Source organism: Mobula birostris, chromosome 27 (genome assembly GCF_030028105.1).
Source record: "Mobula birostris isolate sMobBir1 chromosome 27, sMobBir1.hap1, whole genome shotgun sequence".
NCBI lineage: Eukaryota > Metazoa > Chordata > Chondrichthyes > Myliobatiformes > Myliobatidae > Mobula > Mobula birostris.
The window spans coordinates 22,924,073-23,212,430 of NC_092396.1; the positions used below are offsets into that span (position 1 = coordinate 22,924,073).

Consider the following 288,358-nt stretch of genomic DNA (forward strand, 5'->3'; position numbering starts at 1 on the left):
GTGAGGCGACCAGAACTGGACACAGTACTCCAAGTGTGGCCTAACCAGAGTTTTATACAGCTGCATCATTACCTCGTGACTTTTAAACTCTATCCCTCGACTTATGAAAGCTAACATCCCATAAGCTTTCTTAACTACCCTATCTACCTGTGAGGCAACTTTCAGGGATCTGTGGACATGTACCCCCAGATCCTTCTGCTCCTCCCCACCACCAAGTATCCTGCCATTTACTTTGTACTCTGCCTTGGAGTTTGTCCTTCCAAAGTGTACCACCTCACACTTCTCCAGGTTGAACTCCGTCTGCCACTTTTCAGCCCACTTCTGCAACCTATCAATGTCTCTCTGCAATCTTTGACAATCCTCTACACTATCTGCAACACCACTAACCTTTGTGTCGTCTGCAAACTTGCCAACCCACCCTTCTACCCCCACATCCAGGTCGTTAATAAAAATGCTTTGATTTCAGCAGACCAAGCCCAGCCACTTCCTGCAATAACATCCTGTGTATTTGACAGGATAAGGATTTCCTTTAGTCTTGTAGTATATAATACATGTACGAATTTTTCTTTCAAGGTTCTCCTGAAGATGCTGATTCCTGTTGGGGAGTGTGTTTGATTGGCAGCACCCTCTTTCCCTTACCTCAATCAACTGGTCATTCTCTAGGTAGATAGAAAGATAGATACTCCATTGATCCCAAAGGAAATTACAGTGTCACAGTAGCATTACAATTGCACAGACATAAATATAAGAGAAGTAGAAAGAGTAAAAAATGTAAGTTACCACAAACAGTCTAACAGGAGGGTTTCATCACTTTTCCAGCTATAGGTTGACTCATTATAGAACTTAATGGCCAAGGGTAAAAATGGAGCAGTGTAGTTGTCTATGTGTGACCTTGACCTTCACCCTGCAGTTGAGATGGAAGCATTTCGATCAAGGGGCAGATGCCTAGACTGATCCTTTCCCAAGTGGTTAAGTGCATACAGATTCTAGCTGGTTAGGAATGAGATCCCAGGTAGATTTATTTGTCACTTTTCAGTTGGGGTGCCCAGGGCTATTGCTTTGGCACAACTGATATGTCAACTAGATCAATTAAAGTCTCACATCGTAATGACCCACTAAGTAACTGAAATAGCTGTATTTTCTTTGGTTTTAATTAGAGGATTGCGCCCCTTTATATCCACTTATATAAAGTGACTACCAGAAAAGTTTCCATCTTTTTCCACTTTTCTCATTTCAATTAAGTTTAAGATGGGGGAGAAAAGTAAATATAATATCTGACAAGTGGGGTGGTATTTGATTTCCATCCCTCCCCCTCCTGTCTTCTCCTATCATTTTGGATCTCCCCCTCCCCCTCCCACTTTCAAATCTCTTACTAACTCTTCCTTCAGTTAGTCCTGATGAAGGGTCTCGGCCTGAAACGTCGACTGTACCTCTTCCTAGAGATGCTGCCTGGCCTGCTGCGTTCATCAGCAACTTTGATGTGTGTTGCTGTTATTTGATGATTTAGTTTCAGTTCCGCCTAAATTATGTTACAAAATTCTACTAAATCTGAATGCACATGAATTCCAATTAAGATTACCAAGGCGACACACATATAAAAACGGTGCTTCTAATATCTCACTCTTTACATTTATTTGTGGGCTGTAGAGCATCGTAGCAGGGATAATGTTGACTATGATCAAGATGATATCATGCAAAGAATTTCCTGTTGGGCTTTTAAGCAAATATCATTTCAGATTTTGTTGGGTATAGGGGAATGTTGGTGCAGTTTAAAATATTAAAAGCATTGAACAACATAGATAAGAAGAAACCGTTTCTTCCTGTGGGAGAAGCAAGAAACAGAGGATATAATATCAATATTAGAACAAACATTTTCCATAAAAGCAAGTAGAAAGTTTAAAAATCCTGCTCTGAAAGTTTGGGACATTTGGAGTTTTGTGCTAGATAATTTTTTTATTAAGCAAACTCTGCATGTTTCATGGTTGTTATGGAGATGGACAAGGAAAGATCAGAAGTTGAGGTCCTAAATTGGAGGGAGGGTGATTTCAATTTGATAAGATCAGAACCGACAAAGGAGGATGTGAAGCAGGTAATTCTATATAAAAGCCAAGGGAGTCATTCAAAAGTGAAATGATAAGTAATCAGGGTCAACGTGCTCTTGGGTGAAAGGTCAACATCTTCAAGAAACATTGGATGGCAAGGAATATTGAAGATTTAATTAGCAAAAGTGATCTATAACAGTCTAGGCCTGTAAACAGAGAGACCTTAAGGGGGTTATAGAAGATGGGGAACATTACTTAAAATATAAGTAACTGGGAGCACAAAGTCAGGCCACAAAATAGCATAAGCGAGCAAAATTATGGATAATCGCCAAATATTATACAACTATATTTGGTACAAGAAGGCAACAAAGGAAAGAATAGGGCCCTTAAGGGACAAAAGTGTCACATTACAAGGAGCCAGAGGATGTAGGTAAGGTCTTAAGTGAAAGCTTCTCATCTGTATTCATCATGGAGAAGGAGGCAATTATAGATGGAGAATTCGTGGGGATAGTGGATTTCTAAAATAAATTACTAATATAAAGGAAGAGGTATTTGATGTTTTATTGTGTTTATAGGTAGATAACTCCCAAGAGCTTCATGAGATGTACCTCATGATACAAGATATGTGAAAAAGACTGATGGGGCCATGACAGAAATTTGCAAATCTTCTCTAGCCGAAGAAGAGGAGCAAATGAATAGCAGAAGTCAAAGTGTAGCTTATTTATTCAAAAAGGACAGCAGAAATAAAAGCAAGGTAATTACAACACTATGAATATAATGTCAGTAATAAAAATATTTATAAAAATTGTGAGATACGATTAATTAAGCTGTATTGGCGAGTTAAGGGTAAATCAAGGAAGTTAGCACCACTTTGTGGGGGGCTTTGCTGATTAACTTGACTGAACTTTTTAATGAAGATGTTGTATTTGATGTTTCTTACATGGACCTCAGAAAGGCCTTTGACAAGCTCTCACGTGGATACAGATCTGAAAGGTCGGAGTCCATGGGATTGGCAGAATAGAGATTGGTTTGGTGCTGGAGAGGTCTAGGGTTGTTTTTATAACTGAAAGCCTGTACCAGTAGTGTACTGCACTGAGACTCTTCTTGTTTGTCACGTACATTAATGAGTAGGAGTTATGGTTATATGTTTAGAAATGGAATGAAGATTGGAGTTGTTGTTGACAATGAGGAGATTAAGCTTAAGCTACAAGATGATATTGTTATGTCTGTAAAATTGGCAAAGAAAGTATGTTTTGCAAGGATTAGTTAGGTTAAGATATACAAAATGAATGGTAGCACCCTAGGAAGTACTGAGGAACAGAAGAACCTTAGTACACATAAACAAGGATTCCAAAGGCAGAACCACAGATAGTTAAGAAGCCAACTGATATACTTGACTTCATTAGCCTGTATATAGCATGTAAGAGCAGGAAGATCATGGTATAGAGCATTAGTTAAGAGTAATGTGTGCATTTTTGGTAACCACACTATAGGAGGGATGAGATTGCACTGGAGAGGGTGGCAAGGAGATTGACCAGGATGTTGCTTGGGGTGGAACATTTGTGCTATGAGAGGAGACCGGACAGCCTAAATTTATTTTCCACGAGGCAGAGAAGGCTGCGGCTGGAAGCACTTGTCTGAAGTATACAAAATTATGAGGGGCATGCATAGAGCAGATAGCGAGAATCAATTCCCCTTAGCAGAAGTGAACCTCTGGTAAAAGTTACGAGCTTTGAAAGGGATTTGAAGAAGAACCTGTAACGCACTACCTAAGAGAGGAAGAGACTAAAACTATTTAAGAAGTATTTACACCAGCCCATGATATACAGGGCTATAGGGTTGGGTACTGGTAAATGAGGTTAGTACACATTGGTGGGCCAAGGGACCTGTTTCATGCTGTATAATGTTTTGACTATCAAGGGACTCTCAAGCAAAGGCAGGAAACAGAACTGATACCTACATCAGCAGCAATCTAATTAAACAATAGAACAGCCCCAAGGAATTGAACAATCTCTCCTGGATCTAATGTTCCTGTGTTTCTTAGCTGAAATAAATAAAGGAGAAAATTAAATGTTCTCATTTATCACACTCAGTAATAACAAGGACAACACAGTTAGTAGTGTTGCTCCCTCACAGCTTCAATTTTAATCTCCAGCACTGTGTGTGCAGGGGTTACACGTTTTCCTTGTGACTGTATAGGTTTCCTCCCTTATCCTCAATATGTGTAGGTTGGTTGCACTGGAAATTGCCCCTAGTGTTTTTGGGAGGGGCAGAATATGGAGAGGTTTTATGCAAAAATGGGGAGAATAAAATGGGATGTTTAGGATGTAAATGGGTGCTCAGTTGTTGATATGAACTTGGATTTTCCAATGCTTTTCTTTTATTCTCTATGGCTCATTAGAAGTAATGAAATTGTGCATTGGGAGGAGGAAGTTATGTAGAAAGGGTGGGAAAAGGTTTATGGATGAGTCAGCCAACTATCCTTTTTGAGTGCTGTAAACTTTGTGTAATTGCCCGCAAAGAAACAAGATAGATTTAATATTCCTACCTTGGCTACTGTCTTCTTGTTCCTTTAATGTATGCCCTGACCAAATGATGACAGATATTCTTCCCTCACTTTTACATGGACTAGAAGAAAATTAATTTGCACAAAACTGAAATCAAAGAAAAAGATATTTTCAACCTTTGTCTACATTTCTTTAACTAAGATTAGATATATATTTGTTTATTGTACAGATGCGAACTTCAACAGTTTTGCAGACAGCTGAAAACAGCCATTGTGGGCGATAGATTCTTTGTGTGTTTGAAGATCAACAGATCTTTGAAGTGAGTACTAGTGGATTTGTTCTGCATACGTAGTCAAGAGGGAGGATGGTATCGTACGGTGGGCTCCAAACTTGCAGTAATTCAATGAACTGCCTCATTGCAAAGGCAGGAAACAGGATTTGTAGTGCAGGCATAATATTGTATGTTTTTTTGATTTGTATTTCCTATAAGATTTCCTGGTAACCTTTCGAAAGTTTATTATTGCATATTTAACGTTCCAGAGTAACCATCTGTTACACATTTTCAGTAAATTGGTCATTGTGATTGATCCTTCTCTATTTACATATAGTTTCCCTTCCTCCATTATGAAGTGTGAGCTTCCTCCTTAATTAGAAATCCCACTAACTCAGAGAATTTAACACAGGTTAGCAGAAATCAAGTCTTGCAGATGAAAAAGATTTAATGCTTTCCCAGCGCATACAAAGAATGAACTCTTCTCGGGCTTCCAGCTGGGTACAGGTATCATTTTTAACCTACATTTCGAAGACAAACTTGTTATCGAAACATCAGTTAAAATCGTACCTGTACCTGGATGGAATCCAAGAAGAGTTTAAAAGACTGGCATATCCTCCAATATATTTAAGAAATGGTCCAGACTTAAATCATCTAAAAATATGCTGCTAACAGATATTAAAGAGTGGCATTTAAAAACGTAAACACAAGGAATTCTGCAGATGCTGGAAATTCAAGCAACACACATCAAAATTGCTGGTGAACGCAGCAGGCCAGGCAGCATCTCTAGGAAGAGGTACAGTCGATGTTCTGGGCAAGGACCCTTCGTCAGGACTAACTGAAGGAAGAGCTAGTAAGAGATTTGAAAGCGGGAGGGAGAGTGGCATGCTTGTTGTTATATCTTCTGTATGACCATCATGTACTTTACCCCATTGCTACCCAAAATCAGATGTGAATAATCTACCTTTTGCTTAAGAATTGCCACTAAGACACCATACAACAGGTTTAAAAGTATCCATAAAACTCAAGATAAATGTAAAACTTTTGAATAGCTAGTGATAATGCACTGAGCTCTGTTGTTGGGAGATAAGATGTCCTGTTTTAATCAGTGATTTTTTTTATTGTCACATGTATTGACGTACAGTGAAAACTTGTCTCGCATACCATTCATGCAGATCAATTCGCCACACAGTGCACTGAAGTAGCACAAGGTAAAACAGTAACAGGGTGCAGAATAAAGCGCCACAGTTAAGATTAGCTTTGTTTGTCACACACACACACCGAAACATCAGAACATTCAATTACAGAGAGCGTGTGGAGCAGGTAGACTATAAGGTGCAAGGTGTGATGGGGCAGCACGGTAGCATAGCAGTTAATGCAATTCTGTAAAGCGCCAGTGATTAGGGTTTAATTCCCGCCATTGTCTGTAAGGAGTTTGCATGTTCTCCTTATGATCGTGTGGGTTTCCTCCAGGTGCTCTGGTTTCCTCCCACATTCCAAAGATGTGTGGATTGGCGTTAGTAAATAGCCGGCGTGCTATGTTGGTGCTGGAAGCACGGTGACACTTTGAGGGCTACCCCCAGCACATCCTTGGACTGTGTTGGCCATTGACTCAAATGACACATTTCACTGTAGGTTTCGATGTTTCAATGTAGACAGGGCAAATAAAGCTAATCTTTATAACAAGGTAGGTTATGAAGTCATACTGGAAATCAGAACAATGTTCCCTGGCAACAGATCCAAAATCAATATCAATAAAAACATTATCACATTGAAAGTGGTTTGGCAGGCAGGGTGAATACAAATTTGAAAGTATTCCGCTGAAGGATGAAGAAAAACAATTAAGGAATTAAGCATAAATTGCAGGGAAACGGAACGTATCTGGGGGATCACAGTAATACAGCTAGTAGAGCTGCTGCCTCACAGTTCCATTCCAACGAATGTTGCACACTCTCCATATAACCACATGTTTTGTCCAGGTACTCTAGTCTCCTTCTACACCCCGAAGACATGCGAGTCGTTAGGTTAACTGTCCACTGCAAATTGATCCTAGTGCGTAGGTCAGTGGAGGAATCTGAAGTGTTAATGGGAACATGGGGAGAATGAAATTAGATTTGTGAAAGCATAAGCATGTTATCATGGGGACCAGGGCTTGTTCCTTGCTCTATAACTGTATGATTTTATTTGTGCTGGTAAGAGCTGGTGCAGACTCAATGAGCAAGTAGTTGACTTCTAGGCAGTATTATTCTGTAAATTTATTATGTACACAACACAGTACACTGAGCTCAGAAGTTGTGCAACTGGACTAATGACCCAGAAGTCTGGACTAATGGTTCACAGATATATCAATGTCATCATGGTAGCAGGGAAACACTTTTTCAAAAATCTGGAATAGGAATCCAGCTACTATGAAACTTTTAAGTTTTTCACATGACACTGTAACTCTGGATCCACAGCAATCCATGGCCCTCCAATGGACAATAAAGTTGGAGGATTAGCTCCGGGTAATAAATGTTGCTGCTGAAGGTTTAAAGAAGTACAGGATCTGTTATCAACAGATTGGTGATAGACCAGAATATGCCTCCTCTCTACAATGTTTCAGGGTCCCACTACTGCCCATAGTTTCAACCTGATGCAGATACTCTGACTGGTTACTCAAGCATCTCGTTTCTTGGCCTTTCTCTCAGTTCAGTGAGATATGTCCCATGAAGAAATGATTAACCAGTGCTCATGGGAGATAAAGGTGAATTAAGCGGCTCTGTCTATATTCATTATTCTCTACTTATTTAGATTGAGATCTCAGGCAGATCTTCAGAAGTTGATTGCAATGGTGTTAAGAACATACGAAAGGATATTACTGCTGATTTTGAGCTTTACTGGATATGCGTTTCCAAACTGATTAATACAGCGAAGCTTGATAAAAGTAGTTAATGCAGGTTACCAGATTGCTCCTGTGGAAGAAGAATGGCACTGCAAAGGGATGCATCCATATACCGTAGCTTAATTAAAATTGAAAAAGGGTTGGATTGCACAAAATTGCCACGAAGCGTATTGCCACAAGATGAAAGGAAATCCAGAGGTGAAACATAGAGCGTAATTCCCAGCTCGTTGTCAAAATTCCCATTTTGTGCTGTTTCCTGTTGACCTACTTAAAATGGTAGGAGAACATGATGGAAGAGCGATATTCATTATGCCCCATGTATTCAAGTCTTGGGAATACTTAGAAAGGAAGAATAACAGGAGACAATATACACTAAATACAGTGTGAAGAGTGTCCAGGAACAGATGTGCATCCTTGAAGGTGGAAGAGCATGCTAACGGAAAGGTTGGTAGAGCAGGGATTGAAAACAGAGCACAGAGAATTAAAGCATGGAGGTTCTGAACCCATAGATAGCATTGAGTTGTCATCACTGGAGTAGTGTTGCCACACTTTAAGAAGAATGCGCAGCTTTAAAACAGGGTGCTAAAAATTTATAAGAACATTTCCAGGGTTTGACTAGAATGGAGAAGCTCACCCGAGAACAAAATAAAACCGATAACTGCAGTGGATGGAGATGTGCAGGATTATGCCTGGTTTAAATAAGACTGCTGTTCCATTCGGTTGTTTGAGGACTAAGGGAGACAAATTTAATACTTTGGTTAAAAGAGAAGGGAAAATGTGTGGAAAAACATTTGTTTCTCTGGGAAGGTTTGTGACTCACTGCCTGCAAGAGTAGTGGAAGCAGAATAAATCCACAATTCATAGAAGTAGATAGACACTTGAGAGAGCTAATACGCTGAAATAACCATTGTGGAAAGAGTTTAAAAAATTCACAGCCCCAACCAATAAGGGATAAAGACTTTCATAATGGGCAGCTCTTTGATTTTTAAATAGTGATCCCTAGGTTTGGATTCTCCCACGAGGAAGCATCCTCTCCACATCTACCCTGTTAAGACCCAAGACTTTGTATAGTTTAATCAAATCACCCCTCATTCTTCTAAATTCTAAAGGATACTAGCTTTATCTGTTAAATCCTTCCTTGTAAGGCAACTTGTCCATTCTGCACTCAGTGACCATTTTATTAGGTACATTTGTACGCCTGTACGTGAGTACAAATATCTAATCAGCCGATCATGAGGCACAGCTCAATGCATAAAAGCATGCAGACACGGTCAAGAGGGTCAGTTGTTGTTCAGACTAAACATCAGAATATGGGGAAAAAAATGTGATCTAAGAGACTTTGACCATGAAATGATTGTTGGTGCCTGACAGGGTGGTTTGAGTATCTCAAAATTTGCTGGGATTATCATGCACAACAGTTTCTAGAGTTTACAGAGAATGGTGTGAAGAAATTTTTAAAAAACATTCAGTGAGTGGCATTTCTGTGGGAAAAACTGTCTCTTTAATGAGAGAGGTCAGAGGAGAATGGCCAGACTGGTTCAAAATGACAGGAAGGCAGCAGTAACTCAAATAACCATGTGTTGACAATAAACTGGACTGGTCAAAGAACACTGAGGCTGTCTACAAGAAGGGTCAGAGCCGTCTCTATTTCCTGAGGAGACTGAGGTCCTTTAACATCTGCCGGACGATGCTGAGGATGTTCTACGAGTCTGTGGTGGCCAGTGCCATCATGTTTGCTGTTGTGTGCTGGGGCAGCAGTCTGAGGGCAGCAGACACCAACAGAATCAACAAACCCATTCGTAAGGCCAGTGATGTTGTGGGGATGGAACTGGACTCTCTGACGGTGGTGTCTGAAAAGAGGATGCTGTCTAAGTTGCATGCCATCTTGGTCAATGTCTCCCATCCACTAAATAATGTACTGGGTGGGCACAGGAGTACATTCAGCCAGAGACTCATTCCACCGAGATGCAGCACTGAGCGTCACAGGAAGTCATTCCTGCCTGTGGCCATCAAACTTTACAACTCCTCCCTTGGAGGGTCAGACACCCTGAGCCAATAGGCCAGTCCTGGACTTATTTCATAATTTACTGGCATGATTTACATATTACTATTTAACTATTTATGGTTCTATTATTATTTATGCTGCAACTGTAACGAAAACCAATTTCCCCTGGGAACAAGTATGACTATGTTAGAACAGCAGTGTGCAGAAGTGCATCTCTGAAAGTACAACATGTCGAATCTTGAAGTAGATGAGCTATTGCTGCAGAGGACCATAAACATACACTCAGTGACTAGTTTATTAGTACAGACGTACCTAATAAAGTGGCCACTGAGTGTAAGTATCCATCTATTATGCACTGAATTACTTTGAGCGATATTTTATATCTTTGCTTAAGTATGGAGATGAACACTGTACACAAATTTCAGATGTGGTCTCAACAATGCTCCATCAAACTGAACTAGAACCTCTCAACTTTAGTATTCAATTCCTCTCACAATAAGCAATAAACCCTGTTTGCTTTCTTAATTGCTTGCTGTGCCTGCACACTAGGCTCCAGTGAATCGTGTGCTAGGACACTTAGATCCCCCTATGTCGCAGAGTTCTGCAACTTCATCACTGAGATAAAATATTTCCTTTATTTTCCTGTCAAGCTGAAGAATTTCATATTTTCCCACATTTATATTCTATTTGCAAGATCTTATCTAAATCCCTATGTAGCTTCTTAATGTTTCCTACCAGTCCTTGTGTCATGAGCAAAGCATAGCTTTATTGCCTTTGTCCCAAGCCAGTAACAGAAATTGTAAAAGTAGAGGTGAGGAGGGGTAATGAGATAATAGGACTGCTTTCCTTCGAGATGGTATAGATTTGACTGACTGAATAGCAAGCGTTTGCAATTGACAGTTCTACTCTACAAAAGGACTGCCAACTGAGCAGAGGTGGGTGAAATGCAATTGGAAGAGATAATTGATTGATAGATACCAAGTTAGTAAAAGGAAGAACAAGAGAGAAAACAGGAAAATTAACTCACATTAATGATGAGGATTATGGAAATACCGGCAGTGTTTGAATGGCACAAGTGCCGATCTGGGCTCCATTTTCATCTTCAAGAACGCATGGGCTACAATAGTGCGGTGACTGACTTACTAGTCTCAATCAAGATAAGGGCTTCAATTCTAATTCAATAAATCTGGGTTTTAATGGATAATATGAAACCACCACAGTGTCACTCCTGTTCTTACTTGGCCAAGGTGTGACCCCAGGCCTACGAACTAACTCTTCACTACCCTCTCAGTTCAGGGTGGGCATTAAATACTAACTACATCCATATACCATAAAATGGTTCACAAGTTATAGCACTTGGCCATGCCAATTTATTTATCATGTTTAATCTGTTGCAGGTGCTGATCTCAAGATCTAAGGATCTAAAAGCGAACTGATGGAGTTTAGAACTTCAGGCCAGCTAATCGTTTATGGTATTCTGGTGTTCCTGGGGATTTTAGGCAATGTACTGGTGTTGGTGACAATACTAGCCACATCGATGGAAAATCATGGCCTCGCCACTTCCGACATCATTCTAGCGAACTTTGCAGCTGTCAACCTACTGATTTCAACTTTTCATAACATCCTGCTGTTTATCACAGAGTCCGGAGTGAAAATTTCTCTGAACCTCAAGTGGTGTAGGGTGTTCATGTTCCTCTGGTTGTGGCTGAAGTGTGTTAGTGTTTGGATCACTTTATGTCTCAGTTGCTTCTACTTTATGAAGATAAAACAACATTTCCATCTGAGCTCAAAGACAAAGGAGATCGTCTACATGGTGATAATATTATCGGCGGTGTGGTTTGTTAATTGTCTCTATTCTATCCCAGCTATTATATACACTGAGAAGGTTGGTGCAAATCACACCAAGAAGCTAATGCTGGTTAGCACCACCGAGGAACCTTTTCTTACTTGTTCCTGGAAATTCCCAAATCCACAGCATGGTATCATATTTGCAGCAGTCTCTCTCATCCTGCATGAATTCCTGCCTATTGTCTTAATGATCTGCACCAATCTCAGCACTGTGTATTATCTCAACCAACACATCAGCGCAATTGCAGATGACCACCTCCACAGTGTGCAGGTGGAACGAACAGCAGCAAAGTTAATTATGGCACTGGTGTCACCTTTTGTCCTGTGTTCGGGCACCCATTTGGTGGCGGTGTTTTACTACAATCACAACGCGGGCTGGGCCACCACCTTTTTGTTGACTTTGGCCAACTACTGTGCCTCGGTTTTCATAGGTTTCAGTCCCTTAATGCTGGCTGTGGGGCACAGTAAACTGCAAAATAAAGTTTGCAGCGTGTTACGCATTAACATTTCATCGAGTTAAACGTTTTCAGCCAGTCAGGCAGCATCTACGGAACTGAATAAGCAGTCAATGTTTTGGGCCGACACCCTTCTTCAGGATTGGAAAGAAAGGGGGAAGATTCCAGAATAAAAAGGTGGAGGCAAGGGAAGGACGACAAGCTGCTAGGAGATAGGTCAAACAAGCTAGGTAGGAAAGGTAAAGCGCTGGAGAAAGAATCTGATAGGAGAGGGGATGATGGGAGAAAGAGAAGAAGGTGAAGGTGATAGACAGGTGAGAAGAGGTAAGAGGTCAGAGTGGGAATAGAAGAAGAGGGAAAGGGGAGGGGGAAAATTACTGGAAGGAGAAATTAATGTTCATGCCATCATACATAAAAGTTGCTGGTGAACGCAGCAGGCCAAGCAGCATCTATAGGAAGAGGTACAGTCAACGTTTCGGGCTGAGACCCTTCGTCAGGACTAACTGAAAGAAGAGCTTGAAATTCCAGCATCTGCAGATTTCCTCGTGTTCATGCCATCAGGTTGGAGGCTACCTAGACAGAATATCAGGTGTTGCTCCTCCACCCTGAGAGTGGCCTCATTGTGGCAGGAAAGGAGGCAATGGACCAACATGTCAAAAAGGGAATGGGGAGAGGAATTAAAATGATTGTCCACCATTCCGTTTTTTGCAGATAGAGCAGAGTAGCTTGATAAAGAAGTTCCCTTATTTATGTCAAGCCTTGTCAATATAGAGGAGGCTGCACTGGGAGCACCAGATACCCAGTTTTACCAAAACCAACAGTTTTGCAAGTGGTGTTGCCTTACGTGGAAGGACTGTTTGGGGCCCTGAATGAAGCTAAGGGAGGAGGTAAATGGGCAGGTGCAGCATTTCTGTCGCTTGCAGGGATATGTTGCAGGCGGGAGATTAGTGGGGAGGAATTAATGAAGAAGGGAATCACGGAAGGTGAAATCCCTGTGGAAAGTAGGTGGAGGGGGACAAAGATGTGTTTGGTGGTAGGATTCCACTGAAGGTGGCGGAGGTTGCGGTGAATGTGTTGGATGCGGAGGCTTAAGGGGCAGTAGGTAAGGACAGGAAGAACTACGTTAAGATGGCGGGAAGATGGGGTGAGCGTGGATGTCCAGGAAATAGAGATGTGGATGAGGGCAGCCATCAATGGTGGAGGAAAAGAAACCCCATTCTTTAAAAAAGGAGGCTCTGATGTCCTGGGAAGGAAAGTCTCATACTGGGAACAGATGCAGCAAAGACAAAGGAACTCTGAAACTCCCTCTCCTCTCAGATTCCTTCTTCTCAAGTCCTTTACCTTTCCCACTCACCTGGCTTGACTTATTACCTCCTAACTAGTCCTCTTTCCCCACTTTAGTCTGGTGTCTTCTCCCTTCCTTTCTAATGCTGAAGATAGGAGTTGACCCGAAACGTGACTGTTTATTCATTTCCATGGCTGCTGCCTGACCCTGGTGAGTTCCTCCAGCATTGTGTGAGCGTTGCTCTGGATTTCCAGCATCTGCAGAATCTCTTGTGCTTCAGTTTTCAATGTTTTCTTTAAAAATACCAGATCCTAGCAAGTAGCAAAAGGAGGAGGCAGGACACTGTGGAACCTGGAGCAAAATAATAAATTGCTGGATAAACTCAGCGTGTCAGACAGCAGTTGTGTGAAAAGAGGGGACAGTCGTTGCTGATGGTCGAGAGTCTTCAGCTAGGATGTAGATTGTCCATTTCCTTCTACAGTGCTGCCTTCTGCATCACTGAATTCCTCCAGCAGTTGGTTTAATGCTTCGCAAGCAGTGCTGAGCTTCAAGTGCCCAGGGGTGATAGCAATACACTGAGATAATAGAGCCACACTGTTTATCAGCCTGCTTGTTGTTTGGGACATTGATACCTGCTGGCCCATTCTCTCTCCCGTGTTATCCCTGACCTTGCGGATCTCACAGTACTTTCCATTTCTGCCTCTCTCCTTTTACTTTCCAACTAAAGTCTGCACCCTGCTTTAAACAAAGTACTTTCCACATTTGCATCTGTTGTGTGTCACTTCATTCAGACAAGAGGCACTTGCCTAGCCAAATGCTTAGGATACTGAGCCAAAAATTATTGGAAAACTCAAAGTTCGAATCCTCACACGATTTTCTGAGTTAGTACACGTCAACTGGCCCGGTGATGTGTATCAGAAGATTCTGTATTGAACTTCATGTCAAAGCCCTCAGTAAGTCATGCAGCCTGATGGGCGGTTCACTGTGGTACTGAAGGATGCCTCACTGCCGCAAGTCCCTTATTCCATATCAGAGTGCAAATCAAGATGCAATAACCACACTGCTTTGAAGAAAAGCAGAGAGATTTCCTGGTATACTGATCAACGCTTATTCCTCAAAGAACTTCACTCTAGCAGATTGTACAGACATTGCCTGGGCGTTCTTGCTGCGTGCAAATAACCTGCCGTGTAGTGGCTACAATTCAGGTTGCTTCACTTGTAAAGTGAGCCCGAGACAACCTGAAGGCAGAGTACAAATCCATGTTAAAGCAACACTCACAACACGCTGGAGGAACTCAGCAGGTCAGGCAGCATCTGTGGAAATGATTAGTCAACGTTTCGGGCTGGAACCCTTTGTCAGGACTGTAGAGGGAAGGGGCAGAGGTCCTATAAAGAAGGTGGAGGGAGGGTGGGAAGGAGAAGGCTGGTCAGTTCCAGGTTAAAAACAAGTAAGGGAAAAGATAAAGGGGTGGGGGATAGGCAGGAAAGGTGAAGAAGGAATAGGGGAAAACACAATGGGTAGTAGAAGGAGACGGAACTATGAGGGAGGTGATAGACAGCGGGGGAGGGGGCAGAGTGAAATAAGGATAGGGGAAGGGAGGGGAAGTGAATTACCGGAAGTTGGAGAATTCAATGTTCATACCAAGGGGCTGGAGACTACCTAAACGGTTATGAGGTGTTGCTCCTCCAACTTGAGTTTAGTCTCATCATGGCAGTAGAGGAGGCCATGTATGGACATATCCGAATGGGAGTGTGAAGCAGAGTTGAAGTGGGTGACAACCGGGAGATCCTGTTTGTTGTGGCGGATGGAGCGGAGGTGCTCGATGAAGCGGTCCCCCAATCTGCGTCGGGTTTCACCGATGTAGAGAAGGCCGCACCGGGAGCACCGGGTGCAATAGATGACCCTAACAGATTCACAAGTGAAGTGTTGCCTCACCTGGAAAATCCATGTTATTGTTGTTGAGAAAGAAGCAATTGCACACACAGGTACTGGGTAGTGCAGGCTTCAGCTTCAGACATGCCGTGAATAACTGTTTCGCCATCCAGAATTAAAGTAAGATTAAAACAGGAAAAGAGGCCATTTGGCCCGTTGAATCTCTAATAGCCCTGGTGAGTGATCCAGGTGCTCCCATAGCCCTGCAAAATCTTTCCTTTCAAGTATTTCTCCAGCCCCCTGTTGAATGCACAATTGAACCTCCCCCACTCCTACCTCTAGCAACGTCTTTGCTGGCCTTAACCCCTTGTTGTGTAAAATTATGGATCTCTGTCTTCTGTTCCCAAGATTCTGTACACAACGGAGTCAAAAGAAATTGACAGTGGGGAAAATCGACATTAAAAAGAACCTTAATGTTTACCCAACAACCAGCACCACCCATTCCACAAATACAATAGCCTCTCAAAACCCTCCTCCCCTCCCCCCCCCCACCACCACACACACCTCTTTTCAGAGATTAAGGAAGCATGCAAGCACATTTTTTAAACCAGGAAGCACTGCCAGTTTATCAATATATAAAGAAAAACATTTTTCTTCGTGTATATAAGTAGCTCGGTGTTTGTGAGATGCAAGCATATTTGATACTAATTACAATAATAGTAGATTCTTTACTGGACAAGGTTTCATATTAGCGTTTTCCTACAGAAAACTCAATAATGAATCTTGTAGCTCCATCTTGTGTTTCATTAAGGCTTAGCTCCTGTGTGCTGCTGTTTTATCCCTATTATTAAAGAAAATAGATTGAAAATGCAGTATTGAAAAAGCTTAAATGGTGTGTCAATAAATTCAACACAGCAAATTCAATAACTTGTTCTCATTATTTATAACATAATGTATTTGAAAGTTACCATGCTAAAGCACTGTGGAACAGTAACAGAATACTTAGATGTGGTATTATATTGCTGGGATAAATGAGTACAAACTAAAAATATTCTAGTAAAATTGCACATTGCATTGCTCATCACTGGGCAATAATTATTCAAAAGGATGTGAGTGAAATGTTCAGTTTCCAAATATTGTTTAGAAAAGATCCTCAAAACCTATTATAGGAAGGCCATTATGATTTTGAGAAAAGATTGGGGCTATGGGGAGTTTGTGCTTAAGTGAGGAAATTTTTAATATAATATGGAAAGATGTATACAAGATAAGTTTTAAACAAGCTTGCAAACAGCTAAGCCTTATTTGGTTAAAACTGGTGAAAAGAATGTTTAGGACAAATATCAGGAAGAAACACACATGAAAGTCTGGAGGAACTCAGCAAGTCAGGGAGCACCTATGGAAAAGAGTAAACAGTTGATGTTTTGGACGAGACCCTTCTTTAGGACTGAGAGGGAAGGGGGTCACCCAGCTTCCCAAAGTATCAGCTGTTCGCTCTTTTCATAGATGCTGCCTGACCTGCTGTGTTCCTCCAGCATCTTGTGTGCATTGCTTTGGATTTCCCGCATCTGCAGATTTTTTTGTGTTTGAAATATCAGGAAGCATTGTCTTTATGCAAACAATTTGACTCTAGTACAAAACAAATCCAGAATCCTTAAAATACAATAAATGGACATAAAAGGTTTGTGACTTTTTTATTCTGATAGATGAGCCAAAATGGTTTCTTAATCTATACCCAAGCCTGTGATTTCACTTACCATGATGAATAAAATTTCCCATTATCCATAGGGATTGCTTTTCATTATTTCAAGAGGATTTTTAAAAATGTAGGCAAGTCATTACTGCCAATTCACCTGTGGCATTTATAGTGAGTGTGCAGGAATCAATTTGTGCACCATCTAGGATTATACCACTTAATTACTAGCAAGTTGTAAACTAAAATTCTGCTCCAAAGTTCTACATTAATGCACACATCTCACCTATTTGAACACTGCAGTGAATGTGTATTAGAGGTCAGCTAAAACACCTGTGTAGCTCATTAGTATGATGAGAACAGATGAATTTAAACCCGCACATTTTGACACTGCCTTTTTATAATACCAGCAATCATGCATGCACTTATAAGGTGAATTTAATAATATCCAGTTGTTTATGAAACATACTTTGATCTTAGTTGTTCCCCTGTTTCTGAGCAATTTCATGCATCAGTCTCCATAATGGAGATAAGTCTTTTGGTTTGTGAGACAATGAAGAACATCCATGTTCTCAGTTCCTCAGTTAGATAATGCTTCAAAACTGAGGATGACTTGCTTTGGCTGCTTTTCCCCTGCAGAATCTGCAAACTATGCCACAGATAGGCAAACAGTGCTTGACAGGGTGGGTGAAGAGGCAGTTTGGGGTGTTCCACCAGATACCAGCACCTAACCTCCTTCGTGTCTGACGTAGAAGCTCTAGGTGCTTTGTCGAAATATATCTGTAACCCTGAAGTCTTTATGAATTTGTAAAATGTAATGTGACAAAATGGAACTTGTGAGATCCCAGATTGCTTGGCTAGTTTGCTGATTTGGATGGAGGCTTATAGGAAGATGTGTGTGTTTTATGGCAGGGGGAATGTTTTGACAACAGAGAAAAACAGGACACATCCTCTAAAGACAAATTGACTGAATTGGTGAAAAAATATCAGGAACTAAAGATGGATGCAGATAACGGAGGAAGGTTATGGATTGGAACAATTTCTGTTCTCTGTAAAAGGTGTAAGAGTGGTTTGTTTGACCTATAAGATTGAAGCTATTCTCCAACAATAGCTTGAGGAGGTAGCTTCCCTTGCAAGTAAGTAATAAATGTGCCTATAATTTGATCCACTCTGAATTTGTTGTAGTTTTTTAACTGTCTGTTAGAAGACCGAGCTGAACAGTACCTGACAACTTCTTCATGCTATCCTGGACATTCTTTCTTCATTGTGAATAGTCATGGACTGGGAATTCCCACAAGTCAGAGGGGATTTGTCAAAGAATGACAGAATTTTGGTTATTACGGGAGTCAAGAAATATGGAGGTATTTGCAAAAAAGTGATGCTGCAGCCGTGGTAGATACAGAATGTTGGAGATTGGGTGTTGGTTTAGAAGACCTACTTCTGTTTCTAACATTCTTATGACAATGTCCTTGAAGTATTTTATCTCTCTAGCTGGAGATATCTTGCCTTACATGTAATAGCAGTATAGTATCAGCCATGCAGATGACATCCCCCCCCCCCTCAAGCTGGCTCTATAAGCTCATCATTTGCACCACCCCCTGCCACCATCTGGTTCCTCTATCACCTCTCCCTCTCACTCCTATATACAGGTGGCTCCCATGTTACAGAGGTTATGAAGTTCACCTTGAAAGATTTCAGAAATCAACTCACTACCCAAACAAAAACTGAGATAAGGAATAAACTTCACTTCCACAGAATTTGTATGGGGGGAGAAAGTAAATAAATCAACACCACCACATTCCTAGATGAATGCATATAGATTAGATTATGAAGACACGTAATCCTCTTTTATTGTCATTTAGTAATGCATGCATTACTAAATGATACATTACTTCCTCCGGTGTGATATCACAAAACACAGGACAAACCAAGACTGAAAAAACTGACAAAACCACATAATTATACATATAGTTACAAACAGTGTAACAATACCATAACTTGATGAAGAAAGTCCGTGAGCACAGTAAAGTTCAAAGTTTCTCAAATGTCCCACATCTCACGCAGACGGGAGAGGGAAGAAAAACTCTTCCTGCCACGCCCAACCACAATCCGACTCTGAGTCATCCGAAAACTTCGAGCTCTGATCAGCTCTCCAACACCGAGTACTGAGCGCCATCTCTGTCCGAGCGATTCGACCTCTTTCTCGGTCGCCAAAAGCAGGCAAGGCCGGGGATTTTGAGGCCTACCCTCCCAAAGATTCCTGACCACATATGACACAGCTTCACGTTATAGAAACTTGTGTTATGGATTGTCTTCTAGGGACACAACATTCCCAAAATAGGGGGGGTGATGAAACTTGTCCGCTCTTCCCGTTGCACGCTCAGCCCTGATGTAGGGGTCTCAAACTAAAATGCCAACTGGCACTTTGCTTCCACAGATGCTGCTTGACCCACTGATTTCTTCCAGCAGGTCAGGCACATGTGTAGGTTCGCAGCCGGGGCCAGAGTCTTGTATATTTCCCACTCCTAAACTCATTGAATTCATAGGAAAGTATATAATACCACTATACAACATGTACAAAGGTCTGTAGAAACACATGATATAAAAGTGTGCTTGGGAATTAATAATCCAGAAATTCTAAGAACCTAGCACTAATTCCCAAGGATGCCAATTATTGGTGTTTTGCTCATCATGGTTTTCTTCACAGTGAGAACTCTTCCGTAACAGGGAGAAGGCAGGGGATTGGGGCTGAGTGGGCAAAAGGATCAGTCGTGATAAATTAATGGAGCAGACTCGATGGGGCCAAATGGCCTAATTCTGCTCCTATATTTTTTGGTCTCATGGTAACTCGGGAGATAATAGCAAGTAGAAATAAGACACAGGCAGCAATCTAACTTCATGCAACTGATCCATGAAATCAGACCTTTGGTCACCAATGTTACACACATATCCCTTTGCCAAGAACATGTAAACATCTTTGTCAAGTAGGAGTATATTCAAGCCTATGCTCACTCATCAACTTAAAAGGAGAACGGTAAACGTTAATAACGTACACTTACAAACAACAGGAATTCTGCAGATGCTGGAAATTCAAGCAACACACATAAAAGTTGCTGGTGAACGCACCAGGCAGTATCTCTAGGCTGAGGCCTGAAACGTCGACTGCACCTTTTCCTAGAGATGCTGCCTGGCCTGCTGCGTTCACCAGCAACTTTTATATAACCTACACTTATTGAGCATCTTTCATCTACTAAAGCAAACCCCTAATTACCAAAAGTCTTCTTAGACATGGAGAATGTTTAGGAAGGAATTCAACATGTATATCAAATAAGTAAGTTTAAGGAGAATTTAAAAGGAAGAAAGAACATTGAAAAGGTGGAAAGATTCAGACAGAAAGAGAACTTATGGTCATAGTAAAAGAAAGCACAGCACCAATGATAGAACAATTAAACCCTGTGGTGCATATAAGATCAGAACTGGTAGGATGATATGATGTAGGAGGATTACAAGATGATATTATTACTAGTTGTTGTAGGTCAGTGAAAAAGCAATAGATGAATGGGATAGTGTTAGATACGAAAACTGGCACGGTAGCATAATGGTTAGCACAATGTGACCTGGGCTCAATTATCGCTGCTGCCAATAAGGAGTTTGTACATTCCCCCCGTAACCTCATGGGTTTCCTCCGGGTGCTCCGGTTTCCACCCACAGTCCAAAGATGTACCAACTGATAGGTTAATTGGTCATTGTAAATTGTCCCGTGATCAGGATTGAGGGATTGCTGGGCAGCGCGGGTCAAAGGATCAGAAGGGCCTACTCTGTGCTGTATCTCAATAAATAAATGAATAATGTGTGTTCTGCCCCTTTCTCCAAGTCATAAATATCAAGAGTAAATAATTGAGATGTAGGGACTATTCCTTGGGTTACTCCACTAGTTATATCTTAGTAGCTGGAAAGTGATTCATTTAGAAACATAGCAACATAGAAAATCTACACAGCCCTTCAGCCCCCAATATTGTGCCAACCATGTAACCTACTCTAGAATCTACCTAGAATTCCCCTATTTTTCTAAGCTCTTAAAAGACCCTATTGTATCTGCCTCTACTACCTTTGCTGGCAGTGCATTCCACACACCCACCACTCTCTATGAAAAATTTAACTCTGACATCCCTTTGATACCTATTTCCAAGCACCTTAAAACTATGCCCCTCGTGTTAGCCATTTCAGCCCCGGGAAAAAACCTCTGGCTATCCACACAACCAATGCCTCTCATCATCTATCAGGTCACCTCTCATCCTCCTTCGCTCCAAGGAGAAAAGGCCAAGATCACTCAACTTTTTGTCATAAGGTAAGCTCTCCAATCCAGGCAACATCCTTGTAAATCTCCTCTGCCCTCTCTATAGTATCCACATCCTTCCTGTAATGAGGTGCCAGAACTGAGCACAGTACTCCAAGAGGGGTCTAACTAAGGTCTTATATAGCTGTAACATTACCTCACGGCTCTTGAACTCAGTCCCATGGTTGATGAAGGCCAATACACCATACACCATAACAACACTGTCAACCTGCTCAGCAGCTTTGAGTGTCCTATGGACATGGGCCCCAAGATCTCGCTGATCCTCCACACTGCCCAGAGTCTTACCATTTAATTTAAAATTCAATTATCTATTTGATAATCAGTCTTCAATCCACACTTCCCCTAATACTGTGAGTTCTTACATGGTGCCATAAATATTGCTGGATTATTCATGCAGAAATTTGCTGACTTGGAGGGAGTTAAATTTTCAAGAGTTTCAATCCCAATCCTTGGGTGAGCACCAAATGAGAATTAGATTACATATTCAGGCAATATAAAAGGATAAATTGAAACAGGAAGGCAATAAAATGTGGAGAAGATTGCAATAAGAATGGAAAAGAGGCAGGATCATATTAGTTTGGAATAATTTGAGAATGTCAGGGGCAGAATTGAGTGTAGTTGCTATTACCAAGAAGGTGCTTGGGAAGATGAAAGGTTTGAAGGTAGATGGACTACACCCAGGGTTCCAAAAGAGGTAGCTGAAGAGATTGCGGAGGCACTAGAAATGACCTTTCAAGAATCACTAGATTCTAGAATGGTTCCAGGGGATTGGAAAATTGAAAATATACTCTCCACTCTTTATGGTGGGAGGAAGGAAGAAGAAAGGAAATTATAGGCTAGTTAGCCTGACTTCAGTGGTTGTGAAGATGTTGGAGTCCATTATCAAGGATGAGGTTTCAGGGTACTTTGAGGTACATGATTGATTAGGCAAAAATCTTGCCTGACAAATCTGTTGTTCTTTAAGGAAATAACAGGCAGGATAGACAAAGGAGAGTCAGTGGATGTTGTTTACTTGGATTTTCAGAAGGCCTTTGGCAAGATGCTGCATATGAAGCCACTTAACAAGTTAAGAGTGCGTGGTATTACAAGAAAGATACTATTATGTATCAACACACACAAAAAATGCTGGTGAACGCAGCAGGCCAGGTAGCATCTATAGGAAGAGGTACAGTCGACGTCCACGTGTTCACCAGCATTTTTTGTGTGTGTTACTTGAATTTCCAGCATCTGCAGATTTCCTCATGTTTACTATTATGTATCGAAGATTGGCCGACTGGGCAGAAAGCAAAACATCTTTGAGTCCAGGAACAGAGGGCAAAACCTCCGAATAAAGGGTTATCTGTTTAGAACAGAGAAGAAAATTCTTTAGCCAGGTGGTGAATCTGTGGAAGCCAAGTCATTGGGTATATTTAACACAGAAGTTGATAGGTTCTTTGTTAGTCAGGGCATCAAAGGGGAGAAGGTAGGAGAATGAGGTTGAGAGATATAATAAATCAGCCATGATGGAATGGCAGAGCAGACTTGATGGGCCAAGTGGCCTAATTCTGCTATGACTTATGGTCTTATTACTGGAATAGAAATTCAGGTGTAGATATAAGATGGACTGTGATTCAGACAAATTAGTTGTGATGAGACGACATGGACTATATGGAGGATAACTAGCATAGAAAGAGGGTCTACGCCTAAAATGTCGACTGTTTACTCTTTTCCATAGGTGCTACCTGGTTTTCTGAATTCCTCCAGCATTTTGAGCGTGTTGCTTTGGATGTCCAGCATCCGCAGATTTTCTCGCATTTGTGATAGAAAGAGTTATGTCGGGATAGAATGAACTATGAATAGGATCAGCATCGACTTGAATGGAGTAGATTCCAATTGGACCAGGTTGTTATTGGGAGAGACAGAGTGATTATGATTAGGGCAGATTGGAATTGGAGCAGGTTATGACATGGAGAGTGGCTAAGATTGCTCAGCACTAGATTGGATAAGGAAAGTCAGGTTGGGGTAGGTTGAGCAGAGATGGAGGGTATTATGATTGGGACAGGCTAGGTTTGGAGCAGGTTAAGCCCGCGATTCGACGGCGGAGGCTGAGCCTGGTCTCGGCAGGACACACTGAGGAATTCGGGCCTCAGGGCTGATGACCTGCGCGCCCTGCTGCCGACCGGGCTAAGGGCGGGCCTTGCTGCCAGATCGGGGCTCCGCTGCTTCCCTTGTGGGATCCAACAGCTCGCCGGCTGCCTGCCGCTTCTCTCTCTCTCTCTCTCGCCGAAGGCCGGGCGTGACGGTGAACCGCCAGGGGCTCGGCACTCGGCACCCACTCTTCGGCGCGCCTCAGTCCGGGAGAACACACGCCCCCTAATCGCTTCTCTAAACGGTAATTTGAAAAGAAAAGAATCGACGAAAGAGGGAGGAGCCTGCCGGTAAGAGGTGGCCGAGTGATGGTGACCTTTGACGGGCAGCACCTGCACGCAAGCCCGAGGTTTCGGACTTAGCTGTAGGCCTCAGTCGCCGATTTGAAAAAATAAACTTAACGGCATTTCTTGCGGCGTGAAAAGATTGTCATAATATGGGGTGCTGTCCGGTTTCTCTTTATAACATTGCGTCAGTCATGTGTAAGTTACGCTGACCAACCACCTGCTCCCAATAAATAACATTATTTTCTCCTTTTTTCCCCAGATTAATTCCTACCTCCCCCACTTGGAGGTGAAAAGAGGTGAAGGCATAGATTCCGGCGTCCTATTTCGTTCCATGCGTTTTACCTCCCTCAGCTTTGGTCAGTCGCCATGGTGACACTCGGCCTTTTGTTCCTCTAATACCGGCCCAAGCCCCCCAAAGCAGCGACCGGGTTTGGTGACCATGTCTAAAAAGCAAGTGGTTAAAACGAGGACTAATAGGAAACTGGACTTGGAGCGGAAAAGGGACGAGAAGGCGGCGAGGCGAGCCTTGGCGAAGGAGAGGAAGAACAGGAGCCAGGGTGGGACGGAGGATGAGGAGTTTGTCAGCTTTGCCAACCAGCTGCTAGCCATGGGACTCAAGCTCCGGGAGGTGCCCGGTGATGGGTAAGGAAGGGTGAGGAGTACATTCTCTTCACCCACTATCTCTATGTTTATCTTTTGACCTGTAAACTAGTGGCTGGCAATGGTACTTCATATCTTTGATTCCGTGTACGTTACACATAACTTTGTCTTTACTCCAAGTTAAGAGAGGATAAGGTTCCAAACCCTTTAGTCAATTGCAAGGTTTCTCTAAAATACTAAAAGGGCGAATATTGGTGTTGGTCTCCCCCTTTGAACTGTAATCGGCGACCAAATCGTGCTTTGCTTCGAATGCGAGAGCGAGAGTTTTACTCCAAATTGCACCTTGCTGGAAAATCTGATTTGTGAACCCAGCTCTGCTTTTTTTAAAATTCAAAGCTTTTAATTGCAAGCTTGATGAGTATATCAAAGTATTATGCAATAATGGATGCAAACGACACAAGCTGAGGCTGGACACTTCCTGCTGTAGATTTTAAAATAAAGTGGCTGGAAACATTCAGTAATTTGAACAACAACTATATTTCTATACAGTGTTTTAGTTTTATTTCTAATTTTTGGAAGCCACACTATTTTTATTTTCTGTGTTTATTTCTCCTTAATTGTATGCCCTTAAGGCCTAGATTATGCTCATTTTTTTTCCTGAATTCAGTGTGATTGCTCTTTGTGCTTTACATTTCATACTACCAATCCACACAAAGGATGCATACACTAATTTCAGGTTTAAAAAAAATAGTTTTGCGTCTTGCCTTTTGATATTTGAGTTGTGTGTTGCCAGTTAACAGTAGGGTGGCAGTTACTGCAACATTATTACAGCTCAGAGTGTCAAAGTTCAATTCTGGTACCTTTTGTAAGGAGCCTTTTTACATCCTCCGTGTGGAATGTGTGGGTTTTCCCCAGTGCTCCCGTTTCCTCCCACAGTCCAAAGACTTACCAGTTAGTAGGTTAAATAGTCATTGTAAATTGTCCCATGATTGGGTGAGGGTTAATCGGGGTTGCTGGGTTGGCATAGCTAGAAGGGTTGACTCCACACTGTATCGCAAAATAAATAAATAAAAATCTTTTAATTAAAATGTTAATATGCAAAATTAGCAATTTTATTTGATAATATTACCCATGTTTATGATGATCCTGCATATTGCTACTTGGCAGTGATCCTGTGCAGTAACCCAAGTATCGGCAGATGAAAGTGTGATGAAGTTTAATAACATCATTGTCCTTGAGTGGAACTATGTACACAGGTGCATTTGTTATCTTGTAATGTGCTATGAAGTAAAAAGGCAAAATTTCATTGAAATTGTGCAAATTGTTAGAGGGTTGGAGTCAGAATAGAGAGCTACAATGTTCTGTTAGTAATATGCAAAGATTATAAGCGTGCCCAAGTGTACTGTAAATGAGGCCACTAGATTTCTGTATATTCTGTGCAGAACTGAATCATCATTGCCTGATTTATGATGTAACTGCTTCCAGCTCTACAACACTACACCATCTTTACGCTTTCCCACTTCTGTGAAAAAGTATCTACTCTCCAAATTTTACTTTGTAATACTCTCTTTGCTTGTTTATGGTAGCTAAGCCTTCTATCTGGAAACTCCTCTGAAAACAGTTTCTTTGTTTCTTTATTGAAATTCCCTTCTTTGACCAGACTCTTTTAATACCTGGCATCCATGCTGATTAATATTACTCCTTTACACATTGCCATTAGTTTTCTACATTGAGGATCCTTTACAAATGCCACTTATTCCAGCTGATAGATACAGTATACATCAAACAGAAATTATCCTGCCTTTGAACTCCTTGTGTGACAGAATTATATATTAAAGGGGTGTAGCTCAGGTGGCAATTCATCCTGCTAATCCTGGTAAAACTTAATGAGAATTCTTGGGCACTGTATCACAGTGATGTGTTATAACCTTAAAATATTCTGCAGTTTTTTGCTATAGTTCTTAAAATGCACCCCACAGAGTTACCTATATATTCTGTTCACACTGCAGTGACGGTGTAATTCTAGTCACCTACTCTGATCCAATACCCTGTCCTTTATTTTTCCTTCATTTTATACCAATTTTCCAAATTGGTCAATGATCAGGAAAATTACTATTGGGCTAGGTTTAATTTTGTAGATTATTTTTAAAATTGGAATGCATTTGACATTTTGGAATAAAAGAGAGACCTTTGGGATCCCAGTAGAATTGATTAAATGTTACCTCAATGTTCCTAGGAACTTAAAACAAATGAAATGTCAGCATGTATGGTAAAAAGTATGATGTATAAATGCAAAGAGTATTTTAAAACTATATTTGGCATCTGGAACACTGCACTCAGTCTTGGTCCTTGTTTCAAAAGCAGGTATCTAGTAAGGGTTGCAAATGTCTGTAAAGATGCAGAGCTTAAGGAAATAATGTACTTGCAAAAATTGACTCTCTTGGGTCAGTTTTTGAATAGTGCCTGATCGCAATGATTAATCCGATTGAAGACTGTGACAGATTAGATGCCAGCAATCACTTCTGCTTTGTACAGTATTAAACACAGGACATAAGCAAAGTATTTGAGAGCAAATTTCTCCACTGCACATAGAACACAAAAGCAAAATAATGAAAACGGTGAAAAGGTTCCTTTTATTATCAGAGTACGTGTGCAGAACACAGCTCTGAGATTCGCCTTCCCCAGATAGCCAAAAAATACAGAAAGCCCATGAAGGTCGTTGAGACCCCCCTCCCACATGAAAAACAAACACAACTCACAAAACCCAACCCCCCCCTCCCCCCCCACCACCACCTCTCCCTCACCTAATAGTTAACAGATCACTCTCCCGGACAAGGCAGCTGAAACATCAAGTCCCTAACCATCCCCCCCCCACTAAGCTTCTCCCACGCAAAACAAAACGGAGGCAATAACATCAAACACCCAACCCCTCCCTCACCCAAAAAAGTAACCTATCACCCACCTGCCAATTGACAACAAGAAAGAAAACACAGAAAACTGAAGGAGATCAGTACAAACTACAGTCCACACCAATAATCACTTGTGTTTTGGAATTTCAAAAGCAACCTCCATTGGCACTGAGGAAAGCAACACCTCGAACTCAGTCCTTCCTTGGGGCCTTAATCCGCCAAGAAGGAGCCTCCCATGGGGCCCAATGCGGGAAAATCCAGATTAAGTACAGTAAATGCTATAAATTCTCAGCAGGTCAAGCAGCAACTGTAGTGAAAGAAATGTGAAACCATAATGCTTTGCAGGAAGATGCTGCAGTTTCTGTTGAGAAATGAGGTAGTGTATGTGGAAATGCAGGAAGGGAATAGAGAAGATGGGTTGGCAGTTGTAGCCTGATGGTCCCTATAGCATGTATCTTTTTAAATGGCTGTAGAAATGTAACAAGGAAGAGAACCATTTAATGGTGAAGTAGTGTGTCCTTGCCTACACTATGCTAAACCACTTAAGGAAAAATAACTTTGATCTAATCTTTTCCTTTTTTTGCCCTACTTATTTAATTTAATTTTGTTATATATATTTCTCACTTATAGTTTTTAAATTATGTTTCAAATGTTTTCATTGTGAAGCAACATCAGCTTAACCACAACAGACAATGTCCTAAAGTACAATGCTTCTTTTTTATTATAACAACATAATGAAAATCAAATGAACGTATGAATAGTAAACAAGCAAAAAGCAAAGGAAACCCTACCACTCCATCTCCTTTCCCCTTCCCAGCCCTACCCTCCCCTCGCCCCTCCTGTATGTGCTGTTTTGGTCCTAGCCCCCCCCCCCCCCCCCACACACACACACACACACACACACACACACACACACTTAGTTCAGCAGTCAGTCTCTTCTAAATACAACAGTAATGGTTGCCAGGTTTTTTCAAATTCCTTGAGTCTGTCCTTTATAACGTATCTTATCCTCTCTGATGCAGAGTATCCATTAATGCAGCCAGCCATTGTCTGAGTGATGGAGTTTCCTCCTTTTTCCAGAACATCAGTATGAGTTTCTTTCCATTCGTATGCCATAGGTCAGGAGTTGTTGCTGGGTAGCCTGGAATTTATTTGACCTCGCAGAAGTTCCAGATATTATTAAAATGGGGTCTGGTATTATCTGAACATTTAGTACCTTTGATAGGACCTCAAATATTTGCTTCCAATACTCTTGTATCCTGGGACATAAAGCATAACTGTGTAACAAATTTGCCTTTGAGGACTTGCATTTCTCACACATTGGGGACACCTCTGGGAATATTTTATGAGTCCTTACTTTTGAGTAATGTAGGCTATGCAGGATTTTAATAGTTTTTAAATTTTGTATTGTAATGTACTGCTGCCTCAAAACAACAAATTTCACAACATATGCCAGTGATATGGAACCTGTTTCTGTTCCTGAATCGGTTTCCTCCTCGGATGCTGAATGACTGAATTGCTATTGAAACATTGACAACATTTTGCAGGTGTCCTGTGAAAAAGATGATGAAATTGTTGATTTATATTTACTTAATTGAGAGCAGCACGAGCTTAACTAAAGTTGTGTCTTTCTCTTTGAAAGGAATTGTTTGTTTCGTGCTCTTGGTGATCAGCTGGAAGGTCACTCCCGGAACCACTTAAAGCACCGGAGAGAAACAGTAGACTTCATGATAAAGCACCGGCAAGATTTTGAGCCATTTGTGGAAGACGATGTTCCTTTTGATCGATATGGTGAGCCCTGTATATGACTTTCTCAGTTATTAAACTTGTAAAAACACAATGGTAATTAAAATTACTTTTTAAAAGCTTGTATTATTTATTGAGATGCAGTGTGTAATGGGCCGTTTGAGCCACCCCACCCAGCAACCCTCGATTTAACCCTAGCCTAATCACGGGACAATTTACTATGACTAGCTAACCTACCAACCGGTATGTCTTTGGACTGCAGGAGGAAACCCACGTGGTCACAGGGCAGAGTGTACAAACTCCTCACAGACAGTACTGGGAATTGAACCAGGGTCACTGGTACTATTAAAGTGTTGTGCTAACCACTACGCTGCCATACTGCGCCTCTGTTGAAGTAGAATATGTTCTAATAGTTAATCAACTTGGAAAGTGTACTTCCTTTCTCTCCACTGATGCTGAGGAAGAAATGCTCGTTGTCAGCATATTTTGTTTCAGATTTATGGCATTGCGAGTACTTTGTTTTTTTATAATAATATGACTATTTAAACAAGAGTTGAGATCAGTTCCTGAACAAATGCATATGTGTGACATGTTGGTTATCAGCATTACTATGCTTTCCATCATTTAATTTCACTGTTTAGCTAGGGGCTGCTTGGAAGTGCGATTCTCCTCCAACGTTTTTTCTTCCAGACATAATGCTTAGCATGCCTCCCCTTCCCTTGGGACTTCCTTACCTGGAGTACAATTCCATCACTCTGAGGGGCATTGTTGCAACAGCTGAAACTGCCTCTCTGTTAAACATTAGTGTGATTTACACCCTGTCGGATTTTGTTTTCATGGCAGTGCTTTGATATGATCCTGTTCTGCCAATAATGACTTGGGGCTGGAGGAGGGTAATGTACAGGAGAAGATGGGTGAAGAGTTGATAAATGATTATCTGCTTGTCTGAAATTAACAGTGGTTGCTATTGTCTCTGAAGGATTGTGCGATGAAGCCTCTCAATGAAAGATTTGGCAATAAACTCTGATTGATACAACGCACACAAAATGCTGGAGGAACTCAGCAGGTCAGGCAGCATCTATGGAAAAATCGATGAGACCTGACGTAAATTGGGAGACTGCTTCGCTGAGCACCTACGCTGCATCCAGCAGATGAAACGGGATTTCCCAGTGGCCACCCATTTTAATTCCACTTCCCACTTCCATTCCAATATGTCAATCCATGGCCTCCTCTACTGCAGTGGTCCCCAACCTCCAGGCCGCGGACCGATACATTGCCGCGGAGAATGCAGCGGTGACCGGAACGCACCCAGCACATCTTTAAGAAAAAAGCCAAAATAAACAAGCTAATTAATTAAGTGCCGCTTGGCACATAAATGTCAGCCCAGATTGGAGGCGACACAATGGGCAACTGGGCGGCACCTAATTAATTAGCTTGTTTATTTCGGCTTTTTTCTTAAAGATGTGCTGGGTGCGTTCCAGCCACCGCTGCACCCCTGCATGCTTTGCAGCAATGTATGGGTCCGCGGCCCGGAGGTTGGGGACCACTGTTCCACTGTTGCAATGTGCCCACACTCAGGTTCGAGGAACAACACTTTGGGTAGCTTCCAACCTGATGGTGTGAACATCGAATTCTCAAACATCTGGTAATGGGTCCCCCCCCCCACCCCGCTCTCCTTCACTGTTCCCCATCCCCTTTCCCCACTCTCACCTTCTTGCCTGCCCATCACCTCCCACTGGTGCTCTTCCCCTTTTCTTCCATGGCCTTCTGTCCTCTCCTATCAGACTACCCCCTTCTCCAGTCCTGTATCTCTTTCATAAATCAACTTCCCAGCTCTTTACTTAATCCCTCTCCCTCCAGGTTTCACCTATCACCTATCTCCCCTACCCCCCCAACCTTTTAAATCTACTCCTCATCTTTTTTTCTCCAGTCGTGCTGAAGGATTTTGTCCCGAAATGTCGACTGTACTTTTTTCCATAGATGCAGCCTGGCCTGCTGAGTTCCTTCAGCACTTTGTGTGTGTGTGTGTGTGTGTGTGTGTGTGTGTGTGTTGTTTAGATTTCCAGCATCTGCAGATTTTCTCTTGTATCTGAACTGATACAGTACTTTTTAGTGTGTTGTTGGAATGTTGTCATCGATGAGATGCGAAGCTGGAACTCCACTCGAGCTGGGCACTGTTCAATGTTTATACATGAACTCCTATAACATGATCTTTTAAAGAGTTCGTCATTGTGTGTAAATTGACTATTACAATTCCCATGTTAAAACTCATAAGTACATTTCAAAAGTACTTCAGCTAGTGAAGTGCTTTCTCATATCCTGTGAGTGCAAGAGGTATTGTATGAATGCAAGCCTTTTAATTGCACTTCCCCACACAGTCTACAAATACTGATCTGACCTCAGGACCTGGGTGGGGAGCCAGACTTTTGGATCAAACGAATTATAGAAACATGTAACTCTCAAACTTGTGTAATTACTTGCATGCATTTATTAAGCCCAAGGTTACAGTTTAACTTTTCTGGGGACAGTTAATCAGCTTTTCGTTTGACTGAGACTAATGGTGTGCAAAGTTGCTGTTATACAAATATAAGAAACAAATACAAGAAATGTGTACACCACTCTATTTAAAAAATAAATTAATCTAAGTGTTTACACACTTTACATTGGTCATATTTATTGTAAAAACGTTTACTGAATGTTAACAGAGTCACTGTTATTATGTGTTACTGAGTGCTTTCAAAATATGGTGGGCTACCTCAAATAACTGCTGTTGTTACTCCTATACATACTGGCAATACTCCTATAATAATGTTGGACAAAAAATTACAGGATTTTAACTTGATGATAAAGAGCATAATTTGACCTTGGCCAGCTGGTGTGCAATTAAAATGAAAACTTGATAATGGTATTCACATGATCTTAGATAACAGTACAGCGACTCTGGGCCACATTTTGCTTTCTTTGACCATCTAAGGTCCTGTGCCGATGTTTATAGGTATAGCCTGCTCTTCTTACTGTTCTCCAAAGGAGACATGTTGCTACATGACTAAAAGCTCAAATATAATGTACTTCCTGAAAGTACAGCCATTTTTGAGAGCATTTCACGCAATGGACTCACTGGCCATGGATCTGGTTGCCTCTGGATTGTAGCAGGTATAGTAGGCAGATACTTAAACTCTAAAAGCTTGGCAATTAATGATCTTTCAGCCATGATGTAGCAGCTTAACTGTACACATTGTTTTTTCCAACAAACACACTAAGGTATTTGGATAAAACAATGAAACAAATCACACAAAAATTAGCGCAGCACACACAAAATGCTGGGAAGTGGGAATGGTGAAGGAGAGGGGCATTACCGGAAGTTTGAGAAATCAATGTTCATGCCGTCTGGTTGGAAGCTACCCAGACGGAATACAAGGTGATGGGATATAAACTTCACCATTCCCCATTCCCATTTTCCCCTCTCACCTTCTCTCCTTATCTTCTGGTGCTCCTCCCACTTTTCATTCTTCCATGGCCATCTGTCCTCTACAATCAGATTTCCCCTTCTCCAGCCCTGTATCTCTTTCACCAATCAACTTCACAGCTCCTTACTTCACTCTTCCTCCCCCTGTCTGGGTTTCACCTATTACCTTGTGTTTCTTCCTCCCCTCCACCCACCCTCTAACTCATACTCCTCATCTTTTTTTCATCAGTGCTGATGAAGGGTTTTGGCCCGAAACATCGACTGTGCTCTTTTTTTTTCCCCCCATAGATGCTGCCTGGCCTGCTGAGTTCTTCCAGCTTTTTGTGTGTGTGTTACTTGGATTTCCAGCATCTGCAGATTTTCTCTTGTTTGTGACAAAAATAAAACTAGAGATGACCAGCAAAATGCAGGTTTGGAAATACAAGTAGTTTAAACGTGGTGTTGAAATGTTTAATTTATTGTGTTGAAGAGCAAAAAACTATTGTCAGTTACTAATGATTGATATGAATGGGTAAGCTAACTTGATGTAATAGAGACCAATTCATTTCTAGCAAACTATAAATATTGAATCCAAATTTTTACCTCTGGGCAATATTTTCCATAACTCCATCTGTTTAGTAATTAATATTTAGCATATATAATTGAATATAACATGTTTTTGTATCTAATTTTCAGTTACAAATCTGGAAAAGCCAGGCACATTTGTTGGCAATGATGTGATAGTAGCCTTTGCAAGAAACAATCAAGTGAATATAGTGATCCACCAGCTTAACGCCCCACTTTGGCAGGTAAATTTAATGTTCAGTTCATATTATGGGATACTATGATAGTGTACAGCAAGTGTTAGAGGCTGCTATGTTGAAAAATGCCTATAGAACGGCACTGCAAAACATGAGTGACTTTGTGAATGACTCCTGCAGAACGCTACCATATTACTTATAGTACTTGGCTGCTTCCCTCTGCAGTGTTCTGCAGTACACATCAAACTTGCATTGTAGTGATGTTATTTTGATGCACTGACTCTGCATGAAGTGTCATGTCCTTCCTCTCCACTTTGGATATTGGTCTTGTTTGTGGGAACTGGTGTCCAGCAATTAACGTTTGAGAGTGATCAGTAGCATTGACAGAGCCTGGAATTCAGAGTCAACTCTTATCTACCTCTGACTTAAAAATGCTAAAAGACTGCCCAACACCACCTCAACAGGCAACCTGCTGAAGGGTCTCAGCCCGAAACGTCGACTGTACTCTTTTTCCATAGAGGCTGCCTGGCCTGCTGAGTTCCTCCAGCATTTTGTGTGTGTTGCTTGGATTTCCAGCATCTGCAGATTTTCTCTTGCTTGTCATAAGGTGACCAGCCCATTTCCTGTTATTAGTTTAGTGAACCTTCTCTAAACTGCTTCTGATGTGTTAATGTCGCTCCTTAAGTAACAAGACCACTGTGTAGGGTATTCCAGATATGGTCTCACCCATGTCCTTTATAACAGAAGCTTGACATTTTTTGTATTCAGTTTCCCTAGTTGCTGGTGGGCTGTACCTTTTCTATAAAGCAAACTAGAATGGGGCATCGCACATTATGTGTTACTCTGCTGGTTTTGCTCTCTTTAAAGCACTCGTATGATGTGCATTTATAAAGAGTGTGTTTGATCTGTGAGTTACAGAGGATTGACTATAAGATCTTATGATACTCAAACAGAATCCGGCCATTCGATTCATTGAGTCTGCTCCACCGTTCCATCATGCCTGACTTTTCTCCCCAACCCCATTCTCCCACCACCTCCACAATCAAAGATGGAGAAATGCTGCTGATTAATTCTTCAGCATAGCAGATTTTCATGTTAATGGTATATTTTAATAGACATTTAAAATAACACTTGTTATAATGGTGATGAATACTGATGGTGAGACCCTGGAATGATTTCAATCCAGTGTTCTAAATACTGTAGAATTTGGAGATGTCTATTATATAAATTTGGCGTGGCCAAGTGGTTAGGGCGTTGGACTAGCGATCTGAAGGCCGTGGGTTCGAGCCTCAGCCGAGGCAGCGTGTGTGTCCTCGAGCAAGGCACTTAACCACACAGTGCTCCTGTCTACCTAGCTGAGAATGGGTACCAGCAAAAAATGCTGGGGGTTAACCTCGCAATAGACTGGTGTCCTATCTGGGGGGAGGGGGAGAGGGGAGAGTCTCGTACTCTCAGTCGCTTCACATCACGGAAACCGGCATAAGGACCACAAGGCTCGTGACAGACTTTTTAAAAATTATATAAATGCCCATAGAGCTCTCAATATAATTTAAATCTTGCCGTTTATGTGTATATAAACACCATGTGAAAGTCTGTCTGAAACTCATTTTCAGCCTATCAGCCAATCAATGTAGAGAGCAATTTTATCTGTGTAACGAAATGTGCCAAGGATACACAGGTTTCCTTTATTAGTATACACGGTACAATGTAAACCTTGCCTCCATAAATTATATTACTTTGTGTTTCTGCGTAAGATAATAAAATGGGCTGGATATGTGTAATGTCCAACAGCAAGTGAATCTGTAATGTTAATCAATTACTTTAACACTGCAGGTTTTTGGAACCAGGAAGAGTAATGCTGCCGAGTTGCATATTGCCTACAGATATGGAGAGCACTATGACAGTGTGCGTAAGGTCAATGATAATTCAGAAGCTCCTGCAAACCTAAGAACTGAGGTTGGTGAATTTGACTGTCTCCTGGCCCTTGCACGTTTGGAGGCCCAGTGGCTTTTTAGTGGTAAATGTGTAACGTTGACCAATGATTAGAGTTTTTAGACTATAACCAATTTCCCAGTTCTTAAGAAGGAAGAAGTCAGGGGAAAAAACATCCAAGTAAGTAAAATCAAAGATGATTAGAAAAAAAATTAGATTAGGTGGATATTTTGGTGTTGCTTGTAAACAAAACTGCAAGCTCCTATTAACATGAAGGTTTTAATTTCTTTCAGTGCTGGCTGTGGAATGAATTGAGTCAAAATTAACTATTTGGAGTGGCAGGAATGAAATAATTTAACTTTAGTGGATAATAGCATGTGTGACAGTAGTGAAAGGCAAACTTCATTGCCCAGAGGTTTATGTAGCTTCTGATGAGAAAGTAATATTCTTTAATTGTAAGATGGTATCAGCAGCACCAGATCCACCAATATTCATGTTTTAAATATGTGACTGGCACAGATGCTCATGAAAGATGATTCAAAGAAGAAAGATCGAAACAAAATGTGTGACTACGAAGTGGAAGATATACGGGATTTTGAAAACGGAGGTTCAGAAATAGATATGGATGATGCAGTTCAAAAAGTACGCAATGCAACAGGATGCCTGGTGAGTAATCGGAAACAATTAGACAGGCTGCCTTCAGAAAATCTTGGTTAAGCTTGCAGAAAAGCAGATGAACTAGTATTCCCAGCTACTGGGACAATGTTCCCCATTTAATTAAAATCTGATTTGATGTCTTTTCATTTGCTATTATGAAGCTCACGCCTACTCCAGTTTCTATTTCTGTATACAGCTTTTTTTCTGGGAGTTGCAGCCCTTTTTTGTTTTTGTTTTATTTATTGGCTCAATGATAAGTTCAGTATAGTGCAGAACTACAGTGGTCAAGTTCACATGATCTGGTGTGGGACACAGTCATACCAGCTTATAGTTTATTGGCTTATCAAGCCAGAGAGCAGTTGGGGTACCGTTTGAAAGTGAGGGACAGAATTCGTTCTTTGGAATATCAGAATGGCCATCTGTGTATGGAGCCAAAAGAGATGGTGGAGCTCTCAAATCTGGTGGGTGAGGGGGGGGGCTTCGGGGCTGCGATGTTTTTATTATTCATTCTTTGGGATGTTTGTGAAGAATACAAATTTTAGGTTGTATACATACTCTGATATTAAATGAACCTTAAGTGGATTTTTTACGTCTGTATTTACTTGGGAGATGGACACAGAGTCTATAGAAATAAGGCATAGCAGCAATGAGTTAATAGATTATGGATTAGAGGGGGAGGTTTTTCTGTCATCCTGTTAGAGGAGGAAAATTAGGGTGGATAAATCCCCAGGGCCTCAATGTTCCCTCAGACCCTGTTGGAGGCCAGTGCAGACATTACCGGGGCCCTAGCAGAGATACTTAAAATGTACTTCGCCACAGGGGAGGTGCAGGAGTATTGCTAATGTTGCTCAGTTGCTTAGAAATACTCTAAGAATAAGTCATAAAGTATAGGTCAGTGAGTCTGACATCCGTAATGGGTAAGTTATTGGAAGGTATTCTAAGGGACCAGATATGAGTATTCGGATAGATGGGGACTGATTAGCATAACCTTGTGCATGGTAGTTTGTGTCTAACCAATCTTGTAGAGTTTTCAAGGAAGTTACCAGGAAAGCTGATGAAGGCAAGGTAGTGGATATTGTTTACACAGTAATTTGTAAAGGTCCTGCATGGGAGGTTGGTCAAGAAGGTTCATTCATTCAGAACGAGGATTGGATTAGACATTGCCTTTGTGGGAGAAGCCAGAGAATGGTAGTAGATGGTTGCCTCTCTGACTGGATGCCTGTGGCAAGTGGTGTGCTGCTGGGATCAGTGCTGGGACTGTTGTTGTTCATCTGTATCAACAAGTTGGATGATAATGTAGTAAACTGGATCAGCAAATATGCAGATGACATCAAGATTGGGGGTGTACTGTTCAGCGAGGAAGACTATCAAAGCTTGCAACGGGATCTGTACCAGCAGGAAAAATGGGCTGAAAAATGGCAGATGGGATTTGATGCAGACGAGTATGAGGCGTTGCACTTTGGGAGGACAAACCAGGGTAGAACTTAAACTCTTGAGTGGTAAGGCACTGAGAAGTGCAGTAGAACTTGGGAATCTGAGAATACAGAATCATAATTCCTTGAAAGTGGCATCAGAAATAGATAGGGTTTTTACAAAAGCTTTTGGCACATTGGCCTTCATAAATCAAAGTATTGAGTACAGGAGTTTGGTGGTTACGTTGATGTTGTATAAGATATTGGTGAGGCCTAACAAGAGAAAATCTGCTGATGCTCGAAATCCAAGCAACACAAAATGCTGGAGGAACTCAGCAGGCCAGGCAGCATCTATGGAAAAGAGTACAGTCGACGCTTTGGGCCAAGACCCTTGGACAGGACTGGAGGGAAAAAAGATCAGTATATTTAAAAGGGGTTGGGGGAAAGAAACACAAGGTGATGGCTGAAACCGGAAGGGGGAAGATGAAGTAAAGAGCTGGGAAGTTGATTGGTGAAAGAGCTACAGGGCTGGAGAAGGGGGAATCTAATAGGAGAGGACAGAAGGCCATGGAAGAAAGAAAAGGGGGAGGAGCACCAAAGGGAGGTGATGGCAGGCGAGGAGAAAAGGGGATAGGGGATGGCGAATGGTGAAGGAGAGTGGGGGGAGGGCAGAATCAGAGGTTCAAGAAATAGATGTTCGTGCCATCAGGTTTGAGGCTGTCCAGATGGAATACAAGGTGTTGTTCCTCCAACCTGACTGTGGCCTTATCTTGACAGTAGAGGAGGCTATGGATTGACATATCAAACAAGTAGCATTTGTTCTGCTTACAAGGATAAGTGCCGGGAGTGAGATCAGTGGGGAGGGACAAATAGACAAGGGAGTCGCATAGGGAGCGATCCCTGCGAAAAGCAGAAGGTGGGGGAGGAGGGAAAGATGTGCTTGGTGGTGGGATCCTGTTGGAGATGGTGGACGTTCTGGAGAATTATGTGCCAGCACTTATCCTTGTAAACAAAACAAATGCTACTTGTTTGATATGTCAATCATCACCTCCTCTACCCTCAAGATGAGGCTGCACTCAGGTTGGAGGAACAACACCTTGTATTTACTCTGATGAAACCATCTAAGCTGCCTTCAAATGCACCTCTTCCATTTCACACATATCTGCTCTTACCCCATCCTCCCGTCACCCTACTGGGGATAAGGTTCCTCTTGTTCTCACCTACTACCCCCACCAGCCTCTGCGTCCAGCACGTAATTCTTAGAGAGCATGTCCTGTGAGGATAGATTGAATAAGTTAGGACTTTTGTCTTTGGAGCAAAGGAGAATGAGGGGTGACTTGTTTGAGGTGTACAAGATAATAAGAGGCATAGCTTGGACAGCCAGAGTCTGACTTTTTCCCCAGGATGGCTAATTTAGGGGGCAATTGTAGGAAAAAATGGGGGGGGGGGGTACACCAGAGGTAGAGTTTTTACGGAGTGGGATGTGTGTGGAACGTGTTGCCAGGGGTGGTGTTGGAGGCAGATGCATTAGGAACATTTAAGAGACCGCTAGATAGGCACATGTATGAAAGAACAATGGAGGGCTACATGGGAGGGAAGGGTAAGATTGATCTTGGAATAGCAGAAGATGTTGGCACAACATTGAACGGTGTATTTTCCTGTACTGTTCCATGTTCTAATTGTTTAGCAAAAACATTACTTGCCCATTGTTACCCCAGCCTTGAATGTTATGTTTTTGCTGAAGATGAGCAGAGTTTATCATTAACTGAGGAGATACTTGTGAAATGGCATAATTATCAAATATCCCCCGCACCTTTCGAGGAAATGTGGTTGATGAAGCAGTAGATGGTTGAGCCCAAGACCCTGGGATTCGTTAATGCTTTGGGCTTGAGATGTTTGACGTACAACAGCTACAACTCTGTTCCTTTGTGTTTTTTTCCCCCCTCCAGTGAGAAAGGTTAACTTCCATGTTCTCATTGACTCATATTTTATAAGGGTTCCTAAATGCATGTTCCTAAGTGATCAAACACTTCTCTGATGTTGGGGGCAGTAATTTTGTGGTGTTTAGACCAGTGATCCATTGCAGCCTGGAGTCAGCTCATCTTGACCTCCTTGAAGTAGTTATTTATGAAGCAGCACTGTTTGATAGCTGTATCAGTGATGCATTTCTTCACCTTGTCAAGGTGAGGTAAACTTTTCCTTTGTTAGTTTTACCATCTGAAAGCTGTGTTGCTGTTGGACTACACTTGAAGTTCCTTCAGAGGCATTGCTATACAGTTTTATCTTTCTAATGATTTCAGATATGGAGGGAAGCTGTTTCACATTCCGGTGAAAGGTGTTAGGTGTAGGAAATTTCCTTACCTTTGACCTGTTTCCACAATGGTGAGGCCTCCATCTGTCCTGCCATTGTGTTGCTGATTGAAAGGCATGATCCTGTGAGCATTACCATATGAGGTTGTGGGACAAGTCCCCAGATGAGATTCAGATCTATTTATCACATGTACATCAAAACATACAGTGAAACGTGTCATTGTCGTTAACAGCCAACATACACAAGGATGTGCTGCAAGTGTAACCATAGATTCAGTGCCAAAATAGCATGACCACACTGCAGAGCAGAACAACGTAGAACACAACAAAACAGAACATACTGACAGGAACAGTATAACAAGCCCCGTTCCTCTTTCCCTTTCACCCACCTGCCCACGCATGTACACAGTCCTCTAACCCCCAGGATGGGCTGTCTTCAGCCTCCACAAATTCATGGACTTGCACACACTGGGTCCCAACTTCACCAGCAGACTCATTGAGATTTGTAGGTTCGTGCTCTGGCTTCTGGGTCTTGGCCTGGATCTCTGATCAGCCTCCAGTATCAACCCAGGACTCGCTACATAGATGGGGGTCCAAACTCCAGGCCTTGAACTCACCAGTGACGGGACCTCAAAAACTAGGCCTCAAGCTCCGGTCTGTCACTGGCCTTCAAATACAGAGCCTTGGACTCTGGCTTGTCCTCCAAATACCCCACATCCCTGTCCCTAAACCCTAACCTGACCCCTAATTTCTGTCTGTGTCGACAAGACCGTCTTTGTGAATTTTTTATTTTAAAATAAACCTAAAAACTAGCTAAATTTGAGCTGCATCCTCAATGGAGAAAGAGGCTCTGCACCATCTTGAAACTTGAATTATGGAATCGGGATTAACGAAGAGGATGCACTGAGCTGTGTGCATATTTTTGTCTGGAAATGCAGTGTGTTTTGTCATGATTGCGCTCCATACCCCACCCTTGGCATATTGCAATCACAATGACATTTTATATTTTATATTTCTCTGAGGTAGCAGATTTTTTTTATATGGCATATGTTTCTGTTTCATATAAAAGTTTCATGGTAATAATTATTGATTCTGGCTTAATGTAATTTAAATTCCTCAGCTGCCACAAAGGGGTTTGAAGTGCCTCTGGATAACTGATCCAGTAACATAAAACAGACATGGCTGTAATAACCCCTGAAGTCACGAATCCAAACAGACCTTGTGTCAAGAAAAATTGGTGTTCATTGTTAGCCAGGTAGAAAAACTGGGGAAAGAGAACTTTTTGTGTAATTGTTGTTATTTGTCTTCAGGACACAGATTTGATTGTTCAAAATCTAGAGCTTGAAAACCACGACATCGAGTCTGCAATAGCTGCCGTCCTGCAGATGGATGAACTAAAGAACAAAAGTGAGTTCTATGCACAAATATTGAAATGCATTTTCTATATATGTTGCAAGAGCATTTGAACAATACCCTTTAATGCTCTAAATTCACTTAAAGGTTCACATGGCTCACTTTTGACTTGCCACTTTTAGCAGATTGTCTGTATTTCACAAGGATTGTTTTGCAGCCTCCATGAATCTTTCTGAAATGTAAATTGTATGAATGTTTCACTTTGCAAATTTCTAGATCAATAATATTTCCTAAATTTGTCTTTGAAGATCAGCTTAACTGTCAAAATGCAAGAATGCGATTTTAACTAAAAGGTTGCAGTACGAGGGGTGATTGATATGTTCGTAGCCCAAGGTAGAAGGAGTCAATTTTAGAAAACCTAGCACATTAATTTTTTTAACATAGTCCTATCCTACACTTACACACTGAGTCCAGCGGTCGTGGAGCATACAGATCCCTTCTTTGTAGAAGCCAGTGTCTTGGACCCTCCAGTAGTGGTCAACAGCAGGGGTGATGGATAGGAGATGAGTTATGAACTTCAAAGTTTCTGCATAATCACTGAGTTGAACTACACATGCATGTAATGAGAGCTGTATAACTCATCCCTTCTACCTTAGGCCATGAACTTATCAATCACCCCCTTCTGGAGGTCCAAGACGCTGACTTTTACAAAGAAGGGATCTGTATGCTCCACGACCGCTTGGCTAAGTGTGTAAACATAGGAGGGGACTATGTTGAAATATAAATATGCTAGGTTTTCTAAAATTGGCGACTCCTATCTTAGGGCACAAACATATCAATCACCCTTTGTAAGTCTGGGTAAGCACCTTGTACATCTAGTGAATAAATACACTACCAAGTAGAGCAACTTGAAGCTTGGTTGAAAATTTCTGAGGTAATTTGCAATGCCTTTTCATGCCTCTTTCCACATAGATTAAGATTTAATGATTTCATTGCTACAGAATCACTAGAGTTGAATTTAGTTATGTTTTGCTGGATTAGATTGTATTGACGAGTCTAACAAAAACAGCCCACATCACGTGTCTTCTCTCTGGATGGAGAATGGGAGTGGCAATAGGATCTTTGGAAATCAAGGTGTAAACCCTGAAGAAATTGAAAATAATAGGACACTGAACAAAAAGGAAGAGAATAAGAGGACCAAAAATAAGGTGTGTTAAATATCTTTTGTGTGACTGGTCTCTGAAAAAAGCAGTTTGTACAGTAATGTGTGATAACGTAAATTCTATACCAAAGACTACGAAGTCAACAGTACCAAGTGATGTGAAATGCATGAATATTATAATGAAGAGTGGATTCCTCAACAGCTTCAGATGGATAAATTTGCCCAGCAGTCTTTTAGACTTGTTACATTTTGGCTAGCAAATGATAAGCAAATTATCACCAACTTCTAGAGGAGTCGTATGCCAATCAGCATTGCTTTAAAGTTACACTTGTCATCAGCAAATGTACATTAATTTGGTGGAAATGGAAAGATCTGTATTGTACATTTTCATCAGTATTTTCTCCCAAGGATTTACTGAGATACAGTTTTGCAAATAGAGTGTGTATTTTCTCACCCTAGGTATTTTGCTGAAAAGGCAAACATTCATGTGTTACTCTTGGCAGTTATTTTGGGTGACAATTGATCAGCATACTCAGTCTCCTTGCCTTGCCTCTGATTATTTATATTTTCATTAGCTATTGTCCTATGGCAGCTACTGAAGGAATTGAGGCCATTTGTAGTCCATTAACATGGATATCTGTTGATTTGAGTTTCAATCTAGTGACTTGAGCACCAATATTCAAGTGTGCACTGTAGTGTAATACTGAGGGGCTGCTACAGTGCTGTAAGTGGATTTTGGGAGAATCCCTAAACTAAACGCATGCTAGTGCACTTGGCTGATTATAAGTATTCTGCTGTTATTCTGAAGAACAGTGGAGTTGTCCCCAGTGTCCTTACCTATATTCATCCCTCGTCAGTGTTACTTAAACATTATATAGTCTTTATCACACTGAATTTGCTAACATTACAACTGATTTCACTTTAAAAGTATTAAACACAAAGTACAATGGACTGGCCAAAGGTCATGAAATGTGATTTATAAATATAAAGAAGCTCCCAACTTGGGTAATATCTGGGAACTTCCTTGTTTCAGCTATCTGCTGGATAAAGTCCAAATTATCAGAAAACTGTGAAAAATGGAACTTTATTTTGTTAAGCGTGTCAAATAACAAAACTAAAGTTCATATGATACACAGCTTTTTGAAATGCTTATTACAGAAAACAGTTAAATAGTGCAATTCATCATAGCTATTTAAATTAGTTGTGCTAATCAAAGTTTTTTTTCCCCACCTTCATTCTCCTGAATTTTTAAAACTAGGTTACAAGCAAGCAACGAAAAGAACAATTAAGGAGAGAAAAGAAGAAACGCCAGGAAGAGAGACATCGACAAAAAGTTCTGGACAGCAGGAGCAATAATGTGGAAGAGCTCATGACTGATGGGAACTTGCAGCCACCAGTTACATTAGTCAAAACTTTTGCTACGTTAAATATTTGACATTAGGTCCCCCTACAACTAAGATTGCCTAGCGTAGTAAGTCTCATAAATGGGGGGGGGGGGAGTAATTTGGTGGAAGGAGGAGGGAATTTGTATTTCTGATGCTGCTTTAGATTAACATTGTTTGACTTCATAAGCTTTTTTTGAAGAACTTCGTTTTTCTTTGTAAATGTGTGTAAACTGGAAGAAAATCTCTAAAAAGCAAACAGTGAATTATTTACACTTTATAAATGCAATAAAGTTTTAAGAATAGTAACAACTAAGAATCAAAATAGTAAATTCAAATAGTTGGATAAATTTTAGGAATAAATGGATTTGAAGGCGAGTGTGCCTTTAACTCTTAAACATGTCGTTTAGAGAGCTGACGATCAGATTTTAAGTATCATGCCCTCTTTACGCCTCTATTAACATTCAGTAATCGAGATGGAAATTGAGGCCTTTTTTACAATTATTTGCAGATCTCCCAAAAGAGACTTTTATAGAATGGGTTTGCACAGGAGTATTTCTGAATGGAGCATAGAATAGCTGTCACTTGCTGACATCAGTAAGGAAGGTTTATAAGAAAAGTTATAAAGAAAACCTTTTTCAGGACTGAAACATTTTTTAGTGTAGAGTTTAAGATGAAGAATGCTGCTAACCACCAAATACAAAGGATACTTTCCCCAAGGACTGTTCCAAGTATGTGAATAGGCAGGGCAACTGTCGAAACCAAATGAGGTTCATAGAAGAACTGAAATTTCTGATGATGGTTAGTAATTTATTCATTAGAGTCTTATTGTTTTAACACTCCTAGGGGTGGTTTAAGTTAAAGAAATTTGTTCTGTTGAATTTCTACATGCTGAGATGTTTTTATGGCAATAAAAATTCTGGACAGTCATTGAGAAAAGTCAAGTGTTTGAAACAGTAACTCCCATGAACAGCCATGTAAAAGAGCTGGCTGTTGTACAATTTTGGATTTTTTTACTTTCTATTTCTGTTTGTATATACAATGTTAATAAATCAACTCATTGAGAAACTAAAGTTTGTTTTAAAAATCTTTTATTTTCACTATTACATTGACTTGCAGTAACCTCTTCTCAATCACCTATCATCTCCCTCTGCCCTTCCTCCTTTCCTTTCTCCCATGGTCCACTCTGCTCTCCTATTGGATTCCTTTTACACCCATCTCCTCCCCAGCTTCTTCACCCCTCCCCAACCCACCTGGTTTCACCTTCCCCTCCCCCATTTCTTATCCTGGTATCTTCCTCCTTCCTTTCCAGTCCTGATGGAGGGTCTCAGCCTGAAGTGTGAACTCCATAGATGCTGTCTGACCTGCTGAGTTCCTCCAGGGGTGGGTGTGTGTGTGGGTTGCTGTGGATTTCCAGCATCTGCAGAATCTCTTGTGTTTGATTTGTTGCCTCTTTTAATGTATTGTAGTTGTGCCTGCCTCTACCATTTCCTTTGGCAGTGTTTTCCATATATGCACCACCTTCTGGTGTGTGTGTGTGTAGGGGGGGCGGTGGAATTTTGCCTCTTGGGACCCTTTAAATCTGTTCCCTCATGCCTTAAACCTATACCTCTAGTTTTAAACCCCCTTACCTTAGAGGGGAAAAAAAAACCTGACTATCCATCTTGACTCTGCACCTCATGATTTTCTATACATTTAAAGTCAATGCTCAGCCTCCTACACTCTGGGGGGGGGGGACGGACCCTCTCATGTAACAGGTTACTTTTGAGGGGATTTTAGCTGATTGTTGCAAATCTGGTTCAGCTGCTGTGGATCAGGAAACCCTGCAAGCTAAAATCCTAATGGTAATTGACAAACATTGAAACCTTAAAGTTCCTCGTTCGATGGGGCTGTTTTAATTGGCTAAGCCTCCAGGCTTTGCGTGCATTTGGGGACATGTGCAGCCTATACCCAAGCTTTGCTGACACGTATAATGAAACAGAAAACTCTCAGCACTCGCAAGGTTAGGTGGTACCCGAGAAGGCTGTAATGTTTTGGGTCTGATACCCTTTCTCAGAACAATCCTGGATCTGAAACAGTTAACATTTTGGCTCTCAAAGGATCTTGGACCAGAATATTTTTTTCCTCTCTTCCACAGATACTGCCTCACCTGCTGTTTCCAGCATTTTCAAATTTGCAGCATCTGTAGGATTTGTTTTGATTTTCATCAAATGCAACATTTTACATGAGATAATCATACATTTGGTAACAGAAAAATGTCAAAGTCCCCTTTATTGTATGCACAGATGCAATGAAAACCTTACCTCCAGTAGCAACATGGGCACATAGCAACAGAGACAGTGTTCACAATATAAATTATACAAGAAAGAACACAATTGGAACACAAGTCTTGGGGACAAAGTGGTCATGGTATTGCTGTATTGAAGTGATTAAGGTGGTACAAGCTGGTTCAAGAATCAAATGGCTAAGAGAAAAATTGCTGTTCTTGAACCTGGTGATGAGGAACTTCATGCCCAACAGTAGCTGTAAGAAGATGGCATGACCTGGATGGTAGAGATCATTGCTAGATCAATAAATTTCTTGATTTAGAGAATTGAGGTGCAGAATGGCTTCAAATAAAAAAAAGTTTATCATCTGATATATACTCAATTGGGTTCTGTTTTTACTTTGCCTAGAAATTTAGAGTTTAATATGATATTTTCCTGAATACTTTTTGAAACTGACCTGTGAAATACTTCAAATAAATAAACTTAAAAGATGAAGTGGAAATCTTTTTCCTTTTTGCTTCCTCTGCACTGAGGTGTGCAGTTGTAAAGGGAACAAATTGAGTTATCCTTTTTACATGTCTCAAGCAGAGAAAGGATAAATTTCTGAATCATGGTCAAAGTAAATTGATTAGCAAAGTACATATACATCACCATATACAACCCTGAGATTTGTTTATTTGTGGGCATACTCAGTAAATCCTATAACCATAATAGAGCAAATGGAAGACTGTACATATCAGGGCAGACAACCAGTGTGCGAGAGACCAGTGTGGTGTCAGTAGCAAAAGAGGGTTCAACATTTCACAAGTATTTTAAGGAGCTGAACTGAAGAAGATGGCAGAGTTTGCCATTGAAACATTGGTTATAATCGATATTTGCACCCGGCTGGAAGCCCAAGAAGAGCTTATTCGTCATGGGAGAGCTCCAGATCCTTTTCCAAAATGCAGCTTGTTACTAGGAGGCAGTTGGTACATAATTTCATTTAATTATTTAGAGATACAGTGAGGAATAGGCTCTTCTGCCCAATGAGCCACATCACCACCTATTTAACCCGAGCCTAATCACAGGGCAATTTACAACGATCAACTAACCCACCAACTAGTATGTCTTTGGCCTATGGAAGGAAACCCACACGATCAAGAGGAGAACTTGTTACAGATGGCAAGGAATTGAACTGCTCATTCTGAACTCAGCACCACCCTAACTACTATGGTACCGTGACACCCTCTTCCAACTCAAATTGGGGAGGTGGGAGATGCAAGTATATTGTTATATACTCTGAAGTGAGAGGACCGGCTACCTAGAACTTTTAAAAAAAATCTTTCAATCCTAGCTCAAGGATGTCAGTTAATGATAAATGTACAACAAAAATATCAGCTAACTGGATGCAGAAGCTGAATATGTAAGAACAATTAGTGAACCTAGAAGCAAACAGATGGGTAAGTTAAAATGATTTTTTATATAAAAAAAAGCAACTGGCTTGTCTTCAGTTCAGTGATTATAAAATCCCCAGAAGCTGGAACTTCACAATTAACATTATTTATAATTAATATTTAACAGTTTCAAAGACTAGAATGTGATGCAGCTCCCTTTAATGTTTTTTTTTGTTTTCTTTGAAAACTTTGTTTATTTATTGGCATACAGCATAGAATAGGCCCTTCTGGCTCTTTGTGCTACACCAGCCAGCAATCTTCTAATTTAATCCTTGCCTAATCATGGGACAATTTACAATGACCAATTAACCTACTAACCGGTATGTCTTTGGACTGTGGGAGGAAACCCATACGGTCATGGGGAGAACGTACAAACCTCTTACAGGCAGCAGCAGAAATTATATTGTCTGCTTTTTAAAATTATTTATACACAGGAACATATGATAGGCCAGAGGATTGGGCAAGGACAGCCTATATTAGGGTAGTGATCTTAGCACTAGGGAGCCATCTCCAGCAGAGCATAATCAGGTAAGAGAATGACAATCAGCTGATGGAGACATTCAAGTAGGTCGGGAAGGTTAGTCTTAAGGTGGGATTTTGGGATCTAGACAAAGGATAAAGTGTTGGAGAGGCTTTGGAATGAATTCAGGTGTACATGGTGGAAATGAATGCTGATGAGAGGCGAACTGAGGGATATGAAAGTGGAAAAGAGCGAGCTAGAGTAATACAGATATTTTGTGGTTGGATAAAAGAAAAGAATGGACGAGAGGAATGTGGAAGAGGGTTGGGAGGTCAAGGAGAGACTTAAACGCGGGACTGTGAATACTAAAATAGAAGTGCCGTTGGATTGAGAGCCTCTGTAGATAAGTGAATACAGTAACAATGGTTGAGTGAGATGGTGGACTTGGATTTCACCTGCTATTAACTGGACGAATCCATAGGGGAAATCGAGAGGCTCGTGAAAACAGGATTTGAATAGGTAGACCTAGAGATAAGAATGTATTCTTTTTATTAAAGTAGCATATTAATTGAAACAGCTTTGGAAACGATTAAGGGGCAATTTCACAAAGTAGGAACATCTTTGTGATGAAGGGACTTTGACAGCCTGCTGTTGATGCAGTCTTGCTAGTACGACCAAGAAGTGTGGAATGGATTACTGGCTGGAATTTTAAATGGCAGAGCATAAACAAGCCAGAACGACCTCCACCCTGCATTACTCATTGAGTAGGGAGGAGCAGCAGCCTCCTCAGATTTTAACCCCGAGGAAATTTTACATCATCCAGGACTGGATGTTAGGCAAGTAATCTGGCACCTGAAGCAACTAATGGGAGTGGAGTGGAGATAGTTTAAAGATTTGTCTGTCTGACTACATATGTTTTATGTGTAGATGAAAGAACCATAAAGAAGGGAGATCATAAGTAGAAAGGCATTTTTTTAGTCAGTGTTTGACATGTGATCCTTGAAATTCCAGCAGCATACAATTATTAATTTTTCTAATTCCAGAAAGATGTGGCCACAACACATGCTTGCTCCATTCTAGTACTGGTCTGAGCCTGTATTTGTAAAAAGAATCAAGTTCAACTGAGGCAGGGTGCCGAGCCATAGCCGCTGGGAAATACATGAAGTCATTTTGTCGTTCTTGATGAAATGATAAACAGCTGATAAGAGAGGGCAAGTTTTTGATCAAAAATTCACCAATCACGTAAGGGCTCTAGGCACTTTTGTTCCAGCCACAACTGCAACCAGTTAAGATTTAATGGAGCTACTGCCATTCATGCTTGAATGAAGCCATTCGCTGAGATTTTTTGGCTCAGTTTTATTTACTTTATAAAAGGAGAGGAAGGGCAAATGCTGTGTGAGTAGGCAGGTCTTTTGTAAGGAGTCTGAGCATCCCTGAAGGGCTTTGCAATTATGACAGGATATGAGATAGTGGTGTGTGAATAATCCTATAACTCTTCTGGCTCCCATCAAAAAGTATTTTCCCTTTACAAGATTGTTCCTGGCAGAGGAGAATATACAACTTCAAAGAAATAAAACATAAAGCTATTAACTACCATGCTGTCCTGGAGAGAGCTAGTCAATGAAAGTAGTTTTGAAGTTCAGTCACTGTTATAAACAATAGCTCATTTCTGCACAAGACCCAACAAGCAAAATAGCAAGTAACCATTTAATCTGATATTTAGAATTAAGTAATGGAAACTGAGTTAAAAATTAGCTCTGTCTTATGAGCCCTCTTCCATTCACTGATAAATAAAGTGACTTCCAGTCCCAGAGTAAATAGAGGCCAAGCCTTTTCTCTTCAAAATAGGACCAAGGGATTTACGTTTCTACCTGAGAGGATTTTGGCCGGGGTGGGAGTGGGGGTGGGGGTGATGAATCTCTTGGAGCTCTTTGCCACAGATGGCTGTGGAGGTGAATTCATTGGATGTACTTGGAGCAGAAGTTAATGGGATACTGCTTGGTGGGGGTTGCAGGAGGGGTCAAGAGAGTGGGGTTGAGAGGAATGATGAATCAACCATGATGGAATTGTGGAGCAGGCTTGAGCATGGCTGTGCTCCCATGTCTTATGGTCTTTTGATGGGATCTTGGCTAAACATCTCCTCTACAAGTTATCACATGTCACAGTGCTACGCTACAATATCTGGAGCAAAACCTGAACCCATAACTTTCTGACTGATGGGAGAAACTGTCATTGTGCTTGGTCATTACAGAGGAAGGTGATTGAGGAACACACATCCTGGACGTCACCTGAACTTCAAGAGTTAATGTACAAGGAGAGATGACAGAAACTGTGCTTGTTCTCTGTGGCATTCAAAAAGTTAAAGGAAGATTCTGAACTAGTCTGACAGGATAATGTAGGGAGAATTCCTATGAAAGAAACTGAAACCAGGATTGTTTAAAAATAAGCGGCCACTCATTTAAAATCTCCCTGAGGGTTATGAAACATGTAACTCTGCTTCTAGTATTAGGGCATATTATGGCATTATGGAATATTGCAAATATTAATTTCAACAACAACCAATCTTCAGATCTCAATGTGGATTGCAGAATGAATTTAAGATGCAGCTTGGAACAATGGTCTTCCCCGGACTATATTGTTTGCATGGGCTAAATTGTTTAACCTGTTAGCAGTGATTAACATTCATTTAGGGCATTTGGAGTGTTGGTGCGAAGATTTAGGTGTTTGAAAATTATATGTAATTCAAAGGAAGCATTGTAGATACAGCGTAACTATAGATTAACAAGGTGCTGGCGGATCTCAGCGACTTCTGGCTGGTGAAACAAGGAAAGCAACTAAATACTTTGTTAATCACTCTTTTTCTGGCAAACGATCATCACAAGCAGTAGTCTGTTGCTTCTCTTTGGATTTGGAGGCAATTAGACTTGGCAGAACTGAGGGGAGACTGCAGGCCTGTCGCTGAGAGCAAGGAGGACTCGAGGTTCGATCGATTCAAGTGGCCGGTCCAAACCAGAAGGATTGGATAAGGCCAAATGAAGGTGGTAGGGTCCGGATCCCAGAGCATAGAGGGGAAACTGAACCCAATGTTTAGAAGACAATTTAGGCAGCGGGTCAGATTGAAAAGGTCAGGGTGTCAAGGCCTGAGGGAGGGTCAGGCCCATTCAGCTCTCTGCTCCACTCTTTGCAGAATTAAGGGTCTATGGACAGGATTATCTCTGTGGACTTCAGTTCAGAGCACTATTTGGTTGTGTTCATTGTTTGCATAATACATTTTCTACTCTCTGCACATTGGGTGTTCGATGGTCATTTTTAAAATGGGTTCTTTCGGGTTTCTTTGTTTCGTGCCTGCCTGCTAGGAGGCAAATCTCAAGGTTGCATAATGTATACATGCTTTAATAATAAATGTACTTTGAGCTTTTACCTTTGAAATTGCCCTGCTGTCACCTTTATCTTTAGCATATAAAAATGCGATGTAATGTTGTGATAGGGAGGTTCTCTCCAGAGTGACTCCAAATACTGTCAGCTTGCGTGTGCCTAATAAAGACTTTTATACTAACAGCTCCGTGTCTTTCCAGTGGCTTTCTTTGACAGGCACAACACTACCACACTTTGAAGACTGTCCTTGAATATTTTTAAAGCAGAGTGCAATACTCTAAGCAGTATGTGGAAGGGCCCAGATTGCCTACACCAATCCTTTTTTGTATATTCATAGTAGAAAGTTTTTTTTTTGAGTGCTCAAGGTGACTAGAACCAGGGGCCTTAATCTGTCATCTGTGAATTTAAGGCATGAAGCTAGGGAACAGTTCCACATGCAGAGAGTATTCTAATTTTGGAAAATACCTCTGCAATAGCAATGGTTGTTTGACAAATTCATTAATTAAATCTGATTTTTTTTTTGTCATCTAGGTATAGGGAAATAGAAGTGTGTGGAATTGTCACAGTTCTTGTGGAATAGCTGGAATGCAGGTGAAGATGCACTAACAACTATAACTCCCCGCTCCTGTCCATCCTATGTTGATGTGACAGTCACTGGTGAATATCTTTTGATATTCACTGGTGACTGTCACTTCATTGGGGTCTCAAGGAAATCAAGTGGGCAAAACAACCACAAGTTGTGTTTCCATTATGATCTTTGGCTGGTAAAATCAAATTAAAAGATTAGCTTTACTTGTCACATGTACATGGAAACATACAGCGAAGTGCATCGTTTGCGTCAAATCCAATCAGCGAGGATTGTGCTGGGCAGCCCGCGAGTGTCACCGTGCTTCTGAAACCAACACGGCATGTCCACAAGTCAATAACCCAAACTCTATCTTTGAGATGTGGGAGGAAACCCCACACGGTCACGGGGAGAACGTGCAAACTCCTTACAGACAGTGGAGGGAAATGAACCCCGGTCTTGCAGCCGGCGCTGCAGATCGATTGTGTTAACTTCTACACTAGGAGCAGGAAATTGATCAGTTGAGTTGGTCTTGAAGAGGAGACAGCTGGATAGTTAAGGGAAGACGTGCCAGAGGATGGATGAGCACCTGTGGAATGATGAAAACCATGAATGCACATAAGAGCCCGGATCTGGAGTGCAGAGAACTCCGGGAGTTGAAGGCAGAGCACTGTTAGCAAATCCAGACTAATGGTATGACCTTCCATTGCCCATATCTTGCACATTGGGTAAACCACAAAGTAAATTTATTATCAAAGTACATATGTCACCACATACAACCCTGATATTCATTTTCTTGTGGGCATACTCAATAAATCCCTAATAGAATAATGACCATAATAGAATCAGTGAAAAACTGCACAAACTTGGGCGTTCAACCAGTGTTCAAAAGACCACAAACTGTGCAAATACTAAAAGAAAGAAAGAAAGAAATAATAAATAAATAGATAAATAAGCAATAGATATCAAGAACATGAGATGAAGAGTCATTGAAAGTAAGCCTATAGTTTGTGGAACATTTCAAGTGAAGTTATCCTCTCTGGTTCAAGAGCCTGTTGGTTGCGGGGTAATAACTGTTCCTGAACCTGGTGGGGTGAGTCCTGAGACTCCTGTACCTTCTTCCCGAATGCAACAGTGACAAGAGACCATGACCTGGATGGTGGGGGTCCTTGATGATGGATGTTGCTTTCCTGCGACAATGCTTCATGCTGATGTGGTCAATGGTGGGAGGGTCTTTACCCGTGATGGAATGGGCCGTATCCACTACTTCTTGTGGGATTTTCTGTTCAAGGGCATTGGTTTTTCCACACCAGGCTACGATCCAACCAGTTAATATACTTTCCACAGAAGAAATGTATGCAGCATGGGATGTTTATCTTGCAGTACAGTGCCAAATGCTTCCAGTCCTCAGCAGGCACAGATGTGCTGGTTGCTGCCTACATTCCTATAGAGCCCAGCACAGGGAGTTCCAAGTACTCTCTCCTTCCCTATCAGGAAGCGAAACCAGGACAAAGCTGGATGAAAACTGGGATTAGCCCTTCTCCAGAGCCAGCCCAACTCTTCATTCAAATCTGTGCCACAAAACAATCAATAAACCAGAATCTGCAGCTAACTGGAGTTGACTTGATCTTATCAAGTCGAACTTTCAGCCCCATGAATAAGTTACACATTAATTCAACACTAGGCTAAAGCACGTAATAAAACCTGTGAGCTGAAAGAATGTGCGAACAATCTACTCTAAAGGTATAAATAGTGCGAGGCTGCAGACACTTACAGTCCCGAGGCAGCTCGTCTGTGGAGTGTTGGAATATGGAGAAGAAGGCTGTTGGAAGTACTCCAGGGTCAGAGCTTGACTGCCCAGTTTGCTTCAACAAATATGAACCTTTCATCCGTAAGCCCAAGCTCCTGGCCTGTCAGCACTGTTTCTGTGCTATCTGCCTGAAGATCATGGTGTCGCTTAAGGATGGATCCTGGGTGGTCTCCTGCCCACTCTGCAGGCGCTGCACGCTGGTGCCAGACGCGTTGATCAGCAACCTCCCAGACAATACCAGCCTGATGGAGGTCCTGCCCAGGAGGATGTCCGCCTTCCCCGAATCTGTGCCTGAGATCATCCTGTTGCCACACTTGCTGCAGCAGTCCCAGCCCAGCACTTTCACCCTGCTCACCCACATCAGTGACTCCAACAGCTCTGCAGACGAGGATGAACACTTCAGGGATCGGATCACCACATCTGCCATCAGGCGCTTTCTGGTGACCATGCTCTTCTTCCTGATCCTCTTGTATGGACTTCAATATTTCCTCAAGAACTCTACACTGATCTGGATCATCGTCATAATGACTGTTGTGTGCGCATTGGCCGGACTGATCCTCCTATACTTCACATGTCAGAACACCAGGAGCAGAGAGACTGGGAGATCCTGGAGTCTCCTGACCTTTCTCTTGGGCCACTGATCCACCTTGTTCGCAAGTCAACGTTCATCCTTTCAAAACCATGTTATGTGTGTTTATTGAACAGTAATTGCTTCTTAAGTGGATTGTCACCTATGGATACCCGGCCAAGGGTTCAAAAGTAGAATCAGAGTGCTTCTCCGAAGACAGCCATTCGACTCAGTGAGACTGGGCTGGCTTTCGAAGATGAGTGCCCCATCTCTCTCCCCACATTCCAAGGGTTAATTGATATTTCACAGAGGTAAATATGTAACTGTCATATGAACTGCAGATTTTAAGTTTGGACAGAGTATTAATGTTAGTAATGACTCCTGTAGTTGAGGATGGCACTCACTGTAGTTGTGAGGGGCCCACCAATCGCCATTCTTAACAAAAGGAGCTGCCCGGAGTCCAGGTTTCATGACCTCACTGGGACTGGATTGAAACTGAGATCAAAGTTGGCCACCTCACCCATTTTCCATTACATGGTGAACTTCACTCAAGATAGTTTTATTGCAAAACATATGTACCGATTACAGAATCCAAGGTCAGCTTGTAATGAAAGTTTATGGTCTTAAATGTTGCTATGTACAAAGAGCACTAATAAACAGATTTTTGTTAGATCTTTGGCTTTGCTTTGGATATATCTCACGTATTTATATGTTAACCAAAATACCATGCTCTGTGTGTTTTGAAGTAGTACAACTGAAAGCTACGTAGTAAAATGTTGCCTGTCTAGTACCCTTTTCCCCCATTGATATCGAAATCTCAGTAGAGTAGCTGTACACAAACCTCCACCCATCCTCTTCGGTGAATCCTGCCCCTTTGTTTGGCTTCCTCTCCCTTTAATCTGCTCATCTAACTTCCCCAGTGAGTGGATTTCTGCTGTTCACCTCTCAGTCCCGACTGTGGGATGTTGTGCGGCCGTGTTAGTAAGCACTTTTGCCTGTTTCTTTTCTTGCTGCCGCACTGTTGCCTCTGGCATCCCTAAGGATCTCTCCTTCTGGTTCTCACTTGACGCTACCTTCTCAACAAAGTCATTCAGAAATGCCCTGAGTTTTAACGCAGCTCTCCCAACTCTCTTCTTCGAAACCCACCAGTACTGTTTCTTTGTCTGACTGCTGTAGCAGTATATAGTATTGTTTGAACAGAAATATCCTCAGTTAAACATCGGAAAGACTGTTGTTTATTGTCCTCACCAGACACTCCATTCCTTACCCACTGATACCATTGTCCTTTGGAAACTGTCTAAACTTACCATCGACCACTCATTTACATTAATCTACTTTTCATTCTCTCCACATTCCCATCACATTTTTAGATTATGAGAACACTCAGTCCTCTTTTATTGTCATTTATGATGTGTTCTCGTTTCTGGTTGCTCCTTTGTTACTATTATTTTGGGTGAATTTTGAATCGGGGCAGACTGCAGCTAGCTGAACTGAAATATGCCTTTTGATTTTGTATTTTATGTTCCGTGTTTTCGCTCCTTCCCTTTTGTTTGTTGCTGTTTGCACGAGTTTTATTTTTACACGTGTGGGGAGGGAGGGATTTGATGCTTTTTTCTTTGAACAGGTTCCATGGTGTTTTCTGGCTGTCTGTGGGGAAGGGAAATCTCAGGGTTGTATACCACATTCATACTTTGAATCCACTGAACTTCTTCTAAATTTCTCCACTCACATACACACAAGGGGCAAGTTACAGTGGCCAATTAATCTACCAGGCTGCTGTCTGCAATTAATATACCAAACCCCCCCACATCCCAAAGAGGGCAACTTGAGGTCTTAGAGAGAACAAGCAGACTCCACACAGAAAGCACCCAAGCTGCACCTGGGAATCTGAAACTGAAAGGTAGCAGCTCTGCTCTTGTGCTGCTTTCTACAGCACAAAGGAAGGAGAACTGAATAAGCGATGAAAGGACTAGGAAACATTAAGTTGATCAGAACAGATATAAAACATGACCACAGTGGACTGCAATAAACATCAGTTTATTGTCTTATAGAGGCTTCAGCATTAGGGAGCAGGAGATCCAATTAATTTGGATGAAAACAATTTCAAGTTGCCAATCACCTGTCCAGCTCTTGGCTCCATCCCTCCCCCTCCTGTCTTCTCCTATCATTTCAGATCTCCTCCTCCCCCTCTGACTTTCAAATCTCTTACTAACTCTTCTTTCGGTTAGTCCTGACAAAGGGTCTCGGCCCAAAATATCGACTGTACCTCTTCCTAGAGATGCTGCCTGGCCTGCTGCGTTCACCAGCAACTTTAACATGTGTTGCTTGAAATTCCAGCATCTGCAGATTTCCTCGTGTTCAAGATTTGAGTGTGTGAGATAGCTGAGGACCAATATTGTCAGCACATTGATTAATGAGTTAATGTGTTTTCAACTAACCCATAAATTCTTGGACATACCATCAGTGGCACGTAGTATCCGCCCTCATGCCTGCAGCGAAGGTATCAAGATGTGGACGATGTTAATGTAATGAGCACAAATAAATTCAACTGTTTGTACTGCACTGAAGGTCTCATGCTACGCATCCTCGAACAGCGGAAAAGTGCTCTAGTACTCAATCAGATTTCTTTGGCATTATGGTTGAAGAACAGAAACCTGTGCAAATGGTAGGATTTACCATTAAAGTAGAACCCTGCAAGAAAGCCCTTTTAATATTGTGCAATGTTTTCACTGTCTAGCTCCGTTCACCAGCTGCTGAAACACTCTCCCATGCATTCGTTAGCCCTTAGCTCAGGTTTGCTTATCCAGCTTCCTCTTCTATTAACTTCTCCAAAATTGTACACAACACTCACTTGCCCCATCATTGAACTGTTCCCACAACCAATGACCTCACTTTAGTTGTTGTTCCTCTCCACGCCTTGTGGTGTATTGGGCGGCAACCTTTGCTGTTTCTATAGCATTTGTCTGTTCATTTTTTTAAACGAGGCCGAGCTGCTAACTCGACGCTCAGCCCAGCACGGATGGAGATTGTGCAAGGAGCCGGCCAGATTCGAACCCGGGACCACTCGCCTAGAAGACCAACTTGGACGCCACTACACCACCAGCCTGCTATAATAATCTCACTTTAAGGACTCTTTTATCTCATTGTCTCGCTATTTATCTATGTTTGCATTTGCGCAGTTTGTCGTCTTCTGCACTCTAGTTGATCATTCATTGATCCTGTTGCAGTTACTAATCTATAGACCAGCTGAGTATGTCCACAAAGAAAGTGAATCTCAAGGTTCTGTATGGAAACACTTACGTACTTTGATAATAAATATATTTACTTAATTCTAACCTACTGTCCCTTTGCTCTCTGATGTACATCAGCTCATAACCCAGCAACAACTCTAGGTTATAATTCTCATCTTGCTTTCAAATATCTTCGCAAGCTTTTTATTTCCCATCTGCCCTATTTCCCTATTAGAGATTTTCACATTCTTACACTTTCAATGTCTTGTGCTTCCCTGATTTTAAACACTCTGGAACTGCTTTCATGACTCTATGTCTCTCTCCTTCTTCAAGGTGCAGAAGAGACTACCTCAGTGACCAAGCATTTAGTCATCTGTTCCTGTATCTCAATGTGGTTCCACTTCCACTTTGCTTAGATAAGACTCAAATGAAAAGTCAGTCACCTGGGAAGTTGAAAAGAAAGTCATAAGTAGACAATATCAGCACACACAAAAAGCTGGAGGAACTTAGCACAGGGAGGGAAATGAATGGTGAACAGTTGACATTTCAGGCTAACATCCTTCATCATGGCTGGAGAAGAAAGGGCCAGAAGCCAGAATAAGAAGGCAGGGGAGAGGGGAAAAAGCACAAGCTGGCAGGTGATAGGTGAAACCAGGTGAGGCAGAAGGTGCGGGGCGGCAGGTGGGGGGAATGAAATAAGAAGCTGGAAGGTGATAGGTGGAAAGAGGTAAAGGACTGGAAAAGGAGAAGAGTGCACGATGGAAGAAAAAGGGAAGGGGGGCACCACAAGGAGGTGATATGGAAGGTGAAGGGAAGGAATAAGAGGGGAATGGAAAAAGAACGGAGGGAGGCAGAGAATTTACTGTAAGTTAAAAAGAAATCTATATCCTTTCCATTTCTGATGAAGGATCTCAGCCCAAAACATGACCCTTTATTCCCCTCCAACTTGCTGACTCCAGCATCAGCAGGCGCTCCCGTGTTCACTTATCTTCACTTGGTGGCGCTAGCTACCAGGCACTAAATAAACCATGGGATTGAGACTGTTTCTCCTTTACTGCCTTTGTGTTGATCATACAACATTACAGTATGCATTCTCACTCAGCAATGATATCTACATACCTAGTAACTCCACAAACACCGTCCAAGTTGCATGTATAAAATAGCACTTCCTGCTAAAACTCAGATAGAAGCACCTCCTTCAAGGGTAGAGTAGAGAAAATGCTTTTTAAAGTAAAAGTAACTACTGAGAAGGAAACTTAAGGTGAAATTTCAATCCCCAACTGTGGTGGATTTTATATTAAAAAGTAAGATTTACATCCAATTGCAATTATTTAGATTTGAACAAATGCCTAATATTATTTAATCAAACTTTTGGGTTTGATTAAGTGCAAAATTTGCTGCTTGGGACTGTGGGTTTGGTTTGAATTTGTAGGTTTTGTTCTCTATGTTGCAGACAGCACCAAACCACACAGTTCAAAGTAAATTTATTATAAAAGTACATATACGTCACTATATACAACCCTGAGGTTCATTTTCTTGCAGACATACTCAATAAATCCAATCATCATAATAGAATCTATGAAGGACCGCAGCAACAGGGTGGACAACCAGTGTGCAACAAACAACAAACTGTGCAAATACAAAGAAGAAAGAAATATAAATAAATAAATAAACAGATAGATAGATAGGTGTCGAGAACACAATATGAGGAGACCCAGTAAGTCACTCCATAGGTTGTAGGAGCATTACCGTGATGGGGCAACTGAAGTTGAGTGAAATTATCCCCTCTGGATCAAGAGTCTGATGGTTGAGGGTTACTAACTGTTCCAGAACCTGGTGGTGTGAGTCCTGAGGCTCTAGTACCTTCCTTCTGATAGCAGCAGTGAGAAGAGAGCATGACTTGGGTGATGGAGGTCCCTGATGATGGACCCTGCTTTCCTGTGACAACACTCCGTGTTGATGTGCTCCATGGTGGGAAACCACTAAACCACTCAGATGTTTTGAATAACAATACAGGGTCCTAAGAACCTTGTCCCTGTAGTCATCTAATACTGGACCATTCTTGTGTTCAGAGTTGAAGGCACAAATGGAGCAGGTGCAGATAAGCTGAAGACACAAGGGGTTTTGTTTTATTGACAAAAGACGTCCAGCCCATGTAAACATGATTCACTGTAACTTCACATTAAGTATTAGCATTATCACTGCAATTTGTATCCAGTTAATTATTAAGTTTTCTACTCTGTAAGATATTTTAATCAATATTTCAATGAATATGTGCAAATTGTCACCTTTGTGTAGGGAATTGCACTGGCTACTCCATTCCCAAGCTGTTACGATTGCGCAGAACAAGGTGACAATGGAGTAGTATGATTAAATGCTTTTAATGTCACATTAGTAATGGCATATGCAGAGCAACTTACAGAGTGGGAACTATGAACTGGGCCTGCCGAGACGAAAACATGTGCACTCGTAAACCCGCACCAAAAGACAGTACCTCCTATGCATACAACAGGAATTCTGCAGATGCTGGAAATTCAAGCAACACACATCAAAGTTGCTGGTGAACGCAGCAGGCCAGGCAGCAACTGTAGGAAGAGGTGCAGTCGACGTTTCAGGCCGAGACCCTTCGTCAGGACTAACTGAAGGAAGAGTGAGTAAGGGATTTGAAAGTTGGAGGGGGAGGGGGAGATCCAAAATGATAGGAGAAGACAGGAGCGGGAGGGATAGAGCCAAGAGCTGGACAGGTGATAGGCAAAAGGGGATACGAGAGGATCATGGGACAGGAGGTCCGGGAAGAAAGACAAGGGGGGGGGGGACCCAGAGGATGGGCAAGAGGTATATTCAGAGGGACAGAGGGAGAAAAAGGAGAGTGAGAGAAAGAATGTGTGCATAAAAATAAGTAACAGATGGGGTACGAGGGGGAGGTGGGGCCTTAGCGGAAGTTAGAGAAGTCGATGTTCATGCCATCAGGTTGGAGGCTACCCAGACGGAATATAAGGTGTTGTTCCTCCAACCTGAGTGTGGCTTCATCTTTACAGTAGAGGAGGCCGTGGATAGACATGTCAGAATGGGAATGGGATGTGGAATTAAAATGTGTGGCCACTGGGAGATCCTGCTTTCTCTGGCGGACAGAGCGTAGATGTTCAGCAAAGCGGTCTCCCAGTCTGCGTCGGGTCTCGCCAATATATAAAAGGCCACATCAGGAGCACCGGACACAGTATATCACCCCAGTCGACTCACAGGTGAAGTGTTGCCTCACCTGGAAGGACTGTTTGGGGCCCTGAATGGTGGTAAGGGAGGAAGTGTAAGGGCATGTGTAGCACTTGTTCTGCTTACACAGATAAGTGCTAGGAGGGAGATCAGTGGGGAGGGATGGGGGGGACGAATGGACAAGGGAGTTGCGTAGGGAGCGATCCCTGCGGAATGCAGGGGGGGGAGGGAAAGATGTGCTTAGTGATGGGATCCCGTTGGAGGTGGCGGAAGTTACGGAGAATAATATGTTGGACCCGGAGGCTGGTGGGGTGGTAGGTGAGGACCAGGGGAACCCTATTCCTAGTGGGGTGGCGGGAGGATGGAGTCAGAGCAGATGTACGTGAAATGGGGGAGATGTGTTTAAGAGCAGAGTTGATAGTGGAGGAAGGGAAGCCCCTTTCTTTAAAAAAGGAAGACATCTCCCTCGTCCTAGAATGAAAAGTCTCATCCTGAGAGCAGATGCAGCGGAGATGGAGGAATTGCAAGAAGAGGATGGCGTTCTTGAAAGAGACAGGGTGAGAAGAGGAATAGTCCAGATAGCTATGAGAGTCAGTAGGCTTATAGTAGACATCAGTGGATAAGCTGTCTCCAGAGACAGAGACAGAAAGATCTAGAAAGGGGAGGGAGGTGTCGGAAATGGACCAGGTAAACTTGAGGGCAGGGTGAAAGTTGGAGGCAAAGTTAATAAAGTCAACGAGTTCTGCATGCGTGCAGGAAGCAGCGCCAATGCAGTCGTCGATGTAGCGAAGGAAAAGTGGGGGACAGATACCAGAATAGGCACGGAACATAGATTGTTTCACAAACCCAACGAAAAGACAGGCATAGCTAGGACCCATACGGGTGCCCATAGCTACACCTTTAGTTTGGAGGAAGTGGGAGGAGCCAAAGGAGAAATTATTAAGAGTAAGGACTAATTCCGCTAGACGGAGCAGAGTGGTGGTAGAGGGGAACTGATTAGGTCTGGAATCCAAAAAGAAGCGTAGAGCTTTGAGACCATCCTGATGGGGGATGGAAGTATATAAGGACTGGACATCCATGGTGAAAATAAAGCGGTGGGGGCCAGGGAACTTAAAATCATCGAAAAGTTTAAGAGCGTGAGAAGTGTCACGAACATAGGTCGGAAGGGATTGAACAAGGGGTGATAAAACCGTGTCGAGGTATGCAGAAATGAGTTCGGTGGGGCAGGAGCAAGCTGAGACAATAGGTCGGCCAGGACAGGCAGGTTTGTGGATCTTGGGTAGGAGGTAGAAACGGGAAGTGCGAGGTGTGGGAACTATAAGGTTGGTAGCAGTGGATGGGAAATCCCCTGAGCGGATAAAGTCGGTGATGGTGTGGGAGACAATGGCCTGGTGCTCCTTAGTGGGGTCACGATCGAGGGGTAAATAAGAGGAGGTATCCGCGAGTTGTCGCTGTGCCTCGGCAAGGTAGAGGTCCGTACGCCAGACAACAATGGCACCCCCCTTATCGGCGGGTTTAATAATAAGGTTAGGATTAGTGCGGAGGGAGTGGAGAACAGAGCGTTCGGAAGGAGTGAGGTTGGAATGGGGACAAGGTGTGGTGAAGTCGAGACGGTTGATGTCCCATTGGCAGTTAGTGATAAGGAGATCCAGAGCAGGCAGAAGACCAGAGCGGGGTGTCCATGAAGAAGAGGAGGGTTGAAGACGGGAGAAGGGGTCATCGGTGGGGGTGGAAGAGTCCTTACCGAAGAAGTAGGCTCGGAGACGGAGACGGCGGAAGAAAAGTTCCGCATCGTGGCGAACACGGAACTCGCTGAGGTGTGGACGAAGGGGGACAAAGGTGAGGCCCTTACTGAGAACAGAGCGTTCTGCCTCCGACAGTTGAAGGTCGGAAGGGATGGTAAAGACCCGACACGGATGAGAGCTGGGATCAGAGGGGGGAGGGGGGAGGCTGGGGGTGACCTTCTATGCATATCAGGCCCGGTCAATTTACCGTGCAAACCAGCGGCCGCGTGAGCAACTGCCATATTCTCGCCATCGACCCGATACGGTTCACAAGGCAAGCTTAGTTCCATCAAATCCGCAAAGATTCCGGTGTCCTCGGTAGAAGACATTATGTCCTTCTCAGCTGAAGTTTGACTCTCAAGTTCCTGGGCTGGGCTTTGCTCCTCTTGCTGGATGACAAAGCGCAGTCTTGTTCACTTCAGTTGTTGGACTTAAATCACTGAGGCTCCTACGGGGAAGCACCCAATCTCTGGATCATGTTCTTGATAACAGAGCGGGAGAGCAAGGCTCTAGTCTTCCCCACCTACCTCCACCCTCGTATTATTTGGATCTACAGTGGCATGCAAAAGTTTGGGCACCCCTGGTCAACATTTCTGTTACTGTGAATAGTTGAGTAGAAGATGAACTGATCTCCAAAAGTCATAAAGATAAAGATGAAACATTCTTTTCAACATTTTAAGCAAGATTAGTGTATTATTTTTGTTTTGTACAATTTTAGAGTGAAAAAAAGGAAAGGTGCACCCCAAGAGATTTGAGCTCTCAGATAACTTTTATCAAGGTCTCAGACCTTAATTAGCTTGTTAGGGCTATGGCTTGTTCATAATCATCATTAAGAAAGGCCAGGTGATGCAAATTTCTAAGCTTTATAAATACCCTGACTCCTCAAACTTTGTCCCAACAATCAGCAGCCATGGGCTTCTCTAAGCAGCTGCCTAGCACTTTGAAAATTAAAATAAATGATGTCCACAAAGCAGGAGAAGGCTATAAGAAGAAAGCAAAGCGTTTTCAGGTAGCTGTTTCCTCAGTTCATAATGTAATTAAGAAATGGCAGTTAACAGGAATGGTGGAGGTCAAGTTGAGGTCTGGAAGACCAAGGAAACTTTCCGAAAGAACTGCTCGTAGGATTGCTAGAAAGGCAAATCAAACCCCCTTTTGACTGCAAAAGACCTTCAGGAAGATTTAGCAGACTCTGGAGTGGTGGTGCAATGTTCTACTGTTGCAGCGACACTTGCACAAATATGACCTTCGTGGAACAGTCATCAGAAGAAAACCTTTCCTGCATCCTCACCACAAAATTCAGCGTCAGAAGTTTGCAAAGGAACATCTAAACTAGCCTGATGCATTTTGGAAACAGGTCCTGTGGACTGATGAAGTTAAAATAGAACTTTTTGGCCGCAATGAGCAAAGGTATGTTTTGGAGAAAAAAGGGTGCAGAATTTCATGAAAAGAACACCTCTCCAACTGTAAGCACAGGGGTGGATCGATCATGCTTTGTGCTTGTTTTGCAGCCAGTGGCATGGGGAACATTTCACTGGTAGAGGGAAGAATGAATTCAATTAAATACCAGCAAATTCTGGAAGCAAACATCACACCGTCTGTAAAAAAGTTGAAGATGAAAAGGGGATGGCTTCTACAACGGGATAATGATCCTAAACACACCTCAAAATCCACAATGGACTACCTCAAAAGGTGTAAGCTGTAGGTTTTGCCACGGCCCTCACAGTCCGCTAACCTAAACATCATCGAAAATCTGTGGATAGACCTCAAAAGAGCAGTACATGCAAGACGGCCCAAGAATCTCACAGAACTAGAAGCCTTTTGCAAGGAAGAATGGGCGAAAATCCCCCCAACAAGAATTGAAAGACTCTTAGCTGGTTACAGAAAGCGTTTACAAGCTGTGATACTTGCCAAAGGGGGTGTTACTAAGTACTGACCATGCAGGGTGCCCAAACTTTTGCTTCGGGCCCTTTTCCTTTTTTTGTTATTTTGAAACTGAAAGATGGAAATAAAAAAGTAATCTTGCTTAAAATATTAAAGAAATGTGTCATCTTTAACTTTATGCCTTTTGGAAATCAGGTCATCTTTTACTCGCTTAGCTATTCACAGTAACAGAAGTTTTGACCAGGGGTCCCCAAACTTTTGCATGCCATTGTACATATGAAAAGGCCAAAGTCTAACGTTTCATCCTCTCAGGGCAGTATGATTTATATGAGGGTAATCACTTTTTAAGTCACACCATGTGAGTTATGAAAACTCTACTTCCCACTCTACCTGCTTTTCTAGTTCATTCACCACAGAAAAACATGGAACTTGCTGGATTTTAAACCCTTCATCACCTACAAGTACAAAGTCTGCTTTTAATCAGTTCAATTTACTTTCCATCAGTTTGATGGAAGACTTTGCTCATATTGATGAAGTGGATATTACGTGTTTCTTTCAGCGGGGAATGCTCCTAATTGGTGCTCTGAGTAGGAGAGCAATTATTAACAATCGTACTTAACTTCAGCACACTTTAAGCAAATGAGGGTAAACATGTTTTAAATCTTTCAGGGAAATTAAGTTTGTAATGAAGATATAGTAAACCCCTCTTGCCAAGATGTTAGTTTGACTTAGTCTTTAAGTTGAGAGTGTAGTGGATTCAAGTCTTTCTGCCCCTTCATTCTAGTCTGACATTCATTTCTACCACTGTGACTATTCATAGGCAAATTCTCCTATTTGCCCGCACTCGGAAATCCACTTCTCTCCAAAGCCTGTCACCTGATTGCCTGTAAGCCTCAGTCCTAACCAATATATCAACCACAGACCTTCTCAGTACAGACTAGTGTCAAGCAAGGCCGATTCATCACCCCCAACACTTCTTCCAATTTTCCTCGTTGCAATCCTGCACCTCGCAGCTGGTGGAGCTCATTTAGAGAAACCTGCTCAGCTGACTTTGCTTCGATTCCAGAGCCAAACGTGACATGTTTGTATGTGTAGGGTCAGAGGCCAAGCCGGTCCTCATCAACTTGCTCACTGAAGCATAGAATATAATGGAGCTAACCGACGGTATAGTAGCGTAACAGTTACTTTAAACACTGTTACAGCTCCCGCCTCCTGCGTTCAATTCTACCTCAGTCTGTAAGGAGTTTGTACGTTCTCCCTGTGACCACATGAGTTTCCTCCGGCTGCTCTGGTTTCCTCCCACAGTCCAAAAACGTATGGCTTACTAGGTTAGTTGGCCACGTGGGTGTAATTGGGTAGTGCAGGCTCATTGGGCCAGAAGGGCCTGGCATCATGCTGTATCTCTAACTAAAATAAAATAAATAAAATAAATGAACATTTGCAAAATGGCAATTCTTTACCAATCTGCCCCCGCTGCAATGCATCAAACCCCAACAAGTGAGACACTTCCCACATCCCAGGAGAACCTCTTGGCGAACACAGGCATTGATGATGAAATTCACCACACCCTTCAGTGCATTGGCACAGTCTTTGATTGAGGAAAAGGCTGTTTGACGATCAAAACCTCAAACCCTATTGAGCAGCAGTTATCACTGCCCACTTGTAAGGTTCTTAGACATGGGTTACCTACAGTAGGCACCTTAGGATCTCCAGAAAATCCTCTTAAATCCACCAAGAAGGTAAGTGCATCAGTGCCAACATCCTGTCATAAGCTACCATCCCCTGTACCAAGGCTGTAGTTACATTCAGCCAGCTCTGATGGGCAGGTCGCCTCATCTCCATCAGGTTTCCAAAACTGACACGCTGCTCTGACAACAAGGGTTTATCAAAAGGACAAAGGAAATGATTCAATGTTCTCTCAAAGACTTTTTCAAATGGTGCAACATCCCCAACGATCCGTGGGAAATGCAGACCAAGGATCATTCAGTATGGAGAAGGAGTAGCCGGGGAAAGCACGATCAAACCCCTTCCTCAGGTGAACAAAAAGCCCAGCAAAAGGAGCATGGCACCTCCCACATACATATCCCACCCAATCCATCAAGTACCTCCTGCCCAACTGGAGGAGAGGCTGCTGCTCTCGTCAGTCCACAGAAACTGAATGGAATCAAGCTATCCCCGATGCCAGGGCACTGCCTAAGAAGCACTGAAGTGCAATGGTGGATGATTCTAGCCCTGCTTTTGGGCATTTCTGTATTGGTAACAAGTTTTTCTTCAGGGGGGGACATTGAACCTCCAGCTGCCTGCTGTAGTGGAAGTTAAAATTCCACCAATCTAACCAAGAGCAGGAGGCTTTCTGGATGCTGAGCACCTACACTCTGTCCACCAGAAGAAGTGGGATCTCCCAGTGGCCATCCATTTTAATTCCACTTCCCATCACCATCCCGATATGTCAATCCATGGCCTCCTCTATTACCCCGATGAGGCCACACTCAGGTTGGCGGATCAACTGCTTATATTCCATCTGGGTAGCCACCAACCTGATGACATGAACATTAATTTCTCGAAATTCTGTTTATGCCGCTGCCCCCCCCACCCCATCATCATTCCCCATCCCCTTTTCCCTCTCTCACCTTATCTCCTTGCCTGCCCATTGCCTCCTTCTAGTGCTCCTCCTCCCCCATTTTTTTTCCTCCAGGGCCTTCTGTCCTCTCCTATTAGATTCCCCCTTCACCAGCCCTATATCTCTTTCACCAATCAACTTCCCAGCTCTTTTCTTCACCCCTCCCCCTTCCAGTTTCAGCCATCACCTTGTGTTTCTCTACCCCCCCAACAACCTTTTAAATCTACTGATCTTTTTTTCTCCAGTCCTGCCGAAGAGTCTCAGCCCAAAACGTCGACTGTACTTTTTTTCCACAGATGTTGCCTGGCCTGCTGAGTTCCTCCAGCATTTTGTGTGTGTTGCTTGGATTTCCAGCATCTGCAGATTTTCTCTTGTTTGTGTTTAGACAACATCCATATTCACCTACACACTATAAGTATACCTATGTTCAAAAAAAAACTCAGTGGTACTTGCAGAGAAGGGGTATGGGATTGATTTTCACGTTGGCCGATAATAACCATGACACAGCCTAAAATACCCAGTAAGCCCTGCAAGTAGAACACAGAAAAAAGAGATTTGATGCATGACATAACCTTTGCTTTCTGCTAAGATGAGCTGATCAACTTCAGCTGCTGTACCATCTTTGCCGTTTCCTGATGTCTGATTCTGGTTCAAATATTTGCTTAGTTAAATCTATGAAACATGGAATTCTCTCTATCATGTCCAAAGCTGCGTCAAAGCATTCACTAAATTTACTAATTCTCTTCAATTATTTTTATTCCCTCCCTTACATGATAATATCATTGTCAAAGCCTCTGCAACAAGATGCCTTTTCCCAGAGAATTCCTCCCTAATTGAAACAGACATTTCATGCTACCTTCGCTGAAATATTTCTGATAGCTACGACGGTGCTAGACAGCGACTTCTTCAAGCTCAACTGCATAAACAGTTTAATTTCTACCTTTAATGTTTCTCTTTTTCCTTTTCAGGGTGGATGGGGTTCTGTCAAAGACCCTAACCTAGAGCTACACTCAAACTTTGCTTCTCTGTGGCTATGGGACCTGCTCCCTGGGCTCACTGACCGGCCATTTTTTGATATCCCAAGGACATAGCATAGAAGACGAGTGCGCCTTCGGGGTTCCAAGGCTTTGCAGCCCGGGGAAGGGCTGATTCTATGCCAGTGCCGCCAACTGAAGCATCATGGGAGTATCGAGGAGCTTTCTCACCTGCCCCAGTCCCTCACTCTCCAGTTGGAGAAGAATCCTACACTGCGGTCCTTCCCAACCCAGTCCTTGTGGTGGCTGCGCTGACCTTCAGTGCGTCCCTCAGCATGTACTCCCGCAGCCTGGAATGTGCCAGTCGACAGCGTTCCTCCACGGACATCTCGACGAGCAGACCGGCATGTTTCGGGCAGACCACAGGGCATCTTTCACCAAGTCAATGATCTCCCAGCGGCTCCTGATGTCCGTCTGTGTGTCCCTGGGAACAGCCCATAGATCAGAGAGCCCACTGTCATGCAGACTTTCAGGAAGAACAAGGACGAAGGCCCTTGTATCTTGCTGGCTCCAACAAATGCATTGTTGAATTTTGTAGAAGCATAGTAGAAGTGGGTTATGGGGCTTTACCAGAAGTCAGAAATGTCAGTATTGGATTGGAGTCACATTTATATCAAATTGAGAAGTTTTGCAGTTTCCTGTGTAGTTAGTATAACCTACTACCTATAATCTGCCTTTGGCCTGAACCCATCTGGTTCTGGCCAAACAGTACAGCACAATTCAAAACTCTTCATAAAACTTTATGGAAATTGAGTAATACCACTATCAATAGAAGATAAAATATGACAAATAAGTTTTTTTACAATCCTCTTCATTGCTTTAATAACTCTACTTGTGTCATCCATTAATTATGTTCCTCTTGCCCAAATCCAAATCCTTTATGCATTATTATAAATAATCACTTTGAAAAGCTTATTAATTTACTCTCAAATTTCAGATTCTGAGAGTTAATCTTTGGTCACATGGGTATAATTACCTGATTTACTCCTCTTCTCCCTCTAAACCGGTTTATAAGGTCTCCAGTGACAAATTGAATATAATTTGTCTTCGAAGAGGACAGATTCAGGAATCTATGATGAACTTTCATAAATTATTGGTTGGCATAATTGGAGCATGATGTTGGAATCTGGTCACTACACCTATGTGGTCAGATGCACTGCACAGGATTGTAGAATCAGTCAGCTCCATCAAAGGCACACCCCTCCTCACCTTTGAGGACATCTGCAAGAGGCAGTGTCTTAAGAAGGCAGCATAAAGAAGGTTGGGAACCCCTGATTTAGATGGTTTAACTTTTACACAAGCTACTCACCAAACAAAATGAACACGAAAGGTTTCAAAGTTTTATTTCAGGTTCCCATTGAATTGGACAACAAATATGCAGAGATTCCGATCTAGCGACAGGAGAGAGGAAAATGTATTTGTTAGAATCAGCATTTTGTAACACCTGATCACATTTTGGGGGAGTGGTTTGACTTGACATTTGTCCTGCCAGAAACAGGGTTAACAATTAGTTTCAGCAGTCTTCGGCTTTAAGTTGATTATTGAAGATGAAAGCCCTTAACTCCGAATGGAGTCATTGAGACGCCATCATGACAGTGCTTTTTATAGCAGGCTTTCTTATTTTTACGAGGCCGAGTTGATAGCTCGACGCTCAACCCAGCATGGATGGAAAGCGTGCAAGGGAGCCGCTGGATTCGAACTCGGGAGCCTTCGCTCCGAAGTCTGGCGCTGTACGCCACCAGCCAGCTAAAGTTGATTATTAATGACACTAAAATTAATTTGAGGTTGTAATATCCTATTAGGGAATGCACATATGTGCCAAACTGAATCAGAATTGAGTCTCAGCCAAGCCCTACTTGGATTTTCCCACCTTCCTAATAGAATGCCCCAGGTTTTCTAGTTCTTAATTTATGATAACATTTCACCTTCAAATGTATTTACTTACTGCCCATTACTCCGCTAGTGTTCAGGACGCCAATGAAGGCCTTTCATCTCCGGTGGGGTTCAGGGCTTCCTTCTTCATGTCAATAGCTTCCTCTCGGTTTTCACTCCAGTCAGTCACACAAGACCCGGGTGGAGACTCAGGAATACCGTCGCTCTCAGATGTAGAAGGGCTCTTCATTGCTGCTTCCGTAACAATTTTGTTTTACCAGTCAGGGTTGTTGGCCCTGAGCTGAACCCCTGAACCTGGAGGACTGGTGGGCCACTCCTAGTCTGGCCTCTACCCTGTTTGGCATGGATGACCCTACCAAGAGCCAAACCATTAAGCCCTGACCCCAGCCGACATAACTCTCCGGGTCATTGAGGCACGCAAGCTTCCAAACCACGACAAGATCATGGCCCTCTTGGAGGGCCTTCAAATATGCTGAATAATAAGTGAAAAACGTGATTTTTTCCCCCATCGGTGTGATCAAATAGCTCTAACCATGTCTTGCTTTCCACTGTCTTATCATCGTCCACGATTCCTGCATTTGCCAAAACCTTTCCAACTCTGTTGGTTTGCACCATCTGTCCTTCCGTTCCCTCAGCATCTAACATTTAGTATCTCTTTCCTTCACCCTAGCTTCTCAGCTAAGTCCATTTAATGGCTAAAAGGTTTTGTCTCATAAAATGTTGCATGTGTGTTTGACTGAAATCTGGGAGAAATCCAAGCTGCGACTGTATTCCCTGAGGATGGAGGTGACTCACCACCGAGTCAGATGTTTCTCAAACAATGAAGTGATTTCAACAAACACACCTCTCCTCTGTCTCTTAAAATTCTCAGGGAAGCAACATTGAAATGTCAATTCTGTGACTGAAAATCAAAATAAGATCGCAAGCTCTAGAAATCTGAAGCAAAAACAGAAAACGGTGGAAAACTCAGCAGGTCAGGCAGAATCTGTGGGAAGAGAAGCAAAGTTTATATTGCAGATCAGATACTTCAAGTTCAAAGTGTTACAGTTTTAATGGATGATACAGTATATGGAAAGTAACAGGTATATATTTCAGTATCATTCCAATTCAAAAGCATTGTTTTGTAACTGTAAATCATTCTTCTTTATTTTGAGTTCATTTATTAATGTTGTCCTGGCCAACAAGGCATTCATTTCCAAGATTAATTGGACTGTTTTGGGCTTGGGCTTAATACAACACCTACCTAATCCTCCTGGGTGGTGGGGTTGAGATACATCTCTACTAAAGGAGGTGCAAGGTGCCCCTCCCCTCTACTAGACTGCAGGTCACCCTTGGGCAAGGTGTAGCACCAGTTTAGCACCCCCCCACCCTGCCAATCAGGGTCATGTGAAGCCCCATGGGAGCAGGGGGATGGTCATGTGAGTAGCCGGTGCATATCACAAGTCCTGGTTATGTGACCACTGACACCAGTCAGACAATCTCTGAAGAGTATTGATGATGGCTGGGGTCACCCCACCGTCTTGTAAAGACACTGCCCAGAAGAAAGTAATGGCAAACCATTTCTGTCGAGAAATTGGCCAGGAACGATCACAGTCAAAGACCGTGATCGCCCATGTCATATGAGATGGCACATCATGGCTTGTCACATGAAGAGCAGCTGATGGCCCTGGGCCTGTATTCACTGGAATTCAGCAGAATTAGGGGTGACCTTATTGAAACCTATCGAATGGTGAAAGGCCTTGATAGAATGGATGTGGAGGGGATGTTTCCTATGGTGGAGGAATCTAAGACCAGAGGACACAGCCTCAGAATAGAAGGGAGTCCTTTTAGAACCGAGATGAAGAGGAATTTCTTTATCCAGAGAGTGGTAAATCTGTGGAATTCTTTGCCACAGGCGGCTGTGGAGGCCAAATCTTTATTTCTATTTAAAGTGGAGGTTGATAGATTCTTGATTGGTCAGGGCATGAAGTAATACGGGGAGAAGGCTGGAGATTAGGGCCTGAGAGGGAAAATTGGATCAGCCATGATGAAATGACAGAGCAGATTCGGGGGGTCAAATGGACTAATTTTGCTCCTGTATCTTTTGGTCTAATGGTTTTATGATGATGTCATACGACACAGCACGTAATAATGATGATAACCAGGTGAACACCATTTTCTGGAAAGAAAACATCTCTCTTCGTAATTAAAACACGGATTCTTCATCGTTTAATAGTTAATTCTGTGGTAAATGTTTACCAGTGATTACTTAAACATCCAGAACCTCAGTCAGTTTGCACCACTGGATAGCTTTGTTCACATACTCTGTATAATCTGAGCTAGGGTATTAAATGCTGAACTGCTCTCTGTATTTTGTTTGGGCATGTTTCTGTATCGTGTGCAGAACTGTAACTTGATGTACTTTCTACAGCATCACTATGTAATATAAGTATATTGCAACTCTATTGTTATTAATATTTTTTAAACGTCTTGCATTCACATTTCCTGTACAAAAACCAACATCCTGTCATCGGGACGGTTCTTTTCTGTCAACGTTTCTCATTCAGCTTTGCTATGACAATTGTTACAATGAATATGCAGTCCCTTGACACTAAGTGAGTTAGAGATGCGAGCTGCTAAAGGCCCCAAGTTCTTTGCCATGTTACATATTTAAAAGAACCATCAACAATCTGCAGGCAAAATTAAAGTCAATTTAGTATAACATAATTATATAAAAGCTCTTGTCTCTGCTTTATAGGTATTATATACAAATAATTATTGTGTTATATGAAGCACCTCTGTACAAATCACTTCTGAGTCCAATTACCTACAACACAACTTTCTGTAACATGAAAAAATAGTTAGGGAACTATTGTATTAAAAAAAAGCCTAAGTATTGCATACAATCAGTCTATGTATCTATAAACAACATGCACAACAATATTTTCCCATCTATATCATTGTACTTTACAACAGTGATATTTTCTGCCACATTATTCTGCATGATACAAGACAGGATTGCACGAACAGATGGAAAAATTACAATACATTATTATTCAGTGGCATTCAATATTGAGCAGTGTTTTATATGTTACATATTTTGAGCAGTGTTATATGTAATACACAAAGTTATATGTCTTTTACATATTACTGCACATGGTTTGATACTCTACAGTTGTAATTAGACTTCTATTTAAGGACAACGTTCTTCATATGTAGATCTGCTAGAAATTTGGAAAGAACATCTGCTAAATGTCTCCCCTCTATTGTTGAAATTTCATAACCTTGCCCTTGCCTCACTCCACTGTTAACAGAATCCAGGGATACATTTGCTGAGCCACATACAGTCCAGTTCAGACAACTCAAGGATGCTGGTGCTAATTACCAGCAAAGCATGGATACCCTTCACCCTAAAGCAGCACAACTGTAAAATCCCATGTCTGGGGCAGCTGCAACCAAAGATCTCCTGCACTTCCCATTTCTGACTACCCCACTTACAGATACATCCTCAGAACAGCTCAGTTCCAGATACCTCTTGCTAACCGGTATACTCTGCATACTGGTTCACTAGTAAGGCCTAACATTGAAAGCACAAAGAAATACTACACAGGCAAAATAATTATTATATTCAGAAATGAGTGCCACTAATCAAGGACTCCAATTTACTGATGTAATTGAGAAGAAAAAAAGTATTGAAATTTAATATTCTTGGGTTTAATGTATCATGCAATGAAGCCTCAAGTCGACATTTTAGTTACCACAAATAGGCCGGTCTGATTGCACAATGCTTGGCAGAACATCTTACTTTTACAACACACTGTTTTTGCTGATTTAATGATATCGATGTGACTGGAGACATGTCAATTCATTGTCAACAGTACACCCAAAATAAACAGATGTTGCTCCAAATCTCACACTTCGCTAAAACTAAAAAGCTACAGCTTTCTATCTGCAACACAGAATTTTTGTCCCAATTCCAATCTTCCCAAAGGTCAGCCTTTCTTTGTTTAAAAGGAAGGATCTTCACTATTGCTACAGACCAGTTGTATGGAAGATGATTCCTATTCTTAGGAGCCAATGCAGCACTGTAATTATCTCGAGCAGCCCATGTTCTCCATTTATAGGCAAGTTTATCATTGACAGAAGGAACGTGTGGCTAACCATACTGCACAATAAATGCTGTTCTGCTGTACTGATGTAAAATTGTGATTTTTGGATGATTTATGAGAGAACTCATAAGATATTGGGATTTTTTTTCTGCCACAGATTCAAAGGTTTATTTAATATAAGAGAACATACACAGCATACAACCTGAAATTCGTACTCTTCATAGCCATCCACAAAACAAGAATCGGCATAGAATGAATGAAAAAAACAACGAAGCCTCCCCCACTCATGCCAACAGAAAGACTGACACCCCCCACCTCCACCATGCAAGCAACAGCAAAAGCCCCCAAAGAGACCTTGATCCAGAGTCCATTGAAACTAGTCCACAACCCAGCACTTTGGTATCTCAGACAGGCTTTCTCTCCATCGAGGGGGAGAGAGATTGCTCCTGCAACAACGACAGCAGAGACCATCAATCCACTGTCCCGATGTTACAATCTTCCGCGTTTGTTCTCCAAGCCCCAGGTCTTGAGGCCCAACAGACTCTCACCCTCCATCAAAAGAGGAAGAAAGAGATCACTTGAGTACAGGGAGCTGCCTTCTGACAGCAGCTGGGTGAGTAGCAAACACACTGCCTTCTTGTTGCAGCCCCTCAGTGAAATCAGCGAGGAACCAGGTCGTCCACGGGGCCACTCCCCGAGGGCACAGGTCCTCAAGGCCGTTCCTGGAGATAGCAAAGTGTTAAGCTGCACAGGCAGTCCGGAAACCCACCGTTTGCAAAGAGCCATAGTTTGAACTATAGATCATGGACTCCAACAGAACCCCAACCGTCTTGAAAGGAAAGGATAGACCTAAGAGAAAAAGAATAAACTGTTTCATGGATGAACTGGAAGAAGTCGCCTGGGTCTGCAAAAACCACTGGTGCCATCTTTCCACGCACCTCAGCAAGATTCAATCTGGATTCAAACTAAAATTAGCCAATGTTTTAGATGAGAAAGACAGATTTCCTACCGTTCTGTTTTGTGTACCTTTTGCATTTTATTGCCTTCCTCTTTCTCTCACTCTATCTATCTCCTTTCAAAGCTTTTATGCTCCTTTGTTCATGTTCTTCCTCCTTAATTCTTTTTATGAACCTGTCAACCAGGTGACTTCATCTGCAATTTATTGCCATGGCAACCTTGGCTTTAACCTTCAGCAGATATTCCCTTTGTTCTACCTAAAACTCCCACAAAATTAACTGTTTTCTCTTTTTGCCCAAATCTCCCTGAAGATCTTCTACCTGAAACATCAACTCCATGGCTTGACCTGCTGAATGGTTCCAGCATTATCTGTTTTATTTGAGTAGAATAGCTCAGGGGTGAGAGATTAATAAGAATTCAGTACAGAAGACTTTACCGGAAGATGAGAGAAACGGTTGACATCAGATCACTCTATTTAGAATTAACTTGTTAATCCAAGGTGCTTTGCTCATTGAACATAGAACGTTGCAGCACAGGACAAATCCTTTGGCTGAAATGTTGTGCCAAATGAATTAAATGGCCACTACACCTATCCCTTGTGTGTATATGATGCCCAAATATGCTCATTTCATGCATATTTTGTGTCTATCTAAAAGTCCCAAACACCTCTACTGTATTTGCCTCCACCGGCATCCCAGACAGGTCATTCCACGCACCTGTCAGGAAACGTGGAAGAAGCTTGACTCAAATGCAGAGTGGAGGAGACAATCTAGCGGTGAGCAATAACTTTCATCACAGACTGCAAAATGACAAGCCTCGAGGGGCGATGAACAGATACTGAAGGCTAGGAGCGACTGGTTGAGGCCAGTTGGTTGGATGGGTGAACAAGGGCTGTGGACGAGAGCGGGGTTTAAATAGGCTGCAGGTGATGAGTTTGAAAGAAGCGACAGGAGACCTGTTAGCTGGGTGGAGACAGGGAAGGGCTTGCCTGTGCAGGCCTGACAGGACACTGCTTCCATGGCTGGCACCCAATGCACTGGGAAAGTCTGTGGTTGATATATTGATTAAGACTGAGGCTTACAGGCAATCAAATGACATGCTTTGGGTGAGGAGGAATTGGATGGACCCACTGTGCTCTCCAATGTTCATGTGCACAGGCCGTGTGTGTGCTTTCTGACTATCAGAGATGCAAAGGGACGCCCATTGATAGCTGCAATGCAGAAGAGGTGAAAGATAGGCTCGGCAGGGAGTCCGAGCTGCACACACAGAGCCCAGTCCAGAAAGTTGCTAGAATCTGCCAGAGCCTCTGGTGTGTGTAAAGCTGTTAGAGTGTGGAGGAGGACAGAGAGAGTGATTCAGGCTATGGTACTGGAATGGTAATAGACAACAGGTGCAGGAGTAGGCCATTCGGCCCTTTAATCCATCACCTCCATTCACTGTGATCATGGCTGATCATCCACAATCAGTATCCAGTTCCTGCCTTATCCCCATAACCTTTGATTCTGCTATCTTTAAGAGCTCTATCCATCTCTTTCTTGAAAGCATCCAGAGACTTGGCCTCCACTGCCTTCTGGGGCAGAGCATTCCACATATCCACCACTCTCTGGGTGAAAAAGTTTTTCCTCAACTCCATTCTAAATGGCCTACCCCTTATTCTTAAACTGTGGCCTCTGGTTCTGGACTCGCCCATCAGCGGGAACATGCTTCCTGCCTCCAGCGTGTGCAATCCCTTAATAATCTTATATGTTTCAATCAGATCCCCTCTCATCCTTCTAAATTCCTACTAAATGAGAAGCTGGCGGAAGCTTACCAGATAGAAGACCCCTTGTCTCTACCTGATGGTACTGATTTCCCAGACGCAGCGGGCTTTTGATGCATGGGTGATTAGTGACTCCACAGTAAGCACACACATTGTTTCTCCACCGATACTCAAGCTTCTGGAGCTAAGGGAGCTCTCCATAAACTGCATTGGTTCTGATGGCATTGCTGTGGAGGGTCCAGTAGCCTGAAACATTTCTGGGAATTGAACTAGCATTCTGACTGATGATCTAGAGCACCATTCCATGAGACGCTAGTCAATTCAGAGGACCAGAGCGATGTGGCTTTTGAGGTCAGCGGGCATTTCCCAGGCAGACACCTCGTCTTTCAAGTACTCCGAGAGGCCACGGTGGTAATGGCCCCAGCAGCATTTCCACATTCTAGTGGCATTCTACCTTGAGAGTCCTGAATTCCATGGTGCAATCCAGCACTGAGCGTCAGCCTTGACACAGGCAAAGTATCCACTGCCTCCACTTCCACTTCCCAGATGATCCAAATCTCAACACATGTCAGCAATGAATCCCTCATATTTATTCCAAATGGTGGTTTAATTGTCCCAGTCAGCAGCGACCCAGGTCAGAGCTTGCCCAGCCAGGAGAGAAACGATGCAAGTCATCTTGGCTCCGTCAGTAACAGAGGTGGCCAGAGCTCGAAGTGTAAGACACATTGCGACAGGAAGTTGCAGCATCCGACTGGGGATCCATTGAAGCATTCGGGCACTGGAATCCGCGGCTCCAAGGGAGGAGGTTGACTGGCATGGGGTGGCTGAATCAAGATGGAGAGTTGGTTGAGAGTGGTGAGCAGATGGTCAATGGTTTCCTGCTGAATCTTGCGCTCATGTTCAAGGACAACTTCGTTGAGGCAAGTGAACTCTGCTGTGTCGATCCCAACCTGTTAGGAAACGTAGAGAAGGCTTGACCCAGGTGCAGAGCAGAGGATGTGATCTAGCAATGAGCAACAACTTTAATTTTAAAAAATCCAAAATGACAAGTCATGAGGGGTCTTGAAACAAAAGCGAACAGATACTTAACACAACAAGGAAATAAGGCAACTGAAGGCTAGGAGCAACTGGTTGAGGCTGGCTGGTTGGATAGGCAAACAAGGGCTGTGGATGAGAGCTGGGTTAAAATAGGTTACAGGTGATGAGTAGCAGGTGATTCCTGTTAGCTGAGTGGAGACTGAGAGGTACCTGCCGGGGTATGCCTGCCAGCACCCAGCTCTCTCCATGTAGTAACTTACCTCACAAATCTCCTCTGAACTTAACCCCCTCTCCCCTTAAATGCATGTCCTCTAATATTAGACATTTTAACCCTGGGAAAAAGATTCTAGGCTGTCTAGTCCATCTATACCAACTGACCATCTTATAAACCTCAGATCTCCTCTCAGCCTCCTATGTTTAATGTACTTGGAATGGTTTTGGGGTGGACTTTTGCTGACTGAAGCACCAAACATTTTGCAAACTGAAAAAAATGGCTTATCGCAGATCCGTCAACGGAAGTGAAACACCTAATGCAGGTTGATGTTTCAGGTTGAGATCCTGCATCAGGACTGAGCACGTAGATGACGGACAGCCAGTATAAAGAGGAGAGGAGGAGGCAACCTTGCCCCTCTTCCATACAGCCTTTCATACTGACTATTCTCCCTCCACACTCTCAATCCTGACCCAAAACACTGGCCATTCCTTTCACTCCACAAACACTGTCCTAGCCACCAATTTCCTCCAGCACTGTTCCTTGTTCTGGATGACAGAATCTGTATTCTCTTGTGTTTCCATGTTATTTAAGTTACAGTTTATGTATGGCAACTTAAATTCCAATTTTCTACTTTTTTTTGAATAAGCTGAATGAAATATTTATTACAATAGCAGGAAGTATTGATTTGCTTGTTGTTAAATCCTTTGAAAATGATGAAGAGTCGTGTGTGCATTTGATCGTTCTCTATGCCTTTTGACGGAACCATGCCAATGTGGTTCAAAGAAGGGCATGAATGTTAATATGGTTTAATCCAACTTTGATAGTTTTCAGGTGCTCCACTTGTGTATCATTATAATTTTCAGAAAATTCTTCAAAGTGTATCTTGATCCAGTACCAAAAGCCCCTTCCTCTTTAAATGATAAAAACTGTAGTGCCTGTGTTCTTTGTATTTTGTCAAATGCTGGAAACTGCACTGAAGGATCAAAAATCTAATTAATGCTGCAGAACACGTCCACATCTCTGCTATGGCTACATCTCGGTGGCCATATTCAACACTCTCATCCTTTACTATGTTATATACACTTATAGTACAGGGAGTGCTTAGATATCTTAAAATATAGAATATCAGCTTAATTACCCATTTACATCTTTTGAAGTGTTGATATTTTCAAGATTCAAGATTAATTTATTATCAAAGAATGTAGAAATCATACAACCTTGAGATTTGCTTGCTTGCAGGTAGCCACAAACCAAGAAATCTGAAAGAACCCAATTAAAGGAAAAGGTTCCAAAGGAACATTTAATGTCAGAGAAATATACACAATATACATCCTGAAATGCTTTTTCTTCGCAACCATCCACGAAAAACAGAGGAGTGCCCCCAAAGAATGAATGACAGTTAAATGTTAGAACCCCAAAATCCACCCCCCCAGCTTCCATCCCTCCCGCACATTAAGCGGCAGCAAGCAACAATCCCCCTTGTCCCCCACCAGCAAAAAAAGCATTGGCCCCCACCACCGAGCATTCAAGCGTGCAGCAAAGCAACAGCAAAGACACAGACTTGCAGTACTCTAAAGACTACTCATTCACCCAGTATTCGACATACCACAGGCTCGCTCGCACGCTCTCTCTCTCTCTATCTCCTCCCACCTCAATAAGGGAGAAAGAGATGTCTCCATTTCACAGCGAGAGGGAAGACATAACAAACAACTCAGTGGTTTACAATGTTAAAAGTCTGTTGCGTCGCTTTTTTCTGAGCTCTGTGCCCAAAGAAAAAGAATAAAAATAAAAGGCCAACACTCGATGCACAAGAGAAAGAAAAAAAATACAGATCATGCAAACAACATCATTCTGAACCACATATAAGTCCTCAGATCCAAAGCCCAAAGTAGGCCCAAAGCCTTGCTCATCTGTTCATCATATTTTCGGGCATGGAGTACAGCAGCCAGGGCAGTCTTCATAGCCTCAGCGCCATGGAGACAACCATGGCGGAGAACGAGCAAAATCAGCTCTCATCCCGATCGACACCCTGTCTTTTCAGTCTATCTGGGCCAGCATTTAAATTGCCCCAACGACAGAACAGTGGAAGGCTCCGGCGCACTGGAGAGTGGAGTGAAGATCACAGAGAGCAAGCCTTCGCCTACGCTATGGGCCGGCGTTTCAATGGTCTAAACAGCATATTGTACCTGGTACTAGGCCTCGGCCATGCAACCCAGCGACTCGCTTCCAGCCCAAATTACATTGTCCAGCCTGAAGCTGCTCTCTAGCTCCTCAGATCAGCTCAGTACCCAGAATGATCCAACCTCGCACCCGGTCCAGTTGAAAAAGCATCGGAACTTCTCTGACCAGACCTTAACTTCTCCTCTCAGCACCCAGAGCATCAGAACTCCATCTGCAATGATTCTGCAACACACCATCTTGGCTCATCCCCCAAATTTGTCTTGCTATCACTCGCCCCTTCACTGTTTGCGGTGACGATAATTCACCACAATTTTTGAAAATTTTTTTTTTTGGATTACTTCAATTTTTTGCAAGTATGGATGATCAGAGGCTGAGGAACTCTGCTGCAGGCATGCCTGAGGCCTGGCTGTGAAAGGAGAAGTAACCCCATCCCGTAAAAACCCAGAGCTACAGAAATGCCAACGGAAGGTCCAAAGACCTCATCCCTGGGAGAGGAAGTACCTTCGCCTAGAAGATGTTTGAAGTCATGTGGTGAAAGCTGAAGCCACTGAGCTGATCAACCTTTGCCCCAGAACGGAGGATTTCAACGAGCTGCCGCTGGCAGCCTACGCCATAGTAAAGGGGTGATGGGCGCAAGAAGAGGAGGAGGCTGAAGAAAGCGAGAGAGACTGTGAGCAGGTCACACACTGCAAAATTGGTGTTAATGGTCCCTGAAAAAGGATACGAGTACCTGTAACAATTTCCATTTTAAATAATGAACCATGCACATTGAATGAGATAATGAATTTCATCATCAATGTCTGTCTTCATTGAGTGGAGGCGCCCCAGACACGTGAAGTGATCTGCATTTCCCAGGATTTCATTGTGAATCATTATTTTAAGAGGATGATGTTGTAGAGCAGGGGCAGGTTGGTACAGGACCTTTGCCTTGTGGTCCTCTATGTGCAAGGCTCCAATGTGCTTCTGTTAATGACGACTTGCCAATGGTGCAACATGCAAGTGTGCCCAAACACTTGCTTAATGAGATTGGGTCACCATAAGTTGAGCAACACGCACAAAATGCTGGAGGAACTCAGCAGGCCAGGCAGCACCTATAGAAAAGAGTACAGTCGACGTTTCGGGCCAAAACCCTTCATCAGGACTGGAAAAAAAGTGAGTTAGAGGGTAGGGGGAGAGAAGGGAGAAACACAAGGTAAAACTGGGAAGGGAAGGGTAAAGAGCTGGTAAGTTGATTGGTGAAAGAGATTCAGGCTGGAGAAGGGGGAAACTGATAGGAGAGGATTAGAAAGCCATGGAAGAAAGAAGAGGGGGAGGAGCACCAGAGGGAGGGGATGGGCAGGTAAGGAGATAAGGTGAGAGAGGGAAAAGGGAATGGAGAAAGGTAAAGAGGGAGCATTACCAGAAGTTCAAGAAATCAATGTTCATGCCATCAGGTTGGAGGCTACCAAGACGGAATATAAGGTGTTGCTCCTCCAACCTGAGTGTGGCCTCATTGTGACAGTAGAGGAGGCCACAGACTGACATGTCAGAATGGAAATGGGAAGTGGAATTAAAATGGGTGGCCGCTGGGAGTTCCTGCTTTTACTGGCGGATGGTGCGTAGGTGCTCGGCAAAGTGGTCTCCCAATCTGCATAGGGTCTCACCGATATACAGGAGGCCACACCGGGAGCACTGGACACAGTATATGACCCCAACAGACTCACAGGCGAAGTGTTGCCTCACTTGGAAGGACTGTTTAGGGCTTTGAATGAGGGAGGAGGTGCAGGGGCAGGTTTAGTACTTGTTCCGCTTGCAAGGATAACTGCCAGGAGAGAGATCAGTGGGGAGGGATGAATGGATAAGAGATTCGTGTAGGGAGCGATCCCTGCAGAAAGAGAAACTGGAGGGGAGGGAAAGATGTACTTGGTGGTGGGATCCCTTTAGAGCTGGTGAAGGTTACGGAGAATTATGTGTTGGACGCGGAAGCTTGTGGGGTGGTAGGTGAGGACAAGGGGAACCCTCTCTCTGGTGGGGTGGTGAGAGGATGGGGTGAGGTCATAAGTTGAATAGCTTTTTATCAATTCTGAAACTCCACTCTTGAGGACCAAAAAGTAGACTGATGGAAGAACTCATGCAGGGTCTCAATCTGTAACATCGACTGTCCTTGTACTCCCACAGAGACAGCTTGACCCACTGAGTTCTTCCAGCAGATTATATTTTGCTCCAGATTCTGGCATCTGCAGGCTCTTGTGTCTCCAGTCCTAAGAAAGCTTGCAGAAGATAAGGATCAGCATTGTGGTGAGAAATACTGAGGAAATAAAGTGCTGACACAATGATAAAACAGATCCTCTGGTGGACCTTGGTGGTCAGGGGTCTGAGGGCTTTTTTTTTTAAACCCTTGAGGAATGATATCCAATCCACAAATACCTTACAGTTGTGACTAGGTAATATCTCAGAACAAACAGGTCCTGGTTCTTCTTGGCTTAGAATTGATGAGTTTCTTCACAGATGTATTGGAGAACTTCACAGAAGCTGAGATCCATCAGCACCTTGGAACAAACACACCATATCCAACATTAATGTGCCTTTGCAAATATGGGATCTCACTATGCATTCCAACATGACAAAGGTTACACAACTACTGTTGGCAGAATTTCAGATGGTGATGAGGTGGTGTACTGGAACGAAAGAGATCATCTGGTTGAGTGGTATCGCCACAACCACCTTGCTGTCAATGTCAGTAAGACCAAGGAATTGATTGTGGACTTCAGGAAAGGGAAGTCAAGGGAACACACACCAGTCATCATTATGGGATTAGAAGTGGAAGGGGTGAGCAGCTTCAAGTTCCTGGGTGTCAACATCTCTGGGGATCTATCCTGGGCCCAACCTATTGATGCAGTTTCAAAGAAGGCATGAAAACGGCTGTACTTCATTAGGAGTTTGAGTAATATTGGATTGTCACCAAAGACTCAGGCAAATTTCTACCAATATACCACGGAGAGCATTCTAACTGGTTTTATCACCATCTGGCATGGAGGGGCCACTGAACAGAATAAAAAAAACACTTCAGAAAGTTGTAAACTCTACCAGCTCCATCATGGGAACTAGCCTCTCCAGCACCCAGGACACCCTCAAAAGGCCATGACTCAAAAAGGCGGCATCTGTCATTACGGACCCCCATCACCCAGGACATGCCCTCTTGCCATTGCTACCATCAGGAAGGAGGTACAGGAGCCTGAAGGCACACACTCAATGTTTCAGGTACAGCTTCTTCCCCTCTGCCGTCAGATTTCTGAAAGGACAATGAACCCGTGAACACTACCTCACTACCTTTTTGGCTCTCTTTCTGCACTTCCATATACTTGCTATTTTAGTTTACAGTTTTTTATTACTATGTATTGCAATACACTGCTGCCACAACAGAACAATTTTCACGAGATAGGCCAGTGATATTCTACCTAATTCTTTTCCACGCAAACCAACCCCCACCCCCACTCCATTTCCGCCGAAGTATGCTTGCGACGTCAGGCGCCGTCGGGAAAAGACAGGCGCTACCGAAGTGCAACTTCTCATCGTCACGCTCGGGCACGGGCACGGGCACGGGAGGCGCGCTTCCGCGCCTGGCAAGCGGCGCCGCGTGAGGGTGGAAGCCGACCCGAGGCCCCGCGCAGGTAAGAGAGGGCGCCGGCGGTCCGAGTCCCCGCCGCGGGCCGCAGCTCAGGCCGAGGAGGCTCCCCACCCGGTCCTTCCCTCCGTAAAAGCGCCTTCATACCGGAAGCTCAGCCGGGCAACATTTGGTACCATTTACTCCACGGGGCAAAAGTACACCCTGCCCGGGACCCGCTTTCCTCAGAAAAACCCCTGTCACACCACTAACTCCAGTTCGTCTTGAGTGAAGCTTGCCTCCAGTATATCCGTTACTTTCACTGCGCAGACATATACTCTCTCAGGCGTAAGGAAGCCATTCGGCCCCTCAGGTCAATGTCAGGGAGCAGAACCCCCTCCTTATTTCTTTGCACCCCTGCTGCCATCAAACACGTGCGCTTCTTCTAACCTTTGATCTTTAAGTGGTCATTTACAGTATGTCCCCTGTCCTCTGACACCAGGGGAAAATGGCGTGCCTAGTGGAAGTTTGCTTAGTCACAGAATGAAATTACAGAAGGTGCCCAATGTCAAGATCATATCTGGGTCCCTTGCAGTGGTGAGGCAGTGACACTAGCTGATCCACCACTGTGTTGTCTTATAATAAACATCTCTGACTATATCTATCTCTTCAGCCAGTTTAAGTTGGGGATCGTAAATGAACAGCCCTTTTCAACTACAGCCACAAATTCTCAATTGGATTGAGGTCTGGACTTTGACTTGGGCATTCCAGGACATTAACTTTGTTGTTTTTAAGCCATTCCCATGTAGTTTTGGCTTTATGCTTGGGGTCATTGTCTTGCTGGAAAACAAATCTTCTCCCAGGTCACAGTTCTCTTGTAGACTGCATCAGGTTTTCCTCCAGGATTTTGCTGCATTTATTTTACCCCCTACCTTCACAAGCCTTCCAGGGCCTGCTGCAGTGAAGCATCCCCACAGCATGATGCAGCCACCACCATGCTTCACGGTAGGGATGGTGTGTTTTTGATGATGTGTGTCGTTTGGCTTATGCCAAACAGCATTTAGTCTGATGGCCAAAAAGCTCAATTTTGGTTTCATCAGACCATAGAACCTTCTTCCAGCTGACTTCAGAGTCTCCCACATGCCTTTTGGCAAAACCTAGTCAAGATTTCATGTGAGTTTTTTTTCCTCAACGGTTGTTTTCTCTTTGCCACTCTCCTATAAAGCTGTGACTGGTGAAGCACCCGGACAACAGTTGTTGTATGCGCAGTCTCTCCCATCTCAGCCACTGAAGCTTGGAACTCTTCCCGAGTTGTCATAGGTCTCTTGGTGGCCTCTCTCACTAGTCCCCTTGTATGGTCACTCAGTTTTTGAGGACAGCCTGCTCTAGGCAGATTTACAGTTGTACCATATTCTTTCTATTTCTTGATGATTGACTTTACTGTACTCCACGGGATATTCAGTGACTTGGAAATTTTCTTGTATCCATCTACCGACTTGTGCTTTTCAAAAATCTTTTCATGGAGTTCTTTTGTCTTCATGGTGTAGTTTTTGCCAGGATACTGACTCACCAGCAGTTGGGCCTTCCAGATGCAGGTGTATTTTTACTACAATCAATTGAAACACCTTGTCTGTCTGTCTGTATCTTGTTTTATGGCGGTTGGCATCCAGCTTAATGGTGCATTACCGCCACCTTCTGCTCCAGAATGTGCACTAGACATACATTCTAAATCCCATTGAAACACCTTGACTGCACACAGGTCTCCAAAAACAGATCTCAATTTAACTAATTATGTGACTTCTAAAACCAATTGGCTGCACCAGTGATGATTTGGTGTGTCGTATTAAAGGGTGTGAATACTTATACAATCAATTATTTTGTATTTTATATTTGTAATTAATTTAGATCACTTTATAAAGATCTGTTTTCACTTTGACACTAAAGAGTCCTTTTCTGTTGATCAGTGTCAAAAAAAGCCAAATTAAATCCACTGTGATTCAATGTTGTAAAACATTAAAACTTGCAGGGGTGGGAGTGAATATTTTTTGTAAAATACTGTAGGTTTGAGGCTTTCAGCTGCAGCTACTTTGTTAAAGAGATAAACATTAAGGATTCAAGATCCCTATTGTGTAATTAGAGGAACAATAAGCCCACTGGTAAAATGTGCCCTGTGGGGCATTGACTTGAGGTGATCTTGAGGTCTGAGTAATAGTGAGCGGGTACAGAGGAATAGCTTAGCTCCTATTGGATTACTGCACAATGCTGCTGGGTTAATACATTAATAAAAGCATTGTCTTGCATAGCAAGGTGAAGCTTGCAATAGAGTTGTTTAGGAGCAATAGATGCATATGTATTGATTTTGGAGCAATTCAGACAGTCATAGTCATACTTTATTGATCCCGGGGGAAATTGGTTTTCATTACAGTCGCACCATAAATAATAAATAGTAATAAAACCATAAATAGTTAAATAGTAATGTGTAAATTATGCCAGTAAATTATGAAATAAGTCCAGGACCAGCCTATTAAAATGCTCAGGGTGTCTGACCCTCCAAGGGAGGAGTTGTAAAGTTTGATGGCCACAGGCAGGAATTACTTCCTATGACGCTCTGTGTTGCATCTCGGTGGAATGAGTCTCTGGCTGAATGTACTCCTGTGCCCACCCAGTACATTATTTAGTGGATGGGAGACATTGTCCAAGATGGCATGCAACTTAGACAGCATCCTCTTTTCAGACACCACCGTGAGAGAGTCCAGTTCCATCCCCACAACATCACTGGCCTTACGAATGAGTTTGTTGATTCTGTTGGTGTCTGCTACCCTCAACCTGCTGCCCCAGCACACAACAGCAAACATGATAGCACTGGCCACCACAGACTCGAAGAACATCCTCAGCATCGTCCGGCAGATGTTAAAGGACCTCAGTCTCCTCAGGAAATAGAGACGGCTCTGACCCTTCTTGTAGACAGCCTCAGTGTTCTTTGACCAGTCCAGTTTATTGTCAATTCGTATCCCCAGGTATTTGTAATCCTCCACCATGTCCACACTGACCCCCTGGATGGAAACAGGGGCCACCGGTACCTCAGCTCTCATCAGGTCTACCACCAGCTCCTTAGTCTTTTTCACATTAAGCTGCAGATAATTCTGCTCACACCATGTGACAAAGTTTCCTACCATAGTCCTGTACTCAGCCTCATCTCCCTTGCTAATGCATCCAACTATGGCAGAGTCATCCGAAAACTTCTGAAGATGACAAGACTCTGTGCAGTAGTTGAAGTCTGAGGTGTAAATGGTGAAGAGAAAGGGAGACAAGGCAGTCCCCTGTGGAGCCCCAGTGCTGCTGATCACTGTCGGACACACAGTGTTGCAAACACACGTACTGTGGTCTGCCAGTCAGGAAATCAAGAATCCATGACACTAGGGAAGCATCCACCTGCATCGCTGTCAGCTTCTCTCCCAGCAGAGCAGGGCAGATGGTGTTGAACGCACTGGAGAAGTCAAAAAACATGACCCTCACAGTGCTCGCTGGCTTGTCCAGGTGGGCATAGACACGGTTCGGCAGGTAAATGATGGCATCCTCAACTCCTAGTCGGGGCTGGTAGGCGAACTGGAGGGGATCTAAGTGTGGCCTGACCATAGGCCGGAGCAGCTCCAGAACAAGTCTGTCCAGGGTCTTCATGATGTGGGAGGTCAATGCCACCGGTCTGTAGTCATTGAGGCCGCTGGGGCGCAGCGTCTTCGGCACAGGGACGAGGCAGGACGTCTTCCACAGTACAGGAACCCTCCGGAGCCTCAGGCTTAGGTTGAATACATGGTGAAGTACTCCACATAGCTGAGGGGCACAGGCTTTGAGCACGCTGGTACTGACACCATCCAGTCCTGCAGCCTTGCTTGGGTTGAGACGTTTCAGCTGTCTTCTCACCTGTTCAGCTGTGAAGCCCACCGTGGTGGTTTTGTGTGGGGAAGGGGTATAGTCATAAGAGCAGGGTGGGGAGGACTGTGAGGAGGGGTAGGAGGGGAGAGTGGAATATGTGTTGGTTGGGGTCCGACAACAGATGGCTCATGTGGGGGATGGGCAGGGGCCACAATGTCAAATCTGTTAAAGAACAGGTTAAGTTCATTGGCCCTGTCCACACTGCCTTCAGCTCCTCTGTTGCTAGTTTGCCGGAATCCAGTGGTGGTCCTCAACCCCCTCCAGACCGCTCTCATGTTGTTCTGCTGGAGTTTCCACTCAAACTTCCTCCTGTACCTGTCTTTAGCCTCCCTCATCCTGGCTTTCAGGTCACTCTGTATTGCCCTCAGCTCCTCCCTATTTCCATCTCTAAACGCCCTCTTTTTAGCGTTCAGGATGTCCTTAATGTCCTTTGTCACCCATGGCTTGTTATTTGAATAACAAAGGACAGTTCTTGTCGGAACATTGCAGTCCACACAGCAGTTGACGTAATCAGTGATGCACTCTGTGAGCCCAACAATATCCTCTCCATGTGGCTCCAGCGATGTGTGTCATAGGGACGGGAGATGGTAAAGATCGGAATGTAATTGCATTCACATTAAAATTACATGTACAATTGTTGACTCGGAGTCTGGATGAAGAGGTACCAAAATAGCTATCGTTGAATGCCACAGTAACATATAGACAGATGCAAGCTGACTGATAGATTTTGTAAAAATACAATTAAATGTCTGCCAGAGCAGCAAAAAAAACCTTGCCTTCCAGTCCTGCTTACTTGTTAGCATCACACACCGAATGCTGGAGGAACTCAGCAAGCCAGACAGCATCTATGGAAAAGAGTAAACAGTCGACATTTTGGGCCGAGGGTGGCGGGGAGGATCTCAGCCAAAAAGTCTTTCTGCCTGGCCTGCTGAGTTCCTCCAGTGTTCTGTGTGTGTTGCTTTGGATTTCCAACATCTGCGGATTTTCTTTTGTTTGTGATGCTTGTTATATCAGCTCTTTACTGCATAATGAGTGTACTTTGAATCTTGAATTTACACTTTCCAAACCGGCGAAAGGAACTTTTTTTTTAAATAGAAGGCACAGTTATATGTTTTGGGGATTCTCTTATTTGTACCTTTTTGCTTGGAGATAGCCTTTATCTCTCGCAATTGTTAACATTGAATAATAATCAGCTTGAGTGAGGCCTGGTACAAAACATTATGCAAAAGTCACCTTGGCAGGGCTCTAGTCCAATGTCTGAGAGAGAAGACCACTCTGTGGGTTCAGGCTTACTTCAGTGACTGAGTGCATATTCAAACAAAAACTGCAGGGGAAGATGGAAGGGGCAGTGCCTGTCAAATCAAATTCCTGGGGGGATTCTTAGGCAGATGTTAAAGGACACACACAGTAGCACTATTCAATAATGGAGGAATTCTATTGCTTTCCTGCCCAGTGAGAAATAATTCATTTTACACAACTGTTTGTGAAACTTTGCTGTGTGCGGATTGACTGCAGCATTTTCTAGACTAGAGCAGTGACCATACTTTTTCTAAGTATTTAATTGGGTGTTAAATATTTTAGCATGTCCTAAGTGAAAATACTTAATATTTACAATCTATGGGCTTCTATTAATAATCTTCAATATTTAATCCTTGAATTAATCTGGAATTAGTATTTGGTTATAACCGACAAACTAGAATCCGTGTCCTTGAAAGTGTGAATATTCTTGTTTAGTTGGAGAAATTTTTAACAACTTTCCCAAGAGGGATACTGTCAACTGCCTTTTTTCAATCTCAAAGCTTATTTGAGCTGATTTATCAACCAAGTAATCCCCTTCTCAATGTCAGACCATCTTCATGTAGCCAAGAAGCAATTGTGTTCTTAGAAATTACTTGTAAATTTATCGTACTCAAGGGGAGGTGCAGCATCTTTAGTTTTTTAAAAAATCTTTCATAAGTAATGAAAAGATTTGGGTATCAGGCTAATACAACTTGTTATCAAGTTGTGGAGCTGTTAGCCTCATTTTGAGTAATACTCTCTACAGTTGGATCATATTTCATACTCAGCTGCAACCTATCTGTGAATTTGAAGGTCATAACTATGCAAAGTTAATGAACAACACTCCAAGTGTTTTGTGACCTTAAGTTTGAAGAACGTTATAAGAAGCTGCCTCTTCTTTTGTTTGCCATGCAAGAGGTTAGTGTACATGTTTCTCAAACTGGATGGAAAATTTTATTGTGGAACATTATATACTTAAAAATCTAATTAAAAGCCTGGTATTGAGGAATTCATGTGACATTTTAAGCACTAAGATCAAAGTTTACGTCATTCTTTTTGTTAGGTTAGCCATAATTTAATTTAATGACAATCTGGAAGGGTTTGATTTTTTTTGAAGTATATAGTATGCATTTTGAGGTGGTCTTTATTTATGGTGATCAATACTTTGTAGACAGCAGCTGTCAACATAGAAGCTGTGTTATGTGCTGCACTACCTATGCAGAGCGATAATTAAGAGTGATTTACTGTTGCCATTTCATTGCAGAATGGTCAGGAATTATTGCTTCATTGTTTCTGCTATTCCTTATTCGCACTTTATTTAAGGCAGGTTTTTCTCCCAACAGCAGCTGAAAATGAATAGGTAATTGATGAAGACTTTACGGCTCAGGGATCTGTGAAGATGAGCACTTTAAGTGAAGGAAAAGAACCACTGGAGTTGGTTGGCCAACTGCTAAGTGAACCAGGACAATTCGCGTATGGCGGCCTGTGTGGTGTTACGCTTTCATTACTGTTTCCTGGAGAGGAGCACAGGTCAGTTCCGTTATGCAAGTCACTAATGCTCAGCAAATTTTTACTCAAATGTCTTCCTTTAGCATTTGTCATTTATACACTTACAGCAGAGACTACGAGGTAGCAATGAGAAGATGGACTTCTTGCTTTCCCTCCTCTCATTAGCCCTAGAGCACAGATGTTACATAGCTTAACTGCTGCCCTAACAGATAATGTGGTATGGACCAGAGATGGAACTCAATAGAAATCCAAATGTGGAGCCTCTGTGTCAGTACTTTGGAATTGTGAAGATTTTCATTTGGCCAAGTACTGACCATCTGTATGGCCCAATAGTAGCCATAGGTAAATTGCTGATGTCTGAATGTTTGCTGATAGAATCCTCAAGTTGAACTCACTTTGAAGGTTCATTTTAGTTCAGAGAATGTATACAGAATGCAACCTGCAATTCTTACTCTCACAGACATCCACAAAACAAGAAACCCCATAGAATGAATGACAGAAACATCAAAGCCCTAAAGCCCCCCCCACCCCCTCCCTTTGCACAAGCAGAAGCATCAACCGTCCCTCTCCCCCTCACTTAGGCCAGCAGAAACACCCCCCCCCCCCCACTGTGCGATCAACAGCAAAAACCCCCAAAGGGACCTCGATCAAGGGTCCATAACCCAACATTTCGGTATCTCAGAAAGGCTCTCCCTTTCTATCAAGGGAGAGAGCGGTCGCTCCTGCAACTACGATAGGGGACACTAGCACTCGAAGTTTCAATCTTCTGTGTTGCTTTTCCAAGCTCAAGGACCAAATGGCTCTCGCTCTCTGTCAATATAGAGAGAGAGATTGCTCGAGTACAGGGGCCACCTTCTGACAGCAGCCGGTGATTCACAAACACACCGCCTGCTGTCTCGATGTTTCAGTCAGCCACAACGCTTCAGCTGGCGAAGTCAGCGAGGAACCAGATCATCCACAGGGCCGCTCCCTGAGGGCACACAGCTTCCAGGCTGTTCCTGGAGAGAGTGAAGTGCAGGCCGCACAGCCGATCCAAAAGCCCACTTACTGGGAGTCTACACTGTTGCATGACAATCCTCTATACGCTTGTTGTACTCCTGTTACCTATCAGGAAGAACCAACAAATCAAGAAAAAATAAAAGCTTTCCCCACCTGCTAGGCCATCATCAGCATCTTTTATCACCATTCAAAGTTGCTTAAATCCTTTTAAACCCGATGCAGAGAAGTTTTCTGGCACACTTCTTCTGGAAAACTCTCACGCATTCATAAACCACATCTGCAGAAATCATGACAGATGTGGATGCTTAATAAACACTTCCCGTTACAGAACTGTTGTCACATTGAGCAAACCATGAAACTGATGATGACAGTGCGTGACTCATAAATACAAAGGATACATCAGTGGACTGCACTCCTCCTTTCCATTTCTAATTAATTGGCTCCACTACTTGAGGATAAATTGCAGTTCTTGCTATGCACCAACCAGATACTGAGCACCTGCATTCAGTTTTAGTGGACATGCATTTTGTGCAAAGACTCCTACACTTCATCTGTTTTCAACATCTGCTGACATGACGGTAGTTGGCATTGTAATTAGTGCGGATAGAATCATAGAGCTGCAAATTGATACCATTCGGTTAAAGCAAATGAACTAGACTCTGGCAGAACGAGGTTTCATTCTGGACAAGTGTGAAACCATCCACTCCAGTCCATAAAAGAGAGAAATCAGTCCACCTTCTAAATAGTGATAGCTAGTAACTATTGTAAGTACATAGAGGCATTTTAACTCTATGCTGTTAAAATACAGAGCAGTGTGGAAAATGATGAAGCAGCTGTATCCTAAACACAAAATACTCTGCAGATGCTGGGGTCAAAGCAACACTCACAACATGCTGGAGGAACTCAGCAGGTCGGGCAGCATCCGTGGAAAAGGTCGGTGGACATTTCAGGCTGGAACCCTTCGTCAGGACTGCAGGGGGAAGGGGCAGAGGCCCTATAAAGAAGATGGGGGGAGGGTGGGAAGGAGAAGGCTGGTAGGTTCCAGGTGAAAAACCAGTAAGGGGAAAGATAAAGGGATGGGGGAGGGGAAGCAGGGAGGGGATAGGCAGGAAAGGTGAAGAAGGAATAGGGGAAAACACAGTGGGTAGTAGAAGGAGGTGGAAACAAGAGGGAGGTGGTAGGCAGCTGGGGGAGGGGGCAGAGTGACATAGGGATAGGGGAAGGGAGGGGGAGGGAATTACCAGAAGTTGGAGAATTCTATGTTCATACCAAGGGGCTGGAGACTACCTAGACGGTATATGATGGTATAGACGGTTTACTTCCAAGTGAGGCAACACTTCACTTGTGAGTCTGTTGGGGTCATCTATTGCATCCGGTGCTCCCAGTGCGGTCTTCTCTACATCGGTGAAACCCGACGCAGATTGGGGGACCGCTTCGTCAAGCACCTCCGCTCCGTCCGCCAAAACTGACAGGATCTCCCAGTAGCCACCCACTTCAACTCTGCTTCCCACTCCCATTCAGATATGTCCATACATGGCCTCCTCTACTGACATGATGAGGCTAAACTCAGGTTGGAGGAACAACAACTCATATACCCCAGTTGGATCATATCTGTAGTACTGTGCACCACACCTTTAGAAAGATGTACAACAAGTTACAGCATTGGAGCATGGATTTGTTAGGATAATACCTGTATGCTCCTGGTTAAATTGCAGAGTGAGAGCACACAAATTAATATTTAATTCCTTGGAATTTGCAAGGATGTAGGGTAAGTTTTTTTCCCACTAGTTCAAAACCTAGAACTAAGGCAGGAAACACTTCCTCATGTACAGAGTAGTAAAAGTACTAATTTCTTCAGCCTGCTAGTTGATTCTGGAGAAATTGCTAAATTTGAAACTGACATCAGTAGATGTCCTACGGAATTTTGGACAAAGCATTGAGGCATTAGCGTGGATCTCATGAACAGCGAAATAGCTTTGAGGAGCCAAATGAGTTACTGCTGTATTTACATTCACTAGCCACTTCATTAGATAAGTCCAATACCTAATAAAGTGGCCACTAAGTGTATGTCTGTGGTCTTCTGCTGCTGTAACCCATCCACTTCAAGTTTCGACATGTTGTGCATTCAGAGATGCTCTTCTGCACACCACTGTTGTAACCTGTAGTTGTTTGAGTTACTGTCATCTTCCCATCAGCTTGAACCAGTCATAGAAACGTACAGCATAGAAACAGGCCGTGCAGCCCATCTAGTCTGTGCCAAACCATTTAAGCTACATCGTCCCACGTCCCATTGACCTACTTCTGGGACCATCGCCCTCCATACCCCTACCATCCATGTATCTATCCAAACTTAAATGTTAAAATCAAGCTCACATACACCACTTGAACTGGCAGCTTGTTCCATACTCTCTTGACCCTCTTGAGTGAAGAAGTTTCCCCCTTTGTTCCCCTTAAACTTTTCACCTTTCAACCTTCCCCCATGTCCACTAGTTGAAATTGAACCCAGCCTCAGTGGAGAAAGCCTGCTTGCATTTCCCTATCTATACACGTCGGAATTTTGTATACCTCTATCAAATCTCCACTCAATCTTCGACATTCCAAAGAATATAGTCCTAACCTATCCAATCTTTCCTTATAGCTCAGGTCCTTCAGTCCTGGCAACATCCTTGTAAATTTTCTCTGGATTCTTTCATCCTTATTTACTTATATCTTTCTTGTAAATAGGTGGCTTAAACTGCGCACAATACTCCAAATTAGACCTCACCAAAGTCTCATTCAACTTCAACGTAATGTCCTATCTCCTGTACTCAGTACTTAGATTTATGAAAGCCAATGTGTCAAAAGCTTTCTTTATGACCCTATCTACCTGTGCCGCCACTTTCAATGATTTATAGACCTGTATTCCCAGATCCCTTTGTTTTACCGCACTCCTCAATGCCCTACCCTTCACTGTTTAAGATCTACCCTGGATGGCCCTACCAGAGTGCAACACCTTGCACTTGTCAGCATTTACTTCCATCAGCCACTTTTCCGCCCATTCTTTTCCAGCCAATACAGATCTCACTGGAAGCCAGGATCGCCTTCTTCACTGTCCAGTACACCCCCAGTCTTGTTGTCATATGCGGATTCGCTGATCCAGTTAACTACATTATCATCCAGATCATTGATACAGATTACAAATAACAATAGACCCTGCACTGATCCTTGTGGCATTCCACTAGTCACAGGCTTCCAGTCAGAGAGGCAACATCTACTACCACATTCTGGCTTCTCCCACAAAGTCAATGTCTAATCCAATTTACAATCTCATCCTGGCTATTCTCCTCTGACCTCCCTAAATAACAAAGCATTTTTGCCTACAGAACTGCCGCTCATTGGATGTTTTGTGTTTTTTGCACTATCCTCTGTAAACTCCAGACACTGTTATGCATGAAAATCTCAGGAGGTTGGCAGTTTCTGAGAAACTCAAACCACCCTATCTGGTACCTACAGTCATTCCACAGTTAAAGTCACTTGGTTCATATTTCTTCCCCATTCTGATATTTGGTCTGAACAGCAACTGAACCTCTTGACCATGTCTGCATGCTTTTATGCATCTGAGCTGTTGCCACATGATTGACTGGTTAGATATTTGCATTAATGAGCAGGTGTACATCAAAAATGAAAAATTTCCAGAGGTGCTTGGTAGTCCGATGAAGATCTGGCCAATGACCATGAGAGAATGTGTATTTATCCATACAATGGCATCCATTAGTATTTTCTACTTTGGATGTTCAATTTTGAGCCCAGCTATTTGCATTTAACAAGTAAACAGCCTTTTTCACTGACGTTGGATGCTATCAATATTAACCAAGGAAATCAATCTCAATAAAGGGCAATGCCTGTTGGAGCCGGATAAAATGAATTGTAGGAAAGAACCTAATTGATTTTGCTTCTCCCAATTAATTTTTGTTACTGAAATTTAAGACAGAAAGCATTGAATTGAGCTGGAGTTTGTTGGTATGTGTATCTTCAACATGTACCTCCTGGAGTATGCTGTTTTGTCTTTTACAAAGTTATTTTCTTTATTGCCATCTGGAGCTAATTCATTTTTTTTGAGGGAAGTGGACTTTTGCTGGTATTGTTAAACTAGTTGGCATTTTCACCATTTCACATCACTAAAGTTGTGGAATTTCCATGGTTTCATTTTATTTCAGAATTCCAGAACGTTCTAAATTGCTGCTTCATGCAGCTAATCAGATTTCAAATGGCAGGAAAATTTGCTAGAATGTCCTAACAAAAAATAGTTGTCATACTTTCAGCAGAAGGGTTGCCCTTCTCCAACTTCTCAGTCAGTGCTGTTGTGTACAGTTTAGGGTTAGATGAACCTTTGACCACAGTTCATTTCAGATTAGGTCTTTGTTTCTATTTGGGTGTTCATTCGCAACTGCTTATGAGTTACAAGCCTTCCCATGATTGTCAATATTTGAAGATATTGTATTTCGTTATGACTTAAAAGGAGGCCTTGTATCTTTGAGTCTATTCTGATTTACAGAGCGATTCCATCAATCCCATTTCTCCTGTTGTTTCACATGTGCCTGTTAAATGTATTGAGTCCCCCACCAAACACGAGCACAAGGGGTAATTTACAGTGCCCAATTAACCCAACAGCCAGCAGAAAAGGTCGACAATGAGAGCACCCAAGAGAAACCCATGAAGTTACAAAGACAACATGCAAACTGCATACACACAGCACAAGAGATCAGAACTGAGCTAGATCACTGGGTCTGCAAAACAACAGCACTACCTGCAAACGAGCTCCCAAATATTGTGACGTGAACAAAATCACAGCAGAGACACTGAAGCTAGTGGATATAAAAGTGTTTATTTAACAAAAGCCAGCAATAGGCATCTTAATTTGAGACATTCTTGGAAGAAGAGGTCCTCTCAACCCAGTATTACACAACAATGTATTTACGATGCTTCCTTTGAATTGCATATAGTTTTCAAACACCACCTTCACAACCACACTCCAGACTCCCAAAATGAATGTTAATTTCCACTGACTTTAGCCCATATTCATGCACAGGCAGGCATCTGAGGTCTAATTGTTCTGAGCTGTGTTTCAAATTCAATCTGCAATCCACATTCAGATCTGAAGATTGGTTGCTGGTGAAATACCCTAACTCAGAATATGCCATAACAAAGACAACATGCCAACGCCATACAGCACAGGAGGTCAGAATGGAACTAGATCACTGGATCTCCAAAGCAACTGCACTACCTGCAAATCCACTGTGCCACTTTTCATGGCTTTTCGGTTTTATATTTAGATGTGAGAGATGCATGTGCACGTGAATGAATTTGACACTGAATTGGTGTACAAGTATATAATGTATGTATACATTTCTGTGATCACACTTAGGCAAAGTTAACACTATGTCAAGGAATGTATGTAAATATATACAGTACTATGCAAAAGTCTTAGGCACATATATATAGCTAAAGTGCCTAAGACTTGAGCACAGTACTGTGAGTATGTATGTATGTTATATGATATTAAATTTGTAAATACACAGTGTTACGTAACCAGCAACAATGAATATCAATCGAGACAGGTTATATAAAAACAACCAAACATTTATTAAACAGGGATAAACAATAAAAAAAAACAAATGAAAATCTTAACCGGAAGTTAACCGCTATGTAGCCGTTCAACAAATCGTCACTCGGCACTGATTCTTAAAGCGCTAAATGCAAAAACAGTTCTTAAAGTGGTAAAGTCAGATATAGTTCTTAAAATGGTAAATTCGAAAGTCCAACAGATTTATACGTTTAGTTGGGAGAGACTTCTCTGGAGAAGGATTTCTTCATAGACGTGACTTTCCTGTTGGTTCTGTCCAAAGGATTCACGATGCAGGAAATATACAGTTTAAAACAACTGACCTTAAATTCCAGAGAGCAAACCTTTGCATGAACTACCTTTCTCTTTTGGCAAAAGTTATCTATGATGCAGGTCACTACTCCTTCAACGAAGACTCAGTAAGGTTGATCCTTTGTTAAACTGCCAAATGATACCGACTCTTCTCAATCCTTCGGGTCCTGTACTTCGATAAAGTCTTCACTCTCCAATACTGCTGGAAAAAGGTACATCAACACATCTAGCAAAAACTTCCAGTACAGCACTATTGTACCTTGCAACAGAACGTAACAACCATTTTAAAAATGAAACTGCGTCATAAAAACAAATACGCAACAGAAACAGAGACACAGTACATTCTAGCTGGAAATCTAAAAACTAAAAACTAAACTGCGTCATTTGAGGTCTTCCCTTATATACCCGTGGTGCACATGTCATCACGTGACCTCACATCAGTGGGAAAATTACATCAGGTGACCTCCAAAAGACCATTACATCATTCTCACAAAAAAAATCACAGGTCTCCTTGAGGCATGTAACAACAGCGGCAATTTTATTAGGTTCTTGTACCCAATAAAGTGGCGTCTGAGTTCACAGTTCATAGTCTTCTGCTGCTTGATCCCATCCGCTTGTGTGTTCAGAGGTGCTGTTCTGCACATTACTGTTCTAATGTATGATTATTTCAAGTTAGTGTTGGCCTTCCTGTTAGCTTGAACCAGTCTGGTTATTCTCCTCTGACTTCCCTCATGAACTGCCGCTCACTAGATGTTTTTTTTTTTTACACACCATTCTCTGTAAAGTCTAGAAACTTGTGCATGAAAATCCCAGGAGATCAGCGGTTTCTGATATACCCAAAGCACCCTGTCTAATCCCAACAATCATTCCATGGTCAAAGTCACTTGATCACATTTCTTCCCCGTTCTTGTATTTGGTCTGAACAACAACTGAACCTCTTGACCATGCCTGCATGTTTTTATGCATTGAATTGCTACCGCATGATTAGCTGATGAGATGTTTGCATTGGTGAGCAGGTGCACCTATTAAAGTAGCCACTGTATGTGTACATGTACTGAATTATAGATGTGTGAATCCTTTTAAAACAATTCACTAAATGTGTTTCTTTGGTTTTGTAGGCTGTTCAGAGTACAATTTATTGAAGGGCTTGTACAATGGTTGCAGCTTTCAGAATCTGTCTTGCCTGTCATGGAGGCCTTTACCAATGGAATGGGAGGGGAAGGTACTGACACATTTGCAGATGTGCTGCTCAAAGAACCAGCTTTAAAGGATAATCCAATCTTGATCACCCAGGTAAATGTTCTATGCAGTTAAATCTTCTGGCACACTGGGTAATTTTTCTTGAAGCTGTTTCTCTATGCGCATATTTCTACGCAAATGTCTGTGAAATATTTGTCTTCATGTTAGAAAAGTTCAAGAATTTAACTGATTTTGTTTTGTTTTTCTGTTTCAGGATCTTGTTTCCTTTTCCCTAAAAGATGGTGAGTTCTGGATTCTGACTCTTGTCTCTAAATGTGTTGGACTGGAGTACTACTGCTTATGCATCCTATTACTCTCACATACCCTGTACTGAGTATTCAGTCCTTGTGATTTACCTGATGCACTTCTCCCCTGGGCCACAGCCTGACCTCCTGCTATTGAGATGCTTCTTCACTGCACTCCTTACAAATATGTTGAACTCTCCCTTCCTTTCCACCAGTCAGATGAGTAGCACAGATACCATTATCACTTCAGTCTAAAGCTACACAAATCATAAAAACATATGAGGTGAAGAAGGCCATTCAGCCGGTTGTCGATTCCAAATTCAATCTTATTGGATCCCTGAATTAGAGAACAGTCAGATACAAGAGCAAAACACGAGGAAATCTGCAGATGCTGGAATTTCAAGCAACACACATAAAAGCTGCTGGTGAACGCAGCAGGCCAGGCAGCATCTCTAGGAAGAGGTACAGTCGACGTTTCGGGCCGAGACCCTTCGTCAGGACTAACGGAAAGAAGAGCTAGGAAGAGATTTGAAAGTGGGAAAGGGAGGGGGAGATCCAAAGTGATAGGAGAAGACAGGGGAGGGAGGGATGGAGCCAAGAGCTGGACAGGTGATTGGGAAAAGGGATATGAGAGGATCATGGGACAGGAGGCCTAGGGAGAAAGAAAAGAGGGAGGGGGGGAAAAACCCAGAGGATGAGCAAGGGGTATAGTCAGAAGGTCAGAGGGAGAAATCTCTTCAAATCTCTCACTAGCTCTTCCTTCGTTAGTCCTGACGAAGGGTCTTGGCCCGAAACATCAACTGTACCTCTTCCTAGAGATGCTGCATGGCCTGCTGCGTTCACCAGCAACTTTGATGTATGCTGCTGGTGTATACTACTTTTTACTTAGTACTCTGAGAGTACACAATGGCATATAGTGCTCCCTGCCCAGTGCCATTGATGCTTTGAAGCAGACTGTACCCTTTGTCCCCTAAATAGGACCTAGTACTGGCTGGTGGTGTAGTAGCATCTGCACTGGACTTCAAGGTGAGTGGTCCCGCCAGCTCCTTGCACGTTTTTCATCCATCCTGGTAAAAAAAAAACAGGTAAAGAAACTGCAAGGTTGCTGCCTGATGCACCACGAGGCATGGAAAGGAACAACAAAGTAGGGCCTAGTGGCACCCAGTGTCCCACAGGATCATTTTTTACTTTCTTCTTTTCCTTCATTTTCGTTTGCTATTCGACTTGCACCATTAAGGTGTGATCAACTGTGTCATAAAACTGGTAAGGTGCCATACGATGTTTCTGGTGTGTGGTGAGAAAAGTAGTGTAGAACTCGATGAACAGTCAATTCATACAATTGGTTGGTACTGGCCTTTGCAACTCCAGAAGAGAAACTTCTACCTCAGTATCTGCAGAGCATACAAATTCAGAACAGTAATGACAATTTGACCAAATAGTGAACAGGAAGAATGGCTTTGTGCTTTGTTTATTTTTAATCAGTGTACAATTGTGTTTGCTTTGCAGGATACTATGATGCACGTGCAAGGGCTCTAATCCGTCACATCACGTGGCTGTTAAGAATTCCATTCGAAGAACTGGAGCTCTTTGAAGAATCATTGGTGGAGAGTCTAAAAGAATATAAAGAAAAAGACACAGAGTAAGAGACTTTATATATTTACAGTGTGTTTTATAACTGAGAGCCTAGTATAATTTTCTTCTTGTAGAACTAATCTTTAATTCATGATGATACCTGAATGGGTTAAAATAACTTCTTTGTAATTAAGGTCTATGATTCTCTCAAAATCTTTCAGTAGTAGTTCACAGAGTGTATTGTCCCTGTGCTGGAGAAGAGATTTGGGGATGTTCCCTCACAGCAAATGGTCATTCTGCTCCTGCATGTGTCCATCAAATGTTGGTTTTCCTTCCTCTTTAGGAACAGATGAACCCTAATATATGTTTGTGAATTATTCTTTCAGTCATACTTTGTGATATCCATTTATAGTGGGGGCATGTGCCCAAAAAAATCTACCTATAGATGAGGCTCCAGGCTTAAGAATGCACCCCCTTTCTTATTTCCTACATGTACACTCTCTCTGTTTATCAGTGAAATGATCAGCAAATCAACGATTGGTTGCCTCATCCAGACACTTCATTAGATCCTGGTATTTTATGTTCAAGCTTCTAGGCTAATGATGCAGTATTTTAAAATAGATTATATTATTTCCTTTCTTGCTTTTCTATTTCATTGAATTTATCTTCATTCCTAGAGCAGGATTTAGCTGGTTTTGTTGCTATTGATTGACTTAATTTTGGCCAAAGCAGGCGAGAGCTTTATCATACACATTCTATTTCCAACCCCAATCAACCCCCCCCCTTCATTTAGTGCCTTACTACCTTTACCAACAGCTACCTGCGTATAACCTTTTCAGTGTTAGGCAAACAAGCATAAAATATAACTAAATAAGCAGCAGGTTTATCACTCACCAATGCGAAGAGGTGAGTGTGTGTGTGTGTGTGTATTGTTGAGGTATAAGTCCGTGTGAGTGTGTTTCCAATAAATGCCATGTCTGAGGCAACCATCTGGTTTCCGTTGTATTAAAACGTTAACAGGTTGGAAGCCTCGGACAAGGCGTCCATCAGAAACCACACACGGACTTGTACCCCAACAGTTATGGCCAGCGTCATCCTTCCCAATGTTAAGCGGTTCTCTCTACTTTGATTAACTGAACGAAAACTATCTTGGACCCGGAGAGTCTCCCCAAGGAAGTAAGACGATTACGCATGACGTTCCTGCAGAATGGATATAAGGTGAAGGAAATCAATTGGGGGCCCTTAAAAGGGCCAACAGAAAAACCAAGAAGCCTAACAAGGAGGAACCCAACGCTACCGCCTGTCTTCCCTTTATTTCCACAGTTCCTGGAAGGATCGCCAGAATCCTGAAGAAATACCAGATTAATACCATCCACAAACCCATAAGGAAGCTCAAATCACAGCTTATGAGGGTCAGAGTTGACCTGGGACTCGGGATGGCTGGCGTTTACAGGATTCCCTGTGAATGTGGAGCAGCGTATGTTGGCCAGACGGGACGCACGTGGAAACCCACATCAAGGAGCACAGGAAGTACATCCATTTGTGTTGTGCGGAAAAATTGGCAGGAGCAGAACATTGCATTTGCAATGGCCATAGGATTGACTTTGATGGCACAAAACTACAGTGCCACGCCAATGGATTTTGGGACCACCTGGGGAAGGAAGCCATTGAAATAAAACTAGAGGAAAAGAATTTTAACAAGGATTAAGTTCTTGCTTTAAGTAAGAACTGGAATTCGAATATAAACAAGGTGGGACAGTGGAAACCTGATTTGATGAGGACTAACCATTCAGGAGGAATGGACAATGGGAGTATAAATACCACCGGACTAGACATACCCAGGCATCATCCCTGATGAAGATGGCGAGTTTGTCATCAAAACGTTGGTTATGATCGATACCTGTACCTGACTGGAAGCCCAAGAGGAGTTTGTTCGTCATAAAAGCTGGGAAAGCACTAGATCCATTTTCAGTGAATTTAATGTTTTTATTCTTTGAGGAAAACAAAGCGAGATCATCAAGTTGCCATAGTACCTATAAACATAGCAATGTTTAAGAGGCATTTAGAGACACACGTGAATGGGCAGGGAATGAAGAGATATAGAGCACATGCAGGCAGATGGATTAGTTTAGATTGATATCATGGTAGACACTGACATGGTAGGCGGAAGGATCTGTGCCTTTGCTGTCCTTTCTATGTCTGATAAAGCATAAATCAATATCAGCTCCACAAAGCTCATTCATATCATTCACATCATTATATGTATCTGGGTCAATAATGATTGAGTTGTATGTGATTAGCTTCAATGAGCTGCTGTCTGTAGTCGTACACTCTAAATGCAGAATATATTTCCTCCCCTCCCTCTCCTTCACCATTCCTCATTCCTGTTTCCCCCCTCACCTCATCTCCTTACCTGCCCATCACCTCCCTCTGGTGCTCCTCTCCTTTCCCTTTCTTCTATGGTCTATCAGATTCCTCCTCCTCCAGCCATTTATCTCTTTCACCAATCAGCTTCCCAGCTCTTTACTTCACCCCTTCCCCTCTCCTGGTTTCACCTATCGCTGCCACCTTGTACTTCTTTGTACCCTCCCCCACCTTCTTACACTGACTTCTCCCCTTCCATTCCGGTCCTGAACCAGGGTCTCAGCCTGAAACGATGACTGTTTACTCTTTTTTGTAGATGCTGCCTGGCCTGCTGAGTTCCTCCATTATTTTTGTGTGGGTGTGTATGTTGCTTTGGATTTCTAGCACCTGCAGAAAGTCTCATGTTTATGACTCTGATTCAACCTTGCTCAAGCTTAACGATGAATATGAATTCAACATTAGCTCAGAAGCTGACCTGTAACGTACAGGGAGAGTTGCTGTATGTTCTCTGCATATTTGTATGCGATTAAGAATTATTGCAATACCTTTAAGGAATCTTCACTCTTTTCAATGTATATTTTCTCCAACCATTGACATATTACAACCTAACCGCAATGATGAGTAAGGGATATTTAAAGCATAATGGCTATACGAAGCAATTTCTACAAAACTTGAAAAGCCGATTTATGCAACTAGCATCAGAACAGCAAAATCTCTCCTCAGTGATTTGAAAGGATTGATTAGCCCTTGGCCGAGTCTCACAGGTCCCTGTGAATAAAATGCGGTGTTCCTCCTTTCTCAGGAATCAAAATTCAAAGTAAATTTATTATTAAAGTAAGCTTGTTACCATATACTGCCTTGAAATTTATTTTCTTGCAGGTGTTTGCAGGAAAGGAAAAAAGAAATACAATAGAAGTTTATGGAAAGATTATACATAGTAAGATGAAGACTGATAAACAACTGATGTGCAAAAGAAGGCAAACCGCAAATACAATTATAATGAGAACAAGTTGTAAAAGTCCTTGAAAGTAAACCTGTAGGTTGTAGAATCTGCTCAGAGTAGTGTTGACTGAAGTTATTCATGCCTGCTCAGAAGCCTCATGGTTGTAAGGTAATAACTGTTCCTGAACCTGGTCGTGTGGGACCTAAGGCTTCTGTGCCTCCTATGCAATGGTAGCAGTGAGAATTGGGTATAGTGTAGATGGTGGAAGTCTTTGATGATGAATAATGCTTTCTTGTGGCCTCACTTCATGTAAATGTCCTCACTGATAGGGAGGGCTTCGCCTGTGATGTACTGGGCTGCAGCCTTTTCCATTACTGGGCATTGGTGTTTCCATACAACCAGTTACGAAACTCTCCACCATACATCTGTTGAAGTTCTCAGAGTTTAAAGAACTTGCTAAGGAATTTAAAGCTGCTGGTCCTCTCCACCTCCATTCCCCAAATGAGGACTGGCTCGTGGACCTCTGACAACTTCAGTTTTTGCTGATGTTGAGTGAGAGGTTGTTGTGATGCTCCTCAATCAGATTTTCAATCTCCCCCAGAGTATGCAGATTCATCACCACTGTGGATTCAGCCAACAACATTAGCGTTGTCCACAAACTTAAATACGGTATAGGAGCTGTATTTAGCCACATAATCAGAGGTATAAAGTGCGTAGAGCGGGGGCTACACACACAGCCCCGTGGTGCACCTATGCTGATAGCTGGTGTGGAGGAGATGTTGTTGCCAATCCACAATGGTCTGTCAGTAAGTACAGTACTCAAAGTGTTATATCTCAATGCTCGGAGCATAAGAAATAAGGTGGACGATCTTGCTGCACTTTTACAGATTGTCAGGTATGATGTTGTGACCATCACTTAATTGTGGTTGAAGGATGATTGTAGTTGGGAGCTAAATGTCCAAGGTTACACGCTGTATTGGAGGGATAGGAAGGTAGGCAGAGGAGGAGGTGTGGTTCTACTGGTAAAGAATGGCATCAAATCATGGGATCGGAAGATGTCGAATCCTTGTAGGTTGAGTTCAGAAACTGCAAGGGTAAAAGGACCCTGATGGCAGTTATATACAGAACCCCCAACGGTAGCTGGGATGTGGACCACAGATTACAACAGGATATAGAAAAGGCTTGTCAAAAGAGCAATGTTATGATAGTCATGGGAGATTTCAACGTGCAGGTCGATTGGGGGAAAATATGGTTGATAAGGGAACTGGAGGGGAGTTTGTTGAATGCCTTCAAGATGGCTTTTTAGAGCAGTTTGTCATTGAGCCTACTAGAGGATCAGCTATACTGGATTGGGTGTTATGTAATGAACTGGAGGTGATTAGGGAGCTTAAGGTAAAAAAACTCTTGGGAGGCAGTGATCATAATATGATTGAGTTCAACTTGAAATTTGACAGGGAAAAAGTACAGTATGACATAGCAGTATTTCAGTGGATTAAAGGAAATTACAGTGGTATGAGAGAAGAGTTGGCCAAAGTAAACTGGAAGGAGATGCTAGCAGGGATGATAGCAGAGCAGCAATGGTATGAGTTTCTGCGAAAAATGAGGAAGGTGTAAGATAGATGTATTCCAGAAAGCCTGACCTCAGTGGTTGGGAAGATGTAGTTATTTGTTAAGGATGAGGTTATGGAGTACTTGGTGACACAGGACAAGACAAGACAAAGTCAGCATGGTTCCCCTAAGAGAAAATCTTGCCTGATGGACTTGTTGGAATTCTTTGAGGAGATTGCAAGTAGGATAGACAAGGGGATGTTGTATATTTGGACTTTCAGAAGGGCTTTGTCAAGGTGCCGCACATGAGGCTGCTTACCAAGTTAAGAGCACATGATATTACAGGAAAGTTATGGCAAGGTTAGAGCATTGGCTGATTGGCAGGAGGCACCGTGTGGGAATAAAAGGATCTTTTTCTGGTTGGCTGCCAGTGACTAGTGGTGTTCCTCAGGGGTCGGTGTTGGGACTACATTTTATCTCTATATCAATGGTGTAGATGATAGAATAGATGACTTTGTTGCCAGGTTTGCAGATGATACGAAGATTGGTGGAAGGCAGGTGGTGTTGAGGAAACAGATAAGCTGCAGAAGGGCTTAGACCAATTAGGAGAATGGGCAAGAGAGTGGCAAACGAAATACAGTGTTGGAAAATGCATGGTCATGTACTTTGGTAGAAGAACTAAATGTGCAGACTATTTTCTAAATGGAGAGAAAATCCCAAAATCTGAGATGCAAAGGGACTTGGGAGTCCTTGTGCAGAATACTAAAAGTTAATTTGCAGGTAGAGTCAAATGCAATGTTAGCACTCATTTCAAGGGATCTAGAATACAAGAGCAGGGATTTGATGCTGAGGCTTTATAAAGCATTGGTGAGGCCTGACCTTGAGTGTTGTGAACAGTTTTGGGCTCCTAAGAAAAGATGTGCTGGCATTGGAGAGGGTTCAGAGGAGGTTCACAAGGATGATTCCAGGAATGAAAGGGTTATCATACGAGGAACGTTTGATAGCTCTGGGTCTGGAATTTAGAAGGATGAGAGTGGATCTCATTGAAACCTTTGGAATGCTGAAAGGCCTAGACAGAGTAGATATGGAAAGGATGTTTCTCATGGTGGGGAAATCTGGGACAAGAGGGCACAGCCTCAGGAAAGAGGGGCGTTCATTTAAAACAGATGTGGAGAAATTTCTTTAACCACAGGGTGGTGAATTTATGGAATTTATTACCACAGGCAGCTGTGGAGGCCAGGTCATTGGGTGTATTTAAGGCAGATCTTGATAGGTTCTTGATTGGACCCTGCATCAAAAATTATGGGGAGAAGGCTGGGGAGTGAGGCAGAGAAGGGGGGGGGGGAGAAAAGGATTAGCCATGATTGAATGACGGAGCAGACTCAATGGGCCAAATGACCTAATTCTGCTCCTATGGTCTTCTGGTCAGTGAGGAATCGAGGATTCAGTTGCACAGGGAGGTATCAAGTCTCAGGATTTGGAACACAATGTTGAGTTTTGAGGCATCTGGAGGTATCTAAACCCGGGTTAGGGGGATTAAAAGTTTGGTTTAGTGAAATAAAAACAGGAAATGCTGGAAATACTCGGTAGGCCTGATGACATCTGTGGAGAGAAAAAAAAAATAAAACAAGTTTTGAAATGTTGAGAAAGAGTGGCACGAAGTGTGGGAGAGAGCGAAAGGGGAAGTCTGAGGTGTGCCAAGAGGGATTGAGTGGGAAATGGCTATTAATGAAAGAGGTTAGTGAAAAGATCAAGGCAAGATACAAATTCAGAATGGTTATCTGTAGTTACTTATGTAACATAAATCAAATGCTGTAAATGTGGAAAAAAATGCTAGATATGTTGATTACCTAAAACTGTTAAATTTAGTGTTAATTCCTGAAAGCTGTTAAGGTGCCAAGTCAGAATGAGGTTCTATTCTTCTAACTTGCAATGAGCTTAGTTGGGACATTGTAGGGGGTAGGTAAAGTCAGCATATGAGTGAAACAAGGAATTAAAATGACTCTAATCTCATATGGTTTGAACAGAGGTGATCTACGATACTTTCTCCCAACCTGTGTTTGGTTTTTCCAATGCAGAGCAGGCCACCTTGCGAGCAGCAGATACATTACACTAGATTTGGGGGAGAAGAAGTAAATTACTATTTCACATTGGGAGAACCCTACAGAAAGAAGCAGATACGGCCCAGTCCATCATGGGTAATGCTCTCCCCACCATTGAGCACATCTACACGAGGTGTTGTCACAGGAGAGCAGCCATCATCAGGGATGCCCACCATGTCATTCTCACTTCTCGCTGCTGCCATCAGGAAGAAGGTACGGGAGCCTCAGGACTCACACCACCAGGTTCAGGAACGATTATTACCCCTCAACCATCAGGCTCTTGAACCAAAGGGGATAACTTCACTTCACTTCATTTGCCCCATCATTGAAATGTTCCCACAACTTATGGACTCATTTTCACGAAGTCTTCATCTCGTGTTCTCAATATTTATTGCTTATTTATTTATTATTATTATTGTTTCTTTCTTTTTGTATTTGCATAGTTTGTTCTCTTTTGCACACTGGTCAAACACCCAGATTGTTGCTGACTTTCATTAATACTATTAGGTTGTTATTCTATAATAGATTTATTGAGTATACCTGCAAGAAAATGAATCTCAGGGTCATATATGGTGACATATATGTACTTCGAATTTTCATAAAATGAATACAGTGGGGAGAGAAGAAATTAAAGGGAAGGTATATTCGGCTTACAGGAGAGGTATATTGGAAAAGGAAGACTTATTGGCGGAGATGGAAGACAGAATCAGAGCATCCCATGGAATTTTTAGAAAGGAGTTTTGTGGTATCAGAATAAGAATGTTGGAAATTGGCCTACTGAATCTGAAGCACATGTGGAAAGTAGGACATGATTAACTTTATTTTGGTTTTGAAGTGATAAAAGCAGTTGTAAAGAAAGAAAGAGGTTGAGAGCCTTGTCAAATAAAGTGGAGTACATATTGTAAGCACTAGAATGGAACATGGTTTCATCTACTCAGATGTGATGGGCGCATAGATCAATGTTGTTTTATCCTTATTCCTAACTCTCCTGAAAGGGCTGATAGTGAAAGGTGGTGATGAGAGGAAATAAGAGACCTGTAGTGTTAACTAACTTCCTCTCCTGCTGATTATTTCCAGCATTTTCACTGATTTTTTTTTCAGAATAGTTTTAGTCTCAACCCACCACCTTGTAAATGTGAAACTTGGTAAGAAGACAATAAAACTGGCAGTGCAAGAATTAAAGATCCATCCTGCATTTGTGCTGCTGGATAACCCAAGTTCACTTTGGCTTATATTTTGCCTGCAATTTCCATTTCTGTGCAAGTTTCTTAGATAACGTTTCAGTTGTTTCTCTCAAGTACATTTTGCAATTGTTGTACATTTAAGCAGAGTGAAGGACTGGATAAAGAAATTGTATCCCATCTAAAACAATTGTGCCATTGTCTCCAGATAGAAGAGTACCTACTTTGTAACATTCTTTTGATCACCTGTTTGATTACATTTATTTCCTCACAACTTTTTGATATTTTGTATAGCCGTGCAATCAAGATCACATTGTAATTTACTCCTTATGGTAGGTTCGTTCCAGAAGGCATTGAGGTTAAACTGGTGAGCAAGTATGAGGGAGTATGGGGAGAGCGTGAGTGGGTCAAATCAGACTGCTTCTCTGAGATCTAGCATGACTTATTGGGCAGAATCACCATCTCTTGTGTGGTTATGGATGCAATTTACAAAATTCATAGAATTTTCCTTTTCTGTTATTTGCCACAGTGACCCCTGTTTAATCAGTGCAAGTAAAGACCAACTGTATAACTGTTAGTGAAACATGCACAAAATGCTGGAGGAACTCCAGCAGGTCAGGAAGCATCAGCATCTATGGAAAGGTATAAAGAGACAACATTTTGGGCTAAGACCCTTCATCTGTCCTGATGAAGGGTTTCGGCCTGAAATGTTATTCTTTATTCCTTTCCGAAGGTGCTGCCTAACCTGCCAAGTTCCTCCAGCATTTCATGTGTGTGTCACTCTAGATTAGGAGTTCCCTCAGTGAATGGTAGGGGTCTGTGGCATGAAAAAGGTTGGGAATCCGTGCTCTATATTTACAGCATCTGCAGAATATCTTGCATTTATAACTATTACTGATTTGACATTAGACAGCTGCTAATATCTGAATTGATACTGATGACATTTTTTTTTCTTAATTGCCTTTCCATAAGGATGATGTTCATTGTGAGTATTATTTTACTGCACAATCTTAAAATACTGAGACCTCACTGGGGTTTTGTTTTTTGTTTGCTCTTTGTTGCTGCTAATTTATTTTTGGGCCCTTTTAACTAACCTTGTTCACTCTTCAACATGTTCAGAGAATTTGAAATTTCTCAGAAGAAAAAGGATCGTAAAAAGAAGCTAAAGCGATATTTCCTTATTGGACTTGCTACAGTAGGCGGTGGAACAGTGATCGGTATGTTGTAATCAAGTTTCAGTGATTGTGATAAGTATGTTGTAGCTAAAACCAGCTTGTACCTGGAGAAAGGCCGATGACAGAAACATTGCAGCTAATGCCAGGTTATAGTGGGAATTGAGACCACAGTGGGCATATTATAAATAATCCTAGTGTATGGTGGATTCTGGTTAATTGGGGCAGCTGCTTATTTGGGACAACTCTCGAAGAATGAAAACTAATCGAGAAAGTTGCTGGGATTCCCTTTGTTTATTTGGGACACCATGCCACTAATTGGGGCAGGAGACTTACTGAACAGGTTCTGACCAGTGTCAGTCGCGTGGGCTTACGTGGCTGCTAAACACTACAGAGTACTTAGAGCAGACAGATTCAGGCTTAGAGATGCCAGAAGTGGCCGGGAATGAAAATGAAGTGATTTCACTACTTAAGCAAGTTAGGAACTACGAAGAATTTGAAGGCATCAACAAGCATCTTGAATGTTACAACGAAAATGAAGATTTGGAGAATGCATTCATTGATAGCATTCTATGAAGGCAGTCCATTATTTGCACTAGGTGTCTGCACTGACTTTATTCCTCCGTCAATACTGTAAGTACTATAGGTAGTGCTCTGATTTGTTCTTTATTTCATTAAATGCATAATTTGTTACTCAATTTGCCTTTTTTTAAAAATACCTTTTTAACTATTTCCATGAAACTTTGGCTAACTGGGGGGGAGGGAAAGGTCGACTCAGACCATGAGAGGCCTGCATCGGGCATTTTCATGCCTTACAAGGCATAGATTGGAAGTCTATGTGGGGCACCACTCCTCGCACAGACTAGAGCAATGTGCGCTTAAGTGCCTTGCTCAAGGGCACAAACACGCTGCCACAGCTGAGGCTCGAACTAGCGATCTTGAGATAACTAGACGAACGCCTTAACCACTTGGCCACATGTCCAACACATCGCTAACTAGGGCAGCGGCTTAATTATCAGGATGTGTCCCAATTTACTGGAATCCACTGTACTGGGTGATTCATTTGTGCTGGTATTATAACAAATTGGCAAAACTTGTAGAGCTACTGTCTCACAGGTCCAGTGGCCTGTTTTGGTCCTGACTCTACTGCATTATGTGTGCAGTTTGTATAGATTTCCTCCAGGTCCTCTGGTTTCTCCCAGAGTTCATACATGAGTCGGTAACTTAAGCGGCCACTGTAAGTTGCCCCAAGTGTAGGAATCTTGGTGGAGCACTGAGAACAGGAGAAAATAGGATTATTGTAGAATTGGTGTACTGTATGTTTGATGCAAACTCATAGTGCTGAGGGGCTTGTTTCCAATCTATGCATAATATCTGAATGTAGCAGATACGTGATTCTGATTGATATGTTATTAAGAAATTAAATTTGTTAGAGGACAGGGAAATGTGATAGGTGTATTATAACAGCTGACATTAAATATTACAGAACTGAGAAGAGATGAATATGATAGGTTTTATTATAACTGCAAACATTAAATATCACAGAACTGAGGAGGGAGAAATGTGATAGGTGCATTATAAATGTGGCACATTAAATATTACAGAAATTAGACTGTATTTGAAATTGGACACAGCAATTATTCTGGAAGATGTTTCAGATTAATGACAAAACAGTCAGCCTGTGCAATAGAATGACTGGCCTTTGAGATTCATGAGAATTATTTTCATAGTAACACATTTCAGCTGGTTGACAGGTACCGACACAGTGCTTTGAGAGCAGGTGCACACAGGCTACTCCACTTCCTGTTTCAGTATTATTACCATTCTCAGTATGTTTTCCATTGTCAGGACAGAGGTTCCTCATAGATCCCTAAACTGGCGCTGATATTTTTGATTATTGTAGATAAACAACAGACTGTTCAATAATATTAGAAATATTGAGCAGGTTGCATGGTTCTTATTTTAGTTTTCAGTGAACAGTTAGAAAATTTAGTTCATCACATGTTCTTTGGATATCCTGTCCATGATACTTTTAGCATTAAAACTGACCCATGCACCTTTATACAATGTTTAATTTAGTGTGAGAGATTTCCGTACTAATTGACTGGGAAATGGTGTTAGGCTGGGAATTTCCTTGAACCATTCTCTGAAACGCATTAAACCAAAATGCACAAAAAAATGTTAGTGCAAAAATATGCAGTGACTGCAGCTAGCTCAGTGTGGTTTAGAGATCCAAATGTGGATGGCATCTGAATGCTAATAATCTGTTACAGTGCAATTACAAATTAGGTTTATGATTTATGCTGGTGAATCATCGGGCTGACATCAGCAGCAAATAAAGATTTACTATGAGATTAGATGCTGCTACATGCACACTCATTCTCTTGTGATTCATTTCAAAGGAGGCTGCACCTTTGAGCTCAATAATATAATTACATAAGCATTCATTTTTTAATGTGGAGCCATTAAAGTAATCTACCCTCCGTTTGCAGGGCTCACCGGTGGTCTCGCTGCCCCCCTTGTGGCAGCTGGAGCTGCAGCTATCGTAGGGACTGCAGGCGCAGCTGCCATTGGGTCCACGGCTGGAATTGCCATTATGGCATCTTTATTTGGGGCAGCAGGTGCGGGTCTGACAGGTAGGTGTATTTGGTTTTTTTTCGGTACTTTTCAAAGTAAATGTTAATTTTAGAGAATGGCTTCTAAAATATTCTCAGGTGGGTCAATTCATCTTAAACCTCTCTGGGGGGAGGAAAAAAAAAGGCAAAGATCTATTAGCAGGCCGTGCGGCTCACCTTTTTGCCAAAGACTTCCAAAAGCAATCATTGCCTTGCTGCTTCATTGCAGCTCCAATCTTACTTAGAATACTAAGGTTGTAGAATTTTATTCTAATTTATAGATTTGCCTATTGAATCCTCTCTCTCATTAAAAAATAGTAAATGACCAATGTCCCATTATCCCCCCAAAAAAAACCAAAAGAAAAATCTGATGTCAATTTAGAAAAAAAAATGAGAAATTGCTCCCCGACTCCCTCAGGCAATCAGGCAAAGCTCCAGGAGATTATGGTCATTTATAAGTCCTTCTGTTCCCAGCTAACTTACAACATATTCCCTACAATTGAAATTGAGGTCCTGTCTCAAAAATGTTTCCTAGCTTCCTCTTTGAAGGACTGTAGGGAATCTGTACTTAGAGTGTACTTCACTAATCTGTTCCAGAAGTTGATGACTCTCTGAAAAGAAATACAGTACTTCCTACCTCTTTGCATGAGGATTTATATTCCTATCCCCAAGTCATACTGTCTTCATGCTTCTCAAATAACATAACCAACTGGATGTAATATAATCCCGTCATCATTTTTAAAACCTTAATCACATCCACTTTGTTTGAATGGAGCTCCAACTCTTGGGAGCCTACATTGGAAGCTGTAAGTACTACGTCTTGGTGTTATCCTTCAATACCTCCCACTATATGAGTCAAAGTGATAGGCAGCTGAAAATACAGCTGCGTAAATGCCTCGTGCAGCCAAGATGGTTGTATTTTACGCCATACTAATAATATATTGAACTCTTTGGATTTGGGGGCCTCATCAGATGTCTTGAGTACTTGCAACGAGTCTCTTCGTCCTCATGATAAGGCAAGCTTGGAGTTTAACTCATCCATGAACACTTCCAGCTACATTTCGATTTTCCCCGTAGTGCTTGCCTGTTATTCCATGTATATCCTAATTTTAAAATACTTCTTCCAGTATCTCTTTTAAATTTAACTTTTCGCCCTTGATTCTACTTTTGTGGGTTAATTTGATGAATCATTGTATGCTATCAGTACATGCAATACTTATGGTGCACTTGTTTTTTAATTTTACTCCTGTTAAACTGAGTCATCTAAGTTTCAACAGCTTTTCCTTGAAGTTATTGCTTTACTTTGCTAGTGCTATCCATTTTTGTTGAATACTATCCATAATAATGCATAGAATTCTAAAGTGCTGTCTCTAGTGTCTGTTGGACATTACATTTCTTATGTAAACACAGACTGTTCTGTCTGCATTCTTGATAGCTTTTTAACAGCTTCACTATGTATTGACTTTGAAAATGACAATTGTTATTGCTATTGGGATTCTTTTCAAGAATTCTGATTTATTCTCATAGAAGGAATAAAAGCATAGACTATTTTTGAAATGGAAAGTAAATTCAAAAATCTGAAACACAAAGGGACTTGAGATATCAAATCAATAGAAAGTAGGGACATAGGATCAGAAGAGTTAGAATCCTTATGCGTAGAATTAAGAAATGGCAAGGATAAAAAGACACTAATAGCAGTTATATACAGGCCTCCAAACAGCAGCCGGGATGTGGGCTACAAGTTGCAGCTGGAAATAGAAAAAGCGTGTCAGAAGGAGAATGTCAAGATAATTATGGGGGATTTTAATATGAAAGTGGATTGGGAAAGTCGGGAAGGAAATGGATCTCAGGAGAGGGAGTTTGTAGAATGCCTACAGGATGGCTTTTTGGAGCAGCTTGTCCAGAAGCCCACCAGGGAACCAGCTGTTTTGGATTGGGTGCTGTGTAACGAACCTGAGGCGATTAGGGAGCTGGAGGTGAAGGAACCCCTTGGAAGTAGTGATCATAATATGATTGAGTTCAGTTTCAAATTTGAAAAGGAGAAACTGGAATCAGGTGTATCGATATTTCAGTGGAACAGGGGAAATTACAGTGGTATGAGAGAGGAACTGGCCCAAGTCGATTGGAAAAGTAAGCTGAATGGAGGGACGGCAGAGCAGAATTGGATGAAATTTCTACAAGAAATAAGAAATAAGAAAAATATATTCCAAGAAAAAAGAAAATCATGAATGGAAAAATGGCACAAATGTGGCTAACGAGAGGTTAAGGCAAAAATAAAAGCAAAAGAAATGGCGTACAAGGAAGCAAAAATTAGTGGGAAAAATGAGGACTGGAAGACTTTTAAAAACTTACAGAAGGAAACTAAGAAAGTCATTAGGAAAGAAAAGATGAATTATGAAAGGAAGTTGGCGATTAACATAAAAAAAGGATACTAAGAGTTTTTTTGAATATATGAAGAGTAAAAGAGTGACAAGGGTAGATACGGGACCGATTGAAAATGATGCTGGAGAAATTATAATGGATAACAAAGAGATGGCGGAGGAACTGAATGAATATTTTGCATCAGTCTTCACAGTGGAAGACATGAGCAATATACCTGATAGCCAGAGGTATCGGAATAGAATTAGGTACAGTCAAGATTACTAGAGAGAAAGTGCTTGGGAAGCTAAGTGGACTAAGAATAGATAAGTCTCCCGGTCCGGATGGGGTACACCCAAGGGTGCTGAAGCAGGTGGCTTTGGAGATTGTGGAAGCATTGGAAATGATCTTCCAGGAATCAATAGACTCTGGAATGGTTCCGGAGGACTGGAAGGTCGCAAATGTAGTTCCGTTATTTAAGAAAGGAAGGAGGCAGCAAAAAGAAAATTACAGACCTATTAGTCTGACATCAGTAGTTGGAAAGATATTGAGTCAATCCTCAAGGACGGGGTTATGAAATACCTCGAGGTGCATGACAAGATAGGCTGAAGCCAGCATGGTTTCATGAAGGGAAGATCCTGTCTCACCAACCTATTGGAATTTTTTGAGGTAATCTCGAATAAGATTGACAAGGGAGAGGCTGTGGATGTTGTGTATTTGGATTTTCAAAAGGCCTTCGATAAGGTGCCGCATATGAGACTGCTTAATAAGATGAGAGCCCATGGAATTATAGGAAAGATATTCAAATGGGTGGAGCATTGGCTGATAGGCGGAAAGCAAAGGGTGGGAATAAAGGGATCCTATTCTGATTGGTTGCCGGTTACTAGTGGTGTTCCGCAGGGGTCGGTGTTGGGGCGGCTTCGTTTTACGATGTATATCAATGATTTGGATTATGGATTAAATAGTTTTGTGGCTAAGTTTGTAGATGACGCCAAGATAGGTGGAGGAGCAGGAAGTGTTGAAGAAACGGGAAGGTTGCAGAGAGACTTAGTCAGTTTAGGAGAGTGGGCAAAGAAATGGCAGATGAGATACAACGTTGACAAATGTATGGTTGTACATTTCAGAAGAAGAAATAATCGGGCAGATTATTATTTAGATGGGGAGAAAATTCAAAAATCGGAAGTGCAAAGGGACTTGGGTGCCCTCGTGCAGGATACCCTAAAGGTTAACCACCAAGTTGGATCGGCGGTAAGGAAAGCAAATGCTATGTTGGCATTCATTTCAAGAGGAATAGTGTATAAGAGTAAGGAGGTGTTGATGAGGCTCTATGGGGCATTAGTGAGACCTCATTTGGAATACTGTATGCAGTTTTGGGCCCCCTATCTTAGAAAGGATGTACTGATGTTGGAGAGAGTTCAGAGAAGATTTATGAGGATGATTCCTGGAATGCAGGGGCTAACATATGAGGAGCGTCTGTCAGCTCTTGGATTGTATTCATTAGAGTATAGAAGAATGAGAGGGGATCTCATAGAAACATTTCGAATGTTGAAAGGGTTGGACAGAGTAGATGTGGAAAGGTTGTTTCCCTTGGTGGGTGAGTCCAGGACAAGAGACCATAGTCTTAGAATTAAAGGGTACCCAGTTAAAACAGAGATGAGGAGAAATTTTTTTTTTAGCAAGAGGGTCATGGATTTGTGGAATTCGTTGCCACATACAGCTGTGGAGGCCCGATCATTGAGGGTGTTTAAGGAGGAGGTTGATAGGTATCTAATTGGTCAGGGTATCAAGGGATATGGGGAAAAAGCCGGAAATTGGAACAAGATGGGTGAATAATTTAGCTCATGGGGGAGCTGTGGAGCAGACTCGATGGGCTGAATGGCCTACTTCTGCTCCTTTGCCTTGTGGTTTTGTGGGAGTCCTCGTGCAGAATTCCCTAAAAGTTAATTTGCAGGTTAAGTTGGTGATGAGGAAGGCGAATGCACTATTAGCATTCATTTCCAGGGAACTAGAATATAAAAGCAAGGATATAATGCTGAAGCTTTATAAAGCACTGGTGAGGTCTCACTTGGCGTTCTGTGAGCAGTTTTGGGCCCCTTATCCAAGAAAGGACGTGCTGACATTGGAGAGGGTTCAAAGGCGGTTTACGAAAATGAATCCGGGACTGAAAGGTTTGTCATATGAAGAGCGTTTGATGGTCTAGGCCTCTACTCACTGGAATTCAGAAGAATGAGGGGTGACCTCATTGAAAACTATCGAATATGGAAGGACCTCGAGAGTGGAAATGGCAGGATGTTTCCTATGGTGGGGGAATCTAAGACTATAGGACATAGCCTCAAAATAGAGGGGCATCCTTTTAGAATGGGGATGAGGAGGAATTTCTTTAGCCAGCTAATCAGAATCAGATTTAATATCACTGGCATATGTCGTGAAATTTGTTAACTTTTTAGGTGTGTGTGTACAATATAACAAATAAAAAAGTAGTGAGGTAGTGTTCGTGGGTTCAATGTCCATTTCGGAATTAGATGGCAGAAGGGAAGTAGCAGTTCCTGAATCATTGAGTGTGTGCCTTCAGGCTTCTGTACCTCCTTCTCGAAGGTAACAATGTGAAGAGGGCATATCCTGGGTAGTGGGAATCTTAACGGTGGATGTCAGCTTCCTAAGGCACCACTCCTTGAAGATGTCTGGATACGATGGAGGCTGATACCCACCATAAATCTGACTAATTTTACAAGTTTCTGCAGCTTATTTCGATCCTGTGCAGCAGCAACTCCCCCCCCCCCCCCCATACCAGACAATGATGCAGCCAGTCAGAACGCTGTCCACGTAGTGAATCTGGAATTTGTTGCCACAGGCAGCTGTGGAGGCCAAGTTATTGGGTATATTTAAGGCAGAGGTTGATAGATTCTTGGAGATTGGAGCTGAGAGGGAAAATGGATCAGCCATGATGAAATGGCGGAGCAGACTGAACGAGCCAAATGACCTAATTCTGCCCCTAAATCTTATGGTCTCAATTCATGAGTTTTTTTCAATTATATGCAATAATTTATTTAGCAATGTAAAATTAAGGCACCTAAAGACAGAAATAAGGAATTAAAAATATACATTAATTAAATTTTTAAATGTGACCTTGATGGCACGTGTCCGTTTAGCATCCAATCTGTTCTTGTGGCCTTTCTGGATGAGAGCGTAAAACTAATTTACATTAACTATGGCCAGCTTTATTTTGTAATCTGACAGCAAAAGAAAATTGAATCAGGGTGCACAAGCTTCCTACATATTAAATCTGCTGTTCGAAAGTATTTAGCCCAATCGCTCCATGCCGGCGTGGCTAATTGATAATGAACCTGTGTGACTGACTCAATGGTGCTGTGTTGTTTCTCTCCACTGAAGTTGTTCAGATGGTTGTCGTCATCCCCAATGCAGCCATGAGGTGGAGTCCCATCTGGGAGTCAGGAATCAGAGAGGAACGGAAACAAGAAGTAATAATATGGGTTGATGCCCAAATTAGCTTATCTGCTCACTGTCTAGATTGATAGACATAGAGATTGCTGTGTCAAACATTACTGATTAGAAGAAGCTATTTTACTTTTTCCTAATCTGGGCATCAAGGTGACGTAGCGGTTAACACAGCACTATTATTACAGCTTGGGGCTTTCTGGGGTTCGGAGTTCAATTCTGGCACCATCTGCAAGGAATCTATAGGTTCACCTTGTGAACTGCATGGGTTTCCTCCGGGTGCTCCGGTTTCCTCCCACAGTCTGAAAACATTGTGGGTTAATTGGCCATTGTAAATTGTCCTGTAATTAGGCTAGTATTAAATATGTGGGTTACTGGTGGTGCAGTTTGTTGGGTTGAAAGGGCCTGTACAGCACTATATCTAAATTAAATAAATAAGTAGAATTTCAAGAACATCATCAAATATTTTACTTATTGAAATGTACTGCTATATTGAAAAATTTACTGAATTTTTTTTTTGCTGAACTAAATTGCTGGTGGCTTGTGCATGGCCAGAATTATTTTATTGAAATGCACAGTAGAATGAAAAGAGCAGAAAAGAATGAGAAAAGAATAGTGTGAAATGTTTTTTTAAATCATGTGGGTGCTGGAAATCTGAAATAAAACTAGAAAATACTGGGACCATTGGGTGTCCGACAACATCTGTGTAAAAGAGAAAAATGGCTAATGTTTCAAACTCATTGTTTCTGTCTACAGATGCAACCTGACTCATTGAGTGGTCAAACATTTTCCGTTATAAAAAGGGTACCGCACATATTATGCATGAATCACTAACAAAACTTGGAGTCTTTTTAATGTTTCAGTTTACTGGGAATAGGAATGCATCGGAATTCAATGCAAATACAAAACTAGACAAAATCCATGACACTTTTACTAATTTTTAGGGATTAACTAATGGACAACAAGTTCTGTAATGAAATGATTCTGTTATTACTTGAGTCTGCCTTTTCAGTTATTTTTGATGGGTTTTTTTTGGTTTTGGTGTCCTTTGGATAGAATGTTAAATCTGATTTTCTTTCCCTTTCAGGATACAAAATGAAGAAACGAGTGGGAGCTATTGAAGAGTTTGAGTTCCTTCCTCTAACTGATGGAAATCAACTGCACATCACCATTGCTGTCACTGGCTGGCTATGCACAGGAAAATATGGTATGAAGAATGAAAAAGACCAATTCAAGAACGTCTAATTCTACTTTAAATAATTTTATGTGTTCCAGAATGAAAGTCAGCCTGCGACAAATGTTTGAAGGCATGATTAAGCTTTCCCTATGAATAATTCAAAAGATTTTATTTTCAAGTGTTAAGCAACAAACAGTCTGCTGGAGGAATTCAGTGGGTTGAGCAACATCTCTGGAAGGAAAGGAATTGTTGGCATTTTATATTGAAACCCCATATCAAGGCAGGCAATCCTAAAACACTTATAATTCGTTATAAGATTAATGGTACAATAGGGAACCATTATTCTCATTGGGTCTGTCTGGATCCCAGGGGTTCAATCCCTTTAATCCCATTTTCTTCTTGTTTCCCGATACCTTTTCCTTTCTCGTGCTCATCAAGTCCTCTTTGAATTTCTTGCCACCTATCTTACCAGGCAGTTAACCTAAAATCAGAGATCCTTGCTGAAAATCATGCATGCACTCCATACAGAACACACCCAAAGTTGGATCTAGCCTGGGATCCTGCGGCTGTTGGGCAGTAGCGCTAAGTGCTTTATGATTACGCTGCCACAGTTTGGGATCATTCTGATCAGTGAAGCACAACACACTTTCCACTCTTTCTTTCCCTAATGAGATATTGGAAAATTCCAAGCACATTTCCATCAACAGATAAAATTATATACTTATCTATACAAGAGAAGCTACTATTCACCTTAGTGAGGCAACTGACCGTAAAATGTAGCTGCAGTGCTCTCTGCACTCTTAACTGAGCTTTAGAAACACATGCAAAATGCTGGAAGAACTCATCAACTAAGGCAGCATCTGTGGAGGGGAATAACCAGCCAACATTTCGGACCGAGACCCTTCATCAAGATACTGGAAGGAGCTTAACTTTTTTCGATTCTATGGCAGTTGCGAAATCATTATGAAACAGCATCTGTCAAACAGATTGAAATGGCTGTGTTGTTTTTTCAAGCAACATTACTGCCCACAAAGGATAGTATCATTTAGTGTGGTATTTTCGAATGACAGAATGGAATTTAGTTTGAAGAATTTGACAGTAGTTTTGGATAAGTGAATGTATGTGACAAGGTTGCTAACTCTTTCATTTTTCACCCTCTTAGACATTCTGCTTTACTGAGATTTTGTAGCCACTAAAGTTCATATTTGTCTTAATAATAGCTCAGACTCAATTACAGATGATGTAGAGTGCTTCTCTGGAGAACTTTCACATAGAAATAGCTCACAGGATCTAGGGTACTACAGACTGATATGAATTACCATTCTTGTTGCCAAGGTACTGCTTTGCTTATCAGCATGAAGGTTTTTGTCAGAATCTGCTGATGCTTTTCCAACTGCAAAATGAAAGAGAAAAGAACTTGAATTCATATATCATATATTTCATCACTCGGAAATCCCTTCAAAGCACATTACACATGATGGATTACTCAGGAGCACAGAGACTGCTGCTGTGCAGACAAATTGGGGTCAAAGTTAGCACAAAACTGAGGTCTAAAGGACTGAATTTTAATTATCGTGTAAGCTGCAGCCAGTGATACTAGATTGTTTTTAGATTAGAAATGTTACCGAGGTTCAAGGTGACTATAAAAATGAAAGCCACAATAATGTGAACGATAAGGAAGCTGGAATTCAGAATCAGGTTTAATATCACTGGCATATGTCATGAAATATACAATACAAATAGTTAAATAAGTAGTGCAGGAATAGAAATTTAAAAAAGTAGTGAGGTAATGTTCGTGGATTCAATGTCCATTCAGAAATTGGATGACAGAGGGGAAGAAGCTGTTCCTGGATTGTTGAGTGTGTGCCTTCAGGCTTCTGTACCTCCTTCCTGATGGTAGCAATGAGAACAAGGCATGACCTGGGTGGGGAGGGGGTGTTCCTAAATGGTGGACACCTCCCCCTTTTTTTGTTTGAGGCATTTCTCCTTGAAGATATCCTGGATTCAACAGAGGCTAGTGTTCATGATGGAGCTGTACTTGTTTCTTTATTTGGAAGTGGAATGAAGTAATTACTACAGAACAGGCATAAATCGTGGGATTGAACTGGCTGAAAATAAAATGCCAAGATTGTAAACTGCTACATTTGATTCAATCTAAGTTTCATCCAGTGTCATTTGAATCAGAACAAATGTGTAGAGTTTTCGTGGAAAGCAATCATGAATGGAATCACTTCTTGATTTACTAATTCCTGGATCGAGAATACTTCACTCAATTTCTTTGAACTTTGTGCCACAACATCTGTTGTGACCCTTTCTGTGATTTAGGCAAACTACAATTTCTTTTTATATTAACAGCCATCATTTGGCTGGGCAGTTAATTCCCTGAGTATTCATTGCCTAGTGCTGAGGTATAATGTAATGTCTTTAGGAGAGTATTGAGAGTCGACCAAAGGTTCCCTCTAGCCATGTTTTAATTCTGTAGTTTAACTAGCTACCTTCAGTTAAAAGTCAGAATACCTGGCAATGACCAAGTAATTTATATGGTTTTATGTTGGGAGCAAAATCGCTTTTAACAGATATTTTTGTAGCTGATATATTTTCAAATCACTTGCAAAATCAGTCAAATGAAAAATAGTGAATTGAATTATTGTGAGGCACACGCCATGGAACAAAGTTTGCAAAATAACATATTGTTTTCCAATATTTGTGCAGCTTCAGCCATTAAGTAAAGATGACAGTATTTAAAATAATGTTTTGTTTGTCATTGGGAATACAAATTTTCTGCTGGAGCTACACCAGGAACATACTTTGAGCAAAAAGCAAATTGCTGGAGGAACTCAGTAGGTCGAGCAGTATCTGTGGAGGGGAATGGACAGTCAACATTTCGGGTTGTGACCATTCATTGAGACTTTTCATCTGCACCTGCCCCCACCCCCCAGCTAATGCTGCCAAACCCGCTGAGTTCCTCCAGCACTTGGATTCTTTGCTCCAGATTCCAGCATCTGCGGTCTCTGGAGTCTCCAGACTTCACCAGTGCCAATGTCAGTGTAGACCAACAGAGTGATTTGTACCACAAACAGATAAGAACCAAATGTGCTATCTGATTCAGTGCTATACCCAATGTGGGTCTTGCAGGGAAAATGTCAGTGAATCTATCTCCACTTGTGTGATTCAGAGTATTTCAGAAAGATTCAGTGGCTGACGTGTTTGGCAGGCTTTCTTCAGCAAAGTCAGGGAAGTCAAGAAACAACCAGCTATCAAAGTTTTCCTTCTGTTTTCTGAAGAGATCTGGTTCTGGCCACACCGTGAGAACTTATTAATGCGTGGCAGGCTCTCCTGTTGTGCAGGGCCTCAACAGCAAATGTTCCTTCTGGGTTTCCAGAAACTCCCATTGAGGGATTGGGAGAAGTAGCTCCACATTTGTTCCAGAGGTCCACTGTGTGTGATGGCAACTCACTGCTGATTGCGAATTCTGCCCTGATAAATTGAGCTTAATGCTATGACAGATGGAATTGAGGCAATTGGTTAATCTAAATGTTTAGATGGGGGTGATGATGGGCATAAATGGAACTCTGTCAGCTTGAGACTGGCTTGATGGAGCAGCAGCTGTTTCTGTCATCTTCATTTTTGTTGCTGAGATGAGAAATGTTGACGACGGATGCTTAGATTTAGAAGAAAAGAGAACCTGATGCTGAGCTGTCTCATTTTTTACAAGTGCCACTTATTTGTACTTGTGCTTTCGTCTTCCTTAAGATAACTAAATGAGCCTTGAAAGATTAGTACTGTCTTTGCCTCTGAGTCAGAAGATTGAATTCTGGTGCCTCTCCAGGAGTTGATGATATAATCTAAGCAGAAGTTGGTGCCATGTATAGGAGTGTGCACTGCTGGATGAGGGATTAACCTGTTAAGTTTTCTCTCACAGAGAGACATAAAAGATTTTTGTGGTAGTGTTCAAGGGAGAGCAGAACAGTTAATTTGTCTCATTACTGGCTAAATCCTGCAGTGCGCAAAGTGGCTGTCCTGTTTCAAAATGCTCCACTGCTGTGTAACCACACTTCAAAAATACTTCATTAGCTGGAAAGCATTTTGAAAAGCCCCTGAGGTCATGATAAGTGCTTAAAACAAAGAGTGCAAGTTGTTTTATGTTCCCCCTAAATCATACATTTGTTCTGCACATATTGCACCAGGAAGCTTTGAGGCACCATGGCGAAGTCTACTACAGTCCAAAGAGCAGTACTGCCTGGCCTGGGAGTCAAAATATTTGATGGAACTCGGTAATGCCCTCGATTCTCTGCTGAATGGTCTGGTTAATATTGTGGCACAGGAAGCCCTGAAGTACACTGTTCTCTCAGGTAAGGCTGTTTCCCTTTTCAATTTCGATAAGATTCATTCCTTTTAAGTTACTAATAAGATGTCTGGCACAGAAACAATGTTTATATAAAGTGACACACATAAAAGTTGCTGGTGAACGCAGCAGGCCAGACAGCATCTCTAGGAAGAGGTACAGTCGATGTTACGGGCCGAGACCGTAACGTCGACTGTACCTCACCTACCACTCCACCAGCCTCTGGGTCCAACATATAATTCTCCGTAACTTCCACCACCTCCAACAGGATCCCACCACTAAGCACACCTTTCCTCCCCCCCCCCACACTTTCCGCAGGGATCGCTCCATACGCAACTCCCTTGTCCATTCGTCCCCCCCATCCCTCCCCACTGATCTCCCTCCTGGCACTTATCCTTGTAAGCAGAACAAGTGCTACACATGCCCTTACACTTCCTCCCTCACCACCATTCAGGGCCCCAGACAATCCTTCCAGGTGAGGTGACACTTCACCTGTGAGTCGGCTGGGGTAATATACTGCGTCCAGTGCTCCCAATGTGGCCTTCTAAACATTGGCGAGACCCAACGCAGACTGGGAGATCATTTCGCTGAACACCTACATTCTGTCCGCCAGAGAAAGCAGGATCTCCCAGTGGCCACACATTTTAATTCCACGTCCCATTCCCATTCTGATATGTCTATCCACGGCCTCCTCTACTGTAAAGATGAAGCCACATTCAGGTTGGAGGAACAACACCTTATATTCCATCTGGGTAGCCTCCAACCTGATGGCATGAACATTGACTTCTCAAACTTCTGCTAATGCCCCACCTCCCCCTTGTACCCCATCTGGTATTTATTTATTTATATGCACACATTCTTTTTCTCTCTCTCCTTTTTCTCCCTCTGTCCCTCTCACTATACCCCTTGCCCATCCTCTGGGCTTTTTTTCCCCCCTCTCCCTTTTCTTTCTCCCTAGGCCTCCTGTCCCATGATCCTCTCATATCCCTTTTGCCAATCACCTGTCCAGCTCTTGCCTCCATCCCTCCCCCTCCTGTCTTCTCCTATCATTTTGGATCTCCCCCTTCCCCTCCCTCTTTCAAATCTCTTACTAGCTCTTCCTTCAGTTAGTCCTGATGAAGGGTCTCGGCCTGAAACGTCGACTGTACCTTTTCCTAGAGATGCTGCCTGGACTGCTGCGTTCACCAGCAACTTTTATCTGTGTTGCTTGAAATTCCAGCATCTGCAGATTTCCTCGTGTTTGTGTTTATATAAAGTGAATTATTCTTAAATGAATTTTAACTCCATTCAAAGCACTGAAACGATTTTCAACAAAATGGCAACTATGGAATATTAATACCTCTCTGCACGGCTCCAATTTTTATTCAAATTGTTCGCGAATATATTGCAATTGTCTGTCATTTAACTGCAGAAGATATTTGCAACATTTACGATCACTAAGTGCACCATCATTCTTAACTTCCCCCTGAGGACCGCATCACCGTGGAAGCAGGTGATGCAATCAGCCATACGTAGTATCATCTGCGAATACTGACAAAACAAAGGCTATGGACACAGGCAATAACCTAAATGTGTTCCAGTGCAGCTGCACTTCTGGTCTCCCTGACAATGTGCCAAATTTCCTATGTTTTCCCTGTTCACAGATCCAGTCTGGCTAATTACTGCCCCATCATCCTACTGTGAAACATTAGCAATGTGATGAAAGATGTCATCAGCAGAGTGAAATGGGAATTATGTATTATTTCATCAGGTTTAAAGTGATGTGGCAATGTACGTTTTCCAGCTGAACGTCAGGCATTGACTGTATGTGACAGAACCTAACCCCACAACAAGGGTGAAGCTAAGATACTACATAATAGCACGGACAGAAAATTCATTAAGTTACTGAAAACAGAGTAGCAGTGAAGGGCTGGTTTTTGGACTGGATGGGGAGCGTACAGTAGAGTTTCTCAGGGACCACTGTTTTTCTTAATACATACAGTAACTTGGACTTGGGTGTACAGAGAACAATCTCCAGACTAGCAACATAAAATTTAGTTAATGCTAAAAAAGGCAAAGTCATAATCCTAGAGAAGTACGGCACAGAAACAGGCCTTTCAGTCCATCTAGTCCATGCCAAAACCATTTAAACTGCCTAGTCCCATCGACCTACACAGGGACCATAGCCCTCCATACCCCTACCATCCATGTACCTATCCAAACTTTTCTCTTAAGCATTGAAATAGTGCTCCCATGCTCCGCTTTTGCTGGCTGCTCATTCCACACTCACAACCCTCTGAGTGAAGAAATCTCGTGTCCCCCTCAAAGTTTTCACCTTTCACCCTTAACCCATGACCGCTAGTTGTAGTCCTACCCAACTTCAGTGGAAAAAGCCTGCTTGCATTTGCCCTTTCTATTCCCCTCATAATTTTGTATACCTCTATCAAATCTCCCCTCAATCTTCTACATTGAGGCAATGTAAGTTAAAGTCCATGAATCAGAACTGAGTACAAGGACAATGATCTAGGTTATATACGCATTGTTCATCGAAAGTAGTGGAGCCTGTTGGGGAAAAGAAAGTTTTAAAATAAAACAAAATGAGACATTGGGCTTTTAAAAACAGAAGCAAAACAATAAATTTGTGATGAATCTTAATAACCCAGTGATTTGGCCTCACCTGCGTTACTGTATCCATTTCCAGGCTCCACACTCTGTGAAAGGTGTTGAAGCTTTGGAGAAGGTGCAGAGGAAATTTACCAAACTGATTTCAAGGATGCGAAATGTTAATTATGGGAGTAGACTGGAGCTGCGAGGGTTGTTCACCTTGGATCAAAGGTGGTTGTGCGAAGATCTGATAGACATATTTAAAACAATGAAGTATATAGACTGAGTAGATATAGATAAACTGTTTCCATTAGTGGAGAGCCATAGAGTAAAGGTCACTGGTAAAGGAAGCAAAATAACTTGAGAATTTTTTTTATGTGGTATATTTTTATCAGTGGGGTGGCACAAGAGTGTAATGGTTAGCGCAAAGCTTTACAGTACCAGTGACCTGGTTTCAATTCCCACTGCTGCCTGTAAGGAGTTTGTACATTCTTCCTGTGGCTGCGTAGGTTTCCTCCGGGTGCTCTGGTTTCTTCTCACATCCAAAGACGTATCAGTTGGTAGGTTAATCGATCATTGTAAATTGCCCTGTGATAGGCCAGGATTAAATTGGGGGATTGCTGGGTGACATGTCTCTAAAGCCTGGAAGGGCCTATTTTGCACGGTATCTCAATAAATAAAAATAAAATAAGTATAGTTATGGACAGGGGTAGCAATTCAAAACAAACTAAATAATAATCAGGAAGGAAAGGATTTTACAGGAGAGGGGCAGGGGATAATATTTGCTTGAATATTTTTACAAACTTAAAAGGCCAGATGGCCTCCCTCCAGGTTCTAACCATTCTGTGTCTCCGTAACCACTTTGCCATAAGGCTCAGTGACAGTACCATCACTGTCTTTCCCAAAGTTGACCCTCTGGGGCTCATTACTGGGCAGCAACATAACTGAATTAGTCAAATGAGTGCAGTGATTACATATGAAGATCAAAGGATGTATTTGGTGAATGACTCACCACCTGACTCCTCAAAGCCTTACCACCATCTACATGGGCTATTTTCCACTTGACTAAATGAGACCAGCTAAAATTACGTACAGGAAATGGAAAACTGAAATGACACCAAACAAGCTACTGGATTTGGCTTCATCGATCACTTAATCATTGATTATCTCCACAACTAGTGCACAACGGTTGGAGTAGGTATATTCACAAGTTACATTCATCAGTACACCTTTATGGCACTTCTCAAAAGTTTACTGTTTAGAAGAACAAGGGCATTATCAATACTGGCAAGTTCTCCTCCAAGTTGCATAAAATCCTGACTGGGAAATGTATTATTATTTCTCCATAACTACTTGAGTTCCTCCACTTGTTGACAGATCGGAGCAGAACATGAAAACTGATCACCACTTTCTCCAGAACAGTTGGAGACATATAATAAAGTTTACCCATGTCCCACAAAATACGTTCTTATTATTAATAATCTCTAATTATTCTAATTGATGCTTCTGTTAATTTAGGAAGTCAGATTGTGATTGAATTCTCTTGAGCATGTGGAAATACAGGATGTGTTGAAGATGTTATTTATTTTGACCTGTGGTTTGAATTTTCTTTTGGTATTGCATATGTAAGTAATCTCAGTACTCTCAAACACTGTACAAAAAGAACATTTCTTTGTAAGTAATATATATGTATAAATGGTATCTAATTCCATGTGAATGTTTTAGATTTTGTTTTTCTGTACATTATTGCATTGAAGAAAATTTGCAATTTAAAGTGAAATCCAAAATTAATTTGTATTCTTGTCAAATAACTCCACCATGCTCTAATGTTGAATGAGTTCATTTGGATTTCACATAGAGCTAAATTTCACCCCAACCCATTGACAGAGCGATAACAGAAATGAAATGGGGCACTGAAAGTTTTCTTTCCCAACTCCGATCCCACTGAAAGTTTTCTTTCCCAACTCCGATCCCACTGAAAGTTTTCTTTCCCAACTCCAATCCAACTTATTGCGAGTTTAAATTGCAGACACAATGGCACTTTCCCCAATGCAACAATGTCCTCTTTAAGTATGTAGGTTGGTCACTTTCAATTTTGGGTTCAAGTCTACTGTTAAAAGAGCATAAGACATAGGAGCAGATTTAGGCCATTTGACCCAACGAACTGCTCTGCCGTTCGATCATGACTGATTGGTTATCTCTTTCAACCCCATTCTCCTGCCTTCTCCCAGTAACCTTTACTAATCAAGAACCCATCAATATCCCTTTTAAATATACCCAATGACTTGGCCTGCACAGCCACCTGTGGCGATGAATTCCACAGATTCACCACCCTCTGGCTAAATTTTTCCTCGTCTCTGTTCTGAAAGGACGTCTTTGTATTCTGAGACTGTACCCTCTGATTCTAGACCCTTCACTACAGGAAACCTCTTGTCCATGTACACTTTACCTAGGACTTCCAATATTTGAGAAGCTTCATTAAGATTCTTACCCTCGCCCCCCACCCCCGCCATTCTTCTAAACTCCAGTGAATACAGGCCCAAAGCCATCAAGCTTTCTTTATATGACAAGCCATTCAATCCTGGAATCATTCTCATGAACCTCCTTTGAATCCCCTTTCTATGATAAGGGGCCCAAAACTGCTCATAATACTCCAAGTGAGCTCTCACCACTCTCACCACTGCCTTATAAAGCCTCTACATTACATCAAAGTTGCTGGTGAACGCAGCAGGCCAGGCAGCATCTCTAGGAAGAGGTACAGTCGACGTTTCAGGCCGAGACCCTTCGTCAGGACTAACTGAAGGAAGAGCTTGTAAGAGATTTGAGAGGGGGAGGGGGAGATCCATGATCTTCCGCTAATGCCCCACCTCCCCCCTCGTACCCCATCCGTTATTTATTTATATACACACATTCTTTCTCACTCTCCTTTTTCTCCCTCTGTCCCTCTGACTACACCCCTTGCCCATCCTCTGGGTTTCCTCCCCCTCCCCCTTTTCCTTCTCCCTGGGCCTCCTGTCCCATGATCCTCTTATATCCCTTTTGCCAATCTACTGTCCAGCTCTTGGCTCCATCCCTCCCCCTCCTGTCTTCTCCCATCATTTTGGATCCCCCCCCCCAACTTTCAAATCTCTTACTAGCTCTTCCTTCAGTTAGTCCTGACGAAGGGTCTCGGCCCAAAAGGACGACTGTACCTCTTCCTAGAAATGCTGCCTGGCCTGCTGCGTTCATCAGCAACTTTGATGTGTGAGGCTATTCTTTGGCTGTTCTCTGTACTGGAGGTCAACTCCTCCACTGCAGTACAGCTGCAGTACACAAAGCCAGCATAGTTACAGAATGAACAATGATCAAGACATTACATGCCTCTTGACACATATACACTTATAGCAAAGCAGTCTGGGATTATACAGGTTCGATTTTGTTACATTACAAAATTAAGTACATTTATAAAATCTCAATGTTTTAAATATATTTCCACATTAGCTTATGGAGGAGAACCTAAATGAGAGGAGAATAGCTGTTCATGGATCTCACTTTCTGCAGAGGCAGGAGTATTGATGTTGAAATGTATTCGCATCCAGTTTATATTTATTAGCAACTTCACCTTTGTCCTTCGAAGGTATCGTGACTGCATTGACGTGGCCAGCCTCACTACTGACTGTTGCCAGTGTCATCGACAATCCGTGGGGAGTCTGCCTCAGTCGATCCGCTGAAGTTGGAAAGCATTTAGCCCAGGTGCTGCTGAGCAGACAGCAGGTAAAAGGCATACTTCAAGCTGAGTAGCTAACAGCTTTATGAACATATGCATAAGCACTTTCCATATATTTGTCCAGAACCAGTTAATAAATTGCTTTAACATAAAGATTCATCATGGAACACCCAAGCTGTTTGCTTAATTCTCCAGTATTTCTTCCTTCTGAAAGTTTTGATTCCCTCATTACAGATGCACTTTCACATCTTCCTTGTATCCAGTGCCGCGCACTAGCTATTACCTTGGATTGAATGCTAGCAGCTTGTCCAACTGTGCAATGTATTTTGATTTTTTTTAACCTGTCTTCTACTTGTGCATTTTCATTTGTGCCTTTCATGTAGCACAGTATCCCAGAGCTCTGCCCGTAGATGAAAAATGAACATTGAGGGAGGAGTGTCATTGGTGCTGAATGAACATTTGATTGAGGGATGTTTTAGAAAACTTAGACTATTGTTTTGGGCCCAATATTGACAGATATTCAAGTCTTTATGTCTGGATAGCACTTGAAGTGATCCCATGCCCTACTCTTTCCTCATAATCCTGATACTTGCTTCTTTTCAAATCTGTATCTGATTATTGATTTGGTTTCTCTATTTGTTCATACAGTACATTCCAAAATGTACCAGTAATTGTGTTTTAATAAACAGCCTTCTTACCTATTGTTGGCGCGTGGCCAAGTGGTTAAGGCGCTCGTCTAGTGATTTGAAGGTCGCTAGTTTGAGCCTTGGCTGAGGCAGTGTGTGTGTCCTTGAGCAAGGCACTTAACCACACATCGCTCTGTGACAACACCGGTGCCAAGCTGTATGGGTCCTAATGTCCTTCCCTTGGACAACATCGGTGGCATGGAGAGGGGAGACTTGCAGCATGGGCAATTGCTGGTCTTCCATACAACCTTGCCCAGGCCTGCGCCCTGGAAACCTTCCAAGGCGCAAATCCATGGTCTTATGAAACTAACGGATGCCTACATATATATTTTACCTGTTTATCACTTTTCTCATTGGTCTTATCATTGATCTTTGGTTACCAACCCATTTGTTAGCTTCTTTGGCTTCAGCCCCTGTAAGTTTTAAAATCTGCATTAAGTTATCTTAGCCTCATTGACATGAAAAGAAACAATTCCAGCTTCATTGGTTTTTCTATGTAAGTGAAGTCTCTTATCCATGTAGCCCCCCTGGTAAGCCTCAGGCTCACTCAAATCGCTGTCTAGGGAAAGCAGCCCTCGACCCCACCAAACTGGGTAATTAAGTTTGTGTGGATGCTATGTGATGTACCCCACCCCACCAAATAACAGACAAAACACCATATATGATTAATTGATTACAATTTATAGATATTACTGGAACTATATAATTAATAGAGATAAAATATAAAAGGAAAATAAAAGGCGCCAAACTTATCAAAGTTCAATCTCTTCGTGCCCAAACAGTTGGAGCTCTAGTAACGATCCTCTCTTCACCATTCGATCCCCTCTGACCACTTCAACCTGCCGCCTGGGACCAACCACAGTGGTCGACGAGACGCTCCACACAAGCCTGTCTCTGTCTCCTCTCCTCGCCGAAGACCTTGGACCTTGGACTCCTGCTCGGGGTCTGACCCTGTTAGCCAGCTCACAGCACCGCATCCATTCTCTCTCCCCATCGCGCCTTCTCCCCCAAAAATCCACACATCACAATAGCTTACAGACACACAAGAAAGAATAACGTCTATCCCAATTGGTTTGTTTGCTCTCATATCAATAATATAACACAAACAAGCTGCTAGCAAGAGAACTTTCTCAGCAGTTAACATAACAAAGAAGCCATTTTAATTAGCCTACGCAGGAACATAAAAGAAGAAACCCCTTACATCCGTAAGACCGTAAATAAATAGCAGAATTAGGTCATTTGGCCCATCGAATTTGCTCCGCCTTTCAATCATGGCTGATCCTTTTTTCCCCTCCTCAGCCTCCTTTCCATCTATCAACCTCTGCCTTAAATATACATAAATACTTGATTCCCACAGTTGACTGTGGCAAAGAATTCCACAGATTCACCCAACTCTGGCTAAAGAAATTCCTCCTCATCTCAGTTCTAAAACTGCTCACAATACTCCAAGTAGGCCTCACCGGTACTTTATAAAGTCTCAACATTACATCCTTGCTTTTATATTCCAGTCCTCTTGAAATGAATGTGAACATCCCATTTGCCTTTCTCTCCCCATACTCAACCTGAAAATTAACCTTCAGAGAATTCTACACAAGGATTCCCAAATCTCTTTGCACCTCAGAATTTTGTATTTTCTCTCAATTTAGCAAATCGTCAACCCTTTCATTTCTTCTACCAAAGTGCATGACCATACACTTCCCAACACTGTATTCCATCTGACACTTCTTCACCCTTTCTTTTAATCTGTCCAAGTCCTTCTGTAGGCTTCCTATTTCCTCAAAACTACCTGCCCTTCCACCTAGCTTCATATCATCTGAAAACTTTGTAACAAAGCCATCAATTCCATCATCCAAATCATTAACATATAATGTAAGAAAGAATCGGTCCTAACAGACCCCTGTGGAACACTAGTCACTGGCAGCCAACCAGAAAGGCTCCCTTTACAGTATTCCCACTCTTTGCCTCCTGCCAATCATCCACTGCTTTATCCATGCTAGAATCTTTCCTGTAATACTGTGGGCTCATAGCTTGTTAAGCAGCCTCATGTGTGGCACCTTGTCAAAGGCCTTCCCTGGTGTCATTCTGGATTAACTTCCCTGCAGTAATAATAACTTCCAATTGGATGATACTATTCATATGTACAAATATTCCATGGTGCTTTAGAGCATTGCTATTGGGCAAGATTTTACTACTGTCCATGTAAGTAATATTATGATCAAATATTTAGTGAAATTTGGGGGATTTTTTTCGGAGTGACTTGCAGTAGAAGAAATTAGTAAAAAGGTTTATGGAAGGAATCCCTGGGTTTAGATTCTAAGCACTAAAATTTCCTATGTGAAAACAGGACCAGATTTGGAGAGCCTTGTAGGTTGTGGACAGTCGTAAGGGAATGGGATGTTGCAAAGATTGGGAGGGTTGTGACCAGTTTTGAAAACCAAAACTGATCATACTGTAAGTCAGCATGTACTGTCTTGTTCCAATACCTGTCCCCTTTCCTAAAGTGTGGGCACAGAACTGCATTCACTACTCCAATTTCAATCTAATCATTGATTTATTCTTAAATATAATCTCCTTGCTTTGCATTACCTGTTCCTATTTGTACAACTAAAGATTTGTATGCTTACATGCCATCTTCATCTTCAAAGATTAGCGCTTATAAGCTTCCAAATATCTCTGCTCAGATATTCACTTCAAAATTGTACCGTCTAATTTATTTTCTCCATCAATTTCCTTCTAATATGCACCACTTCACTCTTTTTAGCATTATTTTGAAATGTGCCAATATGTTATGCTGTCCTGAAATTTGCTTCTCTGCTTTGTGCCATCTGCAAATTTTTAAATTATCCCAAATAAGTCAAAATCTAAGTCATTAGAATAGAATCAAATCCAAGATGGTGGTGTGTGCAGTCCCAGTGGCTTACAGCTCTCCAGTCCAACCAAACTTTTTCTCAATTAAACAGTACAGCATACCGAGTGCACACAGTTCACCTATTTGGGACACTTAGAACATCCGCCATTTTGAGATCGCGAGAATGCTACCAATGAAGATTGTTACAGCTCCACCGGGAGGTTGGACACCAACCAGAAGGGGATAGCACTATGAGAGAAGGCAGAATCACAGCAAGAGAGCCGGTATGTACACTGGACTAAGAGACTCCACTCCCGAGTATCCCGTTAGCAAATGCACGGGTGATGACCAACAAAATGGACAAGGTTCAGCCAAGACTCACTTTGCCGAACAACCTACTAGAGTGCTGTGCTATGATCTTCTCAGAAACCTGGCTGGACCATGAGGTACCCGACGCCACTACTGGACTAGCAGGCTGAATGGTCTTCCGAGCCGACAGAAGGCACGACTCTGGCAAGAAATCGGGTGGTGGTTTGTGCATTTATATTAACGCTGCCTGGTGTACTAAATCAATCAGTCATTATTGAAAGTTACTACTGTCCCAACCTGGAATCCATACTGATAAAGTGCAGGCCCTTTCAGCTACCGAGAGAAATCACCATTGCTAATTTTACAGCAGTTTATATACCTCCACGTGCCAACACCAAATTAACGTTAGATCAACTACACGATGCTGTGTTAAACAACTGGCTGCTCACCCTGATGGTGCCTTCATCATGGCTGGTGATTTTAATCAGGCTAACCTTAATATGATATTTTATGGTCTAGCTTCCGATGGAATGTGAATTGCCCAAAGAGGGGTAATAACACAGGTGTACACCAACATAGCAGGCACATGTAGGGCCTCCCCATGCCCTCACCTGGGATCATCCAATCATTGCATCTGATCCCAGCAAATAGACCGGTGGTAAGGAAGGAGAAACCAACATCCAGGACAATAACGGTGTGGCCTGAGGGAGCCATCTCCATTCTTCAAGTTTGCTTTGAGAGTACTGACGGGGAGTCTGTTTACATGCCAGCTATGCACGACTCAGGCATTGATTTAGAGGATTACACAACCACAATTCTGCATGACATCAAATTCTGTATAGACAATGTCATCACTGCCAAAAACATTCGGGCATTCTCGAACCCGAAGCCATGGATGAACAGCAAGGTAGGTAACCTGCTCAAAGCTCGTGACGCTGCTTACAGATCCGGTGATGTCAAAGCATACAGTGAGGCCAGATCGGATCTTTAGAGAGGCATCAAAACTACCAAGTACAGACATAAAGTACACATTGAGGTATATTTCTATAACACCACAGATCCCCGACGTGTTTGGGAAGGCATCAGATCTATCTCAGGTGACAAAGGAAAGCTCTTCTGCTCTACTCATGGTGATGCCAAACTAGCTGAAGAGCTAAACAACTTTGCTCACTGTGATAAGGACAGTAAGGAGCCAGTGATGAGGGCATTAACTTTGGATGGCAGAACTGCACCGCCACTGAACGTACATGAGTTGAGGCCTGTACTGCGTAATGTCAACACATGCAATGCAGTGGGACTATGGGACTTGTCTGAACAGGTCCTCTGGGATTGTGCCCACCAGCTGGCAGCAGTTATGATGGGTATTTACAACCTCTTGCTGTGCCAGGCTGTGGTTCCAGCGTGCTTCAAAGCAGCAACCATCATATCAATCCCCAGGACATCAGCGGCAACAAGTCTTAATGACTACAGACCAGTGGTACTCACTACAAAGTTGCCTAGTGCGTGGAAAGATTGGTCATGCCTCACATCAAGGACGTAATCTCAGATACCTTGGACCAGCACCAGTTTGCCTACAAGGTGAATAGATCAACTGAAGATGCCATTCCTTTTGCCCTTCATACTGTCTTGGAACACCTGGAGCACAAAGACACCTGCAACAGGTTGCTTTTCATTGATTACAGCTCAGTCTTAAACACTATGCTATTGAACAAGCTATCTGTCAAGCTCCATAATCGAGCTTTCAGCACATCAACCTGTAACTGGGTCTTGGACTTCCTCACTGATCATACCCAGACTGTGAACATCAATCCCAACCCCACCAACCCTGAACACCAGTGCCCCACAGGGGTGTGTACTGAGTCCACTACTCTACGACCACACTCCTGCTCATACCGTACTACAAATTCAGTCAACAAATTTGCAGACAAACAACTGTGATTGGCCTAATCTCAAACAATAACGAATGTACATATACAGAGAAGGTGCTGAAACTGTCCAGTTGGTGCAGTGACCTCAACCATCAAGAAGACAAAAGAAATAGTAATTGTCTTCAGGAAGGTAAGAAGTCCTGAACAAGCCCCGCTATTCATGAATGGTGAAGTGGTGGAAAAGCTCTCCAGTTTCAGGCTTTTGGGGATGGACGTCACCATGGAGCTCTCTTGGTCGGTCAACACAACCTTGATAGTGGGGAAGACACAGCAGTGACTATACTTCCTGAGGTGTTTAAGGAGAGCTAATGTGTCCAAAAAATGCTGGCCAACTTTTATCAATTGTGATAGAGAGCATACTGACATACAGAATGACAGTGTGGTACTCCAGCTGCAGCAAGACAGATCACAAAGCACTCCAACAGGTGATGACAGCTTAGTACATCATTGGGACTCAACTGTCAGACCTGGAGACAATCTACAACTCTCGATGCCTAGAGGTGTGCTGGTAACATCATTAAAGACCCATCCCATCCCGGACACTGTTTGTTCAATCTCCTGCTGTCTGGAAGGAGACAAGGAAGCATCTTAACCAAGACAGTAAGATTGACAAACAGCTTCTTCCTGAGAGCTGTGGTGCAGTTGAATAATGCTAGACCCCAGCTTGTCAATGGCCTTTGAGTGTAATGGACTATCAAAGTCACTTATGTGGGATTTTTTAAAATTAAGTTGTAGTGCCTACATTGTAAATATCTGTTCTACATGGACTGGAGTAGCACCACAATCTTCTTGTCTTGAGTAATGGCAATAAAGTTCTGTTCTACTCTTTAAAAAAAATCAATGTTGCAGTGGTCCTCATAACTGTTCCATAAAAATACAGTACTTTCCTCCAATCTGATAAATTGTTGTTTCAGTTCTTTAACCTTCCATTTGTGACACTGTGAAACCCATTTGAGCAGTCCACATATTCTTTATGAACTGTAATATCTTTAATGGTGTATTTCATTAAAGAACGTGATCAAATGCTTTGGAATGTTTTCCAATGGAATCATAAGAATTTAAAATATGGGAATTAAGTGTGTTGGTCTGGTTTGAAATGGTTTCAAATAAAAAAAATACATAAATGTTGCCAAACTAAAATAAAACTGAATAGAACTGCAAGTAATATGGTAGGTTTTGCAGAAACCATAAAAGTAATCCATCTTCTGCTTTTCCTGAGAAAGAGCTGAATTATGTGAGTGAGAGACTGCAAGTGGCACTTGGTATTTTTCTTTTTGGCATGACACATTAATGATATTTTAACAAATCCAGCGTCCACCTCAACCTTAATCTTATCATCCACTTTGACAAGTTCTTCTGTCACACCATTGTCACGATATCTCCCCCGTCATTATGGCAGCAGTTGTTTGGCAATTATACCAGTAGGATTTCAATAAAGCATTTTGGCAATTTAATTCCAACCTATAACCTTCACTACTTGCAAAGATATGGGGGAGCTAAGTTCTACTCAAGATACAACTTCCTAATTTGGACATACAGAAACATAGAAATCTACAGCACATTACAGGCCCTTCAGCCCACAATGTTCTGCCGACCATGTAACCTACTCTAGAAACTGCCTAGAATTTCCCTACCGCATAGCTCTCTATTTTACTAAGCTCCATGTGCCTATCTAAGACCCTATTATATCCACCTCTACCACCTTTGCTGACAGTGCATTCCACGCACCCACCACTCTCTGTGTGAAAAACTTACCTCTGACATCCCCCTTGTACCTACTTCTAAGCACCTTAAAACTATACCCCCTCATGTTAGCCATTTCAGCCCCGGGGAAAAAGCCTCTGGCTATCCACATGATCAAAATGCCCCTCATCATCTTTTACACCTCTATCAGGTCACCTCTCATCCTCCGTCACTCTGAGGAGAAAAGGCCAAGTTCACTCAACCTATTCTCATAAGGCACACTCTCCAATCCAGGCAACATCTTTGTAAATCTCCTCTGCACTCTCTCTATAGTATCCACATCCTTCCTGTAGTGAGGTGACCAGAACTGAACACAATACCGTTAAGTGGGGTCTAACTAAGGTCTTATATAAGCATTTATAACTATTTTGCATTGGTTTAAGTCAAACATCTGATACCCATAACTAGCTCACCAAATAAGTTTTTTTAAAAGAACATAGTCATTTTTATTATTATTACGTGGTTACATACTCCATAATACTGTACATTTCAGGTGCTAATCTTTCCCTGATTTGTTACACTCCTACTTTCCTCATTGTTAGTCAGGGTCTCCTGCTGCTTTCCAATTTAACACTTTTTAATCATTTGGCAGGGAAAGAGTTGAACTGTATTCGACCTTTGACATTCAGGACAATCTGAACCAGATCTCTTCATCTTTCACCTCCAGCATCCTCCCCTCACCCCACCACCACCCCCAGTCATCTACTTCCTCAGTAAGTTTTCTAATCAAAGACCTGTCAGTTTCTTCTACACTCAATCTGAGTTCAATGATACATTGAATGCAGTAGAGTCTAGTTTAACACATGAGTAATGGGCAAATGTACTTTTTCACATTCATTGCCAGTGACTATTTCTGCCCTTTCATGTAGCTGTGTCAGTAGAATACATACGAGAGCTTAGTTCTGAGTGATCTCCAGGTGGGCAACCATTCTTTGTTTCGTTCTTGTGCTCCTTTATATCATCTCAATGGCTGTAATGTGGCAAGGTAATGCAAATTAATTTCTAAGCAGCTGAACTGCGCAACTTCAAAGGAGAGATATAAGAAGCAACTGTTCTCACTTCTTTATTGTTGTTTTCCACAGGGCCGGAGACCAGTCACCTTGGTCGGCTTTAGCCTTGGAGCACGAGTAATTTATTTCTGTCTTCAGGAGTTGGTTCAAGAGAAAGGTACATGTAGAACTAACTCTCAGTTGAAACAGAAAATAAAGCAAGTAATGGAACCAGCCAGCAGTTTAATTTGCAACTGAAAGGGGAAGGAGAACACATTGTTTCTGATGGTTAGGTTAGAATCACTGGAGAAACTGAGGAAATATCTAGTTTTTAAATGAGGAATCCTGCAAAAGGGCTATCACTACCTGATTATACACGTTCTAAAAATGACATCTTCTGTCTTACTTGCAGATCCTAAATGAGGTGTTCTGTATTTAAAAAGTTCATTGACATTTCAAAGAAATAATCTAGAAATCCAAACTCATTGATTCAGATTTATTATGTGCACATCGAAGCATAGTGAAATGCACTTAAAAATTGATCTTCAGCAACTACTTAAAATTTGTTAATGTTTTTCAGTCAATGGTGTAATTTATGAAGGTGTAACAGCCCTCTCTAATGTACTTTCCACGCATTTCACATTCAGCTTCTACTCCATTTATTTCAGAAACAACACAAATCAGTAACTGTTATAGCATGGATATTTACATTTTGATTCTGCTTAAGGTAATTTATTTTCGTTGCTTCCTGTAACTTTTATTCTCTAAGTACCCACTATGTTACCTCTCTTCCATATGACTTATTGGTTATTCTTCCTCTTTTTCTTGATCCCATGGGAATTCGGGTGCAACCAATCCATGTTGTTTAGCTATGTCCAATCCCAGAAAAGGGATCCATATTGCCATCTGATACTTCGAACGGTGCACTCACTAGTTTCTGAGATTGTAATCCTAAGGCGCTGCTCTTAAGGGCTCTTTTACAGTATTAATTAACTGTCCTCTATATTACTTCCTATGTTCATTCTTGTATGGATCATTCTAATTTGTTGTCCCCGTACCATCCTGGAGCCCTTCCCAGTTATTTGAAATAACATTTAATTTGTTCTTGGCACAATGTCTTGGACAGATCCCTGAAAACAGCAGCCTTTACACTCTGCTTCTTCTCTCCTTCCCCTTCTATCCTTTTATCGTCTAGTGCACTTTAGTTGTCATTCCGTCCTCTCCCTCTGCAGCTAGTTAGTACATATTACTATTCTCAGGACCAGATTCTGTAGTTTATTCTTTGCTGGCACTAGGTTTCATTGTACCAGCTGTCGGTCATGTACATAGATTCCTGTTAAAGCAAAGTATCCAAGTACTCTTTCTCCTAATGTCAGGAAAAAATATTACCTTGGGTTTCAACTCGATGACACCGAGCCAGAGGGATTCAAGGTACAAGTGTATTCAACAGGAAACATTTCACAGTCCAAACATTCCAAATTAAGCTGCATTGACTGGCTGCCTATCCTACTGATGTCAACTTCGATATTTATGTCCTGTTCAGCAGTTCGTTAGTTATTTTTTATGCCAATGAACTTGCTGCTGAATAATAATCAACAGATGGCTTGAATCCGATCTTTCTTACTTCTTTTGCCCAGTTTATACATTCTGCTTATTACAGCCATTTGCAACTGGTTTAAATCCAGTTTTTTTTTATATTTATGTGTGAGAGCTTTGTTTTTATCCTAAATAAAAATCAGCCCCAATAATGCTTTGGAGTAGACCTTTCAGAATCTTAAGTACTATCATGTTATTTTCCCCTTTCAGATATTTCTATCACCATTTTATCTTTCATTTGAGCACTCTGGTAGAATTCACCACTGCTGGAAGGGAAAATCTTTCCATTGTACTTGCGTTAAGAATCTGAGTTTTTAACTTAAGCCTTGTACACTGTTAGCCAATTACCAGTCAAGCAGCATTTTGGCAGCCTTCTGTTGATCAGATAAAACCCAGTGCACTTTGAGAACGGAGCACTCCAGCTTGTAATTTTCAGCAAATGCTCGTGTTTTCTGCTGTAACTTGATTTATTTTTGCCCCTGAGGTTAATATTGTGACTTTTCCTTTGATTAGGTGTTCCTTGAAATTACAGTAGTTTTGATTTTCTTTTTAAACTTTGCACCTACTGTGACAGATGGTGATGCTGTTCTTTATTGGACTCAAAGATGATAACAGTCTGACATTGAAAACAAAATCTTCCCGATGGTTAAGAGCAGTATTTTTTCCAGAAGACATTCTGGGACACATGAAATTAAAATGCACTGCACACAGGATAAGTAGTAAAGATAGTTGGAATATAGTGATTCTGCAATATTTACAAGGCTGCTGGTGGGATACAGATAAACAAGTCGATAATTCAATATTTTCAAGCTGAATGTTCCATGCCCAATTGGCTGTATCCCTTATTTACCCTTCCATCATTCATTGTAGTAATATAGAGTCTGCTTGCCATAAACTCTACTTTAATGCCATGCCAGATGGAGATCAATTGACAAATAAATAAAATCCTCCGGTTCTTATTTAACTTTGCAAACGGCTAAATGCAAACAGAATGTATTTACCAAAAATCAACCAATTCCCACTTCACTTGTTCTTTGCAAAAATAATAGTGTGTTTCCTCATGGGGGTATGGCAGTCTTTGGCAAGAAGAGAATTTATTGCCTCCTGCTAATTGCTCCTTGAAGTTGAGCAGCTTGGTCAACCACGGTGGTGTCTCGTCTCCACCAGAGCTGATAGGGATGGCTGAAATTAGTTGGGTCTTGTTAACTTTATGGTTAGTGTAACTGATGTTAACTTTTTATTTTAGGTTACTCAATTATCAGAATTTAAATTTCACAGTTGTTATATCTGAAATTAAACTGGTGCCTGCAGATTATATTTAGTCCAGTAACAGAACTTCTACATTTCTATAGGGAAAATTAAATTTCTAGTTTTGTCAAAATCTTGCCATTTTTAATATTGAACTCAAGTGCTATTGATCTCTGGGAGTCATTGAGATTACTTCGTGTGACTATTGTATCTCAGTTTCAGTACCATGTGGGTGTAATATATTTTTGAAATAAGATGGAAGCCGCTTGCAATCCCACTCAGATTTTCAGCAATTTGTGGTGGTTTCTCTCTGGAACAAATGGAAGCATTACAAGTAGATGTTATTTCCACGTGTTTCCGGTACATCGCAGGGTACTTAGGCGATTTTTTTCCAGCTCCGTTTGTCAGTAGTCTCAGGAACTGGATGTCAAGGCTAGGTTCAGCTCTTAGCTCTGTCACTTTCAAAGCCTATCAAGGGCATTCCATAGGTGTCGGTGGGGATCTTCTGCTCTTGTCATTAAAGGCGTATTTGCCTTCTGGATCTCACTGCCTTGCTCAAGAATGCTGCGCACCAATGGGATTTGCCTCTCAATCCAGGTCCAGTGAAAGCTGTGTGGAGATTCCCACCACATTTCAACAAGATCCTAGCCCTGTCTTTGGCTACCTGATATCAATCAATCTCTGAATAAAAATATATCCTTTGAATCAGCAACACTTTCAATTTAAGCTTCTAACAATTTCAATGTTCAAAATGAATTTTATTATCAGAGTACCTGTGTGTCACCACATACAACCCTGAGATTCATTTTCTAACGGGCATACTCAGCAAACCTATAGAATAGTAACTGTAACGGGATCAATGAAAGATCAACCAGAGCGCAGAAGACAGCAAACTGTACAAATGCAAATATAAATAAATAGCGAGAACATGAGATAAGCAGTCCTTAAAGTGGGATCATTGGTTGTGGGAACTTCTCAATGGGTGGGCAAGTGAGTGTAGTTAGCCCCTTTTGTTCAAGAGCCTGATGGTTGAGGTGTAGTAACTGTTCCGGAACCTGGTGCTGTGCATCCTGAGGCTTTTGTACCTTCTACCTGATGGCAGCAGTGTGGAAAAAATGCAATGTCTGGGTGGCGAGAGCCTCTGATCATGGATGCTGCTTTCCTACGACAGCGTTTCATGTAGCACAGAGGTGTTTTGTATCTTAACTCATTAATATGTAAGCCATGTCCCAGATTCCTAGCCAAAGTCCCAGGTTCTTAATTACTGGAAGTCAGTTTTCTCCACCTGGCTTTATAAACCCCTTTAAGAGTTGGATGAACATCTTTGGGAATGATAATGATAATAACCATAATGAGAACTGTGTGCTTACATGGAAGGTAATACAGATAGCTACATGTTCCTCCAAATACTCTGCTTTCCCTGCCATAACATCCATGTATTCCTTGGATAAATGACATCTATATATACTAGACATTTACGTTCAGGTCAGTATAGAGACATTTGGACCATGTAGTTAACAGCTGTCTAGTAAAATCTAAATATTGACTGTCCATGAATAAGCTCATATTGATGGAGTACTACTGAATGGAACATCTGGGGTGTATATAAACAGATCTGTTGAAGAATTAGAAGTTCTTTTATTTCTGTGTTCTATTTACAGATATTTGACATCCTAAGTTCAGTGATGCAGTTGTTTTCCTGTCTGAATAGAGTCACAGCTGCAGTGTTCATTGTAATGTGATTTGTGTGAAGTTACCATTAAAAGTCATAATTTGAGTCTTAAACATGCTTAATAATGAACGAAATTCAGTTACTGTAATCAGTGCGGTATGTGTGGTGTTACTATGAAAAGGGATTTGATACTGAGTTCTATAACAGCTTGATGGTGAATTCATTTTGATTAGTATTTAAGGATGCACAGTGAATGCTAATGAAGCTAGCTGTCTGAGCTCCATTACAGTAAAGTTTCTGATTATAATTAACATCTGATGACTCCAACAATTTATAAAGTTTTTAATCATCTAAAGCAGGGCAAAGATGAAAATGTTGTTTATTTGTGGAGTTTAGATTATGGAGCAGAATTCATATACAATCCCTTTAAAGGGTTTAATGTTTTGATGACCAGAGCTTTAGCTTGCCAGCTAGTTTTTATTTATATTTGGGAAATTCAGTTTTTGCTTTTCTCTTCGACTTTCCCACAAACATTAGCTATTATTTAGCTGCTGGCCACCCAATATTTTTGGGTCCATGATCCAAATTGCTTCTCTTAATTCACTGGCTCGGCACTATGCAGTGGGAATCACAACCACACGCAAATATTGTCCTCATTCAATGTACACTAGTTTTCCCATAGTCTCCAACTTGCTAAAATTCCACTCACCTGATCCTCCACACTGTGTAGTTTAAATCTTCAGTGGTACAGCCATTTTTGTACTGTCAGGCTTGTAGAGAGCTGTTGAATTTCATTGAAGTTATGGTTTTCCAGAATGTTAAACCTCATTTCCAGATCTTTAACCTTGAAGACTGAAGCAAGGTTTCGATATGGACTAGAGTCAGTTCGGAGTTTAGTTCCTTTTTCCTCAAAATGGTTTCTAATTGTTCTTTGACAGATCATTCTTTCACTCTTTCTCTTTGTGTGACAATAACAGTCATTTATATCACGGGACTACACCCTTTTATCATCAAATACAGTGGAGCTCCACATCTGTATCATGTAAAATACACAAATCCAGTTGTTGGGAGTTTCACTTTCATTCCTTGTCCACTTAAAATTGATTAACTCAAAATTCTACATGAACAAACATGAATTTGTGCTTAATAAAATATTCTAACCTCCCTCTTTCCGAGCGCACTGTTCTCCAGTCTCTGCACTAATCCTAACCTTGCCATCAAACCTGCAGATGGGGGGTGGGGTGCTGTACTAGTCTGACAGACTGATCTCTACCTTGCTGAGGCCAGGGAACAACTCTCAGAGACACCACCTCTTACTTGCCTCTCGAACAGAACCCCAGTAAAGAGCACCATCCCTGATCTTACTAACTCTGAGGATCTGCCATCACTGCCAGCAGCAACCTTGTAGTTCCCTTACCTCTCTTTCTACCACCTTCCCTCTCTTTCTACCACCTTACCAAGATCTACAAACCTGTCTGTTCAGGTAGACCCATTGTTTCTACTTGTTCCTGTCCCACCAAACTTGTATCTGCATACATCAATTCTGTTTTGTCCCCTCGGTTCAGTCCCTACCTACCTACATTCGTGACACTTCACATGCTCTGGATCTTATCAATGATTTAAGTTCCCTGGACCCGATTTCTTATTTTCACCATGGATGTTCAGTCCTTGTGCACCTGAACCACCCCGCGCTCCCATCAAGAGGGCCTTATGGCTCTCCATTTCTTTCTAGATGACAAATCCTGCCTATTCTCCTCCACCAACACTCTCCTCCGTCTGGTGGAACTGGTCCTCACTCTCAATAATTTCTCCTTTGGCTCCTCTCACTTCCTCCAAACTGAAGGTATAGCCGTAGGCACTCATGTGGGTCCCAGCTAAGCCTGCCTTTTTGTTGCCTCCATGTTCCAACCCTACATTAGTATCAACCCCCACTTTTCCTACGCTACATTGATGACTGCATTGGGGCTGCTTTCTACACACATGCGGAGCTCGTCAACTTCATCAACTTTGGCTCCAACTTCCACCCTGCCCTCAAATTTACCTGGTCCATTTCCAACACCTCCTTCCCTTTTCTTGATCTCTCTGTCTCTATCTCTGGAAACAGCTTATCTACTGATATCTTTTACAAACCCACTGGTTCGCACAGCTACCTAGACTATACCTAGTACTAGATCTACCTAGATCTAGTTGTTAGAGTTGTTCCCTGGCCTCAGCAAGGTAGAGATCAGATCTAGTACTAGGTAATGAACTGGGTCAGGTCACAGTTCTCTCAGTGGGTGAGCATCTGGGGGACAGTGACCACCACTCCCTGGCCTTTATAATTATCATAGAAAAGAATAGAATCAAAGAGGACAGGAAAATTTTTAATTGGGGAAAGGCAGATTATGAGGCTATAAGGCTAGAACTTGCGGGTGTGGATTGGGATGATGTTTTTGCAGGGAAATGTACTATGGACATGTGGTCAATGTTTAGAGATCTCTTGCGGGATGTAAGGGATAAATTTGTCCCAGTGAGGAAGATAAAGAATGGTAGGGTGAAGGAACCATGGGTGACAAGTGAGATGGAAAATCTAGTCAGGTGGAAGAAGGCAGCATACATGAGGTTTAGGAAGCAAGGATCAGATGGGTCTATTGAGGAATATAGGGAAGCAAGAAAGGAGCTTAAGAAGGGGCTGAGAAGAGCAAGAAGGGGGCATGAGAAGGCCTTGGCGAGTAGGGTAAAGGAAAACCCCAAGGTATTCTTCAATTACGTGAAGGAAAAAAGGATGACAGGAGTGGAGGTAGGACCAATTAGAGATAAAGGTGGGAAGATGTGCCTGGAGGCTGTGGAAGTGAGCGAGGTCCTCAATGAATACTTCTCTTCGGTATTCACCAATGAGAGCGAACTTGATGATGGTGAGGACAATATGAGTGAGGTTGATGTTCTGGGGCATGTTGATATTAAGGGAGAGGAGGTGTTGGAGTTGTTGAAATACATTAGGACAGATAAGTCCCCGGGGCGTGACGGAATATTCCCCAGGCTGCTCCACGAGGCAAGAGAAGAGATTGCTGAGCCTCTGGCTAGGTTCTTTATGTCCTCATTGTCCACGGGAATGGTACCGGAGGATTGGAGGGAGGCGAATGTTGTTCCCTTGTTCAAAGAAGGTAGTAGGGATAGTCCAGGTAATTATAGACCAGCGAGCCTTGTGACTATGGTGGGAAAGCTGTTGGAAAAGATTCTTAGAGATAGGATCTATAGGCATTTAGAGAATCATGGTCTGATCAGGGATAGTCAGCATGGCTTTGTGAAGGGCAGATCGTGTCTAACAAGCCTGATAGAGTTCTTTGAGGAGGTGGCCAGGCATATAGATGAGGGTAGTGCAGTGGATGTGATCTATATGGATTTTAGTAAGGCATTTGACAAGGTTCCACAGGGTAGGCTTATTCAGAAAGTTAGAAGGCATGGGATCCAGGGAAGTTTGGCCAGGTGGATTCAGAATTGGCTTGCCTGCAGAAGGCAGAGGGTCGTGGTGGAGGGAGTACATTAAGATTGGAGGATTGTGACTAGTGGTGTCCCACAAGGATCTGTTCTGGGACCTCTACTTCTTGTGATTTTTATTAACGACCTGGATGTTGGGGTAGAAGGGTGGGTTGGCAAGTTTGCAGACGACACAAAGGTTGGTGGTGTTGTAGATAGTGTAGAGGATTGTCAAAGATCGCAGAGAGACATTGATAGGATGCAGAAGTGGGCTGGGAAGTGGCAGATGGATTTCAACCCGGAGAAGTGTGAGGTGGTACACTTTGGAAGGACAAACTCCAAGGCAGAGTACAAAGTAAATGGCAGGATACTTGGTAGTGTGGAGGAGCAGAGGGATGTCGGGGTACATGTCCATAGATCCCTGAAAGTTGCCTCACAGGTGGATAGGGTAGTTAAGAAAGCTTATGGGGTGTTAGCTTTCATAAGTCGAGGGATAGAGTTTAAGAGTCACGATGTAATGATGCAGCTGTATAAAACTCTGGTTAGGCCACACTTGGAGTACTGTGTCCAGTTCTGGTTGCCTCACTGTAGGAAGGATGTGGAAGCATTGGAAAGGGTACAGAGGAGATTTACCAGGATGCTGCCTGGTTTAGAAAGTATGCATTATGATCAGAGATTAAGGGAGCCAGGGCTTTACTCTTTGGAGAGAAGGAGGATGAGAGGAGACATGATAGAGGTGTACAAGATAATAAGAGGAATAGATAGAGTGGATAGCCAGCGCCTCTTCCCCAGGGCACCACTGCTCAATACAAGAGGACATGGCTTTAAGGTAAGGGGTGGGAAGTTCAAGGGGGATATTAGAGGAAGGTTTTTCACTCAGGGAGTGGTTGGTGCGTGGAATGCACTGCCTGAGTCAGTGGTGGAGGCAGATACACTAGTGAAGTTTAAGAGACTACTAGACAGGTATATGGAGGAATCTAAGGTGGGGGCTTATATGGGAGGCAGAGTTTGAGGGTCGGCACAACATTGTGGGCCGAAGGGCCTGTACTGTGCTGTACTATTCTATGTTCTATGTTCTATACCTCTTCCTACCCCGTTACTTGTACAAAATGTCATCCCCTTCTCTCCATTCCTCCGTCTTCACCACACCTGCACTCAGGATTATTTCATTCTAGAATTAATAAGATGTCCTCCTCCTTCATAAAAAAGTGGCTTTCCTTCCTCCACCATCAACGCTGTCCTCACCCCATCCTCTCACCACCCCTCTAGGGATAGAGTTCCTCTTGTCCTCACCCACCAGCTTCCATGTCCACCACACAATTTTCCATAACTTCCGCCATCTCCAATGGGATCCCACCACCAAGCTTATCTTTCCCTCCCCCCACCTTCTGCTTTCTGCAGGGCTCACTCCCTTCATAGATCCTTTGTCCACTCGTCCCTCCCCCCGATCTCCCTCCTGGTTCTTATCCTTGCAAGCAGAACAAGTGCTGCACCTGCTCCTACACCACCTCCCTCACTACCATTCAGAGCCCTAAACAGTCCTTCCAGGTAAGGCGACAATTCACCTGTGAATCTGTTAGGGTAATATACTGTGTCTGGTGCTCCTGGTGTGAGACCCGACGTAGACTGGGAGACCGTTTCACTGATCACCAGAAAAAGCAAGATCTACCAGTGGCCACCCACTTCAGTTCTACTTCCCATTCTGATATGCCAGTCCATGACCTCCTGTACTGCCGCAATGAGGCCATGTTCAGGTTGGAGGTGCAACAGGTTGGGTAGCCTCCAACCTGATGGCATGAACGTAGATTTCTCGAACTTTCAATAATTGCCCCCCCCCGCCTTTCACTACTCCCATTCCTGTTTTCCCCCTCTCACCTTATCTGCTTACCTGCCCATCACCTCCCACTTCCATTTTTCCTAGTCATCTACCTTTTCCTATCAGATTCCCTCTTCTCCAGCTCTTTATCTCTTTCACCAATCAGCTTTCCAGATCTTTACTTCACCCCTCCCCCTCTCCCGGTTTCCCTCTCTCCTTGTACTTCTTCATCCTCTCCCTCCACCTTCCTCTGTTTTTTTTTCCCCTAGTCCTGATGAAGGGTCTCGGCCCGAAACGTCGACTGTTTACCCTTTTCCATTGATGTTGCCTAGCCTGCTGAGTTCCTCCAGCATTTTGTGTGTGTTGCGTGGATTTCCAGCAACTGCAGATTTTTCTCTTGTTAATAAAGTATAGTTTCTTTATCAGTGGGAGCCTTCTTTGTTGAACAGATTGACGTTCCTGAGATTGTATTACATGCCAATGTATCATTAACAGCCAAGTAAAATGTTTTAGTGAGCTGTGGTTAAGCCTGTGTACCACCAGGCCTTTAACTCTCAATAAGAAACCCCACTTCCATAAATTGACTCAGAGACAATCAATGTCATTTGGGGACAACATGACTTGGCAGGAGTGCGATGAAGTACTTTCTCTCAACTAGATGGGTGCAGCTGTAAAAACACTCAATGCTTTACATCATTAAAACTTCCTGAATGGTGCTGCTGCCTACAGATTGAACCACATTGCCACCATTGCAGTGTCTTGTAACAGTGAGGCAAGAATTCACTAACTTATCTTGGAGATGTTCTCACAACACTTTAAACATTTGTTCCATATGGATATATAGGTTTTATTGTCAAAGTATGCATGTACCATACAATACAACTCTGATGTCAGTCTTCTCCAGATAGCCAGGTAGTACAGAAAAACTATGGGAGGTGTTGAAAGAAAAGACATTACCCCTAACCCCAGCACAAAAAAGATAAAGAAACAAAACTCACCATTCCTACTTTTTTCTGAGGCCATAATTATGAAATTCTTTTCTTAACTTTTTGTAGAACGGCATCAGAAGTGATTCAAGGAAATCACTTATCTCCACTTGCTTGAGGCAGAGAGAAATGGGCCACAAAATGTGGTCCTGCCAGTATATCATATATGGTAGGATCTTCTTTCTTAAAAGGGCAAATCAGCCGTGTCTGATCTCAGATCAGATGATATTTCTCAACCGTTCATGGGAGGGCAAGTCAGTTAGGAGCTACAATGAAAGCTTTTGGGTTGCAGTTGGCCACCAATTAGGGCTCCATATGTATTGGTGAATAAGTAAATATCAAATCAGATTTGGTTTGTGTTGGTGAACAAGTTGTTCAGTGAATCATGTTTCCAATGTTAAATGTAAAGAGGGATGACAGTAACACATAGAATTCCTCTTTAGAGATGCAAAGTTACAGGTTCATACTGGGTACAGAGAGTTTGTTGGCTCCGGCTGCCTCTCTCTCCTCCACAACAAACGTCGATGCATAGGTGATCCTGAAGCTGAGGGTCGTGGTGTTCTGCCAAGACATCTCCACTGAGTGTCAAGGTGGGATCAGGCCAGGGGTTCCCAACCTAGAGCCTGTGGACCCTTTGCTTAATGGTATTGGTCCATGGCATAAAAAAGGTTCGGAACCCCTGGATTAGACAATATGGTAGAGTTGAAGCAGCAGTCAAATCGGCTATGATGTAATCAATGGCAGAGAACACTTGCTCTGCTCCTGCTTTTTCTCATATTAATTTCATTGTTATTAATGTGACAAGCCAAAATCTTCCTAATTGGTGATTACATTCTGTAATGGTAACTAATGTGTTTTGGAAATCCCATCCTAAATCATGTCTGCTGTCCTTTTGACTATTTCCTGGAAGACCCTCCTTACAATGCATCGGTTCTCCATCCTAATGTCTTCCATGGATTAGTTTTAATTTTGATTGACTGCATTTGTGTGAATGCCTTGGGGTGTTTAAGTGCAAGTCATTACTGAAGTTGCGTGTAACTAAAAAAAAAAAATTTTAGCTGTTCATGCAATCACGTATTGTAAATCTCTTTATAGTGTTGGCTTATTTATCCTTAGTGCTGATCATAATTTCCAGACTTTAGCCAAAAAATGGCTTAAAACAGTCCCTGAAGCAAAGGAACTCCTCCGTATGCGTCACCAACCTTCTCCCTGTAATACGTGATGTAGGCTGTGGAAAATGGCAAGAAATCAAGTTAATAATTGCTGCCTGATTTATGAAAGGTGACCAGCAAAGTTGAATCATAACTGCGATGATGCACTGCAGTAATGGGATATAGGAAAGTTATTTATCTCAAATATCTCCTGTGGCCACATCAGTGCAACAGCTCTTGCATGACTTGTTTAGTATTATTTGGAAATCTCTGATTAAAAGGCAAAGCCATCTCGCCGCCTGGTGTAGTCAGTGTTTCCATTAATCCATCCAAAATAAAATGAAAAACATTCTTGGCTGCTCCTTTTCTCTTTTGTCTTTTTGTTGCGGTGTTTAACCTCACAATATAGAACCTCCCACTTCTTTCCTTGTGTACCAGCATCACTCCTTGGCACGTTGCAATGCTCTCCTCCTCCCAGTAGTCTCACTCTCTCATAACCCTCCCTCAATTCTTGGTGCACTCCTTTCATAGCGCAACACATTGCCGATATACTTTGGATTTTTGGAGACAAGACTGAGGACCTGGATCAAAAAATGAGCTACTGGAGGAATCTGTGGGGAAAAAAATAAACAGTCAACACTTCAGGTCGAAACTATTCACCTGGATTGAGTTCCTCCAACTGCTCTTTTTTTATTATTATTACTGTTTTCCTCCTTTGCGTAACTAGGGTCTGATTTCCACTCAGAGGAAGATTAATAGGGCATACGCTCACATAGTTACAACACAGGTGTGCTGCCGTAGCCCATCCACTTCAAGGTTTGACATGTTGTGCATTCGGAGATGCTCTTCTGCACACCACTGTTCTGACACTGTGGTTATTTGAGTTACTGTCACCTTCCTGTCAGCTTGAACCAATCTGGTCCTTCCCCTCTGATCTTCCTCGTTAACAAGGTGTTTTTGTTCTCAGAACTGCTGCTCGCTAGATGATTTTTTTTTTGTTTTTCACACCATTCTCTAAACTCTGGAGACGGTTGTGCATGAAAATCCCAGGAGAACAGCAGTTTCTGAGATATTCAAACCACCCCATCTAGTACCAACAGTCATTCCACAGTCAGAGTCACTTAGATCACAGTTCTTCCCCCTTTTGATGTTTGGTCTGAACTACAACTAAACCTCTTGACCATGTGTGCATGCTTTTGTGCATTGAGTTGCTGCCAGTGCCAATTGCTGTTTATTTGTACAGCTCAGCAGTCAACACAATCATACCCTTCGTTCTAATCAACAAACTCCAAACCTTGGGCCTCTGTACCTCCCTCTGCAACAGGATCCTTGACTTCCTTACCGGGAGACCACAGTCTGTGCGGATTGGAAAATACAACCCCCCCTCACTGACAGTCAACACCAGTGCACCTCATGGATGTGTGCAGGCACAGCTCAAATGGCATCTATAAACTTGCCGATACAACTAATGTTGGCAGAATTTCAGGTGGTGACAAGGAGTGCAAAGAAATGAGGTGGATCAGCTGGTTGAGGGGTGTCGTAGCAACAACTTTGCACTCAACGTCAGTAAGACCAAGGAATTGACTGTGGGTTTCAGGAAGGGGAAGTTGAGGGAACACACGCCAATCCTCATTGAGGGATCAGAAGTGGAAAGGGTGAGCAGTTTAAAGTTCCTGGGTGTCCACATCTCTGAAGATCCTGGGCTCCTTTGATGCAATTACAAAGAAGGCATGACAGCAGCTATCATTCATTAGGAGTTTGAGGAGAACTGGTATGACACCAGAGACACTGAGGTATACCATGGAGAGCATTCGAACTGGTTGCATCACCTTCTGGTATGCACACGATCGTAAACTCAGTCAACTCCATCATGGGCACTAGCCTCCCCAGCATCCAGGACGACTTCAAAGGGTGGTGCCTCAAGAAGACGGCATCCATCATTAAGGACCCCAGTCACCAAGGGCATGCCCTCTTGTCATTGCTACCATCAAGGAGGAGGTACAAGACCCAGAAGATATACACTCAACATTCTGAAAACAGCTTCTTGGCCTCTGCCATCAGATTCCTGAATGGACAATGAACTCTTGAACAATACCTCAGTTTTTTGTTCCTTTCTTTTTGCATTACTTAAGTTCATTTTCCATATATGATATATATGTGTATTTATAGTTATTATGTATTGCAACATACAGCTGCCTCAAAACCACAAATTTCGTGACATATGCTAGTGATATTAAACCTGATCCTGTTGATTGGCTGATTGGATATTTGTATTAATGAGCAGGTGCACAGGAGTACCTAACAATGAGGCCACTGAATGTGTGTACAATAAATGCCACAGAGCTCAAGAGTGCTGATGTACAAAGGGATATTAGACTGCAAATTCATAGCTTCTTAAAAATGGAGACACAGAAGAGAAAGCATTCGACATGTTTGCATTCGTGGGCCGAAGCATTAATTATACGACTTGGGGTGTCAGGTACAGTGTATAAACATTGGTAAGGCTTCATCTGCTATACTGTGTACAGATCTGATCACTATACTACAAGAAAAGTGTAGAAGGAATTTCAAGTTCCTGGGTGTCTCTAAGGATCTAACCTGGTCCCAACATACTGATGCAGCTATAAAGAAGGCAAGACAGCGGCTATACTTCATTAGGAGTTTGAGGAGATTTGGTTTGTCGCCTAAAACACTTGAAAACTTTTACTGATGTACAGTGCAGAGCATTCTGAGAGGGTGCATCACTGTCTGGTATGGGGCAAGGGGGGGGTGCCTATTGCACAGGACTGAAAGAAGCTACAGAAAGTTGTACTATTAGTCAGCTCCATCATGGGTACTAGCCTCTGTAGCAGACATCCCACCTCTCCCGGAAGTTCCGGGAGTCTCCCGCATATTGATAGCGGCTCCCTAATGCCCGCAAATTATATACAATATCCGGAAAATCAATTTTTTTGAGATCACGCGAGAGAGAGAGAGTGCCATGGCAGAGTGTTCCAAAAAAGAAAATATAAAACGTACTTCACCCAGACTACACTAAAGTGTACCCCTGCCTAATAGGGGTCAAAAATAATGACATTGTTGCTCGCTGCACTGTTTGTAACAGTGACATTTCTATTGCCCATGGTGGGTTAAGACTGTAAAAGACATGCTGAGGTGAGTTTAACAGGTGTCATTCATTCATTAGCATAGCTAACGTTATTTAAACTAGCTGGCTAGCTGCTAAGGAGCTACTCTATTGTAGACATCTCACTTCTCCCGGAAGTTCATGGAGTCTCCCGCAAATTGATGGTGCTACCTCCCTGAAATGAGTTTTTGCTGGGTGGGATGTCTGCCGTAGTATCCAAGACACCTTCAAGAAGCGGTGCCTCAGAAAGTCGGTGTCCATTATTAAGGACCTCCACCACTCAGGACATGCCCTCTTCTCACTGTTACCGTCGGGAAGGAGGTACAGAATCCTGAAGGCACACACTCGGAGCTTCTTCCCCTCTGCCATCCAATTCCTAAATGGACATTGAACCTGTGAACACTGCCTCACTTTTTTTAATGTATTATTTCTGTTTTTGCATTATTTTTAATTTGACTATTTAATATGCATATATATACTTGCTGTAATTGATTTACTTATTTTTTCTATATGTACCATGTATTGCATTGTACTGCTGCTGTTAAGTTAACAAATTTCACGACATATGCCAGTGATATTAAACCTGGTTCTGATTCTGAAAAAAAAAATTAGCAGGGTGTTGCCTGGAATGGAGGGCTTAACTGATACGAGAAATTTCTTAGACTGAATTTATTCTCACTGGAACCCAAGAGGCTGAGGGGTGACTGTATAATGGGTTATGAAATTATGAAGGGTATAGATAGGGCAGACTGAGATTTTTGTTAAATACTAGAGGGCATAGGGTTATGATAAGAAGATGCGAGGGGGCAACTTTTTCACACAGTGGATGAAAGGAACTATTTAAATGCCATTTGTACATCTAGTAAAAGGAGTAGAAAGGTACAGGCCTAATGCAGCAAATGGAATTGGTGTAGATAAGCATCACGGTCAGCATGTATAACTTGGGCTGAAGAGCCTGCTAATGTATTTAGCAGCTTTATGATTATTCAGTTGGCCCCACCTGCATGTCGTGTGTAATGGCCTCGGGGTTTTAATGGTTTAAGGGCAGAGTTGAATTTGTGCTGGTACACTACATAGTTGAGTTAAGTTTTGTAACCATACTTGGAGTGTTAAGTCACTCCCTCATGTTCATCTTGGAGCCAAGCATGCCTGAATCTGCAGCCAGGTCACAGCTCCCTGGGGACTGGCTTGCAGAGGCAGTGATTTACAACTTGGCAGCTTGTGCAGTGGCGTTCTCTGCCTGTTTTATGTAAGTATGATTGTGAACTTGGGATCAGACTCTAGCTTTTTTTAAAAAATTGAAGGAAGTAGCATTCTGTTCCTGGAAACTTGATAGTGAACCAAGTTGCTTTTTGAAGTGAAATGAGTTTGAGTGTTTAACTGAGTGGAGCAATCCTACCATCCCTGTCTATAGAAATGTTACAGTGTGAGTGGATTCTGCTGTTTGGACTCTGTCCGCAGCAGTGTTGCAAGTACAATTGGCTATGTGTGTCTGTCACTTCATAGACTTTCCACAGCCCCGACCTCTTCATCATTTGTGTTCTCTCTTTGCTCATGTCCTCCAGAATCCTGCATTCAGCTTCCACATGTACACAGATGATACTCAGGTCTATCACCGTGTCAACCCCAACACTGGCACAAAAGGAGACTATTCAGTAAACTGGATTCAGGCCAGCCAGCAATGTTTGTCCTACTTTCCAGCTCTTAACTGTGTTCCACAGTTTGTGTCTCCCAAGTGGTCATCTGGTTTTCTGAGGGTTTCACTACAGAGTTCTCAAACACTCATTGAGAGAAAGCTGTGTTTTCTCAAATCTCCTCTAATTCTTTATCAATCAACTAAAATCTGTGCCCCCAAGTGACTGACATCCCTGTTAATAGAAATGGGTTCTTTTTGCTAACCCTGTCTTGGCCTCACATCATTATTTCCACTAATTGCTACCACCTTTGATAAACTGAATGTTGGACTAGCTAAATATCTGATGAACTAAAGCCAATCTTGTCATTTCCTCCCTTGTTTATGCGTGCACTTTCATTGAAACTGAATTTTGAAGCATGTTGAGTGGTGAAGAAAAAGACTTGTCGACCCAGTCAGAAACAAAAATATCTTTTATTTAAAAATCCTGCTTTAAATTGCAAGAGTCAGTTTACCATGAGAGAAAGCTTTAGCCGCCAATGTGAGACATTAAATTTTAGCATAGGGGCTAGCATAACGCTTCCAGAGCGCCTGCAATGCAGGTTCAATTCCACTGCTGCCCGTAAGGAATTTGTACATTCTTCCTATGACCCTGGGTGTTCCGGGTGCTCCAGTTTCCTCCCACATTCCAAAGACATTAATTAGTAGGTTAATTGATCACATGGGCTTAATTGGACGGTGCAGGCTCTTGGCCCAGAAAGAACAGTTACTGTGCTGTATCTTTTAATAAATAATAGCAAAATAAGTACTAGATTGGAGTTGCGCATTGGTGCTGCTGTCTCACAGCTCCAGTCCTAAGCTCTGGTGCTGTGTGGAGTTTTCACTCTCTTCGTCTGGGTTTCCTCTGGGAATCCAGTTTTCTTCCATAACCCAAAAGTAGGTTAATCGGCCACTGCAGATTGCTCCTAGGATGTTGGTGAAGGGAAGAGATGATGGGAATGAGGGGAAAATACTTTATACTTTATTGTCGCCAAACAATTGGTACTAGAACATACAATCATTACAGCGATATTTGATTCTGCACTTCACACTCCCTGGATTACAAATATTAAATACTAAAAATATTAAAAAGTTAAAATGAGTAAATATTAAAAATTTAAATTATAGATCATAAATTGAAAATAGAAAAATGGGAAGTAACGTAGTGCAAAAAAACCGAGAGGCAGGTCCGGATATTTGGAGGGTACGGCCCAGATCCGGGGCAGGATCCGTTCAGCAGTCTTTTCACAGTTGGAAAGAAGCTGTTCCCAAATCTGGCCATTCGAGTCTTCAAGCTCCTGAACCTTCTCCCGGAAGGAAGAGGGATGTAAAGTGTGTTTGCCGGGTGGGTCGTGTCCTTGATTATCCTAGCAGCACTGCTCCGACAGCGTGCGGTGTAAAGTGAGTCCATGGACGGAAGGTTGGTTTGTGTGATGTGCTGCGCCGTGTTCACGATCTTCTGCAGCTTCTTGCGGTCTTGGACAGGACAACTTCCATACCAGGTTGTGATACACCCTAGAAGAATGCTTCTACACTGCATCTATAAAAATTAGTGAGGGTTTTAGGGGACAGGCCAAATTTCTTTAGTTTTCTCAGGAAGTAAAGGCGCTGGTGGGCCTTCTTGGCAGTGAACTCTGCTTGGTTGGACCAAGTCAGGTCATTTGTGATATTGACCCTGAGGAACTTAAAGCTTTTGACCTGTTCCACTTGCATACCACCGATGTAAGTTGGGTCATGCGGTTCGCTACTCCTTCTGAAGTTAACAACCAATTCCTTCATCTTGCTGACGTTGAGGGATAGGTTATTGTCTTCGCACCATGCCACCAGGTTCTCAATTTCCTTTCTGTACTCAAACTCATCATTACTCGAGATACGGCCTGCAGTTGTTGTGTCATCAGCAAACTTATATATTGAGTTTGATGGAAACTTGGCTACACAATCATGGGTGTACAGTGAGTACAGCAGGGGGCTGAGTACAGGGCCTTGTGGGGCACCGGTGCTGGGTCCTGTCTGTGAGGAAGTTGAAGATCCAGCTGCAGATCTGAATGCTAAGGCCCAGGTTCTGGAGCTTGGGAATCAGTTTATTTGGAATGATGGTATTAAAGGCAGAGCTGTAGTCAATGAAAAGGAGCCTTACATATGTGTCTTTATTCTCCGGGTGTTCTAAGGAGGAATGTAGGGCCAGAGGGATGGCATCTGCCATTGACCTGTTGCTCCAGTAGGTGAATTGCAAAGCGTCGAGGTTGACCGGTAGGCTGTGGTTGATGTGTGCCATAACCAATCTCTCAAAGCACTTCATAGCAATTGATGTCAGAGCCACAGGTCGATGGTCATTCAGGCATACCACCTTGCTCTTCTTCGGCACTGGGATTATCGTTGCCTTCTTAAAACACAAGGGGATCTTAGACTGAAGCAAGGAGCAGTTGAAGATGTCAGCAAACACTCCAGCTAGCTCACTTGCACAGGCCCGGAGAACCCGTCCTGGGACGCCATCTGGGCCCGTGGCCTTCCTTGGATTTATCTTCAGGAAGGCCCTTCTAATGTCCTCCTCGGTGATGCTGAATCTCGATGTCGCCAGGTCCGGTTCATCCGGAGGGAGTGGGACGCTCCTCTTCTGTTCGAATCTTGCGTAGAATACGTTAAGTTCGTCAGGAAGAGAAGCGCCACAGTTATTGATATTCCCAGCCTTTTCTTTGCGCCCAGTGATCTCATTTAGACCCTGCCATAGTCTACTGCCATCCCTTTGGTTAGCCTGGGCTTCCAACTTGGCTCGATATTGCCTCTTGGCACCCTTAATGGCTTTCCGGAGTTCACGCCTGGATTCCGTGTAGCGACTGGTATCCCCGGACCTAAAAGCCGCAGCTCTAGCCTTTAAAAGGGGCTTGACCTCATAATTCATCCAAGGTTTCTGGTTAGGGAATACCCGGATCGTCTTGCGAGACACACTGTCCTCCGTACATTTCCAAATAAAGTCCGTGACAGCTGATGCATACTCATCGAGGTTAGCTGCCGAGTCCTTGAATACTAACCAGTCCACCGATTCAAAGCAGTCACGGAAGACCTTATCCGTTTCCTCCGTCCAAAGCGACACTACTTTTGACACCGTGACCTCCCGCTTCAGTTTCTGTTTGTAAGCCGGGAGGAGGAGTATGGCCTGATGGTCCGATTTTCCAAAGTGAGGTCGTGGGACGGAACGGTAGGCATCCTTGACTGCTATGTAGCAGTGGTCAAGTATATTCGGGCCTCTAGTGGGGCAGGAGACATGTTGGTATAACTTTGGCAGTCCCTTTCTGAGGTTGGCCTGGTTAAAGTCCCCGGCTGTAATGAGCAAAGCCTCCGGATACCTGGTCTCAAGTTCACTGATGTTGGTATACAGTATGTTCAGAGCACACTCCACGTCTGCCTGTGGGGGAATGTAGACCGCTGTCAGTGTGACCCAGGTGGATTCCCGTGGCAGATAGTAGGGACGACACTTCACCATCAGGTTTAGAGTAGGATTTGTGTAAATATGGGTGGCTGGCAACATAGGTTCGATGGGCTAAAGAGCCTGTTTCTATGCTGTTCGTCTTTATAACTCTGATTGTTAATACGGCTTTACTTCACACAGGTATTGAGGATACCCTGAGTCAGCACTAATCCATACCAATCACAAATTGGCTTGAGCACCTGTACCATAGGACCAGCTGGAGGTGTAGCCTCATCGGCACTGGTCTTCCAGGTGGTTGGTCCTGAGTTCGAATCCAGCCGGGTCCCAACCTGGGCAGCAGCAGTATCTGTGTGGAAGAAAGGCCCGGCAATCTACTCCTGTAACTTGCCACAGAAACCCTATGGACAACCAAACTATCCATCGGGTCATCTTGAGTCGACGACAACTACTCAGTGGCACTCAACAGCAACAACAGCTGCTGCGCTTATCTTCACTTTTCTGTCATCTGTAAACTTTTAACATGATTGAAGCAAGATTCTTCACATTGATGGAAGTATTCCAAAAGAAAAACTTACACTTCTCCTCATCAAGTGCCTCACTCAGCTTCTAGTGTTATAAACTGGCACTACAAGGAAGCTGTGAGCCCAGGACAGAGTGCGAGGTGCAACAGGCTCTGTATTGAAGATTCAAGGGAGCTGATTGAAGATAGTTTTTTTAATAGTATCTTTATGCTAACATTATGTTAAATAGAGTAACTTAGCAGGTCAGGCAGCATCTATGGAAATGAATAAACAGTTGATGTTTCGGGCTGAGACCCTTCATCTGGAGTTCATGCCACACCAGGTCCTGAAGTTGCTACTCAAGCTGATCCTGTAGTGCGTTAACAAGGAAAATTGCCCTGCACATCTTCATCTGTAAACTTCCCCTTCTCACCTTAAATAGAGGGAGATAGTCGGATACTTTATTGAAACCAAAGGAAATTCCATTGTCACAGTAGCATTACAAGTGCACAGATATACAAATCTTAGAAGAGAAGTAAGAAAGAATAAAAAAAAGGTTACCTCAAATAGTTTAACAGGAGGGGTGGGGGGTGAGAAAACATTGTCCTGAATTGCCAGGAATTTCCACAAATCCTCTCATTTTGACTGTTCTACCCTGGGTAAAACATTTTGACAGTATGCGCTATCTGTGCTTCTCATAATGTTGTAAACTTTTATCAGGTCTCTGCACCAGTACATAAAACCCAAGTTTCTCCAACCTATGCGACAAGTGTTTTGGAAAAACTACTTAGCATCTCTTATTTTTACATAAGTATATTATTTACCAAGCTCAGTCACTTGGCCTGCCAGTATCTTCCAGAACAACCTTTGAATCTTCCACTCAGTGGCGCTCAGCTTTGTATTGTCAGAAAACTTATGTGCAATCGCGTGATCCCCTCTTAAATTCATTGTTATTGGCCGTGAGCATGTGTATCAATTCCTGCAGCACCTCAGTGCAAACTCTGAATTTGAAGATGATCCATTTATTCCTGCCCTTTTCTTTCATAGAACATAGAATAGTACAGCACAGTACAGGCCCTTCGGCCCACAATGTTGTGCCGACCCTCAAACCCTGCCTCCCATATAAGCCCCCACCTTAAATTCCTCCATATACCTGTCTAGTAGTCTCTTAAACTTCACTAGTGTATCTGCCTCCACCACTGACTCAGGCAGTGCATTCCATGCACCAACCACTCTCTGAGTAAAAAACCTTCCTCTAATATCCCCCTTGAACTTCCCACCCCTTACCTTAAAGCCATGTCCTCTTGTATTGAGCAGTGGTGCCCTGGGGAAGAGGCGCTGGCTATCCACTCTATCTATTCCTCTTATTATCTTGTACACCTCTATCATGTCTCCTCTCATCCTCCTTCTCTCCAAAGAGTAAAGCCCTAGCTCCCTTAATCTCGGATTATAATGCATACTCTCTAAACCAGGCAGCATCCTGGTAAATCTCCTCTGTATCCTTTCCATTAACTACCTCTAATCTGTGTCAGTATATCAGCTCCAATCCTGTGGATTGTAATTTTAATTATCTATTGCTATCAAAATCCACATACAATATTGGTTTTCCCTTATTCGTCTACTAGTTAAAAACTTAAAGCTTTTCCTCTCACAGATTCACATTAACTCTGCTCGTTTTTGAAACACCTTCAACTCTTTCCTTCACAATTTATTCTTGAAACTTTTCTCACCACTGATCTCAAGCTAATTGGCCTACAGTTCCATTGGTTCCCCTCCCCCCGCTTGAATAATGGAGTTACAATCCATGGGATCCATTCTAAAATGTGTATACTTTTGGAAAAAGACAAGGGAGTGCCCGTAAATACAAGAGATTCTGCAGATACTGGAAATCCAGAGCAACGCACGCTAGATGCTGAAGGGATTCAGCAGGCCAGGCAGCATTGATGGAGAGGAATAAACAGTCAACTTTATGCGCTGAGACCATTCATCAGGACTCACCAACGGTCTCCACAGTCAACTGCTTACAAAATATGATAATCGGGTTCTGGAGATTTATCAGCTTTTGGACCTGTTAATTTTTCCAGACCCGTTTTACTTCGGCATATTTCTTTCAACTCCTCATTCATCTTAGACCTGTCCTTCACCATTTCTGGGAGGGGGGTGCTGGATTCCCTTGTCTTCCAACAGATACTTGTTTAACTTTTGCCATTTTCTTATCTCACAACATAGTTTCTCTGTCTCGGTCTATTAAGTGACCCGCATTAACTTTCACTACTAATCTTCATTTTGTAGAATTACTTATGATCTTTTCATTATTTCTGCTTTGCTTCCTGATTCTCCAGTACTGAATTCAGGAATGTTCCCATCCCATAAGCTTGCTGTTCTTTTTGAGAACTTTATAAGTCTTTTAATCTAATGCTAGTGTCTTACTAGCCACAGCTGGACCATTTTTCCTTAAAATGTTATGTATATTCCATGTGTCATTGAATTATTACAGCACGAGACCATTCAGCCTGTCAGTACTATGTTTTCAATAAAGCTAAAGAGATAACTATTAGAAAAAGCACAGAGAGCACCACTGTGTCTCGATCAATTTCCCATCACTCTGAGTCAGTAAGAAGAGATTAACTGGATATTAATTTTATTGCCATCTGTTGGGCTTTGTGCATGAGTGACATTTGTACTATCTACAGCACCATTTAAAACCGTGTATTCAGAGTTACAGAAATAAATATTTGATAAATAAATGCCTTGTATTACATTCAAAATGTATCCTTATAATTAAGAGATTCTTTACTGTAAGCTATTAAACTAATCAGGTTGATCTTGATTGCACTGTTGACTTAGCAGGTTCAACAGTTGCCATTTATATTAACATGCAATCCTAGTAACTACGTACATTATCATTAATTTATGCATGAGGTTTTATTACACCCTTTTTTGTTTATATAGATTGTGAAGGAATTATTGAAGATGTTGTGTTACTGGGAGCACCAGTGGAAGGTGGGACCAAACACTGGAAACCTCTCACTAAAGTGGTTGCAGGCCGTATAATCAATGGCTATTGCAGGTACCCAAGCATATCCTGCCTGTTAAGCCCATATGTCTCAAAATGTAATAACCTTTGTTTATTTTTAAAATGTGAAAATAGTTAAATAGAATAATGGATTGAAATTGGAAGCAACAGCAATGAAATCTGGGCAAAAATACAAGTAACACACATAAAAAATGCTGGTGAACGCAGCAGGCCAGGCAGCATCTGTAGGAAGAGGTGCAGCCGACATTTCAGCCGAGACCCTTCGTCAGGACTGAATTTTTATGTGTGTTGCTTGAATTTCCAGCATCTGCAGATATCCTTGTGTTTGTGAAAAATACAAGTGGTGTTTATTAGGATCATGAAACATGGAAGTCAAGGAAGATTTTATACTTGGTTGAATTCAAAAATAGAAACCGTACAAAGATGGTGTCCCCTTAATTTTGGTTTTTTTTTAATAATACATTAAAACAAGGGTGTGTAACACACAATCAGAAATGGATCAGAGTTAGTGATTTTGGTTAAATATGAATACTGGACAGGGTTTTTTTTTGTCAGACTTTATTGGAAAACTCTGCTATGCTTTGAAATAATGGCATGGGAGCTTCTCGGTCCACATGGTTTAATGTCTCATTATGAAGCCTGTACCACCCTGGAGCATCTGCAGTATTTTTCAGTTCAAGTCTCTGGAGTGGGATTCTGAGAACCCAAACTCTGACCTGAGGGCAAGGTTGTTGCCGTATGAAACTTCCCCAAGGATACTTGGGAGTTTAGTAATGCAGAAAATTATTAGAACACAGCATATGAAGAACATGTATGAGGGGCTGTACATTTTATATCAAGTCATAGAAAAGTACAGCACAGAAAGAGGCCCCTCGGCCCATCCAGTCCATACCAACCCATTTAAACTGCCTACTCCTGTCAAACTGCACCATAGCCAATAGAGTCATACATCAATATTTTAGGCAATATCTGAAATATGACAATGGGCAGAGGAAAGGAATTAGCTTTAGACTGTAATGAGCCAGAACAGACACACTGAAAATTTATTGGATCAATTAATTACCTTACATGTGTCTGGTTTCCCTGACTATGTCAGATTGAAATTATAGCAATTCTGGACTAGATTCATTGATAAATTTATTTTAATGGGGTGTCATCACTTTTTGACTAAACAATGTAAAGTCTGAAATAACTGCCACTAAGTTAGTAAGTGTGATCTTCATGTAGCCGAAGTTTGTTTAAAAATATGTAATTGTTTAAGGGAGAGAACAGTTGCATAGCTCAAAATGAGCTCAAAGCATATCTAGATTTCAGTGTAGAATTCTCAGGCAAAATTTATTTTTGGGATTATGTTGATTTCCAGACCTTTATTCTAAAGGAAATTCTTGTTTGCTCCAACAGGGGAGATTGGCTTCTAAATTTTGTGTATCGTAGTTCTTCAGTACAACTGAATGTAGCAGGTCTACAGCCAATTGTTATGGATGATACAAAAATGATTAATGTGGATCTTTCGTCCATTGTGAGTACCTACCTCCTCTCCATAATTAACTTATTTCTGATGTATTAAAATAATTTTAGATTTATTTTAAATGAATTTTACGATGCAACTTTGAGCACTGAATTTCTCGGGTTCAAATGTGTTGGGTCTTTCCGTCGTGCGAAGAAAATTTTAAATTTGGCATTCCATGATGAATGTGTGTTACATTTTAGCTATCTACAGTTCAAATACTATGTTAGATACTGTGATTTTACCCCAAGCACATTCCTTTAACCCAGCAATAGGAAAGTAACAATGGAGACAAGAGACTCCAGATGCTGGAATCTGGAGCAATAAGCATTCTGCTGGAAGAACTTAGCAGGTCAAGTAGCATCTGTGGGAGGAAGGGATTTGTCAATGTTTTGAGTCAATATACTGCATCAAGGTTCAGTGTATCATGAACACTTACAGTTTCTGCTGCTCTCAAATGAATTGCAGTTTAAGTTGGGCACTGTTACATTGCACACTTGGTTTGGACAGCAAAGTTAGCACTCAGTTCTCAAAGAGAATCCTAACAGTGTCAAACCTTGAAACTGTTGCTGAGGTCATGTATCCTGGTTCCTTTGTAAATGTGTGGAAGTACTGACAACACTGATTGTAATTTTCCCGATTTAACACCCTGCAAACAAAAAAGGCTTTTAATTCTGTTGTTTCTCTTTAACCCTGGATAGTGCCTGTCATGGGCTCTTTTCCATTAGAGTTTGCATGTTTCCTCTTCATACATTGTGTTGCCATCTGTTAACCCTTCAGTAACATTGGCATTTAAATGTCCATAAAGAAACAAAAGTCACGTAAAGCCTCTTAAACTTCTGGATCATTCGGTTTTATTAGTTGTATTTGAAATGTTAAATGTTATTACTTTGTTTAAAAAGTGCTGTTGTTCATAAATGCTCTTACCAGAGGCACTGTGGCGCCATTAGGAGAGCAATTGTCTCATTACTCCAGCAACCAGAGTGCAATCCTGTGCTCTGTGGAATTTGCACATTTTCCCTTTGACCACATGAATTCCCTCCTGCAGGTTAGTACATCAATTTACTGTTGTAATTTGCCCATCATTAAGGTGGGTGATGGAATTGACATGGGAATGTGTGGAAATAGATTGGAGGAAATCGGACTGTGTCGCATAGTGCTGGTTATAGGTTATTCCTATACCAGGCTGTTAGCCACTCCCACGCGGGAGGAGTTCACATAACATACAAGCACGGTCGTCAATACAGATCAGTGAGTATCCTGCATGCTGGTGTCCTGGTGTGCTCTGCGCCACCCCGCAATAGGAAAACAACAGGACATAAGACCTGTTTCATATGGAAATCTGAAAATGCTCTCATTAGTTTCCAGTTTGTTTTTAAAATTGTTTTGACTGCCACTAAACCAGGAAAAAAATTGCAAGTTTCTGAAAGTAACAGTAGCAATACCAAAAGTATGCTGTTTTACGTGTAGAATAACTACAATCAACATGTAATATATATTGGAAATACTTCAGAAAATTTTACTATTGGCACCCATTCACATATATTAGTCACCTCCTATCATTCATCAGGCACATGTTTATGTTCCACTTTCCCAAAGTTATTTGCATTTTCAGTACTATATTGGTTTGCCAGATTTGTTGTAAACAGATTAAGTATTAAGAACATTGGAATAAACAAAATCCAGTCACAAAAAACATCTACGGTCATGGTATGGGTCTCTACAGATCACACCAATAATAACAAAACATTTGAGAAACAAGACTGCCGTTGTAATTCTGGAAAGAAAAACGAAACTGGTGGATTTACTCAACAGGTCAGGCAGGATCTTTAGGAGAGAAAGTGTTACCACTTCAGTTCACTGAACTCAAAAATATTGTACTCTTTTATAATTTGAGATTTCCCAGTGCTAGTTGTAGCCACCATATTTCCTTTTACCTCAGCATCCTTTGGTTTAATTTGCATCCTGATTTGGAAAGTGCAAGTCTAAAGTTTCTGAGTCTTTTAGATATGACATTAAGCTTTAACAGGTGCCTGGGCAACATTTGCAAGAGCAGGATAGTTCCACAAAATGTATTGTTCCTCCAATTTAACTGATCATTTATCATGCTTTGAGAAGTGCGCATTGACTAAAGCATTTTGATGAGAGGTTATAAAAGGTTTTTAAAACTGAGGAAATGCTGCTCTTCTTCCCCCCTCCCCCCCCCCCCACCAGTTGAGCATTGGAACATCCGTGAAGGGCATAATAAATGCTGTTTCTTTCATTCAAAGTTGTATTGTGGCAGTAAAAGCCCATGATATTAAACAATTGTTGTGGTAATGAAAATTTGACAATGGCTATGAATCTGAAGCTAATTGCAGCTACCAGCTATTTTTAATGCTATGTGAGACACTAACTGTTTCCTTTGGGCTGTTCATTGCAGTGCAACTTAAACCTTCAGCATATGAAAATAAGATTTGACGACCAGGTAAAATTTATACCAAAACTGGAAGCTTTAATGAAGATTAATGAAGTTAGCAATGGAGTTAGAAATTTGGACGGCAAGAAAAATAAAACATATGCTAGGAGGAAAAGTAACTCAAGCAGAGACAGCCAGAAATACAGATTGTTAATAGAGAAATGCATTATTGTAATGTGAAGGTAAGCATTGTGAATTGGACACGTGGGAACAGGGATCTGTTTTGATCTCTCACCAGATAATGAATGCCTGACACGTTTAGGGTAATTTTTTTGCTGTCAGACCGTGCAGTCCTTGTGCTAAATAACAAACATTCAGTATACACAGCCACAACTCCGCTAACTGGCATCTAAATTCAACCAGTGATTCATAGAAGATTGAGTCACAAGTTAAAATTCACATCTACGAAGAGAATGCATTACAGTTCATTTTTCAAAACAGGCAAAGAAAATATTAGAAATTATTCTTGCCAAAACCATTTCAAAGAGGCTGGACACAAGAAAATATAAATGGCTCATTGCCCTCATTGCCTGAAGAAGCCTAATAGTGGCCCCTCTCGTTCTCCTCCAAGCTGAAATTTGGTACCTCAGCTCATTCAGAGGTCAGACATTAGCATGCAGGGCCTTGAAAAGCGATATTAACAACATTTAAAGAGCAGCATTTGATACTGTGGCGGAACAATAACTTACCAAGCATCCTGAATAACATTATCTGGAACTTCGCCATGACAGCAACTCAGCATGACAATATGTATAAATACCTCATATAACCAAGAGAAAATAAGATACTCAGCCAGCTTCATATCCCCTCAATTCACCTCTCTCCCGGGTAATATCTGCTCCAAAATTTTAAGTGGATTTCTTGCCTCATCTTCCTGTTCAGGATTCCCATTCAAAAGATTCAAAGTACATTTATTATCAAAGTATGTATATAGAATACAGCTGTGAGATTTGTCTTGCCACAGACAGCCACAAAACAAAGAAACACCATGGAACCCATTCGAGAAAACATCAAATACCCAACGTGCGAAGAAAAAAACAAATTGAGCTAGCGGCAGAAAGCCGGCAAACCACAAAGAATATCAAACATCAAACGAGTAGTCCAGTCAGTGGATGCCATCCCGAATCCGGGGTTGGCAGCTATACTCCTCCATCTTCTTCGATCTTGCGACAGCACCAAGTACAGCTTCTCCTCCAGTTTGTTCTCGCTGGCCGCCTTGGCACCGTCCGCTGCCGCCCCTGCAGAACTCAAGTCCGAGGCCATGTCGGCCTCCAGCCGCAGCCGCTTCTTCGAGCTCGGCCCTTCCTTAGGTGGAGGCCTTGGGCAGGTCCAGGCACACGGTGCAGCGCCCAAGTTCATATCATGTCTCTTCTAACTAAGTGCATAGCATACGATTCATAGATACGTGGTGAGGCTTTAATCTCTTCCACGGAAGATGGCCGTTGGCTCACAAGGAACTCACCCGCCCTTTGTCAGGTCTTGTTTTTTTCAGTCCTGCTGGGTGTCCTCACACCCTCCTCACCAGACTAAGTCCAGTGGGGGAGCCGGCCCAAGTCGCCAACCACGGCCCCCAGCTGGGCGCCTGCCCCAGCTGAATCTCTCTGAGCGCTCGGCGCCTGACCAAAAACCATGGCCGAGCGGCCGGCAACCGAACCGGTAGTCCAGTAGTATTCAGTTTAGCTCAGTCCCACGCCACTAGTCCACTGGGGACCACAATGTCATTCTTCACCAAAGCATCCCAGTTCAAACCACTCAAGAACAGCAAAAAAAAGTAACCAGAATCCAGAAGCACATGCAACATGAACCTCTAAGTCCCCCAAAATGAGTCCTTAGCGTTGTCGATCAAGCTTTTCCTACACCCTTGTGACCACCAGGTTAATTCCAACCTCCCTTTGCTCTCAAGAATTTGGATATTTTTTGGCCTCCAAATCCATATCCAGGTTTGGTCTGTGTAATGCATTTTCTACCCTGCCAAAGAAATTAAATGGTCCAGTAAAAGTTATAATTTAAACCCACTATTACAGTGACCATGACAATGATGCATTTCTTGTCTCACATCACTCAAGTGACCCTCATGTTAGGACACGTACTCCCTCCATGCCAGAATCAGAATTAGATCAATGCAGAAAAGGTACAGGCCCTTCAGCCCAATGAGTCTATGCTGACCACATTGTCCACTCCGCCAGCATAAATTTCCTATGCTCTAGCCTGTATCCCTCCATGTACGTATCCAAGAGCTTCTTAAATGGTTCTATTGTACCTGTCCCAATCACTTCCTCTGGCAACCAGCCCCATATTATGTACTCACTATGATAAAGTTGCCCCCTCAAATCCCTCTTCAATCTGCCCCACCCACCCTAAACCTATGCACTCTAGTCTAGGGTTCCCCTACCCTGGTGAAAAGACTGTTGCCATGCACCTTATCTATGTCTCTCATAATTTTAAACATTTCTATAAAGTCACTCTTCATTCAAAGTTCAAAGTAAATTTATTATCAAAGTACATGTATGTTACCATTCCTACCTTGAGTTCACTTTCCTGCAGGTGTTTACAGAAAAAAAAGAAATGCAACGGAATCTTACAAGAAGATATGACTGACAAACACCAATGTGCAAAAGAAGACAAACCGCAAATAAATAATATTGAGAATCTGCGTTGTAAAATGTCCTTCAAAGTGAGTCTGCAGATTTAGAATCAGTGCAGAGTGGTGGTGATTGAAGTTATCCGTGCCAGTTCAAGAACCCAATGTTTGTAGGGTAATAACTGTTACGGAACCTGTTGGTGTGGGACCCCAGGCTTCTGTACCTCCTACCCAATGGTAGTTGTGAGAAAAGGGCATGGCCCAGATAGTGAGGGTCTTTGATGATGGATGCTGCTTTCTTGTGACAGCACGCCATGTAAGTGTACTTAGAGGTGGGCAGAGCTTCACCCGTGATGGACTGGTCTGTATCCACCACTTTCCATAACTTTATTTTTTCCCCTCTGGGCATTGGTATTTCCATATCAGGCAGTGATGCTCCCAGTTAGGATACTGTGCATCTATAGAAGTGAGTCAGAGCTTTTTTTTCAGTGACGTGTTGAATCTGTGCAAACTAAGAAAGCCATGTCTTCTTTGAGGACTATTATATGCTAGTTCCAGGACAGATATTCTGATACTTTGGTGTCAGGGAATTTAAAGCCACTGACTCCTGTCCAACACTTTTACCCTAATGAGGACTGGCTCTAGCTATTTCCTCCTGTAGTTAATAACCAGCTCTTTGGTTTTGCTTATTCGCTTGTGTACCAAGGAAGGCAAATCTACTCTGGTCAACCATTTCCTGTAACACAGACCTTCCGGCAGCAGCAACATCCTCAAATCTTTTGTGCACTCTTTCCAAATTAACCTTACCGTTCCTTTAACAAAGTGACTAAAATTGTTCATAATACTCCCAAGTGCAGCCTTACTAATGGCCAAAGTCCAAATAAAGCACATCCAGTGCCCTGTATCCACCTACTCTTTTGGATAGCTCTTCCAAAGCTTCTAAAAAATTCATTAACACGACTTCCCACGCACAGAGCCATGTTGGCTCCTCCAAATCAGACTGTAGCCAAATGCTAGTAGATTCTGCCCCTCAGAATTCCCTCCAGTAACTTCCTTACCCCTGATATTCACTAGAATTCAGAAAAATGAGGAGTGATATAACAACAACTTATTGAATGGGGAAAGTTCTTCATAGAGTGGATGTGGAGAAGATGTTTCCAATGGTGGGAGAGTCTAAGACCAGAAGACACAGCCTCAGAATAGAGGGGCGTCCCTTTAGAACATAAATGAGGAGGGATTTCTTTACCTAGAGAGTGCTGAATCTCTGGAATTTGTTGCCACAGGCAGCTGTGGAACCAAGTCTTCATGTATGTTTAAGGCAGAGGTTGAGAAATGTCTTGATTGGTCAAGGCATGAAGGGATACTGGGAGTGAGGGGTAGAGGCAGGAGACCGCTGAGAGGAAAAATGAATCAGCCATGAAGAAATGGCAGAGCAGACTCGATGGACCAAATAGCCTAATTCTGCTCCTAAATCTTATAGATATCAAGCTCACCAGCCTATAGGTCCCTGGCTTGCTATCATTCCGAAGCAACATTACCCATCTTCCAAAATTTTGCCAGTGGCTAACGATGAAAGAAATATCTCAACAAAAGCCTCTGTAATTTCCTCTCTAGCTTCCTGCAAAGTCCAAGAATACACTTAGGTGGGCCCACCCATCTCCTGTGGCTCAAGCCATAGGCAGCTCTGCTGCTGCTAGTGGGTGGCGGGGTGGAGATACATCTCTACCAAAGGAGGTGTAAGGTGCTCCTTCCTTCCACTAGCCTGCAGGTCACCCTTGGACAATAGCTATTCCAATACATCTACTCCTGTATCTTGTTTTACGGTGGTTGGCATCCAGCTTAATGGTGCATTACCGCCACACATCTACTCCTCTTAACCTTACTTTCCTTTTATTGGCTAAAGTATCCTCCCATTAACCAATCAATGATGCTTGTCTTTTTAAAGGTTCCTCCCTTCACTCCTACCTCCTGAAATTAGTAAGTGAGCATGAAAATCTCCCTTTGCATTTCAGCTTTTAGTTCCCTCAGTGCAATCAACTCTCTATACACTCAGTGGCCACTTTATTTGATACAACTGTACACCCCGTTAATGTAAATACTTAATCAGCCAATCATGTTACACAAACTTGATGCATAAAAGCATGCAGACCTGTTCAAGAGGTTCAGTTGAGAGGCAGGAATATTATATAGATATGAAAATGTAGGCTGTTTTTAATAAAGTAGAGGAATGGGGATGTCAGTGGGAGTTTAGGTTCTCTGTTGCAAAGACACAAGTTATTTGCTTTTCTAAAAGGAACAGTACACCCCAAATTGATCTAAAGTTATATGGTGAAGCTCTTAAATAAGAGTCAGTGTAAAGTTTTTAAGTATGTTGATGGGCACAAGGCTAACATGGAACATCATCATCATCATCATCAGGTGCCATGCCCAGATTGAACTTTGACTGCCATGGCCCGCACACTCCTGTTTCATGTCAAGTAGATCAATTCATTGGTATTCATTTCCAATTCTCTGGCTGATGTGGAAGGTACATGTGAATAAAATTCTAGAGAGGTGTAAAAAAGCCTTTAATGTGCTCAGGCACTTAGTTGGGTGTGATTGGGGTGGGAGTAGGAGATTACTAAGACGAATATATATTGTTTTAATCAGATCTGTCTTTGATTATAAATATGTTACTTATGGGCCAGCCACACCGATGATCTTAAAGCCTCTGGATAAAATTCAAGCTCATGCATTGAGATTATGTTGTACTATTAAATCATTCCCAGTTTCGGCATCGTTGGTAGAAATGGATGAAATACCTTCACATCCACACAGGTTACATTTAGCAATGGTTCTTTCGGTTAATGCAAGAGGACATAAATTGGTCATCCAATATTGGCGACGTTAGTAGAGAATTGGGAGCACAGTATTCATAAGGTCTTCAGTGTGGGTGGATGGGAAATGAATAGACACAAAACTGTGGTTTGTTTAATGTGGAATATTGACCCAGTGTACCCCTTTCTGTTGCTCCTCCATGGTTTTTTCTTTGCTGGTGGTTGATTTGGAGCTTGAGGAAAAGATCAAGATGAAGAGCAATGGTATATCAGTGACACAGGAAGTTCAGCAATATATGTAAGGCAGGTATTATGGATTCTTGCATATCTACACAGGTGAAAAAATCCTCAGGTCATTCAGGTGTTTCAGATAATGTTCCAAAGTTTCACATGACTATTAAGAAATGATTATTAGGCAAAATATCAGTATTCATGCCTGAGATGGTTGCTATCATTTTAGCCTTGGATTGGGTGGAAGGAATGCTCCCTGATTATACGCTTCAGTGGTCCGATTGGTTCTTGGTCTCGACATCTATTAAAAAGGGTATTTCAAATTGTAGGCCAGATACTCTTCTTGAGATTGGACAACACCAGTTGAGGCTGCATGGTGTAGGTCTGTGTCTACATTTTTTATGGGTCCCTGCCCATGTTGGGGGTGAATGAAATGAGGTGGCAGACATTCTTGCCAAGCAATCACTTAAAATTAAGGATATAAATATAGTAGTGCCTTTGCATAAAGGGAAGATGAAAGCCATAATAAAAAAAGTCTATTCGATCACTATGGCAACAATGTTGGGATAAGGAAAAGAAAGGATGGCATTTCTATAAAATTCAGAGAACGTAGGGAGCTCAGCTGGGAGATGGGTATAAAAGGAAGGAAGAGTTATAATTACACGTTTATGTATTCGACATACTAGGTTGAATAGTTCCTTGTTTAGAGTTAGTATGTATAATACAGGCGTTCGAAGGTAATGCACTTGTCAAGAAACGGTGCAGCATATATTGTTTGAATGCAGTTCCTATGAGGTGCAAAGGAAACAGCTAATTGTTAAATTGAAATCTTTGGGACAGACACAGTTTAACATGGAAAGTTTGTTAGGATATCACTGCCATCATACATAAGTGCATATTTGACTTACTGAAAAGCATTAGACGCTTTGATACTGTTTGAGTTATTTTTTGGGCAATGGAATTTAGTGGGTATACTTCTTTTCTCTTTGCTCCACAATCCAACTCAGTAGGTGGCGGTAATGCACCTTATGTTGTTCTGCCAGCCACCATTAAACCTTACAAGAAGAAGAGGCGGTTCAATTGTTGTTCAGGCCAAACATTAGAATGGGGAAGAAATGTGATCTAAGTGACTTTGACTGTGGAATGATTGTTGGTGGCAGACGTGGTGCTTTGAACATCTCAGAAATTGCTGATCTCCTGGGATTTTCACGCACAACAGTGTCTCGAGTTACAGAGGACGGTGCGAGAAACAAAAAGCATCCAGTGAGTGGCAGTTCTGTGGGCAGAAACACCCTGATAATGAGAGAGGTCAGAGGAGAATGGCCAGACTGGTTCAAGCTGACAGGAAGGTGACTAACCCAAATAAACACGTGTTACAACAGTGGTCTGCAGAACACACAACACATTGAACCTTGAAGTGGATGGGCTACACCAGCAAAAGACTACAAACATACACTCAATGGCTACCTGATAAAGTGACCACTGAATGTATAATCCTAATGCGTGTTCTTTCTGTGTTTCAGAGGCTACATTTTACATTACTGATTCTTTATTATTGATATATTTTCTCTGTATTCCCTGCGCCTTGATTTCAGCAAACATTTTGGTTTAACTTTCTGTTTCCCTGATGTGTATTAGCTTTATAATTTCCTTAACACCAGATGTTTAATATTATTTATGCATGTAATAAACCATGCAACAGGAAGAGATAATACATCACAGCAAGATTTGGCACATCAGTGCCAGTTACCAAGCTGACCTATCGCATGCAACGCTAAATCACTTTTGTCTGCACTGCTCCTCAGACCTTTTCCTTACTGCTTATTTGTCCAACAATTCTATTCACAACTTTGTTAATGAGCACAGCTAACTTTTCCAGTCATCCATATAGGAAAGGAAGCTGGGGGGGGGCAGGGGGAGGAGCCAGAATAAAAAGATGGAGGGGGGAGAAGGAGTAAAAGCTAGAAGGTGATAAGGAAAGCCAGATGATGGAAGGTAGGTGGCTTGGGGAGGGAGGATGAAGTGTGAAGCTGGGAGATGATGGGTGGAAAAGGTAAAAGGCTGAAGAAGGAGGCATCAGATAGGAGAGTGGACTGTGCGAGAAAGGGGAGGAGGAGGAAAGCCAAAGGGAGGTGATTGGCAGACAAGGAATAGAGAAGAGGTAAGAGAGGAGCCAGAATGGGGTGTGGAGGAAGAAAGAAGGGGGACCCCCCACTGTCTTCTTCCCCCTTCCTGTCCAGTCCTGATGAAGAGTCTCAGCCTGAAATGTCAATTCTTTATTCCTTTACATAGATGCTGCCTGACCTGGCGAGTTCCTCCAGGACTTTGTATGTGTTTTTGCTGAGTATCTACAGTAGTTTTATAATTCACTCCAGATTCAGTGAGCCTTGCATAAATTTCATATTTCTTGCACATATGCAGTAGAAACCTACGGCATTATAAAAGAGGGAATTAACTGATAGGGTTTGGCTGGGTCTGAAATTTGGTGTAGATGCAGAACAGGGTTTACTTCATGTCTGTAGGTGGCATCATCACGGGGCACTATGAAGATGAACAAAAGCGTGTAGATGATATCAGATTTGGAAATTGCTTGTTTCAAGGTGAGTAGATGGAATGTAGCACACCTTCAATGGACTGATTAACTTGCAAAGGGAACCAAGCATGCAAAGGTTAGTCTAACGGAAATAAGATGGATATAATTGGTAGTATTAAAATGGATGAGCAATTTAATGAAACCTGATGCCATATGTTTTTGTACCGTAAGAATTTATTTGCTTAGTATATCTCAGACTGAGTACAAGAAGACCATTTCACTCTATACTCGAAATTTTGTACGAGATAACTTTGAAGAGTTCATTATCCTGTCCCGTCCCAAACTTGTTATAACTTACAGTGGAAATCAAAACTACACTTGAGCAAAAAGTATTCTTTGCAGAATAGTTAAAAGCAAATGAGAGGTCAGAGTCCCTGAAATCGATGATCTGCTGACCTTTCCTGCACCATATTTATTGCGTTCATAGTATAATATAGCTCTCCATCCAGAAAATTAAAATTGTTAGAAAATTTAACAATCATTGTACCCACTTTCTATTAAGTCTGTTCTTTGTTCTACCAGTTTTCATAATCTTATAAAAATGCCAAAGCTGAGCATCTCAGACATGCTTTACTTTGACTTTTTTCCTCTCACCTCTGACGTTGAAAAGAATTCATGTTGCGATTTGCCAGAAGAACAATGCAGTTACGTGACACCTGAAACTTGAACAAACCACAGAACTATTGTATATTTTTAAGTGATTGCTGTACGTTTTGTGAATCCAAGAAAGTATAACCACAAAGTAATAGTCCTTCGACAGTATGACACTGGCAGTCTCCTAGAAATAGTGGGGATCAGCAGGTCTACATGGGGTAAGGAGTTGGAAGAAATTACCATCAACAAGGAGCAGTATTGAAAAAATTAGTGGACTTAACCCAACTCCATTTAAAATGTTGTAAATTGCTAATTTGAAGTTTTGGTATTTGCAGTTAACACCAGGTGGCAGGATGTAAACTGACCAGTGAAAGAGTGTGAGGGTGATGGAGTGAGCCTTGATTTAGTTCCGTGAACTGACCATTCCTAATAAAGAGTAGGGAAAACACATTGGCTTGATGAACAAATTATGACAGGTGATAGAGCATCCCTGGCAATTTAACTGAGTATTATCTTGAAAGCACATCAGCATCAATCAAAACTGAAATTGAATTACAGGCACAGCGTAACTACACCTGATACAGCAATCAGTTTGTATGGTTGGAACCGATGCAATTGTTAACTTATTAGGCTTGAGGCCAAGTATGAATTCAGGATGGGAGTCTGCTTCTGTGCCATGAGACTGAGTCACTTAGCATTTCATCTTTATAAGCCAGTGATGTTAGTAACACCGAGTCATACCTGAGGGGTGTTGTGCCAGCTTATTAGGCATCAGACCAGTTATTTGCATCCACGATGATGTGCGTACACAAACCAGTATGTGCTAACACACCTTGCAGCAAGCAGTGTGCGTTCATGTGAAGATCACTGTGTGCATGCACCAGCAATGGTGCTACACTCTGCCCATCAGCAAAAAAACCACTGAAGGGCCGTGATATTGTTTACATGTGTGCCAGATGAAGAGTGCTTATTTTAACAGAGTGTACATCTCAATGTTTGACAGAGCAACCATGTTTGAGAAAACCTATTGTATCCCTCACTGCATGATACTCTTCTGCTGTGATTTCCTATGCAATTTAAAATGAGGTATTGCCAGGGGCTAATTGAAGCTGAAACATTCTAGTGATTACTGAGTTCACTACTGAATCCAAGGCAACACTCATTATTCTGATACAATCTTTTGTTTTCCAATTTCCCAGTTTCAATTGCTTGTCCACATTTTAGCATCACGGCTTTCATTCCCGTCAACATCACTTGTGTTTCACTGCAACGTTTTACCATAACAACACTGAATGCAAATGCTTCTCCATCTGATGTGATGCATAAAGGCATTGGGGTCACCATTGAATTAACCAACACAAAGGGAAAAGCTGATCAACAAATATTGTGGTACAGATATTCAGCCCTCTACCAGTCTGTTAAGTGAGTCATCCTGATTTTCAGTTAAAACAAATTCATAATAATGTCAAGGGTGAGGTTTGTGCTTTCACTGTTACTGTTGTACATTGTTTTAAATCTTAGACAATCCCGATCATTTCTCACTGGTTTTGACTGGCTTATCCTAGAAGCACAAGTACTTCACTGTCTATGCTGACCATTAAATACTTGGTCCAGAGCCTAATGAGGTAGCAGTTGCATCAGATCTAACCATATGAATTTATAATTGCATTTGGTGTGGTTATAATTTGCCTGTAATTCAGTTGACACTAATTTGACAATATTATTACACTAATACTAATCCACAGGAGGTATCTGCTCACCAGGGTCACATCAAGTCAGTGGCCTTTGTGTGACATTGAGGGATGGCAGACCATTCGGTTGTAGGGACAGATAGGGAATATCTCACCTGTCACCCAGTAAAAAATTTAGCTTAGTAATAATATACAAACTAAGTTTGATGTAAATTGAAAGTATGTACCATATGTAAGAGTTTTAATAGCACCCTAAGGTTAGAAAATGCCCTGATTTAAACTAAAAAGGTCTGTGGGAAATTTGACAGAACATTTTGGACCAACCTCCATAAGGACCACAACAGGGTTTGGGAGCTTCAGTGCCTCAATGACCTGGAGAGCTACGTTGACTGGAGTTAGACCCTTGTGCTCTGACTCCTTATAGGGTCACCCATGCCAAACAGGTCAAAGGGTAGAGGCCAGACTAAGAGTGGTCCACTGGTCCTCCAGGTTCAGGGGTGCAGCTCATGGCCAACAACCCTGACCAGTCAAACAAAATTGTTACAGAAACAGCAGTGGAAAATTCCTTGCTGCCCTAAATGCCAGCGGTGTAACAGGTAGTAACTAACTATTTTGAGCCAAATGGGGAGCATGGTAGTCAGGCATTAGGCAAGGGACCAAAGTGGAACATGTTAGTCAGCTGAAACCAGGGCTTGGAGTCAGCGGGAAAATATGTGTCTTCTTCATGCAGTGGGTTCTGCGTATATAAAATAATCTGCCAGATGAAGTGGTTGAGGCAGGTACAGAAACATAACTTAAAAGACATTTGGATAAGTACATGGATAGGAGGGATTATTGGGATATGAGCAAATGGGTTGGTGGGCACCATGGCTGGCATGGACAAGTCAGGCCAAAGGGCCTATTTCCATGTTGTTTTACTCTATACCTAGACCTTTTAAATCAGCAGCTCAAAATATGTTCTTCCGTGGCAACAAGGTAAATTTTAACCAAGGATGAAGGACCTCAGTTATGTGAATTGATTGGTGTAGCAGTAATTGTTCTTATTGGAACAGAAGAGGTTTCAAGGAGATCTCGTATTTAAAATCATGAAGGATGATTCTTCCCTTTGATTGAGGGAACAACAACTAGGAACATGACTAAAGATAATTAGAAAACAAACAAAAATGACAGGAGGGTTTTTTTAAACCATGTGCATTTAGGGTCTGGACTTGGATTCATTTGCAGCATTAAGAAGGGAGCAAGATAAGCATCTGAAAGGAAAGTGGAATGAGTGAGATTGCTCTTCCAACCTCTCTGGTTGAATGGCTTTCTTTCAGCGCTTCGAATGTTCTATTCTTTGTAAAATGGCCAAAATCCAATCTAATTTACTGCAAACCACAAAACTTATATCCAGACTCACTGGAAGGGTTTACATAGTCAGATGTGTTCACGTAGTGCATTTCTTTTTAACTGGCAAGGCACAGTTTTGTTTTGTTCCGTTTCAATTCTCAGGGAAAAAAACACACACATCCAGATAATTTGTGGAGAACCAGAAGCTCTCATGAGCTGTAGATGAGATATGCAAACCATCTGTTTGTAATGAGATGTTGTAAAGATTTGCTTTAGCTCCTGGGGTGTGATGCTTTTTTTTTGTAGTGCAAGAGAAAGCATTTTGTTCTGTCTCCTTCAGAACACAGTACATAATTCTTGGACATTGAGTGTTCTGCTTCTGTGAGGTTAGGTGTATAGGCTTTCAGTGTCCTATTACTGTGATGTTAGTGTATTTGGCTTTGATCGTCCTTTTACTGTGAGGTTAATGTGTTGTTTTTGCGAGTCTTGTTACCATGAGGTTTGTGTATTGCCTTTAATTGTCCAGTTATTGAGAGCTTAATGTGCTGGCTTCTTGTCTTATGTTACCATGACATTAGTGTTTGACATTAATGTTATTGGTTTCCTCTATTTGGACAATGTGTTGACTTTGGATGTCCTGCTATTCTGTGAAATTAGAATTATGGATTTTGGGTGCCCTATTCTGGTGAACGTAATCTATTAACTTTTTGTCCTATTACAGAAAAGTTTGTTTTATGGATTGAGTATTATCCCACCATGGAATTAATGTGTGGGCTTTGTGTTTCCTGTTTCTGTGACAGTTGCATGGCCTTGATTGTTCTGATATCCTGAGGTTAGACTTTTAATAATATCCAGTTTTTATGAGATTACAGAGTGAGTTCTGTAAATCCTGTTAATACGAGAGAGGTTTTGCTTTATGCCTTTACTGTAGACCTGCACTTGGGTACTAGCAACCAATGTGCTGAACCAGTTAAGAATAATGAGCAGATATCTGCTCATCCATATTTAACAAGGTAGATCTTGCTGCAGTTTGCGATGCAAAACCGGTTTCTCACAATAAATCCCAGACCACCATCTTCTTGGTTCATAAAGAATTCCACTCTGATATGTTTCACATGTGACTCATGGACATTTGTCTACTTGAGAATGTTGATAACTCACTATTTTATTCCTTACCCAAAGTGGTGAGTTATCAACGTTCTCAAGTAGACAAATGTCCAGGTGTCACATGTGAAATATATCAGAGTGGAATTCTGTTCTTGTGAATGTGTCAAAAGCTATGTAGATACATTTAAAAACATTGAGGATAAGAATATTCATCGCAGGCAAATGTAGTGAGTTTGCATAAAACACTGCAGAATGAGAGTTGAGTTGATCTTAAGTTTAATCCTGAACTGTTTTCACATATTGGCAATAAAAGGCAAAAAGGGGTTCAGCCCAAATTGTCAACTGTACTTTTTTTCCATAGATGCTGCCTGGTCTGCTGAGTTCCTCCAGCATTTGTGTGTGTTGATCGGATTTCCAGCATCTGCAGATTTTCTCTTGTTCATTAATCTAAAGTGGCTGTGAGAAGTAGTAAATTTTATTAAGTTATTAAGTATATTTTATTAATTTGTATCTAACTCCTGAGATTCCCCTACATATGCCATAGAATCAACATTTTTTGCCTTCAGAAAGACACCTGTCGAATTTACTTGATTCATAAAGATAAAGATTTGCTCAAGTGTTATTTGTCACATGTACATCAAAGTATACAGTGAAATACATCAGTTTGCATCAAATCAAATGAGCTAAGATTATGCTGGATAGCCCACAAGTGTCACCACACTTAATGGCGTCAACGTAGCGTGTCCTTGACCCACTAACCCTAATCCTTATGTCTTTGGAATGTGGGAGGAAACCCATGTAGTCGGGGGAGAATGTACATTACGGACAGTGGCAGGAATTGAACCCAAATCTTACAGCTGGCATGCTGTAAAGTGTAGCATTAACCGCTAAGCTACCATGCCACACGGTGCCTATTTTGAAACCAGTGGTTCTTATAGCGTAATGATTCCAAAGTTATAGGCATTTGCTGTCATTTTCCCCATGAGATCAAGAACACCCAGAGTTGTTGCGTCCTTGAAAATTCCAAGCTGGTTTTATTTTTTAACTGCTTCATGATTTATCTTTGCTATGCCTTGGTTGTGTCTTGCTACTCAGATTACACTGCTGGATATGAGACTGAACTACAAAAGTGTAGGGTACCACAGGTTTGAATCTGAATTAGGACTTCAAGTGGGAGATGAAGCTACACAAATGGCCCTTCACCGGACCTCTAACCGTTCTGGTCTCATTATCTGGCTGAGCAATAAATCACATGAGAAATTCCTTCTCAGAATTCTTAAATTAATTTTATAAACTCTAAACCAAGTGTTGAATAAAGATCAGAATGTAAACATGTACAACAGATAAAATATGACTAGGCATCCGTTAGTCTTGTGAGACCATGGATCTGCGCATGGAAAGTCTTCACTCTCCAGGGCGCAGGCCTGGACAAGGTTGTATAGAAGACCAGCAGTTGCCCATGCTGTAAGTCTCCTCTCTCCATGACACCAATGTTGTCCAAGGGAAGGGCAAGGGCCAATACAGCTTGGCACCGGTGTCGTCACAGAGCAATGTGTGGTTAAGTACCTTGCTCAAAGACACAACATACTGCCTCGTCTGGGGCTCAAACTTACGACTTTCAGGTTGCTAGTCCAATGCCTTAACCACTTGGCAACATTAATCACATTAAAATATGATTAATATTTTTAAAAATACTATTTTGAAATTCCTTTCGCTGATGTTGCCGTCACTGATCCTGCACATGTTAACAGGCTGCACTGTTTATTGGTTTCTCCACTGCAATCAAGTTGAAATCATTCGAACCAACCTTATATGAAATGCCCACAGTAAAATACCCAGAAAATGTACACGTTGATATGTCTATGACTTTAAGTTTTTAATAGTATATTTAATTACTGCGATGGAAACTATCTAGGCTCAAAAAAGTCATCTTCTGTACTTTCCTTGTGTGAAATTTAATAAGAACATAAGAAATAGGAGCAGGAGTAGGCCATCTGGCCCACTGAATAAGATCATGGCTGATCTGACCATGGACTCATCTCCACCTACCCGCCTTTTCTCCATAACCCTTAATTCGCCTACTATGCAAAAATCTACCCAACCTTGTGTTAAATATATTTACTGAGGTAGCCTCCACTGCTTCATTGGGCAGAGAATTCCACAGATTCACCACTCTCTGGGAAAAGCAGCTCCTCCTCCCCCGAATCTTGAGGCTATGTCCTCTAGTTCTAGTCTCACCTACCAGTGTCATCAACTTTCCTGCCTCTATCTTGTCTATCCCTTTCATAATTTTATATGTTTCATAATTTTATAAGATCACCTCTCATTCTTCTGAATTCCAGCGAGTACAGTCCTGGGACTGTACTTGTTTAGACTTTGATTGTTTAATACTTATATTTCAGGCTGCTCTTCTAATCATATGTTAATGTGCTGATCTTTATTTAGCACTTGGCTCTGTGTATATGAAGTTAATTTGCTGTTCTGCCACTTGATAACAGCACTGAGGTTGAGTTCCAGATGCCCTTTCAGTGAAGAGCTCTTGGCAAAAGACCAGTGCCTACACTGCAAAGGAGTAGGAAAGATAGTAAGGTAGATCAGAAAGTAATGTTTAATGACGTTAGTTTATGTTTTAGAAACTTTGTCAGTTGTAGAAGGAAAAAAAAGACTGAAAGAGATGAGGTATTAAATTACAGGAGTTCCCCAGATTACGAATGACCTGCCTTACAGCAATCTGGCTTTATGCAAATTCTTCCATTTGTGTTTAAAACTTTTTCAAACTGGTAATGTTAGTAGATAGATAGATAGATATACTTTATTGATCCCGAGGGAAATTGGATTTCATCACAGCTGCACCAACAAAAATGTTTCGTGGTGTTCATCGATGCCTGGATACTGTCTGGATTCCATTATAGTTCATTAAAATAAAAGAATTATAGCAAGAGTACATACAATACAGATAGCAATAGAAAATGGGCATTTCTGACCTGCACAGAAATCAGTTTACAGACAGCTGTTAGGTACAGAACCCTTATGTAACCTGGGGGCTGCCTGTATTGATAAACAATGATTTGAGAGGAATGGATCTGGACTTCCATCTGATGAGAATGCAGGGAGTTGAAGAGCATGTACAATAAAACTAAGGGCTGCAAGTCTTAGATGAATTCACAATGCACAACACCCAGTGGAGAAACAGATGTATACAACGCAGGGCAACTGATGAGAGAGATGCACAGTGCTTGGTACTCGATGAGGTTCAGAGTTCAGGACACCAGGCTGGAGATGAAACGACACAGAGCAAGGCATCATGGGGCAGCACTGCACTGTAAACGATGCCACAAATGACATACTGAATCACACGGTATAGGATGAGATGTAGGATAGCGTGAGAGGGACAGGGCTCCACAGGGCAGGACACCAGGTGAAAGACAGATGTACATGGGACAGGACATTAGGTGAGGTTGACTACACTGAATGGGGCAGCAGGTGCAAGACAGAGCTACAGAGTGCAAGATGCCCAATGACAATGAGCCACACAATACAGAATGACAAGTATAGGACCCAAGTCACAACAGTTTAAGGCATCAAGTATTAGGGCTAGTCTTAGAATACATGTCTCAGTAAACTGGTGAAATCGGCGGCAGTTTTGAAAGAACATGTAGTTTATCACAATTCTGACTCTTAAATTAGCAAGAATTCCAAACCAAATAAAGGCTGTTAATTTCAACAGTTAAATGTCTCCTGATCTTCATTCTGTTATAAGTATTAGCATATAGAACAAGATCAGCTATGGTGTCTGCCTCCGTAAATAGCGGGTTTACAATACGCGTTGGATTTAATCCAGGCCAGTGGCATTTTACCATGGCCACAATTGAAGGCTTAGTGGTAGAGACAAAGATTGAATACAGAAGTCTCCACAGTTTTCCTGTCTTTAAAATATGATGGAGCTAATAAGATATTTGTCCGTTGCTGTTGGTCACCAGTATCTCAGTAAAAATAACCAAGTCCTAATTGTTCTTGTGGCTACTTGATTGATGTGTACCTTTATAAGCTGGTTTGTTTAGCATTAAGTATTTTGAAGCTATCTAACCTGCAATCTATTTCTAGACGCACACAGAGTGTTAAGGCACTTTCCAACCGGCTTTGCCTTGCAAAGTTAATGAAATGCATGTGGCAGCTTAGGGAAATACAATTCTGTATGTGTGTAACAGATTGTCTGCATGCATCGCTGAAACTGACAGCACAGTCTCTGTCCCTGTGGCAATCTTTCGTGTTTTTCTATAAAACTAATTTATAACCGAGAAGGGACAATCAAGCCCTTTAGTCAGTCGTCCTTCAAGCCATGTACGATCTGCCCTGTGTGGACTCTATTCCATTTACAGTACTTTGTCTGCTGGTGTCCATTTAGCACCTACCTACTGATGAGCCCTACCCCCTGTGTTCCATCCACCTCCACCCCATCATAAATTTTCAATCTCTCCCCCTCCCAGTGTAGAGTGCCCTCCTGTTTCAAATTATCCACCATTGTCCCTGTACCAAAAAGACCAAGCTAACATGCCTGAACGACTGGCGTCCTGTCGCACTCACCTCAATAATAAGCAAATGCTTTTAGAGGCTGGTCAAAGATTACATCTGCAGCTTGCTACCACCCAAACTGGATCCCCTACAATTCATCCGCCGACACAACCACTCGACAGACATTGCAATAGTCACTGCTCTACATACCATCCTTACACATCTGGAGAAGAAGGATGCTTATGTGAGAATGCTGTTCTTGGACTGCAGTTCAGTAATCAACACCATAGTTCCATCCAGGCTCGACAAGAAGCTCAGAGACCTCGGCCTTGACCGGGTCTCGGTAGGGTCAAGGACTTCTGGATATTGGACTTCCTGCCAGATTGTGGGCAGGTAGTAAGAGTGGGCTCCCTCACCTCCACCCCTCTGAATCTCAACACAGGAGCCCCACAGGGCTGTGTACTGAGTCCCCTCCTTTACTCCTTCTATACCCATGACTGTGTCACCACCCACAGCTCCAATCTGCTAATTAAATCTGCCGATGACACTACATTGATTGGCCTTATCTCAAACAATAACGAGGTTGCCTACAGGGAAGAAGTCATCTCTCTGACACAGCGGTGTCAAGAAAACAACCTCTCCCTCAATGTCGCAAAAACAAAGGAGCTGGTTGTGGATTACAGGAGGAATGGAGACGGGCTAACCCCTATTGACATCAATGGATCTGGAGTTGAGAGGGTAAACAACTTTAAGTTCTTTGGCATCCACATTACCGAAGACCTCACGTGGTCTGTACACACCAGCTGTGTGGTGAAAAAGGCACAACAGCACCTCTTTCACCTCAGACGGTTGAGGAAGTTTGGTATGGGCTCCCAAATCCTAAGAACTTTCTACAGGGGCACAACTGGGAGCATCCTGACTGGCTGCATCACTGCCTGGTATGGGAACTGTACCTCCCTCAATCGCAGGACTCTGCAGAGTGGTGTGGACAGCCCAACGCATCAGTAGACGTGAACTTCCCATGATTCAGGACATTTACAAGGACGGGTGTGTAAAAAGGGCCCGTAGGATCACTGGGGACCCAAGTCACCCCGACCAAAATCTATTCCAGCTGCTACCATCCAGGAAACAGTACTGCAGCATAAAAACCGGGACCAACAGGCTGTGGGACAGCTTCTTCCACCAGGCCATCAGACTCACGCTGATTTGAGTGTACTCTATATTACATTGATTGTTCTATTTATTATAAATTACTATGATTGCACATTGCACATTTAGACAGAGATGTAACGTAAAGATTTTTACTCCTCACATATGTGAAGGATGTAAGAAATAAAGTCAATTCAATTCAATACCAACCTTTTAGTCTCCTTCAGCCTAGCGAATGGATTTTACCTTCTTACTTAATGTCCAGTGCGAAAATACTTTCAGAAACCCAAAGTTTGGGTCCAAAATATATACAGCATTTGTGCAATTCAGTTATGACTTCACTTTCATCAGCAGACATCAACCCACCATTTCACCACCACCACCACTATCCTCCCTTCCCAAAAGTACCAACAATTGAATGTCCCATGGATAATTCATTAGCTTAATCTCCTATTATCCCCATCATATTGTTTATATTGGCCTCTTCAAGTTCTGTGTTTTGTGTTCGTGTTCTTGCCCATTCTTTCTTAGTGCCGATTGGTGGGCTGGGGGTTTGGGTGATCTGTTAGTTTTTGTGCGAGGGAAGGGTTGGGGGTGTTTATAGTTTGAGTTTTTGTTTCTTTTTCTTTTCATTTGGGGGAGATTGATGTCTTTCACTCAACTACTTCTATGGTTTTCTGTATTCTGTGGCTTTCTGGAGAAGACAAATCTCAGAGTTGCATTCTGCGTACACACTTTGATAATAAAATGTACCTTTGAACTCATTCACAGGGCAAAGGTTGTTTCAGTTTCCTTGATTTGTAACCCGGTGGAAATTAGTACATTTCTCAACAATTACCTCAAATCAGTCCAACTCATGACAGAATAGTTCAGCAGATTAGTTTTTCACAACTAATTTTTTTTTAATGTTTATCTGAGATTTACAAGTCATTGATACATTGCTATTCTCAAGGTAGCAGATATTTATGAAAGTGGTTCGTTGATCCTCATTCCAGACACCTTCTGTGCCATAAAGATTGAAGGAGCATATCCATTTCTCTTCAGCATGGTATTTGAATTAAGACACAATTTGACATTGGTTCTTGAAGTACTATATGAAATATTCATATACAGTGAATTCCCATTAATTCGGCCATCAGTTAATTCAGCGGCTCTTAAGGATCAAAAAATAATCGAGAAAATTGTCAGGGCCCCCTTCATTTATTTGGGACACTATGGGACAGGAAACTCTTGCTGAATAGTTTCTAACTAGCATCAGTTGAGTGTACTTGTATGGCTGTTAGACACTACACCGTACTTAGAGCGAACAGTTTTTAAACAGCATTAGTTGTATCTGTTTGTGTTCAAAAAGTAGTGACTTCTGTAACTGATAGTTGGCAAGAAATAAGCAGGAAGGCAATTCAGAACTGTTTTGCTCACGCAGTTTAAAGCATTCAGGTTTGTCGATGCCAGAAATGGCGGAGACTGAAAATGAAATTATTTCATTACTTCAACAAGTTAGGAACTTTGAAGGATTTGAAGATATCGAGAATCATCTTGATTGTTACAATGAGAACAAAGATTTGGAGGAAGCAGTCATCAATGACATTGCATGCAGACAGTCCATTATCTGCACTAGGTGTCTGTGCTGGTTTTGTTCATTGAGTATACTGGATGAATTCCTTCATCAATAACTATTAGGAACTAATAGACAGTTTTATAGTACTGCAGTACTATTTGCAGTATTCTAATTTGTTCTGTATTTCATTTAAATACATAACTTCTTACTCAGTTCGTCCTTTTATATCTTTAACTATTTCCATGAAACTTCGGCTAATTGAGGCAGCCAATTAATTGGGCCAAAATGTACTGATCCCAATGTGTCCCAATTAACGATTATCCACTGTACCATATTAAAAAGTTGTGTTTATTATTTATCTGCTCAATGGAATCACTCTGTTTTGCATGGAGCAAAGTGGAAAGTTTATAGATTCTTAGAGCTTTTCTAGAAATTCAGCAGCCAACTAGCTGAAGTTTATGTGTTGATTGTTGTTCTGAATTTCCATGGTGTGTGTCTGGGCAAGTACTGCTGGAGTCAAGCAGCAGATACCAGTGAGTTCTCATTCAACACATTTGTTTGTTATTTTCTGTGCTGCTTTTAATTGCAGATTGGAAGAGGGGGGCAATTTAATATTTTTCAGCAGTACTGATGAATAATACTGAATGTCTTGTTGAATCATTTATTGCTAAAAGTTCAACTTAATAACGCAACCCTGAGCTTAAACAAAATACTGTTTGTTCAAGAAAAATGACTTTACATTATACATGGTCAAATCCACCCTCTCTACTCTGATTTCTATTCAACTAATCTCAATATACACCTCTCTCCTGACTTGTCAGCTCTGGTCCCTTGCATCCCAGCTGATCAAATTCAATACTTACCTTTGTCCACAAATTTCTTTGCAGGTTTGAGCCGGTACACTTTTGGCAGTCTTTGTATCTATTTCACATCCCTTCCCACGGCCTCTGGATCTCAGTTTATGAACTCTGTAATTCTGCCCTGCTGTGGCTGACGCCACATTGATGGAACTATTCAGTTGCCTCTAATAACACTTAATAATTCACACCTTGAACCCCTGCTGGTCTATTTCCCTCTGGCTCAAAAAGCCACTTCATTTTCACCAAATATTTTTATCACCTTCTCAGCACTACAGCAAGGACCATTTACTTCCCTTCATCAAGCAGCTTGGGATGTTTTCTATGTCCTTGGGGGCTGTACTAACAGGTACATTATTTTGATTAAATTTCAACTGAAATTTAAAGGAACTCATTCATATTATTGAAGCAAATACAGGCTTTACCTTCAGCAGTCTTGAATGTTTAATCCAAGTCAGTGAACCAGACACGGGAATGTGTGCATAAGACACCATGACCATAACAAATAAATATGCCTTTACAGCACTGCTGGCACTAAGATCGTCATTTCGGTAACAGTTATTATACAAAAGTATTTATTTTCAAACAGACACAAAGGGAAATAACTATGGCATGGTCCACTGGACCAGTACATTACTTAGTTCTTGTTTGTGAATGACCAATGCAGACCAGGACAGTCCCGTTTGAAAGTCAGGCTGTTCTGTTGAAAGTAAGGTGGCGATAGGAATAATACGATACACCTCATGTCACTGGATGAAGGCGAGCAAGTATATCACTGCCAATTACTATCTACTAATTCCATTGATTAAATGCTATTGTATGATGTCCTCTGAGGACAACACTGTGTTCTGCTGTACAGCCTCTATAATTCAATCATCTGATGATACCCAATATCCAGACTCATTTGTAATAATTTACATCGTGTGAGCTGCCTGAACTCAACCCTGCATCCTGGAACTAGACCCAAGATAATCAATGTTTTGGAAGAGGACAATTCCCAGGGTGAGATTGTGCCTCCAGATACACAGGAGCTTAAAAAGTAATAAGATTAATAGCATTAATTTGCAAACTCTTTCAAGGTGCTTAATAATATCTTTAGCTAAGTAGTAAGTTGATTAAATTAGAACTGATGTTACCTCCATGGAGATTCCCCTGGACTGTAGCTCAATATGATTATTCTGTGCTTGAACCAACAAAGAGCAAATGTTTGAATTTAAGTAGGGCAATATTTCTTATAATAGTCAAATAAAATGGAAATACAACCATCACGGAGTGCGATCATATAGAATCAATATAAGTTTTGGTTTCAATTGATAGATCAACATTGAGCATGTAAAACAAAGTCACTCATCAACATCAGGGCGTTGCAACTGATTCACCTTCACTACCGCAGCTTATTCGAGGAAGGCAGAAAGGTCTTTGGGGGTTGGGATCTTATCCTGACATCCAAGTAGACCCAGTGCAGTAACAAAAATGTTACTCCAAGTTTGGCACGCACAAAAATAGCTTAACATTATGTACTTTGTGAAGTTTTAAACTTCAACAGCACCTCTGCTCACAACCTGCAGTTGTACCAATTCTGGTTTTAAACATTTGGTCCACCTCCTTTTGGTAAGTAAGTAGCTGCGCCTGCGATAGGCAAGGAACTACTTATTTATTTGCTGATGTTTTTGTTTTACAGGTGAATGGACACTTAGATTACATGAAGCAAATGGACACAATATTGAAGGCTGTAGGTGTGAAAACTAAGGACTGCCGCCTGGAGGACAAATGGAATATTAGCCCCAGCTCTAACCCAGATGACAAGTGTGCAAGTAAAGGAGAGGAGCCTTTAGGTAGCTCAGAAATCAAGTCTGCTGCTGGAAAGAATGGGGCACAAATGGCCATTGCTGAGTCCTCCAATTTGTTGTTAGAAGGTAATCTTTTGGGGTCACCAAAGACAAACCACCATTCTACTGGTGCAGAAGATTCGATACCGGTGATACAATCTACACTTTCTCCTGTCAAAGATAGAACTACTGATCACGAAGTATTATCTGGAGCTTCTGAACTTGCCAGAGACCAAGAAAAACTTTAATTATAAATTGCAAATCTGGTTGTCCTGGAACCTGAATTATAGTATAAGAGACAGGCAGAACTGAAAATCCAGAGGAATAAAGATGAGTACCACTGTCTTTGCTCTAATGGAAGATTGGACCAGTTGGTGATTTGTGAACATTATCTGTGAAAGCCTTATTAATTAACGTAAATTAATTTTGGACTGGAATATTACTGATAACATTGCTGTATTAGAAGTGAGCTGCTAAGAAAACAGAGATCTCATGCAACACACACAAAATGCTGGGGAACGCAGCAGGCCAGGCAGCATCTATAGGAAGAGGTACAGTCAACGTTTTGGGCTGAGACCCTTCGTCAGGACTAACTGAAAGAAGAGATAGTAAGAGATTTGAAAGTGGGGGGGGAGAGGGAGAACCGAAATGATAGGAGAAGACAGGAGGGGGAGGGATGGCGCTAAGAGCTGGAAAGTTAATTGGCAAAAGGGATATGGAGCTGGAGAAGGGAGAGGATCATGGGTTGGGAGGCCAAAGGAGAAAGAAAGAGGGAGTGGAGCCCAGAGCAAGATGGAGAGCAGGCAAGGAGTGATTGTGAGAGGGACAGAGAGAGGGAAAAAAGGGGGGAAAATAAAAATAAATAAGGGACGGGGTAAGAAGGGGAGGAGGGGCATTAATGGAATTTAGAAAAATCAGTGTTCATGCCATCCCAGACGGAATATAAGGTGTTGTTCCTCCAACCTGAATGCGGCTTCATCTTTACAGTAGGGGAGGCCATGGATAGACAATGGGAATGGGATGTGGAATTAAAATGTGTGGCTACTGGAAGATCCTGCCTTCACTGGCGGACAGAGCGTAGGTGTTCAGCGAAACAGTCTCCCAGTCTGCGTCGGGTCTCACCAATATATAGAAGGCCGCACCAGGAGCACCGGACGCAGTATATCACCCCAGCCGACTCACAGGTGAAGTTTTGCCTCACCTGGAAGGACTGTCTGGGGCCCTGAATGGTGGTGAGGGAGGAAGTGTAAGGGCAGGTGTAGCACTTGTTCCGCTTACAAGGATAAGTGCCGGGCGGGAGATCGGTGGGAAGGGATGGGGGGGGAACGAATGGACAAGGGAGTCGCGTAGGGAGCAATCCCTGCAGAAAGCAGATGGGCAGGGAGGGAAAGATGTGCTTGGTGGTGGGATCCCGCTGGAGGTGGCGGAATTTATGGAGAATTATATGTTGGACCCAGAGGTTGTTGGGGTGGTAGGTGAGGACAAAGGGAACTAGTGGGGTCTCATGCTGTGATTTCCTTTCCTGCAGCCTCCAATTTGGCTCAGGGTCAATTTAACCCCCATTTTGTGGTGAGTCAGCTAGTTCTTATTTGTAGTTCACAAGAAGGGGAATTTAAGTCAAATTCTTAATCACTCATCCACAGCTTCAGTTCTAATTCCATTCCTCTGATATACAAAATTCTCTAATCTAATGAGAATTTATTGAATGTAGGGCTGGATATTAATCTCAGCCTTGACTATGATCTTAAATAATTAAAACATTCTTCTGACACCTTGTCTACATTACTTGGAGTAGCCACTTGAGTAAGGAACTGGCTGGAATCCATACACCATGTGTGGCTGTTTTCAAAGAGGAGGTGTCTGGGTACAAAAGAACATTCCACTGTAAACATTTCTGACATGAAAGCTGTGTGATAGCATTGAATCTGAGAAGATAGAATATAGTATCAATGGGGGGAAATTCTAGCCATCAGTGTGTATCAGTGTGAGAAAGCCTTGGAGGGGCAGTGATGTTGGTAAAACAAGTAGCAGGCCAGATATATCAATAAGATCAGAAGACTATGTGTATATACTAATATCACTGAGGCAAACATAATGTATCAGTGGGAACAGGAGACAACCAAGTATTGGTAAGAAAGCAAACAGCAACTTATCATATTAGGAAAGAGAGAATAGAACATTTCAAAACATGAGAGAGGGTGGCAGATGCAATGTGTAGAAAGAAGATCAGTGTTAGCAGAATTAATGAGCTGAAGATAAATGGTGGTAAAATGAATGATGGTGCTTGCGATTTTAAAGCGAGAGCAGACCACCTTCATTGTGCATTGTAAGTCTGAAATTCCATAGGATGGTTAATGTGCAGGTGTGGGTGCGTCCAACCTCCATGTGTTTTATAGGATCCCTCATGGGAGGCTCATACAGAAGATAAAGATGCATAAGTTCCATAGTAATTGGTCATTTGGATTCAGAATTAGCTTGCTCATAGAAGATAGAGGATAGTGGCCATGGGACTTATTCTTTCTGCTGCTCTGTGACTAGTGGTGTTCCACAAGGATTCATACTTGGACCTTTGGGGCCTATTTGTGATACATATTTAAATGACCTGGATGAAAATGTAGATGGATGGGTTAGTAAGTTTGCAGAAGATATGAAGATTGGTAGTTTTGCAAATAGCATAGAAGGCTGGCAAAGGATACAGCGGGATATAAACTGGTGGCAGATGTGGGAAGAGAAATGGCAGACGGAATTTAACTTAGCCAAATTTGAAAATTTGCACTTCAGGCAACCAATTGTAAAGTGTCAGTACACTGTTAATGTCAAGATCCTTACCAGTGCTAATATGCTTAGGGATCTTGGGGTTCAGGTCCATAGCTTCCTGATAGTGGCTACACAGATTGATGTGGTGATAAAGGAGGCATATGACATGCTTACCTTATTAGTCAAGAGTTGTGAAGTTAAGTTGTAACTGTATAAATTTCTAGTTAGGCCACATGAGGAGTATTGCATTCAGTTCTGGTTGTCCCATTATAGGAAGGACCTCGACGCTTTGCGGAAGAGATTTACCAGATGTTGTCTAGATTAGAGGGTGTGTGCAAGAAGAAGGGGCTGGACAATCTAGGGATGCTTTCTCTGAAGGGGTGGAGAGTGAGGGAGATTTGATAGCAGTATATAAGATTATGAGCAGTATGGATAGACGGCCAGTTTCCTTTTCCCAGGGTTGAAATGCCTAATGCCAAAGGTTGTGCATTTAAGCTGAGTTCAAAGGTGTGTTGGCAAGTTTTTTTTTACACAGAGAGTGTAGTGCACTGTCGGGTGGTGATGGGGGCATTCAAGAGGTTCTTGGATAGGCACATGAAATGAAAGGATATAGACATTGTGTGGACAGAAAAGATTGGTGAGTTGGCATTTAATTACTAATTTATTTAGTTTGGCACAACATTCTGGGACTGAAAGACCTGCTCCCGTGATGGACTGTACTGTGTATAATTTTAAAGATTCTGATCTTTTACAATTCACATGATCTTTGAAGGGCCCCTTCTATGAATTCATAAAGGAAGATCTTCAATTATATGAATTCCTTTGCTCATTCATGGTTACACTGGTTTCATTGCATGTAACAGTGAGAAAGCATTCAGGAACAGATTCTCACTATGGTTTCCCTAATAATATTTGTTGAAGCATACATGATATTTGCAATGTGTCAATGGGAAGGAATAATGGATATTTTGAATTATGCTGTTCACCACGGATGTCAGACATCTGCACAAACCTAAGGTCTATAGATGAATGATTTCTGACCTCTCATTTAATATTTTTAAGCAGACAATGTAGTGTTTCCTCGTAAGTTCATTACTCCACCCTGTCATTTTGAAGAGTTACTTATTAATGGACAAAAATAACACTGAAGTGATAAAGCGTAAAGGGGAATGCAAATAATGAAAAATCAAGTAGTGAAATAATAAGAGTATCCTTTGTCGCAGGAAGTGTCAAGTTCTGAATGTGAACAAGCCACCTGTGGGATTCAAGGAAATATGTCTCTAGCTCTGAAAGCAAATAAGATGAAGTCAAGATGATGAGGATGTTAAGGGTGTTTCCAGTTACTGTAATGATTAGTTTTATTGTACAGTTTGCTTTTGTAATATCAGTGATTCATTGCTAAACCAGACCTTGAAATTACCATTTGGTGGTTTTTCAAATTTTAATGCATTCATGTGACATTTTGTTTGTAACTATTGTCTCTCAGTAATGGATAAATGTGGACAATAGAGGAAGTAAAAAGGACGAGTCTGCTTTTTAACCCACCCACTGGTTCCTTCTTGCCTCCATGTGTGTGGCTCTCTTGTTACAAATGCAGCATGTCCTGGACATTATTACATGACCAGGTTGGAACAGGTAAATGTTGCTCTCTGTACTGGTTTTACCTGCGCTAGCTTGCCAATGAGCCACCAGTGTTTCCAGAGCAAAAATAATCCATATTACAAAACTCCACAAAGGACAGATGTGTTTACAATCACAGGGAATAAACAGAGAGAATTCACTCACACAAACGTATGTCAGCATCAAAGTACTAAAGACTTAGGTATTACACCCAGATTAGTCTGAAGAGTTAAATCCCAAAATAGTTCTGTTAAAAAAAGTAATTGACTTGGCACACGTGACGCTGAGATGCTGCCTGACCTGCTGAGTGTTTCCAGCAGCAATCCACCATCTTTCCTGATATTTTTTCTGCATGTTTCCAGTATGTTATGTTTATGCAGGCCTGTGTGTTGTCCTTCCTGCTGATTACACCTCATGCCTGTGGATTTGCAAGTTTTCCAAGCGATCGCTGATACCGTTCATATGCACGCTTGGAATGAATTCCTCTAGGAGTAGGGCCCAGATGAAGCCATCAGTTTGGGCACGGGGTAACTCCAGGCCAGTTGAATGCTGTCCACAGAAGGGGCTGGCTCTCCAGGACAAGAGACGCTCTCTCCCCCTCCCCACCCGCCAATCTCTAGTCAATTGAATACCTCCTCACTCTCATTCCTGAGGGCGACCTCATCTCTGGTTACTCTGTAGAGGCACGTAAATCTAGTCCATTGGTGTGTTCAGCTGGTTTATGTGGAATGCCTGATCCGTCTGCTCTAGATCAAAGAGATGCAGCGAATCCACCCCCGCGGTGTCCTTGCACTCGACCTCGGTTATCTTGTGTTGGTCGCCCGGGAGCAGGATCTGATCATTTGTCTGGTTAACGGATTCGACCGAATCCGTTTCCGGTTGAAGAACCAACATGTTCCCTAGAGTCAGGCCCAACCGCGGGCCACTGTAGGAGTTTCTCATAGTGAAGGAGACGACGCTCGGCCGCCTCTCCCACCAGCGCCGGGAACACGGCAGGGACTTGGCAATGGCCCGTTTGAAGTCTCGCATGAAGAGAGGGTAGATGATGGGGTTCATGGTGCTATTGCAGTAACCAAGCCAGGTGAGCACATCAAAGAGCAAGGCTGGAATGCAGTCACAAACCGCCTGTGGGACAGACAGGACAGAGAATGGGAAAACAGAGTCAACACCCCGGGACACAGCGGCGAACTCGGAGAAAACTCGATGTACATCAAAATCCCTAAAACCGGATAAACAGGGTAAACTGATGGTTAAACTTTCCTGAAATCATCAATCGTGTAAGCTATGTCATCGACCGATTTGGGGGGGCGGGTGGTTAAAGTTACATCAAATCTAGAGAGGAGCTCTGGGGCCACAGCGATTTGACGAATAACATGATCGGAGAACCTTAAAAGATTGTTCTTTGCAACAGAAAGTCCAAGAGCGTCCCCGTCAGAAATGACAACTTGGAATCGTTGGATATGGCCGAGCATTTAGTTCCTCAGAGAACGTTTTAAATTTTAAATGCCACCCACAATGAGCATGTATGGGAGAGAACGATAGAAACAAGCCGAAACGGGGGTGGGGTATTAGCATTTAGAACAAATACATGGCAGAGGGTAACAACAAGAAAGCATGATAGAAGGAACGCAGGTGCGTGCCGGGCCTGTCAGGTATTCGGGGAACAAAAGCCTTATTTATTCAATGTCTCGGAATAACAACTCTCCCAATTTTAGTTCTGGATTTAGTGTAATTCCATCTGAGGTGGATTTCACCGCGGGCGAGTGTAATGTTTCCACAAGTATTTCCTGCCACTGTCATCGCTTGCTGACTCAGACGGGATTTTTGTTGAGCTATGAGTTTGGCTTTTTGATTCATGGCTCTGGACACGCTAGGGTAAGGAAGTAGATGAATTCTTTTAATGTAGGAACCCAGCCCATTCGTCAGTCACAGTAAAGTGGTGAGCTGCAAAATGGTTAAAGAGGCCACGCAGTAACTTTGAAATGCGAGTTCTACGGGCAGCTGGAGACACAGGAGACTGCAAATGCCGGAATCTGGAAAAACAAACTATCCCCCCACAGATGCTCCTCGCCCCGCTGAGTTCCTGAAGCAGATTGTTGCTGGAGAGGAGGGATGTTTGTGCCCGGGCGCATGCTCACCTGCGTGACATTTGCCACAAAGAACGGCAGCCAGGCTACAAAGAACATTCCCAGTAAAATTCCCAGAGTCAGGCTGGCTTTCAAAGCCCTCTTACTGTGTTTGGTGGTAAATTTTCTACCGTCGCTGTCTCCTGCTGATGGATTCCCATCTCTAACGACCTGTAAGTGAGAACAGCGACTGTCAGCTCTGCCCGTTTTGAAGGTGGGCAGTTACTCAAGGAAATACGAGTTCCAAAACACAGTGACAAAAAAAAAACAAGTCTCCCTGCGACTGTAGCTCCCTATTCTTGGACGGAGGGAGAGCATGGGGGTTCTTGGTCGTGAACATTACTTCGAATCGGTTAAGAACTGAGTTAAATTTAGCAAATCTTCCAATTTATAAAAAAATCAAGAGGTGAATTTTTCTCAGTTTTCTCTGGGTTGAATTAAGCCTGATTGTGGATGCGACTGGGAGGAGGTACATTTTCTCACATGCGGATGCACATGGGCCAGAGTGCCCGGAGAAGCACCTTCCTGCTCCACAGTTGCACGGGGTTCGGTTCTCCCGGTGGGCTGGACCGGGCGGGAGCCCCTGGGTTCAGGTCGCTGTCTGTGGTGCTGAAAGTTAAGGCCGGTGGACAGCCCGCAACTGCTGTCGGAGCTGATCTTTAGCAAGTGCAGCGACATAACAGCACCCCTGCTCCCATGGCCGAGTTCACAGCTGAATAAGTTCCATAACCCGCACCGTAACAGTGGATAAGGGGAAAAAAAATCAGTCTTAACATTAACCGCTTCCCGCTCAGACAGATTACTTATCAGGTTCGAGTGAGGAAACCCGGTCTGAACTTGGTGCAAATGATGCCCCTTAAGTTGCCCGCATTCTGTTCTGCTTACTGTTATCCCGGGGTTTATAGCAAGGGTATTTGTAACGGCAACAGAGCTCACGGTAGTAAACCAACTATTGTCAGCGGCTCCCTTACCTGCGCGGGTTCATCAGAAGTGGTGACCACGTTACTGGTCAGAGAGGCCACCTGCACAGCTTGTCTCCGGGCAGCCAGCAGGATCCGACAGTAGGTGAAGGAAATGGCTACAGAGGGCAGGAAGAAGGTGAGACAGGAGACAACGAGAGCATAGGGCAGGCTAACCAGGAGTCTGCACTGAGCGCCGAGCACTTCCACCTCGTGACTGGAGTTGAAAGCCTGGTTCTCAAAGCCCATTTCATGCCATCCCATCTCGATGGGCAGGAACGAAGCCAGGCCGGCCAGAGTCCAAGTGGTGACGATGAGAAAGAGGGCTCGGCTGGAAGTCATCCGGAGCTTGTAGGTCAGGGGAGACGTGATGAGGAGGTATCTGTCCAGGCTGATCACACACAAATTCAGGATGGATGCGCTGCAACACATCACGTCAAAGGAAGACCACACTGAACAGAAGTCGCTGTCCAGCACCCACCTTCCGTACAGCTGGTTCAGCATAGCCGGGGGCATCACAACCAAGCCGACCATCAGATCGGACATGAAGAGGGAGACGAGGAAGTAATTGGAAGTGTTGCGCAGGGAGCGCTGCGTAAAGATCAGCAAAATCAAAAGGAAATTGCCAGCGACGGTCACTATGCTGATGAGGCAGAGAAAGGCTGCGATCCACGCGCTGCCCTCTTGGGCCTCACGCTCGGTGGCGTTTCCCTCGGCGCTTGCTGCCCTCTCCATGTGGACGGCAAATGGCAGCCGTCCCGCTGCTTGGCCGGAGGACAGAGCCGGGCAGAGGGAGTGTGCGAGGGAAGACGCATGCAACTGTTCCAACTACCGGCGATGTACGCGTTCAGCGAGGCTGCACTCGGCAAATGATTTCCAATTACAACTGCGGCTCAGCGATGTGTACAGAGAAGTGATGGTGATGCGCAGGAAGCGGGCACCACGCGAGAAGCAATGCATAAAACACAAATCATTTGTCAGCCCTCGACAGATCTGGAGTAACTCCATTCTGAATCCCGGTGGTTTTATTTGCGAGAAGGGAGAGAGTCCGAGTGACAAGAGGACAAGAGTATTATTAATGAGAACCGTCCAAAGTGAAAGGTCTCCTTTCGTAGGTGATTTCGCTAGTCACTTCCTGGAGGCTTCGGTGAGTCCAGATGTCCAGTCTCGCTGAGTGTAGTCTTAACCGACACGAGTGTGTTGCAAATAAGCGTTCTGACAAATGGGAACACAGAGGAAATCAGCTTTTGCGTGATCGCTTTACTTCCAGGAGACTTGGGAAGCTTTCTCGATGTTGGGCAGTCGTGGGTCAGCAATTCGTTGCAATATCACGCTTTGTCAAGCCAGATCACCAACCTAAACTCAGCTATAGCGTTGCCGAGAGGGGAAAAAAACAGCCCAACAGCACGAGGATGTGATGGACTTTCTCTATTTTATAAAATGTTGTTCATATTTTAGGATCTAGGCACGGTTGGCAATGCCAGCGACCATCATCATCTCGCAACGCGCATGAGCGGGCTGTTTCTGCTCCGTCACTTCAGCTTTTCCCCAAGAGTCTGGCGAATGAAACTGGTTTTTACAAAAGTCCTGTCATTTCATGGTCATTGGTAAACTAGCTCGGGTGAGTGGGTCACATTGTCCGCATGCAAGACTGGACACTCCAGCCTCGGTCATCACTAGAGGCTCCCAGGTGGACAGGGAAAACATTCCATATATGTCCTCAAAGATTCCTTGGCAAATTGCGATATCCTTGTGAATGGCTGGCCCATGACTGCTCGAAACAAGTGAGTAGCCAAAGGCTTTAAGAATTTCGTCCCTTCCAAGGAAAGAGGTCACATGAAAACTGCAGAAGGACAATTCACCGCACTTCCTATACCACCCATGGCACCTCATGCTGATCATCTCCTATCTCAAGAGTCCACCTAGAGAGTTCAGGGGTGGGAAGAAAAGTTTGTATGAACTGTCCAATTGTACTTCATCCCCTTCTGTCAATATCACTTGCATGTTGGTTCATTCCTTCTTTTCTTTCTTTTCCCTCCAGGTCTAAGTTTTTTTTTAAGAGTATGAACAATAAGCATCAGTACAGATTCTTGCCCTACTATTTCCTAGCTCCAAGTTCCCCAACTGTCCATTACACCTCACTCAGTGGATAATAATAACTATCTGCCTCCTGCTACCCACTAGCTCAAGGTGAATCCCAAAATTCCCCCTTGTCCTTATCTCCAACATATGTAAGACAAATCTGCCCAGCAGCATGCCACAGAGGCACTGGAAATTTATGGATAACTCCCTACTCTTCTCTTCCATTCTGGGCTCTCCTTGCTTGCCTTAATAGCAGTGTGCCAGATGCTATGCTACCAGAGGTATTTATTTAAGACTGGATGTTATTTAGTTCTTCTTTTCCTAGAGAGTAACAAGTCTATGAAATGTGTTGCTCACTGGTATGAGGGTAGTGGCTGATGATGGACCGAGCTGAATATCTTTGCAACTGGGAGAAAGATAGAATGGTATTGAATTTCATCATTACAGTAAGTCAGAGAAGAATTTTTGATTCTTTATTTTTGGTGGGGATTACATACCTTGAAGTAGCCACATTGAGAAACAAGAACAGAGACAAATCTGAGGAACAAATATGAGGGTGAGTCCAGAGGAACCTGATCATTATGTATGGATCAAACTTGGTCACCTAAATGGTCTTATCCCTCCCATTAATACTATATGGTCTTGATTAATATCGATGTTTGACTCAGGGAATCAAGTGTCAAATTTCCTACCCTGCTGATGTTACACCTGGCGGGGTTGTCATTGAAGAAAGGAATATAAAGAGGCTTCAAGGGGGCATAAAAATGCTGAGTGAATGGATCTGAATGTAGAAAATGAAATATAATGTGAAGTTACCATTTTGGTACACAAAACTGACGTACAGCATATTTTTAAGGGTATGTTGGCTTTAATTACAAGAGCACTTGAGTAGAGGAGAGAAGATGATTTACTGCAATTACATAGGGCCTCAGTGAGATTGTACTGGAACACAGTTTTGGTCTCCTTACCCTTAGAAGTATGCTTACCATTGAAGGAGTTCACGAGACTGATTCCTGGGGTATCAGCTGGCCATACGAGGTGTAATTGAGTAGGATTAACTTGTGTACTCTAGAGTTTTGAAGTATAAGAACAGATCTCATTTCAACTTACAAAATTCTTACAGGACTTCACGGGCTGATGCAGGGAAGATGTCTTCCCTCTCTTGACTGTGGAGTCTTGAACCTGGGACTGCAATCTCAGATTAAGGAACAGACCTATCAGGAATGAATGAAATTTCATTTTGCAGAGGCTGTTGAATCTGCCCCAGAAGGCTACAAAGTCACCAGTTTGTTCAAAGCAGACTATGATTGATTAATGAATCAGGGGATATGGCAGTTTTGTAGGATACTGGCATTGAGGCAGAAAGCCAGCTGTCATTTTGATAAACAGCAGAGGAAGTTTGAAGGATGAATGGCCCACACCTGCTGCTATTTCTTGCATTCCTATGCATTCTATTTCTCAGCAAACCTGTTGACTGTCCCTTCTCAAAATCCCTCTACTCCTGTAAACTTTAGCTCTCAACCCTTTCTACAGTGTTTCTGAAAATCCTTAATTGTATTTCCCCAATTATATTCTGTCTCTGTGTTATCTGTGAGCAACCCATCTTACTTTCCTCTAATTTCCTGCTGATGACACAACTAACCATAACATCCATCATCAATTCTGTTACCCAGTGGAGTGGAACAACACTGGCCTGAGTCTATTTTTACCTTTCCAAAGAATACCCCGAGGTGTATCCAGTTCCCTCACTTGTGTCAATACTAGTGTAGTCCATCATGGAGCTGTCCTTGATCCTTTATCTGCGAGCTTCCTTTGCACAGCATCATCTGAAGAGGTATAATCAGTTCTACATATGTGCTTATAACACACAATTGTGCTTCCCCCACACCTCTTTTGATCCTCCATTCTCTCTGTGTTGGCAGATTGCTTGCCTGACATGAGGTCCGTTTTTAAACGAGATCCATTTTTGCACTGACAGAAACCATACCCACACCTCAAGCTGTTCCCAAAATACTAATTCCGTTCCCTGTCCTTGGCCACTCTCTGAACAAAACTGTTTGTGATTTTGCATCACAGGTTACATTCCTGGAACTGCCCGAGGCTGCTGACTCCATATTCCACTTAATATGAAGACTGTTAAATTCCACCATCTTAATATCACCCATCACTAGGCTTTGGAAGACCAGCAGAACTGCTGATCACTGAGCATAAGGGTGACAGATGCTGCTCGTTGGGATGAGGGCAAGAGGCTCTGTTTCAGCTCAGTCTGACAGACTGTGAAGGGTGGGAGGGCTGCCAGAAGAGTATTAATGTTGTTTGGTTAATGGTAACCAGATGAGCCAAGGCAAGATGGAGAGGATCATTGTTATAGAAATAGAGCTAGGTGATCTTGGAAGGTCAAAGACAGTCAGTGGTGCAGTCAATGTATTTTTGATACAAAAATAATATTTGAAATTCTGATTCATTGTAAATGCCACAATGGATTACAAAGCTAATTGGACAGTAAAGGCTTTGGTTATATGGAGAAGAGCGCCCAACATATATAACCAACCATAGAACCATAGAAACTACAGAAACAGGCCTTTTGGCCCTTCTTGGCTGTGCCAAACCATTTCTGCCTAGTCCCACTGACCTGCACACGGACCATATCCCTCCACACACCTCCCATCCATGTATCTGTCCAATTTATTCTTAAATGTTAATAAAGAACCCACATTTACCACCTCATCTGGCAGCTCATTCCATTATCCCACCACTCTCTGTGTGAAGAAGACCCCCCTAATGTTCCCTTTAAACTTTTCCTCCCTCACCCTTAACCCATGTCCTCTGGTTTTTTTCTCCCCTTGCCTCAGTGGAAAAAGCCTGCTTGCATTCATTCTATCTATACCCATCATAATTTTATATACCTCTATCAAATCTCCCCTCATTCTTCTACGCTCCAGGGAATAAAGTCCTAACCTATTCAACCTTTCTCTGTAACTGAGTTTCTCAAGTCCGGGCAACATCCTTGTAAATCAATAAGGATTATACATTCCCTTCCTTCTGAATTAAAAAGAAATAGAGGGTGAAGCTCTCTGGCCCCACATTCAGTGGTCCAGCAAATCCAGCGGTCTACCATGTTTTGAATCTGTACTGCAGGACTTTATTATTAACTAACTCTAACTAACCATTTATTAAATTAGCTGTACTAATCTTCAGCTATTTAACCTACCATTACAACTTTTTTGATCTCAGTGTTCCCAACTTAGCGACAGTTTTCAGAACCCTTATATGACCCTGGGAATGTGTATACTTCAATAGAACAGTTCTCCTGTTCAGAGGAATTAGCAGACCAGGGGCAAGTTTCACGATCCACATTGTCTGTCAGATCCCGGGGATGCTGGAGTGGAGTTTCAAGCTATAACTTCATCCCTACAGAATATCTTAAAGAATTTTTCGGACAACTCAAAGTCAAGCCTTGACTCTACTGTTGAGTCAATATGTCCAGACACAGCACCAAAGAGCGTTAATGTGATTATCGTGTGACTTCTTTTTACTTGTAATGAATACTTTGCTTCAGTATTCACCAGGGAAAAGGACCGTGGCAATTGTGGGGATGTCTTACAGCAGACCGAAATGCTTGAGCATATAGACATTTAAAAAGAGGATGTGCTGGAGCTTTTGAAAAGCATTAAGTTAGATGAGTCGCTGGGACTGGATAAGATATACCCCAGGCTACTGTGGGAAGTGAGGAAGGAGACTGCTGAGCCTCTGGCGGTGATCTCTTCATCATCAGTAGGGACAGGAGAGGTACTGGAGAATTGGAGGGTTGCAAATGTCGTTCCCTGGTTCATGAAAGGGAGTAGAGACAACCCAGGAAATTATAGACCAGTGAGTCTTACTTCAGTGGTGGGCAAGTAGTTGGAGGAGATCCTCAGAGGCAGGATTTATGAGCATTTGGAGAGACATAATCTGATTAGGGATAGTCAGCATGGCTTTGCGAAGGGCAGGCCGTGCCTTACGAGCCTGGTTAAATTTTTTGAGGATGTAACAAAACACATTAATGATGGTAGAGTAGTGGATGTAGTGTATATGGATTTCAGTAAGGCACTTGATAAGGTTACCCAAGCAAGGCTCATTTAGGAAGTAAGGAAGCACGGGGTCCAAGGAGACCTTGCTTTGTGGATCCAGAATTGGCTTGCCCACAGAAGGCAGAGTGTGGTTGTAGATGGTTCATATTCTGCATGGAGGTTGGTGACCAGTGGTGTTCTGCAGGGATCTGTTCTGGGACCCCTCCTCTTTGTGATTTTTATAAATGACCTGGATGAGGAATTAGAACAGTGGATTAGTAAGTTTGCTGATGACACAAAGGTTGGAGGGTGTTATGGATAGTGTGGAGGGTTGTCAGAGGTTACAGTGGGACATCAACAGGATGCAGACTGGGCTGAGAAGCGGCAGATGGAGTTCAACCCAGATAAGTGTGAAGTGTTTCATTTTGGTAGGTCAAATTTGAAGACAGAATATAGTTTTAATGGTAAGGCTCTTGGCAGTGTGGAGGATCTGAGAGATCTTGGGGTCTGTGTCCATAGGACAGTCAAAGCTGCTGTGCAGGTTGACAGTGTTGTTAAGAAGGTGTCTGGTGTGTTGGCATTCATCAACCATGGGATTGAGTTCAAAAGATGTGAGGTAATGTTACAGCTATATAAGACCTTGGTCAGACCCCACTTGGAGTACTGTGTTCAGTTCACTACAGGAAGGATGTAGATACTATAGAGAGAGTGCAGAGGAGATTTACAAGGATGTTGCCTGCACTGAAGAGCGTGCCTTATGAGAACAGGTTGAGTGAACTTGGCCTTTTCTCCTTGGAGCGATGGGCCATGAGAAATGACCTAGTAGAGGTGTATAAGATGATGAGAGACATTGATCGTGTGGGTAGCCAGAGGCATTTTCCCAGGGCTGAAAAGGCTAACATGAGGGGGCATAGTTTTAAGGTGCTTGAAAGTAGGTACAAGGAGGATGCCAGAGGTAAGTTTTTCCACACAGAGTGGTGAGTGTGTGGAATGCACTGCCAGCGACAGTGGTGGAGGCAGATACAATAGGGTCTTTTAAGAGACACTTAGTTAGGTACATGAAGCTAGAAAAATAGAGGGCTATGCGGTAGGGAAATACTGGGCAGTTTCTAGAGTAGGTTACATGGTCAGTACAACATTGTGGGTCAAAGGGCCTGTAATGTGCTGTAGATTTCTATGTTCTACCTAATACTCTTAGTTGCTGAAAAATAAGTTGTTCAGGACATAGAGAGTTCTTTGCTCCTCTTTGAACCATACCGTGGAATTTTATATCCATCTCACAGCAGAGATTGGAGGTCTGTTTAATTCTAATCCTAACCTTAATTTTAAACAGAGGCCCTGTTTCATATTAAGGTTTGTGGTGATTAAGCAGAGACCCTGTCTCTAGCAGTGTAACACTGTCAGCTCTTCAGTATATGTTTTGCTCATATCTTTAGGTTCTTGAAACTATAACCTTTGATTCGCCAGCCAGGTGCCTCTGCTGAATTGGCAGTCGGAGTAACCAAACCATGGATTTCTGAATAACTTACTCCATTCGCTGGAGATCAAGGATTCAAAGAAAAGTTCAAACAAATGTCCTAATTAAAATTGAAACCTCTCTCTCTCTCTCTCTCACACACACACTCCCTCATCTGTTCAGTCTGTCTGTCTCTCTCTTTCTCTGAACACATGTTTAAGATGCATCGACAACTGAGACAAGGGCACGCGTTCCAGATTTACGGGCTTTTGTATCCCAAATGGAGTTAATTTGAGGAAAGAAAGAAATATAAGGTTGTAGAATGAGAGTTGCCAGGATATTGCAGGAGGGTTGCCAGAATTTGCAGGCCGCGGTTTGAACAGTACAGTGCTCCTGGTGAGAGTACAGACTGCAGTTAACTGAAGTGGTGAGAAAATATGTGCTCAGTAGGTATTGCTCTATAGAAACATCAGTCTTATAGTGAAATGACAGCTAGATAGCTCACAGCTTAGACATCAAAGGTCAGATTAATTTCTCTGTTACCTGTTCTCCCCACCTTCCCAGCAGTTTTACCACCCCACCTACAGTAGAGACAATTTACTGCGGCTCTCCAGATTAGCTGTTGCCAGCCTGAGGTCAGAGCACCTGCTCCGGAGGGACATCTGCATTTCCTCTCTTGCCTTCTTTGCCTTCACGGTGAGTTCCATCACACCTGTGGTTCACTGAGACCTCCGTTCTGAAGTCCACCTCCGTTCCCCGTCCACCACACAGGATCAGTCGTTACCTCCCCATCACTAACCCAAGTAAATCTCCAGTTATAAATCCTCAGTCTAACCTCAGAATCAGTCTTATTATCGCTGACTTAGCAACATCCATCTGGGAAGAGAAGCAGATGATTTTCACTGATTGTGAGGACGCTTTCGTGCACTCGTCACCATGTGGCATGAATAGTCCCAAGGTCTGTAGTCAAGTTCTTGGACCGGAGGTATATAAAGTGTTTCATTGCTCTCCTGTGAGGTCTGGAAGCTCTTTTGAACAGCTGCCTTTTCTGGCCAAAACTTCCTAGCAGTTAAAACTATGTTTTCTTACCACATCATGGGCCCATTGTGTCAATGCCAGCTCACAGAGCAGTCCCAGCCCCTTCTCCACTAACCTTTCCCTGTTACCTTTACTCCCCATTGTCCCAACAGCTCTAACGCGGGGACGAGTTACAGTGGCCAGTTAGCCTATTGACCTGCACATGTTGGCGAGGAAACTGGAGCTCCTGGAAGAAACCCACCCAGTCACAAGTAGAATGCGCAAATGCCACACACACGGTCCCAGAGGTCAGGGTCACGGAAGCAGTGAGGCAGCATCCCAACAGCTCCCTCACTGCGAAATGGCAAAGGATGTGATTCTATCAGAGGGAGTGCAGAGGAGGCTCACCGAGATGGTGCAGGACCCTAGTTAAAGGATCGGGTGGGCTGATTTTGTTTTGCCTGGAGCGAAGGAGGCTGATCTGACATAAGATTATGTGAGGCATAGAGAGGGCTGATAGTCAAAATTGTTTCCCATTTTCAAAACCAAGGTGAGAGGAAGAAGTTTTAAAGGGGACCTGAGGGGTAAGATTTTACACAGAGTGTGATTAATAATTTTATTTTATTTTATTGGAATAAAGCGCGGAATATGCCCTTCTGGCAGTTCAAGCTGCACTGCCCAACAGTCCCCGGATTTAATCCTAGCCTAATCACAGGACAGTTTATAGTGACCAATTAACCTACCAACCAGTTCGTCTTTGGATTGTGGGAGGAAACCAGAGCACCAGGAGGAAACCCACGCGGCCACAGGGAACACGTACAATCTCCTTACCGGCAGTGACGGGAATTGAACCCCGGGTCGCCTGTACCGTAAAGCGCTGTGCTAACCACTACACTACCTTGACACCCCAGTCCGGATCCACCACCAGTGAAGGCAGTGGAATGAGATACAACTACGACATTTAGGAGGCATTAGACAGAGACTTAAATAGAACGATACAGGCCTAACGCAGGCAAATGGGATTAGTGCAGGTGGGCAAAAAAGGTTAGCACAGACGTGGTGGGCCAAATCTATGTTATTGGAGCCTAATCTGCATATTTTATAATATGCAAATGTATAACTGCAACGGGCCTGGCCAGACAGAGTAGATCAGGGGAATTCACACACTCTATTTTATAACCTTGTTGCTACAGTATGAACTAAAATTCGACCCACACACACTTCCGGGATTGTCCTTAAAGATCCACAAAGGGAGATGAGGTATAATCCATCAAAATTTAATCTAACTGTTGATAACTGGAAAGATATAAGTACAGAATTTGAGCAGAAGAACACAATGGTATAAACAAGAAGAGAACAGAGTGCCACCTCCCTCCAAGTTTCCCTCAACCCTTGCCCCCTACCTTTTATGTTTGCGTTTTGTTGCCTCGTTTTAAACCGAGTTATTGCCACTGATGCAATTGGGCACTCACTGGTGCCTGGCCCAGGTTCCCAGAGGCCTGTGCAGCCACCGCCAGCAGGCTGCCTATTGTAAGGCCACCCACATACATACACTCCACTGGCGGAAGCCACCGGACAGTGTTCAGGAGTGGAACTGCTGACGTTATGTTTTAGACCCTAAGAGAATTCCTGCCTGCTCTCCCGAAACCACCGCCAGCCCAAACTGGATACTTCCCTGTTTCGTTGCAGTATGAAGACTAAAGCTGGGAGCACCCACACATCAAACCCATGGTTTGAACCCCTACATACAGCTTCATCTGAGCAAAAGCTGTGATTGTATGTGCTGTATGAATGTAGTAATCTGTTTCTTCAGCCGCACTCCCTCTACCTGCTGTGTTAGGTTTCTACCTGTATCAAGAATGCAAGTGCCTCACTCTTCCCTTCTTCATCTTCCTAGCTATTCATCTGCATGAGGTTTTCCCTTTCTCTCTCTCCCTGTCTGCACGTGTATGAATGCACGTACAGTAGGTACCTCACTTGCTTTCAGTCTCTCTGTCTCTATGTGTGTGCCTACAGTACTGTGCAGAAGTCTGAGGCACATATAAATAGTTAGGGTGCCTAAAGCTTTTGCACAGTGTTGTATTTGTCAACGTGGAGCGGAGAGCGAGTTTGTAACTCTGGCGGGAACAAAGGACGTTGGGAATGGCAACAGAGGAGAGCTGTGGGAGGGGTGTGGGGTAGGTGCCAGAGAAGAAGTGCCAGGGGCAGGGGGGAGGTGGCATGAGAGTAGACATGCCCAGCCCTGAGACACCAGTCAAGATAATGGATAAACTCTTCTCGGACTTCCAGGTATTGATTTTGACCAATGTTTCGACGACAAACTCTGCCATCTTCATCAGGGATGGCACCAAGAACCATCTAGTCCAGTGGTATATATACTCGGGTTGTCCGTCCCTCCTGATTGGTTAGTCCTCAACCAATCAGGTTTCCGCTGCTCCACCTTGTCTACAATCCAGTTCTTACTTAGAGCGAGCCCTTCGTCTTTGTTAAAATTCTTATTCCCTAGTCTTATTTCAATGACTTCCTTCACCAGGCGTGGCACAGTAGTTCTGTGCTGTCAAAGTTAATCCTACGGCCATTGCGAATGCAATGTTCTGTTACCACCAATTTCTCTGGGTAACCCAAACATATACAGCTCCTGTGATTCTTGATGTGGGTTTCCACCGTGCCAATATACACTGGTCCACGTTCACAGGGAATCCTGTAAACACCAGGCAGCCTGACTCCCAGTTCACCTCTGACCTGCATAAGCTGTGATTTGGGCTTCCTTATTGTTATGGGTTTGTGGATGGTATTAATCTGGTATTTCTTCAGGAACCTGGTGATCCTTCCATGGAGATATAGGGAAGACAGGCGGTAGCGATGGGTTCCTCCTCAACATCAGGTTTCCCGGTTTTCCCATCAGCCCTTTGAAAGGCCCAATTCATTTCCTTTGCCTTTGTGGCCGTTCTGTAGGAACGTCAATTCTGTGCCGCACTAATGGCTTTTGGGACCGCCTGGTGGAGGAAGTTATTGAAATAACACTAGAGAATAAGAATTTTAACAAAGACGAAGATCTCACTCTAAGTAGGAACTGGGATTCGATTGTAAACAAGGTGGGGCAGCAGAAACCTGATTGGTTGAGGACTAACCAATCAGGAGGGATGGACGATGGGGCTATAAATACCACCGGACTAGACATGCCTAAGCATCATGCCTGATGAAGATGGCAGAGCTTGTCATCGAAACATTGGCTAAAATCATTGCAGATACGCCCGGAAAGCATGAGATTTTTTTTTCACCAGGCAAAGTCATTTGATTCCAAACAAATGGTTTATTGATCCTTACGGAATGTCCCTCTGGTGCTTCCCACTTCCTCCCCTCTCCCCTTCCCCTTTCCCAACCATAATTCGCCTCTCCCTGCCCCCTTCCCACTCTCAGAGACCCATATCAGAATCAGGTTTATCATCGCTCGCATATGTTATGCAATTTGTTTTTTTTTGCAGCAGTACAGTGCAATACATAAAATTATTACAATACTGAGTGTGACCATCATGCTTACATATGTTCATTCACTGTAATTGTCTCGATTTACTCTTTGTGTGCATTGAATGTGTGTTTACTTAACGCCCTCTTTCTATGTCCCAGTGAGGCACTGTCTGCCTTTGTGTGTGTGTGTGTGTGTGTGTGTGTGCACGCTAAGGTGGGAGTAAAAGAGACAGAGAATCTCTAGTCTTGGGGTCTCGGTCATGTTAGTTGCTCTAATGTTTGACGTCAGCATGTGTGGGCTGCCCTCCCATCACATCCCTAGATGTGTGGTTTGTTAAAGCAAATGACGTACTTCACTGGATGTTACAATGTACATGTGATACATAAATCTGGATCTGATCTGATCCTCCATCTCCATAGCTCTCACACCGTTTCTTTCTCCCTGCATTTTATCTCCCTTCTCTATGTCCAGATGACCAGAGTATAAAATGCAAGAGTTCTGAAAAAAAAGTTTACACAGGTTTACAAACTATAATTTTATATACAGACAGTTATGAATTTGAAATGGCTACATACAGGGATTTCTGTGGCAAAAAAAAAGCTTTGATTACTGGTAATGTGAACTCAACACTGATCATCAAATTCTAATTGTACCTTGCTGGAACTTGGTGAGGTATATATTATTATCTAAATGGGATTTCTACAACAAATGCTATTCTTTAAAGACTTTCTCTTTAAATAAGTCTGCATGGTTTTAAAAATTTTGTTATACTTTGATTTTTTTTTCTTCTAAATCCTCAACAAATAAAACAAACTGAAATTTTATACCACGTCTTCACGTTTTCTCCATCAAAATGTCCATTTTGCTAGGCTTCTTCTCTGCCGTGCTTGAGAGCAGCTTCTTTCTCGTGGTGAAAGGGCTCAGCCACTCCTGCAACGACATCTTCCTCATTCAGAATTCCATTAAAGAGTTGGGAATCTTGGTGTTGTTCCTTCCCGCACGCCTGGCAGCTGCAGTGTAGAATCTTCTCTACTAGCTTGTCCACCCTGGGTATTGCCTCGTTGCCAGGACATTCTAACTTGACCTGTAATTGACATTTTTAGGTTGATTCTTTGAGGGGTTACCGTTTAGATAGCCAGTTGGCAGTCAGAACTCACAGTGTGAGAAAAATAAAAGATCTGCAAACGCTTAAAGCTGGTGGTGCTGTCATGTTCTCAAACCTGTAATTCGACCTTTGCTGGTATTGTCAATTCAGCATTATTTTTGTTCTACTTCAGTTTGCATTACTATACTTTTCCCTTCCCATTGTTTTGCACCCATCACTGTACTAATTGTACCTATTATCTCCATGTCGACTGTTTACTCTGAGCTTCACGCAGGCAAGCAGCTTGGTGTATAAACAAAAAACTCATCTGAATGTGAATCAGAAAGGAAAACAGAAAATGCTGGAAATGTTCAGCAGGTCAGATAGTATCTGTGGGAGAAGCACAGAGTTAAGTTTCAGGTCCAAGATGCAAGGTTCCTAACTCTGCCTCGCCTTCATCTTGTCTTCCAACTCCGTAGTTTAGCAGTTAACGCAATGCTTTACAGCACCAGCTCTCACTGATCAGGCTTCAATTCCCGATGCTGCCTATAAGAGGTTCATACGTTCTTCCCTCTAGGAGCTGCAGTTTCCCCCCACATTCCTGGGATGTACAGTTAGGGGTTAGTATGGTGTAGGGCATGCTCTGTTGGTGCTGGTAGTATGGTGTCACTTGGGGTCTGCCCAGCACAATTCCCACTGATTTGATTTGATGCAAATGACCCATTTCACTGAATGTTTCAATGTTTTGATGTGCGCGTGAGAGAAGCAAAGCCTGTCTTTATCTTGTATTTCTTTCTCTTTCCACAGATGCTGCCTGCCCTGCCGATTGTTTCCGGCATTTTTTGATTTAATCACAAGGTGAGAGCTTACACAGGATGGAAAAGAAGAATGAGCAAAGTTAATCAGGATGTGAAAGTTAGCATCCTCAGTCTTGGGTTTTAATAGGCTGCAGGTCACTTGAGGATGGATAGGTGAGTTTAAACATTCCGGACAAGAACTTCAGAGTTGGAGCCAATTCTTTACTTCAGAACAGTGAGCATGTAGGAGGGAGTATGAGATGGTAAGAACAGTATTTCAGGAAAAGCACCGCAAGAAAGGTGGGTGATCTCCTGGTTAGACTGTGAAATAAGATGGAGAAGGATGAGAAAGCCTGTGGTGCAGAAAATGTGATTGTGCAGATGTAGTTGAAAAGATGATTAGCTTGCGTGTACTCACACAGAGTGTCTGTTCACATTTAGACAGGGAGGCTGTGTGTACAAAGATGGGATGGTGACATAGAAGAGGACAAAGTTGTTACTTACAATTTCCCACATGGACTGGGCCGGCATGCAGGAGTCACAGTGAACCAGGGATTCAGTTGACTGTGGAAAGGTGTTGGGAACACTGTAGCTGAAACACTGGCCGAGGCATGCTCTGAGGAAAAAACATAACATTTCATATGATTGCACCATTTAAATTGTTCTTGTAAAGCACTTCTTTTTGGCTGAGATAAAATTGGATTAATCAAATCATTTTCAAGTAAGCCGGCCATCCAAGCTGAAGTCCCAGTTCATCACGAATAAAGCCCTGCCACCTCTGAGCACATCTACAAGCTGTGCTGTTGAAAGAAAGCAGCATCCATCATCAAGGACCCCCACCATCCAGGCCAGGCTCTCCACTCAACAAGACACACAAAATGCTGTTGGAACTCAGCAGGAGCTCCTGCGCTTTCTTCCGGGCAGAAGACTGTGTGTGTTGCTTCAATGTCCAACACCTGCAGATCTTCTCATCTTCATGCTTTCTTCTCACTGATGCCATTGGGAAGGAAGTACAGGAGTCTCAGGTCCCGCACCAGCAGGTTCAGGAACAGTTGTTACCCCTTAGCCATCAGGCTCTTGAACCGGAGGGGCTAACTTCACTCACCCCAACCCTGAACCTACTCCACACACTATAGATTCATTTTCAAGGACTCTACAACTCACGTTCTCATTATTTAGTACTTCTTTTTCCTTATTTTGTATTTGCATTATTTGTTGTATTTTGCACATTGCTTGTTTGTCCATCTTTGTTGTGTGCAATTTATCATTGAGTCTATTGTGTTTCTTTTTACTTACTGTGAATGCCCACAAGAAAATGAATCTCAGGGTAGCAGATGGTGACATATAATATATGTACTCATAACAAATTTACTTTGAATTCGATGCTTTTTGTTTATACTGTCCAGTTTCCATCTCAACACTTCCAGTGCTCCCCAAAGATGGTGACTTTGTGGCATGATGCCCGCAGGTGCCAGGTGCCCTCCAGTACTCAATCAGGGCACACTCTTTATGAGTGAGTCTCTAGAAGTAGTGTTAGCTGACAGTGTTACATTGGTGCATAGAATATATTTGTAGTGAATGAGACAGACACAGGCATTAAAACGAAATTACAATGACGTGAGATGGTTTCTTGTAATAAATCTTCACATTAGCAACAAGACCATGAATTCCCTTTGAATTGTTGTGATATTCTTCTTTAATCTTTTACAAGTATTCAGATGTTGAAGTTCCAGGGGAGACTGGAGTCCCACAGTTGTCTTAGTAAGCAGTGATGTGTTCATTCACACCTCAAGTAAGAAAAAGGAAAGCAAGTGGTGTTTGCTGCACGATCAGCCACGCAAGAAGCAGGCACATCACGTCTGTCACCATGGAAGCAGCCAGTCGGAAACTCAAAGCCTTCAGAGATCCACTGCCACCCAGCCCAAGAGCCACAATCAGCAGGAACAGGTTCTTAACTGGCTTCCACCTCTCAGCCTTAGCTACCATCTGGCTGGAGTATCTTAAGCTCAGGAACAGCCCCGACCCTTTCAAAGAGAAATGCACAACAGATTTTAACTAGGGTCTACAACTTTAGTGTGTAACACCACCATACACATTTCCCTCTCCCCGCCACATGAATGGATCAAGGTCAAAAATAAGAAGCCTCACATGCTGACTTCCTGCACTGAGGTTACAGGAAGCCAAAGTGAATTACTTATCCTGGGTAACTTATGGTCCTTAATCCCTCAAAAATCATTTGCGATATCCATAACATATAATTCCGAGAAGTTATTAGCATGAGAGCTTTCAGGAACAAGAGCTCTTGGATCTAACATTCCTCAATTTTCGATGTGACCTCATTTTCTGCAGATCTTCTTGAACACATTATACCGCCTGCTGTGATAATTTCCACCAAAGAGCAGTTCTACAACTGGACTCCTCTTTGGATTACCTCCCTCTTCACTGACTGAGGATGGGGACGTGTATAATCAACTCCCAGGAAATGTATGTTAACCATATCCATCAGTTTGAGGGAGAGCGGGATTTTAAAAAATCTGTGGGAGCAAATTGAGGAATACAAGTTTTTTTAGAGAGAGTGGTGAGTACATGGAGTGGTGGTGGAGGCAGATACATTTGGGACACTAAAGAAACTTTTAGATAGGCACATAGGAGGAAATGTGGGAGGGAAGAGTTAGATTGATCTTGGAGTTGGTTAAAACTTTGGCATGACATCGTAGGTCAAAGGGCATGTACTGTGATGTTCTATATATGGAAAATCATAGTTCCCAGGTTGCGATGGCTGAACCTTCCGTCAGTCAGAAATCGGTTTTCTACAGTAACCCACGCCATATCACTCCACAAACACCTGCTATAATTCTTCTATTTCATTCAATAAACACCCTAACTTGAATAAGCTTTGCTATTGTTGCATGCCGGGGCAGGGCTGGGGAAGATGCTTTGGTGCTACTTGTGCACGAGGGGGGGGGGTGCTTTGGAGTTCTAAAGTTTTCTTGTTGTTCATTCTTTGAGGTTCTTCTTCTGTTTCGAGGATGTCTGTGAATAGTAAGAATTTCAGGTTGTATACTGTGTACATTTTCTGATATCGAATGGAACCACTGAACACGACCCATAATTAAATTAATGGAATATATACTCTGAACAAACACCATGAAGTATTTTATGATTATAGTTAGTACTATTATAATTACTAAAATGTATGAGAGAATTTATGGAAGTTGGATTTCCATAAGTCAGGTTATTTGCAACCCACCGAGCCCAGTATATGATGTTTTCTGAACAATGGAGAGGGTTTACCAATTCTGAGCATTCTTCTGTTTTCCGCCATTTTCATTTAAATAAATGTTATTTTAATTTAAATACACTGCAAGGTTAGTCTAGCATTCTGCTTTTCATGCCTACCTGTTCTTGATGGACTTTGACTCACATCCGGTGTGGCCAACTATCTGGGTGATGTTCTTTGCTTCACACCAGGCACTCTTATCGGGAAACAGAGCCAGTTTATTGATGGGAGGTGGTGCTGCCACAACTAGAGATGGGAGCAGGATGCCCAACACGAACCAAACCATTATGGTCAAATGTTCCACCATGGCCCTAGAGAAAGCAAAATGCCGATTAGCAATGAATGACCACCTCAAGGATTTGATCAACCCATAGGTACTCTATATCCATCCAAGGAGCAGGAAGTGAATGAGAGAGACCCATGGACGCTCCTCAACAGTTTTCTGTGGTCTTTCTCTCTCTTTTCTCCTCCTCCTCCTCCTCATTATAAATCAGGAATTGACTCTTCTCAGTTTCGAGGTTATTCCAACATCATACACACAAAATACAGTTTACTGTTGGGAATCTATGAACATGTCAGGCCATGTAAATAGGGAAAGAGAAAGACTGAGCCAATGTCCCAGATGGATGAAATGCACCACAACTCGTCAGAAGGAGCAAGTTTCTGAAACCTCAATGTTGAGTCAACAACGTCAGACCAAAGACGATGAGCTGTTGCTCGTTTAAACATCTGGACTTATTGCAACTGTGCAAGAAACCGCAGACAGGCCAGAGCGGGAGTAGAACGAGGAATTGCAGGTAACAGGAAGCTGAGGGTCGGGCGAGTGGACGCAAGACCAGTTCATGGCCAAGAGGTTACCCAGTCTGTGTTTGGTTTCTCTGGAGTCATGGATACCACAGGATGAGCAGTTTCCTAGCTCAGAGGAAATACAAGTGAATCACTAGCTCACCTGGGGGGAGGGAGTGTTTGGGCTCCTGGATGGTGGGAGGGGGAAAAAGGGCAGATGCTGCATGACTTTTTCAACTAAGAAGGAATAGGCTAAGGAATTGAGGAAGGCAATGGTCTCTTTGAAGTGCAGCATAGAGGGGGAGGGAACGATGTGTCTGTTGGCAACACCTCACTGAAGATGTCAGAAATTGGACAGGATTATCCATTGGATGCAGGGGCTGGTGGGGTGGGAGGTAGGAAGGGTTCAGCTACACTTGTTTTCTCCAGGGACATAGTTTCAGAAAAAGGAGTTGCCTATTAAGATGAAGTAGAGGATGAATTATTTAGAGAGTTACGAATGTTTGGAATTGCTTGCCCTAGAGATCAGATGTTGCCAAGTCATTGAATATGTTCAGAGCTGGGATAGACAGGATTTTGGAGTATAGGAGAACTGAAAGACAATCTGCAACAGGCAGGAAAGTTGAGATAAGGCCAAAATCATGTCAGCTATGAGTTTACTGAGTGGTGAAGCAAGCTGAGGGAGACGTATGACTTGGTCATGTTCCGGTTTCCTATGTGACTTGTTGAATTTTTTTTTCATATGGGCTCAATTAAGTCTTAAGTGTTTGAAACTGGTCAACACACAAACAGAGAGTGCAGTGGGGAGAGGGAGAGGTCAAAGCTTTGGCTCTCTGTTGAGGCAAGTTTTAAAAGTTTGCATGCCCCCGAGTGCACGGCAGGGCTGCAGGCATCACAGCTCCAGTAGCCTGGGTTCCTTCCTGACATCGGACACTGCCCATGTGGAGTTTGCAGGTTCTCCCACACCCCTCCCCCTCCTCCTCCCCCACCCTGCCTTATCGCATTTCCTTCCAAATCCCAACGACAAGCAGTTTGGTAAGTTAACGGACCACGGGACAATGCCCGCAGTGTGTAGGAGCGAGTTGTAGAGCTGCGGGAGAGTTCGTAGCAGTGAGAACAAAATAAAATGGTAAAGTGCAAATGGAACCTTGGCGCTAGGTGCAGACTCAATGGGCCGAAGGGCCTGTTTCTGAGCTGTATGACTCCATGATATGATGTGCAACTTTGCCATTGAACCCGCACAATTTCTACAATTGCACGTATAGCTACCACTCAATAAAACATCTAATTGTAGGACCAGCTGAGAGGATCATAGGGGCCTCTCTACCACCCATTGGGATATTTATCAGGAGTGCAGCATTTGCAGGACAGGGCCCTTAATATTATTAAGGATCCCACCCATCCATCCAGCATCCTCTTTGACTTTCTACCATCAGGCAGGAGGCTCCGATGCATCAAAACATGAACAGTCAGGATGAGAAACAGTTTCTTCTCTCAAGCTATTAGGCTTCTGAACTCCCTGCAGCATCGTATTCAAAGCGTCACTGTTTAATCTGTTCCCCACCTTGTGATATTTAACATTAATGCACTTAAGTTTGTTTTTTATGTGTGATTAATCTGTGGATTTTATCTTTACCTTCATAAGTTATCGTTTGTTATGTGTACTACTGTGCTTTAAACCCTGGTTCGAAGAAATGTTGTCTTGTTTCTATATACATCACATGGTTATATCCATTATATACAAGTATATAGTTAATGACAATAAACTTGATTTGATTCAGGTCCACTTGCAGAGTGGTGTAGATGTCGAACCTGAGAGAATATACACTCAAGAAGTTACATTTTAAACATATCCTTGCCTGATTCTTACTGTTCACTTTGAATTAGGTGGCTTGACCTTATTCTGTTCACTTTCCAATCAATGGGTCCCATGCTTCTCTTCAGTTGAGTAAGTTGCCAACTTAATCTGCTGTGGGGCATTAGTTTAAAGTTTGACGTTGTTCTGCAAATGGCAAGGTTTCTGGAGCCCAGAATGGAACACTGAAATTCTTTCACTTGCCAGCACCCTTTGCAAATGGTGAAAGATACCCCCTCCATTCACTAACCAAGACAAAATAATCTCCAAAGTCATTGTTACCAAATCTAGATCAATCAACAGTGCTTTTTTTTGGTGAAGATTCATGTAGAACATCTGTACGATATTTCTAGTGGTGGGTAAGTCTAGGACCAGAGGTCACAGCCTCAGAATAGAAGAACGTGCCCTTCAGAACAGAGGTGAGGAGAAATTTCTTTAGCCAGTGGGTGGTGAATCTGTGGAATTCATTGGCACAATGGTTCTGGACGCCAAGTCAATGGGTGTATTTAAAGCAGGGGTTGATAGGTTTTTGATTAGTAAAGTGCCAAAGGGAGAAAGCTTGAGAATGGGGTATGAGGGATAATAAATTGGCCATAATTGAATAGTGGAGAAGCCTCGATGGCTAAACAGCCTAATTAAGTTCCTATGTCTTACAGTCTAACATATACAGACTTATTTCACATCCCCCATCTCAAAATCTGCTCAACATAGCTCTTTAGTTGACCTCTCAAGATACATCGTCCAATGGCAGACCATGGGTCAATCACAGTACAAACACCTGAACCAAGATTTGTCCTCCCATTTTCCTTTGTCTCATCTTAAAATGGAAGCCATGTAAAAGACACATTCCAGAGAGGGTGAATATTGGAAAGAAATTGACAAGGGGAGTGAAGAGGAGCAGACAAGTTGAACCAGTACAGTAACGTGAAGAAGATCAGGGTGGGTTCAATAGTTATCTTGCTCTTGACGTGGGCACAGACTCATGGAAATATAATCAACTGGAGAACTCCACATCATGGAGAAGGATTACATGAAGGAAAAGAGAACTAATTTGACACAAAAAACATAAAAAGAGGGAGAGGGAATTCCATAATAGTTGAAAGAAAAACAAAATACAATATTACCAACATAGAAAGTCTACAGGTGCTGTAAATCCAAAGCAAAACACATAAATGCAGGAGGAACTCAGCAGGTCAGGTAGCACCTGTGGAAATGAATAGAGAGTTAGTTTTGGGCTGGGACCCTTCTTCAGGACTGAGGAGGAGGGGGGGAAGATGCCAGAATAAAAAGATGGGGGGAGGCAATGTTCCCCCTAAGGTATGTACATGTGCACATGCACCCATCTTTTGCTACTAGTTCACAAAGGAATTTAAACTGTGCACAAAAGGTTGTCACCCTCTATCTCATTGACATGTTTAGTATATTTCATGATTCTACACAATCACATTTCTTTTTCTAATTTCTGGTGTGGACAATGTTGACAACGTGGAGTTGGCAATGATTTGTCTGCTGATTTTAGAACTACCTTATTTATACTGTTTTTAATTGAAGGAATTATTTATTCACAATGTCAAATTCCATAGAAGCAAAAGGCGTGAAGCGCAAAATAACTGCTAGCTCATTTAAAGCAGAATGGCTTAATGAAACAGTAGAAACTGCCACACTGAAAGCTCATGAGGTCAGGAACGTGCAACTACGGGAAATATTTATGTACAATACAGAAACTGGTGTTACCTGTGTACATTGTTGCGATGTAAAAGTAGCTGGAGAATTTGCAAGTGGGAGGAAGTGGAGTGATATTTGGAAACATGACTTTTTAAAGCATCATTTAGCAAGGAAATCACATATGGAAGGTGTGCAAAAGTTCTGGCAAGAAAATTCTTCATTACCCACTACAGACCAGCAACGTATGTTTTGTGAGAGTGCCAATGAATGAGAGCAAAAACAATCAAACCCAGAGATCAAAGTTCTTATTGACAGCGTTTTGCTAGCTGTTAGAATGAATACCTCTATATATAAAATTCAGTGCACACATGTTGTTGTCACTGGACAAAAAATTGCACAGCGCAAGATTTTTGCACACACTGGTCATTACAAATTAGAGGGAACATTGGGGGGGGGGAAGAGGCTGGTTGGAAGGTGATAGGTGAAGCCAGGTGGGTGGGAAAGGTCAAGGAAAATGTTACCATTCATATTCCATTGCTAACTCAATTATTCAGATATTAGGGAAATTGACTGTGTGATGTGTTTGTTTGTTGTTCCTCCCTACGCCTCGTGGTGCATCGGGCAGCAACCTTGTTGTTCTGTTTTGTTAGCTCAACCCAGCATGGACGGAAAGCGTGCAAGGAGCTGGCCAGATCTGAACCTGGGACCACTGGCCTCGAAGTCCGTTGGTGACACCACTACACTAGTGGCCGGCCATAGTGTGTTTCTGTTACCACTTCATTAGCTAACTTGATCAAACTGACTAAAGACTCTCGTAAGTAGAGTGAGCCACAACTAAAAATGGCTCTATTAACTGCCAGCATTCTCCAGGCTCAGCCAGCTCACCAGGGGAGGAGCTGAGAGAAGGGAGAAGGGAAGCATTGCCTATGTCCCAGCCTCAGTGGACATGGTAGGCATTGCCTTGCCACTCACTCGATGGCTCAGGAGGCATTTTCATTGGACCCAACCCAGACAAAGGAAGCAGTGGCGTAGGTCTTCTGCAGCATACAGGGAGCACGAGTATCACACTACCCGGGGGAAAAGGAGCAATGGTCAGATCCTGGCAGCAGGTCCCAGAGAAGCAATGATCCAGACACCAAATGTGGACCCACCCAAGGATGAGACTGGGTTTGGGACAGGTCCCTGGCTGAAACTGTGGGTCACTGGGAGGATAACAAATAGCACAGAATGAAGATAAATAAATGTTTATGAAGTAGAAGAAACATACTGGGAACTTTTTTTTAAATCATATTCAGACCGACAATCGTAAAATCCCACTTCTTATGCCAAGAACACAATGAATTATTACTCCCATGCAAGCTCTGTTATGTCTTTTACAGACAGGATCACACCATCTGAATTGGCAGGGGTGTAGAAACTCAACAATTATATTTCATCAGGCAGAGACCTTCAAGTTTATTTAACTGGTGCAGGCGTGTAAAAGTCACAGAGTACTGGCTCGGCACAGACACAATCACCGTCCGCAGCTGCCAAAGGCAGCGGAAGGACTTTGTGCAACTTTCCAAAGAGGCCAAAGTAATCAAAACCAGAACATCGCTTGTTCTTGAACAGTCAACAAACAAGTTGGAACCAGTTACGAGAAGTCAGAACCTGTAATGTCAACTCTTCCAGGAACTTTCCCAAATAAAATACCACAGTGTGCCAGAATTCGTAATCCAATCTATCCATTCCATTTTAAAAAACCATCCACTAAGCTCTACCTGAAAGCGTAGACCCAAGCATGCCAAATCTATCCAGTAGGTCCTGACATGAAGGTGGCCATAATTTGCAGTGGTTTCATTGACCTTCTGTTCTCCCTCTCAAATGGTCCCTCAGGATGTAGGGTGACTTGCTTCAACTCCAGGTATTAAGAGCAACGTGGGAACTGCAGGGTCACCCTCAGGAGGTGCCAGGTGGATGGCTAGGAGATGGTGCTCCCCTTACACCACTCGCGTAGCACGCTGTGTCCTCCTGACTCGCGCCCTGCAGATTCCCAATGCCATCCTGAAGGCTCCTTTTCTCCGCTCCCAGTGGTCATGGGTCAGTGGGAGTGCGGAACTTCTTCCGGAGAGCTTTTGACTGTCTGAATGGGGGCCTCAGGACGCTGACGGGGCGCTGGCATTGACATGGCACCGTGAAGATTTTGAGGAAGCAGCTGACTGCATTCCCTGGCTCACGGAATCTGATGTGAGAGTGCCAGAAGGACACAGAAAGGCAACGATCACTGCTAACCCGTAAACGGCGGAGGGCAGTCCAGCTTGTTGTGTCACCGCCTGGTACGGGGGCTCCAATGTCCAGCATTTGAAGAGGGTTGTAGACACAGCCAGTTCCACCACGGGACCACCCTGCCTACCATCAAGGATATCTTCAAGAGACGGTACCTCAAGAACACAACATCCCTCAAGAAGCAATCTTCTCATCATTACCAGCAGGCAGAGGGTAGAGGAGCCTGAACACACACTACAATTTAGGAACAGCTTCTTCCCCTCTGTCATCAGATTTCGGAACGGTCTACGGACCCGTGAACAGCACCTCGTTGTTCTTTTTTTTTTGCTCTAATTCTTTATTTTATCATTTATGGTCATTTTTATGTCTTTGCATTTAACTGCCGTCACAGAACAATAACGGTCATGATAAAAACATAGAATAGTACAGAGCAGTACGGGCCCATCGGCCCACAATGTTGTGCCGACCCTCAAACCCTGCCTCCCATATACCCCCCCCCCACCTTAAATTCCTCCATATACCTGTCCAGTAGTCTCTTAAACTTCACTAGTGTATCTGCCTCCACCACTGACTCAGGCAGTGCATACCACGCACCAACCACTCCCTGAGTGAAAAACCTTCCTCTAATATCCCCCTTGAACTTCCCACCCCTTACCTTAAAGCCATGTCCTCTTGTATTGAGCAGTGGTGCCCTGGGGACGAGGCGCTGGCTATCCACTCTATCTATTCCTCTTATTATCTTGTACACCTCTATCATGTCTCCTCTCACCCTCCTTCTCTCCAAATAGTAAAGCCCTAGCTCCCTTAATCTCTGATCATAATGCATACTCTCTAAACCAGGTAGCATCCTGGTAAATCTCCTCTGTACCCTTTCCAATGCTTCCACATCCTTCCTATAGTGAGGCGACCAGAACTGGACACAGTACTCGAAGTGTGGCCTAACCAGAGTTTTGTGTAAGTTAGAGATAACGAACCTGAAACCTCGATCTGGGCCAGCTGCTCTTTATCGAGATCTTACTCGGCCCATCGGTGCCTCGTACGAATCGGGCTGTGCTACGCACCATTCAGAAGCTAGGGACAGCTCTGAAGAAGGCTTGCGGTACAATACCACCCCGCTGAGGTACGGAGTACCACAGAGCCAAGGTTTTGAGTTCAGTCCCAAAGCCACTTTTGCCTCACTACAGACTAAACTTCGAAAATTTTATTCTTACAGTTCTAGGCTAGCAGGTCGTTACTTTACACATCCACTGCTCAGTTAAACATGCATTGTTTTTTTTACTATTTTTGGTGTGTTTGAAAGGTTAAATAAACTTCGTTCTCTTTTTAATCAACTTTGTCTGATGTCGGCAAGAGATTTGGCTGCAAGACATAAAGTTGAACTTTCCAGTTGGAAGGCAACATTCCTACAGAAATAAATTTTTGCTGACACAAGAACCTCCCTTTTCAGTGCTTTAGAAAATAAAAAATGGTCTGTGTATGTGTATCTGTGCATATACTGTACGTGTGAACATGCTTGAGTGAGAGTGTGTATGTTTGCACAGGCAGGAACACGTGCCTGAGAGACTGTGAGTCCATGGGCATGTTTGTAGTGTGTGTGTGTGTGTGTGTGAGAGAGAGAGAGAGAGAGAGAGAGAGAGAGAGAGCAGCCACACCCTCCCCTCCCTCCCAGTGAAGGGTCTGGCCGACCAGCCTCCTTGGCTCCAGTCCCTGCTCAAGCTTTCTCAGTCTTCCCGAAACGAACAGGTGGGAGGACCGTTTCCTTGCTGATGTTTCAGCCCAAGCCATTGCTAACACAGCAACGGTCAATGAACACTGACCTTTAACCAACTTGTCGGAGGCGAGGCAAAACTCGCGAAATGAAACGTACGTGAGGGGAGGAGGGGATATGTTGACCGGGGTGAGAGGTCGTGTACGTGGAGTGAGTCATTATTCATGAGTTCCGTGAAGTCTGATACCTGGTGAGGCTGCAGTAAGGTTTGCTCCAGAAAGTATACAAAGACTCAGGAGCTCAAACGAGGAGAGGCAGTGGCGTTGTAGGTGATGACACTTCAGTTACACGCATTGCACCTTTAAGTCTGGGGTTAGGTAGTCAGCACCTCCTGGCTGACCCCGTCTCTCTTGGTCTGTCAACAGTACAGTACGTACTCCCACCTCCCACTTGCATACCGGAGCAGAGTGTGAGATACCATTCAACACCACGCAACTTCATTTTGTTATGGCCTCCAAGATCCTTGCCAGGATTAGATAACGTCTGCTCCTCTGGAGCACCACAAACTTACCAACTGCTGGACGAACCGTCCAACAAAGATCTTGTGTGATTCCCTGGAGCTCTGTTCCTGGGGGATAGCAGGTTATCAGATTCCCTCAGTCAGGAGATTGGGTGGGAATCCAGGGGAAGGGTGGATGGGGAACGGAACGGGAAGAAGGGAATGGAATCCACTGGGACGACCCACCAGAAGAGCATGATCCCAGTCAAGGGGGAATCTGAGTACAAGGAAAAGAGGGGTTGTTTGTTAATTTCCACTTAATCAATGGTTTCTGAGAGGTCCAAATCTTCTAAGACTATTTGCCTCTGTTATGTTATTGTCTGTACCGAGGGCACCCAGCGGCGAGTCCAAACGGACCCCCTGCGGTTCAGACTGAAATGTCTATCTCCCCATGAGCTAAGGTGAGGTGAGTAAGGAGATCCCTCCCGTATGAGCGCAGGAGATGCCTTCAGTGGAGATTTGCAGCGTGTTCAAACCGGAGCTTGCCACGTCAGAACGACCCTCTTGCACTCGCGGCGTCCCACGGGCATCGAGAGTGGAGTATTCCGGCAGATGGAACGCCAGGCACAGAGAGAGAGCCTTCTCCGAGTCTGAACAATGGAAAATCACCAAGAAGACAAAATAAATTGTAGGCTGATAAAAGAAACATGAAAAATCTTGTTACTGGGCTCCCTAGTTTTCCAGTGCAGATCCAATGATAGACTTGGCCAAGAACTAGGTTGAACTGTGGAACACTAAGAAACAAGATTTACGCTGCAGGGAGCCAACAGCCAGACCCTAGCGGAGAGGATCAAATCATTGTTTGTTTTAAAATTCTTCAACAATCCACACTTCTAGTACAAATGAATCCATCCATATCACCATGGGGGCCGGGTATTCTGATGCCAGGTGACTCAACTCATGGCTCCTGACAAGTTTTCCGTCTGCAAGCCAGGAGCGTGATGGAATACTCTTCCCTTACCTAAATAAAGCCAGCCCCAGCAACTCCTCGGAGCTTCAGTCTCATCCAGGGGTAGGCCGTATCTTGTATCGACAAGCCATCCGGTAATTTAAGACCATCAGACACAGGAGAAGAATGAGGCCGTTCGGCCCATCGAACCTGTTCTGCCCCTCCATCCTGGCTGATTTATTTTCACTCTCGACCCCATTCTCCTGACTTCATCTGGATAGTCAACACTAGCCCAGTTAAAGACGTCCAGCATTGAAGCAAGCAGTTCATAATATTCATTAATTTATGAAAAAAATAGGTTGACTTTTTTAAGGAAATTTTGCACAACAGCCAACTTGAAATTTTGAAATCAAATACAGGAAGACTCTCAACAATAATTATTCAATTCATTAGCGAGGTTAAAAACAGTCAAACTTCCCAAATGAAATCAGAAGTTGCCAGAGGGCAAGTGTGCCCACTCATGTAGCCTCCTACATTTAGGATGCTTGGGATATAATTACCTCAGTGGATCTATAACGCAGAGTGCGGCCGTAAGATCCCAAACCGGGGCTCAACCAGTCCTCGGGTTACAGGTTTCGAACTGGTGCAGCATTTCTTGCTGAGAATTCAGTTCTATTTTCAGCGGATTTAATGCAACCAACTTCTGTCCCGTGTCCTAAGGCACCCGTGCTGCTCGGAGTGGAGATTACTTCCTTACCTCCCGAGAGTTGCTCTGTTGCCTGACCTCAGAACTCTGGTTACATAAATGTTTAGCAAACTGGTACACAGCTGAAAGCACGGAACCGCATTATAGTTGCTGAAGAGAACTAAACAGTATAATCCGATCCATTTACCAGAATATGGGACAGGGATCTCAACTGGCTCCTTTTACTTAGTTTACATCATTACGGATTATGTACTCAATTTATTAAAACTTTCATTTCCTAGTCTACATTGGGAACTGACCCAAAGTTTCTATCTGTTCAGATTCATATTAAAACACATTTTACTCCGTAACTGTACTTAAGTGTGTGTGTGTGTGTGTTTTAAATTGCATTGAAGTATCTTAAATAAAAGCTTTTGATCCAAACTGCTTGTCTCAGCTCAATTGCACAGTCGGCCTGTTGGGACAAGCCTCAATCTGTCTGCTGTCAAGTTTACTTCCAACACAGTTTGTAACCTGGCAGTGCCTGGATAAACTGTGTTTGTTTTATCTGCGTCTCAGCTGCGTTCAAGTTTGTAAAATGTGGAGGGTCCAGTAATTGAGATTTATTGTCATTGTCCACGTGTCGGTTCCAGGGTCTCTGGGCAGAAGGTGCAGGAACTGGAATCGCCTGCCCAGACACTGGGTAACCCTTCAGCTTACGGCGTCGAGAGCAGCCTACTCGCCGCATCAATGACCTAGATGTTCGCATTGTGCTGGCTTTTTATGACAAAGGGCTAGTTCATTCCCGACAGGATCAGGCAACCACAGAACCACATTGTGAGTCACTCCTCTGGATGTGACTCACTCACCAGGCTAGTTTGTAGCTGCTTTGCGGCCAAAACCTTAGATAGTTTGAGTGGGCGGGCAGTTACACAACTACAGCTCAACGCTGGGTTACACTTCTATGTTCTGGTTTCAAAGAAGAAGAAGACTTGTATTTGCATAGCGCCTTTCACATTCACAGGGTTGCTTAAAGGGCTCGCTTCCCGCACGGGCAGCCCAGGGGCCTGGACCACGATCAAAAGAAAGGAATTTAAATCACAATGCAGCAGCTGAGGGACTGGGTAGTTCGTTCAATAAATCTGGAGTTTGAAAAGCGATGAACAAAACAGTCTTGGTGCCCATGCTGTACGGAAACGCTCTGAGATGGCTAAGCATGTCATTCAGGGACAGGCAATAAATGAAGTCCACATGTGCGAATGGAAAAAAAGTGCATGGTAGCCAGAGAAATAGCTTATTGAAGGCAAAGAAGCGGTTAATGGTGCAGGTATAGTACTGTGCAAAAGTCTATATAGCTAGGGTGCCTAAGCTCTTTGCACAGTACTGTGTACTGTATGTCAACGTGGATTGGAGAGCGAGCTTGTAAATATGGTGGGAGCAAAGGATGCTGGGAATGATGAGGGTGGAGCTCCGCCGGAGGGACACGGGACAGGGGGCAGAGAGGGACGCCAGGGGTGGGGGTTGGCGCAAGAGCAGATACACCCACCTTGCCTAAGTCACTTGATTCCAAACAACTGGTTTATTGATCGTTACAGATTGTCTCTCACGCCATACCCCCTTTCCCCAACATTGATTGCCCTCTCTCTGCCCCCTTCCCACTCTCAGCCAACCATAGAGACCCAGATCAGAATCAGGTTTATCATCACTCAGACATGTCATGAAATTTGGGGGTTTTTTTGCAGCAATACATAAATCTACTACAGTACTGTACAAAAGTCTTAGGCACCCTAGCTATATACTGTAAATGTGCCTAAGACGTTTGCATAGCACTGTAGGTCTGCCCATAAACAGCAATAATCAGATAATATTCTCCTTATTTTTGTAGACCAAAAAGGTAATAATTGGCCAGGAAGCTAAAAGAGTCTTGTTGTTCTTTGAAAGTGTCAGGGGATGCTTGTATAAAAGAGGCAGATAGGATCTCAGTTTAATGACTTATTTGTGACACTGAAGCACTCCCTTTGGTTTGCTCCTGAGCGTTAACCTAGGTTTTCCTGGTGGGACTTAGGTCTTGGACAAGCAGGTTTCCCTCATCTAAAACCTTCATCCCCTTGAGTTACAATCCCAGCATTGACACAGCCTTGGCACCATCACAGCAGTGAAGTGGGGCCTCTGACCGTCCCCTGGAGGCAGCAACATCAGGAAGGGTAGCACCATCAACAGCCGTCTGCACACAACTTTATGTCTAATCAAAGAAATAACTATTGAGCCAAAGGAGGTATTAAGAAAAATTAATAAACTATTGTAAATAATAGAATTGACAACAATTGATGAAAATACTGTTAACATCTATGGAGAGCAAAACACAGTTAATATGTCTGGTTGAAGACCAGCAGAGTATTTCCTGAGACAACAATACCAACTTGAAGGAGCATTGTAAGAAAGATATAGGGGCATGCCACAATAATATTGCATCAGAAAGCACCTCTAGAGCTGTAAGACATTCCAAATCATCCCAGAAGCATTATCAATGACATCCGACACTATCCTACAGCAGGGAAGAATGGCTGCCATGGAAGAGGTGATGAAGACGCTTGGTGTAGGGTCTGGGGCAGGGAGGTAGCTCACAAGAAGCTTCTTGTTTGAAAAGTTGCCATTTCTCCAGCTTTGAATAAGGAAAGCTCCCTGCCCAGCTCTCGAGAGGCAGTGCAGTCATAATCTTACATTTATATAGACTTTAACATGGAGAGCATCCCAAGGCGTTTCACAGAGAATGGGCCAAATAGTCAAATGCTACATTTCAATAATGGTGTCCTCATGCATGGAGATGAAGGATAAAAGGGAGTTCAACAGGGAGGGACAAGATACCTGCAATGCCTGCACCGTCGTTGCCATGGGAGGATCATCTCAGGCAAAAACTGAAAGGGCAAGTTTCATCTTTTCCAACACATGTCCAATATCTGCCACCTGCCATCTGCAGACCTCACTTCTCAAACCTCATCCCCTGCTCACCGGGAGAGAGGGAGAAAATCTGCGCCAATGTTTCCTCTGTTACCAATCTCTCAGAGCAGAGCCACAGAGCAAACCACATTCCCTCTGCTCTCGGTAATCCCTGTCTCTCACTGCAGAGCCAAGGGCACAAACCTGTCAGTGTTTCTGTGAACAAGCTTAGGAAACAACAGCTCTTTATGTGAAAAGGAATCCAATTCAGTCCAACTTTGACTGTTAGCGAAGGAGCTAATCCTGGCCATATTTTAACAAACCCAACTCCGGCTTGTCCTTCTACACCTCCTCATTGTTTACAGCTGGAAGTGTGAGGCAGAGTCCAAATGCAGATTGATGTCTGGTGTGCTGGAGAGCAAGTCTTTGCAGCAACATGTACAGTCAATGCATTTTACTGTAGATGAACTTAGTATGTATCTATTTACAGGAAATGTTGTTCTGCTTTTATTTCTCTCTTCCTCTCCAGCTTTTCCATCTGTATCTACCAGAATTCAAAATTCTGTAACAAACCCATAGTATTTTCTGTAACAAACTACACACACAGAGCTTAAAAAAACAGCCAGAAGTTCTCTTCAAATTTGTAATGTTCTATATTTCATTTGAGGGACCACCTTTGTGATAGGAAACGTGGAGGAGGTTTGACTCAAAAGCAAGGCAGCAGAGATGATTCAGCAGTGAGTGATAATTTGTATAGCAGACTGCAAGGCAACAAGACACGAGGGGCCACAGCACAAGAGCGAACAGAAACTGAACACAACACGCAATGACGTAAACATTCGGCGGGGGAGGGGAAGCCAGGAGCAATTGGTTTGAAGCCGGCTGCTTCGATAAGTGAACGGGGACTGTGGATGAGAACTGGGGTTTAAATAGGCTGCAGGTGACGAGTCTGGAATGAGTGGCGGGTGGACCGTATTAGCTGGGTGGATTCTGGGGGGTGCCTGCATGTGCAGACCTGACACTTGTCTGAGTTTGTCAGCACTGGATCGCTTCTTCCTGGCTGACTTTCCTCTCCCCTCCTATTCATTTTAAATGTGGTTGTGCCCTGTTCCTTCACCTGGAGCTCTCAGTGGGCCTTATCTGTCTGGGTCATCAATGGTCTCTTATGAGGATCTGAAAGCTGAGGGACATGAATACAGTAAACCATCCCAATGGTCATGGGCCCAGTATATCACAGTATTTATCATTTCCCACACTACCATATTTTGGCTTCACTTTTCTAGGCAGCCCCTTGGGGGTTGACTATGACTTCCAGTCTTGTAGGTTCTGATGAGACCAAAGTGGGAGGCGCTGACCTCCAGGGGAAGTGGTTTGTGAAGTGCTGACCTCCTCCTGCCACGAAGCAGGGCTTCTCTTTCCTCACAATATGAGGAATCCAGACTCTTTCTCTACTTTAAACCTCTTGGATGGTTCCTTCTCTCTGCCTGGTCATCTCCTCCCTGTGGCAGCGCTCCCCTCCACACTGCCTCCCGCGAGAGGAGAAAACTCTAAGGACAGTAAATGGGAAAATCTAGAATACAGTATCCCCCTCAAGCCTAGCTGTCTCTGAGAGACACTGAGTAACTTTAGAAAATGGATTTTCGTTATGTTGACAGAAGCGCGATGTTGACCAGCACTGACCAACCAGAAACCAGTGACCGAGGTACTCAGCTAAAGACCAGATCGGCAATTCGTATCAACAGGGGTCGCAAATTCCAAATCTTTGGCAAGAGATATAGAGGAAATAGCGCACGAACAAGACGGCCGACCCTCTTCCAGACTAGTTTCTATTGTGTTTTCTGCCAGTTTTAACAACAGGTCTGGTGTCAAGGGCAGTTTCCCAACTCTGGAAGTCTTGATTCATTTCTTTGCCCCACTCTTGGAGTGCTGGGGGGTCGTCCTGTCAGGAAGGGGGTAAGAGAGATAACGGTCCTCCAATCCCAGCTATTCGCTGCGAAATGACGCCGAGAGCTTAATCGTTTCCTTGAAATGTATAAAGAGGAGCCAAAACTCCAGAAAGGCGGCCCTAACGCACTGTAGTTACAGAGAGTTCGATGTTTAAGATCCCAGTGATTCCGTGATGTTGTAAGATTATGACACAGTCTTCCATGGTTATTAGGCAATGTTCAAAACCTACATTCAGATCATCTTTTCCTGACGCAACTAAGTTACACACACGAGTTTGCTTCGTTAAGAGCCATATTAAAACCGTTCCTAACATAAATCAGGAGGCGGGCAATGAAATGAGAGACCAGCAGAGGGCGCCGGGCACGTCTTTAAACAACATAAAATACATCCTCGACAAAACCTTCTAATCTGACAGGCCGCTGCTAAATCCAATCTAAACATTAACAACAAAAAAACTTACAACATTCCGTTTTTTTTCTGACGTTGTCGTTTTCTTTTTAAAGGTAAAAGACATGTTTTTGAGAACGGTTGTACTCAGAATCTTCACAACAAAACAACGTAAAGTTTGAACCAGGGAATGAACCAGCAAGAACCTAAAGCTGTTCGAATATGTTAACTCTTTGTTTATTTGCTAGCGGTTTTCAAAAGAGTTTAATTAAAAGAACAAGAGACTGGCAAATCCTGACTCCCCGGGTTGACACAGTTATTTCAAAGGAGTTTTTTTTTCCCTATTTGGGTCCGTTTTTATGTAAAACTTGTGTTGACTTTTACTACTTTAAAGGGTAAATCAAGTATTGATTTAATAAGGATTACCTATCCCTGGGGTAAAGTTGCCCCAGTCTATTTGTAGGACACGAACACGAACGCTGTCCTGCCCTGCCCACGGCGATGACCTCGCCAGAACATGGTCAATAGAAAAGATCAGTTTTTTAAAAACTACAAATTATATATCACCCCCACACACTACACAATCCTCCTACAGACATTGGGGGATACAAGTAGAAACTGCTGGAAACCTTTAATCAAGGACCCGAGACGTTGGCTGTGTCCCGCTGCTTCGCGGACGCTGCCCGACCTGGTGAGTGTTCCCGGTTTTTATTTCGGACGTGTTAGCTTGTGTTGTTCCCGCTCTTTGATTACTCATTCCTGGGACTCAGTTGGACACTATATATACCGCGGTCTGCCGGCCTCCGGTAGCACCCGACGAGAAAACACTTTTAAGCTTCCCTGGCTTTGTTTTTAAGCAGACTCCTAGCATTAAAATGAGGGTTTGAAACTTGAATGATCCAGGAGCAGACCCACTCCGTATTTGCGGCTGGTGCATTAAATTTCGACTCTATATTTTGTTACAGTATAAAAAATATTTTGCATGAAGAATGTTAACTAAGTACATCTAATTTGGAAGGAGGAGCCACTTGGGGCCTTCGAGTCGGCTCTGCTATTCAATACGATCGCAAACACAAAGAGGCTGGAAATCCAGAGATGCTGGGGGAACTCAGTAAGTCAGGCAGCATCCGTGGAGAGGAACAAAGAGTCGGCAATTCGGGCCGAGACCCTTCACCGGGATCTCAATAAGATCATATCCAATTCGGTGATAACCTCCACTCTATTTTCGTGTCGATTCCCGGTTACTTCACCCCACCCCACCCGAACCGACCACATTTTAAGGAAGAGCTTCCAAGCACTCAAGAAACTCGCTTCATTACTGATTTAAATGGACGACCCCTTACTTATGAACAGTGACCCCTGGTTCTGGATTCTCTCACGAGAGGTAGCATCCTCTCCACAACTATCCTGTCCAGATCTCTCAGGAATTAATATTTTTTTCAGATCAAATAGCCTCTCAAATTCCTACACAAATTGCGCGGGGTCTATTTTTTCCCCGTAGAATGAAATGGAGCTGCTACTTATGACAAGATGGATGTTCAGTGGTGAGAGATAATCATAAGACCTTCACATTTAAGTTGACGATGCCCCTGGGGAACGGCCAACACGGTGGTGACGGGCCGAAGGGTGGGTTTAACCCTGACGGGCGAGAAAACGCGCAGTTTTACATTTAATTTATGTTCAAGATGAAGAGGTGACGCCTGAAAATCGTTCCAAAGTTGAAACCTTCGCGATATCAATACTCGGTGTTGCTGACGCTTCAGTAGTTTAATCTCGGGCCTGGAATGGGTTAGATCTGACGCCAGAGCCAGAGAGAGCCGCCGAGTTTCTGCCCCACTCCCCCACCCCGAATCGCTCCCCTCGGGAGGGAACGAGAGGACGCGTAGGCGGGATGGTTCCAGTTTTCTAACCCATATTCCCCTGGGGACATTAACCCCCTCCCTGCACACTCCCCTGCGCTCGACCCTCTCTCCCACCTCCTCCACCAACGCCCCAAACCCCCCGGCTCTCTGTCGCCCAGGGGAGGGAGCATCCCGGCGAACTACAAGGACGGACAGTTCCCGCACGGTGACCGTGAGACCCGCTGCCTTCTCACCGCGTGCCCGGCTTCAGCTCCTCCCGGGGCTCTGGATCCGGCGCCGGTTCCCCGCGCAGTCCGGGATCAGAAGTCTTTCGCCGGGACTATCTGGAAGAGGCTCGCCGGCCCTCCCTCGCTGCTGCTTTGACTGAAGTCCGGAGCTGCCTTGGGATAAGGGTCCCAGCAGGGAATCGAACTACTGTGTGTGGGGGGGGGGTGGAGTGGGGGGGGGGAATGCCAGCAGGAATGAACCCCAGGAAGCGTGATCCCAGCAGGAATGATCCCCAGGAGAGGGTGATCCCAGCAGGAATGGACCCTAGGGGAGAGGCGATCTCAGACGAGCCCTCCGGAGTGTCCCAACTGAGAAACAACTGCCTGGGCAAGGGTTCCAGCTGTGAACCAGCACGAAGAGCAATCTTACAGCCGCAGGGGTAAAATCTGCAGAAATTGGTTTCAACATAACTTTTTTTTCTCTCATTATTTGTTAACCTTTTAGTTACAAGACTGCGTCCGTTGTTGGATTCTCCTGGGATCAAACAAAACAAAACTATCTCACTATCTCTCTCTCTCTCTTCTCTCTCTAGCTCTCTCTCTCTCTCGATCTCTCTTTCCTTCTCTCTTTCTCTCTTCTCTCTCTCTTTCTCTTTTCTCTCTCGATCTCTCTTTCCCTCTCTTTCTCTCTTCTCTCTCCCTCTTCTCTCTCTCCCTCTCTCTATCTCTCTCCCTCTCCTCTCTCTCTCTCTCTATCTCTCTCTCCCTCTCCTCTCTCTATCTCCCTCTCTCCCGCTACCTGTCTCTTTTTCTCTCTTCTCTCTCTATCTCTCTCTCCCGCTACCTCTCTCTCTCTCCTTCCCTCCTGCCCTCTCTCCCCCCCCCCCCTCTCTCTCTCTCTCTGACGGATGAATGAGGATGACACTAGGGAAATTGGCAGTGGGGAGGGCATGGGACGGGGCTAGTCTGTTGCGAAGTTGGGAAAAGGGAAAGTTCTGATCACGCCCCAAGGATTTTATTGACCCCTGCCCGTCTCTCGGTTACCGGTTCTGGTTTTTTTTTGTTTTATAAAAAAAAGGTCTGAGAAGCGAGGCGACCCCCTTTCCCGTAGAGAATGCATGTCCATCCACCAGAGCCCCCCAGAGGCTGCCCGTGTGCGAAGATATTTCCTCATTTTCGGCAGGTTGGATTGACTCTCGGCAGAACCCCTGTGCCAGCCCGGGATAAACCAGCCGAGCACTTTATAACCGGCCCTTACGCCAACCCTGAACTAAACCGGCAGGGTGAAGTCTACAAGGCCAAGTCCGTATGGTGGAGCGGCACGGGCAAGGACAAGGCAGCGACTGCCCACAACGCGTGGATTCCCAATGTCAGACTATCGTCGACCAGCGAGATCAAGGAGGGAGGGGGGAAAATGAGAAAATCAGCCCATGGTCCCGGGAGGCTCCGGACCAGGAAAGCCTCGGGCGGGCAGCAAAGGAGAAGATGTGGGGGAGGCGATGTGAAAGAATACAATAACAATGTAACAGCAACAGAACTCTCTAATTAGCGTTGATGTAAAGTTATTCAACAATGCAGACGGACGCAACGTTTCCCATATTTAGTACTGTGCTCTCCGAATAGATTTGGACTAAATTTTAGGAGCTTCCTTGACATCAGAGTGGGTGCAGCCCTCTGCGCTGCCCATTGTAACTGTGATACATCATGTATTAGACGCGGGGTAATCTTGCCTGCCTTGTGCCCTAACGTACCGCTTCGAAACCAGCCCTGCACTTGAACCAGTGCGGCGGTTTCTAGCTCACACCAGGCACTACCGATGAGTGTTGCATCCACTCCTGTTTCGTGCAGTCGGCCACTGTCCCAAGGACTGGACACAAGGAAATCTAGGACCTTGCCACACAGCGGTAGACAGGGCGGGCCTCTACCCCATAAACCTGAAGCCAAGTGCCAAGATACCCGCCCTCCTCCGAAAGCTCCTGCCGTCTCTACCACTCTCCAAGGCTCCGCTCCCTAAACAATGGGATGAACTCCGAGGGTCAAAATTACTTCTGTTCTTGAGTCACAAACATAAAACCTGAAGAGCCAAACTAAAATTGTCACTGCGGCATATTTAACTCTTGACTGCAGTGAAACCGCAAGCCGAAGCAAACCGGGCTCGGTAAGTGAAACGAAGTTGCAAATTGACTGAATCTCTTACCGTGAGTTCGGTACAAGCATGAGCGGAACCGAAGTATGATTTATTTTCTCCACCCACTGGTTTCCCTCCAATTAAGAGATGTTTTCTCATACCACGGCCAAAGGGCCGTTTGGCAGTCGAGTAGCTGATTGACAATGGAGCACACGGCCGCCAAATCCTACCCCCTCCTTATCCAATAAGGATGTCCAAAGTTTGCAGCAGCTCTCACTGGTTGGTGGTCAGGATTGGGGACTCTGCACGGAATCCAAACCCCTATCTCTTTCCGAGTTAGATCGGCTGCTCCAGAACCCGGAGCCAGATTCCTGCTTATTAATGTAAACGTAATATTCGCTCATTGATTTGCCTGGGGGAGTTCTACAATGAGCTCTATTAGTTTTACATCCGGCAAGCGAAGTTTAAAATTATCCCAAGTATCTGCAACAACTGATTGGAATCTACAAGCGGTGCAAAAACTGGCAAACTTGTATGGTTGTTTTCAGCAGTATCTATACCGTGCGTAATAATCGGATTCCCATACCTTCCAGTACTGGTGATTCGCCAAGCCCATCAACTTTTAGAGAAAGAAATTGCTCCGCGTTCAACGTCCGTGGAAATTGTCATTAAAGTCAAGCTGCACCATTTCAGCCTCTCTGCTCGTCTCTTTGCAAATGAATCCACGGAGAAAGCGATACCCGCCTGGCATGTAAGTAGGATCGGACTGGGAGAACGCGGAGATCCAGTGGGTGATACTGCGGGGGGGGGGGCGGGGGGGGCGAGAGAGAGCGGGACGAAGGCCAGGCTCTCAGCTCGCCCACCGGAGAATGACTCCTGCTGAAAAAACGTCCTCATAAGGGAGTTGGAGTACGGGGTCGGGCGCAGCTTTGACGCCCCTCCCAGTTGAATACCTCGCTGAACCTCACCGCTGGGTCCATGTAGGCATCGGACTACGCAACAGAAAGCAGGAGGCGCTGATCCCGGAATCTCTTGTACGTCCGCACGGCCAGCGGTAGGACAGAACGACAGCAAAAAAAAATAACAAGCGGACACTCAAAGGAGCTTTACCTTTAGCTGGGGGTAAAAAATATTGCTCGAATCCTTGGGAAGTGCCGGACCTTCTCTGTGAAAACGCATCAATTTTTTTCCAGATTACTTAAAGTGCGGCAGATTCCCCCAGTTCGTACGGTCTACAGTCCAGAAGCAGTGAATATATGGAACAAGGAATTACTAGTCTAACAGCGTCATGAAAATGGAATACATTTTTATATTATGCTGCACACCAGACTGGCGCTCTCCTAAAACCTACTCACAATGGGCGGTGCCAGAGTTACTCTGTCAGGGAAATTGAACTAGTACGCGGTATAACAAAAATGGTAGCCCCCCACCCGTCCCCTCAGGAGTGCGTGCAACCTGAACGGATTTGTCAAAGGGGGACGGGTAATTAAAAGTGGAACAGCTGCAGAGAGCGGAAGCGCGCCCGGAGCAAACACAAGGTCCGGACGCAGTCCTGATCCCCACCGTTGGAATGTGCGTCGAAGCCGGCTGCTTTGATATCAGCTCCCGGCCTAATCCTCACTAACCTCCTCAGTGCAGCCCCCGTCTCCATGTCATCCAGAAAGAGGAAAGTTGATGGCTTTACTATTGTTGATCTTACGGGCAAAATAGCTGTTTAACGTCTAATGTGATTGGACACCTTGATTTCCCCGCGCAAAAGTAACACCAGTGTTAATGATGTTCGAGTCGATTCAGAACATTAAGAAGTTTTATTTTAAAGTAATACATTCAGGGAATTTGTCAGGACAAGGAAGCACATGAAGAGTAAGTTCTCCAATCAAAGGTTAGCGTTGCTCCCTCCTTCAAAAATACACCATTCTAGCTATCCTCTTACCCACCACCGCCGCCGCCTTCTTAATCTGGCGTCTTCCCTCTTACTTTCTCTGTCCCGAAGTAGGGTCTCGCCCCGAAACGTCGACTGTCTATTCATTTCGATAGATGCTGCCTGGCCTGCTGAGTTCCTCCAGCATATTGTGTGTGTGTGTCTTGCTTTGGATTTCCAGCATCGTGTATTTGCATCGACCTAAGCACATTGAAAGGACACGGACAGGTGTACATAGATAGGAAAGATTTTTGGAGTGGGGGTTTCCAACATTTTTTGTGCCATGGACCTATAAAGCAAGGGATCCGTGCTTAGAAACCTCTGTTGTAGAGGTTATGGGCCAGACGCGGGCGAGTGAGACCAGTTTAGAAGGGGCATTCTGGTCGGAAGATCTAGTTGGGTCGAAGGGCCTGTTTCCGTGCTCGATAAAACCCCACGGCGCCTCACATCCAGGGAGCGCAAAATGTGTGTGTTGGGGAGTGAGTAAGGAAGGATTTACCACGGCAGAACAAAAGCACGGCAGATCTGGTTTGCAGGTGGAAGGAAATACTTGGAGAAAGGAATTGACAAGTTTTGAATGATCGGCCAAAACCGGCTGAGTGTTTGGCTGACGAAGAAGTTTAGAATGCAGGAGAGGAACATTTATGGAGTTTATGAGATGGCGCGATGGGGCAAGGAAGGTGAGGTTTACAAGGATTTATTGATGTGGACATTGCTTTGGATGTGATTCACACGAGCAGGATGACGGAGGGTGGGCGAGCGAAGCCGGTGCACAGCCAGCAGAGCGGGTATGGGCTTGGATGTGACACTTATCTAACAGTGACAGCAGCTCTCGCCAGCGGTCTGCGATGTGTAGGGAGAAAGTTTATTGGTTAATGTAAACTAAAAAAAAGTTTGTTGATCACATGTATCGAGCTACAGTGAAAAACATCGCTTTGCTCCCATCCATAGCCGTTTTCATTACAGCAGTGCAGGAGGCAAAGGTAATAAACAACAAGATGCAGAATAAAGTATCACAGTTACAGAGGAAGGGCAGCGCAGCGTGCGGACATAATCAAGGAAGATTGTGAGGTTAAGTCCATTTTATCTCACAGGGGCTCCGTTCAATAAAACCGTGAATGGTGTCCCCGTGCGTGGTCTCGGAGGTTTAGGATGAGTGGAGGTCGGCAGACTGTGTTTCCGAAGGGTGAGAGACGAAGACCCCAGAATTAGTGAAAGAAATGACGGGGAAAAGTGCGTACTGGTTCCATAATATTTTGCGAAACACTGAGGCAGTGTAAGTGACGGGGTAATAATGCACAGAGCCTTCCGGTAGCGGTATAGTGTTTGCCCATTGCTGCCGTCTTAGGAAGAGATGATTACCTCCACAAAGTAACAGCCCACTCCTATTTTCAAATGGCTTTTATATTTGTACGTGGAGTAGGAGCTTGGGGTACGGAAATAAGCCCTATCTGGACATGAGATACATGATAAAGTAATCTATTCCCGTCGTTCCTTTAGAGAGCATGAAGGGAAACGGGGAGAAGGCAGGAGACTAGCGCTGATTGGAAAACTGGATTCAGTGGGCCAGATTCTGCTCCTACATCTTGCGGTCTTATTTAATACCTTTCTGCGAGCTAAGCTTCCTACGACTGCTGTTTACTACCCAGGGTGAGGGATTTATTGGCGTTGATTGGAGAGATACCGAATTGGCACCGATGGAGTATCAGCTCGAAGGCAAGAAATGTAATTGGACGATGTAATTCCGAGAATACTTCGTTTTCCACCAAGGAAGGGAAGGATAGTGAGGAGTAGATTTATTGCTCACTGAAACACGATAGAACCGTTAGCTGTGCGGCCGCAGCGAAGGGACCCCGGCGCAGTTAATAGTTCAGCACAGACCTTAAAATCACGTCTCCAGTCCCTCTCCATCCGTAAACAACCTGAAGGGAAGATGCAAGCACGCGTCTTAACCCAACACGGAAACAGGCCCATCGGCCCAAATAGTCCTTACTGACCAAGAAGCCCCACCCAAGCTAGTCCCATCTGCCAGCGCTGGGTCTATAACCGTCTAAACGTTTCCAATCCATTTCTCTGTCCAACTTTATTTTTTTTTAACATACAAGTTTCTTTTGTACCTGGCTGAACCGCTTCCTTTGGCAGCTCTCTCTGAATAAATATCGATCTTTGTGTCAAGAAGTTGCCTCTGAAGTTCTCCCATTGAATCGTTCCACTCTCACCTTGACCCTCTGCCCTCCAGTTCTTGATGCCCAACCCTGGGAAAGACCGAACGCCTTCTCATCATCTTATACACTCGGCTCTCAGTGCCCCATACTCCAAGAACTTGCTGTCATCAATCAACATTCCGATGAAATTTACCTTTCAGGCAGAAACGGTGCCCGGCGCTGTAGATATGATGGGCAGGCCTGTGAATTTTAAAATATGATCCACATACCGATACAGATTTGTTTTCAAGCTGCAACCGTGATATAGATATTAAAATAATTTCAGCTCGCGTATGCATGACCTCCGAATGAGGCAGTTAGGTCCAGAAAAAACTGTTTCTAATTAAGGCTCTTTGTCCGCAACGTCGACTACGTATTTATTCCCCTCTATTGATGCTGCCTGACCTGTCGAGTTCCTCCAGCATTTTGTGTGTGTTACTCTAGATTTCAAGCATCTGCAGAATTTCTTCTGTAACGTTCTGAGCGCTATCGAGATTACTCTTTGATAGCATATTCTATTGGCTGAGGTGGAGGCCCGAGGGAAACTATGTCGGTGGCAGTAACGAGGAAAATCGGTGCAATGGGAAGGTTATGACTAATAACTTGCATGTCTTAAAGATGTAGTTCACAGAGTTTTTTAAAAAAAAATCCTTTCGTAGACAACGCAGTGAGGAAATTTACGCCCCCGAGGGGCAATAGGATAATAATGAAATAATCTAATTTTGGTAAAAGCGTTTGAGAAATCAGAGATTGTTCTTCTTCGAAATGATGGCTAGGGATTTCTTACCTTGGACTCGGACGAGGGCTCCCAACCTTTTTTATGCCATGGACCCCTGCCATTAACCTGGGATCGACGGACCTTTTGCTTAATGGCTAATGCCATGAAAAAAGGTTGGGAACGCCCGGAAGATTTGATTTAAGTCTCAACCTAAAGACAGCAGCTGCGACAGAGCCGAGCTTCCTCTTGGCATCAAGTCGATTTCTAGACACTGAAGTGGGACTTGAGCCCACAGCACGCCTCCGCCTCCAAGAAAGGGAGGAGATGCCAGCCAGTGAGACATGGCGGACACTTCACTTTGATACAGATAACGGCGGCAAAAGGACGTTTATGCTGACAATGCTACACAGAGAGAATGCCGGGAAAGCGCCTCAATGATGGTCAGTTGGCACCAAATGTTAAACCTGACCGGGTGGGAAACGATACAGCAGATAAATTAGGTTGGGGACTGGTGGGGAAGTGTGTACCACATCACCTGTATCACCGCACTTCATTCTTGATTACAGCAAGCTTGAAAAGACCAGGACTCCGTTTTATTAAGCGACCCCCCCCCCCCCCCCCGAGAGTAGGAATCAGCCAGAGATATTGCTCACAATTTCCTTTTGAAGTGGTGTGTGTGTGTGTGTGTGTGTGTGTGTGGAGGGAGGGACAAAGAGGAGGAGGAGGAGGAGGAGGAAGAGGCCATTGAGCCCATCAATTCTATCCCAACTTTAAGCTTTTACATTAGTCATTACTTCCCTGTAATCTATTTCTTTCCACATGTTCATTAGTGTTTTTTTTTGGGGGGGGTGTTTACCGTCGTCAAATAACGTACACAGGGAGAATGCGAAAACCACAAATACAGAACACTGGCGGGTCGGATTACTTGAGCGGCAGAGCAACAACACTACCTGTTGTGCCATCTCTGTATAATGCAAACTCTTCCTGAATCTTCAAGCCTTACACAATGCCACGGTAAGTGAATTGGCACATCCTAGTGAAAGTTATTTGAACAAAATAAATCAATATTTGATATCCATGTTACCCAGATGCTTCGTGTTAGAAAACATAGGGGGAGGATTAGACCAGTCAGCTCAGAGCTCCTCCACTATTTGGTCATGGCTGAATTGTTATCCCTCTCAACCCCATTCTCCTGCCTTCTCCTCATAACTTTTGAGGCCAGTACTAATCAATTATTTGGTTTCCACAGCCATCTGTGCCAACTAATTCCCCACACTTTCTAACTTCTTCCTAAAGAACTTCCTCATCTCTATCCTAAAGAGACATCCCTTTATTCTGAGAATGTGGCCTCTTGTCCTAGACTCTCCCCCTATTGGAAACATACTCTCCACGTTCACACTATCCAGGTTCACTGAGATGTCCCCCTCATTCTTCTAAATTTCAGTGAGTACAGGCCCAGAGCCATCAAAGGCTCTACAAAGTTAATCCTTTCATTCCCAGAATCATTCTCCAAGAGCTCCTCTGGACCCTCTCAATGCTGGCAGATCCTTTCTTAGATCTAGGAGCCAAAGCTGACTGCTTTCTACTTTTCTGCATCTCAGTCCCATAATGAGATAGTGATAAGCATAACTGAAAGAGTGATTATGCTGACATTTATAGATTATTAAATTTTGTTGCACATTAAATAGATATAATTTAGAACTATCAACATTTGCTTCTAAATGAGGAAATTTTCCCTAAAATTAGTCAATAAACAAGATTGTTTGAAATACAATCTATTATTCTATTACTGAGGATGTGTAATTTGGTGACCACAATGTTGTTACACTTTTTTTATAGTCTTCCAGATTAATTATTTGGACAGACCCTAGAGTAATTTTCAACCACATTCACTTCAGATTGCGGTCAGACTGACAGGCTCATGGTTGTATTTCCCAATGACGACTAGTTATCTAATACAGTACCTCAGCAGGTGTGAGTCTGAATAGTGGAACAGCCAACGTCATACACAGGTCTTCAAAGCTGAGATTGAACCTGTAATGCATCTTTCATCTTTCACCTGTACAAGGTAAAGAACAGGTGAAGTACGATAATAAACCTAACTGGATAGCATGTATGCTTCTTCACAGGTTAACAAACCCCAAATCAGTTTTCTTTTCTTAACCACAGCATTGTGCAACGTTCCAACAGGACTTAGTGAAGCTCTCTTCAAGTTGATCAAGTGAATCAATATTCATAAACAGTAATTTATTCTTGATGTTGGTTTAATTCAAGTTCAGTAGTTAGTATTATCAGCTAACACAGTCTTAAGACAAATCATCAGATGCGATGAAATCTAGTGTCAGCAACTTCCTTTATAAAGTTGTTTTATAAAGGACTATTGCAATCAGTTTGTAGCTTGGAAGGTAACTCATCACTTTCATGTCTAATTGGATATTTGTGTAGCCACTCACAGAAACTCCATTAAACTCAAATAGGGTTTGCACTTCTAACCTTTAAAAGTGAAGAGCTGGGGAAATTGCTGTTAAAGCCATTTCATCCCACTATGAATTCTTCTCAAGGATAAAGAATGCTGATTAACTTTCTACATGGACATATGTTTTTTATTATCACACAGAAATTTCATGGGACACCAGCTTTTTAATTCCATTTACTTAACAGAATTTCATTCTCCTGCTGACACTAAGGGATGCAAACTTACTTCTGCTCAGTAATCCATCTACAGTGCCGCCACAGATTTCAGCAGCAGGAACTGTACTGGGAAGGCTGCTTCATTCTACTGCTAATATTGTCATGCATGTTAACTGCCCAGTCTGTACGGGCAACTGACAACACAAAACGTACCCTGAAATAATAAAGTAATCAATATAAGTTTTTCAGGAAGGAAAGCAAGCTTTGAAATAGCACCACAGCCTAGTCTGAAAATACCCAGAAAAATTGACAAGAATTATGTGCAGAGAAAATTAATGTTCTTCAAGAATAGGGACATCACATTGAAAATGCCTTTCTCTTTCCTCCTTTCCAGCAGATTATTATTTTTTTTTAAATCACTGAACTTTTGTGACAGCAACACACAAAAAAAATTACAGGGCAATTACAGGCTTATGCAAATTTTGAAACTAGCACTTTGTGTATATACCAACCAGGATTTATTTCAGTAAGTGTTAAGCTGCAAATCATAGCCATCAATACACTGAATTTATGGACTGGGAATCCACACGCATTGTGGACAGGACACTCAGTAAGAATTATTTGAAAATGTACCGTTAACATTTGACTTATAACAGACCGTCTATTACAGAGGTGACTATATAATTTCACTGTAGTAAATCTGCAGTCAACCTTTGTAATTTTGCTCTCCAATGCAAAGCATTAATTGAGCTGATTTATTATCAGCCTGGACTGCATTTAGCAGCAATATATTATCACACTGAAATTTATTGTTAGATACACAGTGGTTCTAGATTCCAGAGATTGCACAGAGAGAACATTCCAAACCAGAAGCTCAGCTTATATTCTGACTATAAACACAGGAGTGATTTAGAATGCCCTCCAGGGATGGCTGTTAGGGAGAGCAGAGGCTGTGTGTGTTGTACTGCTCTCGCTTCACAAGAAAGCAAGAACTAGCTTTTCTTTTAATAACTCCAGCTGTGGGCATATGCACCTTTGCTCAGCTTCTGTGTAAGAAGTAAAAGGCTTTCTGAGAGGTTTCAATCAGAACAGCACCACAAGACAGAACAGAACAGACAAAAATACCCCAGTAGGGAGGCAATCAAATAAATTAAAATAAAGTTTAATTGATTATCAGGCAATCAAGACAACTTATTTTCATAACTTCACCTCACTTGTTCACATCACCAGCGACTATCATTTCAGACATTTTTCCAGATGAACCGATCTGTTAGTCTTTGCCCTTACTGTTAATCTATTTGATACATACAAATGAACGAAACTGGGGGCAATAAACTGTTATTAACGACAAAACTGGTGCAGAAGTTTGACAAGTAAAATTAAACAAAGCACAGTATTAAGAATTTCAATTGCAAACAAAGGCAGAAATGATCCACGGCAACAAGTACAGTCTGAAAAAATAATACTATGTCGATTCATCCTGCAAAAAACAAGAATAACAAGAACATAATTAACATCTGTACAATTTAAAGAGTAGCTAAAATATGTAGTTACAAAACAGAACACAAATTAACACATCTACAGTGCTCTGCAAAATACTTTGGCATGTTCAGCAAATAACAGGAAAAGGTGGAAGGAGAGGAAGATAGCCCAAAGCAGTCAAAAATAAGTCTGTATTGAGGTGCAAGACAAAAGTATTTGGGGGGGGGGGGGGGGAATGCCATAGTGGAATATGTCCATACATATAAACAATATACTAATTCTGTACATTTCTAGGTAGAAGAGTTCTAGCTAGTTGGAGATAGAAATATAGGCATCTCCTGGATATGACATTCAATGCTACATTAAAGCAATTATTACCATTTTGAAACATTTTCAGTGTGCCTAATTTTAATTAAAGTGCAAGGGTTATTTGGATACCCAAACCCCAAATTAAGTTGAACTGTAGTATAGACACTGTGCAATTTCCTTTCACATTGAATTACATGTGCTCCAGCAAGAACAAACTGCAGGTTAATCTCTATGTTTCTAATTCACAAATTAACAAAATATGGAGACTTGTTATGTGCTGATTGAAAGTACAGATTTATTAACCTGGTGTGTGTAGAAACTCCTCACTGGTTTCACCTACATGGGCCCCTGTTGCGTACTGGTAGTTTATAAGAGGTCAATCTTGACATTTAAGCTTTGACATTGTGAGATTACTGAAAATTCATCTGGAGAGAGGTTCATACTGAATCAAATCCCAAACTGACAACTGATATTTAGCAGAAAAAATATTACGTGTGAAAACCTCTGGTAGAGTAGGAAGCAACCAGAGACTAACTTCTCATATTTACCATCAATCACAAGACAGCTTATTCAAGATAATAACTGCCTTAAAACTGAACTTTAACAAACCACATTTCATGAAATGCAACTGAATGAGGTGATTTATGAATAATAATTAAAAACTGAACACTTATTAAAAGCTTGAACAGTACTGAAACTTTTGGTTTTGCCAAACTATGCTATTATCGTTCAACTCAACAAGGCTCTGCTGTAAAGTGCACTGAGGCGAACATCACACTTTGATTACATCCCCATAGACATAAATACTACGTCTGTGGGGTAACCCAATTTAAAAAGTTAAGTTTCAGGTAATACATTTTAAAGCTTCAATTTACAAACCTAGCACAGGACTCCTATCTAGATGTACACTACAATCTTGAGGATCATAGGAAATAGGTAACATATAGGCCAAGGAGGTAACACGTCAATGATCCTTGAAGCAAATATCACTGGTGATTATTGAAACAGTTGTAGTAAGTTGGGCAATGGAGAAGATTTCACTACAAATTTGAATATTCATCTCCTACATTCATGGCATCTAGTGCAGGATTGACTTGGTACAGATGAGATAGCAGACTGCCATTCCCAAAATCTGCAAAAACAGCACCTCACGTTATCAAAACCTACTCAATAGAAGTTATCACAGGCAAACAGGAATTCAAGGGTTTAGCAAAGATCTGTTGGAGTAGTAATTCACAAGTTCTTTGACAATAATTCCTGTCTCATAAATATAAGATCTCCAAATGGACCACAATCTAGTCAGAGTTTGGAGGCATACATGCGTCAATCACCAAGAGAACCACGTCGGTTAGAGACAGGGCTTTGACTCTTGTTAGAGTCACCCATGCCAAGCAGGTCAAAGGGTAAAGACCACACTAGGAGTGGTCCGGTCCACCAGCCCTCCAGGTTCAGCTCAGCTGACTGGTCAAAAAACTTGTTACAGAAACGGCCATGAAGAACTGTTCTTTATCTGTGTGCGACTGTTTTAGAGGACCTAAACGCCAGTGGTGTAACAGGCAAACGGTAAGTAAGCATACATATGAGAGCGTAAACTATTAGCAAGAGCCCAACACATGCTTAAGTTCCAGTTGAGCAATTATTTACATCTGTACTTTAATACTGACTAGAAACCATTGGAGAAAAAAAAATCAATTCAATATTGTACTCACTTTGACGAATTTTCCATGAAGAAGGTATGGGGACTGGAAATCATGTTGACAGTTAGCATACGCCATTCCCAAGCCCATCCCTGCACCAAAAGTAATAGGCCACTGACGTCCTAAGCAGATACACAAAAAAAGTAAATATCTATAATTGGGAAATGGTTTAAGTGCTCTTTATGATGAGAATCCATAATAAACTGTTAATTTAAGGACAAAATTGTTTTCACTCTCTTCCAAAAGCATGGACATGCAGAATGTAGATGCATAGCAGAGACCACTGTGCACTTCATTCAAATGACCAAACTTAACATGATCAAGTCCACAGTGAATGTCAATGCACTATTTAACCACGGAGTCAATATAAACCAGCAGATGCTGGCCTACAAGTGATATTGGCTGTTTTTTTTTAACTGGGTGGGGTAGGTGTTGATGTACAAAGGAAGGAGAAACAACCCAAGAATTTTTTTCCCTTTTCACTATTACAATTTTAAATTCCGACCCAGATTAGATTTTAGTTACAAGTACGCACAGCTCAATTAAATGCCCAAACCCATTATGCTACTACGTTATTAGGTGAGCAAGAGATCTTTCTGTATTACAGCACTTTTTACAATATCACTACAAATGATTCATCCGTCCCAAGATGTTATTCTCTCTCCTACAAGTTCACGACCACTGCTCAATATGTGAATAGTAAATAGTAATACTTACGTTTGAAAGCAACAACAGAAAATACAATTCCTAATCCAAGGCCAACACCTGAAAATGTAATAGAAAATAACAATTAAACAGTTTTAAATTTAACCATCAATAGCATTAAAATTATTTAGGTGAAGATTGGGGAGGGGGTGGGGGAGAGACCATTCATATGAAAAACTGTAATTACATTGCAGGAATTAATATTTCTGTAGAGTCACAGCTCGAAGAGTCATTTGTGTCAGCTCTCCCTCCTCCTATATAACTTGATAACCATCTAATTAATATTGTTCTACAGACTTCTCTCATCAGCCGCAAAAGTCATCAGGACTTTGGGGTGGCAAGAGTGGAGGAGGGGATGTAAGCGGTGATTGTGGTGAAGGGTGGGGGTGGTGTTGGTGTTAAGTAAGGTTCAGTTTTTCATCTTGAAAGAGAATCTTCCTTAGGGGCAACTAACACAATTACAATTTGGAGTCAAGTCATGGTGTTCAACAAATTGCAGGAACTACTGCAGGGGAAAAAACTTCCGCCAGCACAACTGTGAATTTTAGTTTGTCTGGCGCTATTAGGCTTTACAGATTGATTGCATAAAGAAAGGCAGGTACCTACTCACCCAAACTAATAAATGAACACACTTCAGCTTGGTGCTAATTAGCTCCATGTAAAAGACTTAAGACCAGACCCACCTTCAGAAAAAAAAAGTTTACAGTTCTCATGTTTTTATGTTGAGGGCTCGCTAATGGTTTGATGAATCTATCAGGGTAATAGTAAAAACATAGAGGTCTCAGATTCAATCTATGCTGAATTATCTTTGGCAATACTTCAAAATGGAGGGGAGAAATTTGTCACTTGATAGTTACTGAGTGACAGCCACTGAAAATACAGCAGAGGACCCTGGTGGAGAACAGATCTCTACTGAAATGTGATGCTCCCAGCAGTCAAATAACCAGTTGAAACTCTAAATCCATGTTTACATCAGTAACCTGGGAGAGAAACTGTAGATCCACATACAGCATAGGGAGTGCATGAGAAAAAAATAATTGACACGTTGAGGGAAAATACATAGGTTAAGTACATAATGTTAGTGGACAGGACAGAGATGAAATTAGCTCTCAAACTAAAATGATCTAAAAGGACTTGGAAAAGGCAATACACCAATTTTTTTATAAATCAAGGCTGTCACTTTAATATGCCTTGAGGAGATTCTTCTTCCACAAACTCAGAGCACTGAAATCTGAAATTTGAAATTCTGCAAGTAATCAGCAGAGATCCTGTTGAGACATGAGTGGCATTTGGATCCTTAACTTTATCTCAAGGTAGTTACTGAACCAAACTAATACATTTATGTCATAGCCCCAGTTAAGAAACATTTTTGATCCATGTTCAATCCTTCAGAACCAGCCCAAAAGTGTTCTAGTAACAGAAGGCACAACAACCAAAATCATCCCAAAAATAACTAAATGGAAATTGATATTCAAGGATGTGAAATTTACAAAAATATGGACAAAACACAATATAAAATTAATCACAACTGTTTCTTCAATACATTATTCTGAGGAACAATATTTTATAATTCTTTCCGACAAAAGTTTTAAAACACCGGGCAAGTTTTTTTTTGCAGTAACTTTCCAGCTACAAGTCAATTTCATTTTATGCTGGAAATTTGTCATTAAGAGTAGTGAAAATTTTAGTGCATTTTTTTGTTTCAAGCATTTTTGAACTTCAAAGCCTAGTACAATTAACAATTTCCTAAAATACCGTGCAGAGAAATTATACTCAACTAGGACAAGCTAACCATCAACAAGAATGTACGAAATGGGGAAACATTTTGACCTTTAACCTGCATCTCTGCTGCACACCACCTGTCTCCCAGACAAAGATGCATTAAGGTCTTTTTCTGCTGCCCCTAACCTTAGGGCTGGGGCCCACAAGAAGGGACTTCGTAAAGAGGTCAAGTCTGTATTTTGGAGCATATCTTTGGCTTAAGAAAGCACTATACATACACACACTTAGTTGTAAACTAAACATCTTAAATATCTTTAGTAAAGATCATGAAGAGTTTACAAATTTGCAAATGTAAGGCTTGGGTAAAGAATTGTTTAATCAAGAGAAAAGCAGCCTAGGAATGCAATTAATACTCCAGTCAGCTAACTTATGTTGTATTCATATTTGAATTGCAAAGCTATTGATGTTTGGGAGTGGGTTCAGATCAAACTAAACTTCATATATTCTAATAGAAATTAACCTGGGCTTTGATTGTTAACCTTTAATGTGCAGAATCATCAAAACACACTCTGAAAAAGTGGCAAATTCAAAAGATTTCCTAAAAAAGTTCCTAGAAAGGAACCTTAACAATTAGAATTTAAATTACATTGCTTTGTATCAGTGCAATGCTGAAGGCCTATAACTAAATTTACCAATAACTTCTAAATTACTTCAAGCCATTTTGCATAAATATTTTATTTCCTCAGCAGAGTAACTGAGACTATCCAATCAGATGTGAGGGAACTTCTTGCTGCCATACCATTATATAATACTCACCAAGATGATAGATTTGGAGAAATCAACAGCATAAATCTGAGGTTTAAGATGGCATTCCTTTCAAAATTAAAAAGTTAATGTAAAAGTATTTATACAGTTGTAAAGTGGTGCTTGAAGGTGACCACTGAGGCAAGCTATCACACGTTAAAATTATGTACCCTAATGAGTAACACATTTTGATCCATCTCTGTGACCCTACAGCCTCCAGCCCCTGAACTTTCCATTCTTCAGTTCTTCTCTAGCAGCAGTACACGATGTGTAAATCAAATAAAGATACTGGGTTAGAGTAATGAATGGGGCATTTGACTACTAATGTGGAATCTTTAAAGGGTACACCTGCAGAAAAACAGGAAATCTGGTGTAAAATAGCACAGTATAACTTCAACCAGTTGAACAAAACTAATATTTTTCATGACCTGAGGAGATCCTGAAGCATTTCAGTGAGTGAGGTACATTTGATGGGAACTATTACAATAGTACATTGATATGATCTATCTGAAAAATTACAATTCCTGATAGTCTTTTCCAGGCACTACCAATATTGAAATCAATTTCTTCAGTTGAATGCATAACTACAAAAGTTCTGCAGCCAAGTCTGGTTAAATTTTTGCCATAGTACTAAAAATTAAATACATGAGAAAGAAGACACAAAGAGCACTCTTAGTAATAGCTTTAATAATTACAGGTCCACCAAGTTCCAGCCCTTACATACTCAAGTTCCAGATTACAGCCACACATTGCCTAAAATACTATCCACACGACCAAGATAATTAATTACATCACTGGCCTACAAAACTATTTACTGTGATCTTACTCTAAAATTGAGATTTAACACCGTGGCAGTTTCTCAATAATGGTTAAATTCCCAATAAAGTAGAAATGGCTGCATTTTGGTTCTGTTTAGAATTCTTACAGCATCATGTTTGATGTCGCCCAAATGAAAATATTGACATAAAAATCCACACAAAGGACTTCAGCTACATAAAGCCAAGCTCTTGAACAATCTCCCTTGGAGTGGAATGTTCTCTTTTTTAAGTAAATAAACTTTCAACAATGACCAAACTAGTTTTTCTATAAAATGCAGAGTAGTGGAAGGTTCTAAATAAACTCCAGAATTCCAAAGAACATAAGTGAAATTAATTTTGAAGTTCACTACTGGTAGTGTAGAAGAGACTTTGATCATAATTGTATGGTCACACACCTTGCCAAACTAATTTTGACCTATTAATCCAGGAAGGTGGTGGCAAAATGGCAGACAAGTTAAATGAATGAAAAACAATTCCGATTCTCACTGCAAATTACTTAGACAGATAATGACAACTCACTGTCTATATATCTGAAAGCAGAGGAAGGTCAGGCAAACACTATCAAACTAGTTTTACAAAAACAATTAGAAGTTCAACTCTAATGAATAAAACAGAACTAAATTAGAAGGGACACTAAAATGAACTTGAGCAAAAAAAAACACTCACTGTATGTTTCACTTTCTACACTTCAATTACACGTCAAACAAACCTCAAATGAGTGTACAAAATATTTCCACAGATGCACATTTTAATTCATTTTGCCTCCGTTCTACTTCCCTGAAAAATTAGAACAGTAAAGCTTATGCAGAATGCAAACATTCAGAAACACAAGCACTTCATGGGAAGTGTTCCAGAAAAGAACTTAACAGAAGAGCTCATAATAAGATATGAGATAGATGCTGGTTTATTGTCAGTGAAAGGATGAAACAATTGGCCAAAACAAAGCTGGACCAATGGCATGAGTGAGTGAAAGAGTTGCAGAAAGTTGGTATGAAGCCACAGGTCCTTGAGATGGGCCAGAGTAAGAATTAAATAATCCAGTTTAGAGTTTAGAAGGTGTAGGAAGAAGTAGCTGTGAGCAACCTAGAGAGTTTAGGTGGCATGAAGTGGTGGGTGGAGGAAGAGAAAAATGAGACACCCGATAGATATTGAAAGGGATGGTAAGTAACAAAAAAAAAGTATTTATTTTTATGAGAGAACTAAAACAATAAAGAGGGTTTCAGCATTAGAGAGGGGTAAGATTTTAAAATCCATTTACAGCACTTAGGAATCACTGGCAAATGCTAGCACTTCTACCCATAAGAAAATGCTCGAGTGGCTTTCTTGAACTGCAGCACTCCGTACACAAGATAACCCACAAAGTACATCACAGGCTTTGATACAATTGTGATAATTAGATCACCGCAAATGGTAATCAGTTGTGGGTCTGATGTCTTCCCCAGGCAAAAAAAAGGTGCAAATTTATTTAGAGTACAGCACAGAATGGGCCCTTCAGCCCTTCAAACTGTACCGCCCAGCAAACCAGGGTTTAATCCTACCCTAATCACTGGACAATTTACAATGACCAATTAACCTACTAACTGGTAGGTCTTTGGACTGTGGAAGGAAAACGGAGGACCTGGAGAAAACCCACATGCTCCACCGGGAGGATGTATAGATTCCTAACAGATAACATCCGTATTGAACAATACATTCCGATGCCCCGAGCTACACTGGTGTTGCACTAACTGCTAGTACCGCGTCATCCAACACATTAAGAATCAACTGTGAAAATGATAGGGGAGATAAAAAGACAAAAAAAACAATGCAGGGTTGAAAGCAAAAACTTGTAAGTACAATGACCACAAGTGGAGTGCAGAATAACTTGGAAAGAACAAACAGATACAAAAAAAACAGAATGACAGTCAATACTAAAACAAAAAACATGAAATCAACTTGGAAGGGAAAGTGTGTACAAGCAAGCCAAACTTAAAGTGATTACAAAAGTTACCTTTATTTACTAATTCAACAGTTATTATACAGGAACTTGATTGCATTAACTGGCATGAAAACTGCCAGAAGAGCTTCCTAGCAGGAGGTCCAGGGTTGATGACAATGCTAGCCTCATTAACTCTACTTCAATAGGAATTGTTTTAAAATAAATATTTGCTACAGATGGATTTTGGGCTCAATACAGGAAATATCCAAGGCAAACTCTGTCTAGAGAAGACCTATAGATTCAAGTCAATGCATCAGGCATAGTTACAGCTATCAAAACAACCAGGAAACTCAGTCAGTAATAATGTTACAGCAATATATTTAAGACACGCACCCCTTTTCCTCCTCCTCAAATTCATTTGCACCAACTTTGCTGCAGTTTTAGTTACAGATATTGTCATTCTCAAGATCAGTCTTCATATAGACTCTCCAATCTATGGTAGTTGTTTGTTTCAAAAGGAAGTTGTTGACATATTGACTTTGATCAACTTACCGCGCAATCAGTGGCATTTAGTTTAAAAAAACAACAAATAGCAAGACTGACATCGATCTATTTTCATAAAGCTGTAAACTGAGTAATGTAACCAACGGGCCCCCTTAATTACATATTCAGTATACATCTTAACCATTCAAGGCATAATATAGAATAAACATGAAACACTAATCTAAATCACCTAACTTTTCCCAAAACTTTTGACCCATTTCACTGCATGAACTTGCCAGATGGTTGCTTGGGACTTAGATTGTTTTTATAATTTGATACTGACTGATGGAAACAAGTATCACATTAAATTAAATAGTGCACAATTAGCTTGGCCAATAGACTTCAATGCAAAAGCAGTTTCAAAATGGAACAGAACTCTTATTGTACTCCAAAACATTAATATATTGTTGAGTGCTTACACAACAATCTGTATTATTTATGAAGTGCACTAGCAGTAGTTCCATGCCATGGATCAGATTCTACTGGGACTAGATGGAGGATGCCAAAACTCATTTAAAGTCTGGCCTTCATAGCTCTGCAGTAAGGGCTAACACTCATTATCCGCTCTCAAGCTGAATATGAGCTTGCTGGATTAGACTTCTGAAATGCTCATTAAAGTAATTTGATAAATATCAAACTGAATGCTCCAATTTAGAATATTAACAGCAGAGAACATTACTTGAAGCATTTAACCTATTACACATTGTGCAGCAAAATCTCTACTGATGTTCAGCAAACAGGATCCGACCCAACTTTTTAAATGCAAGAAAGCTTCTTCAAACATGAGGTCCAAAGGTTGATGACAATGCTAACCCCATTAAATCTCCCATTTCATTAGAAGCTGGTTTTAAAATAAATATTTGCTACAGATGGATTTTGTCTCAATTTCATCAAGTCTCAATAGAGCAAAATAGAGCAACCATCCAAGGCAAACTCAGCCTAGAGACCTATAGTTACCAATGGTTTACAATGGTAGCACAAGTTGAGTACCCCTTATCCAAAATTCCAAAATCCAAAAAAAACGGCGAAATTAGAATTTTCTTTTTGAGCACTGACATGGCATCACAAATGGAAAATTCCACGATGTGCCAGGAAGGCTCACAGGCAATGTGCAGGTCTCTGCGCATCACATACAGGTTGAGGAGTGACCTAACCTACGCTGCATAAAAATGAAGATCTTGATCGTGTATTCAAAGAATGGATTCGGTAGTGAAGTGAAAACATGTCACTTAATGTATGCTGACGATGAAAAAAGCAGAGATCTGTCATGACAAACTGAAAATTAAGATAATCCAGCAGGCTGGTTGCAGAAACTTAAGAAATGGCATGGCATTACATTTTTAAAGATTTAAAAACACCTTAAAGATAAAGCATCTGCTGATCATGAAGCAGCAGAGAACTTCACTGACAAGTTTGCCAAGATCATTGCTGATGAAAATCTAACACCCAAACAAGTCTACAATGCTGATTAGGTTTTATGTAAGGTATAAAAACAATAAAAAGTAAAATACAAATACAGTGCACTGTATGTAACCTTTTAATCAAAACACGGCATGATAGGTGGAGACTCCAAGCCTGCAGTTGTTTGTTGCTGTTCAACAGCTGATTCAAGTATTCTCTTGATCCTGCACTGCTTGTGTGAAGGCCAATTTATACTTCTGTGTCGAATCTACGCCATAGGTACGGCGTAGCCATGTACTCTACGCTGTACCCTTATGCGCACCTCCCCAAAAATGTAGCCATACGTCGCAGTGACGCAGACTGCAACAACTGTGATTGGTCCGCTTGGTAGCATCGCATTTCCGGTTGCTTCATCATCAAATCTACCTGCCGACATCCGAAAATATTTGAAATGCATTTCCTCATCCATGTCTCCCAGTGGCCGGACAAGCACAGAAAATTCACCCTCCTTCTGCCTCAATCCGTTCAATGGCCATACACACCATCTCGTCTGACATCTTCCCTCTTTTCTGCCTTGCAGTAATTTCAATAAAAGTAACTCTTGTTCAATATTTATTAGCTCCAACTCCAACATGATGCGCTCAGTTTCAGTCGCCATTGTTTGAAGTACACAAAGAAACTCAGTGGCATAGAAACCCCACGGCCAACCAGCGTTTTGCAGAGCGACGCAAACACAGCAACACACAAGTATCAATGCTCACAACAGCGTAGGCCACTTGCGTAGGCTACAGCGTAGAGCCTACGCAGAAGTATAATTGAGCCTTTGTCCTGCACACATTATATTAATGTATGCAATAATTTTTAAACATACGCGAAGAACAGGTGTAAGACAAAGACATAAATTCAATCAGAAATGATAGCGATCCCAGGCTATCTCTTTATTTAACGAGATGCAGTGCAGAGAAGGCTCTTCCAGTCTTTGAGCCGCGCTGCCCAGCAAGTCTCCCGATTTAATCCTAGCCTAATCACAGAGCAAGTTTTTACAATCACCAGTCAACCTACCAAGTGGTAGGTTTTTGGACTGTGGAAGGAAACCCACGCGGTCATGGGAAAAATGCAGAAACTCCTTACATTCCAAAATCCAAACTACATCTGGCCCCATGCATTTTGGATAAGGGGTACTCAACCTGCAGCTATGTTTAGCACAAGATAATTTTTATATTGAAAGAACCACAGCCCAGGCTGACTATGCAGTATAGTTACAGTATTCCTGTCTATATGTCACTATTTGTTACAAGAGTTCTGTTAAGGTGATTTTAGTAAACACAAACAAATTGTCTTATTTCTATATTTACTTGCACCAATTTTGACCTGATAACATGCAATTAAAATTAGTGCAGATAAATAATAAATCAGTGATCAACACAAGGAATACAAATACTACCAACCAGCTGTACTCAGTATGTTCTTTTTCACTGCACAAGTTTCCCTTACCCTGGCAACACAGTCTGTCATTCTCCTTGTGTTAAACTGGCAATGCCATCTGTGACTGGGCAGCAGCCAAGAATCATCACGGCAGGGCTGTCTTCCAAATTCCTCTTCCTATCCAAGGAAGTGCCATAATCTATATATTTAACATTATTCAGAGTAGAATGTCAACATTACTTCCACCCAAAATAATATATACAGCTACAATATAATCTCTCCCAATCTGTACAACTTCCACAGCAAAGATAATTTTCTAATGGGTGACAGTAAAGCACTAGGATTCACTCGGCTCCTGATTTCAAACCATTATTTTTAAATAAGTATCTAAGACAAATGGCTGATTTACAACTATCAAACAGAACAGATGGCCAAGTAATCTTGGAGCAAATCAACTGGTCACATAAATGAGCAGATAAACAATATGTGGGACACACACCGAATGCTGGAGAAACTGTCTGTTCATTTCCACAGATGCTGCCTGACCCGCTGAGTTCCTCCAGCATTGTGTGTGTTACTCCGGCTTTCCAGTATCTGCAGACTTGAGTTTTTAATACATGGGACAGAAGTTTTCCCTTCACAAAGTTAAGGAAGCATCCATTCTTTGTGACTGCATCAATGCGTTGGGACCAGGACAGATCATCCAAGTGCAGTATACATTTATTGGTGCTGGAAATCTGAAATCTAAAAACTCAAAAGTGCTGGAACCTTTCAGCAGATGAGGCTGCATTTGAACAGAGGGAGAAAAAAAGTTAATGTTTCAAGTTAATAACGTTTCGTTAGAACCGGTAAAATTTAGAAAACAGGCTCGATTTAAGTTGCAGAGGAAAGGAGAGAGGCAGGGAGAACAAAAGGAGTGCCTATGATAGACTCACAATAAACACTGATAGATTGAAATTACTGAACTGAATCCACAATCTATAGACTCGTTCTTAAGAACTCTACAACTCATATTCTCAATATTTATAGCTTACATATTATTTCTTTTGTTCATTGGGTATTTGTCTGTCTTTGTTGAGTGCTGTTTCTCCATTAATTCTATTGTGTTTCTTTGTATCTACTGCAACTGCCTGCAAGAAAAGTGAACCTCAAATAGTGTATAGTGACATATATGAACTTTGATAATTAATTTAAATTTTGAGTTAGTTGTGCTGGGAATGAAGAATACAGATGTTCAAATTTCTAGTAACCATTATTTCTAACAGGTCAGGCAGCATCTGTGGAGAAAAGCACAACAGAACAACTTCAGAACCAGCTCGGACCGAGAATGTGGAAATCAGAAACAAAAACAGATAATTCTAGGAACATTTAGCAGACCAGAATTTGCATCTGTGAAGAGAAAAACATAATCAATACACAAAATTGACAACCGTCTCTCACAAGCATAAAAGTTCATCAATCTGAAATGACGACCCTTCGCACAGATTCTTTGCTTTTGCACCAGAGCCGGGCAATTCTGATGCAAATTGGAAAGGGTAGTTTTTGACATTCAATCAGGGATGCTCAAATGGAAGATGAGATTGTTTGAAGAGTGTAAGCTTGAGAAACTAAGTCCAGTATTGAACACCAAAGACAACAGGAGTAGGATTCAGAATTAAAGTGGAAGTGCAGTGGACTAAACTGAGGTACGCTGCAAAGCAGTCACCTAATTTGCACACATTTTTCCTGTAGTAGTGGAAGCTATACCATAATCAATATAATGCACATAATTGGAGAATGTACAAGTGGATTGCTGCTTTATCTAGAAAGAGTTTGGGCTCCTGGAATGGTAAGGGAAGAAGAACTAAAAGCATAGTTGCTACAAACCCCCTCTTGTAGCACCTTCCTGTACAAAGGGAGGGGGTTTGTAGCAACTAATGGGCATTGGTGCAGATGTCAGACTAAACAAGAAAGTGATGGAGGAAACAATCCCTTTGCAGTGCTGAAAGGGGTGGGAAGGTGATAACGTCTAGTTGAAGGTGGTGTAAATTTCAGGAGAAGGGCGGTCAGATGAAAGCAGAGGACGAAGCCAACTGTTTCCTTACTTTGGGTGAGAAGAGGGGGCTAGAACAGAAGCATGGGAAAATGGAACTAACACTTCAAAAAAATAGCTATCCATAATTGGCTTGCATGGAGATGGTATTACTGAGTTAGGGTAAAGCATGTGTGAGCAATTTGAGATGATAAATTATCAGGCACATTGAAAAATAAAAATTGTTTTTCTTCCTCCCTCCCAGCCCCAAAGCACGAAACCTCTAATACATTAAGCTTAGTGACAAATCAGTTGACATTTTCAGCCGAACAAAAGTCCCAAGCAAAATTTCTGCTCCATAAATCAAGACCCAGGGAAAGATTGACAGGCCTTCAATTCAGCTCAAAAAGGTTAAAATAAAATTTAAGAACTCTTGCTTCGAATGATTCTTAAAAGGGTGTTGAGTGTTCAGTCATGACAAGCATCGTACCCAAAGCCTGATTTGGCTCACAAATCTTTGAGTGCTTTGTATAATACTGGATGACTGCTACAATTTAGTAAGAACGTCCTACCACAAGTAGGACAGCAGAAAAATAATACATGTGAAGCATTATGCAAATATTTACTTCATCTCCCAACAATATCTCAATATCTGGTTTATTTCTGAACTAGCTGTAAACTCCGTGACAAACATAATTAGCTAAATAGGAGTTCAAACTAAAACAATGAGCTGAAACAGCATGAATACTATCTTAACACCTCCTTTTGAAATTAGGATTTGTTACTCATGTCGCACAATATTTTGTTTATGTGTTCTCTCAGTGATAACCTGCTATTTTCATGTGATTTTCAGAAAATTTATTCTCTAGATTCTTCATAGATCAAAAGACATTTCATAATAAATATTTATTAACAATTGCAAACAAACAAGAATTCTGAATACTTGTTCAGAATGCTGGAGGAACTCAACAGGCTAGGCAGGATTTATGGAAAAGAGTAAATAGTCGACGTCTCGGTCCGAGACCCTTCGTCAGGAAACACACATCAAAGTTGCTAGTGAACGCAGCAGGCCAGGCAGCATCTCTACGAAGAGGTACAGTCGACGTTTCAGGCAGAGACCCTTCGTCAGGACTACAGCAACTTTGATGTGTGTTGCTTGAATTTCCAGCATCTGCAGAATTCCTCGCGTTTGCCCTTCAACAGGAGTCAGGTCTCAGCAATTTCCTCCAGCATTTTGTGTGTGTCGCTTGGATTTCCAGCTACTGCAGATTTTCTTGTTTTTCTGTAGATTCATGATTGTGAGAAGACATTCCTAAACTTTTAAATGGATGAGCCCTCCTTTTGGATCTAGATTTCCTCAAACAAGGAAACATGCTTTCAGCATCTACCCTTACTACAACTTCTTAAAATCTTCAATGTTTCAGTAAAATCATGAGCCTTTCTCCTCAACGTCAATAAAGCAAATGTGCTTAACTATTCCAGTTAAGGCAGCCCTTTATACCAAGAATACCTGAACTACATTTACTTCCCCCCCCCCCCACTCTATATCACACAATGGGATAATTTATCTATCTGTTCATTGCATCACCAGTATAATTTCCCCCATCTGAAGTTTACCATAGAGTAGCTTGCTTCGATTAACAAATCTCACTTGTGGGTCCAGGAGATAATTGGTCCAAATTCCACTCCACAATTTATTCTAGAACCCTGTTTCTGTTGAAGGAATGTTTCATTGCAGAGCTGTGAAATTCCATAATAATATGACATGAGCTGTAAAGAGCAGTTCAAACTTATTGAGACCAAAAAAAACTTACATAAAAAGTGATTTTCAGGACTTCCCAAAGTTAATGAATGATTTTTGAAGTACCAGAAATAGTTATTTTACCTGCAAAATAGTGCCACAAAATCTTTTGTGCCCACATCAAAGGACAGACAGGGGCCTGGTTAAACTTTAAATCCAAAATATAATATCTTTAGTAGTACAATGCAGTATTTCACAATACTACACTTCAGTATCAGCCAACACCTTGCACTGCAAACAGAACACAGAAATGCAACTTCCATCTCAGACTGTCAAAGTACGCAAAAGATCCCATGCTACATTTTCATACAGCAGAGTAATTCACACAATTATTTGTATGGACATTAACTTCTTCACTTATTGAGGGACTGACTGCGATATTCTTATAAAACTAGTGAATATTTTTGAATATAGTGAATATACACAAGTATAGTAGCATTTATGCAAATCTTAGGTCTTCATCAAATTTTACAACACATCAAATTAGTTCACAATAACAAACCTGTAATCAATTTGGGAATTGCTTTTTTCTAATTAACCTCTGGTCTTGACATTTGCTTCATTTCTTTTTTGCCTTCCACATTCCAAGTTACAACATAGTATCTTCTGTTAGTCTTACTTCGTTACTGAAAATTAGCTGTGTCAGTTAAGTTTTTTTTAAAACCCCCTTGAGAATTCTATAAAGTTTAGAGAATTCCCTGAAAGAGTAAAACTTGTGACAATGGGAGTGCATTCAAGATGCAAAACAATGTAAACTTTGCAATGCGTGACCAAAAACCAGATCTAATAGATCTCATGGTCTAACTAAAACTGCTTTCTAATAAACCTGCTTTATTCCATATGGAATATACAGATCACCTAATTGTCTCAATGGATTTGTCATTACAGAAAATTACACTGAACATTCAATATGTATAGAGTACTTCCAGCATACATGACACGTTATGCCTTCAAACAGAAGCACTAACTATAACACTTTGCATTCACAAAGCTAACTTAATGTTTAAAAAAAAGCATCACCATGCCAAGAGGGGGATTGGTTAGGAGTACAGATCATGAATATGATTAAAGAGGTGAGTTCCAAAGGCAGTCTTAAATAGCAAAATGGAACAAAAGAATGAAAGACACAACTCACAACTTAGACATGGCTTGACAGATGAGCGGATGACCGTCAACCTAAGGAAGTGACATACACAAGCTTTGTATGTGTTGGGGGCGGTGGGGGGTGGTGGAGGGAGAAGCAAGAGATAAACGGTAATGTTTCTTTCGGGAGTAGACCAAGCCTTCAGAGACAGGATGCAGCAGAGCCAGAAAGTTTATACACAAAAATAAAAATTTTATATTTGAAGCATTTGTTGACTGGGAACTAGTCTGTCAGTAGATAACATCTGATTGGGACTTCATGCAGGACAGCGGTACATAGTATGGGAGAACAAAAACAATAAAGAGGGTTTCAGCATCAGAGAGGAGCAATATTTTAAAATGCATTTACAACACTAAGGAATCACTGGCAAAAGCTAGCACTTCTACCTATAAGGAAATGCTCTCGAGTAGCTTTCTTGAACTGCAGCACTCCATACACAGAAGATAACCCACAAAGTACATCACAAGCTTTGAAACAATTGTGACAATTAGATTACCACAGATGGTATTAATAACCAATCTCAGAGTCTGGTGTCAAACGTGGGCCAACCAAGATAAAGGCATCAGATTTTTTTTTTATTAGTGACAACCACAAGAAAGTTAAGTCTTTCTTTCAGAAATAGTAATTTGATGGTTAATTATATCTTAAGTAATACCAATTAAAATCACAATTAAAATTAAATTGCACATGTCATGACTAAATATTAATTTGTCTCCTTCAATGTTGCACAACCACTGTATTTTGATACTTTGAAAGTTATAGATCTAAAATAGGTAGCTTTTGCAGCACAGGAGATATGCAACTTGGAAACATGGTATTTTCTCATCATACAGAAGATGGCCACTTAGATGTAAAGGTCAATGTAAAAAAGGTCCCTTAAGCATTCCATTCTCTACAAATTATTTTCTCTCACATGTCCATCAACTCCATCTGATTTTCCAATCACCCATCTAAATTAGGGATATTTACAATTCTCGTTCAACCATTATGCCTTTGGGATGTGGGTAGAAACTGGAACACCCAGTGGAAATTAAGTAATTGCAAAAACTTCACATCAACAACATCAAGAAAAGTTGAGGTTCAGCGCCGGCTATTGAAATTGCAAACAGCAGCACTGCACCACACCACCACCCACTAGAATACCAAAGCACGATCAGCAATGTACATAGAATATTTGGGAAGTACACTGGATTCCAGTTAATTGGGACACATCAGGACCAGTACATTTTTGTCCAGTTAAGCGCCTGACCAAAAGTTCCATGAAAACATTTTAAAAAAACAACAAACTACATTTAACTGAGTATGAAAGCATGTATTTAAATGAAATGCAGAACAAATTAGAACACTACCAATATTACAGTACAAAACTATTAGTTCCTAATAGCTATGACAAGAGAAACTTATAAGTGTGCATTGCATATTTTTTGATTGACCATAAACAAAGAAAATCAGTGCAGAACCTAGTGCAGGTAATGAGCTGCCTTCATTGCCTTGCCACATGAAGTAATGCCAAAGGTCACTGCTTTTTAATTCGGCATCAGTTAGTCCAAATGAATAAGTAACACATTTGAGAGGCTGAGGGGGTGATAGACAGAACATATAGGGAGGTAGTTACACTGAAGGTGCAGGACACAGGAAACTGGGTGACAGTCAGGAGGTGAAAGGGGTTAAACAGCCAATGCAGAGTAGTACCCCGTGACCATCTCCCTCAATAACGAGTATACAGCTTTGGATACTGTTGGAGACAGGGGTATGAACTAGCCAAGGAAAGTCACACGGTCAAGTTCTGGCACCGTCTGGCTCTGTGGACTCAGAAGGGGTGGGCGGGGGGGAAGAGGCGAGCTGTGCGATACGGGACTCATTAGTTAGGGTTACCTGCCAGGGTCGGGGACATCCTGGATCAAGTAAGTCCTCAGCATTCTTAAGCGGGAGGATGAACAGCCAGTGGTCGTGATCCATATAGGTACCAATGACATAGGTAGGAAGAAGGATGAGGTTCTGCAAGGAGAGTTCAGGGAGTTGGGTGCTAAGTTAAAGGACAGGACCTGCAGGGTTGTGACCTCAGGATTGCTATCAGTGCCACATGCTGGCGAGGCCAGAAATAAGGTGACCATACAGTTTATCACGTGGCAAAGGAGTTGGTGTAGGAAGGAAGGCTTCAGATTTTTAGATCGGGCTCTCTTCTAGGGAAAGTGGAACCTGTACAGAAGACAGCTTACACCTGAACTGGTGGGCGACTAATATCCTAGTGGTATGGTTTGCTAGTACTGCATGGTGGAAGGGGGATTAAACTAAAGTTGCAGAGGGATGGGAAACAGAGTGCCAGAACATATAGTGGAGTGGTTGTGGAGACAGATATTGTTAAGACCTCAGTCAGGAATCTGAAGGTTGAGCATGTTGCAAGTAATGCTCTAAATAGTATTGTAGGAAAGGCAGATGAGCTCAGGGCATGGAACACTACATGGAATTATGATATTGTAGCCATTAGTGAGATTTGGTTGCAGGAGGGACAAAACAGGCAGCTCTATATCCCAGGGGTCAGTTTTAGACACGATTGAGTGGGAGGAATTAAAGGGGGGGGGGTTGCATTATTAGTCAGGAAAAATGTCACGGCAGAACTCAGTCAGGACAGACTGGAGAATTCATCTAGTGAGGCATTATGGGAGGAACTGAGTACAGGTGTCCCCCGCTTTTCGAACGTTCGCTTTACGAAACCTCACTGTTACGAGAGACTACATTAGTTCCCCGTTTTCGCCAACAGGTGTTTTCACTGTTACGAAGAAAAGCAGCGCTCGAAAAAAAACCCCGCGATAAAAATCAGCGCCCAATAAAAAAAGGCAGCGCGTGCCCCGAGTAGCTGCTCTCCCCCGGATTCGGAACAACATTCTCGCCGGCATTGCTTAAACACGTGCCTGTGAGCATCTGTTAGCAAGATGAGTTCTAGGGTATCGGAAAAGCCTGAAAGGGTGTTACACTTGGCGTAAAACTAGACATAATTAAGCGTTTCGATCATGGTGAACAAAGTGAGGACAAAATGAGTTTGGCTTGTGGAAGCTGACGAAGATGATGTTGAAGAGGTTTTGGCATCCCATGACCAAGAACTGATAGATGAAGAGCTGATGCAATTGGAAGAGGAAAGGATAACAATAGAAACTGAATTCAGTAGTGAAAGTGAAGTCGTCCAGGATCTGAACGTGAAGCAACTGCGTGAGATTTTCGCTGCAATGATAAAATACGACTTTAATTTTGAAAGGGTACGTAGGTTTAGGGCATATTTGCAGGATGGTTTGAGTCCTTACAAAGAACTGTATGATAGAAAAATGTGCGAGGCTCAGCAGTCAAGCAAGCCTTCCACATCAGCAACAGCAGACGACAAACCTCGACCTTCGACATCGAGGCAGGCAGACATAGAAGATGAGCTGCCTGCCCTAATGGAAACAGACAACGATGAGGTGACAACTCAGTGTCCCACCACCACAACCCCCAGGCCGCGGACAGATACCGATTCATGGAGAATGCAGCGGTAGCCAGGAGGCACACAGCACATCTTTAAGAAAAAAACCGAAATAAACAAGCTAATTAATTAGGTGCCGCCCAGCACGTAATTGTCGGCCCAGATCAGAGGCGATTGCCGATTGCGTCGCCTCTGATCTGGGCCAACATTTATGTGCCGGGCTGCACCTAATTAATTAGCATGTTTATTTCAGCTTTTTTCTTAAAGATGTGCTGAGTGCGTTCCAGCTGCCGCTGGACCCCTGCATTCTTCGCGGATCAGTATCGGTCGGCAGCCCGGAGGGTGGGGGCCACTGCACAACCCCAACCTCCAACGACTCAGTCTAACACACCGTCATCAGTGTGCTCGGAAAGCTGTCTTCCCGATTCTCGTACATACATTATTTCTACTTTATATAGGCTGTGTATTTTTAGGTGTTATTTGGCATGATTTGGCAGCTTCATAGCTTAAAGGTTACTGGAGAGGGTGTTTTTGCTAACAGCGCTTGTGTGAGATTTTCTGCCAAGAGCACTTGCATGAGATTTTCGCTACAGAGAACAGTACCGGCAATGATTGTGGAAAAGTATTTCTACTTTATATAGGCTGTGTATTTATCATATCATTCCTGCTTTTACTACATGTTACTGTTATTTTAGGTTTTATGTATTATTTGGCATGATTTGGTAGGTTATTTTTGGGTCTGCAAATGCTCACAAAATTTTCCCATATAAATAAATGGTAATTGCTTCTTCAACATTCCGGCTTACGAACCATTTCATAGGAACACTCTATCTTCGGATGGTGGGAGAAACCTGTAATAAGAAAGGTATAACTATGTTAACGGGACTATATTCTCAAGCACCCAACAGTATGGGATTTAGATGAACAAATATGTAGAGAGACTGCACACTGTTGAAAGAAACACAAGGTTGTGATAGGTGATTTCAACTTTCCACACATTGACTGGGACTCCTTTATTGTAAAAGGGCTGGTCGGGAAGTTTCCTTAATCAGTACACAGAAGTACAAACTAGAGAGAGTATGATATCTCCTATAAGGGAATGGGACAAGGCAGATTACAGAAGTTTGTGTAGGGGAACACTTTGCAGCTAGTAATCATAATGCCATTAGTTTTAAGGTAGTTATGGAAAAGTATAGCTCTGGTCCTCAAGTTGAGATTCTAAATAGGAAAAAGACCAATTTTGATGGTATCAGAAAGAATCTGGCAAGGTGAGGATTGTGACTGTCAGAAATGTACTTAGTAACTGAAAGACTTCCGAAATAAAATTGAGAGAGATAAAGTTTGTATGTGCCTGTCAGAATAAAAGGAAAGGATAACAGGTTTAGGGAATATTTGAGTTTGAGATAAATTGAGGTGCTGGTAAAGAAAAGGAGGTGCATAGCTGGTATAGGCAGGTAGGAACAAATGAGGTACCTGAGTATAAGAAATGCAAGAAAACACTTAAGCAATCAGGAGGACTAAAAGAAGGTATGAGGTTGCTCTAGCAGACAAAGTGAAGGAAAATCCTAAGGGCTTCTACAGATATGTTAAGAGCAAAATGGTTGCAAGGGACAAAATCTCAGTTGGGTTTTTTGCATCTATATTTACTCGGGAGGTGGACACAGAGTTTATAGAAGTGCGGCAAAGCAACAACACGGTCATGGACTCTCTACAGATTAGAGGAGGAGAAGTTTGTTGCCTTGAGGTAAATCGGGGTAGATAAATCCCCAGGGCCTGACAAGGTGTTACCTTGGACCCTGTGGAAGGCAAGTGCAGAAATTGCAACAGCTCTAGCAGAGATATTTAAATCATCCTTAGCAACAGGTGAGATACTGGAACATTGGAGGATAGCTAATGTTGTTCCGCTGTTTAAGAAAGGCTTTAAGAATAAAGGAAATTATAAACTGGTCAGCCTGACATCAGTAGTGGGAAAGTTATTGGAAGGGATACTAAGGGATCGGATATATGGGTATTTGGCTAGACAGGGGCTGACTAGGGATAGTCAGCATGGTTATGCGTGTGGTAGGTCACGTCTAACTAATCTTACAGAGTTTTTTGAGGAAGTTACCAGGAAAGTTGATGAAGGCAAGGCAGTGGATGTTGTGTACATGGAATCCAGCAAGGTCCCTCATGGGAGGTTGGCCTAGAAGGTTCAGTCGCTTGGCATTCAAGATGAGACAGTAAATTGGATTAGAAATTGGTTTTGCGGGAGAAGCCAGAGAGAAGTAGTAGATGGTTGCCTGGCTAGTGGAATACTGCAGGGATTGCTGGGTCTGTTGTTGTTTGTCATCTATATCAACGATCTGGATGATAATGTGGTTAACTGGAGCATGAATTGGGATGTAGTGGGCAGCGAGGAAGATTATCAAAGCTTGCAGTGAGATCTAGACCAGCTAGAAAATTGGCAGATGGAATTTAATGCAGACAAGTGTGAGGTGTTGCACTTCAGTAGGACCAACCAAGGTAGGTCTCACACAGTGAGTGATAAGGCACAGAGAAGTGCAGTAGAGCAAAGGGATCTGGAAATACAGGTCCATAATTCATTGCAAGTGGCTTCAAAAGAATAGTGGCATAAAGTAAGGTTTTGGTACATTAGCCTTCATAGATCAATGTACTGAGTACAGGAGTTGGGATGTTATGTTGAAGTTGTACAAGATTTTTGGTGAGGCCTAATTTGGAGTGTTGGGTACAGTTTTGGTCGCCTGCTCACAGGAAAGATGTTAATAAGATTGAAAGAGTACACAGGAAATTTACAAGTATGTTGCTGGGACTAGAGGACCCGAGTTACAAGGAAAGATTGAATAGGTTAGAACTTTATTCCTCAGAATGCAGTAGAAGACTGAGGGGAGATTTGATACAGGTATACAAAAGTATGAGGTGTATAGACAGGGTAAAAGCAAGCAGGCTTTTTCCATGCAAACAACAGGAATTCTGCAGATGCTGGAAATTCAAGCAACACTCAAAGTTGCTGGTGAACGCAGCAGGTCAGGCAGCATCTCTAGGAAAAGGTACAGTCAACGTTTCAGGCCAAGACCCTTCGTCAGGACGGTCCTGACAGTCCAGTCCTGACGAAGGGTCTGGGCCTGAAACGTCGACTGTACCTCTTCCTAGAGATGCTGTCTAGCCTGCTGTGTTCACCAGCAACTTTGATGTGTGTTGCCAGGCTTTTTGCACTGAGGTTAGGTGAGACTAAAACTAGAGGTCATGGATTAAGGGTGAGAGATGAAATATTTAAGGGGAACATGACGGGAAACTTCTTTGCTCAGAGGGTGATGCGAGTGTGGATCAAGTTGCCAGCACAAGTGGTGAATGTGATTTCAATTTCAATGTTTAAGAGAAGTTTGGATGGGAGCGGTATGGAGGGATATGGTCCGCGTGCAGGTCTATGGGAGTAGGTAGTTTTAATGGATCTGCACAGACCAGATGAGCCAAAAGGCCTGTTTCTGTGCTGTTGCTTTCTTTAATTCTATGACATGCATACACAACTGACACTATTTAAAACTTGTTCGCTCTGAGCACAGTGTAGAGTCTAATGGCCACACAAGTACACGTGACTGACGCTAGTTAGAAACTGCTGCATCCTGCAAATATTAATTCTCATTGTAATATTTAAGACGAATATCCATCCATTCAAACGTTTTATAGTTGCTAACTTGCTGAAGTTGTGAAATCATTTCATTTTCACTCCTGGCTGTTTCTCACATCTCCAAACATGAACACTTTAAACTGCAGTGAGCAAAACAGCTCTGAATTGTCTTACTGCTTATTTCTCGCCAACTATCAGTAACAAAAAAAAAAATCACTGCGTTTTGAACACAAAACTGACACTATTTAAAAACTGTTCGCTCCAAGTACAGTGTATTGTCTAATGGCCACATAAGTACATGCAACTGACACCAGTTAAAACTGCTCAACAGTGTTTTGTCCCAATTAAGTGGCACAGTGTCCCAAATAAATGAAGGAAATCCCAGATTGTGTTTGTCTATCATTATGACTTAGATGAAGATCAGACACTTTTTAGTAATTAATGCATAAAACCAGGTAATTGTAAAGAGTTCACAAATTTTTTCCTGAAACTGTATATCCAAGACAACCAAACTGATGTTGCAAGAATCAAAGGGGGAGAAATAAAACAGAGAAACAGAAGGAAAGGAAATGGAGACAACAGGAGAAGAGGGGGAATATAAAGCTAGTATCTGCCACAGAAGCCTAAATGCAGAAACATTCTGGCAAAGAGCAAATTCAAGTCTGGTCAGACAGAAGAGAAGAGATGGGTTACTCAAAAGGTACCTCCTTTACCATGTGTGACATTGAATAAAATATTGTTGCAACTTGTAAATTTGGTATCTTCACTTCACAAAGATGATCAGTATAATGATCCATCACCTCGTAGGCACCAAAGCTTCACTGAATCAGCTAATCTTTGTATTTTATAATTGCCTGATTGTTTAATCAGGGAAAGACAGAGGATTAGTTATTGCCAGGTGTTTAATGGTTTAGTGATTATATTATTATGCACTAAAAACATTATTATCCCTAATCCTTTCCTGACAGTTTTCATTTGCTTAAATCCACCAACACTATTCAAGCCACTGCATATTTTCTCTTCACTTCTTCCTCATTCAAATAACATTTTGAAATGAATATGCCAAAGTACCCTATTTCACAATACTGTGGAACTCTTAGAAATACAAACTTTCAGTTACCACTCCAGATCAATACACCGTCTTCCTCAACAAGTTGATAGAAAAGAAACTTGGCAATAAAATAATAATAATAAATTTCTATAGCACCTTTCACATATTAAGATCTCAGGCTCAAACTGCTTTACATGGATCATAAAGCTAAATCATTATAGTCATAAAAACACAAGACAAAATTAAGAATCATAAATAAACATTTAGAATAAAATATAACAAAATATATAAATATAACCAACATCGACAGGAATACTCCTATAAGTAGGCCAAGTTAAAAGAAGTAGGCCTTTGAAGTGTTTTGAAGCCTTCCACAATATTAGCCTGGCATCTCCTAATTGGTAGAGTATTCCAGATTTCTGGTACACATAAGCCAAAGGCTGCATCACCAGTTCTTATGTGCTTGGCTTGAGGAACACTATGCAAACCAGTAAACATGGAACCAAGATTACAATTAGGATGTAAGAGAATAGACAATGGTGCCTAACGGCCACTCCTTTGCTTGCATCTTTGGAAACAGCTCTATTTCCATCTCTAATATCTCCATTTTTTCCCTTTCAGGGTTCTTTTGAAGACCCCGACCTGGAGTTGCACGCTGACTACGGTTCTTTGCAGGAATGGGACCCACTTTCGGGGTTTCATGACTGGTCGTTATTTGGCACGCCAAGGGCACGGCCTAAGACCTTTGCTCGCCTTCAGCTGTTTGAGATTTCATGGCTCTGGAGACAGGGGGTGCGAAGGTCAGTATCCGGGCAGGAGGTTGGTGTGTCATGGGAGATGGTAGATCTAAGACTGTGTGCCCAGAGACCCGAGATCTTTGGGCACAGAGCTTGGAAAAAGCGACGCAACAGACTTTTAACATCATAAACCAGTGAGTTGTTTGTCATGTCTCCCCTCTCGCTGCGAAATGGAGAGACCTCTTTCTCCCTTGCTGCTGCATTTTGACAAGTTGCAGCTAATTTATATCTTTCTTAGACAATCATGAAAAGAGTGCATTACAGTAGTTTAATTGGCTAAAAATAAAAGCGTGCATCAATTCTTCTGTATCCTGAGTTGTGATAAGAAATTGATCTCTTGCAACGGTGTTCAAACAAAAGAACTTTCTTAATAATGAGGTTAATATGCGATTTGAAATTTAACTAGTCAATAATAACACCAAAATTCTTTACTTTTGACTTGATTTGTAAGGCCAGATGATCAAGTTTATGTCTATGATTCATGCTGTTTTTAATTGCTACCAATAACCAAAATTTCTGTTTTTTCCTTATTTAGTTTAAGGAAATTAAAACTCATCCATTCTGTAATGCTAGTAAGACACCAGACCAGAGGGTTTCAAGACAAATACAGTTGTGCATTGTCTGCATAACTATGGTAATTCTTGTGTTTTGAAATTATCTGACCTAATGGAAGCACGTAGAGTGAGAACAGGCCAAGAATTGATCCTTGCAGCACACCAAACACAATTTCATGGATGTTGGATGCATATTCACCACAGCTATCAAAGAATTTTCTTCCTATTATACAAGATTGAAACCAGCTTAAGTCAGAACGACCAAACCATTGACCAAGGTGGTTTATGAGATTGCTGTGATCTACAATATCAAATGCTATGTTTAAATCTAAGGGAACAAGAACCGACATGTTGCCTGTGTCATTAATTACTTTAAGCAATGTTGTTTCTGTATTATGATTTAATCTAAAACCTGACTGGATACTTGTCAAATATAGAATTTTTATTCAAGTAATCACTTAATTATCAAAAAAACTACTTTTTCTAAAATTTTACTTAGAAAAGGCAATTTGGAAATAGGTCTAAAATTGTCCAAAACAGAGCAGTCTAGATTATTTTTCTTAAACAGGGGTTTAACTATAGTAGTTTTTAAGGAATCTAGAAAAATGCCAGAAACTAGTGAGCAATTAACTATGTCAAGTACACGATCGATTAGTACATCAGAAACTTCTTTAAAAAAAAGCCTGTGGGTAGAGGATCAAAGACTCAAGTGGACAGTTTTAGCTGAGTAATTATTTCTTGAATTTCAGGTAAACTTCTTATATTAAATGAGTTTAGTTCAACAGTGTTGAGCATGTTGAGGTTCAACAAAGTTTATTCTTGAGGTCTATATTGTATTGCATCTTATATTATTTATTCTCTCTAATAAATGCAGCAAACTCTCACTTTCAGCTTCAAAGTCTTTCAACAACCATTCTATCAATGGAGCTAGGTTAACAGTTGAAAATAATACTCATGGATTACCTGCACTGTCATTAATAATTTTGGACTGTCTCTCAAGATTAGTTAAATAAGCCCTCAAGATTTCATAGTGAACTATTCATTTCGTCTTACTCCATTACACTCAGCCTTACGAAACTCTCTTTTGAGTTACAGACAGCTCGAGTTTTCTATGGTATTACAACTGTAGATGATTCCTTAAGATCTTCAAAAGCTACTATACTCGCCACAGCCCTCAGTTTAGCATTACGATTTTCTACCTTATTATTTACAAAGACAGGCTGTATTAGAGTAAATGCTACATTCAGGGTCACAGTTAAAAATATTAGAAAACCTAGAAGCAAATATGGTATCAAAAAAAGTCTCTTTATTCTTTAGTTCTAGTTACAGATATTATGTTAAAGAAAATAGAGTAATGATCTGAAATGCCATTGTCTAGGCTCCGAATCACCTTAATGATAAGTCCTTTTGATATGACTAAATCTTATGTGTGGCTTCCATGATGTGTTGGCTGAGTGACATGCTGACTAAGGTCAAAAGATTGCAGAAGGTTCATGAATTATCTTGCTTTGGAGTCACACTGATTATCTACATGAAAATTGAAGTCACCTACTATTACAAACCCAATATAATATTACAGATAATAAAATGGAAAACTCAATGTGTCCTAGCTACCATTCATATTTCAACTATCATCAAAAATATAGATTATGTATGCCAACATGTTCATGATGATTATACTTCAAAAGTAATTGCATGGCTGTGACATATTTTGGCCCATTCTTAAGAAACAGTAAGGTTGTCTAGCAACAATAACTTGCATTCATATAGTACCATTTTTGTATGTTCCCAAGTACATCATAGGTTCATATGAGAGAAATCAATGGAGTTGAATGGAGGCCAAAAGCTCTATTAAAGACTTGTGCTTTCAGCGACAACTCAAAGACAACTTGGTGAGGAGGCAAAGGTATCTGGGACAGGAGTTGACGACTTAGAGTCACAATAGCTGCAACAAGTACAGCACGTAAAGTGGATTAGAGGACAGGGTCCTCTAGCACTTGGAGTGGCTACAGACATAGCGAGTGGGGTCAAGATCACGCAGGATTTTAAATACAACAGATAACTATAGTTCCTTATTTTTCTGGTGTGAATTGTAGCTAGGCTTGGAATGAACATTAAAACAAAATAGGTGCTTGTAATTAGGGAAAAAGACATAAATAAAAATATTTAAAGCAGAGTTATTTTAGTTTCACAGTCAAGTTGCCAGAGTCTTCATCTCCCCCAAAAGCGCTATTTTAACTGTGTCCATATAGTATTGTCTGATCTTGCCTTCACCTAATAGTATCTATCCACAAACTACTTTATAACAGGAAAAAAATTACAGATTTTCCCCCTTAGCCATAAGAACTTTATACTGACCCAAGACCATGAAAAGAACTACATAAATAAAGGTGCATCGTTCTTTCCTCTTGCTCCTGATACACCAAGGTCAAAGAGCCAACTACCACTCGCCATTCAGTCTAACACAAGAATGGTGATGCATCGGGGAAGTACCAAAAGCGGTAAAGTTAATTAATGAGAACAGTCTAAGCCGGCGGAACGCTTAAAATAAAATGACATCGCAGCTCTTTAATTTTATATAACGGTTTTATACAATGAGCTGTACCCGTGCTGTTAGTCAGACCAAATCAATGACAGGGCACCTTGGTCACAGCCTACAAGATAGGCCCAAGACGCAATCACTGAAAACTCAATGACACACCGCTCCACAGAACCGGGACTCAGTGCACAATGCACGTTCCGTCAGATCGAGTGCACTCAGAATTACCTTACCTAATTTCACCACCGCATCTGCCAAGCACCGCTCCACCTTCTTGCCGACTTCGGCCTCCGCCATCTTGAACCTGCCTCGCACAGGCTCTCGCGAGAATAGGTCATGAGCCGGCACGGATCACGTGGTCGCTGGAGGGCGGCGGGACGGCGAGTGTGCAAGGGTTGATCTCTGAAGCACTTTGCACACCAGCAAACGAAAATGCTCTGTTGGAATTCCCATTAGTACATCTACAAGCCCTAGCAATCCCTTACATTACTAATTGAATCAAAAATGCAGATGCTATTAATGTGAAATGCAATCAGAAACTGTTGGAAGCTCTCAGCAGGAGGGGTAGTAAGAGTATGCAGGGAATTAAGAACAACGTTTCCCCTCAAGGATCCTTCAGCTAATGTTAAATTGCAGGGAGAGAGAGAGAATGTCAATAATGAAGTGCAGACGAAAGTTGTCAAGGTAACAGTGCATTAAAAACTGGTTACACTCAGACTGGAAAAATTAAATCAAAATGAAACAAAATGTAAAGGTCCATGGAATCCAAAAGAGAATGACATCTTTTTTTAAAAAACTTTTTTTGTAATAATGGGTAGAGGGAAATGATTGATGAGTGCTTTTGGTACTGGAAGAATAATGTGAGCTGCCTTAATGACTATCGCCCGGTAGCACTCACATCTACAGTGATGAAATGCTTTGAGAGGTTGGTCACGACTAGAATGAACTCCTGCCTCAGCAAGGACCTGGACCCATGGCAATTTGCCTGTCGCCACAATAAGTCAATGCCAGATGCAATCTCAATGGCTCTCCACACGGCTTTAGACCACCCGGACAACACAAACACCTATGTCAGGATGCTGTTCATTGACTATAGCTCAGCATTTAACACCATCATCCCCACAATCCTGATTGAGAAGTTGCAGAACCTGGGCCTCTGTACCACACAATCCTGATCGAGAAGTTGCAGAACCTGGGCCTCTGTACCACACAATCCTGATCGAGAAGTTGCAGAACCTGGGCCTCTGTACCACACAATCCTGATTGAGAAGTTGCAGAACCTGGGCCTCTGTACCACCCTCTGCAATTGGATCCTCGACTTCCTAACCGGAAGACGACAATCTGTGCAGATTACATCTCCTCCTCGCTGACGATCAACACTGGTGCACCTCAGGGGTGTGTGCTTTGACAATACCAATTGACAATAAACTGGACTGGTCAAAGAACACTGAGGCTGTCTACAAGAAGGGTCAGAGCCGTCTCTATTTCCTGAGGAGACTGAGGTCCTTTAACATCTGCTGGACGATGCTGAGGATGTTCTACAAGTCTGTGGTGGCCAGTGCCATCATGTTTGCTGTTGTGTGCTGGGGCAGCAGGCTGAGGGTAGCAGACACCAACAGAATCAACAAACTCATTCGTAAGGCCAGTGATGTTGTGGGGATGGAACTGGTCTCTCTCACGGTGGTGTCTGAAAAGAGGATGCTGTCTAAGTTGCATGCCATCTTGGTCAATGTCTCCCATCCACTACATAATGTACTGGGTGGGCACAGGAGTACATTCAGCCAGAGACTCATTCCACCGAGATGTAGCACAGAGTGTTATAGGAAGCTATTCCTGCCTGTGGCCATCAAACTTTACAACTCCTCCCTTGAAGGGTCAGACACCCTGAGCCAATAGGCTGGTCCTGGACTTACTTCATAATTTACTGGCATAAATTACATATTACTATTTAACTATTTATGGTTCTATTACTATTTATTATTTATGGTGTAACTGTAACGAAAACCAATTTCCCCTGGGATCAATAAAGTATGACTACTACTACGACTACTAATATTTACCCCACTGCTCTACTCTCTATATACACATGACTGAGTGGCTAGACTTAGCTCAAATGCCATCAATAAATTTGCTGATGATACAACCATTGTTGGTAGAATCTCAGGTTGTGACGAGAGGGCATACAGGAGTGAGAGATGCCAACTAGTGGAGTGGTGTCGCAGCAACAACCTGGCACTCAACGTCAGTAAGACAAAAGAGCTGATTGTGGACTTCCAGAAGGGTAAGACGAAGGAACACATACCAATCCTCATAGAGGGATCAGAAGTGGAGAGAGTGAGCAGTTTCAAGTTCCTGGGTGTCAAGATCTCTGGAGATCTAACCTGATCCCAACATATAGATGCAGTTATAAAGAAGGCAAGACAGCAACTATACTTCATTAGGAGTTTGAAGAGATTTGGTATGTCAACAAATACACTCAAAAACTTCTATAGATGTACTGTGGAGAGCATTCTGACAGGCTGCATCACTGTCCGGTATGGCGGGGGGGGGGGGGGGGCTACTGCACAGGACCAAAAGAAGCTGCAGAGGGTTGTAGGTTTAGTCGGCTCCATCTTGGGTATTAACCTACAAAGTACCCAGAACATCTTTAGGGAGCAGTGTCTCAGAAGGGCAGCGTCCATTATTAAGGACCTCCAGCACCCAGGGCATGCCCTTTTCTCACTGTTGCCATCAGGTAGGGGGTACAGAAGCCTGCAGGCACACACTCAATGATTCAGGAACAGCTTCTTCCTCTCTGCCATCCAATTTCTAAATGGGCATTGAACCCTTGGACACTACCTCATTTTTTTAATATATAGTATTTCTGTTTTTTGCACAACTTTTTAATCTATTCAATATATGTATACTTTATTTATTTACTTTCTTCTATAATATGTAATGCATTGAACTGCTTCTGCTAAGTTAACAAATTTCACGTTACATGTCGGTGATAATAAACCTGATTCTGATTCTGGAAGGGGCTCCTCAAGATTCAGTACTCTGTCCTTTGTTGGTTGTTTCATCAGGTAAGACTTAAATATTGGTTGGGGGGGGTGATAAAGAGTATTGTACATATTGGGAAAATAGTTCACGTTTGGTAGACAGGTTTTACTGACATGAAAATCATAAATGACCTGGATCTGGTTAATCGGATAGAAAAGTGGCACATTTAATTTAATCATCAGCTTTGTGGTGGGCAGATGCAAGAAGTGAAAAAAGGAATGTACAGTATGTGGCCAGCATTAAGCCATTTCAAGGAATAAAGCCATCTTAGAATTTTAGAATTTCTGTGCACCCTTATAAAGCAACATAATGAGTGGATAGACTGGTTATTAGGATATATGAGATGCATCCATTTATTAGGTAAGGCATAGAATGTGGGTGCAGGGATACTATACAGGAGCTGCCCAGTTTATGAAAGATCTGACTTACAGAAATCTGAATTTATACAATTTCTCCTATACATTTTAATGCAATCTTCAAAATACTGATAATAGCAAAATGCTTCATGGTATTCATTAATGTCTGGAAACAGCATACATTTCAATGATGGATAGTGTAAGGGTGATTATTCAATGAAATGAAAAGATTATACAGAAGTGTATGTATTTTATCTAAATTTTGATATACTTTGATGATTTATCTATGTGATCACCATATAGAGTTCTTCCTGTCTAGAAAAATTGAGCGCCCAATGTAGCTAAGATTCTGTGGGTACAAAATCTATCACTTGGGGTTTTCCAAAAAAGATAGGAATTGATAGCAGACCAAATTTACAGCGGATGTGATAATTCATCTGTGCTGCTTGATTGGAGAGGAAAAAAACGTTTCTACTACCCAGCACCCAGTGGGTGGCAAACAATTCAACCACACACTGAAAGCAGCATTATTATGAAAGCAATGGGCAATTTAGTCAAGAAAAAGTCAGGCTGGATCATAGCCATCAGAAACACAAGAAAATCTACAGATGCTGGATATCCAAAGCAACAGACACAAAGTGCTGGAGGGACTCAGCAGTCCAGACAGCATCTATGGAAAAGAGTTTTGGGCCGAGTGTCTTCATCTTGATTTTGTGTGTGTTGCTTTGGATCAAAGCCTTTTCAGGCTTTGCATGCCTCTCATCCAGTACCACTGTCCTTTCACCGTCAGTATTATTTCCATCATAAATCACAGCTAATGACTGGATTCACTCCATTATGGGAAACACCCTAATTGTCCCAAGGACATTCAGACCAGCCATCTGATCAACTATTAAACTGGTAGCAGTTTTGGTTTCTTCATGCATAATCTTATCAACAAGCTATCGACTCTCCAGAGCAAACATTCTGCAGCTGAAAAGTCAACACTTAGTCTCCAAGTAAGAGCCAGCTATTTATGTGCTGAGAAAATAAGTTTCTCTGTGCCTAGTGCAGAATATCTTTGTAATTCTTCACCTTGTAGGGCTTGTGACTGAGTATATCCAAGACTCAAATTGATCCTTAAAACCTTAGGATGACAGCATCTGATTCTATTTCTTATGTAACCCGGGTAACCAAGTTATACTCAAAAATACTCCAAGTGGATGTATTGTAGGCTAACTTGGAAGCTACACTCGAAGTTATGGATGAATTAGGATGAAACAACCCACAGTTGGAATTCAGAAACAAGTAATTAAAATGGTCCTGCAAAAAGAACCAGTGTAAAAAAAATAACAACATTCAGTCTTCACATATCACAAATAAACTTCTTTTAAAAAGTCTGATTCCTATTGACAATGATGAGTTTAGAAATATGGGGAACTACATAAGAGCAGGCATACCAAACAAAGAAAATAAAAATAGATGCTACGAATACTCAACGCGTCAGGCAGCTTCTGTGGAGAGAAAATCATGGAAACGGATAGTGCCTGAACCTTTTTTAAGCTCCAATGTTCTCTATTTCTATTTCATATTCCTTGCACCTGTCGTGTTTTAGTTACAGATGACAGACAATCTGGGAGTTGACTTGATTATAGAAATCACCCAATGTGTTGTCAGGTAAATAGCATGTTACATGTGGCTATTGGGAAGAAATTGAAAAATTAGGGTAATGACCATTGTCCTTGTCTTCCATTATAATGTGCCAAATCTAAAAATTACAATGCCAATTGAAGATAACAGCTTGCAAACCATTCCAAAGAAAGATCATTACGAACTTCACTGTCTCTCTATCCAAAATCCATCACCGAAAACTCTCAGAAACATGTTGTGCACGTTTTTATAAGAAAAATTATATTAGGGCTGGGAAATCATGAAAGATGGGAGACCAAGACACTATTTCAGATAGAGCTGATAGTTGCTCAAGACATTATTTTCAGGATATTGGTCATAGTCTTGTACTGTTTAAATCAGAGAGGTTCAAAGAATAGGGACACGTGAAAAGAATAACAGGTAGTAAAGAAGTTTGGCAGAAGAAAGAGGAAATTATATCGCTCAGGATGTGCACATAAATTCAAATTTTCTATGTTTTGGAGAAGCGCACATGTAAATCCTAAATATGAACTTGAGGATACTGCATACACACACACATGTCCTTATTGTTTTCAGATGATCATTGGAGTAAATCAAGCTCCTTCTGCTCCTACCATTCATTATTTGCACTTGTTTCTGAGGGGAAGGACAAACCAAAAAAAAAGGGAAGCCATGTTGAGACATGGGAAGGGAACAGTAATGGTGAAAAATCACCAAAGAGTGAAGTTGCAAAACACTCCTAATTCTCTAATACTCTCCACATAATGTGTGTGAATTAATTAACGAAGATCAAGTTCCCTGATTATTTTGGCAAGTGATTAACTTAGCAAATTCACTGACCACTGGCCTAAAGCTGAGAGAGTTAAACACTACAAATTGCAACAAGCACACTTAGAAACAATCGAGAATTTCTCCTTCTCACCTCTCGCCACCTCTTAGCCGAGCAGAATTAGGCCCATCAAGTCTGCTCCTCCATTTCATCGTGGCTGATTTATTATCCCTGCCCACTCCATTCTCCTGCCTTCTTCCCGTAACCTTTGACACCCTTACTTGACTTGACCTCCACAGCTGTCTGTGGCAATGAATTCCACAGATTCACCACCTTCTGGCTAGAGAGAATTCCTGTTTTCCTATCTTCTCGTTTTTCTTTTTTTTTGGTGGGGGGGGAATTGGTTATATACTGCTGTGTGCAATGAAATAGTACGGGAAGGAAGAGAAGCAAGGACTTGGGATCATGGGAGAAATGTGGCAGCGAGGGACCCTTCACCCTTCCTGTCCCAATCCCTGAGTTTCATTTCAGTACTGTTTGCAATTCCTATTTACGTATTCAGACTGGCTGATCTAAATTCAGCTCAGAGCGTCACAATGCTAGGAGTTAACTCGCCCAGATATTTAGGACCAGCTGAAGCCGTCAAATGAATATGTTACAAAATGAACAATGGAAATTTTAGTCATTGGAAACAGAAGTGTTATCAAGAATTTTCAAATGGATAATTTTCAGAAAACTGTTTAAATAGCTTGTGAAGTCCAGTCTTAGGTGTGCAAAAGTTTGATATAAAAAATAATAATGTAAAAATGAATCCTGGTGTTGACAGGAAATTGAGTCGTGCAAATAGATTGCATGTTTAACTATTTTTAAGTTTTAAGTTCAATTTTAGGTATCCCTTTAGAACTTACATTTGTAAGTACATTCAGTGAGTCTGGGGCCTATGCTAATCCCACCGATGGGGGTTGTTCTTCAAATTAATCAGACACTAGATTAGGAATAGACTATTTGCAGTATCAACTGGCATGAAGAAAAAATAACCACTTGAGTTATTTGAAATGTTAAAAAATAGTTAAAGATTAACAATATACTTAATTTTGTAGATTGCTGAACCATCTAATAAAATAATTAGTGGAAATTATTAATAATTAGCCATAAATATTCTGTTTTACAATGTGTGTGAGTTGCTCAATTCTGTTTGTGAACTTTGAAGAATGGGTATTTATTTCAGGGAAGCATCCGTGCCACCATGAAAGCATTTCTCAAGCTGATTATCTGAACTGCATAGTTGTAGCAAGTATTTCTACCATATTCATACTTCACACCATGAAATTTAAAACAAAGTTATTGTTTTATCCATCTCTTCAAGATTCAAGATTGTTTAATGTTATTTCCACTACACACGTGTAAAGGAGAATGAAATAATTGTTACTCTGGATCCATTGCAGCACAAAAAGACACAATAGATAAAGAACACAATAATAATAAAAGCAATAAATATAAACACATAATATAGTTTATATATATATATATATATAGATCTATTGTATGTTCATAAAGTGATGCTAGACACAGGAATGTCTGCACATAAAGGTGATTCTGACATACTGTACTACTTCCTCAGGAACCTCACTCTCAGCACTGTAACTGAATGGAGCTCATGGCCCTTTGAACTGAGAAAGTCTTATATAAATGAATGCTGTGAAAATGTCTGCAAAATTTGTCAAAATACACCATGATGGAAATATACAGTAATTAGTAAGTAATTAAACATAGAAAGAAAAAGGCAGAATAATATTTTCAGACTGAAGGGAAAATGAGTATGTTACCATGATGACAGAACAAAGACAGAAATTCAGGAGATAACCAAGACTGCTGAAACTCAAGGCATTAGTCCTTAGAAGGAAACAACTGTTTGGTTATATGTATTATTAAAGATAGCCATTCAAATTTCCCACACCCTGGAATGTGCTACATTTAAATAGCTTTTACATATTTTGTAAATGTGGGCCTTTTAAAGTCACTATATGGCTTCTGCCAGCATTGATCTTGTCTGGATTACTTGTAACTTGGCTAGATTTTCTGCTGGGAAATTTGCTTTCTCCCACTCGAGACCAAGTTAATTGATGATACTAAATTGTCATGACGCAATGAACCATTTGATCATTCCTAGGAACAGGGAGGTGATTTTAAAAAAAACACTCATTTAACTGGTTGCAAAGGAAAAGAGGACCATAAATTAGCAAGTACTAATACTGAGTATTCAAGCAACAAAATTTGAGATTGGAGGTACATCAAACCTATTATGGCTGGAAGTAGCCATTCTCCTGATTGAAAAGCATATTTTATAAAAGGGATATAAAGCATTGGAGTTCATGGAAGTCTTACTTTTCTATAATCTACTAAATTATGGCATAAATAGAAGGTACACACACACACATGGTGCTTCTGTGGACATGATTATATAGTGATGAATATCATTTTTGAGGCATCCGTTAGTCTCATGAGACCATGGATTTGCACCTTGGAAGGTTTCCAGGGTGCAGGCCTGGGCAAGGTTGTATGGAAGACTGGCAGTTGCCCATGCCGCAAGTCTCCCCTCTCCACGCCACCGATGTTGTCCAAGGGAAGGGCACTAGGGCCAATACAGCTTGGTACCGGTGTTGTCGCAGAGCAATGTATGGTTAAGTGCCTTGCTCAAGGACACAACACGCCGCCTCGGCTGAGGCTCGAACTAGCGACCTTCAGATCACTAGACCGATTCCTTAACCACTTGGCCATGCGCCAACGCTATGAATATCATTACCCTTCGGAAATCCTATAATTTCTGCCTATACTAGAGTTGAATTGGTTCATGTCTGCATTACTTGACAAAGCACACAATTGCTCATTTCTAAGGCTGCCTATCAAATTATGCGTTTGTTAAGTTTTTGAGCCTTTTTTAGTGAAATAATTTCCATCAAAAAAGTTCACTCTTCTTCAGATGATTGCAAATGGCTGATAACTTTTCCTCACCTTTGTTTATTTGTGCCCTTTCTGCTGAGTTCATATTGCGCAATCTCATATGTAAATTCACAGTAGTGACAGAAAAGGAGTAGAATGAAAAGAGAGGGACATATAGGTTAAGGCTATATAGCAGCCTAATTACAATGTGTCCTACCTCTATACCCCACAGGTGATAATAGGTCATAGTAAGGTATATAAGAAGATAAAAGTAAAATACCGCAGCTGCTGCAAATCCGAAATTAAAAAGAAAGAAAAAGTTGGAAATTCTCAAACAGGCTAAGGTTCTCAACTATGTCTACTCCATTTTTTAAAAATTCTGCTCTCACCCACTCTCCTCGCAACCAGAGCAAGAAAGTATTCTTGTTTTCTATTTGCACTCCATCAGTCTCAACACTCAATGGATAATTCTGTACAGTGTTTGCCACCTTCAATGTGATGCAACCAGACACATTCCCCCCCCTCTTTCATACTCTGATGGGACCACTCCCTCCCTGACTCCCTGGATCAGTATTCTGTCTCCATCAATAATTCCTCCTATGTGACTACAGGAGGTTTTAAACCTACCCTTTTGATTCTTTCTTTCCCGTCATGCTGTCCTTCCAGGTGAAGCAGTGACCCGCTTGCACCTCTTTCAATTTTGTAAACTGCTTTCAATGCTCAAAATACGTACACTGGAGAAACCAAATGCAGATTGGGTGAGCACATTGTCAGGACACTTCCATCAACTTTTAGGAAGTGTAAGCCTGAGTTTCTAATGACCCTCCACTTGAGTCCTCTGCTCCACTCCCAATTTGTGCATGGCCACTTGCGCTGTTCCAACTGAGTCCAATATTAATTTGGGGAATATCATATATTCCTACTAGACTATTGTCAAGATGGCGCATGGTGGTGACTCTCTGTGTGCAGATCCAATGGGAATCATCAAATATTCCCATTTATGATGACTACAGCTGACAACCTTAAGCCTTCATCTATTTCAGATGAGAATCTTCTCCAGTCTGTATCAGAACTAGCTAGTTTTTTTTTCTCTTTTCACAATTGGCTGATTGGCATGCTGACGTTCTGCATTTTTGTTTCAAAATTATTTCTCCGTTCCAGCATTGTTTTTCTCCACCTTTTCTTCTGCACTCATTCTTCACACTCTATTCATATTGCATCCAGAAAGATGAGCTTCCACTGATAAACCTTCGACACCTTCTTTCAGCTGGCACACCAGCTCCTGTATCATTCAGCCACTTTATCCCCAACTTTATTCCCTTTGTTCTCTTCAGCTTCTACTTTATTAGCAACTTAAGAGGTTTCATAGTTAGCCTGAAGCATTTCTCCATCAAGTATTTCCTCATTTTGTTTTAATTTTGTTTTTTAAAACAACTATGGTTCAGTAAGAAAATCTGGTTGAAATTAGATTTGATCTTCAAATGGCCACCCATAAATAGAATGGTTGTGGATCAATTGTCTGATTAAAATTAGATTTTCATTTGTATGAGAAAGTTAACAGGAGGTGTATGTGTCTCTTCTGGTCCTGAATCTAACAAGCATTGTTTTTTCTAACAGTGACCCAAAACCTTGCCTTTTGACCTTTTACTATTTGCATAAAAATCCCTATTCAACTTTAAGACTTCTCTGAGAGTAGGCCTCCCAGAAGACTGAAATACAAAATGCAATGAGTGACATATGTATGAGAACTGAACTTGATATCACAAAATGTTCTTACTGTGCACATTTATATTTACAACAAATGGTTCCAAGTTTCCTTATGCTTCCCTGTTCTATTCTTAAATCTTTCTAAAGTCTCCAGCTAAAATTATGACTGTCTAGATGTCAAGCAAGGATAATATCTGGATGGGAATTCCTGTGGTAGCACCTATAATCCCACTCCTTTCCAATGGGATTCACATATTTTGATTTTACAATGCACGCATTATGCTTTAGAGAAGCCCTATTTCTAGTGTTTGAATGTATTTAGACTTTTTTTTCCGATAATAAATCACATTCAATGCTACATCACCAAGTTTTAGCTTTGGATTTAACAGCTGTACAGAGTAAGGATATTGAACCAGTGCATTCTGTGTGATCTGGGAATATTTTGTACCAAAGTACACAGCGTAAAATATAACAGCTTATCTGACATCAAATCATGAACGACAAAGCATTGTTTCACTACTAAACATCTACAGTATTGAATTCATCCATTTTGATTCAAGTCAAACTTTCACGCCCTTGCATGACGTGACTCCCAACCACTTCCTTGTCCTTGTTGCTCTGAACAAATCGGGAAAATAGTTTGTTCTCTTAAATTGCAATGTTTTATGTTCTATGATTTATTGCCCCGCTGCAGCCTTTAAAATATTCTTAGGAATATTGTGATTGTTGTAAATCTGTAACAGAAGAGAAAATGCTTGACATACTGAGCAGATCCACTGAGCATTACTAGCATTTCCAGATTTACTTAAGTCTTTATTCATTTGTTTATTCATGCTTATGTTCATTTAAAAAAAAATCCATCCCATCACATTAAATATGGTATTGAATTATAATTTGCTGGGACAGGATTGTGACACTCACCGTCAGGGTTCACACTTAACAAAAGTAGTTCACTTACTGCACGTGAAGCACTGTGCAACATATTCCATAAATAATGTTGCTCTTTATAGAGCAATATTAGAGCAACAAGAGCTGCTAGTTAGCAAAGTACCAAAGATAGAAGTGAGGGCAAAAAAAAAGCCACAGGAAGACAGGAGGCGAAGAGGAAATTAGGGTTGTTGAGGGAGGAACGTTATCAAATTATTTGCTGTGTATTGTAAGTCCTGTAACAACATAACAGGAACTTCAGGTTTGCAGTACCAGCACAGAATGGAGTGTGGAAATTGTTGTAAACGTAACTTAGCATCTGGAATCTTTGAAGTTAGTGTTGTGACTGTCTGGAAATGTTAATAAAATGAAGTGACTAATTCTCGTTCTCTGTATAGATGTGAAGGTGGTATCAATGTTTTGGTGTGTGTGTGGTGAATCTCCTCAATTTTCTGCCCTAGTAGGCAGTTGAAGCTCAATCATTAGAAGTACAATGGATTCTGGTTAACTGGGACACATTCTGGCCCTATCAAGTGGCTGTCTCAAATATCTGAAGTTTCATGGAAATAGTAAAAAAGGTATAAAAAAGACTAACTGCCATTTAACTGAGTAATAAATTATGCATTTAAATTAAATACATGTATGGATGGTATGTAAGACAAAGTTCTTCACTGTACTTTGGTAATAAACCAATTTACCAGTTTGGATATCAAAAGGTGGATACAAAGACTAGAGCAAAGAAAGGGGTATCCAGTGGTACCATAGAAACAGTTTTAAGGTGGATTTAAAGGGGTGCAGAGACATAGAGATTTTGGAGAAGAGCACCAGAAGGTGAGGCTGTGCAAAATGGACATATATTAGGGATAGAGTAAAATGAACAGAGTTTGCAGGAGAGTAAAAGATTACAGGGAAATTGTGGGGGGAAGCCATAGATAATTTAAATTTGTAGATCAGAAGAACACTTAGAGTTCAGTAATGAATATAAGTTTGTGGGATTGGAGTGATGAGAAAGAATGAGGTGTACACCAGCTGGGGGATAGGGGGGTTGTTTCTAGGAGAGAACTGCATTGTTGAAAATTGAAACCAAAAAAGGCTTGGTTGAAAATATACAGGTTAGGAGTGGGTGACTTTTGAGTGATGTTATTATATTTAAGAATATTGAAAAAGAAAAGGAGAATGGGGATGAGGTAAAAACAAGTGAGATGATGCTGGAAATGTTCAATCGATCAGACAGCATCCGCAAAGAAAGAAATAAGACAAAAAATCCTCCAGAATTGTGAAAAATTATAAATTTTTAAAAATCATAGAAAGAAGAAGAGAACAAAAGGGAAGCTCTATATAATAATGAAGACAAGAGTGATTAAGTGACAAAAGAGAAATGGTTAAGGCTAAAGGATAGTAACAGACATCAAGAAGTATTGAGCTTCATTATAAATATATAGGAGGGCAAACTTAGATATAGTAAATCAGAGCAGATGGCAGATAGAATTAAAGTCACAGGCCATACTAGTCTGCACTGGGCCATACTACTGCGCCATGCAGAGGTCTTTACAAAGCACTGGATAGGGCTTATACCATGAGAAGGTGAGGGAGTGCAGCAAAAGGAACGGTTCCTTTGTAATGCTGAAGTGGGAAAGGAGAGGAAGATACTGTGATGTGATGCTGGGGTGCTGGTGATAACAGCGGATGGTTCATTGAAGGAGATGAAGAAGTGGTAGATGGTGACAAATGGAGCTTCAACTCAACTTTAGCTCCAGAGGAAAGGATGAAAAGAAATTGCAGAAGGTCCCTGACAAGCTTGAGGACCTTGGTGACCAGAGTAGAGGGGAAATGTTAGCCGAGGACAAGGGAAGACATAGTTGAAACGCCTGAGTTAAAGGTGCAATTTTTCAGAACGTGACAAAAATGGAGAAAGGAATGGAAAAAAAGATCTGGGGAAGTGTAATGAATGTCATATGAGAGGCATTGGGCTTAAGCACTGTAGAGGTTAGGAAGGGTAGAAATTGGCAACAAAGTTGATGGAATTTTCCTATTTAGAATAAGAGCAGGAAGAGGCATCAATAATACACCAAAACACAGGTGGGTAAGCAAATGAAGGTATAGAATAAGAATATTCCAATTATCAAATGAAGAGGCATTTATAATTAGATTCTCAAATGAGTCCACACTGGATTTAGGCTGCTTCTGTATCTTATAGACTTATATTCTTGATTGGTCAGGGCATGATGAGATACAGGAGCTTGGGGCTGAGAGGGAAATGGATCAGCCATGATGAAATAGCAGAGCAGACCCAGTGGGGCAAATGGTCCAATTCTGCTCCTTTATCTTATGGTCTTAATGTTTAGTCTAATTGATTGGCTCAACCTTCTTGAATGAAGAGCTAATCATAAACACAAAATAATCTGCAGATTCTGGGGTCAAAGCAACACTCACAACACGCTGGAGGAACTCAGCAGGTCGGGCAGCATCCGTGGAAAAGATCCGGGCTGGAACCCTTCGTCAGGACTGTAGGGCAGTAAGAGCGGTCCCAGTCCGGAGAGGGTCGGGACCTCGGTCCGAGCTGGATCCGGAGCTGGGGGTGGCGGAACTCCCTGGTCCACATGTCCCTCCCCATGGATCTCCCACCCGGCACTTATTCCCTGTAAGCGCAAGTGCTACACCTGTCCCTACACCTCCTCTCTTGCCACCATTCAGGGCCCCAAACAGTACTTCCAAGTGAGGCAACACTTCACTTGTGAGTCTGTTGGGGTCATCTATTGCATCCGGTGCTCCCGGTGCGGCCTCCTCTACATCGGTGAAACCCGACGCAGATTGGGGGACCGCTTCGTCGAGCACCTCCGCTCCGTCCGCCACAACAAACAGGATCTCCCGGTAGCCACCCACTTCAACTCTGCTTCCCACTCCCATTCAGATATGTCCATACATGGCCTCCTCTACTGCCATGATGAGGCTAAACTCAGGTTGGAGGAGCAACACCTCATATACCACCTAGGTAGTCTCCAGCCCCTTGGTATGAACATAGAATTCTCCAACTTCCGGTAATTCCCTCCCCATCCCTTCTCCTATCTCTATGTCACTCTGCCCCCTCCCCCAGGGGCCTGCCACCTCCCTCTCGGTTCCGCCTCCTTCTACTACCCATTGTGTTTTCCTCTATTCTTTCTTCACCTTTCCTGCCTATCCCCTCCCTGCCTCCCCTCCCCCACCTCTTTATCTTCCCCCTTATTGGTTTTTCATCTGGAACCTACCAGCCTTCTCCTTCCGACCCTCCCCCCACCTTCTTTATAGGACCTCTGCCCCTTCCACCTACAGTCCTGACGAAGGGTTCGACGGATGCTGCCCGACCTGCTGAGCTCCTCCAGCGTGTTGTGAGTGTTGAATGAAGAGCTGCAGCTTCAGGGTTTGCTAGGTAAGAGTCTGTGAACAAGCTAGAAAAATTCAAATAGTGAGAGAGATGGGTACTGATTCAGGATTAAACTGGAATTAACACAGGTTGATTCAATATAGTGGGTACAGCAGTAAAGATACATAAAATTTCATCTGAATTTTTGCAAGAAAAATGCATAAGCTCTTTGTAATTTGTTAGAGATAAAGGAACATGAGGTAGAGGAGTAAGGTTTGAGAAGATAGTGTATGAAGAAAGGAACTGGAAGTTCTTTTGGATTTATAGGCAGAGGAGAGAAAGATTGATGCTGCTTAATGTGGTTTAAGTAATGCTAGGTGACAAAGTCATGTGTGTACCAGAAATGCTACCGTTGTCCCTAGGATTTGAGAGATCAAAGATGGGGCTATTGCAAATGAAGCAACAGGAATGAGAAAGTAAATGCTTTTGAAAGCAGATGTCAAAGGCAGAGGTGAAAGAGTAGTCAACCCAATCAACAGCTACCAAAGTTACTAACCTTTCTCCCCTGTAACCTACATTCTACTGTTGTAAAATAGTGTAGGAGGCTAGTAAGATAGTGGATGCATTACTCATGATCTTCTTAAAATATGCGGACTTTGGAGAAGTTCCAGTAGAGTGGAAGATAAAGAATTCCGACATGTTGTTAAAGAAAGGAAGGAGAGAGAAAGTGGTGAATTGCAGTTGGTCTCACATTAAGGATTATTAAAGTTGTAGAAAACGGCCACATAAAAAATCATACGATTAGGTAGAGTCTTATGAAAGGGAAATAATGCTTTATAAATCTAATTCAGCTGGTTAGATCAGACATGGCTATTACCCGTGGAGATCGGCTGTAGAGGTTTCCTGGCAAGGTCGGCATAGAGGTTGCTGTCTGCACTGGGCCTTGATGAAAAGGGCAAGAACCGAGCAGCTCGCAGCATTGGGCGGCGGGGGGGGGGGGGGGGAGCAGAAAGAGCCTCTCGCTGGATATGGAGCAGACAAGAGGAGTTGAGCTGGAAGTCAGGAGCAGATGGGCAGTGACTTGGCCATTACTGTTGACCTGCAAACTACAGAATGTAGTGGTCAATGGTTGAAACACTCTCGGAAGGTTGGGCACTAAGATATCTGTTCCTGGCCGGAGGCTATGGTTAACGCATGAGGTAACTGAAGAGAACATCCTGGTGTATGATGCAAGCAATATACTGAGATTCTTGAAAAACTTGATAGGATATCACAGAAATAGTTGTTACATAACACAGAAGTTCACAGGATTGTTAATAATATATTAAAACCAGAGAATTGAATAAACAGTTCAATATCAGGTTGGTGAGTTATTACTGGTGGGATGCCATAAGGATTATTGTTGGATCCTCAAGATTTATGATCTGCATTAGGTACTTGGATGTACGACCAGAATGGAATGCATTCAAATTTGTTGTTGATATATTCTAGTGGAAGATGATTTGTAAGGGGGATATAAAGGTAGATAAGTAAACAGAATGTGCTTCATATGTACTAATTAGAGACCGTGACATGAAAGACCTCAATCTGAGCCTGAGAAAGGGGCAAAGAATAATGAGTAAGCCTTGCTCTCAGACAACCAATCCCTGCACACAATACTGCCCTTCAGCCAGAAAGGTCCTGGAAATTGCAGACCACCCTGACTATCTCAGGAGTCACCTCTTGCTTAAGGTAGATATCAATGATGAAATTCACCATCAGTGCCAACACACTGCATTTGTCTGATGAAGAAAAAGAGGTTGGTTTTGGGACACATAGTTTTTACATCATAAGTCAATGATCTGGATGATGGAATTGATGGCTTTGGGGCCAGGTTTGCAGATGATAAAAGATAAGTGGAGGGGCAGGGAATGTTGAGGAAGCAGGGAAATCTGCAAAAGGACTTGGACAGATTAGGAGAATGAGCAAAGAAGTGGCAGATGGTCTATAATGTAGGGAAGACATTGGTAGAAGAAATAAAAGTGTAGACTGTTTTCTAAATGAAGAGAAAATTCAGAAATTGGAGTACTTCGGAGTCCTAGTGCAGGATTCCCTAAAGGTTAGCTTGCAGGTTGAGTTGGTAATAAGGAAAGAAAATGCAATGTTAGCATTCATTTTGAGAGGAGTAGAATATAAAAACAAGGATGCAATGTTGAGGCTTTTTAAGGCATTGATCAGACTGTATTTGAAGAATTGTAAGCAGTTTTGAGCCCCTTATCTAAGAAAGGATGTGCTGGCATTGGAGAGGGTCCAGAGGAGGTTTGCAAGAATGATCTCAGGAATGAAAGGGTTAATGTATGATGAGCATTTGTTGGCTCTGTTCTCCCTGGAGTTTCGAACCATGATGGAGGGATCTAATTGAAACCTATTGGATATTGAAAGGCCAAGATAGAGTGGATGTTGAGAGGATAATAGTAGGGGATTCAGAGACTAGAGGGCACAGCCTCAGAATAGAAGGACATCTCTTTAGAAAAATGTTGAGGAGCTATATCATTAGCTAGGGGATGGTGAATTGCCACCGACGGCTGTGGAGGCCAAGTCATTGGGTTTATTTAAAGTGGAGGTTGATAGATTCTTGATAAGGCAGGGCATCAAAGGTTACAGGGAGAAGGCAGGAGAACGAGTTTGAGCTATGATTAAATGGTGGAGAAGATTCGATGGACTGAATAGCCTAATGCTGCTCCTACGTCTTATGGTCTAACATTCCCTGCATTGAAGCCTGGTTGTACTCAATCAGCTAAATTGCGTGGATCTAGTCATTCGCATGTCTGATACCAGACCCCTGAAACAGACAGTCTATTCAGAGATCTGTCAGATGAAGGAAGAAAAATTAAGGATGTGAACAAAGCCTCCTTAGAGAAATGCAACATTCTTATTGACTCCTGGGAATCACATCAAGGTGGAGAAGGAAAACTTGGCATGATATTGAGAACCTTATCCTCATTCAGGAGCACACAGAAGTTTTGTGTAAGTGGTAAAAGATGCACATCACCTCACGAACTATCTACCTACATGCTTCAGCAACCAGTACCTAGCCCGAATGTAGCTAAGTTCCCACAATGGCCTCCTTAACTGTCTCGGAACCTACTAAAGTGGAGTGGGATCAGGTCACCTTCAATACTAAGGGATTTCCGAAGGAAAAGAAATATGAGGGAACAAAGGTAAGATACAGTGTAAAGGAGATTGTGTACTGTATCATAGTCGTTTCAGTGTCATATCTAGTTTTTCTTATGTCAAGAATTGTGTGTACGCACTCACAATGCAATAAGGATTAT

The 288,358-nt window shown here is 42.2% G+C and overlaps 6 protein-coding genes and 1 long non-coding RNA gene across 13 annotated transcripts; 3 read left to right on the plus strand and 4 right to left on the minus strand.

The window, feature by feature from the left end:
• Nucleotides 1–23,167: 23,167 nt before the first annotated feature.
• On the plus strand, nt 23,168–44,362 carry otud3 (OTU deubiquitinase 3). Of its 2 annotated transcripts, none has more exons than XM_072244722.1 (9): nt 23,168–23,630; nt 23,887–24,269; nt 28,779–28,927; nt 33,024–33,136; nt 34,922–35,044; nt 35,540–35,686; nt 40,710–40,806; nt 41,794–41,960; nt 43,173–44,362. In XM_072244722.1, the coding sequence occupies exons 2-9, from the start codon at nt 24,067–24,069 to the stop codon at nt 43,347–43,349; spliced, it is 1,176 nt and encodes a 391-aa protein (XP_072100823.1). In that variant the 5' UTR covers nt 23,168–23,630; nt 23,887–24,066; the 3' UTR covers nt 43,350–44,362. The 2 variants fall into 2 exon arrangements, with proteins under 2 accessions (XP_072100823.1, XP_072100822.1); XM_072244721.1 differs by having other exon boundaries at nt 23,168–23,584.
• An 8,825-nt stretch (nt 44,363–53,187) lies between these two features.
• LOC140188634 (uncharacterized) lies at nt 53,188–54,444 on the plus strand. The gene has a single exon (XM_072245092.1). It carries the CDS (start codon nt 53,206–53,208, stop codon nt 53,845–53,847), a length of 642 nt encoding a protein of 213 aa, XP_072101193.1. The 5' UTR covers nt 53,188–53,205; the 3' UTR covers nt 53,848–54,444.
• A 17,073-nt stretch (nt 54,445–71,517) lies between these two features.
• LOC140188710 (uncharacterized) lies at nt 71,518–83,766 on the minus strand. Of its 3 annotated transcripts, XR_011883362.1 has the most exons (5): nt 83,697–83,766; nt 80,165–82,191; nt 78,700–78,741; nt 76,282–77,180; nt 71,518–74,363 (listed from the first exon to the last, which is right to left on the minus strand). It is a non-coding gene; the product is annotated as an uncharacterized lncRNA (long non-coding RNA). The 3 variants fall into 3 exon arrangements; XR_011883361.1 differs by having other exon boundaries at nt 71,518–77,180; nt 80,388–82,191; XR_011883360.1 differs by having other exon boundaries at nt 71,518–77,180.
• On the plus strand, nt 83,159–192,777 carry tmco4 (transmembrane and coiled-coil domains 4). The gene is made up of 14 exons (XM_072245257.1): nt 83,159–83,313; nt 89,801–89,987; nt 97,998–98,172; nt 98,333–98,360; nt 99,870–100,002; nt 109,193–109,290; nt 111,738–111,881; nt 118,762–118,881; nt 123,039–123,203; nt 129,396–129,532; nt 138,082–138,166; nt 161,589–161,706; nt 163,075–163,192; nt 188,338–192,777. The coding sequence occupies exons 2-14, from the start codon at nt 89,857–89,859 to the stop codon at nt 188,731–188,733; spliced, it is 1,848 nt and encodes a 615-aa protein (XP_072101358.1). The 5' UTR covers nt 83,159–83,313; nt 89,801–89,856; the 3' UTR covers nt 188,734–192,777.
• Nucleotides 192,778–193,540: 763 nt separating this feature from the next.
• Nucleotides 193,541–196,682, minus strand: htr6 (5-hydroxytryptamine (serotonin) receptor 6). The gene is made up of 3 exons (XM_072245056.1): nt 195,960–196,682; nt 195,001–195,159; nt 193,541–193,987 (listed from the first exon to the last, which is right to left on the minus strand). The coding sequence occupies exons 1-3, from the start codon at nt 196,680–196,682 to the stop codon at nt 193,556–193,558; spliced, it is 1,314 nt and encodes a 437-aa protein (XP_072101157.1). The 3' UTR covers nt 193,541–193,555.
• An 11,858-nt stretch (nt 196,683–208,540) lies between these two features.
• nbl1 (NBL1, DAN family BMP antagonist) lies at nt 208,541–234,289 on the minus strand. Of its 4 annotated transcripts, none has more exons than XM_072245271.1 (4): nt 234,171–234,289; nt 213,301–213,492; nt 210,406–210,517; nt 208,541–209,104 (listed from the first exon to the last, which is right to left on the minus strand). In XM_072245271.1, exons 2-4 carry the CDS (start codon nt 213,486–213,488, stop codon nt 208,886–208,888), a joined length of 519 nt encoding a protein of 172 aa, XP_072101372.1. In that variant the 5' UTR covers nt 213,489–213,492; nt 234,171–234,289; the 3' UTR covers nt 208,541–208,885. The 4 variants fall into 4 exon arrangements, with proteins under 4 accessions (XP_072101372.1, XP_072101370.1, XP_072101369.1 ...); XM_072245269.1 differs by lacking the exon at nt 234,171–234,289 and adding an exon at nt 233,647–233,881; XM_072245268.1 differs by lacking the exon at nt 234,171–234,289 and adding an exon at nt 233,130–233,336.
• Nucleotides 234,290–241,680: 7,391 nt separating this feature from the next.
• On the minus strand, nt 241,681–270,656 carry micos10 (mitochondrial contact site and cristae organizing system subunit 10). Its single transcript, XM_072245272.1, has 4 exons — nt 270,568–270,656; nt 244,740–244,787; nt 244,035–244,144; nt 241,681–242,014 (listed from the first exon to the last, which is right to left on the minus strand). Exons 1-4 carry the CDS (start codon nt 270,629–270,631, stop codon nt 242,000–242,002), a joined length of 237 nt encoding a protein of 78 aa, XP_072101373.1. The 5' UTR covers nt 270,632–270,656; the 3' UTR covers nt 241,681–241,999.
• Nucleotides 270,657–288,358: the final 17,702 nt, after the last annotated feature.

What these genes read in the sequence shown, in the direction of transcription:
- nbl1 (XM_072245268.1), bottom strand. Translation starts at nt 233,149, where the DNA reads ATGCTTGTACCGAACTCACG. An exon ending in ATGCTTGTACCGAACTCACG is followed by an intron (nt 213,493 to 233,129) that starts GTAAGAGATTCA and finishes TGCTTTCTCTAG; the next exon opens with GGCCATGGTGGAACATTTGA. An exon ending in TCAAAGTCCATCAAGAACAG is followed by an intron (nt 210,518 to 213,300) that starts GTAGGCATGAAA and finishes TTTTTTCCTCAG; the next exon opens with AGCATGCCTCGGCCAGTGTT.
- tmco4 (XM_072245257.1), top strand. Translation starts at nt 89,857, where the DNA reads ATGAGCACTTTAAGTGAAGGAAAAGAACCACTGGAGTTGGTTGGCCAA. An exon ending in GAAGTACACTGTTCTCTCAG is followed by an intron (nt 123,204 to 129,395) that starts GTAAGGCTGTTT and finishes TGTCCTTCGAAG; the next exon opens with GTATCGTGACTGCATTGACG. An exon ending in ATAATCAATGGCTATTGCAG is followed by an intron (nt 161,707 to 163,074) that starts GTACCCAAGCAT and finishes TTGCTCCAACAG; the next exon opens with GGGAGATTGGCTTCTAAATT.
- otud3 (XM_072244722.1), top strand. Translation starts at nt 24,067, where the DNA reads ATGTCTAAAAAGCAAGTGGTTAAAACGAGGACTAATAGGAAACTGGAC. An exon ending in TGTTCCTTTTGATCGATATG is followed by an intron (nt 28,928 to 33,023) that starts GTGAGCCCTGTA and finishes TCTAATTTTCAG; the next exon opens with TTACAAATCTGGAAAAGCCA. An exon ending in ATAAGAGGACCAAAAATAAG is followed by an intron (nt 41,961 to 43,172) that starts GTGTGTTAAATA and finishes TTTTAAAACTAG; the next exon opens with GTTACAAGCAAGCAACGAAA.
- htr6 (XM_072245056.1), bottom strand. Translation starts at nt 196,682, where the DNA reads ATGGAGAGGGCAGCAAGCGCCGAGGGAAACGCCACCGAGCGTGAGGCC. An exon ending in CTTCTGATGAACCCGCGCAG is followed by an intron (nt 195,160 to 195,959) that starts GTAAGGGAGCCG and finishes TCTCACTTACAG; the next exon opens with GTCGTTAGAGATGGGAATCC. An exon ending in TTGTGGCAAATGTCACGCAG is followed by an intron (nt 193,988 to 195,000) that starts GTGAGCATGCGC and finishes TCTGTCCCACAG; the next exon opens with GCGGTTTGTGACTGCATTCC.
- LOC140188634 (XM_072245092.1), top strand. Translation starts at nt 53,206, where the DNA reads ATGGAGAAGAAGGCTGTTGGAAGTACTCCAGGGTCAGAGCTTGACTGC.
- micos10 (XM_072245272.1), bottom strand. Translation starts at nt 270,631, where the DNA reads ATGGCGGAGGCCGAAGTCGGCAAGAAGGTGGAGCGGTGCTTGGCAGAT. An exon ending in AGATGCGGTGGTGAAATTAG is followed by an intron (nt 244,788 to 270,567) that starts GTAAGGTAATTC and finishes TTACATTTTCAG; the next exon opens with GTGTTGGCCTTGGATTAGGA. An exon ending in TTCTGTTGTTGCTTTCAAAC is followed by an intron (nt 244,145 to 244,739) that starts GTAAGTATTACT and finishes GTATCTGCTTAG; the next exon opens with GACGTCAGTGGCCTATTACT.